The 282,281-nt window shown below is 39.4% G+C and overlaps 4 protein-coding genes across 9 annotated transcripts; all 4 read right to left on the bottom strand.

Moving 5' to 3' along the window:
- Positions 1 to 103,676: 103,676 nt before the first annotated feature.
- On the bottom strand, positions 103,677 to 138,237 carry serpine2.L (serpin peptidase inhibitor, clade E (nexin, plasminogen activator inhibitor type 1), member 2 L homeolog). 2 transcript variants are annotated; one of them, NM_001093520.1, is given in 9 exon segments: positions 103,677 to 104,836; positions 106,549 to 106,632; positions 106,720 to 106,806; positions 108,532 to 108,632; positions 109,347 to 109,542; positions 110,570 to 110,767; positions 112,835 to 113,062; positions 114,369 to 114,658; positions 138,195 to 138,237. In NM_001093520.1, coding segments are annotated over 8 exon segments (1,188 nt in total). In that variant the 5' UTR covers positions 114,625 to 114,658; positions 138,195 to 138,237; the 3' UTR covers positions 103,677 to 104,798.
- A 16,001-nt stretch (positions 138,238 to 154,238) lies between these two features.
- Positions 154,239 to 206,540, bottom strand: LOC108717082 (putative serine protease K12H4.7). Of its 2 annotated transcripts, XM_041563403.1 has the most exons (10): positions 205,934 to 206,540; positions 204,328 to 204,397; positions 199,148 to 199,329; positions 195,588 to 195,820; positions 192,720 to 192,852; positions 185,187 to 185,301; positions 175,845 to 176,043; positions 172,146 to 172,236; positions 170,035 to 170,243; positions 154,239 to 154,475 (listed from the first exon to the last, which is right to left on the bottom strand). In XM_041563403.1, the coding sequence occupies exons 3-10, from the start codon at positions 199,303 to 199,305 to the stop codon at positions 154,366 to 154,368; spliced, it is 1,248 nt and encodes a 415-aa protein (XP_041419337.1). In that variant the 5' UTR covers positions 199,306 to 199,329; positions 204,328 to 204,397; positions 205,934 to 206,540; the 3' UTR covers positions 154,239 to 154,365. The 2 variants fall into 2 exon arrangements, with proteins under 2 accessions (XP_041419337.1, XP_018119326.1); XM_018263837.2 differs by lacking the exons at positions 204,328 to 204,397; positions 205,934 to 206,540 and adding an exon at positions 201,518 to 201,765.
- Positions 206,541 to 206,727: 187 nt separating this feature from the next.
- Positions 206,728 to 217,184, bottom strand: fam124b.L (family with sequence similarity 124 member B L homeolog). Of its 2 annotated transcripts, none has more exons than XM_018263836.2 (3): positions 216,857 to 217,184; positions 211,321 to 212,059; positions 206,728 to 207,494 (listed from the first exon to the last, which is right to left on the bottom strand). In XM_018263836.2, the coding sequence occupies exons 2-3, from the start codon at positions 212,047 to 212,049 to the stop codon at positions 206,949 to 206,951; spliced, it is 1,275 nt and encodes a 424-aa protein (XP_018119325.1). In that variant the 5' UTR covers positions 212,050 to 212,059; positions 216,857 to 217,184; the 3' UTR covers positions 206,728 to 206,948. The 2 variants fall into 2 exon arrangements, with proteins under 2 accessions (XP_018119325.1, XP_041419336.1); XM_041563402.1 differs by lacking the exon at positions 216,857 to 217,184 and adding an exon at positions 214,138 to 214,197.
- Positions 217,185 to 228,171: 10,987 nt separating this feature from the next.
- Positions 228,172 to 276,617, bottom strand: cul3.L (cullin 3 L homeolog). 3 transcript variants are annotated; one of them, NM_001093183.1, is given in 17 exon segments: positions 228,468 to 228,553; positions 228,556 to 228,684; positions 229,926 to 230,071; positions 235,187 to 235,373; positions 235,489 to 235,623; positions 238,570 to 238,666; positions 239,775 to 239,899; positions 240,880 to 240,987; positions 243,560 to 243,730; positions 245,589 to 245,765; positions 247,377 to 247,522; positions 250,206 to 250,434; positions 253,543 to 253,657; positions 254,291 to 254,451; positions 255,048 to 255,161; positions 257,093 to 257,290; positions 276,235 to 276,483. In NM_001093183.1, coding segments are annotated over 16 exon segments (2,304 nt in total). In that variant the 5' UTR covers positions 276,301 to 276,483; the 3' UTR covers positions 228,468 to 228,553.
- Positions 276,618 to 282,281: the final 5,664 nt, after the last annotated feature.

Raw genomic sequence — 282,281 nt, 5'->3', positions numbered from 1 at the left:
CCTCCTTATTGTGGCTCTGCTGTATCTTTCACTCTCTTGCAGGTACAGAAGTCCTAAGTAAAGGCTTATGCCAAGGACCTAGTCCAGGGGCCCCCAACCTATTTACCCATGAACCATATTCCTCCCATGAGGATGCTAAATAAGGACTGTGATTGGCTATTTGGTAGCCTCTACAAGGACTTGCACTCTAAAGAAGGCTCTGTTTGGGAACACATCTGGTTTTCTGCAACCAAAACTTGCCTTCAAGTCTCAAATTCAAAATAAAGCACCTGCTTTGAGGCCACTAAGAGCAACATCCAAGGGGTTTGCGAGCAACATGCTCACTAGCCACTGGCCAGGGATGACTGACCTAGTCTTTTATAAACTATGGAACCCACCTGACAACCCTGCACAAGGTCACCCACATGCATATAAAAGTAAAAATGCCATAGTGGTGAAATAATGTGTTTGTAAATCACAAGAACAAGAGATCAGTCCTTGAAATTTAACTGGATTCTCGCACATTTCCCAGAATGTTTTCAAAAATGTAGAGACAAAATTATTTCTGAAAATAAATTCACTAATAATTTTGCTAACTGTAAACCACAAAATTTAGTAGAGGTTTGAGCCTTCTTAATATAATAATGTATATTGATAATCACACTAGGAAGTCAAATAAGAATAACATCTATTCACAGACTACCAACCTGTAGTCAGTCTAAATATCAAGAAAATCAAAAGGATCATTCAGAATTTTTATAGAGGTAAGATGCAGATACAAAAAAACTCTTAACCATGAAGGACAAACATTTACATTTCTATATATGAAACTGTAAGGTTGTGTTTTTGCAAAAGCATGCCAATAGAATTTTTGGGTATGAGGCCACATCTAAATTTTTCATTGTATCCTGTTATGTTTCTCTCCCATGCAACGGCTCCATACCAAGTTCATGTCTTTGGCACTATTTATCATGACATAGTTTGTGATATGGATCACATCTGTACTAGATTAACAATTATGCTATCAGAGCTGTTGAGGAAGGTCATGTTGGTTGGAGTATTTCGATAAGTCTGTACTAATCACCACCAGCCTGACCATCAACACAAGTATCATTAATTTCCCGTGCCTTGCTGAAATCAGTATAACAACCAAAGATGGGAATTGTGACAGAAAGGACTTTGAAGTTCCAAGCTTAAACCTAGAGGATGGGTGGTGTATTTTTCATGAACCCAAGATGGTCAGTGTACACTTAATATGCCCTTTAATTAAATATTTTTGTTGGCCTCAGCGCAATGCTTGGAATGTCCCACCTGTCCTTGCCATATGGAATTGTTTTAACATGGGTTTTGCTTTTTTCCACTGGTAGAGTGAACAGAATATAATATAGAGAAGGTTATTTCTACTCACGAGTAACAGAGAAGCAATCACATTCATTTTTAATGTGGTTTAAAAGTGCTAATTGAAGAGAACAGAGGTTAATTATTTAATTGTATAGAAAAACTCTATACAAGCATGCTTCTTTCTTCTGTGTTTGACAAATTAACTTTACAAACAGTGGGGGTCATTTATTAATACTGGGCAAATTTACCCATGGGTAGTAACCCATGGTAACCAATCAGATTGCTGCATTCATTGTTCCACTTGCAGCTGGTTGCAAAAAGCTAACCGATGATTGGTTGCTATAGGTAACTGCCCATGGGCAAATTTCACCAGTGTTGATAAATCAGCCCCAGTGTCTTACATCCTTATGTGGAAGCACAATGACAAGCGGTTTTAATGAAATTGTGGCTGGACTAGGTGCCTGATTACTATTTGGAAATTGTTCCATGTTACAAAACTCCAGATTTTTTTAAATTTTTTATTTTTATATTGAATTGAATGTAGCCTGAGCAGGGGCTCTTAATTATTCAAAAAAAAGTGTAAAGTACATGTGTGCTTAGGGGGATTTTCAGCTGTGGCACCTGTCTGAAGTCCCCAGCCTATTGTTTGTTTAGAAATAGGGCTTTTCACCTTAACCTTACAAATGAGTTGTCAGGTCTCGATATAAATACACGCTGAGATGTGTTTTGCTCTGCCAAAGCCCTGGGAAAAAATGCCCCCAGTTGTCTCAGGACTGGCTCTTTGATGTAGTTTCACTGCATTTTCTTCAGATTGTGTAAAATAACAACTTGACATGTAACACTGTGGGGTTAGAGACCCTTTTAAAGTTGTCTTTTGTCTACTCACTTGCAGCCTGATACTGAGCCACTCGTGCCAATGAATGGGTTAAGATTGCTATCACGCTCCCTCTGCAGACTGTATGCAGAGCTGAAAAAGTGACCAAAGAGACTCATGTTTTTGATCAGCTATTTGATCCATGCCCTAAAGGAAAATCTAATGCTGAAAAAAAGGTTAACAAGGCAAAGCAAATGAACTCCACAAAACCTTAAACCCATGCAGTGTTATCATTCCAACATGGGGAAAGGGATATTAAAAAAAAAAATGAAGCCAGAAATACCAAGAACAAATGATTAAGCAGAGGATGTGTCCTTCATTAAATCTTTACATGGGCTTATTGTTACTCTGCAGCATTCCAAAGCTATTCAGCACTAAAGCAGCGAGCTGTATCAAATTCTCTATGGCTAAATGCCCTTTCAGTTTCACATATCGTATGGAGTTCATCCTTTCCATCCCAATGACGCAATACGCCATGGAATCCATCTGAGGATTTGTAAGCTAAAGTTAAACATGGAGACGTAGGGCATAAAACAAGCAGGGATTTTGTGCGGATGATTTTTGTTTTTTAATTGTTTTTAATAATGGCTGCAACAGAGGAGGGAAAGGGATTAATCAATAGGCAACAACATGAAAGATAATAAATATTGCTATGAGGCACAGTGCAGCCAACTTTTGTTGTAAATTACCTTTTACAAGAAAAGCCAAAGTATGGTTGCACTAAAATGGGCATAATGAGGTGTGCATATTGATGCTATTTATCAAGGGTACCTGCGTCCAAAAATGCTCCTTGCACTTCATAAATTTGAACACTGTTGCATCCATCCTTTCTTCTGGGAAGTAATGGAGCTACTATCACCCTGGATATGGCAGTCATTTCAGAGCACCGACAGCAGGTTCCGTCAATATGTGCTGCACCAATTAAATGCTAATGCTGAACTTGTACTCGATTCACAAAAACATGCAACTAGGGTGTTTTTGTACACAGCATTTTTTTCCCCAGATACAACTCTGCAACCTCACAGAGTTGCATCTGGGAATAAATGCTATGTCCAAAACCTGCATTTTGCAAACTGCATCTGGTTAAGTGAATGAGCCTTGTTTACACTTCATTTGTGGCTTTCAGTATTTCGCACATGCACTTAACACTTTGTTACCTGCTATGTTGGCCCATGTGGCTAATTCCTGCCATGTCTGTGGAAATAACAGCAGGTATGGCACCTGTTATCCAGAATTCTCGGGACCTTTAAGTCTAAGGCTAAGGGATTTTTCCATAATTTGGAAAGTCACAAAAAAATTATTTTAATATTAATTAAACTCAATAGGATTGTTTTGCCTCCAATAAGGATTGATTATATCTTTGTTGGAATCAAACACAAGGTTCTGTTTTATTATTATTATTATAGGAAAATGCAATAAATGTCGGTAATGGAAAAATATTTGCAATGCAAAAATATATGCATTTGTGCAAAAATGTTTTCCTTAATATAGCTTTTGCAAATCCAAAAACTGTTTAGTGACTACTTTCAACAGTGGAGGAAAGATTACAAATGTTATTGTTTGCACCAATGCAGAATATATGTAATAAAACTCCTTACTAAAAAAGTTATGCTCCAAAAGATTACTCCACCTTCAAGCACCTCTTAAAAATGTGCAATGCACAATGTATAAGCTAAACAGCAGAATGTTGGGGGTTTCCTTAACTGAGAAGCATCTAGGGGTTTTTTTGTAGATAACAAGTTGCCTATTTCCAGGCAATGTCATTCTGTTGCCACTAAAGCAAATAAAGTTCTGTCTTGCATAAAAATGGGATGAAAACATAATTATGCCTCTTTATAGGTCCCTGGTAAGGCCTCATCTGGAGTATGCAGTGCAGTTTTGGACTCCAGTCCTTAAGAGGGATATAAATGAGCTGGAGAGAGTGCAGAGACGTGCAGCTGGACTGGTTGGAGGGAAGGCAGATGTGGATTATTATTATGGTGGACTGTCAGGGTTGGGGTTGTTTTCTCAGAAGAGGTGATGCTTGCGAGGGGACATGATTACACTTTACAAGTACATTATAGGACATTATAGACAAATAGCAGGGGACCTTTTTACCATAAAGTGGATCACCGTACCAGAGGTCACCCCTTTAGACTAGAAGAAAAGAACTTTCATTTGAAGCAACGTAGGGGGTTCTTCACAGTCAGGACAGTGAGGTTGTGGAATGCACTGCCGGGTGATGTTGTGATGGCTGATTCTGTTAATGCCTATGAGAGGGTCTGGGATGGTTTTTTGGACAGACATAATATCCAGGGCTATTGTGATATTAAAATCTACCATTAGTATAGATATTGGTATGTATATATAGGTTATGTGAGTGTGGGGAGGGGTTAGTGTGAATGTGAGTGTATGTATGGATGCTGGGTTTCATTTGGAGGGGTTGAACTTGATGGACTTTGGTCTTTTTTCAACCCGATTTAACTATGTAACTATGTATAAGCAAAACTATATATACACAAAATAAATACACAGATCTATTAAACATCTACTACTGTTTAGAGAACGTAATATTAGGCCATTTGCACGCTATACATAGGCTCTATTAGTACACCCTGATCTAACGGCCCAGGCCTCATTATATATAAACTAATTTCAGATATTTGATATCTCTCCCTTCACCTTTTCTGAGGTTTCCACAAAAAAACTCAACTAAAGCTATAAAATAGTATCCATTTGTAGGTCACAGTGAGTCATGAGTGCTGGTGAGCCGGAGCTTTTCTTTCACTCCTGTGTAAGTGTGTTTGATGCTCTAGCTACAATGGCTGGGTAGCATTTCTAGTCTTCATCTGGAGTTCAGAAATAAATGAAGGGGTCACTTTAACCCATATAAGATCACACATGAAGTTCTAAAGTGGCGGCAGAGAGCCTCCCTGCAGCATAATGCCTTTCTTAGTACTTTCATCAAAATAAGGCAGAACATCTTCCAAAATGTTATCTTTGTATCCTGAAAATCTATATAAAACCCATGAAGAAATAACACTTGTAAAGCAATGTATGGCAAGGTAACATTCATCTATTTCTGCTCCTAGAACGATGTCGATTTTCCTACTTTCAAGTCCATATTTTTATGAATAAAGCACCATCTAAATAATATCAACGACATGGTGTCAGCTTGTACAGACTAGAAAACATAAACACTAGTATTTAGCTGGTAATCAATTTGTTTGAGATCATTACAATTCGTGCCATTGGGCAAATTAAAAGCTAATTTGCATTTGAATTGTCCCACACTATTAATTGAATTAATTGTAGTAGTTAAAGGAAAACAATGTATATCTCTATAAAAAAAATAGATGTTAAACCCTCTAAGCTAAATTAACCATTTTCATTAAAATATACTTTTTTTGTACTACAGGCATGGGAAAACACATTTCCCAGAAGGCTCTGAATTCATGATTTTCTAGTAGATTTAAGGTATGAAGATCCAAATTACAGAAAGATCCATTATCCAGAAAACCCCAGGTCCTGAGCATTCTGGACAATAAGTCCCATACCTCTATATGCCATTGGGCAAACCTAAATAGAATATTACATTTTTAAGTTCTAAGTGCAGGGTCGGACTGGGGGGTCCGGGGCCCACTGGGGCTGCTGCCCCAGGGCCCTCCTCCTGTGCCGGCATGTGCGCGCACCACCGCCACTGTGCACATGCGCATGGCGCCGTGGTTGTACGCTTGCGCACGCACAAAGTTTTCTTCTGCGACCTCCGACAAAGGGGGTCGCGCCATTAAGAGCCACATGTGGGTGTGGACCTGGGCCCGGCGGGGCCCACAAGAGCCGGGGGCCCACCGGGTTTTTTCCTGGTGCCCTGCTGGCCCAGTCCGACCCTGGCTAAGTGCTGCCTTGGCATCATAGTGTGTGTGTGTGTTTATAATCATTCTTTTCTTTAAGACCATTTATATTACATATTCGTAAGGGAATTATATTATTTTCCATTCTCGTTGGCTGAAATAAAAATGAAATCTGTTCCATGGTATATGTCATTGCTGAATGTCATAAACAAGACTCGCAAAAGGGTAATTATTCCAGATGCCAGTTACACCTAATTGCAGTGACAATGGGACATTGTCTAACACAGGTGCAACTTATGTACGGATGTTTATAACACCACTTAGAAAGTACTTCATAACCCTCAAGGACTTCCAGGATGCCTTTGTGTCAATCATAAGAATAATAAAGTACTCCTTCTTCAGCACATGGTTTCTTCATACATCCAAGACAAGAGGCATGCGAACTTCATTAAGGTGATGGATTGGTTGCCTGCAGGACAATTGCACTCATGCATTTATTAGCATGTTTAAGTGATCATAAAGGAAGTGTACAGCATGTATAATGTGAACAAAACATGAAACCTGCCCATTTAAATAGTTTCAGGTCTTTCATTGTCATATGGGGAGACAAAAAAAAACCTCACACAAAAAATATGAAATTTTTTGGGATTGTATCCTTTTACCTACTAGACCCCAAACAGCTCCGCTGCAGCCCATAATCTATAACTCATCAAAACATTGCCATTTGAATAAATCAGACACCGTATATTTTATCTTTGAATGATCATTGTAGTGGTATAGATAATAATTGTTTAATAACAAATAATCAGTATAATGTAGGCTAGGATTTCATTGTTTAAAAAATAACATAATATTTATATAACACAGTATCTTGAACACACTATCGCTAAATCCTATCCTAACACCACCGGGCAAGCAGTTCTCGGATTACAATCCCAGGGTATTGGTCATTCTTCTGAGCCCCATCAACCACTACAGGGGCTCAGTGTTGTTTGATCAGTGCTTATATATGCCCCAGAGTGGTATTACCACACAGTTCCCACCAAAGTACCCCATGCCCAATATTGTACAATACCCACTGTTTATTCGGATATCCAAAAACTCAGGATAATTCCACTATTCACGCCACTGCTTTCCAGGACCACCACCGTTGCTGTAACATAACCTGACTGCCCATTGCAAGGCAACTCCTAAAGGCTATGTATGATGTATAAGGTTATGAAGCACCACCAAATAACATGTGTGCAATAGCATACCTCCCAACAATCAGAAAAAGGAAAGAGGGATAAAAAGTCGTGCCAAAAAATGTTTTTGACCACCCGAACATTTTTGACCACTCCCATTTTAGAGCCACACCCCCTAATTACCATGTCCATGTTACAAAATGTTGCAGGTTATTAAAGTTTGAACACATTTCTGTGAGTTTTAGTGCAATATTTTATGTGTTATAACAGTTTTAATAATGAAAGTCAATTGCCCTTTAAACTGCTAGTCCCCCCCAGAGACTTGCTTATCTGAAATAGTTACAATTGTATCATCTTAAATTGTTATAAAAGTATCCAAGTGCAGCTGCTGAGTGTTCTGGGCTCTCTGCCGAAAAGCCTCTTATTTTAATTAAGTTTCGGAAACGTATCTTTTTCTGGAATCAGTGCAGGAGATCAAAGAGAAAGTCAGGACATTTCAGTAAGAAACCCGGGAATGCGGGCTGAGCTGTCAAAATCAGGATTGTTCCGCAGAAAGCCGGACAGCTGGGCAGTATGCAACAGAACAATTTCAGAACTTACAATTTGGTTCTTGTAAGACTACATTTTCCAGGAACACTTACTGCTCTGCTACTGCAGATTGAACCAATGTGCACAGCCAAGGTAGGAACTTTTACCTGATGCACCAGTTCCCATGTGCTGGATGAAGTGAATGTTCCTATCATCTTTTAGGTAGAAATCCATAGACTAATATTTTATAAACTCATTGATAAATGTTGATATGTCACTGCAAAGTAGTTCTATACTGTCTCCAGCAGATACAGACTGTAGTGATCAACAGGAGCCAGATACAGACTGTAGTGATCAACAGGAGCCAGATAGTTACACCTGTGGAATCAGTGCACATGTTGCACAGCAGCTAATGTTAGATATAGAACCTTTATGCTGCAGATATGTCTACTGTTTTATAAAGGCCAAACTGTTTCATATTCATAGGATTTCTATGATTGCTATCTGTTTTATAATACATATTACCAGAACAGTAGTACGTCATGTTACCCGTATTCAAAAATACTTGTATAAAAGTATATGTTTATCAGTTTAGGAACTTTAACATGATGCACCAGTTCCCATGCGCAGGATTAAAGGGAGTGCTCCTGTTGTCTTTCAGCTCCCTGCAATAAATGGAATAACTTTTCTCTTATCCATCCCTCGGAATTCATTTTCATATTTACAATAACTATAATATCCACTTAATACCATTTAAACCCCTTAATAAGAACTTGCCTAGACTTCCCTGTGACATTCTCCATCATGCACCCCTGCTCATTTGCCTGTTCAAGGGAGGGTGAGCCTACATGTTAAACCTGGTCCTACTATCTGACATCCAGGTAAGAAAGAGGACATGGGACCAAGCTTCATCCATTACAAGCTCTTGTTATTGTCTTCTAACTCTAACCACCTGCCCCCACTCCACCCATGCTTCCCATTCTCCTGACCTCCATGTCCTGCCCCCTCCTGCCCATTGAGGCGCTCGGGGCATCTGTCTGTAAGCTGAATATACAACAAAAGAAAAAAAAAAAAAGACATTGCTAACTGAAAGACAACAACTTAATCCTATGTGACCTTGGGATGGCCCTTTACTAGGTATATCCGATGCCACTATTTTGTTCTCCGTGCCAACAATGCACAGGGATCTTTTTGATTTAAACATGAAGTTACTAGAAATAAAGTGTTCTTCTAAGTTCACTCATGTAATGCATACCCAGCAATGTGATGTCACTGAAATAGTATGTACATGTATTACTTGTCAGGCAAACTAATGCTCATCTTAAATGTTGGCTGCTGCTAGCCTGATCCATCTGAAAAAAAAAATGGCAATAAAAATGACAGACTACACTAAATAAACTCTTATCTGTCTCATTAGAGATTTGAGTTTCCGTACAGACGATTATTTAACAAAGAAGTCATTATAATTGGTAAATGTCAATGGAAATAAGAGGTTATTTGATGCCACTAAGAATATCTCTGCTTGGCAATCTAAGTACTTCATAACACCATTCATTTGCACACCCACCCACTAAATGTCATGTATAATGTAACATTAGATTTTAAGTTGGAAGCAGCAAAGGTCATGCTAAGGGCTTAATTACATTAGCAACTCCGTAGCTCCAATTTAGTCCTACACATGAATTGCAAGAAATTTGTTTTTTTTTAGCATTTCCAAAGGATTGTTTAGGCAATCAATCACTTTTTAATTGCGTTCATAAGGCAAAATTGTATGTTGTTTCCCTTAGTAATTTCATGATATCCAGTGGTTTCTCCGTGAACTGATTTTCACATAACTTATCATTGTGTAATACTGTCCCATTTCTAGCAGTTACCTTTTTCAAGTATTGGTGTGCAGACCAAAAGTGGTAATTGCAGGTTTCACACAGCAGGTAGCCTCAACAGACTTGTGGAAAAAACAACAGGCTAATGACATTTAAACACTGCGTGTCAATAATGGCAAAATCCTCTCTCTGAAAATAAGTGCTACTTGCATGCACAGTTGTATTTGTTTTAGGTGCAACTCCAGCAGATGCACACTTCTGGGAAAAACCCTGCTTTGTGCTGATCTGCATCCTGAATTTGCACACTGCGTATGTGATATGTACTGATGGGCGAATTTATTTGCCAAGCATGGATTTGTGTTTCGCCGGCTGGGAATGTTTTTATGAAACTGCGTAGAAAAATTTCCTGTGCCAAGAAAAATTGTCATGCGTCATAATTGGCGCGTGCGTAAAAATTGTCGGATGCCCATTGACTTTAATGCATTTGGACAAAATAGTTGCGTGTATAAAAACTATGCGCATCAAAATAATTCTGATGCACCCACACACTCACACATTTTTCGCCATTTCGCAAATTTTTCAGCAAACCGAAACGGGACAGATTAGCCCATCAATAGTATATGACTTTTATTACATTCCACTGGTAATGTCTAATGTTAACAGGCATGGATTTGTGGCAAAGGTTTCTGTTTCGCCTGCTGGGAATGTTTTTACGAAACTGCGTAGAAAAATTTGCTGCATCAAAAAAAAGTTGTCATGCGTCAAAATTGGCGCTTACATAAAAATTGGCGGATGCCCATTGACTTTAATGCATTTGGACAAAATAGCTGCGCGTATAAAAATCATGCGCATCAGAATAATGCTGATGCACCCACACACACATTTTTCGCCGTGTCGCTGCTTTTTTTGCCATTTCGCAAATTTTTCAGCAAATTTTTCAGCAAATGGGACAGATTAGCCCATCAATAGTATATGACTTTTATTACATTCCACTGGTAATGTCTAATGTTACAGTGCAATAATTCCCTGTGCACTTGGCAGTAGCAGATTATGAACATGCTGACAGCCAGCGAACTTTAACATATTAAGTTACGTTGGAAAAAGACACTAGTCCATCAAGTTCAACCTTTTAAAACTTTCATTGGTTAACGCGAGATTTGGGATCAGGAACATTTTTTGACAGATACAGATTCATGGCGAAACTTGTATTTCCGAGAATGGTAAAAGTTTTTTTGGGAATCTGCAGTAGAATTTTGACGTGTTTTTTTTTTCGCCAGAAATTGTGTTTTTTCACGGGGTATAAAAGTGAGAAAAAAAAACACCCATTGACTCCAATGCATTTTGTGCATGAGAAACCTGCTGAACGGCTGTGTGAATGTAGATCGGCTCTCACTGAGATTCACTTCGTTCTACATAGATACACAAGTGCATTGTGCAGAGTAAAATAACAGCTGTTACTGATGTGCTGCAAAGAAATGATGATGATATAATGCAATAAACTATACACCCTGGAATTGCATATAAATCTGCCCTGTTACAGACAGTTTTACAGGCTATAGGGTTTGATCAAGATAAAATCTCCTTCCCAACCCTTGAGTTCAATTCACATGAAAGAACTACTAACTTGTTAACTTTTTGAGCACAGTCAGGGCTGAAGCGCGTTACATATTCCAATGTGGTTTGGAAATAAAGTGATTGTTTATACACAAGAGTACTGTGTATTTACATATTAAAACAAGGCACACAATATGCTTCTCTACAACAAGCGGTTGAGTAACACTTGGGAAGAAATGAAGTTGGTGTTTAAGCAGGGGGTAAGGAAGAAGGAGATATGGAAAGTATTTTGATAAAGGGGAAATGAACTACAGTTGAGAGTTTGTGTATATAGTAACCCAAAGAGGCCAATCAGCAAGTTTTGTCTACTGTTCAAATCACCTCATTGGTTGATATAGACTAAACCTGGGGCAAACTACAAGACATTCATTTTTATTATTAATTAAATTATTATTATCTCTCCTCTTGAACAGCAAACATCCCAGAGGGTTTACTGATATTTGAAACAAAATAGGGCTCATTTAAGTGCCGTGTGCTAATTTGGGTGCAAGTCGCCCAAAATAGCACCCATAAGGCATTAGTGATACTCCTCACGCATTTGCAATAAATGCTTTAAAACACAATTGTGCTGAAAATCTTCAGTGTTCTGATGTCATCGGTTCCAGCATATGCCATATGTTTGCTGCATCAATTGACACAAGCTGCTGTGGGATTAGTGGAGCTACTGCCATCTTTAAGGCGGCAGTTTCAGGGTTCGCCTGCATCAATAGGCACACTACACATGATTTGCAAGAGGAGGTGGGTTTAAAACATTGCTGACAAGTGCAACTATGCAGAAGTGCAAGCATAAGTATGGGGCCTGTTATCCAGGATGCTCTGGACCTACGTTTTTCTTGATAACGGATCTATAAATCATGTAATCATGTATGTCCAATAAAGATTGATTATATCTTAGTTTGGGATCAAGTTTAAGCTACTGTTTTATTATTACAAAGAAAAAGGAAATCATTTTTAAAAATTATTTGGATAAAATTGAGTCTATGGGGCAAATTCACTATGCGGCGAAAATGCGCTAGCGACGGCTTCACCGCACTTCGCCACACTTTGCCAGTTGTAGTTTCGCCAGGGCTGCGCAAATTCACGAAGTTGCACACAGGCTAACGAACGGTTGCGAAGTTGCGCTACCAATAATGCGATAAGCAGCCCGAAGTTACGCTAGCGATGCCTAATTAGAATACGGCGTACAGTTACAGTACAATGGACGTGTATGCTGCAGTAACTATATTACACTACACAAGGCCAGGGAAATAGAGGTCTTATATTGCCCTAAACATGTGCCCACTGTATAGTTTAGGTGCCAAATGTAAGGGGGAAGGAGGGTACCCCAAAAAAAATGTACAATCTTTTTCAGCCTATCACCCAGAAAAAGTACAAAACGCCAGTGTTTTTTGGGACTCCCTTCGCCAGAGCGCAACTTCGACCTGGCATAAGGGTACGAAGTAGCGCTAGGGTATGTCTACTACTACCCGTTAGTAAATCAGCAAAGTGGCAAAATTACATCACGCTGGCGAATTTTTGCTAGCGTTAGCCACTTTGCCCTTTAGTAAATTTGCCCTATGGGTGATGACCTTTCCGTAATTCAGAGTTTTATGAATAATGGTTTTCCGGATAACGGATCCCATATTCGTACCTTAATTTATGGTGCCCATGCACGCAACAACTACAGCAAAGGTTATGCAACTGCAATTGCATTTGAGGTTTATAAATAAGCCTTAATGTATTGTTGTGTGACAACAGAACTGACAAACACAAGATTAAAATATAATAAATATAATGTTACAGTAAAATAAAGACCTTGGGGACAGTTAAGCTTGAAAGTTGCACACAGAGGCTGCACACAATAACAAAGTCCCATGCAGCTTCATACTCTTATTTGGGGAAGGCAAACCACCTTTAACACTGAAACCCACACAAATGTAAGTAACATTTCCAAACATTTTCAGTACAAAATACTTCAGACTTACTAATGAACATCTGCTATATTATCTTACCGAGTTCTAAGCGAAGCCGGTTCTTGAACAGATTGGCATGTGTGAGAAGTTTTAAAGTGTGTGCAACCTTTTCACCATGTGAATGTGGGTGTAAAATGCAGAACACAAGCTGTGGGGAGTTTTATAGGAATGTGTTCAAGCTGATACTATAACTAAAAATCTACAGTTTATTCATTATAGACCATATATGTTAGTACTTATTTTAGACTAAAATATGTTCACTGCAGAAGCCCAACTCAGATATGGGCTGGTTCAACAGTCGTAGGGGGCTAAAATTTGTTGCAAAGCGGCAGTTGTGATAATGCAGGGTGGCACCAGGGTCATCATCTTGTAAAAAAGGATTCTCATCTTTCATGAGAGACAGAGACACAGCTACTTTTGCTAGATTTGCAATGAACAGGTTCAGCAATGTGCAGTGGCATAACTAGAGTGTGCCAGACCCCCCCCCCCCGCAAAAAAAAACATTCAGAGGGTCCCGGAGCACTCAAATCCTCATCCTTCCATCCACTTCCCTTCCCGTCCACTTCCCTTCCCGCCTACTTCCCTTCCCGCCTACTTCCCTTCCCGTCCCTTCCACTTCCTCTTCCAGCCCACACCTCGCCCAGACTCCACCCACATCCTGCCACTGCTTGCGTCTAGGGTTGCCAACTTTTCTGGAAAAAAATAACGGCCTTCCTATTTATTTATCTTTTTTCCACATTAATAACATTGGTTGGGATCAACCATCATTTTTACCGGCCAGGCCAGTTAAATACGGGCCAGGTGGCAACCCTACTTGCGTCCCCCTTCCTCTCCAGTAAGAGAGTGGCTGGGGAGGAGGGCGCTTTGTTATTAGCTATAGAGGAAGCAGACCCCACAGTCCAGGCCCCCCTGTTCCGCATGCCCCCCTGAAACACCACTTATACAACTGACACTGTGTCATGGTGGTATAAAGGCCACAATACCATAAGGTTCATGGTTGACAGCAAGATTTGTGGCCTGTGATAAAAATGCACTACTGTGGACGATAAATCTCCGGAAAATTCTTCTCCACTGGTAATAATTAAAGTTGCCAATGGTAAAACCTATGCACAGAAGTCTCCTCTGGACTTCGTTAGAACAAAATGATGAAAAGGTTTTACCACCAAAAATTTCAATTAATGCTGGCCAAGAAGCAATTTTCGGGAGATTTGTTGCCCGCAGTCATTTTTATTGCGGTCGACAAATCTCCCCATTGTCATCACCCTAATTAATATAAAGGCCTAATAACTGATGGCAACCACTGTAAGGAGTTGCAAGTTTGTAAGGAATAACACGTCAACATAATATTTCCTTTAATGGCAGAATATTGACTTCAGTAATTAGACTCTTTTAGTTGCAAGACATAAGCTATTAGAACTGTTTGGGGCCTTGAATGATGTTGCCTACTGCTGATATGCAGAGACACAGAGAGAAATAGATGCTGATATTTGCACCATTTAGAATTGGATACAATAAACCAAGTATCTTAATCAAATATTCCATGTCCTCAGATTCCCCTCTAGTAAAAGATGAAGTGACGGTTTACTACATTATATAAAAGAGCCGCAGCTTAGCTTTGATTTTATCTCAATATTTAGCAAGTGGGAACGATTGTGTTCCCAGGTCTACAGAAACATATTTGAAGCTTACTTGCATAGCTTAACTGGGATTCTTTTGATTTCTCATTCATTCCTCAACATCATACACACAATTCTTTCCCTATGATTCTTCATCTATATTCATCCATTTCAAGGGCCTTGCGTTAAATTTATTCTTGACAATAGGTCGAGGTTTCCGATAAAATTGTCAGAATATCTTCTATAAAATGCTGGTCAACTAATTGTTTTTTGACTGGGCAACTTTAATTTCTACATAACGAGTTGTTTAGATCTTCACTTTTCTTCTCTTCAGTCTGTGCTTAATTAAATTATGCAAACTAGTGGCCAGTGATATTACAGGTATGGGATCTGTTATCCAGATACCCATTATCCAGACGGCTCTGAATTACAGAGACTCCATTTTAATCAAAAAATTCATTTTTAAAAATGATTTCCTTTTTCTCTGTAATAATAGAACAGTACCTTGTACTTGATCCCAACTAAGATATAATTAATCCTTATTCAAAGCAAAACCAGCCTATTAGGTTTAATTTCACATTATTTTCTAGTAGACTTAAGGTATGAAGATCCAAATTATGGAAAGATCCATTATCTGGGAAAAAAAACCCAGATCACAAATATTCTGGATAAAAGGTCCCATACCGGTGCAGGTATGGGACTGGTTATCCAGAATGCTTTGGATCTGGGGCTTTTCAGATAACGGATCTTTCAATAATTTGGATCTTCATACATTGTCTACTACAAAGTCATGTAAACATGAAATAAACCCAAATAGGCTGGTTCTGATTCCAAAAAGGATTAATTATCTCTTAGTTTTGGTCATGTACAAGGTACTGTTTTATTATTACACAGAAAAAGAAAATAGTTTTTAAAAATGTGGATTATTTGGAAAAAATTGAGTCAATGGGAGACGGCCATTCCACAATTTGAGCTTTCTGGATAACAGGTTTCCAGATAATGGATCCCATACCTGTAATGCATTCATTTTTTTACTATGCCGTTTTATTCCTTGACTGATAATAAGGTTTAAGATGTTGTGACCTTAAAGAAATGCACAGTGATCCATGCAATACCATTTTCCCAGGAGCCAGAAGCTCAATAAAAGTTAAAGGGGGTTATTTATTAAAATCTAAATTTATCTGATATTTTATTTTAAAAAAAACCACGAGCAAACTCCCATGCCCAATTTTAGTTTATTTATTAATAAAAAAAAAAAAACTTGATTGAATCAGATTGTGAGAAACCTGATAAATTGTGGGGATCATACAAATTTTTGGGGTTTTTTCCCTGAATCACTCGATATTTTCATGTTTTTGCCCAAAAACCTAGAATTCTTCAGATTTTTGGGCTAAACCCAGCACAAGCCATGATAAATTCAATTTGAGATTGGTGCCTCTGCCATTGACTGGACATCAACAGGTCTCAAAATTTAAGTTTTTCCCCCCAAAAAGCCTGACCAGATAAATTCGGAGTTTAGTAAATAACCCCCTCAATATCCTGCCCAACCTGTCCAACACCTATTTGCTTTCAAACATTTGACCAATAAATGATACAGGTTGAATGCTATGAGTTAATAGACCTGTAGCAAACTTTTACAGGTGTGAGACCTGTTATGCAAAATAATTGGGTCCTGGGGTTTTCAGGCTATAGGGTCTTTCCATAATTTAGAAAGCCATATTTCTGCCAAATTCAATTCAGTGAGAAAAAGTTATCTCATGGTTTATCACGTGAAAGTCATGGTCGCAATTCAATTCAATTCGAGGAGAAAAAAAACATTTCTCCAAATTCAGTTCCAGTTTTTTCCCATAACACTTCAATAGAGTTTTCAAGTGATAAATTGTAAGATAAGTTTTTCTGAATTGAATTGCATCTCAAATTCAATCTAGTCCATGGGGTAAATTAACTAAGGGGCAGATTTATCAAGGGGCAGTTTTATCAAGGGTCGAATTTCGAAGTACAAAAAACTTCGAAATTCGACCTTCGAATTGAAAAACTTCAAATTCGAATATTGAATTCTACGTTTTTTTCACCGAATTTGGCAATCGTTCGATTTTATCGTACGTTTGAAGGATTTTTATTCGATGTGTAAAGACTGAAAAAGTTTGTAGAAGGTCCCCATAGGCTAACATAGCACTTCGCAGGTTTAAGTTGGCAAAGTATTGAAGTCAAAGTTTTTTTAAAGAGACAGTATTTCGATTATGCGAACGATTTTTACTTGGAATCGAAGTTGAAGTAAATTCAAAGCCGTAGTATCCCATTCGATGGTCGAAGTATCCAAATAATTACTTTGAATTTCGAAAAAATTTTTACTTCGAAAATTCCCTCGAATTCACTTCAACCCTTGATAAATCTGCCCCAAAGTTGCCAGCGTCCACTTCGCACATATCGCAATACTTCGCCAGGCGTAAATTCACTGGGACAACGCAAAAATTATGATGTAAGTAACTGAAGATTTTCTATGCACTGCAATGCACATCATATTTTATTACAATAACAAAGAAACACTTTGTAATTGTATTTACATATAATCTACAGTCTGGTCATTTCCCTATGGGACCAGACTGTAAATTATATCCCTATAAACGGCGCGTTCTGACGTCAGAACGCGCCGTTTATTTGAGTCAGCACTTCCGCCACGCTGCTCAGTACTTCCGTCTCCCTGCAGCTTTACCTCTGCTCTTGCCCCTCCGCCCATCTGACTGCCAGGATTAAATGATTAAATGTACCTTACGCAGCACACGCAGCATGGAACACTCCTCCTTTCCTGGGAGACAAAACTCTAAGCCACGGGGAGCTGCACTGTCAGACGTGACGTCTAAGGAGGCGGAGTTTTGACCTTATATGGTGCCGATTCCCTCCCCCTCCTGTTAGTGCTGAGTGACTGCTGCAGCCTGACACAGTGCTCGGGCTGCCAAGTAGCCCTGCTGCTGCTTCTAATGCAAAGGCAACGCAGGTAGGGCAGGCTCTCTAAGAGCAGCAGCAGAAAGGCTTGTGCTCCAAAAGAAAATAATTGGGGGAATGATCAGCGCAGAGGTTGTTCCTGGGCACATTTGCGATAGGCTGAGATTGAGGGGATCTCGCAGAATAGATGGAAGTGAACAAAACTCAGCCCTCTATCCCCCTAGGAATGGAACCTTTGTCACTCCTCAGATACTGGCCCTCATTGCTTCGGTCTCAGTCATGTCTCACCCCCCCCCCCAGCACATCCATGTCTGCTCTCCCTTTCCCCTTCCCATTATCTCTCTCGCACCCCGTCTCAAGTTTCACTACCTGCCTTTCCATTTTCACTCTATCTAGGCCCCCTCTTCGATCTCCCTTCCCCTCACATGGTCTCTCTCTGTTCTTGCCTCCCCTCTTTTCCACCGACCCTCCCAGTTTTTGCATAACTTCTCTCTCTCCCCGTCTCTCTCTCAACCCTTGTTCCCCCTCCCACCTTCAATCTCCCTCCTAACCCTGGCCTTACTCCTATGATGTTACCCATGGCAGGCAAGAAGGCAAGGGGAGAAAAAACTAGGAATTCAGCTACAGGTACTGTCGAACAGCAAGTGGGACAGAAGCAAAACAGACTCATTTTGTAGTTCATAAAGCAAAGCCAGACATCTTTAGGAATCACGACACTGCACCTAGAAATTGTAGATTATAATGCATAATGTACCCCCTGCTATAATTTATAAAGATATTAGAAGTCACCTCGGAGTTATGTGACCTGTATAAAAGCACTCGACCTTCGGCCTCGTGCTTTTATATGGTCACATAACTCCTCGGTAACATAATATCTTTATAAATTACAGTAGGGGGTACATTATCCACTATATAATGACAGATTAGTCACTGGAAGTCAGTATTACCTTGGAGTCTATGAGATTTTGGGATTGCTCCTTTGGGGTCATTGAGACTAAGCTATGGCAAGTGCATTATATAAATTCTATTAATTTTATTAATTCTATGGATAACATTTCCTTTAAATATGGCAAATGCATAAACCATTTATGAGCATGAAACATTGTAAAAAGAAGACATTTACATGTACACCTCAAAGATTTCCAAAATATTGGCCAGGCTAAAAATAATGACGGTAAATGAAAACAAAGCAGATGGATATCACCCACATGTGTGCGCAATGAGTAGGGTTGAATTGTTTATAATAAGTTTATAATAAATCTATGATTTGTCTGGATCCTACACTTTATTTTTTTTTTTTCTTACAGAAAATTCCAGCAAGCAGCTGAATGCAGCACCGGCCTTTGTTTAGAATCAATAAAGTACAGAAAAGCACACGACTGGCAGCCTATCATTCCGATCAGCAAGGGCCGAGGTTATCTGCCCTCAGATACAATTGGTGTTAAGAGCATTTCAACTGTATTGAAAGCTTTGCTAATAAGAATAATGCACAAGCAGTCACTTCAGCACTGACGACATTGCTCTTCTTTTCACCACTCCAAAGAGCTAATGTGATTATGGAAGCTGTGAGGAGGTAAAAAGCTTCTATTTCAATCCCATTTTAGATCTCAGGGGCCCATTTAATACAATATTATAAGTGCATTTCTGGCCAGAGTTTTTGCAATGTATGTTTTTTTACCTTAGCTTCTCTCTCTGCAAAATTACCTACAGGCTTTTCTATTAAATAACTCATGCACTCCTTTTTAAGCCTAAATATGATGTCTTCTGTCACACAATTGGCACATCCTAAATACCATATTCTGCACTGCTTGGCGAGTCCAGAATATGAACTTTAGCTTCACTACATTAATACAAGTACATTAATTAGAACCTTGTCCTACAGGTTGCAAACGTTTGGTGTATAGGATTTGGGAACCAATATAAGTTTAATCAATGTCAATATTTTCTTCCATAATTTGTACAAAGTGCTAATACTTGAGTGCTTTAATACTTCCTTGCTTCCTAGCATGTCAAATTGTTTCATTTTTATTCCAGCCTGGAACTATGGGAAGATCAGGCACAGAGCTGTAAGCACGTATGTGTACATAATAAAATACAATTAATCATAATATTTTCACCTGCCAAAAATCAAGTTACGTGTCAGAGTTGTAATTCTCGATGCTTATAAAACTACAAGACTCTGAACCATTTTTTTTAAAAACAACATTTTAATAAAGAGGCATCTATGTTCTGGCTTCAGGATTTCAGCTAAATCAATTATTTTAGGCAAGCCTGCTGCCTAATCAATTGGTTTCAATCCAGGCGTGCAGATCGGTTTGTAAAACAGATAACATAATCTGACTTGCTTTTTCTTTCCTTTGCATTTGCAAAGGCTGTTAAGAGAGTTCAAAATCAAGTTTTGGTCCCACAGTTGTACTAGAATCACAGCTCCTGTCCTTCTTAGTGAGTCTCTGTCTGGCTGAGGATAAAGGGATTTGTAACCCTAAAGAGCCTCATGGTGAAAGCTGAACAGCTCGGTTCTAACAACTGAATGTGGGGTTTATAACATGTAGAAGTTATTAGAGCTTACAATTTCTCATAGGGAAAAATTCAATACAAAGGGGCCGATTCACTAAATTCGAGTGAAGGATTCAAAGTAAAAAAACGTCGAATTTCGAAGTATTTTTTGGGCTACTTCGACCATCGACTACGACTCGAAGGATTCGAACTAAAAATCGTTCGACTGTTCGACCATTCGATAGTCGAAGTACTGTCTCTTTAAAAAAAACTTCGACCCCCTACTTCGGCAGCTAAAAGCTACCGAACTCAATGTTAGCCTATGGGGAAGGTCCCCATAGGCTTGCCTAACTTTTTTTGATCGAAGGATATTCCTTCGATCGTTGGATTTAAATCCTTCGATTCGAAGGATAATCCTTCGATCGTACGATCGTAGCAGTTGCGCTAAATCCTTCGACTTCGATATTCAAAGTCGAAGGATTTCAATTCCTAGTCGAATATCGAGGGTTAATTAACCCTCGATATTCGACCCATAGTGAATCAGCCCCTTACAGTACACTATATGAGTGTCCATATAATAATCAGATTATACAGATTTAGTACCAGAACTAAAGGTCAATGGCACATGATGATTTTCTACCAGAAAAGATGGAAACCCTGGGTTATGGCACTTGGGCCATCATTTGCTGTTACAATCAAGATATTTAATGAGATGCTCACCATTTATTTAGTATGTTATAGATCTCAGCCGACTGATCCCCTGGAACGTAGGGGTGATCCCACACCTGCCCTCCTACGGTTTTGGGTACCAGCATTACATGTAGCTACTTGACAGTCCCAGACTTTTTGGTACAAGTTCTGTGATGGCTGGCAGTTGAGTTTTGATAGTTTGATGGTTTTGCCGTTGCAAGGACTGTGATATATGGTTTACATAATTTTTAATGAAACATGTGGCAGACCTCCATCGATGCAAAAGAAAATTCTGTTCACTGTATCTTCTTTTCTATTTAATGGGGTGGTTCATTTTTAAGTAACAATTAACATATTTGGCTAATTCTAAGCCACTTTTCAATTGACCTTCATTTTTTCTTTTTTTATAGTTTTTGAATTATTTGCCTTCTTCTTCTTCTTCTTCTTCTTCTGACCCTTTCCAGCTTTCACATGGGGGTCACTCCATTTATTTACTTCCTATGTCCTTTATGTTAATTTCCCTCAGTGATGGTAACACACAAGCTTAATGGCAATGAAACCATAGCATCACCATGTCCCATTCACTAGCATGTGGCTGCAATGAGGGAGCGGGTATAATGTTTAATCACAATCTAAGGGGCAATCATATTTGTAGCCCCAAGTTTAGCTCTTGTCACCTCGTGTATAGTGGGAAATAATCCCTAACTAGTGAAACAGTTTTAAACATTAAAGCTCTTTTAGTGTATGTCAAGTTATTGATATTTGTTCTCATTATCATTTAGTTTACATCTTTTAGTGTATGGCAAGTTTTGCATTGCTATTTGTACTCCTTACGCATCTTTATCCTATATTAAATGACTTCTACTTTTCCTGTAAAAACAAAGTAGAGTGAAATAGAATATATATGATCCTGAATTCAATGTAACTTCCTTGCTGAAATGTATCATGTACTCCAGCACAGCAAGCAAACATTGTTTTATTAGGATAAGCCTCCCTTTACTGTACAGAAAGAACTAAATCAATGCAGCCCAGGGGATGGTATTGATCCAGCAGCATCCTGATTTGATTCTCCAGTCATTCCTTTAATTGAAATGATCCTTTCTGATAACTCGTGATGCTGGCAAGGTCCCTGCTGACATTGATACAAAGTTACTCAATCAGATAGAGACACCATTCTTCTCAACTGCATGAGAGTGAGCCAATTAGCAAGCTATTTCTTCATCTCAGATAAAGGGGTTTCATCTCAACTGAGTTATATGGCCATTACGGGAATGAATGATGAATTGCAGGCATGTTGGCTCCAACTTATAGCCAAACGCCCCAAGTCACCTCCCCATTGGTGTCTACAAGGTTCACATGTAAGTAATTGTTGCGTAGAAACACAAATGAAAATTGTGGTTTTCAAGAGCTGTAAATTAATCCTATACCATAGCCGTTATGAAGTATAAGATACTCTCCCAACACATATTTTCTTTATGTTAAAGACCAATAAAGCTTACTGACAAGTGGTTCAGATATAAAAAGGTTTATAAAGTTTTATAGCTTATTAGAGAAATTCTTTAACTCATACAGACTCTCTGTATTGGTTTGACACCAAAGTAATTGCAAAAAATGGCCAAATTTCCACCCATTTGTGTTTACACAAAATTTGTCTTTGGAAAAAGTTCAATAGAAATCATCCATGCCATATTACACTCCTGTTTACAACACTGAGTTTTGACTTCATAGTTCCTTCATCATCTTCTAGGTCATAACTGCTCAGGTTATGATAAAAACTTTTTACGTTCCCTAAAAAAAGAGTCACCAAGATCAAACATAATAGGGCAGATTTATTAAGGGTCGAATTGGAAAAAAAAAAATTTGGTCTAAATTCTCAAATTCTAATTGTGAATTATCCAAACTCGATTCGAATTTTAATTTGAATTCTAATTTTGAGATTACTCAAACCTATACCCTGGGAATAATTTGAATTTGACTATTTTCCACCTTAAACCTGCCGAGTTCATGTATAAGTCAATGGAAGAGGTCTAGTGAACAATTTGAAGAGGTTATTAGCTTTCCTGACATTTTAGGGTTTTTTTTGGAAAAAAAACTCAATTCAAGTTTAGTCAAATTTGATTCAAATTCTATTAGAGTTTCAAGTTGGTAAAATTAGTTTGAGATTTACCTGTAGTTATCCAAGCTTTTCTTAAAATTAAGAAAATTTTGAGTATATTCAAATTTATTAGAGTGAAACAAACATGAATTTGAAATTCGACCTTTGATAAATGGACTTCTATGGGGCATATTTATCAAGGGTCGAATTTCAAATTGAAAAAAACTTCGAAATTCCAATTCAAAAAGACCAACCGAAATTAAGTTGAAGTTTTTTTTGGGGTCCGTTTTCGATCGAATAGGTCCGTATTTGGCCGAATTCAAATAGAAGGAATATCGCATTTGATCAAATTCGATTTAAAGTTTTTCCCAAATAAACTTTGATTTTTCAAAGTCCAACAATTTACTCCAAATAGGTTCTAGGAGGTCCCCCATAGGCTAAAACAGCAATTCATGCAATTCAGCAAGTTTTAGATGGTGAATGGTCAAAGTCTAATTTTTAAAGAGACCGTACATGATAAATTTCGATATTCCAATTTTTGAATTTTTTTCAAATTCGAATTGAATTTGGACTATTCCCTAGTCGAAGTACACAAACAATAGCTCAAAATTCGAATTTTTTTCATTCAAAAATTCACCTCGACCTTTGATAAATCTGCCCATATGTGTTGGCCTTAAAGGGCAGCATACCTTCTTGTTTAACATAAGTGCAATGTTTAATCACCCAAAATATATGTTTTTGTTATTTCTTAAGCTTAATAGGCCAACGATGAAGGTCCTCCACTTTTGGTCCTTGCAAATGATGGCAGTGACACCATCTCCTCTATGAAAATGTTATACATAATGTGCATCTGAGTAACAAATGCAATTGTAATTGCAACAAACACTTGACCACAATTCCACAGACGAGTCCTACTGTTTCCTCGGCATGTTATAATTGTGGGGATTTTTGTAGAAAACAGGTCCAAGTAATCCGTAGGTTATCGAGGAGCATCCGTACCTATTGACTGGTATGGCAAGACAGAAGGTTGACGTTATTCACAGATTATAGGGATTAGGATATGCAAGTGTTTAAATCAAGATCTTTGGCTATATGGGTACATTAAAAAAGGCAATTACTGGCTCCACTGGTGCCTTTTTTGCCTCTTTATAGATCTCTGGTAAGAGCTCACCTTGAATATGTAGGGCACAGGTAGGATATTAATGAGAGGGAAAGAGTGCAGAGACAAGCAGCTAAAGTTTTAAAAGGAATGGAACTATTAAACTATGAGAAAAGAACATCAAAGTAGCCAATGTTTTACTGCAGAAGAGCCGCTTGTGAGAAGCTGTGATAACTCTTGACAGAGAACATTATATATAACAGGGTCCTTTTCTCACACAAAAAAGAAAAAAGTGCAGCTAAAAAGATCACTTTTTAAGGCTAATGTTGCAAAGGACAGTTTCTTACTCTGCTGATAGTGCTGGCAGATATCCTTCATGCCTCTAAGATGGTCTTGGATGTCTTCTTATACAAGCAAAATATCCAGGGCTACATGTAGCTGTGTGTTTGTTTGCATGTAGTTGTTAGTTGCACTAATAGTAATGTTAGTGTAAGAAACCTACCCTGGTGGTCTAGTGGGCAGCGGTGTCCACGCCGCTTCCTTGGCGTGGACGCCCGCTGCGCCGCTCCTGTCCTCCCCTTGCCAGCGCCATATTGGATTCCTAGGGCGAGCGCGGCGCGTCTCTTAAAGGCGCCGGTGCGCAATGGCGCGAATTTGCGCACATTTTGTCGCGAATTGGGACCCTATTTAAGGCCCATTCAGACCTGTAGCCAGTGCCCGTTATAGGATCATATCCTGTGGTTTCCTGAGCCTTGTGCTACCTGTTCCTGAATTGCTATCCTGACTGTTCTTTCCATGTTTGACCCAGCCTGTTCCTGACTATTCTGACCTCTCTATCCTAATCCTGCCTGTTTATTGACTACCGAGCCTGCCTGATCCTGTTTATCTGATTACCCGGCTTTGACCCTTTGCCTGCCTAACGACAACTCCTTTTGCCTGATCCAGTCTGTCTGATTACCTGGTTTTGACCCCTTGCCTGCTGACGATTCTGTTATCTGCCTGTCCTGATCCAGTCTGTCCTGTATCCGTTTCTACCAGACGCCTTGTTCCTTGACCTTCTGCCCAAACACTCTTGCTATCCGGTCATGCCCCTTTGCCAGCCAGAACATCTCGCCTTGTACCCCTCGTTAAGTCCAGGTGGCACCCAATTAAGCTGAGGGCTCCCACCGAAGCCCAAAGGTGGTCACACTACTGGTGAAGCCAAGCCGAGACCAGGGTACTTGGCACTTGTTCTGGTATTGGGTGCCAGCCGTGACATTTAGTGCCATCAGTTAAAGATTATTTTGATTTTATACTTTTAATAATCAATTAAACTGCACTTTTGCTTAATTATGAAAATGTTCTAAAGCTATGTATTTTTTAAAAAAAAAAAACATTTTTTGCTATACAGTACATAATCTAGAGGGCTAATAAACAGTATGGTCCGTCAGAGCAGATCATTTTTGATAATGACGAATCAAATCTAGTCAGATGCTAATAAACAGGATAATAAACACACAACACAAACAAGCACTTCCTAAAATAATAACCATACTGGGCTCATTCACAAACCAGTCACAAAGGCTGTTTCGCACAAAATGGCATCTCTTATGGTGAAGTATGTGTAATTTCAGCCTGGTACACTAAAGATCTGGCTTAATGCTGGTATTAGTGCCAATTATTTGATTAATAATCTGTGCTAACGGGATAATACAGTAATCCAGAATTCAAAACTAAAGTCACTAGAAAGAGTGTGGTTTTAAAGATGAAAAACCATGAACCTAAAATATATTACAACACATATGGGATGCATTATCCTGAAACCTCTTATCCAAAAAGATCCAAATTACGGGAAGCCCATCTCCCATAGACTTCATTTTATAAAAGTATTTTATTTTTTAAAAATGATTTGCTTTTTAATAATAGAAAAGTAATCAACTTGATGATAACTAAATTGCATGAATCCATATTTGTGGCCAAACAGTCTTATTGGTTTATTTAGAGGGTTATTTATCAAAGGTCGAGTTGTGTTTTTCCTGAAAAATTCGATTTTTTTTCTAGGGTAATTTCCATAAAACCCGAAATTCTTCGAGATTTATTATGCCCCAAAGCTGCAAAAATCCTGAATCCAAAAATATTCCTGCTAAAAGCTGTTGAGGTCATGTAGAAGTCAATGGCAGAGGAACCTTGAATCATCTGAAGATGTTTTTAGCCTTCATGATTTTTGGGATTTTTGCACTCGAAAACTTGATCAATTCGAATTTTCCCGCCATTTGTATTCATTTGAGTTTTTTACATTTCTGAGTTATAATGTTCCTGAAAAAATGGAGGGCACTGGTGTCAATCTCATCTGAGAACTCAAAGAATGTATGGCACAAAGATGCTCAGACAGAATACCTTTCAAGTGTATAACTGCAGTCACCTTGCATTTACTCAAACTCCATGTCACCATTCTCTCTGTCTTGGAAAACATGTTTAATGTTTTTTTCCCCTTCCTTGTAACTGCTTGATCTGTCTCTGAAAATTTATAGATATATTTCCGAGAAGGAGGATGATCTGAGCTTCAGTGACTTTTTCATATCATGATTTATAAGTGTCATTCAAGGAGATGCATTTCAGAAACCTGCAGAGATCAAGCCTGATAAAAGGCCATGCTCAGTGTACAATGTTGCTGTGCAGAACACTGAAAAATGCCCTATTTGTAAAAAAAAAAAAAAATACAATTTTAATGTATATCACTGCTGTTCTATACCTTGTATGCATTGAGTGACTAGTGGAAAGAGTTCACATAGGAATGTGCACTGGGTGTAATATTGAAGTATCTATGCTGACTACTACTACTACTAACAATATCCCAATGTCATATTAACCACAGAGAATCAATCTTCCCATTCCCTTCTTTTATTGTTCTAAAATGACTACTTTTTTTTCTTCTTTCTCCATGAAGAAATAGTTTTTCTGAAATTAACCCCATATGTAAATAGCAATGTATTTGCCAAATGATGCCATGATTCAAGTACTTTACACCAGTACAGATAATCATGCTCCATTTATAGGATAGAATTTTCCAGGTATCCTCCAAATTACCTGAACACATATGGGGGTCACGGGCAAGTCATTATGAGAATGGAGGACTGTGGCTCCACCCATAAAATGATTCCATTTTCACTGGATACATTGGTAAATGGAATAATACATCATACAGGCATAATTACGGTCATACATTGTGACAGTGAATTTCATTGTGTGGTGTATGCTCTGCTCTGACATTGTATCCAAAGATAGATGAATACACACACACACGTATATATATTGTTGTAGCTCCCACCCTTCCCAGCTATAGTCAGGTGATCCCACTGGTGTATAATAAAAGGGCAGCCAAGTTTGGGAGTTTTACTTTGAAAGCAGCAAGTAAGTTGCAGGTAAAACTTAGTCCCTTTGTAAAATGTACAATGAAGCAATAGAATTCTTAATGAATCAGATGAAAATTGAGCATAGGACTGGCCAGATATGGGATGACTTTGACGTAGTTGGCCAGCTTAAATATATTGCAATATATGGACAAACAATCCCTGTTTTGTTTAAAGGGTAAGGCATATTTCAGTAGCAGTATGCACAAAATGTCTCAATGTCCTTAGTATACTGGTAATGGGTTGAGTGCAGAGCACCTCTTGTGTGTATATATAATATATATATATATATATATATATATATATATATATATATATATATATATATATATATATATATATATATATATATATACAAAGAGCAAAAAAAGCCAGCACAGCTCGTTTAAAAAGTCTTGTTGCCTGGGTGCTAACAGCAAAATAGTAATGTATATCTGGAAACAGGCGAGCACAAACTGCTTACTAAAGGCCTCTCTTTTGTACCAACCACGATCGTCAGTTCCCTTGATCTAATGATTGACATACACCGGTTTCAGCGCACTATGAAACTTAAAGAACACTTCAGAACCAAGACCACTAATGTCACATCTCCTTTTCGGCCTTCCAGCACTTTTGAACCCACCAATACGCCTAAGTCCATTGCTGCTTTCACCAGGCTCATGATGGATGAATCACTTAAACCCAGAGACCAGACTAACAGGTCAAACATTACCAAGGCCGAGAGAGAAGCCATCACCACGCTTGCCAAAAACGCTAACATCGTTATTAGAGCAGCTGACAAGGGTGGGGGTGTTGTCGTCATGGACTACACATCATACCGCTCTGAAATATTGAAACAACTGAGTGATACCTCCACCTATCAAGTATTGCAGTCTGACCCTACAGGCCACTACAAGAGAAAGGTTGACTCCATTCTAAATGCAGCTCTCCTTCAAGGCCTCATATCTGAATCCACACTAGGCTTTTTGACACAGGAGCATCCAGTATGCCCAATCTTATACACTCTTCCAAAGATACACAAATGCTTGAAGGACCCACCTGGCCGCCCTATTGTTAGCGCCAGAGATTCTGTACTCCAACCACTAGCAATTTTTGTTGATTACTATCTGCAACCGCTTGTCCAGAAGGGCATCACCTATCTCAAGGACACTGGTGACTTACTGCAAAAACTACAATCTTGCCTACCGGTTCCATCGAATACTCTTCTGGCTACAATGGATGTCACCTCTTTATACACAGTCATCCCTACAGAGCTGGGTATACAGACTGTATCTGACACCCTTTCCCAGCACAAAGATCCACAACGGCCCAATACAGGCTTCCTTCTTGATCTTCTCGGCCTTTGTTTGAGACTCAATTACTTCAAATTCGAATTGAGCTATTACCTACAACTTAGCGGCACCAGTATGGGCTCTAACGTGGCACCATCCTTCGCCAATCTGTTCATGGCAAGCTTCGAGGACCAACACATTTTCCCTCAGTATGGACAATTCATATACAGACTTTGGCGCTATATAGACGATCTTTTGATCCTATGGGTTGGCACCGAAGACCAGTTCACAACAATGGTCAGGGAGCTTAATGACCTCCCCACCCCAATTAAATTCACTGCTCAGATCAACTGCAAAGAAATACCCTTTTTGGACATCTTATTATCTAAACAAGAAACCACATTGAGCACGACAATCTACCGCAAGCCGACTGACCGCAACACCCTGTTGCATTATTCTTCCTGCCATCCACCACATTTACTCAAAAGTATCCCATACTCACAGATGGTACGAGTAATACGCAACAACAGCAACCCAATACATCTTGCATCACAGCTGGACGAGCTAACATTACGCTTTCTACAACGTGGTTACTCTGCAGATGAACTGACAGAAAGTCGTAACAGAGCAGCCCAATTGACTCACGCTGACCTCATTTCCACACCAACCCACGCCAAGAAAGCCAATGATGACCGTCTTACTTTTCTTACCACCTACTCGCCCAGTACCAAAACTTTCATGCAAACAATCAAGGATCACTGGACGATTATTCAGAGGGACAAAACTCTTCCACCAATCTTTAAACAGTTACCTAGGTTATCATACAAACGTGGCTCTTCTTTGAGAGATCTGCTGGTCAAGACTGACCCCACACCCTGCTATGACACCTCCAAGACTTCGACCTGGCTGTCAACCCCCAGAGCCGGGTGCTACCGCTGCTCTGACTGCACCACCTGCAGACAACTGATCACAGGCTCCTCGTTCACCCATCCACATTCTGGCAAACACGTTGTGATCCAACATCGGGTCACTTGCACCACCAAGTTTGTCATCTACATCATCAAATGTCCATGCGGACTTTTATATGTGGGCAAGACTATCACCACCTTTCGAGACCGCATGGCCAATCACCGCTCCTCCATACGGACAGCATTACAAAAGGGCTCAGGAGACACCCCGGTCTCTCAACATTTTGTCTCCAATAGACATACCTTAGCGTCCCTTAGGAGCATGATTATTGACCATGTCCCGCCCCTGGCACGAGGGGGCGACCGAGAACGGCGGTTACTACAACTTGAGCTCAAATGGATACACCGTCTGGATACCTTGAACCCCAAAGGACTTAATGAGATGATCTCATATGCTCCATTTTTCTGAACAGTCATAATAATCTTAACCATGCATTTCTGTTGATAGTTTCAATATGTTTACCTGATACACACAACTATATGCTACATCGATTGCTGCCAGACATGATTAACTGCGACCCCACTGGTTTTTCCTTTACCATGCGTTAGTTTCCCTCTACCCTGTGTTAGTTTCCCCTGTTTGTTACCCACCCCCTGTCTTTCCAATACCCCCCATGCTCTGGCTTCTGGCACATATGAGGCATTCCTTGTGGTCTCTTAGACCCTATTTGCAGCTAGGTGGATGTACCCCCAATGATACACTTCCAGTCGTGCACATTACTCGGGAGGGTCACGTGTCTGAATGCCCCTGCGATCTCAAGGTGGATGACCGGACCCCTTGCCCAGTGCACTTCAGGTTACAGATGCTGGTTCTCTTTGAACATGTCCCCCAGGACCTACCATATTTAAACCTGGCTCTTTCACCATAACCTTTATTAAAAATAATGGTCTAGCCAAATTTAGGTTGAGCCATCTACTTTAACAGCATCACTTGGCATTACCGTTGGCTTGCTTTCTAGCCACTCGGACAGACTCCGCCTCAGCTCAGGAGCACGTATCATCAGCTCAGGAGCACGTACCATCGCCTCGCCACTTTCTGCCACTGCCGATACGTACCCATACCCACCCTTCCTTATGTTCCTTCCTTATGTGTACCTCCCCTCGCAATTATCATGAGCCTGCAGCACGATACACATTCATCTCCCTTTTATTCACAGCAGACTATTCCCCATTCAGTTCCGTACCTAATACCTGTAGATCGCTAGTTGTGATCCTGTTATCTATTACTTTGTGATTATTTTTCTCCTGTTAGAAATAAGTGAACTTTGAACTTTGATCCTTGAACTTGATCTCGTTGCTATCCTTCCAGGCCCTAGCGACGCTCACCTTCACATTGAGTTTACAGCCAGCCTGAACTACACCAGATCTATTGCTGATACCACACCCCTTACTTCATCTCCATAATGACCATTCCCGCGGACTCCACGCCTTGAATACAAGCGAAACCTCTCTGCTGTTTCCCCGACTGATATCCACGGTAGCTCTCAAACAGCCGCAGCACCACTGGATGCTCCACACCGCTGCGCACTCTAAGGCGCATCACGCTACCGATCTCCTGCCTCTGATCTGATGGATCTCACGGCCCACAACAAGGTACACCACGTTCCAGCACTTTTACGGCCGGACCAGTCGACAAATACAGGTAACCGCTGTGGAACCGCCATTACATCTGTCACTACTTGACATTTCCCTCCATGATGACCCACCTGGCGATCAATGCGTTAACTAACAGACATCACACAATGTTTCTTTCCCTCAAGCGTAGATACAACTTTGTATCGCTTTATACATCTACTTTGTCAAGGGACTTGTATCTCTATTATGAACTCATATATTTTTATGTTGCATTGACTTTGAGTAACGAACTACCGATATTGTCTAAATTTCACTATTTGTGTCAAGTCAGCGTTGGAGCTCTTATTAATCTCTGTATATATTAATGTTAACATGTACTTTTTCTGCAATTACTGCTTGCCTTGATATGTATATATTATTAACCTCCCCTTTTTTCTTTGATGGTTTCACTTCACCTTACTCCCACGCCCCTTTTGTTGCATACTGTTTATCCACTTAACATTCCTGACCTATGACATCACTTTCCCTCCCTTCCCGCCACTGGGGGTTTAAAAGGTTGGTTTTTAGTGTGCATTTGTACTTTGAGAAAGGCTAGAGTGCTAGCCGAAACGTCAGTTTTTTGTTTAATAAACACCTTTTGTTTTTCAATTAAGACCTGTGTGTGCTCGCCTGTTTCCAGATATATATATATATATATATAATACATTTTTCAGGGGACCAGAAAAAATGGTGTAAAATCCAGGAAAATGTAAAATCAGGGACATGTACAGTATTATGCATAATATATAGGTGGAACCACAAAACAACAATGTAAAATGAGGGAAAACTTAAAATCAGGGGGTTCTAATATATATAGATATAGATATAGATATAGATATATAGTGGGGGATCGCTCTTTAGGTAGTAGCAGCAGCAGCAACTCCTTTCACACAGATAGTAGACAGTACACAGGTTTCCCACTGATCTCAAGTGTGAAGGAATTTACGGCTCAAATAATCTTATTTCAAGTCATTGACCACGGAAAAAGGTATTCTTTAAATGTACGTTTTAAAATTGCAAAAGGTGAGAAAAACTTTAACTCATTTGAGCTCACCCCTAAACTCTTGTGACCGGGGTGTATGAAAACCCCAGGTCCTGCACATGTGTTCAATCCCGCAAGTTAACTCAATCACAGTTTATTAGGAATAAGGCACTCACCAAACTCGAAGGGTGGCCCGGGTGCATCGCCCCGAACCCGTAGCTGGGGTGAGTGAAGAAATGTGGAGAAAACGGCAAGCACTCCTGGAACCACTCGTAGGTAAAAACAGCTTTTATTTCAGTCAGTTAAAACAAAGTCCTGACGCGTTTCGTATCTCACCGATATGTAGTCATAGGCCATGTGTGCATTTATTTAACACAGCAGCTTAAACACCAACATAACAGTTCATACCCTTTGGGAAGGCAGTAAACAAACATAGTCCAGCTGTACTGATAAATGGAAATGTCCTTTTCCCAAAGGTCCCACAGTCTCCCACTTGGGCAATATAAGTCCAGCAAACAAAATCAACTGTTAACTCACAGTCCTTTGGAGACTCCTTGTGCTTTTCTCCTGGAAGCAGCCACTCCCCAAACACTTAAGGCAGTAGCTGGTAGCCAGTCCTTGCTACCACATAACTTGTCTCTTTCTGGAAACTTGTGCCCAGCAATAAAAGTCCTTATGCTTTAAACACAGGTAACATGCAGTTACTATGCAAACTTTTAACACAGCCCTCCAGTAGCTCTCCTTTCTCTCTCTCTCCAGGGCAGAGAGCAGCCTTAATTGAGACCCCACCTTTTTACTCCAGGTGAGGCTAATCATCTCCCTGCTACTCAGAGCCTCATTTTCACATCCCTCTGCACTGCTCCATAGAGCATTCTGGGAGGGATATACTTTCCATCTATGATTTTCCCAACCATGCTACAATATATATATATAAATTTTTGCTCACCACTTAACAATATTAAATTACTAAGTGTAGTTACAATGACAGTGTGACCTTAAAATACATATAGAAAAAGAGGCAAGAGATCCTCTTCTCTGCACCCATATCAATAAATCTGAGACATTATCCCCCAAATGTAATAAAAGGCACTAAGTTTGCCCAGGAGCAGTAACCCACAGCAACCAATACAATGTTTGTGTTTAAACAGGTGACCAGTAAATGCTACAGGCTGATTGGTTGCTATAGGTTACTCCTCCTGGGCAAATTTAGTGCCTTTTATTACATAACCCCAAATGCAAAACAAAGCTAAAATAAAATACAGTTTCAAAACCCCTCAAATTCTAAATAGTTCATACCTCAGGAAACCCTACTTTGAACAGGGAAATCCTCTGATCTTTTAAAGCAGATGGTCTATAATCAACTTACCTATCACTGAATACTTACTAGATAAAACAACACAACAAATTCTGCACATTGCAGAACGCACCAAAAGAGCTCCAGAAAGTCAACTTAGATAAGTATAACAGACATTTTCTGCAACTTTACATTAAACAACTGAAAACTATCTCAAATGTTTAACAATGGACTGCCTCAAAACTCGTACACTAGTCACAGAACTTTGTCCAGACTCTCTGGTACACCCTTTATATATGCCCATGTTGGAAGAAATAATAGCTCAATCCCTCTCTTAAACAGACTGGATTCATATACAGAATAATGGCAAAAAGATAATGAAATGTATGTAGGGCTCTGGGAACTCTTGGCCATATTTTAGAATTACCCATTGATCCATTCTTTTTCAGGATGTTATAACTGACCCACTAAATCCTGAGTAGACCAATCACCAAACTTGCCAAAGCTTCAGTTCTTGGTCAATCACATGTTCTTACCACCCTAGGGCCTCTCTAAGCCCCAACCTTCATCCAACCAATCAACCAACTCACCCTGGCTGAGAAAAGTACTTAATTATGTATGTATTCCTGAGGAAGTCTCTACATGACTTTCAGTTTATTCTTTTTCTTTTCTTTTCCATTCATTTTTGTTTCATTTAATCTTTAAATTTCACCAAAAACACCCATAATGGTGTTCATGAGACAAGGAGGTGATCATATTTAGAATAAAGACATTATGAAAAAGCATGTAATTAATGCATTGACCTTGGAATCAAACAGGTTTTTACCTTATTTCTTTCTTCCTTTTGTTACTCTGTTCTATCAGGAATTACATTGGTTTTCCAAATCCTTCCAAATCCTATTTAGCAAATTTGCAAAACTTAAAAGAGTGCTCATCTATATCTCATTTCTTATTCAATATATTCTCCTACTGGTGTTCTTGTCTCTTTTTCAAGATTTCTTTCCTGGTAAAACCACATTTTCATTCAGTTGCAGTAAATATAATTGTTTTGGACAGAAGTGTCTTTAAACAAATATACAGATACATAAAATGTTCTGGACTAAAGAAGTGGATGGATAGTGCACCGTATACACATAGAAGATGGACATCTTTTTTGTAATCTAAAAGAGACTATTGCTTTAATACAATGGTGGTTCACATTACAGTTCCAAATTGAACTGTCACAATTTCTATTAAGAGTTGTGCAATATAAGCTTTTTTTTATATTAGCCACAGAGCCTGGGAGAAGGTTAAGGGAAATTAATCATATTACAGCTGAACTTCCAGTCTCATTTCAGAATAAAGTGCGCTGTTACATCTCGTCAATAAACCTCCTTACCAATGTAGTTATTGGCTTAGACTACATGTAATGATTCTATACCGGACATCACAATCTGTTTCACCTTGTAAAATATTCCATTTAATAGAAAGGAAGGCACTGCAAATGTGTAATACTGCTAAATTTACAAAAAGAAATAAAGTAATAAGTAATAAAATGTGTTTTTCACCAACAGTGAAACACATAGGGGGTAATTTATTATGCTCTGAATATCTGAAATTTGAACAATTCATAGTTTTCGGACTAATTAAAGCTTTATTAAAGCCCGATGGTCTTAAAACTCAGACTCGAAAATCTGGCATCTCAAAGCTCTCGAGGTCCTGTATAAGTCAATAGGGAAGGTCCCAGTGTCTGCGCTGCTGTCTGTACTGATATCCAATAATTTCAGGGATTTTGGACCAAAAAGTCAGAAAACTCCAAAAAATTCGAGTATTTGTGGAAAAGTATGAAAAATTCATACTTTTTGGGAAAAGCTCAGAAGTTAGCAGATTTTTCCCCCACCCAATTTTTTCGGACTTTTTTTAATGATAAATAAGGTCCATTCAGAGTTGATCGGATTTATATATTAAAAATACGGACCTTGATAAATAACCCCCTTAATTTACTTGCTGAACTCCAAAAATAGTTTTTCAACAACATCAAAATATAAGGTACATTGCTATGTGTACAGCTCTAATTTCTGTACATTATATATATATATATATATATATATATATATATATATATATATATATATATATATATATCTGTACACCATACTTGGTATCATCGTTACATCATTAGAAACGCCACAACAGAAAATTGTACCTAATGTAGTTAGTGGAGACTAATATGCTATTCAAGAGGTTTTTTTAATATTTTGCTTTAAGAAACATTTTGGCTCAATAGAAAGCCATTATTAAGCAGAACAGAATGTAAAAGTATGTACACATATTTATAGATCAATATGCACAAGAAATAGGGGTTAATCTCAGATTCACAATGCCAGTTCTCCTCCTTCTTCATCCATAAAGAGAAAATAATGAAGTATGAAATATTTAAACATTGTGCAAGGGCATGGGAAAAAGGTGGATAATATAGAACCTAGGGGTCTTGTATAATCAATAGTGACAAGTACAATTTATATGCCTTATTATCAGAAAGTCTGCATTTTTAGGCCAATTTTAAACGGACGTTAAAGCTAAATGTTAAATTCATATTTTAAGACTGACATTGGGTGCTTCTGCGGCTGCTGATACTCGTTTGTCATATGATTGTAATCAAGAAATGGACAAGGGCAGAACAGGAGTGATAAAAAATCTATGGGAGGAAATAATTTCATGGGAAGCTCTCAGTCTCCTGAATCGATTCCGCTGGACAAAGAATTGTCCTATAAATCACACTTTCTGTAGTATTCTACTGCGGGGACACCTAAAATGATCTAGGGATTATTTACTTTTTAAGTCTAGCTGACATTCTCTGCTAGAAGCCATGTGAACAAGTAAACGTTTATAATATTTCATATTAAAGCATTGTTCTAAATGTTTCTAAAATATCAGATACTATATATGTTGCACTTTACAATTATCCTTGGCATTATTTAATTTTGGCAGGAATAACACATGGTTCATGCAATGCATCCATGTCACACAAATACAGTTGGATGAATTAGTTGATAATAAATGTAGTTACTAGAGGTTTATAGTACTGCTTACAAATCTTGGCCAGGGCCCGCCTTCCTGCACTCCAAAGTTGCAGCTTAGTTTTTCTTAGTGTGAATAGTGTCACTTCCGGCACACTGCATCAATAATGCCATTAGCATGTAGTTTGCGTCAGTGTCAATTCAGTGGAACATCTCAAGGCTCAATTATGGACATAAGTGCAAGCACAATGGGCTAAAATTTTAGCAAAATGTTGTGTGTACAGACACTATTACAGAAGGTCAAAGCCAATGCACCAGATCATCCTGCTTTAAAAGAGAATTTAATGATTAGATAATTGGGCCAGATTCAGTGAGGAAAAGGTTTATAACCTGAAGTCATGGACGACATTCAATTTGGATGCAATTCAATTCAGAAAAATGTATCTGAATGTTTATCACGTGAAAACTCCATTGGAGTCTATGGGAAAAAACTGGAACTGAATTTGAGGTGGCAGAAAATGCAAATGTCAGATAGGAGCCAAAAGTTAGAGCAAGTTAGTGCAGGCAGACTACAGTAACAAGAAAAAAAGTGTATGTTTGGTTTAATTTTCCAGGTTGAAATAGTAATTTAGGGCATCATAAAAAATAGCCACCATATAAATTGAAATATACCAGAGCAGAACCACAGCAAATATGGTCATCTAAAGCAGCAACATCTGTCATTTTGTAGGGGGAAACCTACACACACAATTATGTTTGCATTCCCATAGAATAGTGCAGAAATCTGTGTTGGTAATGTGTTTCACTTTAAGAAGCAGCTTATGTGTCTCCTTTAGAACCATCAACAGGAGTCCCGATGCTGGGCAATACAATGTTAATATGTGTGAGGGTCTCAAACATTTTAATTGCTTAAAAATAGACTGGATATTTCTTTTGGGTTAGATAGACGCTGTTAATTTTATTGTTTCTTTATAACTCGTTACATAAGGAATAAAAATGTTCTGTTACCAAACAGCACAGATTGCTTTTAGTATTCCAAGAAAATGATTTACATGCACTTGCTTCATAACACAGAATGAAAGATTCTTCACAGATGTTGGGCTTCAGATGCTGTAAAGCTTGTTTAGTTGTCCTTATTCTGTCTCATCATTGAAATAAATGTCTAGAGGTTTAAAAAGAAATCCTATTTATAAGTGGTGGTCCATTTTTTGATCATTTTGGCTGCCATTTTATTATATGAAAAATGTATTTACATACAGTATCATTGCAGACTAGATAATTATATAATGAAATCGTTGTTATATAGTTGAAACCCAGTTTCAAAAAAGTTGTTGACTTCTTGCAGATATTTGTCTTCTCTCTAGTGTTTGCCTGTATCTTGCATCCATAATCATCCTTATCTTTTTGAAAAGTGCTCCAGTCAATGTGATTATCTTCCAGCAATAAAACAGCATGGAAGTGTGGCCTGTAATGACTTTGGGAGCTATATGCAGATGAACATGGCAAAGCAGAAGTAGGAGCTTGGGCCTACTGCGTAGAAGCTTGTGCATATCCTACACAGAGCCATAAAACTAAATACATTATTTACTACCTGCAGGATAGCGTGCAAAAAATAAGTGTTATTTGCCATGTTTTTTGCACTTTGTGGCCTGTCTTAAAGGTAGAATGGTCACAGGTTGTTGCACTCCAAAATGGAGCACAGAGACTTACATTCATTCCATAAGTTCAGCATAAGTTCAGCTTATGAGAAGTGAGCAGGTGGAGTTGCGTAGGTCTGAATGACCTTTAAGATGGCCATACATGGTCAGAATTAAGCTGCATATTGAGGTCCTTTAGACCGATTCGGAGGCTTATCTGCCCATGTATGGGACCCTCTGGTGGCCCAACCCTACCAATATCTGGCCGAAACTAGACAGGTTTGATTTGTCTGCCTGATTGTGGACTGCATTTGCTAGTACAGCAGTGCCAAATACAGGCCATATTGAAGGTGCAAAAGCAGATCTCTGTGGTCTGTTTTGGATCAGAAATACCTGCTGCAATGTTTTTACCTACAAGGTAAGACGCAAAGTGCAAAAAACCTGGTGGATTGCACTGATCTTTTCCACTCTGCATGTTGCCCTAACAGTAGTAGATGATCCCGACCTTAGATAAAGACAGGGTTGTCATGCCCAATGGGGCAAAATGCAGCCAGACCCCGGATGCAAGTGCTCTTTTAAAGATGCACCTGGGGTCTTTGTAAATGACCTGCTATGTCTACCATATAAATCTTTCCATAATATGCACTAAGAAGCACTTTGAACATCCACTCTTTTTAAGGGATGCCATCATTCTTTTCTGCCTGTTTAAGGGGTGACATATGTGAAAGTGAGTCAAGTAGTTTTCATTTGCATCCAGTTGCTTTATTCATACTAAAAAGTGCCTTGCAAAAGGATTCTAGGTAATCCCAGGACTGTTTATGTTGCATTGTTATAACAAGTACACACACAAAAGGCAGACATTCCCATCTGCAGCTCGAAGCAACTCTACCCAGCCTCCAGCTTTGCACGGTGCATTACAACTCCCCTGAAAGCTTTCCATTCGCTCCATTGTATCGAATAACAGTAATTGCCTATTTTATTAAAACCGTGAAGGATTAAAAAGATAAAGACGCTTCTTCTTTAATCATCCCAACAAGTCAATTTCATTAACTTATTTGTTCCATTATTGATTTGATGCAAATTGTTAGAAGCCTACGAATGCAGGAGACACAAGTAATCCTAAAAATTGATCTGGAAGTCATCCAAGAACGCCTAACCTTCCCATGCCGGTCCTGCAACTCAGTCTGTCCAATTAACATTCATCATAACCTCTCGAATCCCTTTCCACTGATGGCGCTCGCTCTGTCTTTAATTACAAATGTAATATTTGTGCTGTTAGGTCAGGGGTATTGATTGTGTACTCTGACTATTTCAATTGCAGAGCTTTAAGCAGTCTTTAAATCCATTTCAACAGGCTTTATTGTGTGGAATTATGAAATAATAGGCAAAGTGCTTTCTGATGATTAGCCCGGGGTATGTTTAATGTCTGTGGGGAATGGTATTTAACATTTAAGAACTAAAATACAACGATAGTTAATGTTTATGAAAGGCACTGAGATTCAGAAGACAAGTTGGTGATGTTTAGGGTAAAAAAAAAGAATTAGGGGCATATTTATCAAGGGTCGAATATCGAATTGAAAATACTTCGAAACTCGAATTCAAAAAGACCAACCAAAGTGAAGTCAAAGGTTTTTTTGGGTTGAAGATCGTACGATCGAAGGAATATTGAATACCATCAAGTTTGATTCAACGTTTTTCTCAAAGTCCACCAATTGACTCCAATTGACTCTAGGAGGTCCCCCATAGGCTAAAACAGCACTTCGGAAGGTTTTAGATGGCGAATGGTCGAAGTCGAAGTTTTAAAGAGACAGTAGATGATAAATTTCGATATTCGAATTTCGACGTTTTTTTTAAATTCAAATCGAATTTGGACTATTCCCTAGTCGAAGTACACAAAAAATAGCTCGAAATCCAAGTTTTTAACTTTGAAAATTCACCTCGACCTGATAAATCTCCCCCTTAAATGTTGGGAACAACTTTAAATGCAAGTATGTTTTATTTTTATATTCTAGTCTTCTAAACTTGAGAGAGCTATTATATTACCAGTAAACAGGAGGCATACTCTTAGCACAGAAACTTCCTTATTTCAGTTTATATTTATAGTGAGTGACCTGTTACCATTTTGGGGCTTGGTCCAATAAAAGAAGTTTCCTGCCTTGGCTGCTGGGTAGTACTTGGCAATAGTAACATTCTCTCTGTATGTTCCTACAGAAGTATGAGATACCAACCATGTCTGAATAATTTATCAGTAGCTCTCAAAAACTAGAAATCAGTTAATGGAAATCTACAGCACAAGGGGGCAACATGAACAACCAGTAACATAAATCCCAAGTCCATTGGGAGGAGGTGCGGTAGGAGTATCCCTTTCTCAAATTCAAGAGAGTAGCTACAGTTTAGTTTGCAGTTAACAAGGAGACATGGATTAAGATCCAGCTCTACCACAGGGGCCATGGTATTGCATTATTAATAGTGGGGATAGGTTGGCATCTGAAAAGAAAAGATAACATATAAGGCTGTCATTATAGATGGGGCTAATATAAAGTTGCAGTGTTTGAAATATTGTTTATATGTATCCGCACCTCCTAACAAAACACCAATGCCATTAATAAATCCAATCTCATATGAATGTGCGGACAACTCTATACATACAAAAAGGTCCTTAAAGAAATTAACTGCCAAAGAAGAGTTCTTAAAGTCACACCATCCAAGATTTGTAAATCAAGAATAATATATGTGGAGAAGGAGAAAACACTACTGAGAGTACTCAATTCGTTGTTATGTAAAATTCATTGTGATTAAAATAACATTTAATAGCTCTGTTAAAAAATAGTTCATGAGGGCAAAATCAATTAATTAATTGTGAACTCCCAACTCCCCCAATTGCCTCCATACAGGTTGTAGGAGGTCCCCCATAGGTTGAAACAGCACTTCGGCAGCTTTTAGGTGGTGAATGGTCAAAGTCAAAGTTTTAAAGAGTACAGTACTTCAAAAAAATTCGACCTTTGAATTTCGAAGTTTTTTCATAATCAAATCGAAGTATGACTATTCCCTAGTCCAAGTACACAAAAAATAGCTTGAAATTCGAAGTTTTTCACTTCGAAACTTCACCTCGACCTTTGTTAAATCTGCTCCTTAGTGTCTAACCAGAGTTAAGCGCCTGACGCACGTTTCACCCGTGAGGGCTTTGTCAAAGGCAAGATGGCGACGTAATCTGGCGAGCGACATGTAGTCACGTTAGCCTCCGTATGATCATGTAATCGCAGATCTGTTTGCAAGATATGCCAATGTTTGTTTAAAACTGTCCTGATAGCATTCAATAAGTTGTAATAAATCTCAGTCTCAGTGTTTGTAGTATTTTTGCTCTAGAAGTCTTAAATGCCCTTTTTCTGGGTCTAGTAACCCGCAGCTACCAATGAAACATTGATGTTCAGACAGGTGCCCAGGAAATTCTACCTGTTGATTGGCTGCTGTAGGGTTCAGGAATGGAACCCATTATCCAGAAAGCTCCGAATTACAGGATGACCATCTCCCATCGACTCTGTTTTAATCAAATAATTCAAAATGATTTCGATCTTCTCTCTAATAATAACACAGTACCTTGTACTTTAACCCAACTAAGAGATAATTAATCCTTATTGGACGCAAAACAATCCTATTGGATTAAATTAAAATGATATTTTAGTAGACAAATTATGTAGATCCAAATTACAGAAATACCCCTTATCTGGAAAACCCCAGGTCCTGAACATTCTGGATTACAGGTCCCATACCTGTACTATGTTCGAACCAAATGTGCGTTCAAATTAATCAAGGAGTTAATCAAGGAATGCTTTTTTTTGTAACTTAGTTTTTATTTGCAGTTTTCAATATTCTTTTCTCTGTCATAATTTACCTTTTATGTCTAAACCAATCAAGATATGCTAAAGTGTGTAATTGGAATTTAAAATTAAAGTTAAGAGTTTTATAACATTCAGTATCGGGTAAATATAGTTTACAGTGTTGTTCGATATGATTACAATATTATTATAAATCTGAGTTGGGAATAGTCTCAGTTAGGTTTAATGGGTCAGGGTGGATGCCATACCTCATAGACCATATATTGAGAAAATGATCTGTCTTGTTTTGAATATGGGCTATATTCAACTCAAAAATCCTATTACTGTTCACTCTATTAATGATTTCGGCACGTGTAGGTATTGTCGGACTTTTCCATTTAGCCGCAATAGCTAGCTCTGTGGCTGTCAGCACTTGGTTGATTAATGCTTGACCACTTTTGCAATTTTTGGGTACTGGTTTGCCAAATATAAGTACCGTATGATTGGATCTGATGGCATTGGTTGGGATATTAGTTGACCTAAAAGATCTATTACCTCTTTCCATACAGGTTGAATGAGTGGGCAGTCCCAAAAGACGTAAAGTGCCTCGAGCCCCGCAGTTTCTCCAACAAAGAGGAGAGTGATGTGGGAATAGGTTATATAGTCTGTCCGGAGTGTAGTACCAAAAGGTTAGGATTTCGTAGATGTGCTCTTTTTGTTGTACACAGGAGACCATGTGAGCAGCATTATCTCATATTTTGGGCCAGTCTTCCGCTGTAACTGGTTGTTGGAGAGCTTGGTCCCATTTAAGAAATGCTTTTTAATACACATTTGCCATGATACCCGGGTTAATCCTTTTTTTACAACAAGTATAATTCATATGTTCTGGGCATTTATGTATGACGCAGGATAAAGCTTGCTACATAGACACACAATTCCCTTTAAATAAGGTTTAGAATACTGTATATATGTCACATTTAATGGTTTGATTTATTTCAGCACTTAGCACAACCAATATTTACATATATACACAGCAAGAATGGTAGAATCAAGCGATGCAACATTCTGGTCAACATTTTGGTCATAGAGACCTTCATCCCATTTCTTTGCTTGCTGCAAGTTCCCGGTGCTATGCTGTGTATGTATTAGTTTGCATCAGCACCCAGGCATAGATTTTTTTATTTTTGAGGTATACTTTGGGCACAAACACAATCTGTACTGAAGTTCATGGTACTGTATGTGAGAACTCTAACTTTGTTTTCCTTCATGGATCTCCTCTAATTAATCCCTTCAGTTCCATATTATGCTTGCCCACAGTTCATAGATACCAAGGTCCCTGTCCGACCACTGATCTCTGGATCCCTGTCCGACCACTGATCTCTGGATCCCTGTCCGACCACTGATCTCTGGATCCCTGTCCGACCACTGATCTCTGGATCCCTGTCCGACCACTGATCTCTGGATCCCTGTCCGACCACTGATCTCTGGATCCCTGTCCGACCACTGATCTCTGGATCCCTGTCCGACCACTGATCTCTGGATCCCTGTCCGACCACTGATCTCTGGATCCCTGTCCGACCACTGATCTCTGGATCCCTGTCCGACCACTGATCTCTGGATCCCTGTCCGACCACTGATCTCTGGGTCCCTGTCCGACCACTGATCTCTGGATCCCTGTCCGACCACTGATCTCTGGGTCCCTGTCCGACCACTAATCACCAGGCACCGCTCACATCACCTCCTTGCTGTATTTCTGGGATTGTATGTTGACCAGCTGGACAAGTATATACAGTATTACTGTTTCATCATAATGACAAAAAATAACTGTATTTATAGGATTGTACTAATAATCCCCCATAATATACTATTCATTGTTTTCTCCCACATCAGACTGGCTGCAGGGAATCCCATGCCTGCTTCATGGAAATCAATGGATTTTGCAAGCATGGAGGCAGCAAATGAAAAGCAGTGAACTGCATCCACACTGGATATTTAAAGGTATATGCACCATGTGTTCTCTGCTAGTTTTTCAGCATACTTCTGCAAAATGCAATGTGCTGAGAATTGTTGGATATTAGCGATTCGATTTGCTATTTTGCAGCATTATCACTGAATGCAGAGAGGAATTTACAAATGCTTCATAGCTGAACACCAGCAGAAATGCTGATTCCTCACTTTTTAAATAAAACAGTGAGGTTGCAGAATTAGACTGCCAAGTATCTACAAGCTATTGTTTCCTGTGGGTTTTCTTTCCACGTGTATAGAAAATGGGAGATAAAATAATCTGTTTTTTAAATAAAATAAATAATACCTTCATATTAGTCATTACCTGACATCAACATCCTTTTGAATTTACTATTTTATCATCCTTTTAAAGCAAGGGTCCATAACCACCAGGCCGCGAACCAGTGCTGTCCCACAGGCTGTGCCGAACTGGGCCGCCTCTGGTCCCAGCTGCAGTCTATAATAGCTGCAAAAACAATGACGCCCTAATGCACCATTGCCATGACAACAGATGTACAAAGCCCAGGAAGTTTTCTACTCATTGCGATAAGGATCAAAATACTGTTTGGACAGTATTTTTGGTAAGCCTCAAATGCACCCACACATCTACTTCTCGCCCCTTAAACCAAGGTCCTAGTAAAAAATTTCTTGCTTGAAACTGGACTGTGGTGCCAAAAAGGTTGGGGACCGCTATTTTAAAGGATTCTCTTTTATTAGTAATGATGTAACTTAAATATCCAGCGTTTATATTCTTGAAGGAAAGGGATGTAACAAAACGTAATAATAATAATAATTTGTTTGTAGATTGAAACGTCACTTTTTTCATACCTACCCTGGTCATTTGGGCGCATGTATCAGAGCTCAGGATCCAAGCGTTGCCCTATACAACACACAACAGTGGGCCATTGGGTCTGGATCAGGTTTTCAGTTAGCAGATTCAGGTTTGGCATAGGTCTGCCCAACTGGACCCATACAGGACTCTAGTAGACTGCTGTAAACAATGTAGGACCTTCTACCTACTAAAGCCATGCACCATTACCAAAGGGTATAGATATTTTCAGAAGTGGAATTGGAATGTCAAATAGATCATTTAAATGTCATAATACATGATTTCTAATATTTGACTATTTTACATGTAAAAACAATGCACGTTTCTCTTGTTTGCCCTAATGACCTGTCAAGTACACTTTAACTAAAATCTCCTCGTTTACAATAAGGGCTTCCTTCCAAATCAAAATGGTAAGACCATAGAGCATACAGCAATGTAAATAAAAATCATCCTTTATTGAATCGAGACCATAGTCTGAGGTTTCTTTCTGAGAAATGTCTAGGGAGTGTATGCAGGTCATATCATCATCTGATAGTATCACTTCCTGCGACCTATTGTTTTCTACACATACATTTCAAGCAGATTTATAAGTATTTACATTCTGCTGTTATCAGAGATTTAAAATATTTGTGTTACAAAGTACTCAGTAGTTTAACTGTATAAGAACTACCTGATTCTTTTGGCTAAGAGCAAGTGCCAGTCAAATTGATGATTGGATCACTGGTACTGGAGCAAGGTCATTGTAGCCCTCAGGGCCCCTCTGGGCTGCCTGTAGCTACCAACTGTCAGCAATCATCAGCCAACACATTGATGAGTTCATATTCCAGTGTAAACCCAAGTTATGTCACTCTGCTAGCCATCTGATGGCTTCAGCAGGCAACTAGGAGGACAAAATTATTATGACTGTGAAGACAGAGGTTTCCCATTGACATAAATCATTGGATTATAAATTGGATTATAAATTAGATGAAATTCAGCCCTCTGGTTGTTCACTGAAGTGGAATAAAAGTACACCACATGGCACACTGCTCTATATCAAGGTTACATAGGCTTAAGTCTTTTTGCTATGCATCAAAATGTAGCTTAGCATATGGCCTTGAATATAAATATCAAAGATGTCTTGACATTGACTTTGACATCTGAGACTTCCATCTACTGGACCTTTACTACCCCTTCTTATCTGCAGTCAAAACCCACGATGTGACTATGTCTATTTACCTTGCCCACTAGTTATCATTTGATCATAAAATCTAAATTAAAAAACTGAACCACAAACACAACCCATGACCTCAATACACATTCTCATGTGACTACTGCCTACTAACTTTTGGCAAGAGACTACGAATTTTCAATCTGTGCGGATCTTTCCCTGGCTATGTCTCTGGTTCATAGACCTTTTATCTGTCTCATCCCTTAGGTGAGGGATCAGATTTTAATAACCATTACAGAAAAGCCCATAGTCACAAAATGAAACCAATAAACAATGCCACCGTTGTGTAATATTTTAACATCCACTCAAATAAAATGCTTCCTGATATATTCCATGACATCAAGTCACAAACAATTTTCCCTAAGTCCCGTAACAAAATATGATAATCAACTATTCCTTTTCATCCCAGTTAATGGAGAGCCACAAGTCATGACAAGTAATGCAATGTCTGCACAAATATCAAAGTGTTTATACAGACAATGAATCTTTCTGCATTTTGCAACAAATTACTGCCATTTTCTCGGTTTCTTTGCGGTTATTTATCATTATCTGGTGGGCTGGTCTTAGCTACTGCTTTTCCCTTAGTCAGCACTGAACCATTTTGCCCATATCCAGTACAGCAAGGACCATTTGGCATTGTTTAAGTTCAATTACTTTTATCATAACAAAGAGACGTAGCAGAGTATAAACGGACTAAGAAAATAATAATATATGACTGAAGAATCAAAACATTCAATTAGAGGGGATGCAACCAGAATCCATAATGCAACATTCCTCATGAATAGGAAATAGAAGACAGTTTGCGATTTATATCAGTTTACTTTAAAATGGCGCAACCCGTTTAAAATTGAATTTAGATGCTAAAGTTAAAGCATACAGAAAAACTCTAGTAGCGTAAAAGACCAGTTTGTCTGTTAGTGGTTTCTGGCCCACAGACAGCAAACTGAACAAAATACACCTATAATATTAGAACCACGTGTGGCTTGATAGATACAATAAAAGACAATGTATAATTCTGGTTACACAGTCTGGGCAAGCAATGTAAACAATCCTTCTTGTAAAATGTATATAACAGTTTTCAAACCATTTGAAATTGTGTTTACATTCCTTAAAATTACTTCCTAACCAGATCCAGCTTTGCAGAAAGGACCATTGGAGCTAAAGAATATTTCCTTCGGTACAGATGAATTATCTTACAGACAGTGGAAAATCCCACATATATTTCATGTATGTCATCATGTAGAGCAACTCTGCTTTGGGCTGATACACACATGTATTTTTATATAAAGAACTAAAAATCATCAGCTTTTAAGGGCTGCAGGTTGGGCAACACTGATATAATATGTTAGTCTAATAGTGTTCCCATATGGTAACTATCTTTTCCTACAGTGGCCGCCATATTTTGCCGTACCTACTTGTTTTCCTACAGATTCTGATCTGGGAATGCTGCATAATGTAGGGCCCAGGCAGTTGTCCCTACTTTTTCCCACCCCCAAAGACAGTTTTCTATGGATCCTTATTCCAGTGCAATAAAGGGATCTATATTAAAATGCTGAAAACATGTTATCCAGAAAGTTCCAAATTATGAAAGTCATCTCATTTACATTTTTAAAAATGATTTCCTCAATCTCTGTAAATATGAAACATTACCTTGCACTTGATCCAAACTAAACTGCATGAATCAATATAAGTGACAAAACAAATCTATTGGGTTTATTTTATGGTTTTTACTAGACCTAAAGTATGGAGACCCAAATTACAGAAACAGCTCTTATTCGCAATACCCCAAGTTCAGAGCTATATAATAGATCATATACTTGTATTAGACTTATATTCTGCAGATTTCCAGTTCAAAATTTATGTTGGTGTTGTTTGGTAGAGTCCCAGTAGCCTAGCAACGAGGCAGTGGCTTGAATGACTGGAAAAAGTATGAAAGAAAAGTAAAGTGAAAGTTAATAATAAAGTAATAAATAAGTCATCAAAATAATACCAACAATAAAAGTCTAGCCTCAGAATGAATCTGGATCTGGTTGCGGACCATAGCTCACCTAAGCATTTCATTTTGAAGTTGCAATAGATAGGAAAATATTTTAAAGCAACAGCATTTTCTTAATATCTTGGAATATCAGTTTCTATGCCATCAAAGGTCCTATTGATAAAGTGTTAATATAGCACTGCTTATCACTTCAGCACATTTCCCATCCATCAGTTTCCATCCGTATTGGAAATGCCCCTTTAAGCTTGCTTCAAATGGTTTCTAGTGATCTTCAGAGTGATAGTAAAGTATTTGATAGCTCATATTATTGTAATATTTCAATTACTGTAACACAATTTTCATCAGGTAGCAAAATATGTTATATAACCAGGAGTCTCCCAAAACAGAACATCTAAAGAAAACATAGTCCCTTTCTTGGGTTGATTCTAAACTTCTCAGGGAGCCCACACAGGCAGCCTTACTGTGTATTTCCCCTAGACTGGAGCTCTCCCTTATGGCTTGGGCTCCCTTTTTTATTATACACCTGAGATGCCTCAGGTCCACCTAAAACACCCGGGCTGGACTAGCATTCCCGAACCACAACCATATGTAAGCGCCATCCTGGACTTTCCCAGGGATCCTATGGTGACCTCACCATAACAAATGTACAATATATTTGTCTCTGTTAGGAAATACAGGTCTTAAATTTAGAGATCTGAAAAATAAATCTTGTTGTCAATTAGAGATTTCCTCCAAAAATCACCAGATCCTTCACACTTCAGGATAACCCAACATTTTGGGGCCCATTCATTAAATTCGAGTGAAAGCTTGCCTAACTTTTTTTGGTCGAAGGATAATCCTTCGATCATTGGATTAAAATCCTTCGAATCATTCAATTAGAAGGATTTAAGTATTTTCGCAAAATCCTTCGACTTCGATATTCGAATTCGAAGGATTTTCATTCCCCAGTCGAATATTGAGGGTTAATTAACCCTCGATATTCGACCCTTGATGCATCTGCCCCTTAGTGTATAACTCACATTTTTATTTCTGCCAAAGTGCATAATTTATGAACATTGAACCTCGTTTTCCAGTTTGTTGCCCAGTTTTCTAATTTTGTCAAATCGCTTTGCAAAGTTTCAGAATCCTTGTAGTTTTGCACAATTTAGTAACATCAGCAAAAACAGTGACAGTACTTTCAATGGTCAACTCCAGATCATTAATAAACATTAATGATCAAGTAAGCAAAGGATCAAGTACACACACTTGCGGTACTCCACTAACACACTGGTCCAATTAGAAAATGTTCCATTTACTCTGTGTAGTCTGTTATTCAGCCAGTTTTCTATCCAAGTACAAATGCTATGTTCTAGGTCACTTAACCAATAACCTTATGTGTGGTACTGTATCAAAAGCTTTAGTAAAGTAGATTACATCCACTGCCATCCCAGAGTCGAGGCCCCAACCCCCCTATTAATGAAAGGCAATTAAATTAGTTTGGCAAGATCAGTTAAGTATAAAACCATGCTGGCACAAACTCATAGTACAGGTGTATTATGATTTTCAAAGTAGTCAAATACTGTATTACCCTTTCCAAATGCTTTCCTACCACTGATGTCAGACTAACAGGCCTATAATTTTCCGGCTGAATATAGGAATATCAATGTACTGTATAATACATAAGTGCCATAAATATCCTGTAAATGTTATCCTTATAAACAGAGCTTAGTGCTTATTGAAACATGCGTATTTTTGTAAAATACTAGGATAAAAGAAGTCAGCTTGGAGTTCCATAACCTGTACAGCAACAATTAAAATCGGTGCTCAGTGATGTAATTTCTGTCACATGACTCACTAAAATGTGTGTATTATAATAAATAGTGTAAGCCCTTTTGTAAAATATGAGGGTATTCACCTTGGAGATCCCTGACCTGTATAAAAGCATGGTCAGGGAACTCTTTGATGACTTATAATATCTTTATATTTTACAATAAGGGGTGCATTCTTCACTTTATAATGTATGTATGTATTCATGTATTTATTTTAGACATTAAATTTTAATATTCCATATTCATATCAGATTATTTCCCTGATGATCTATCAACATATCAACCTTTCCTTTTAAAAGCAAAATTTTTTAGTGTCATTACTTCAAGCAAAATAATATATTTATTTAAATTATTCGTATGCTCCAGTTACTAAATCCTTGGACAAATCCATTTCTTTTGTTGTGTAAATGAACTATATTTTGTGCTCAGGGGGCACAAGATATAACAGGAAATTATTAGGAATGCGGTGAGATAACCCTGTCCTATAGCTGAAACCATAGTACATGTCCATAAATTAATTTATGACCAGGAAAAGTCCAGTACTGCCTCATTTTAGACAAAGATTTGAGAAGATTTAAATTTAACCAAAATTTACAGATTTGTGTGCCAAAATAGATGATCCCGCTTCAGCCTCTAATGATCATGGACAAATCATGTCATTTCTAGTGTTACCAGAAAATGTAGGGAGCTCAGAGATGTCATCAGATACATCTATATAATGCTTTGAGTACATCATTAATGCACTTTAATATAAGTTTTTATATCTTCTAGCACTTTGATCAATAAGATCAATCGGTTTGGTTTAAAAGGAGACGTTTTTCATGTATGACTCTTGGGATTCTATGTTGATCATAATTTATTAAACAAAGTTATATACTTTGACTTTATTATCTATTGAAGGGAAAATCTATTGCCTATCTATGGGGAAATCAAAATTAGCAGATAACACTTATTAATGGGTGGGGAGTATTTTTCTCTTGGATGGCCATTTCCATCTATTAACTACACACTGGTTTATTAACACTAGGAAGGATTTCTTATATTGGTTATTTCATTTAGTAGCATTTGTCCTGCACATCTTTAGAAAGGTCTTTATATAGGTCTATTACACAGGCACTGTATGTAGGTCCTACATTTATCTCTACATTTGAAAGAATTTGGTAACAATTGGTATATTTGTTGTTGGTTTTAAATGTTTTAAGTATGTGTATTTGATTTATGCTCTTTATGTATGGAATAAATTGGTACTGTCAGTTTTAATCTCATATTTATGTGTGTGTGTGTGTTATTTTGCTGCAATTGTAATGTGAAACCATAGAGAAGTTGTGAGTCTTGTAGATCTGGAAACAAGCTAATTAAATCTTATTTTTAGATTTGCTAAGTCAGTTATTACAAATGTGTGCACTGTTAAACAAATATACTATATATTTTGCTCTGTTAGAGAATACAGGTCTTAAATTTAGAGATTAACAATCAGGAAAAGAAATCTTGTGGTTAATTAGAGATTTCCTCCAATACTAAATTATGTTGCCTGTAATTCCCTCCTGTCATAGGGTGAATAATATGTTGGAAATCCTTTTAGCTATGTTAGGGGAATTGGCTTTTCCCTAGGAAAATAGATGGTATAAGCTTACGTGGAAGAGTTTGTATAGACACAACTGTGAATTTTCCCTCATAACCTGTTTCTGATTACCAACAACTTCCTCAGTTGGCCATAAACAGAGGATTTGATTCTGTTCTTGTCTCTGAGGAACAGCTGTTAGGTTTAGAAACAAACATTCATCGCTCTTTACATTTAACTAAAAATTGCTGCATCAATTTACACATAACCAGAACTGAGAGTGGGAAATACTCACTTGGGTGAACACTGAAGAAGATTTCTTCTAAGGCTAGCAAGTTAGTTCCTTCTATTCTGTAGCATAATGCCCAACAAATGCCCAAATGAGGCTTTTGTCTTCCAATATGGTACGATAAATTTGTAAAACACTTTTCTGACTTTTCCAGAAAGATTTTAATGACTGTGGTAATTTACTGTTGAAAAACTGCTGGGAATCCTTAAGGTTTAAAATGTCGAGTTTGAAATGTACTAAAAAAAATCATAAGGTGGTTGGATTGGAATGAATACATTTGCTGAGCAAGTTCTGCTTGAAATGTCAACTTTATATCAGTAAGGGTCTTGCTCAAATACATTATAAGATTCTTATTATAGGGAAATCTACTGGCCTTAATGAAAGTTCACTATCAGTAGAGATGCCAGATCATCTCTTAAAAAATGAACATCTTTAAACTATAATTAGTAGTGCATGTTGCTGTGTATTAGTGAAATAAATCCACCCACAGTGGTTTATAGAGTAAGGGGATTAATTTACAAGAAAATATCATCTGCACACATACAAAAAAGTAATAGCCACAGATGCACATTGTAACAATGGTATTAAGGATGTTAAAAGCATTAGGTGACAATAGGAATGAGTTGCCTGCAATCTAACAGGGAAGGACAAAAGTTTGGGTGACCTGTAGGTGTAACTAGATTTGTACTATATATAGTGTTGTAAATTGGTGAATCAGTAAAGAGTGGAGTTTTTGAGGAGTTAGGGTATAAGCATAAATGAAGAGCTCAAACAACACAAAAAGGGGAGCTGAAACAGTGTGTACATTGACCAACACCATATTTTTTTACTTATCCACTGGAAACTAATAAATATCCATGAAAAGTCCAAAACAGTTACTGTATAAAATTGAAGGTGGTGTTGTATACACGGTGCCAAATGTAGCTTGGCAACCAAATATATGAACAAACAGAGAAGAGAGAGGGGTGAACTCCCATAGAATAAAATCAGTGGTACAATTTTATTTAAACAAAATATTGCACTTACAATGGTAGTACACTCAGCTCATCAGAAAAATTGGCCCAACATGTTTCGTTATGTCATCCAACATCCTCCGTGGAATATTCACGGTAACATGGCAAAAAGTATTTATACATTAAGCATGGGAAGCTAAAGGAAGTGCCATCAGTAGCCCCTAAAGTGGACATGTGTGTCCCCTGAGGTAGTTGGAGAAGGGGACGCAGCACGTTGGGTCAATTTTTCTGATGAGCTGAGTGTACTTCTACCATTGTAAGTGCAATATTTTGTTTAAATAAAATTGTACCACTGATTTTATTCTATGGGAGCTCAAACCTCTCTCTTCTCTGTTTGTTCATATATTTGGTTGATCAGCTACATTTGGCACCGTGTATACAACACCACCTTCATTTTTATACAGTAACTGTTTTGGACTTTTCATGGATATTTATTGGTTTCCAGTGGATAATTAAAAGACTATTAATGGTGGTTGGTCAATGTAAACACTGTTTCAAATCAGTGCAATATTCTGTTTAATTGAAATTGTACATCTGATTTTATTTCATGAAAGCACACCGCTCTCTCTTCTCTAAATGAAGAGTTCATCTTCAAGTAAGTGCTTAAAGGACTCTAGGCTCTGTGACTGGCTGATGAAAAACAACACAATCTAATAGAGAAGTGAAACATAGACTGGCTGACCTGTACCTCGCTAGCGATTCATGTCAAGCTAGATATTCGCAGCAATACTATGATCATTTCAAGAAAATTTAAAAAATAATGGAGATAACTGTATTATAGCAACAACTTTAAAGGGGCAGTGTGCAAGCTCAAAAACAAGCTCTGTGCTTAACAAATTATTACTTTTTGCAGTTCTATGCATCCAGACTAAAACTGGAACTACGTTTGTTACCAGCTTTTTGGCTCTATGAGTCACTACGGGAGGTCTACAGATAAGCTCTTTGATTAAGGAGCTGCTCTTCATCTCAAAGCCTGACAAAGACTGCAAATCTGCCATGCTACTGAGATGAGTAAAGATTATGGGGAAGGACACAATAACATGGAAACCTTTATACTGACTGGTGGTGGGTTATCATGGTTGGCCTTGTGTTCTCTATTACAATACGCTTACATATCTTTGAGTACAAAGTGAAAACCTTTAGTAGTCTCTGATTTCCAGAATTTATTTTAAGAATACACTAGCGGAGTCCATTTAGTGCAATGCGTTAAAAGATATGAAATAAATAGAACAATGCACCTACTCTAGTTCAAGCAATGATTTGACCTCTATTTTGTCCTAAAATCCAATCTTTTGTCTATATCAAAACAAAATTGTGAAATCAGAATAGGATAAAGTCAACAGTAATGGACAAGTAAGTAAAACCTCTTCAATGTCCATATCTCCCATTATGAACCTTAGTCTATACTGGGGCAGGGACTCATGTAAATGATCAATGATCAGTGATCTGTGCTGTGTAAACGTGTTGGCTCTACAGTATATAGGTTTTTAGGTAGGGTACTGATTTTGTCCTGCGAAAAATCACAATAAAAACAACACTTTACACAAATTCAGTTACAGAAACTTTAATACTTATCAAGTGCATTTCAAGAAATATAATTCCATTGAAAGTTAAAAGATATGCTTCCATTTACACAAACAGGGAAAACTTTAATCATCAAAAACCGGTTTGAGAAGCAGAAATCTTGGCACACAAGTGTTACAGTTTATACAAAACTATTCAAAGTAGATTGAAATAAAGTCAAATGAAAATAATCAAATTGCATATTCCACGAGGAAAACACATAATTTTGCTAAAACAATAAACCGAAGAAGGAAATTCAGACAGTAATCTTTGGTTATTAAGATGCCATAATCAATGATTTTGTTGATTTTGAAACCAGGAAAGGATGGAGAGCTGTGCTTAAATTATAGGCCAATTAGTTTAATGAACTGTGATGTTTAAGATGTTTGCTAAAATCTAAGACGATTAGGCAAATTATTACCAGGTTTGATAAAGTGAGAGTAATCCTTGGTTGTGCATAAGGCTCATTTGTGGATTTGGATTTTGTATACAATACAATGCAGATGCCGCAATAACACCATCTAGAAAGCATATGGATATTGGTAGAAAAATACACATAAAGTAGCCATAGCTTCCACAGCATTTGCATGTGTCAGGTTTCAAGCAAGCTACAAAAATCTATGCATTTCCTTATCATGCTAAATACACTCAAATATGACCACCATGACAGTGAGACATAGTACAGTACCAATACTGGCTATGCACCTGAACATGTGACTATCGTCTTGGCTTCTTGATAGGGATGAGCTTAATCCACTATTTTGTGATTCAGCTGAACCATGAATTCTTTGTGAAAGATTCAGCCAAATACCAAAATTGAAAGATTCGGCTGAATACTGACCCAAGTCCGAACCCTAATTAGCATTTGCAAAGGGTGAAAAAGAACCATGTGTTAAATAGTTTTTTTAACTTCGTTTGCATGACAAAAAGTCACATTTGATTTTAAGGATTCAGATTCGGTTCGACCAGGCACATGGATTCAGCCTAATCTTGCTGAAAAAGACCAAAATCCTTGCCGAATACTGTACCGAATCCTGGATTTGGTACATCCCTAATTCTTGAAGATCTGATTGATGGCCTTTCCAGCAAATGAGGATTCTGATATCAAATTTACAGTTAGACACACACTTAGCTTAGATAACAATCACTAACGTTCTCCACTGAAGGCTAAGATAATAGAAGCTCTGCAGGAATTTAAGGTAAAACATTGTATATATATATAGGATTTCTTTTTTAAAGAGCTGAGTGCTAAAGATATATAGTACAGAATATACAGTTACATATTAATAACCTTGTTCTCCACTTGGAAACCTTCATGCTGAAGAGAATTGTCTTCTTAAGCAGGGGATTGGGATGGAAAAAGAGACGGGTGTGTTTTGAGGTCCATGCTACAGCAATTAGGCTGACATCTGGACCTGGAAACTGTAGGACTTCATCCCTTCGAGCAAAAGAGGAGAAGAGCAGGACAGAAAGTGTGAGTGACATTGTAAATGAATGATAATAGAACTGCATATTCAGTGCTACTGTGTCTCAGGTGGGTTAGATAAAAAGGAGCTCATCGTAAAGGGCTTCAACTGCAAGAGAGATTATGGCTAAATACAGACACCTTCCCCTTTCACAATTTATATGGAGACCTAAACAGGTGGAATTATTTCAAGTGTGATATGAAATCTATTTTAAGATTAACTGATTATATGAATAAGTGGTATATAGGGCACATAAAGTACAAAACCCTGAGCTATTTTACAGGCACAACTGGCCCATATTAAGACTTTCTAATTTAGCACCTTTTCTACATTTCTACTGTATAGACAGTAAATGCCCCTATTGCATTTTCAGGTGATTACCCAGCATTGCCACGGGTATTGTGTTTTACATGCAGTCATTCCAACTAATGTGAAGGGGCAGATATTGTTGGACGCTTAATCGCCTCTGGGAGAGGAAATGTTCTGCTGGGTGATGAAGCACCCATGTGACAGGGCCCTTAGACAACAGTTATAAAATAATGAGTAAAATGTTCTCAACACCAACCTCATGATTTAACGTTATTAAGATTAAAATTTTAGCTCTATAGAGGAACCTGATTTGCCAGCTAGCTAATAATGATTGGATGAATAAAGAAATAAGGAAAGGGAAAAATAAATTTGTATTATCTCAATGTTATTCCAGGACAATGGCGGAACGTGGCAGATGAGGTTTAGTAGATATAAATGTAAACAAAGGCCACAAAAATAACAAAATTGGTATCAACACGCAGTGCCAGACAACTGCTCTAATGGGTAAAAAAGTGTCAGATGACAAATGAATGTTGATTTGAGTTTGATTGTAGGGATCCATAAATAATTCTTTCTATGTTGAACATGGGATTCTGTTTGGGGCACCAATCTTTATAAAAAACAATGAAGAACAGTAAACTGTTGAGACAAAGGCTTTCAGTTTAATTAAAAGATTGTCTGATTTAACATTCAAGGAAAGGCCTGATAGGGTACAGATGTCAGAGGCATCTATAAATAGACATGATCAACATTTACAAGTAAGTAGAAGGTCAGTACAAATACAACGTTTCGCTAAACAACAGTTTTTAGTGATGGGCAAATCTGTGCCGTACCGCCAAATTTGTGAAATGGCAAAAAATTTGCAAAATGCATTAAAGTCAGTGGGCGTCAAAATTATTTTGATGCACGACAATTTTTATGCTCACGGCAATTTTTTTTTTTTTGTGTGGATTTTTCGCAGGCCAATTTCGCTGCAGTTTCTCAAATTAATTCACTTGCGGTGAAACACAGAAATTTGCAAATTATTGTCTGACGAATTTGTTCGCCCATTTTATCTGGGTTTGTGCAGGAGATAAGAAAACAACCCTTTAGATCTGGATGAAAGGATGTGTCTTTGTGAGCTTGATACTTTCAATTTACTGTTACTTTACTATAGGAATGTCCATATTAAAAAAAATGTGTACGAGAGAGGCAGTTAGGAGTTATTCTGGAGTACTATAGGCTGGATCACTATAGGGAGGACAGTTCAATTATGGAATTCTTTTTTCCAAAATTGAAGAAAGCAGTGTTCAACAATTTGAGGTAATCCATCCAGATGACATTTTGTGGTCAGGAAAATACTTTTCCCTGTGAGGCTGAATTGACATCTGGCCTGCTGGGAGGGTTGTCTTTCTTTGGCTCAGTTTATGGAATTCATAGAAACTTAATGTAGTTGTGCTCTATATTTGACCTACAATAACTTATTAGGTAACTATTTTTAACACCCCAATGTCCTTTTAACCCTACCTTCCTGTAACTCTGTCCTAGGAATTCTTGCTTTATGCTCTACCTATTTGACACATTCTGCATGTAAACCAACTCTTAGGGGCCGATTCACTAAGCTCGAGTGAAGGATTCGAATGAAAAAAATTCGAATTTCGAAGTATTTTTTGGGTACTTCGACCATCGAATTGGTTAAATTCGTTCGAATTCGAACGAAATCGAACGAATCGAACGAAAAATCGTTCGACTATTCGACCATTCGATAGTCGAAGTACTTTCCCTTTAAAAAAAACTTCGACCCCCTACTTCGGCAGATAAAACCTACCGAAGTCAATGTTAGCCTATGGGGAAGGTCCCCAAAGGTTTGCTAACCTTTTTTTGATCGAAGGATTTTCCTTCGATCGTTGGATAAAAATCGTTCGAATCGTTCGATTCGAAGGATTTAATCGTTCGATCGAACGAAAAATCCTTTGATCGATCGATCGCAGGATTAGCGCTAAATCCTTCGACTTCGATATTCGAAGTCGAAGGATTTCAATTCGAGGGTCGAATTTCGAAGTATTTTTAACTTCGAAATTCGACCCTTAATGAATCTGCCCCTAAGCGTGCCAGTTACCCAATGGTTCTTATAGAAGAAGATGACTTTACTAACTGAATGAAACTTGATATTCTTAGATTCTTAGTGAACTTATAGGCTGCCTCGTAAATCTGAATGACAATAAATTGCCAGCAATATCAAGAGACTACGGAGGCTTCAGTGGCATCTGAAGCCAAGACAGAGTATGATCTCCGTAATTTGGCATGGATGTGAAATCTGTGTCCAAAACTGAGTTGAAAGAGCAGCCTTAATGTAACTCTTTCCCATCAGAAAGCACCTAATCATACATAAGTTTTGTATAATGAAAATGAAAAAGGCATCTCTTGATGAAGTAAAAGTGGTGCATGGGCATATTTACTGCTCTGGATTTAATTGGTGCTGTCGCTGTCACTTTGGTGAAATATAGTAATTAAAAGCTTGGCTTAATTCGTGATTTTATTATAACTTGTTGTGATGTGTTATGAAGACAGTAGTTCAACATTATTCTTTTTCTTGACTCCTTGTCATGATTATGTTGGTTCTTTAGCCAAGTAAAGATAATTTGGTTGTCACAATTTAAAGGCATAACAGTAGACACTACTCTAGCCACTACTCTAACTATTCTACTTTGTATGAATTAGAATCATATACTTACCTTGCCACTACAGTAACTACATTACTTTCATTGCACCTATTAAACAAAGTACATTGTGCAGCTCTATAAGGTAAAAGGAATCCCAATTTATCACCTGCCATTGTCCAGGGTTCCCTTTGTGTGTTATCTGTGTATGCCTTTTTTATTCCAACTGAATGAATGCATGAAATTGGAAAATATTAAGTGAATTGGCACACATAATAGAGCATTGTTTGCATGTAGTGATGGGTGTGAAACTGGGTAGCCAGTTCTGGGAAAAAAAACATTGTTTCGTGGAAATTACATGTATATTGTCTGCACACATTATTAAATGAGACAGAAGTAGAAATGTATGTTTTTAAAATATTGTGGCATTATATCAAAACATCTCTTAAACATATGTCTGATTTTGGTGTGCATCGTAGCTATAGTAATGCTGTGTATTTTAAGAACAGATAGCAAACGAGCCTTTGTATTAGAATCAATACAGTCTAGAAGATAGGCTACATTGGTTACTAGTGTGTAAGTTCAGTATGGTTTACACCTACAGAATATACAGTAGGTTTTTATTACATTTAAAGGACTGATATATAATTAAATAATCAGTTATCTTGGATATTAAAAATCTTGTATACCTCCTATGGGCTATATGATTATTTTCTGATAACAACTCTTTACTACTCGCTCTGTAACAACCCAAAATATTTTTTTACTAATACTTGAATACAGTATGAAACTATCTCACCCATAAGAGCTATATATATATATATATATATATATATATATATATATATATATATATATACACACACACACACACAAGTCCTCAGAAGTAGGAATGCACACTGGGAATTTAGTAAAATCTTTTATTTAGTCAAATATTAAAAGAAAACAGGTCCTGACTAAATAAAAGTGAAGATTTTACTAAATTCCCAGTGTGCATTCCTACTTCTGAGGACTTGTATACAAATGGCAAGGACTAGCACCTGGGTTTGATATCTCTGCGTGGGAGTGCTTAAACCGTTCGAGTTTGTACATATATATATAGAGGTATTTGTGCAAAATAAACTATCAAATATTTAGAGGGTCTCCAAATGCAATGAATTTATTAAACCCCAAGGATGGAAAAGTCAGAATCAGAAAATCCGGCATCTCAGTTGCATATAAGTCAATGGGAGAAGTCCAAATGATTTTTTGATGTGCACTGGGTTTAGTGCAATACTCCGAAGTTTTCGTAGTTTTTGGGCAAAAAGCATTAGAAATCTGCGTTTTCGGGTGAAAAATCCAAAGAAATCGTGAAAATCTGATTCTTTTTCCCGCAAAGCAAATTTTTGGGGAAAATTTAATAATAAATAAGCGTAAAAAACCTGAGCGGATTTGATCGGAGTTTGCAGCAGAAAATGTTGAGATAATATCAGACTTTGATAAATAACCCCCTTAATGTAGGGGACCCGAAATGTAATTGTTTCTCTATTCAGGCAGTTCTTTAAGATTCGGTGTATAATTTACTTATAGGGGCTAAAATAACAATACAGTACACCTATTATGGCAATGAAAGTTGGTCTTTAGGAAGGCCCAAGCCTTTTTCCTTCTATTCCTAAATACGGTGATTTCCATTTAATAACAACATTTCAATAAATCCCTTCCAGGTTCTTAGTAACCTGAAAAGCTAAAGTATTTAGCAATTTTTTTAAAAAAATAATTACTGTACTCCTGCTGGAAAAGATTAGATCTTTGTGTTTTAAGTGTATTTTTTTAAATCTTTTTTTTTCATTACTCTTGTGGCTTAGCACATGACCTTCTGCAGACCTTCCAAACTTACACTTCCCAGGTAAACGAAGGCATTTGGCATCCTGCGCCCAAGCAGTTAAGCAACTCTGAGCAAACTAAGGAGCTCATTAAAAAGTGTTTGAGGACATGGAAACTGTGCCTATTATTAATGCGGTAATATGTCATATTAACAAGAGCCTGCTTGTTATGCAGGAAACATTAGCTTGAAAAAGTGAAACCTTCGAGGGAACAAACAGTTAGCTGATCTTTCAAGTGGAACAGCCTAAGTTGTGTAAAATTATGTTTGACATATTCTATTTTATTTTTAACTGATCAAGTGTCAAGAACCCATACATCTTGCCAGATATCTGCACTGACGACTGTATTTAGACTAAAACACTCATTAGAAAACAGACAGGGAAAGGCACAGAACCAGAGATGCCCATAGAAGTTTGTACTGTCCTTTTTTTGGTGTGCCTTAGCTTTGGACTAAGCTATAAGAAAGCATTTGAATCAGATATAAGATTTGTGCAATAAATACAGGTAAGCGTCCTCTTGTCCAGAATGCTTGGAACCTGGGGTTTTCCGGATAAGGAGTCTTTCTGTTATTAGGATCTCCATACCATAAATGTCCAAAAAAAGCATTAAATAAACTGAATAGGATTGTCTTGCCTCCAATATCTTATTTGTGATCAAGTACAAGTTACTGTTTAATTATTACAGAGCAAAAAAGAAATAATAATTTTTAAAAATGTAACTTTTTTATTAAAATGGAGTCTATGGGAGATGGCGTTCCCCTAATTCTAGCTTTCTGGGTAATGGGTTTCCAGATAACAGAGCCTATACCTGTACATGGCTAGAGGAATCATGTTATATGCAGTGCTTTAAATGAATATGGCCATACAGGAAAGATTTCCTACCGACGGAAGATTTCCAACAGCAGTTCTTCACCAAAACATCATTGCAAAATTTTCTTTTTGCAACATTAGCCCGTCTCAGGATTGGGATCAGATTGACGCCATGACAATAAGTACTAGAACTTACAATTTTCTTATCAGATAAAGACCTTTCTTGATATTTTATTTTGAAGGCTGTCTAGATCTGCTGTATGATAATGATTGCCTTGCAAATCCATGCCAGCTAGGGTTGCCACCTTTTATGCAAAAAAATACCGGCCTTCCTATATATTTATCTTTTTTCCCTATTAATAACATTAGGCTCAACCATCATTTTTACCGGCCAGGCCAGTAAAATACCAGCCAGGCTGCAACCCTATTGCCAGCTACTGGTTAAAGGAGACATGTAGGAAAAATGAACCCCCTCTCCCAATCTAGTAGGCAATAATGAATTATAGACCTTTGGGCTAAAAATTATAATTATCTTTAAAAATGGCCCATTTATTGTCCTAATAGTCCCTGCCAGAAGCACAGTAGGAGGAGGACATCCAATCACAGCCCTGCAATCACACAAACAAAGACAGGCTTCAGTTCCCTATCTGGTCAGCCTATCTTCTGATTGGTTCACTCTGTCCTACAGTGCAATGTGCTGAATGCCACCAGCAAACCTGCACAGCAGGGCAAATAAAATCTTTTAACTGGAACAATTGTCAGACATTTCACAAATTACATAAGTCTTCATAGAATTTACTAAGAGATTATTCCAAAACTTGTCAGCTACAAAATGTCATATTGTTTTTACCCAATTTTGGTACGTTTTCAATTTCTACAACCTCACAGGTGCCCAGTGTTCCTTGTCGACTTTGGCAGATTTTAGTGCAACAGGCGTTTTCACACTTGAGCAAATAGGAAAATACATAGGTGTTAAAGTGTGATGTAGGAAACGTTTCTGACTTTTGCCATGTGGTTCGGACTTTGAAAACTAGCCAGGAATGGTGCTGAAAAAAATGCACTGAAACAGGAAATTTGCCTTCTAGTTACTTTGCTGGTGAATTTTCCAATATCTTTTCAGCACAGAGTAAATGGGCAGGAGTACTTCATTTTAAAGGGGTTGTTCACCTTAAAATGAACTTTTATTATGATGTAGAGAGTGATATTCTGAGACAATTTATAACAGTTTTTTTTAGCTATTTAGCTTTTTATTCAGTAGCTCTCCAGTTTGTAATTTCAGCAATCTGGTTGCTAGGGTCTAAATTACCCTAGCAACTATGTGTTGATTTGAATAGGAACCTGGAATATGAATAGGAGAGGTACTGAATAGAAAGATGAGTAATGAAAAGTAACAGTAACAATACATTTGTAGTCTTACAGAGCATTTGTTTTTAGATGGAGTCAGAAGAAGGCAAATAATTTAAAAACTATAAAAAAGAAAAAACGAATGCCAAATGAAAAGTTGCTTAGAATTAGTCATTCTATAATATACTAAAAGTAAACTCAAAAGTGAAACACCCCTTTAATGTATCTGTGTAATGCAATTTTTTAAATACAGTTTTTTAGTCTTGCACATGACCACAAGGGATAGAGGTGGGTATTCCATGGGCACAAACCAAGCCAGTGTTATAAATGCTAATATTATCATAGTCAAATCCCTCACCCTCAGCTATTTGTCAGATATTAATGAGTGTATCTCAAGTTTCTAACAATATTTGTAGTTTTGCACACTGAAGAAAATGTTTGCACGATAATAGGAAGGACCTGAATTAAGTGATTACCAAGAGCCTGGCTTCCCCGGGTACTAAACTTCCAGAATCCCAAAACCGACCCAAAACGAAGATGTAAAACAAGAATACTAGGATGAATTCTAACCTAATTGACTATCAAAAAAACTTCCCATCCCCTTCACCCCAGCCCTTCCCACTTTAATAGAAGAAAAACATTTCTTTTTAATTCCACCTCTAATTTGGAAGCAACATTGACTGGGTAATGAGTAGGGATGTAGCGAACGTCGGAAAAAAAGTTCGCGAACATATTCGCGAACTTGCGCAAAAATGCGAGCGGTTCGCGAACGGTTCGCGAACCCCATAGACTTCAATGGGAAGGCGAACTTTAACATCTAGAAAAGACATTTCTGGCCAGAAAAAATGATTTAAAGTTGTTTAAAGGGTGCAACGACCTGGACAGTGGCATGCCAGAGGGGGATCAAGGGCAAAAATGTATCTGAAAAATCTGCCTGTGTGTGCTTGGAAGAGATAGTGTAGGGGGAGAGCTGTTAGTGATTTCAGGGACAGATGATAGTAAGCTTGCTGGCTAGTAATCTGCTTGATACTGCTCTGTATTGGAGGGACAGAAGTCTGCAGGGATTTGAGGGACATTTTAGCTTAGGTAGCTTTGCTGGCTAGTAATCTACTGTTCTCTTTAAACAACTGCCATACGTTGACCTTGTAGGCATTGTTTGCCCAGTTTTTTTGGACGCAGCCACTGAAGCACAGTTGCCAGAAAAAATATGCCATATAAATGCTGAAAATAGTAATTTTTCGCCATACGTTGACCTTGTAGACATTGTTTGCCCAGTTTTTTTGGACGCAGCCACTGAAGCACAGTTGCCAGAAAAATTATGCCATATAAATGCTGAAAATATAAATTTTTTTGGTTGCAGCCACTGAAGCACAGAGGCCAGAAAAATTATGCCATATAAATGCAGAAAATATGCATTTTTTTGGTCGCAGCCACTGAAGCACAGTTGCCAGAAAAATATGCCATATAAATGCTGAAAATAGTCATTTTTTGCCATATACGTTGAGTCAACGTATGGCAAAAAATTACTATTTTCAGCATTTATATGGCATATTTTTTCTGGCCTCTGTGCTTCAGTGGCTGCGGCCAAAAAAACTGGGCAAACAATGCCTACAAGGTCAACGTCGTTGACCTTGTAGGCATTGTTTGCCCAGTTTTTTTGGCCGCAGCCACTGAAGCACAGAGGCCAGAAAAAATATGCCATATAAATGCTGAAAATAGTAATTTTTTTGGTCGCAGCCACTGAAGCACAGTTGCCAGAAAAATTATGCCATATAAATGCTGAAAATATAAATTTTTTTGGTTGCAGCCACTGAAGCACAGAGGCCAGAAAAATTATGCCATATAAATGCTGAAAATATAAATTTTTTTGGTTGCAGCCACTGAAGCACAGAGGCCAGAAAAATTATGCCATATAAATGCAGAAAATATGCATTTTTTTTGGTCGCAGCCACTGAAGCACAGTTGCCAGAAAAATTATGCCATATAAATGCAGAAAATATGCATTTTTTTGGACGCAGCCACTGAAGCACAGTTGCCAGAAAAAATATGCCATATAAATGCTGAAAATAGTCATTTTTTGCCATAACGTTGACCTTGTAGACATTGTTTGCCCAGTTTTTTTGGTTGCAGCCACTGAAGCACAGAGGCCAGAAAAAATTAAACCAGTAGGGTTTGCACCCTAGTTTGTAACGGTGGCGGAGGGAGGAGGAGGACGCTAAAGGACAGCTGTGTGTGGAGTCATGAGGCTTGAAGAGAAGGACAGCTGCATAGAAGTCAGAACAAGTCTTCCGGCGTGCAGTAACCCTCCGAGATCCACCCCTCATTCATTTTAATAAAGGTCAGGTAATCGACACTTTTGTGACCTAGGCGAGTTCTCTTCTCAGTTACAATCCCTCCTGCTGCACTGAAGGTCCTTTCTGAGAGCACACTTGAGGCTGGGCAAGACAAGAGGTTCATGGCAAATTGTGACAGCTCTGGCCACAGATCAAGCCTGCGCACCCAGTAGTCCAGGGGTTCATCGCTCCTCAGAGTGTCGATATCTGCAGTTAATGCCAGGTAGTCCGCTACCTGCCGGTCGAGGCGTTCTTTGAGGGTGGATCCAGAAGGGTTGTGGCGCTGCCTTGGACAGAAAAACATTTGCATGTCTGACGTTACAGACTGGCCAAAGGGCTTTGTCCTTGCAGGTGTGCTCGTGGCAGGATTACTGGCACCTCTGCCCCTGGAATGTTGATGAGTTCCTGAAGTGACATCACCCTTAAAAGCATTGTACAACATGTTTTGCAGGCTGGTTTGTAAATGCCGCATCTTTTCGGACTTGTGGTATGTTGGTAACATTTCTGACACTTTATGCTTGTACCGAGGGTCTAGTAGCGTTGCGACCCAGTACAGGTCCTTCTCCTTAAGCCTCTTGATACGGGGGTCCTTCAACAGGCATGACAGCATGAAAGACCCCATTCTCACAAGGTTGGATGCAGAGCTATCCATCTCCGCTTCCTCATTATCAAGGACTGCATCATCCACGGTCTCCTCCCCCCAGCCACGTACAAGACCAGGGGTCCCCAAAAGGTCACCACTAGCCCCCTGGGAAGCCTGCTCCTGTTGGTCCTCCTCCTCCTCCTCCACAAAGCCACCTTCCTCCTCTGACTCCACTTCTGGCACCTCTCCCTGCGTTGCAGCAGGTGCCTGGGTTCGTTCTGGTGATTCCGACCAGAAATCGTGCGCTTCCAGCTCCTCGTCACGCTGGTCTACAGCCTCATCTGTCACTCGTCGCACGGCACGCTCCAGGAAGAAAGCGAAGGGTATTAGGTCGCTGATGGTGCCTTCGGTGCGACTGACCATATTTGTCACCTCTTCAAAAGGTCGCATGAGCCTGCAGGCATCGCGCATAAGCACCCAGTAACGGGGGAAAAAATCCCCAGCTGTGCAGATCCAGTCCTACCACCCAGTTCAAAAAGGTACTCGTTGACGGCCCTTTGTTGTTGCAGCAGACGTTCCAACATAAGGAGCGTTGAATTCCAGCGAGTCTGGCTGTCAGAAATCAAACGCCTGACTGGCATGTTGTAGCGCTGCTGAATGTCAGCAAGGCGTGCCATGGCTGTGTAGGAACGTCTGAAATGGGCCGACACCTTTCTGGACTGGGTGAGAACGTCCTGGAATCCTGGGTACTTGGAGACAAAACGTTGGACTATTAAATTTAACACATGTGCCATGCAGGGCACATGTGTTAAATTGCCTAGTCTCAACGCTGCCAACAGATTGCTTCCATTGTCACACACCACTTTTCCGATCTGCAGTTGGTGTGGGGTCAGCCACCGATCGGCCTGTGACTGCAGAGATGACAGGAGTACAGATCCGGTATGGTTTTTGCTTTCCAGGCACGTCATCCCAAGACAGCGTGACAACGGCGTACCTGGCACGTCGAATAGCCTAGGGGGAGCTGGGGGTGCACAGGTGTGGAGGAGGAGAAGGAGGACCCAGCAGCAGAGTAAGAAGAAGAAGAAGACGAGGTAGAGAGCGATGGAGGAGTAGAGGTGGTGGCAGAACCGCGTGCAATCCGTGGCGGTGACACCAACTCCACTGTTGTTGTTGAGCTACCCATTCCCTGCTTCCCAGCCATTACCAAGTTCACCCAGTGGGCAGTGTAGGTGACATACCTGCCCTGACCATGCTTGGAGGACCATGCGTCAGTAGTCATATGGACCTTTGGCCCAACACTAAGTGACAGAGATGCGGTAACTTGGCTCTGCACATGTTGGTACAGGTGTGGTATTCCCTTTTTAGAAAAAAATTGCGGCTGGGTACCTTCCACTGCGGTGTCCCAATTGCTACAAATTTGCGGAAGGCCTCAGAGTCCACCAGCTGGTATGGTAAAAGCTGGCGGGCTAAGAGTGCAGACAAGCCAGCTGTCAGACGCCGGGCAAGGGGGTGACAGTCAGACATTGGCTTCTTACGCTCAAACATGGCCTTCACAGAAACTTGGCTGGTGGCAGATGACTGGGAATGGGAACAGGTGGTCAAGGTGGAAGGCGGAGTGGAGGGTGGTTCAGACGGGTCAAGGAGAGCAGAGGTAGAGCAGTAAGATGCTGGACCAGAAGGAGTGTGGCTTTTAGTTTGCCTGTTGCCTTTGAGGTGTTGCTCCCAAAGTGCTTTGTGCTTGCCGCTCATGTGCCTTCGCATAGAAGTTGTACCTATGTGGCTGTTGGGCTTACCAAGGCTCAGTTTCTGACTGCACTCATTGCAAATTACAATGCTTTTGTCAGAGGCACACACATTAAAAAATCCCACACTGCTGACTTTTTGGAAGTGTGCGATCTGGCGGTAACAGTAGAAGTTGGCGGAGTTGGCGGTATTGGCGGCAATGGCGGGTGCGTTGGCCGGCTGAACACAGGTGCCGATACATGTTGTTGCCCTGCTGATCCCTGCGGGCTGTCCTCCCTGCTTCTTCTAAGTCTTATTCTCCTACTGCCTCTCTGACTCTCCGTCTCTCCATCTGAACTACCCTCCTCTTGCTCTCTTCTACTAGGCACCCACAAAACATCAATCTCCTCATCATCATTCTCCTCAGATGCATCAATTTCTTCTGACACATCACAGAAGGAAGCAGCAGCGGGGACCTCCTCCTCATCACTCATTATGTCCATCTCTATCGTGTTCTCTGCCAGAATTAAATCTGGTGTAAGGTCCTCATCTCCTTCATCTTCTTCTGGCAATAATGGTTGCGCATTACTCAGTTCAAGAAACTCATTGGAAAATAACTCCTCTGACCCAGTGAAGAAGGGGCACCGGTGGTGGAGGAAGTGTTACGTGGGGTGGCCATAGCAGTGGAGGATGAGGAGGATGTTGTGGTAAAGTTAGAAACGGTAGAGGATGGGGTGTGCTGTGTAAGCCAGTCAACTACCTCTTCAGCATTTTGGGAGTTCAGGGTCATTGGCTTTTTAAAACTGGGAAATTTGCTAGGGCCACAGGATTGCATAGCAGCACGGCCCCTAGCACGGCCTCTGCGTGGCGGCCTGCCTTTGCCTGGCATTATTTTTAAAAAAACAACAACAACAACAAAAACTCAGTTGGTTTTTCTGGAAACGATAATACACACAGCTAGATGGCGGGTTGAAGAAAACACTGTGCAAATAATGCCTACAAAGTCAACGTATACACTACTACAGCGGTGGATACGGATTACGTAAAATATATGAATGCTGCTTGAAAAAAAGTAACTCAAGTGGTTTTTCTAGAGACGATAATATTATCAATATTTAGACAAAATGTGAACAAGGTCACACAGCTCGATGGCGGGTTGAAGAAAACAGTGTGCAAATAATGCCTACAAGGTCAACGTATACACTACTACAGCGGTGGATACGGATTACGTAAAATATATGAATGCTGCTTGAAAAAAAGTAACTCAAGTGGTTTTTCTAGAGACGATAATATTATCAATATTTAGACAAAATGTGAACAAGCTCACACAGCTCGATGGCGGGTTGAAGAAAACAGTGTGCAAATAATGCCTACAAGGTCAACGTATACACTACTACAGCGGTGGATACGGATTACGTAAAATATATGAATGCTGCTTGAAAAAAAGTAACTCAAGTGGTTTTTCTAGAGACGATAATATTATCAATATTTAGACAAAATGTGAACAAGCTCACACAGCTCGATGGCGGGTTGAAGAAAACAGTGTGCAAATAATGCCTACAAGGTCAACGTATACACTACTACAGCGGTGGATACGGATTACGTAAAATATATGAATGCTGCTTGAAAAAAAGTAACTCAAGTGGTTTTTCTAGAGACGATAATATTATCAATATTTAGACAAAATGTGAACAAGCTCACACAGCTCGATGGCGGGTTGAAGAAAACAGTGTGCAAATAATGCCTACAAGGTCAACGTATACACTACTACAGCGGTGGATACGGATTACGTAAAATATATGAATGCTGCTTGAAAAAAAGTAACTCAAGTGGTTTTTCTAGAGACGATAATATTATCAATATTTAGACAAAATGTGAACAAGCTCACACAGCTCGATGGCGGGTTGAAGAAAACACTGTGCAAATAATGCCTACAAGGCCAACGTATACACTACTACAGCGGTGGATACGGATTACGTAAAATATATGAATGCTGCTTGAAAAAAGTGACTCCGGTGTTTTTTCTGGAGACGGTAATATTATGGATATTTAGACAGAATGGGAACAAGGTCACACAGCTCGATGGCGGGTTGAAGAAAACAGTGTGCAAATAATGCCTACAAGGCCAACGTATACACTACTACAGCGGTGGATACGGATTACGTAAAATATATGAATGCTGCTTGAAAAAAGTGACTCCGGTGTTTTTTCTGGAGACGGTAATATTATGGATATTTAGACAGAATGGGAACAAGGTCACACAGCTCGATGGCGGGTTGAAGAAAACAGTGTGCAAATAATGCCTACAAGGCCAACGTATACACTACTACAGCGGTGGATACGGATTACGTAAAATATATGAATGCTGCTTGAAAAAAGTGACTCCGGTGTTTTTTCTGGAGACGGTAATATTATGGATATTTAGACAGAATGGGAACAAGGTCACACAGCTCGATGGCGGGTTGAAGAAAACAGTGTGCAAATAATGCCTACAAGGCCAACGTATACACTACTACAGCGGTGGATACGGATTACGTAAAATATATTATGGCTGCTTGAAAAAAGTGACTCCGGTGTTTTTTCTGGAGACGGTAATATTATGGATATTTAGACAGAATGTGAACAAGGTCACACAGCTCGATGGCGGGTTGAAGAAAACAGTGTGCAAATAATGCCTACAGGGCAAATAATGCCTAAAAGGTCAACTTATACACTACTACAGCGGTAGTAAAATAAAAAAAAGTAAAATAAAAAAAAAATGAATATTAAAAAAAAAAAATTAAAGTTGGTGCTGCTGAACTACTAGGAGCAGCAGATTAGCACACCAGTCCCACTCCCCAACACTGCTAGACTAATAGCACTGGGCTCTTATAGTAGTAGTAGTAGTAGTAGTAGTAAAACAACAAAAAAATAAATAAAAGCAGTCCTTACAAGGACTACTGTTATTGCAGCAGTCAGCAGATGAGATCAGAAGCAGGACAGCTGCCCACTGCAGCTACATACAGAGCACTGCAGTAGAAGGTAGATTACTAGCCAGCAAAGCTACCTAAGCTTAAATGTCCCTCAAACCCCTGCAGACTTCTGTCCCTCCAATAACAGAGCAGTATCAAAACGATTACTAGCCAGCAAACTTTCAACTGTCCCTGAAATCACTAACAGGCAGCAGCTCTCTCCCTACACTATCTCTTCAGCACACACAGGCAGAGTGAAAAAACGCTGCAGGGCTTCGGTTTTTATAGGGAAGGGGAGTGGTCCAGGGGAGAGCTTCCTGATTGGCTGCCATGTACCTGCTGGTCTGGGGTGAGAGGGCAAAAAAAAGCGCCAACAATGGCGAACCCAAAATGGCGAACGTCGCGCGACGTTCGCGAACTTCCGGCGAGCGCGAACACCCGATGTTCGCGCGAACAAGTTCGCCGGCGAACAGTTCGCGACATCTCTAGTAATGAGGTTGCCAAGACAGAAAAAGCTAGTAGGTTTGTAAATATGCTGAATGACAACTTTTTATTCCAGCTCGTTCAAGAACCTACTAGGAATAACTCTCTTTTGGACCTTGTAATAACTAACAATACTGAACTCATCTCTAACATTTGTGTGGGTGAGCATTTAGGGAATAGTGATCATAACATGGTCTCCTTTGAGATTCTGTTGCAGAAGCAATTCTATAAGGGAGTAACTAAAACACTAAATTTCAGACGTTCAAACTTTGACAGTATAAGGGAATCTCTGCCACATATTAAGTGGGAAATGCTTTTCACAGGGTTAAACATGGAACAAAAATGGGAAGTCTTTAAAATGCTGCTTAATAAATATACATGTCAGTATATTCCCTTTGTTAGCAAGGAACGACGTTGCAAAGCAAAACCTTTTTGGTTCAATAGAAGTGTTGGTGTTGAAGTGGGTAAGAAAAGACGTGCTTTTAAGGGTTTCAAGTTAGCTGGGACAGCCGAATCATTTATAAGGTACAAGGAGGCCAATAAACCATGCAAAGAAGCTATAAGGCAAGCTAAAATTTATATGGAAAAGATATTGCAGCAAGCAGTAAAAAGAATCCAAAATTATTTTTTAAATATGTTAATAGTAAAAAAATGAAGCAGGAAGGGATGGGACCTTTAGTTTCAGAGGGGGGTAAGCTGGTTGATGAAAACAAAATAAAAGCGCAGATTCTGAATTCATATTTTTCGTCTGTCTACACAAATGAGGAACCAGTTGTTGAAGGTTTCCTTCTTAATAGTCCCAATTCTAGTAATACAACTAATGATGCATGGTTCACACATGAGGAAATTCAAAAGAGACTAGAACATGTTAAGATTAACAAAGGTCCGGGGCCAGATGGTATTCATCCCAGGGTAATTAGCGAGTTTAGCTCTGTGATTGCCAAACCTCTTTAATTAATTTTTCAGGATTCATTGAGGTCTGGCATTGTGCCGAGAGACTGACGAATTGCTAATGTGGTGCCTCTATTCAAAAAAGGATCCCATTCTCAGCCTCAAAATTATAGGCCAGTTAGTCTGACGTCAGTAGTAGGAAAGTTTTTTGAAGGGTTATTAAAGGATAAGATACTGGACTTTATAGCAAATCATAATACTATGAGTTTGTGCCAGCATGGTTTTATGCGTAATAGATCTAACTTAATTTCTTTTTATGAGAAGGTAAGTAGGGACCTCGATTCTGGGATGGCAGTGGATGTGATTTACTTAAGACTTTGCTAAAGCATTTGATACAGTGCTACACAAAAGGTTACTGGTTAAATTAATGAATGTTGGCCTGGAACATAGTATTTGTACCTGGATAGAGAACTGGCTAAAAGATAGACTACAAAGAGTGGTGATAAATTGAACATTTTCTAATTGGACCAGTGTTGTTAGTGGAGTACCGCAGGGCTCTGTACTAGGTCCCTTGCTTTTCAACTTGTTTATTAATGACCTGGAGGTGGGCATTGAAAGTACTGTACCTATTTTTGCAGATGATACTAAATTGTGCAGAACTATAGGTTCCATGCAGGATGCTGCCACTTTGCAGAGTGATTTGTCTAAGTTGGAAAACTGGGCAGCAAACTGGAAAATGAGGTTCAATGTTGATAAATGCAGGTTATGCACTTTGGCAAAAATAATATAAATGCAAGTTATACACTAAATGGCAGTGTGTTGGGAGTTTCCTTAAATGAGAAGGATCTAGGGGTTTGTGTAGATAACAAGTTGTCTAATTCTGGGCAGTGTCATTCTGTGGCTACTAAAGCAAATAAAGTTCTGTCTTGCATAAAAAAGGGCATTAACTCAAGGAATGAAAACATAATTATGCCTCTTTATAGGTCCCTGGTAAGGCCTCATCTGGAGTATGCAGTGCAGTTTTGGACTCCAGTCCTTAAGAGGGATATAAATGAGCTGGAGAGAGTGCAGAGACTAAGTGCAACTAAATTGGTTAGATGGATGGAAAACTTAAATTATGTGGGTAGACTGTCAAGGTTGGGGTTGTTTTCTCTGGAAAAAAGGTGCTTGCGAGGGGACATGATTACACTTTACAAGTACATTAGAGGACATTATAGACAAATAGCAGGGGACCTTTTCACCCATAAAGTGGATCACCGTACCAGAGGCCACCCCTTTAGACTAGAAGAAAAGAACTTTCATTTGAAGCAACGTAGGGGGTTCTTCCCAGTCAGGACAGTGAGGTTGTGGAATGCACTGCCGGGTGATGATGTGATGGCTGATTCAGTTAATGCCTTTAAGAATGGCTTGGATGATTTTTTGGACAGACAGAATATCAAAGGCTATTGTGATACTAAACTCTATAGTTAGTATAGGTATGGGTATATATCATTTGTGTGAAAGTAGGGAGGGGTGTGTGGATGCTGGGTTTTCATTTGGAGGGGTTGGACTTTATGGACTTTGTCTTTTTTCAACCCGATTTAACTATGTAATTAACTATGTAACATGAAGTCCACAGTTTCTGATCCCATTCCAGGAATCTAGAACAATTATTTTTGGTCTTAATTCTTTTTACCTACAGCTATTATTTAGTAGAGTTGATTTAATAGATTTAGAGAGTAGCATCCACAAACCAAACTGCACTCTAATCAGGCCCGAATTTGTGGGAAGGCCACCTAGGCCCAGGCCTAGGGCGGCAGGATTCTAGGGGGGCGGCATGGTGCCCAACCACACCCACATTGGTTCAAAAACACTGGGGATGCACAGGAGATATAATCTCCATGAAAATTTGCACGAATAAAGGGGAGGGGACAGGGGCGACAAATGGCAGTGGGCCTAGGGGCGTCCGCTATGTAAATCCGGCCCTGACTCTAATGTTGTTGACTTCCTAATTTCCTGCACCTTTTTTTTATTAGAAAGGGTCCCTTTAAGGCATCCTGATAGAGAGCTTCCATTGAGCTGCTCCATAAACAGACATGGTTACTAACTGCAATGCTTACTTCCTAGGGCCAGGAGTCTCCTGCCACTGATTTGCAAAGCTGAATGCTACTAATTACACTTTTAAACTCTGCTGGAATGTCAACGTACTTACTTGCCTAGCTTTCAAACTGTACAAATGCAATGGGTTGAGACCTGAATTAGTCAAGACATGCTTCCATAATGAGCCTTGAACTGTGTTTGTTGGCTAAAAGCAGTGATGGATAGATGTCATTTCTTTATAACAAGCTTGCCTGTGGTTACAATAACACATAACATTATATTAATGTGTTCATAATTTAGGAGTCAACTTAGCCACGCACTGTTACTCTATGTAATTGAAGGGAAATTAAAATGTCACTGAGTATTCTCTATGTTCAGTCTTTGAAAATTTTGAATGTGTCTTAATTTTCCATCATGTTGCCAACGCAACATTACAGAAACCCCATCAATCACTGCCTATTTAATTTCCCCTAGGATAGATACATGACTTTCTTTCAAATTAAAGGTCAACTCACAACATGCATTGCAAAATCTTAATATGTAATAAGGGTTGATTCCTGAAATTCTGGGCAGTTCATGGATGCGGCATGTTTAACTGCTGTAACCTGGAGATTAAGAGGAGGGGGGTATCTCATTCCATCTCCTGGACACCCACCGAGTGGAGCATGTGTTACTGGCATATGTATATATTCTCTATAGCTGTGAGACTGTCCTATCCAGTCGCACCCTAATTTGCTTAATTAACAATGTGGATAAGAAAAACAGTTGGCAGACCCTTATAATTTGCTAATTTTATAAGAGCTAACACAATAGACAAGGTAACAATGTTAACTGAATACCCTGTTCAATATATAAGGAATAATGTCCCCAAGCATTCAAATGTAAAAAGAGTAACATAAGCAGGGGTACCAGATATGGGCTGTGATTGGCTATTGGTAGCCCCTATGTGGACTTTCAGCCTACAGGAGGCCGTTTGGCAGTAAACATGGGTTTTATGCAACTAAAGCTTAAAGGGATACTGTCATGGGAAAACATTTTCAAAAGAATTTTCAGTTTAAAATGCTGCTTCACCTGACTTCTGCACTGGATCCATTTCTCTAAAGAGCAAACAATTTTTTTTATATTTAATTTTGAAATCTGACATGGGGCTAAAGATATTGTTAGTTACCCAGCTGCCCCCAGTCATGTGACTTTTGCTCTGATAAATTTTAGTCACTCTTTACTGCTGTACTGCAAGTTGGAGTGATATCATCTGCCTCCCCCCCCCAGCAGCCTAACAACAGAACAATGAGAAGGTAACCAGATAGCAGCTCCCTAACACAAGATAACAGCTGCCTAGTAGACCTAAGAACAGCACTCAACAGTAAAATCCAGGTCCCACTGTGACTCCTTCAGTCACATTGAGTGGGAGAAACAACAGCCTGCCAGAAAGCAGTTCCATCCTAAAGTGATGGCTCTTTCTGAAAGCACATGACCAGGCAAAATGACCTGAGGTGGCTGCCAACAGAACAATATTACAACTAAAAAAATACACTTGCTGGTTCAGGAATTAAATTTTATATTGTAGAGTGAATTATTAGCAGTGTAAACAGTGTAATTTAGAAATAAAAACTACATTTTAAATTATGACAGAATCCCTTTAACTTCAAGCTAGAAAGTCATAATCACCTGCTTTAAGACCACTGGAAGCAACATCCAAGGGTTGGTGAGTAACATGTTGCTCACAAGCCACTGGTTGGGGACAACTGCACTACACGAATAAATAAAAGAAAGTTTTAAGCCAATTGTCCAAACCTCATATTTGGTACAAATTCTCCTCCACTGAACTGGTAACTAGGCTTCTCCTTACTTTGATCCAGTGGAGTAAACCAATGACCGGTATCACTGATAACTTCTCTTTCCTTACTTTAATGACTACTACTAAGTATCCGAATATATGCAGTCCCCCTACTGATTACCCTGCATTAGATGCTTTATCCTTTAATAGCAAAACATATTTCAGCATTAGTTAAACTGTAAAAGTTAAAGCACAAATGGCCTTTAATGTAATGTTTAAAAAATGCAATTAAAATGTTTCATTTTGCAACATTTACATTGGCTCCAGGCTTATCCTTTTGCATATTTTACACTGTTGTGCACATAATTTATGTGATTTTATTTTTACTTACTTATTTTCCTTTGATAAAACCAACCTCGCAGAACATAGGATTGTTGTTATAAGGGATATGTTCCCACATTAGATTTTACTGAGGTCAGTTACAATGCTGATCTGCAGTATGGGCTGTAATAAACCACAATTGCCTAGGCTGTGAAATGAAAACAATATGGCTAGAGGTCATGATGAGATCTTTGTCTGATGAGTTTTCTCCTCCTATCTAAAGGTAATTTGCTTTTATGCACCACAGCAGTCCAATTTTGTTTGCATTCCACCAGCTTTTCCTATTGCTAATTTTTTTTTTTTGTATGGACCAGAGTATTTGAAGATCAGCTAGGTTGTTCTGTGGATGGATTGTACTTTAGGTTGCCACCTTTCTGGGTACGGCAACAGCCTGTTGGCAGCCCTGATTGATCTTCATGTTTGAACTATACTCTAACCACACAGTACAAAATACATGCCACCGAGTGATATCAGTGGTGTATAACTTTGCCTACTTTACGGCCTACTGTAAAATATTTAGTGCCCCTCCTACAGTAACACATAGTGGGTGGTGTGCAAAAGTTTATTCAACTCTTTACAGGGCAACTAAACCGATACAGAATTCACTAATATAATAATAACTGCTTAAGTAAAAAATCACAATGCACTTTTGTGCAATCAATGCATTCAGAATCCAAAACACCTAAAAAAAATCCCTTCCCATTGCTTGTAGTGAGAACCATGGAATATAAAACACTAAAACTGTGTATTTGTGGGAAAATTCAAATGTGAAGGAGAGAGTACAAGTGTGGCATTCAGAAACACTGGACAGCACCATATTACACACTAGTGGTGTCTATTGGATAGCGTGCCTTACACCACTGTCCAATTAGTCTCAATGCCAGATGCGAACCTCAGCTCTGCACTTGGGCAACCTTGGAATTATTGCCTACCTCTAGGCCGGTGATAGTTACAGAGCCCTGGACTGAAATACTGGTGGTACTGTAACTGCTCCTTCTACAGTTTTTAGAAACTGCTCCCTCTATCATCTTATCACCATAAAAAATGTTTTGGTGTGCATTAAAAATGCACAATTATCCATGAATGCAACAGAATAAATACTATCAATACTTTATAAGCATAGCTGCTGCTTCACTTCAGTATTCAAATGTTCCAGCTGTACAGATGTTCCCTAGAATTACATTTCTCTAGTTTAATAAAAGCCAAACATTCCCACTCTTCTACTAGTTTTCCCTTAATGTAGGTCACATGGCTCTGCCCTGCTGTTATCATGAGGACATCAGCTTGTCATCAGCTGCTTTATTTATATTCAGTCCTTCATCTAAAATTCAGCAGTTTGTTTTGTATGATCTGGCCTGACTCTTTTCAGATAATGGAGAATGGAAACAATCTTCAATCCTACAGAGCACTCTTAGCAGCTAATTAGTGGTGTCACCTCTCGCTAATGTCTCCGACACTCACTCACTGGCTTACCAGAAGGGGGATATTGGCGGAGAGCAGGATATAGGAATGAAAGTTCTGCACACATTCACGTTGGATAGACTTATTATATTTTCACTTTGAGACACAAGGAAGGCTGCATAGAAACATATTCAAAGTCCTTAAAATCTCTCAAGAAATACAATTACTCTGGTCAGTAAAAAACTAAATGAAAGGGGCTTTCAGCATCTGCATTTGATACCATTGACCAAGCCCTTCTAATGCAAATTCTTCATTCCCTTGGTATCCATAATGAGACTGCATTCTGGTTCTCTTCTTACATTCAACTAATCTTTCTCAGTCTCTTGCGCTAACAAAACATTATCACCAGTCCCCCCTTAATGTAGTGTTGCCCCATGGTTCTCTTCGTGGTTCTGTTTTTCTCTCTATACACTATGTCCATTCATTTGGCTTTTAATAGTATCTGTATGTTGATGATATCCAAATATATTTATCAAGCCCTTCACTTACAGTACTTCTGACAATTAAAACTTTTATCTTAAAACACCTCCTCAATGAATCAACTCCATCTTAAATTGTCTTTCCTTCTCTGTCTCTGATGTTAACACAACAGTCATTACCTGTTGCTTTTTCATGTCCAATATCATAATCTGTACATTTCTCCAGAAAAATCTCAAGAATCCAAATAAAAAATTCACCATCTAAAACCTGGCGAGCAGGTTCCAAACTTTCAGTTCGGTTATTGCCCATGGCCCCCATTACCAGATATGGGAAAATACAAATTGACACTGTATACTGGTGCGCTCAAATCCTAACACCTTCGCATAAATTTCCTTTCGAATTACAGGCTAGTTTATTCCCTGCAACGCTCACCCTTCTCCCGGGTGGGTCCAGGTGCAACCGGTGCAACTTGATTCACCAAGGTCAATATGCATTAAAAGGAAACAGATCACTCACCGCTTTGGATCTCTGGCCCGGGTGCAACGTCCCAAACCCGCAGTTTTGGGAGACTTTCGTAGCCAATATAGAACCCTTACGAAGTGCACTCAACGGATCAGTCAGTAGCGGTGAAGTTAAAAGCAACTTTATTTACAGGACAATCCTCTTCCTGACACGTTTCGTGAGATCCCACACGTACTCATAGGAATAGGGTTGCGTGATCACACGAAACGTGTCAGGAAGAGGATTGTCCGGTAAATTAAATAGTTTTTAAATTCACCGCTACCGACTGATCAGTTGAGTACATGTCTTAAGGGTTCTATATTGGCCATGGGAGAATACAAGCCTACAGAAAGAAGCAGGGCATGCTGGGGCAAAAAAATGAGATTAACATAATTTAGTTGCCCATTAATGTGGCGAGATCCCACACATTCTAATCATTTAACATGTGAGCAATAGGCTGGCACGGGAATGAACAAACTACAGGGTAAGGAAGCTCTCTGTTCACCACCTATTTTGACCAGGTGAAAACTACAGGACTGTTTGCTGCTTAATCACCAGTTGAAGGAGCAAATACAGGTATGGAACATGTTATTCAAAATGTTCAGGACCTGGGGTTTCTGGATAAGGGACCGTTTTGTAATTTGGGTCTCCATAATTACAAGTCAACTTAAAAATCATTTAAATATTAAACAAACCCAACAGGGTTGTTTTGCAAACTATAAGGATAAATTGAATCTTAGTTGTAATCAAGTACATGGTACTTTTATAAATGTGATTATTGCGGAGGCTTTCTGATAAAGGGTTTCCAGATAATGGATCCCATGCCTGTAAATCCATTTTCCAAACACAAGCCTGACACCTCATTGCATTAGGGGAAACTATGCTAGAATTCTAGGAAATAAAGTTCCACTGTGAGTAAAAGCCTATTTAATTGCACTGATGCTTTGGTGCTTTGTACTCCTCAAATAACCCCCAATATTATCTATCTCATGGACATGAACTTGTGATATTTGAATAACTTTGGTCACTTAATTATATCCTTTAATTTGGTCTTTAATGTCAATGGCATCTAAAATAACCAATTTCAAATTTTAGCCTTAAAGATTTAATTTAACTGGAAAAACCCCAAGGACTTTTGGGACTTTCTCAGATGATGAAGGTGAGTTCAGCTTCATAGAAGGCGAATATAAAAAGTTATCCAATCAAATATTAATTTTAAAATAAGTAATAGAAGAAAAAGGAGCCCATACATTGTCTATCAAAGAAATGCTTGGTCCCGTAACCATGTGAAATAGTCTGCAGGCAATAAAATAAATGCATAAACTGAATGAATTGCAATTATTTCCGTTTGCTGAAACCTGAGCTTGGGAATGTGATCATCAACACACATATGGGCGACGTAAAGTGCAGAAAATGAGAATTTATTAACCAAGAGCTGGAATATGTAAAGCAGACCGGCGGCTAAAAAGCAAGATTGAAATAAGATTCAAAATGGTAACAAAAAGCACCTTTTTTAACATGGGTAATCAGTCAGGAGATGTCTTTTCCTCCCCAAAGGTAATCAGATGATGGTGTGTGTGTTTTTAGTCAAAGGAATGACTGCAGATTCTGTATGAGAATTTGACATGAAATGTGATATGTAACTTTAGAAAAGATGCATATTTAGTAAAGGCTTAAGTTCTTTTTGAATAAATACATATTTTAGAGTTTAGACAAGGATAAGCATTCCAGCATTCTCATTTCTATGCTCCGACCAAATAGCAGCTCAGGTTTTGTGGTAAGGTATAAAATCTGGCACTACATTTACTGCTACAGGCTATTTGTTCTCTTTGGCTTTGGTATGTGTAGGTGAAATCCTAAGCTAAATATTCCTGCGTGGCACAGGCAGACTAGAAGAAAGAATTTATAAAAGATGGTATCCTTAAATATTCGGACCTGAGTACAACAGGTTGGCTGAGAAAGATTTGTGAAACCTTTTACCATACAGTGCTGTAGTGATATCATATTGGAACTGATATATTGTCGCTATCTCATGATGAAGAACTGACCGTACAAATATACAGACTATTTTTCTGGTAATTCCTCTCTACACTACTAACTACAACATTTAGTTCTTTCATTTGTGCAGAGTAATTACTGTAAAACTGGGTCCAGATGTGTGATTTTCTAGCAGTAAAACCTTCTCAAAAGAGTAGAGATACATATTCATGAATGCCTCTGAGGTGCCGTAGCTTGACATTAACAAAGAGGCTACAGGCTGAGACGTTTCATGAGGAAGAAGTTGGAATATGTAACACAACCCAGTCTCCTCATAACATCGATCTCTGGTGATTACTACCTGTAGTGTTCCTGAAAACATAGCAGACTGATTTGTTACAACATGAAACTCTTTTTTATATGGGTTGTACATTTAGGGGCAGATTTATTAAGGGTCGAATTGAAAATTCGAATTTTCGATTTTTTTTTTTCCATGATCAAAACTGTCAAATTCGACTAGGGAATTATTCAAACTGATTCGAGTTTTTTTTTTAAAAAAAAAAAAAAATTTAATTAGATTTTCAGGATTTAGCTTGTCCCTTTAAAGGAACGGTAACATCAAAAAATTAAATTGTTTTAAAGCGGGGATGTCCAACTGGCAGCCCGTGACCCCCCCCCCCCTTGTGTGGCCCCCACACTAAAGTCTGCCTGCTGTGTCTGTTTACCATGTTTAAGATTTAAAAGGTATCAATACTGAGATTAACTGGCCCCTGCATTGTTTAAACCTGAAATTCAGACTGTAATCCCCTGTATTGTTCATACATGTAATCCCCCCTGTATTGTTCACACCCTAAAGTCCTGTACTGTTCACACCTGAGATCCAGACTGAAACTGCCCACATTGTGCACCTGTTCACACTCTATACAAATTGCTGGAGGGGCACCAGCACAGTGTCACTGTATGTAGTACATTTTACAGTGGTCCTGATAGGTTTCCCTGTCCCTTGCTCTGTTTTTCCCTATGCTCCCTGTGTGTGCCATACTCTGCCTGTGTGTGCCCTGCTCTGCCTGTGGAACATAAGCCTAGTATTAGTTCTGGGGGTTTGTTAGCATTTGAAAATTATTGTTAGGGCCCCCTAATCATGTGCTGGGGGGGGGTTGCTGTGTTATCCACAGGGGAGGATGAGGTATATGGATTTATGCAGTGAGCACCAATCATTTGGTTTTTTGGTGTGCTACCACCATTAATGTGGACATGGTCTTGTGGTAACATGGGTGTGGTTTAAAGTGGGTGTGGTTTAAAAACAGGGAGTGGTCAACAATGGCTTCCATTATCTGCCCTCCACCATGTAGGCCAGAAAAATTCTGGCCCTCAGTACCACAGAATTTGGACAGCACTGTTTTAAAGTAATAAAAAATAATGCAGTGTTTTCCTGCACTGGTAAAACTGCTGCGTTTGCTTCAGAAACACTACTATTGTTTATATAAATAAGTTGCTGTGTAGCAATGGGGGTAGCAATTCAAAGGAGTAAAGGCTCAGGTTACACAGCAGATAGCAGATAAGCTCTGTAGACCATAATGGTGTTATCTGTTATCCACTATTTAACCTGGGCCATATAGCCTTTTTAGTGTTTCTGAAGCAAACACATCAGTTTTACCAGTGCAGAGCAACACCACATGATATTTTCATTACTTTAAAACATTTGAATTTTTTGGTGTTGCTGCAAAGCGCTGTGTGTGCATTCCCCCAGGCAATTTTTATTTTAGCCAGCGGAGGACAGGCGGAAGGCAGTAGGGGGAGATTGTCGCTGGGGCGACTTATCTCCCTGAATCTGCTCGTGTGGCCAGACCCTTACTTTGAACTTCACTCATTTTTAGTAACATTATGGTCAGAAAAATTAATAGTTTGGCATAATTGTGATACTAGATGAAGAAGGCAAGAAGCTTTTGGAACAAGGACCTTCATGCTTGTAATAGTCAACTCCCAGGCCTTAGTCATTTGAAGGATTTCTATGAAAATTACAATTACAGCTTGGAGGGACTTCAAAATCTACTCTTGTATACATTTTGCAACTATTGGAGCCCCCATCCTATAATCGAATTTTAGAAGTCAAGGAGAAAGAAGTCCACTAGGTCCTTACCAGAATTGACGTCCTTACCAGAAGTGAGAATTGGTCTTACCAGAATTGAGGCTTGGTATTACCATAACTGAGATCCTTACCAGAAGTGAGACTTGGTCTTACCAAAATTGAGGTCCTTACCAGAAGTGAAGCTTGGTCTTACCATAACTGAGAGCCTTACCATAAGTGAGACGTGGCCTTACCAGAATTGAGGTCCTACTCCTTACCAGTACCAGTGAGGCTGGCATTTGAGTCTGAAAAGGACCGCTTTGGAGGGCACCTAAAAAGGTAACTCCTTGTGGCATATTTATTATATTTTGGTAAATTATCTTTTCTTAGTCATTTAACTTTTCACAATTGTTTCTCTTAGAAGAAACGGAGACATTTATGAAACTCAGAATACAAAAAGAAACAAGACGTAAGCTATGTGAGAAGTGAAAATGCAGGGTTTTCTTTTAAATCTCGACTGCTTGCTTCAGTTACATTTCCTCACCATTATGCAGACCCCCCATAAGCAAAATAACAGGCACCTGTATTGCCTTGCAAACCAAAGTCCTGACAGGATTAAATGTAACTGATAATTGATGTCCCAATTTTTTGCTTTTTCATTTCAGAGCTAAAAATGGGGGGTGGGTGGCGTTAGTTGCATTTAATCATCCTTGGCAGAGTGCAGCAGTCAGATAAGAAGGATATAAATTGTATTTGTGCCTCCAAACTGCATTATAGAATCTTAAGCTGAAAGTAACATTTGAAGCTGGTGCCAGACAAAACAGGTCTGGATCTTCTCATTGCACTTCTAACCCCTTTATCTAGCTTGGGGTGCACTTGATTCCCTACATCTTCAGAAACTTATGCCAAGTATGAGGTCAACAGCAACATAGTCTTTTTATCATCTACAGTTGGAACCCTCAGATGCACAGGGTATAAAGACATCCTTACATGACATCTATTTCCTATCCTGACGTGAGGTCACTAGTAACTGCAGCAATTGCTATCTGGATGTCCCAAAATGTTGAAAAGTAGCAGAAAGTCACACAATCTAGGAACAATGTCTTGTAAACTTAGTTCCTTGTAGCTTCCACAATTCAACATGTGCAGAAAGAAAACTTTATCATAAAAGCCCTATTATAATGTTTTGGTTCTTAACTTTAAACATACTCTTATGTCTTGCCCATGGTTAAAGTCCAAATATAATGTCTACAAAAATAAAATTGACGTTTGACACACGTTTAGGGGCCCATTTATTTAATCCAGGATTCAGTTCGGTATTCAGCCAGGATTCGGCCCGTTTCAACAGGATTCAGATTCAACCAAACGGAATTCAAATCCTCAAAATCATGTGACTTTTTGTCACAAAACAAGGAAGTTAAAAAACATTTAGCCGCGAACGAAATCCCCATCACTGATTTGCATATGCAAATTAAGGTTCCGATTCGGTGCGGTATTCAGTTGAATCTTTCACGAAGGATTCAGAGATTCAGCTGAAAAAAACAGTGGGGAAAACTCGAATTTCGTGGAAAAAATAATTGAATTTTTAGAGATTTATTATACCCCAAAACTTCTAAAATTCAGAATCTGAAAATACTCCGTCGCAAACCTGTCGAGGTCATGTGGAAGTCAATGGCAGATGTCCCTAAAATTGTTTCTTGACATTGTGATCTGCGCTGGATAATCTGATAAATTCTGGATATTCGTCCGATAATCCAAAAAAATCAGGTTTACACTGTGACAATTCGAGTTTTTGGAGGGTCAGTCATATGATACGAATTGATGCTTGATTTTCTTGCAACGTTTTGTGGCTCCGACTTATCCGATAAAAATTATTGATACATTTGTTCAGTTCATGAATGGGAATTTGGTTGACTTTGTTTTCATTGAAAAAATTTGAGATTAATTTGAGTTTCAGTAAATAACCCCCTTTTTCTAATAGAACAGGGTGAAGAATATGTTGATGCTCTTTCAAGTGGCCACACACTTATGAATAGGAGAGGGCCTGAATAGAAAGGGTAATGAAAAGCAGCAATAACAAATATGTAGCCTTACAAATGGAGCCTCTAATTTTAGATGGGGTCAGTGACCCCCATTTGAAAACTGGAAAGCATCAGAAGAGGAAGATAAATAGTTAAAAAAAAACATTTTAAAAAATGAAGACCAATTGAAAAGCTGCTTAGAATTGGCTGTTCTATGACATACTAAAAGATAACTTAAAAGTGAACCACCCCTTTAAAACACTTGATTGTTTTGTTTTGTATTGGGCCCTCACAAAAAATGAGATCCACGGTTCATTCAAGTGATTGGTGCATCTTGGATATACAAAATTGGGGGGTTGTGGAAGCACTCATGAGGCTAAATCAAAGTATATTTAAGTATAATGGAAGTGCTACTTACAATGCACTTCCCTGGGCCCCTGTTTCATAAGCAATTCAGTATAAATGCAAGTGCATGTGTTTACATAAACAGGGGTTTTTTAGTTACAAAGTTATGATCATAAAGTTGAAAAGCCACCATACCACGTCAAGGTAAACCCCATATGGCGGTCCTAACTTGTTTATTCTCAGGTGATAATATAAAAAGACAATTCTCTGCATAATAGCATTACCTGTATTCAGTGTTTGTGGAACATTGGAGGATCTAGGCTCCAGAGTGAAACCAATGTTCCACAAACACTGAATACAGGTAATGCTATTATGCAGAGAATTGTCTTTTTATATTATCACCTGAGAATAAACAAGTTAGGGACCGCCATATGGGGTTTACCTTGACGTGGTATGGTGGCTTTTCAACTTTATGATCATAACTTTGTAACTAAAAACCCCCTGTCTTTGTAAACACATGCACTTGCATTTATACTGAATTGCTTATGAGACAGGGGCCCAGGGAAGTGCATTGTAAGTAGCACTTCCATTATACTTAAATATACTTTGATTTAGCCTTAGGAGTGCTTCCACAACCCCCCAATTTTGTACATCTTGGATATACGCCTAAATATCAGCCAACATTGTATCTGTTTGAAGAACAGTTGTGAAGGGTAGTGATGGGAGAATTTCTCCCGCTTCGATTCGCCGAAAAACTTGTGAATTCCCCACGAAATTCGCAAAACTGCCAAAAATTCGTGAAAGGTTAAAATTGACACCCTCATCAATTTTGGACGTGCGTCCAAAAAGTCGCTCGCATCAATTTGACGCAGTCGTTAAAGTCAATGGACGTCCGAATAGTGTTGACGCAGGCGAATTTTCGTGGGAGTTTTGCGAATTTATTCCCCGGCGGCAAAACACGGAAACTCGCCGCAAATTCGCGTCAAGTGAATTTATCCGCCCATCACTAGTGAAGGGTTTTGTTTTTGGAGAAAACATGGAGTGCTGTACTGAGCTGTATACATCAAGCTTAGAATTTTGTTCCCAGTATTTCTCATTGTTGAGCCCTTTTTACAACAAGACATCAGTAAATATGTGTAATGTTGGAAAATACATCAAATACAAGTTTAGATGTCCCGTTGGTTGCCATACCAAAGCAGTTTGTGCCCGCCCCAGCTTTTTTATTACCACTCGAATAAATCAGAGAAAGAAAGACCTGCTGTTGCAAAATCAGACTTGTTCTTCCCCAACTTGCCTCCTGACAGTTGAAAAGCATGTAGTGAAAAAATGATTCTCTCTTAACATCTCCTCTCTGACAGCCACAAAGGCAGCCTGACAGGCCTTATGTCTTTGTTTTACACTGGTGCATTTATCGTGGAAGGGAGAGAAATGCTTCTTCAGCTCTTGGGCCCTCCTCAGACACCTATTTAAAAGCTGCATTAATTGGAGATGCAGAGGATACAGTGTTCTCATTAGGTAAAGTCTGCAGTGAAAGCTGAATACACTTTGTTTTACCCAGCATTGTTTTCCGACATGCTGAGCTGACAGTGCTTGGTATTTAACAGGATGCCCAAGTTTATTAACCCTTCCACGGTATTGTCTGGACTACTGGCTTCTTTTTAACTTAAAAACCGGCCAAAATGTTAATAATGTGGATAGAAGTATGAATATGCATATACTATATAAAGAATACTAGCCTGGATAACAAAATCCCACATATTTATTGGATTGTGTAGCTCTATAGATACAAAGGGAAATTCTTTCCAGCTACTTCCTAAAGTAGAGCATTGCTACATGCGACTACTCTCTTGGGTCCTTGAAGATAAATGGATGAAGTGATTTCTAAGCTGGGCTATAACGCTCACATGTAAACTTTCACAAATAATCTTGGACAACATTGGTTCTTAAAAGGAGCAGTAGATTTATTAAAGAATAACATAGATGAAGGATGGCACTTCCCTTGTACACAGAATATTCATGGCGAGGTCACCACAAAGTGTATAACCAGCATATCTGGAGCTTACAGTGGGCCTCAAAGGCTTTTAGGTCCTATCCCTGGGTCCTGCCTACTTGAGTCTCTACAGTCTGGTGGATTTCATCTAGAAAACTAACCCCACACATACCTCCCAACATTTAAAAGGCAGAAAGAGGGACAAAAAGTCCAGCAGCACATAAATACTATGTCTATTTTACAAAATTTGGCAGGTGGTGGAAAGTTTGAAAACATTTCTGGGAGATTTAGGGTCATGTTTTATGTATTCTTGCAGTTTTGCTAATAAAGGTGAATTGCCTTCACACGAGACTTATCTTAGACAGTTAAAATTGTATCTTTGCTTATCTTAAATTGTTACAAATGTATCTAATTGCAGACACTAAGTATTCTGGGCTCTCTGCAAAAAAAAAAAAAAACTTTGTATCTTTTTCTGGGATCAGTGCAGGAGATCAAACAGAAACTTGGGACATTTCTTTAACAATCCGGCACTGTGGGCTGAGCCCAAAATTGGGACTGTCCTGCCAAAAACAGGACAGTTGGGAGGTTTATCCACACAAGAGCTTCCTCTAATCTGAGCATGTGACTGCTCTTACTAACTCACACTGTCTATCCCGTACCCATTGGATGTACTTTAAGAAGATTTACTACTAATCACTACCTGAAGTCCTCATTCACAGGGTACCTTTTCCTAATTTATTCTACCCAGCCTACCTTAGGGTCCTGCCTTCTCCTTAGTGAGGCCTCCTGCCTCAGGCCTTCCAGAACATCTCCACACCCCCTACTAAATCATGTGTCCCCTCCACTCTTATAGACCTGGGAACAGGAACTTCCCAAACTACCCCTGGGCCAACTGGGAACACCGCCTTCAAAGGGCATATGTTACACTTTCTCAGTAAGGGAGGGGTAATTTCTTCCATCCCGTAAAATCGCAAAACTCCTCATTACCCTAAGACATGAGGTCATATACCTAATTTCATGTCTTTCTGGATATGTTTAAATTTCTACTAGGGCAGTTAACCACTACTTGCCAGAGAAGAACTCAGATCTACTATAGCATTTTAGAGTTCTCTTCTTGAAAACAGGTTTTTCACCCATAGTGAACTTCCCCCAAAGTGAAGATGAAAGCCTGGGAAGGGATAATAAACATGTATCAGAAGACAAAGGTACCCAGTGTCTAATTACCAATAGCAACCAATCAGATATTTGCTTTCAAACAGCAGACTATCCAATGCTACCTGTCGATTGACTGCTATGAGTTATAAACGTTTGCACCTGTTATTACATTACTGCCATAGTTTTCCCATTATATTTATTTTTTATATTTATTTTTGTTTGGCAGCTGGCTGTTATTAATTTCTAGAACACTCTTGTCCATTTAATTCCCATACTAGACATTTAACCAATATTTTGCTTTTATGAGCTCTGATTAAAACGTTTCGCAAATATACAAATTAATACATGAATATCCTTTTTAGCTTTTCCGTTAATTATGAAAAATACATTAAAGGCAGTCATTGTCAGATTATTTAACAGGGGTTGATGGCTAGTACCTGGAGATCAGACGTCAGTAAGATCAAAGCAGGAGATGTATCAGAGAAGACAACTGTTAGAGAAGGAAAAGAGACTTGAAGCTTCCTTAATCAAGCCTTGCACTCAGAATGAATAGTTCACACAGATTCCTGCAGAGTTTTTTTGCACTTGGAATTGTTTTTAATTTGGTTTTCCATGTGATATGATTTACTAAGAATAAGAATACTATGATCATCATCATGTTTATTTGTGTATGTGTTTGAAAGCATAGTGATAACTAATTAATAGTTTTAAAAAGAGTCAATTAAAATAGCTTTTAAAACTATCCAAAACACAGAACAGTCTTTTAAAAGCTATCTGATGGCTCTTTGTCTCATTGAGGTGTTTGCAAAAACAAGTGGGGGGTTGTAACTTTCCCATTTCCAGAAGAAATGCTTGCCCTGCCCAATGTGCGCTGCTGGAGGGAAACATAATAGTTAGTCCCCAACTGACACAGTGTTGTGAGATAGTCTATGGCAGGGATCCCCAAACTTTTTTACTTGTGAGCCACATTCAAGTGTAAAATAACGTTGGAGAGCAACATAAGCATGTAAAAAGTTCATGGGGCTTCAAAATAAGGGTTGTGTCAGGCTCTTTTGGAGACTCAAGTAGGAAGAGCAGTTAGAACTGCTGTTAGTGTACAGCTCGCAGGACTTGACACGATGAGGCGAGTGCAAGTTGCAGAAAGCGTGGTTGAATATCAGGCAGAGGGTCGGTAGGCAGGCAGCAAGTAATACGTAGTCAGGGACAGGCCGAGGTCAGAGGCAGGCAGAAGATAGTCGTATCAATAATCAGGCAGAGGGTCGGTAGGCAGGCAGAACAGAATCGAAGTCCAAAGTCAGGCCGAGGTCGGTAACAAGAAAAGCAAATCCAAGAGTTCTCAGGAAAACACAGGAACGAGTGCTAGCAAGGGAAATCACCAAGCACTGTTTGCTCTTGCTGACGTCTATTTACAGGGAAAAGTTTGGCGCCAAAACGTTACGACGCAGCGTCAACGTGCCCGCGTCATTATAAATCTACCTTGTAAGGCGATAATGGTTTTGCCATGGAAGCTGGGAAATGACTATAAGGGTGTTCTATGTGGACTGCTATGATCTACAAGAGCATATTTATGAATACATATGAGGTTCCTTTGCAATGTATTGTCGGGTTGTGGCTGCAATTTTTGCAGAGACTCCTTTGTATAGTTCCCCAGTAAATTCTACATTATGTCTCACTGTCCTGTAGGGTTTTTTTGCTGCTCATTCTGCAATCACACAATTAACAAAGGCAGCAATATAGAAGTATAAATACCAGATCTGACAATATAGTGTGTAGAGACGCACCAAATCCTCTTTCTTGGATTTGATCTAACAGAGCGGCCCCTGGGTGATGATATGGCCAATTCTGAAACCAAATCCCGAACCTTATTTTGGACATGCAAATTAACTATTTCCCCCAAAATCTAAGCTTGTAGAAAAAAATGGCTTCTTCTGTTACCATGTGGTGTAAAGTCACATGATTTTAAGGGGTTGAATTCAATTCTGGCACTGAACCAAATGTTTTATACTCCCTAACATTTGTTTTTCCTTGAAAAGTACATTGTTAGAGCTCAAGTCTGATCATAGAATCCTGCCTATTCTTTTGTACTGTACTGTATACCTTTCAAATATTCAGCAGCCAAGCGTATCATGCAGTCATAGTTTGAAGCATCCAACATGCAGAGATATAAACAACTTATGTTCAGTAAAGTTCAATTTTTTTTGTTTTTTTAATGGAGACAAAATCAAAACTTAAAAATAAACCAGTTTCCAACTGTCCTTTCTGTCTACCAGGAAACACTCTGTGAGTTTCCAGGGGTCAGCCGTCATAGCAACCAGAGAGCAGTTCAACAAGGTTAACCTCTGGCAGCCAACATAAATCAGATAAAATGTAAAAGGGAAATAGAGCAAAAATAAATAAAGGGAAAGATGACATGAAATCAGCTCTGTTTAGTTGATTCCTTATTATTGACTGAGTATGTGGAAATTACATACAGACTAAACAGTAGGGTTTATTGTGCCAGTGCCATGGTACATAAACATCAGTTTAGTAATAATGGTACAGGTTCCATATGACCCAAACTACACGATCATGACTAATTAGCCAACAACATGGAAAAACTGAATCATCTGAGCATTCCAGGATCATAATTATGGCTCTTATGAATGAATGTAGACAATATTGAACTTTAACTTATCACGTCTTAAACATCTAGCGAAGCTCTTCATAATAAACACCGCCCATAAAAGATATAAACATAGAATCTCCCTAAGTAATTTTATGGGTGTGAGCATCAATTCGATTGGCCAAACACCTTGTTGCTGTTCATATGTTTTATTAGGGTAAAAAGGATGCTTTATAGAGACAAAACCAACTGCCTAGACTTGTAGTATCATTACATTGTACTGAGCTGCTGGGTTTTGAGGATTGTGATCACAAGGGCCACCAACATACAATAACCATAACCTATTTCAGGGCTGTCCAACTGGCCCTCCACATCAAAGTCTGCCTGCTATGTCTGTTTATCATATGTAAAATTTATAAGGTATCAATACAGAGATTAATTGGCCCCTGCATTGTCTAAACCTCAAATTCAAACTAATCCCCTGCATTGTTCACACCTGTGATCCCCCTGTATTGTTCACACCTGTGACACCTCTATTGTTCACTCCCCTAAAACCCTGTACTGTTCACACCTGAGACACAGACTGAAACTGCCCACATTGTTCACCTGTTCACACTCATACAAACTGCTGAAGGGGCACCAGCACTGTGTCACTGTATGTAGTACATATTAGACTGGTCCTGATTCCTGTCTCCTGCTCTGTTCTGCCTTCCCTGTGCTCCCTGTGTCACTGTGTGTGTCATACTTTGGTATTTGATTTTGTGGTTTGTTAGCAATTGAAAATTATTGTTAGTGGCCCCTAAGGTGTTTAATCATATGCTGGGGTACTGTATTATACACAGGGGAGAAGGAGGCATATGAATGTATGGGTCTTAATATGACTTAGCTTTTTTCACATATGAGTGACATCCTCGCCAGGGCAGGCACAAGGTAGTTTGGCACCCTAGGCAAGAGCTTCAATCAGTGCCCCCTGTCCTGCATTACCATTTCCCTCCTTACCATGATGGTTTTTAAATAAAGAGAGCCAGTAAGTGTGCAACACTTTTTCATTTATATTACTGCCCTCTGTACCTGTGCCAGCAAGTTTAGCAGCCATGCACCATACAGCCCTCCAGCAGCCATCATATTGCCCCCAATCTTTACCTGTGCCAGCATCCAAAAATAAATCTGATCACATCATATTGCCCCCAAGTATTTATGTACCTGTGTCAGTGCCCAGCCCAGCAGCAACAGCAAACATATGGGCCCCAAATCTGTACCTGGCTGTGCCAGCAGGAAGCTTCACACTTTATAGTAAGAATGTCTTCAGTTCAGTGCAACTGTGCAAGGCTGAGAGCAGCGAGAGCCACACCAAGCAGCCCCCCAGCTCTCTGCCTCTCTCTGTCATCACAGCACAGAAGGAGCTATTACTTGCCAGCAAGAGGGAGAAGGGGAAGGAGATGGATTCCACCCAACTAGTTGTCCATGATTACTGAAACAAATGATTAAATAAACGTTTGAAAAAAGTGCACCCCTCAATGATGGTGCCCCAGACAGCCACCTACTCTGCCTACCCCTAGTTCCGGCCCTGATCCCTGCAGTGAGCACCAACCATCTGTTTTTTTGGCATGCTATTAATGTGGACATGGTCTTGCGTTAACATGGGTGTGGTTTAAAGTGGGTGTGGTCTAAAAACAGGGAGTGGTTAACACTGGCTTCCATTATCAGCCCTCCACCATGTAGATTGGAAAAATTCCGGCCCTCTGTACCATAGAAGTTGGACAGCACTGACCTATTTAAATGTTCAAATACTGTATATGAATTTTGAGCTTTGCCTTCACATTAGAGCGGTTTAGGAATGGTCCACAGGAATATTCTGCCACTTTCAAAAGCCTCTTACAAGGCATAAGCACCAGACTAGTGTATTTTTGAGATTTTTTTCTTGTAAATTTTAGTTGGAGAAACTCTTTTTTTCCAACTTCTTACAGTTATCATGGAAAATATAGTGATAATTCTAGCTCAACAATCAAGGCTGAGTCCAAGACACTCGAGTACAAGCGCATTGTTTTTCTGCACGTCCAGATGTTACAGAAAGTCTTGTCAGTGGCGAATTCATTGTAAACAGAAATAATAGCTCTATCTTTTGTGAATTTTATTTTCAGGAGTTTGGGCTTAGAGAATAATTCTGCAGGCAGCAGCTGCTACATACATGAGTGGGGTTTTATTGCGTTTTTTATTGGTTCTGTCTGTCAGGGTTGAAGTTCGCTCATTCGGCTGTTTATCTTGAGGTGTAAACTATAAAAACAGAAGTTCTTTAATTTCCTAAGCTTCTTATTTCCTTAATTATCATATGTTGCCAAAAGCAAATGGGAAATATCTGCTGTGGTTTTGCACATTTGAGGCCTGTAACCCAGAGCATTAGAGCTGCAGCAGTCGCCGGTTATTATTTGATGTGGCTCACTGCTTCCATGGCTAATGCACCTTATGGTTCAGAGAAAGTCTTCAAGTTTAGCCTAAGAAACCATTATTGGCCTCTACAATATTTATAGTGGCTCTTCTAAAACTTTAGTTGGCCCAATATGAGGATCCAGCTACTGAACAAGATTAAAATTTGGCTTGCGTACATGTGTGTGTGATAGCTTAACTTGATATTTAAATTAAGGGGGCCCGGCCAACACCTTCCTCACTACCAACAATCTACGGGTGAGGTTTCTTACAGGTCCAAAGCATCGCCCAGAGATTATTAGCTGGTTTATACTAGACTTTGGGTAATCACACACACCATTGACTGGCTCTAGTATAGAAGAAGTCCACCAAGGAAATCACCGCAATCAAAAATAGATATATTTGTGGAAAGCTGCATTGTCAATGTGTCATGAGAACCACTGCCCAGCTTTCCATTACCAATTAGCTCTGCTGCAAAATGAGGCTTCTTTGTTTTGGATAACAATCTGTCATTCTGTGTTTTTACCAACTGACACCTTCCAACATGGATAACAAGATAACCTTCCAATGAAATCCATTCCAAGATCCGTCAACTTGCCTGAAGTATCGGATCCCATAGAATGTAATTTTCTTTTGTTAGCTAATTTCCAGTGCCTTCTATGAAGGTAGATAAAATATCAATATTGATCAAATTCACTTTCCTGGTAGCACAGTTATCCTTTCCAAGAAGATTGATCCATATCTAACATATCGGATTTGTTACAGATCAATTGTTGCAGTAAAAATAAAACAATTAAGTGGAATCTCAAACCCGGTGTAACCCCAGTCCAGAGATCCAATAAGGCTCTCTTTTGCCTTCAAACAATGATTTCCAATAAGAGTCGCTGTGTATCTCAATGACAGCTCATTATTGAGAAAAACTGCAAATGGAAAAAATATAGTGTAATATGTCAAATAATATTTACACCCGTGACGTTCAGAAATCTGAATCAGTGCACACCAACTATTACATAAATATAAGTTGTGATTGGTGAAAAGGGGTTACATCACCCGTGCTCTACAAAGTGAATGAGAGAGATTCAGGTAAAATTAGTAGCCACACTGAGAACCACAGTAAATCCGGTGGTTAATTATACTCAGGCCCGGACTGGCAATCTATGGGTTCTGGCAAATGCTAGAGGGGCTGCTATAAGTTCCCATAGAAAGTCAGTATTTAGTGGGCTGGTGGGGGCTGTTTGGGCCTCTGTGTGGGCTGATTGGACCTCTGTGTATCTGAAATGCCAGGGCCTATTTTAATTCTCAGTCCGGACCTGATTATACTCACTAGAGCCCCAAGTAAAAGTAGCATAAATCAGATTAGTGTTGTCCCTTCGCTCTTGCCGGAAGCCAACTGGCGAAACGCGTCAGCGGTGACGGAGATGCAGAAACGTGGTACACGGAAGTAGAGACATACTTGAACTGCATCACGGAGATCGTCCATTGGATTTTATATGCACTTTTTTCACAAACGTTTCTGAGTGTGTTTTTATTTACTTATTAAAGAATTGTTAAACGCTTCTGCACATGTGAATTTTATTGCTCACATAAGGAAAAAAGAAAATCAAGAACGGCGAAGGGACAACACTATCTGTTTTATGCTACTTTTATCTGGGGCTCTACTGAGTATAATTAACCACCGGATTTACCGTGGATCTCAGTGCCCCTCTGGAAGACCACTATGGTCGAAGCATTTGGGCTCACCAATTATTATTTTTGTCATTTTTGTAACCCCCTTTTTTTTCTTTGATGTAATAAACTTTTCTATTTTTGATAAATCGAGTGTACACTCTGTTACACTCTGAGGAGTCAGAGCAGCTTTACTTTGAGCATTTACTGGTGTATTCATATTGACCTTTCTGATAAAGCTTTTTCCCTCTAGCAGTTAGGCAGGTTATATATAGACATAAAAGGTTGAACTTTTCAACTTACTATGTTACATTACTATGTTACTTTACTATTTACGGCACTATGCAAGGGATTCATTTATATGAATGGAGGAAAGGGGATTTAAACAGTAGCAAAGAAAGGACATGGTTCTTGAGATCACTAACCCTGAAGTTTTGCTAGTAAGGGTGGAGGTTTATGAAGCTGGAAATCTGATTGCTTTGATTGAATATAAAAGTGATATGTTCTGCTAGGGACGCAAGTTGCTACAGTAAGGATGGAGGCAAAAAATGTTTTAGTCCCTGATGCTGTTTTGCTATGTAACTAGGGCTACAGCCCCATGGAAAGTGAATCTGTTTGTTTCATTCGCAAACTTAAAAAAAATTAAATTAAAAAAAATTATTTCATTATTTCTATCACTAGAATTTCTATTTCTGCCCTTATCCCACAAGCACAAGCGTTACTCAGAACATATTACTGATTGAAAACACAAATATCTGTTTTTAATTGACAAAAATAAATATGGAAAAGCCTAATGCACATAAAGTAGCATCATAAGGAGGTTTGTAAGTATTCATTGAAGGCGTTTCATCAATTTTCTTTACATTTCATCTCTGGAATGTGAATTGGGGCCTTTATAGATGAATTGCAATTCATTAATCCAGTCCATATGGAATGTGACTATGCGCCGGCCGTGACCATATAATGCAGGGTGTGGCTTGACTAAGTGTGAGCATGATAATAATGGATATCTCTAATTTCACTCTAGTTTCGGGAGGCAAATTCTGATTTCTATTACTGAAGATATATGTCTGAAAGGGTAACACCTCTGATCCTATTCTGCCACCTAGTGGAACATTTGTGGGACCACATACAAGGATCTTATTCTGCTACAAACGTGCACACAGATGTCATGAATACATTTATTATATAAGTACTGGTCTGATTTGTATTCCTTTAATCACATCTGTGACTGTTTTTTGGATAGCAGCAATCATCTTCTGTCATCCCAATCATATTTTTGTATAAAATGTCAGAAATCTTCTGATTCTGTGTTAGTCCAACTGTCCATATTGCCCATTTATTAAACACGGTGTAGTGCTTTTAGGCACATAGGAGCTCTGTATTTACCACCTGACCTGAGCAGGCATTAAATAAAATATCTATATTGCCTTTCCATCCGCTGCACTCCTTCCTGTGCTGTTCTTCTGCGTATTGCCCTGGCAAGCAGGAGCGGAACTAGGGGTAGGCAGAAGAGGCACCTGCCTCGGGCACAATAATGTGGGGGAGATGGGGTGCCTGTTCAAGATTCTCCTGCCTACCTCTAATTCGGATTCGCTCCCATCTGCAGCTCTCGCCTACCCCTGTCACTCTCTCCTCTGTCCCTCCCCTGTCCTTACGTTTCCCCTTTTGTTTTCCTCCCCGATGTCATGGAGCCAATATATAATATTTAAGTTTATGAGCTTGTGTTTCCTGCATTATAATACCAGGCTTTCCTCATATGTCCATTACTACCTGGGCCAAGCTCTCAGTAGAAGCCAATGGCAAGTAAAACTAAGTAGCATTTAATTGAGGGAGCTCAGTCTCAATCAGGGAATCGTTTGATTACAGAGGAAGATAACAGGAAGGAAAAAGTAGCACACAGATACATACTATTTAAGTGTTTTAGTGATACAGCACAGTTAAGACTTGAATGGAATCGACTAAAATATGTGTAGTAGTGTCATGTGTATATACTATAAATATATATATATGCTGTTGGTGTCTGCACTCGATTCTGTATGAGGCAGAGGTGCAAGATCAATATATTGTATAGAAAACAATGTACTGTTGTGTTACAAACAAATACACTTCATTCACAAGAAACAAAGAGTGTGCTGATCCTGCATCGTTTTGTATAACATATATATATATATATATACACCTGACATTACCATTTAATGTAATGTCAATTCTCATCATTTTACCTTATTTCACCCCCTGAATATATGGAATACTAGTTGGAAAATACTGACCCAATGAGCTAGTACTGTACTCAGGAGACTATAACCTATAGTTCCCTTTGTTAAATTTGTTAATATACATTAAAAAAAAACACGAAGACCAATCAGCCCCCCCTCCACCTCAATCTAGGCTTCCATGTCTATTTAAATGAGCAAATTGGTATTCTCCCTATATTCCACCATTCACCTTCAGCCAAGGCTCTTGGCCCTCCCAGTTAGGCCAGCTCTGCGATTTGGAATGCAGTCCTCTAAAATGCTCTCATTGTTCCCCTGTTCTTACCATAAGTCACCACCAGAGCTAATATGTTTTTCTAGTAGCTCTCCTGCCCATCACTTAAAGAACCAATAAAATCTAATTTAAAAAAAAAAAAAAAAAATCGTTAGTATACATTAAAAAAAAATACCAAGACAAATTCAACTTTAAAATAGCAAAGCCTTTATTAAGAAATAACTTATCGAAACTCTGCTTTCGCTCCTCCTCAGACAAGACGACAGGGCGACAATCCATGGTGCAAAGCTCGATTTCTCCTCCCTGGCTAGCTCCCATAAGGAAGGCAGGGAGGAGAAATTGCACGATGGATCACCCGATCGCTTTCTGAAGAGGAGCGCAAGTGAAGTTTCGGTAAGTTATTTCTTGATAAAGGTTTTGCGATTTTAAAGTTTAATTTGTCTTGATGTTTTTTATAATGTATACTAACGATTTTTTTTTTTTTTTTAAAAATTGATGTTACTGATTCTTTAAGTGATGGACAGGAGAGCTACTAGAAAAACATTTTAGCTCTGGTGGTGACTTATTGTAAGAACAGAGGAACAATGAGAGCATTTTAGAGGACTGCATTCCAAATTGCAGAGCTGGTCTAACTGGGAGGGCCTAGAGCCTTGGCTGAAGGGCCTACTCTGTCTAGGTTGGTGTCACTGCACCAGAGGTCACCTCTTCAGACTAAAAGTAAATAACTTTCATTTGAAGCAACGTAGGGGGTTCTTCACAGTGAGGACAGTGAGGTTGTGGAATGCACTGCCGGATGATGTTGTGATGGCTGATTCTGTTAATGCCTTTAAGAATGACTTGGATGATTTCTTGGACAGACATAATATCAAAGGCTATTGTGATACTAAAATCTACAATTAGTATACATATTGGTATAAATAGTTAATGTGAGTGTATGGAGGGGTCGGTGTGAGTGTGTGTATATATGGATGCTGGGTTTCATTTGGAGGGGTTGGACTGGATGGACTTTGGTCTTTTTTCAACCCCACTTAACTATGTAACTATGCAGATTGCTCAGATGCTGTTATAAGAAGAGATTTCTGTCTCATTGCATGTGTTGCATCTCTTAAGTTGTAGAAAACGAATTATATTCCATTATATGAAGAACTAAAAATAACTCCTATTTTAAGAGAACAGAACATTTCTCATATAAGTAGAAATCAAAGCTAACTGGGGATACAAGAGAAAAAAAAACTGTACAATTCTATGGTCAGTAATTTCGACTGGCACATTATATGCATTCCATTATTAAGGCTTTCTTTTATAGGTCTGTGACAGAAATACATTAAATGGGAAATCCCACTGAGTTATTTTGAAGAAAGTGCTGTGCGTTAAAAAAAATGAAAATCTATCCCTTATTGTTGGGAAAATGGTTAAAATAGTGAGAGAAAAATGAAATATTTTAGATCAAAGCAAATGGGATTGGGTATTATTCAGCATCAAAGCTCACTATACCTAATAGCACAGGAGGCATTGCTGTAACATGTGCTCAAGGTAACAGTATAAGGACATGATGGAATAGAATAATCCGCAAACACATCAGAAATCCAACGTGGAGTATAATAATAACTTGTACTGAGTGCCAAGCCACTTCTAACACTCACGCCTGCAACTTCAACTGCAACAATGGCGTGCACTTACCAAAGGAATACTTCTCAATAAAATGTTATTTAGAAGCCAAAACAGGGAAAATACAGTCTGGGTTTTTTTTAAATGCTGTTTTTGTAAACATTCTATCAGGTGTAGCAGGACCAGACATCTCTGGTCAAGAAGTCCACATGAACTGAACATTTGCCACTATACAACAATCACAATCCAAACAGTTTAGATGTCCCCATTTCTAATGCATTTTATTTATCCAATACTACGTTTTACTTGTGAAGAATGAGGAACAAAATAGCTAGTTCTTTTTGGAGCTAATGATACGGCACACTTTCATTCTGCTATCAACTCACATGTGGTGCAGTTTAGGCTTCCTTAAATTCAGTAAGTTTGGTGGCAAATGTATTTGGTTTCAACCCACTGTTACACAATTGGTAGAAGCTAATGCTACTACATGGGGCTGGCCTAAAACATGCCAATTATTCAATGCATCCTAGATACAACTCGGTAGGGGATCTTTAAAAAGATATGCTTCAACATATAAAGAAAGGAGGATGCACTAGGGAATTGAGAATTTAACCACTAAAAAACCATATTTTTATAAAACAATAATAACATTTTATATTGGTTTTTTTCTCGTGGGATTCAAAGTGTGTATTACAATGCAGATTGAGCAGATGTTTCTTAAACAAAAAATCTAATTGAATAGAATTGTCTTGAGTCTGCTTTTAAAAACATCAAGAGAAGATGTGTCTCTCTATTATTGGTAAAGAGTTCCATTATGTGGGTGCTATAAGACAGAAAGCACGTGATCCAAAGGATTTTAGTGCTCCTCTGGACACCTTGAGTATCCCTGACCTGACTCGTAAGGTGGCCATAGACTTAACAATTATGAACTTTCCTGGAAAAGATCTTTCCGGGAAAGATTGTTCATTTCAATACACACATGTGGAGCTGAATCATCAGATATACAGATAGAAACAATACAATTCTACCTGTATACGACAATTCAGCACTACCAATGGCCGGTAGTCTTCAAGGCGCCCAATCAAAATTTTCGGGCCAGGCTGATCGACCAGTCAACTGATATCTGAGTCTTCTGCTGCAATCAGTTGGTTTGTTGCAAACCATACACACTTCGAATATGGTACGAAAATTTGTTTCATACGATATTATCAGTGCGTCTATGGCAACATTAAGAAATGAAGGAGATGGGCAGGTTCATGAGGAATCAGAAGTTCTTCCAGAAAAGCTACATGAGGCTCTGTTTGGCAGTACACCTGTTTTTTATGCAACCAAAACTTGCCTCCAAGCCAGGAATTAAAAAATAAGCACCTGCTTTGAGGCCACTGAGAGCAACATCCAAGGGGTTGGTGAGCAATACGTTGCCCATGAGCCACTGGTTGGGGATCACTGATTTAGAGCAATCATTCATATTTTAGCCTCTCATCCATAGCCCTGTTTGAGCTCTACTAGCCAACTTCCAATTAGGCATTTGTATGAACTGTAGTAGGATTAACAATGAAAATTGCAGACTGGTTACTACTCTATTTCAAATTGGCACCTTAGCAAAAGAAGTCCTCTTGCTCACAGAAAATGTAGAATTTCTACAAAACTAGTTGATGGGTCACTGCTACTAAAACTGAAGAGGAAGAACTGTTAGGGTTCTATGGCCTGTTTCACTCTGTACATTTTGAAACTTATTTTAGTTGTTCTCTTTCCCCACTGGTCATTTTCACTATAGAAACACCAAAGTGGCCCAAGGCTATTTTCTGAAAGGATGCATCAAGCAAGCCATACAAATTGGCTACAACAATAAAAGGCACCCCTTCTGCAGAAGCATTTACTCTTCCAAAGACAAGTTTTTTGCAGGGCAGCACATTTTTCTCACTGTATGATTAGAAATAGGAAGCAAATTATATGCTTACATTACTGCTTTAAGTCTTATAATGCACATTGCTTGGGGATGTGAGAATATTGAATATGCACAGGATTGCAATCAATGCGTTTCTCTACATTGATTTTTTTTTTTCTTCCATTTCCTTTAAATTAGTTTTGGACCACGTTTCTTATTGGGTGAAATCTATACTTGCAGAGTGTTACTGTGCAGCACTTCACTACGAGCTGAGGACAAGTATAGTGTCTTTTTTTGTCTATGATTATATTCTGATATTTACTAGCATTGTATTTCCACCAACTGCATCAAACTAAAGCTTTGTTTGTTTTTCTTTTGTTTCATTGAAATATTAAGGCTATATGTTTGCTTTTTACCGACCCTGCTTGAATTTGCAATTTCAGACTTCCATCAGATGCCTCTGTTTCAGGCTCTCCAGTCAAAACCTTCCTTAGCCTTTCCCACAGTCACTTGCAGTGGTTTTACCCCCAAACAATAAGCCAGAAGGTGCACAGCATAGCAGGTCTATATTATAGTTATGAACAGCCATTGCAGGAATGACACGCCATGTTGCATTAGTCCTTAAAGAGAGTTTCCATAAAACTAGATTAGCATTGTAATATTCCTTGTATGATGCAAAGAAAAGCAGGAATAGTTTAGTGTGCCCTTCAAGAACACATATACAGTGTAAGACTGGTATGTCAGGGGGCAACCAGAAAACCTTATGCTGAGGGTCCACTTTCCAAACTGTTATACCTCCTCTCCTCACTCAACCTCTTTATTCTCCAAGTCTCTTTTTTTTTTTACATACCATACTCTATTATTCCATTATTAAGCCTCTTTGTTCCCATAAAGAAATAGGGAATGACCATGAAATAGGTGAAATGGTTAGAAGCAAGAGGCCCACCGAAAGTTTTCGGTGGGCTATATATAAAGAGAGAGAGATCTATCTATCTATATAGTAATTCCGAATGGGCAGCACCCCGCCTTTGAAGCTTGTCTCGGGTGCAGGGTAAATTAAATGGATAATAATGAAGAAATGACCAGCAACACCGAGTCCTTTGGTGAAAAAATCAAAGTTTATTAAAACGTCACTTTGGCTTTACATATATTTTTAATACACTTTGATTTTTTCACCAAAGGACTCTGTGTTGCTGGTCATTTCTTTTATATCTCTCTCTCTCTGCCTACAAAGCAGGGGAAGGCTATTTTATTGAAACTTCCAGTATGCAATTTACACTATCCGTAAAGTCATGAAAAAAATCAGTTAAGGGTAAGTGTGAAAGTCAAGGCAAGATCTGGAAGAGCAAGCACTTTCAGAGAGAGCAGCTTTTTTGGCCTATAAGGCAAAGCTTCATGTGAGTGCAAAGGAGATGCAGGAAGGTTTGGCTGATACGGGAGAGGTGTTGCTGTTCCATCGAGGAGTGTTGCACAAACACGATCTGCAACAGAAGCCTTCCCTGCATTCTCATCACAAATACCAACACCTGATCTATGCACAACAGCATCTAGACAAGTCAGAAGTGTTGCAAAAAAAATAAACTTTTTTGCCACAATGTCTTTTTTTTCTGCGCAGACTGGAAAGACGGTTAAATTATAAACTGGCCAGCAGGTGGAGGTCTTGTTACAAAAATCATTATCGGTATTCATTTGCTTAGCATCTTGATTTTTTTTTTTTTATTGTAAATTGCAAAATGCTTAGAATAGCAATCTTGAGTACTTTTACATTAATTTAAAAGGTTTACTTTAACACTTGCAAATATGTTGTTTTTTTAATCCTTTTCTTCTTTTTATTTACAAAATTAACTCAATGTGTAACTTGACAAGGGGTGGGGGCAACCTTTGCTTTCAACTGTAACAATAGTGACATCATGTTTAATACGGAAAATGGGGATTAATCGTTATTCCCACATTTTACAACACACGGGTACCCCTCACAGTTTTATATAGGTCATAACCAACTCGTGTAAGTTTCATCAAAATAGTTTGCTCATTGCCAAGGTACTGGTGTAAGGATAAAAGCATAAGTGCACACAGTACGGCCAATGAAAGACATTGTAGCGGTTGCTATGTTATTGGCAGGTTCTAAAAGGTCTAATCGCTCAGGTCAGAGTTTTAGGATATTGGGTATCTTTATAAAGCATGGCAACAAAACAAAAAATGGCACATTACACACACAACTCTCCACTGGCATAGAATAGTACAAATTCATGGCACAAAACGTATTCATATCTATCTTGAAGCACAACTATCAATGTATGGGATATGTGCCCAATGATCAGTTCCTGCTTAAAGGAATTGTTCAGTATAAAAATAAAAACTGGGTAAAAAGATAGATAAAAAATGTTTCTATACATTAAATTACATTTTTTGCTAACTAACTATATTAAAGGCTGGAGTGACTGGATGTGTAACATAATAGCCAGAACACTACTTCCTGCTTTGCAGCTCTCTTGGTTTCCACTGATTGGTTACCAGACAGTAACCAATCAGTGACATGAGGGGGGGCACGTGGGTCATATCTGTTGCTTTTGAATCTGAGCTGAATGTTAAGGATCAATTGCAAACTCACTGAACAGTTATGTCCCATGTGGCCGCCCTTCAAGTCACTGACTAACTCAGAGTTAGAGAGCTGAAAAGCAGCAAGTAGTGTTCTGGCTATTATGTTAGACGTCCACTCACTGTTGCCTTTATACATTACATTTTTGGCTAACAAACTATATTGGAAACATTTTTTATTTTGCACATACAATCTATTCACCCAATTTTTATTTTTTACACTGAACTGTTCCTTTAAGATTTGCCAAAGGTATGCGGGTGCAACCAAACATCACAGTCCAGCCAATTAGCGAACTCAGTGCTTATTTGTGGGTGCATTTGCCTCATATAATGATCTGTGTTATAATGTCTGACCACCATACTTTCATCTTAGAATAACAACAGTTTCACACTCAAGTTGAACAGGCAAACATTTAACACAGTGAAAAAAAAATGATATTTCAAGGCAATTTGTGGTTTGGGAGAGACAAAGCCTGAGTGAGTGTGAGTGTAACAAATACAAGAGCTAAAGCATTACAATCCAATAGTTGTATTTGAAATGCACCTCGGAGCTAGAGCTGCAGTCTTTAATGCCATACAAATGTTAATTTAGTTTACTTATTTCAATGAACACATGCATGGTGTTACACACAATATAAAAACTGGGTACATTCATCACAATCATATTAAACAAGGGCAGTGACTCAAAAGGAAATAAAAATGGCATCACGCGTCTCCAAGTATGGCAGGAATGCTGAAAACATATTTTAGCCAATCAGTGATAGAGATGGGGTGCAATATAGGTGTCAATTCTGTAGCCCTTCAGCTGTCCTGGCTGTAAATGGGTTGTTCACCTTTAAATTTACTTTTAGTATACATAGAAAGTGATATTCTGAGACAATTTGCAATTGGTTTCCGTTATTTTTGGTTTTTGAGTTATGTAGCTTTTTATTCAGCAATTTCAGAAATTTGGTTGCTACGGTCCAAAGTACCCTAGCACCCATGCTTTGATTTGAATATGAATAGGAGAGGCCTAAATAGAAAGATGAGTAATCAAAAGTAGCAATAACAAATAATGTTCAGCCTTACAGAGCATTTGTTTTTAAGATGGGGTCAGCGACTCCTATTTTTATAGCTGGAAAGTACCCCATGTGAAGGATCACGTCTCATCACTGCAAGTTTGAATCTACTGTACTCAGGCAATGAAAGAAGGTTGGATTGGTTCTTATAGATTAGTGCAAAATGGCCTCTATGTTAGGAAAGTACGTTAGGAAATATTTCTCAGGCTCAGTGAAAGTCCATTTAGGAATATCATCTCCTGCCTTGGATGTTGCTTAGCCGAGACACAGCCGGCCCACCCAGCACACTGCTTTAATACACAACTGGTTGTCAGGATAATGAGAAAGTTCAGGGAATAATTACATATATTAAAAAATGTAAAACGAAAAAGAAAAGCTCTAATAAAGCCACAAACACTCAGTAGTTAAAAATAACCACCTTTTAGCAAGTGTACCATCGATCTGCATTATCAAAACAAAGTTAACAAAAAAACATTACAAATACAGTCAAACGTTCAGTTTAAAAATGATAAGAATTCACAAAAAAAAACAGGGCAATGTACAAATATCTAGCACTGGAATCAGGATACAGGACTACGGAGCATCTCCCCCTCAAGGCTTGTTGATCTGCCCTGTGAAGAGCACAGCACCTGCAAGAGACACGGTGAGATTAAAGTGATATTATAATTATTTATTAGTCTAGTTTTAACTTGATCACATAAATTTACTCATGATACAAAAAGTCTGATAGTGGGGAAGCACCAGCAAACACCCCAATATGTAACTGTGCCCCATACCTCATGATAATAGACAGAATAGTTAAGTAGAGTAGGTGGCTGCCATCTTTGGCTGCTTAACTTCCTCTCCTAGGTTCTTTGGAGGCAACTGCCTGCCAAGTGCATGGCTGGAAGGATTATAATATAATGTCAGCCTTGGTATAATGTCAGCCTTGGTCTAATAACTGGAAGAAATTGGGGAGCCTTAGTTTACTGTCAGCTAAGAATATACACCAATGTCCCAATTAGTTGGTAGACTAATCAACATCTGACAGAGGATAAGGACAAATTGTTTTGATCAACAATGACTGAAGACTCTAGTTAAGTCGGCCACTAATGGGTCATATGGGTAATCTCACCCACAGCAACTTCTGAGGCAGGTGGCTACGAAACACATCGAGCATGCAGACCATGGGACGATAGGGGCATGCAAAATTATACTTTTAACGATGATGGAATAAACTTCACTTTTTAAACGACTTTCGTTATCTCTGGTGCTCCATCTTTCAACAACTGTATCACCCACAGCAACCAATCAGTATGAAGCATTTAGCAGTCAGATATTTAACAACTAATGGGCTGCAAAGGGTGATTAGACCTGAGCAAACAATGTATTTTATTACATATGGGGACAAAAGTACAATTGCTACCCTGCCAGCACCATATAAGACTGCATTAATAATTCACCTGCCTTGTTGGTGTTTGGTGGAATGGGCAGCTTCTCTACAACAAGAGTCATCTGAGCACTCGCCTTAGTTTCGCACCCTTGATAATGTGACAACCAGACAGAAGGGAATCCAGGACAACTTGTTATATAGACCTTCCAGCATAGACAAGACTAAGCTTTTTTTAAGATTTGATATTGGAAGAGTGTGTTTTCTATTCGCTATTCCTTTCAAAGGAAATCCTAAATCTGATGCAGTAAATATTGAACCTAGGGCACCCATGAAACTAAAGGACTTCATGCTGCTTGACATGGCATAACTACAGGATGGGCACCTTTAGCCTTCCACCTAAAAATATAGTCTGGGCTATAAAATGGATGGTATGGAACCTGTTATGCAGAATGCTCTGGACTTGGAATTTTCTGGATAATGGGTATTTCCATAATTTGGATCTCCACATTAAACCCATAAGGACAGTTTTGCCTCCAAAAAGGATTCACTGTATATTGGCTGAGATCAAGTACTAAGTACTGTTTTATTATTACAGAGAAACGGGAAATCGTTTTTTAAAATTTGAATTTATTGATTTATATGGAGTCTATGGAAGATGGCTTTCACATAATTCTGTGCTTTTTGGATAATGAATCCTATACCTTTCTTTTTTTTGTACATAAGGAATTTCTACAGCCAACTTTCCTCGGCTTCAGGGCAGCGATTAGTTTACAAAATAGATATGTAAAAGGTAAGTAGCCAAGTCCCCTCACATAACCACTTTTTGACAGGGTCTGCAGTCATTGGTCTGTGCATGGGCCTAAAAATAAATTCAGTCCTTGTTCTCAGTCAGATGTTGATATAAAGGGTAAGTAGCCACATTCCCTGCATAGTTGTGGTCTCAGTCACTAGCTGCAGGCTCTTTCTTACCTGTAGGGTTATGCCGAATAAAAAACAAAAATGGCCTGTCCACTGTAAACCAACGGGGCGATGATCTTGCTATCAAAACTGCAGCTGAAGACAAGGGGAAAAGATAATATAACAATGAGAGCTAAACCAAAATAAATCTGAAAGCAGCCAAACAATCAACGTTATGCTTACTTGTGGCTCCGGATGCCTTTGTACCATCCTCATTCACTTCTATCTTAGCTTTCTGGAGCAGGTGTGACACATGAAGGCTCTCTGATCCTGAAATTAAAAGTAGAATGCATGTTATCAAAACAAGAAAGATGCCGGTAAATATCAGCATTACCTCTGTGCATCCTGACAACCACCCGGATAATCCTTCCCCAAACAACATTTGCTATTAATGCCCCTCCAATCATTTCACAGTCAAACAATGAGGGAACCTGGATTAGTGGAATGTTAAGTAAAGTTCATTTTGCAAAATGTAAAATCTGGTATTTGTGTAGCTGCAGAGAAGATTAACAGAATGGTGCAGTGTCCTTTCCTCACACTGTTAAAAGGCACAAGGGGGCAGCAGAGTTTACATAATTGAAAATGTCATGATAAATAGAAATACAAAGTCGATTACTTTTCAATGTTTTCAGTAGGTGTTCAAGTACAACACAAATGCATTGCATACAAACATTGCTACTGCACACAAAAAATATATAAAATACAACAACAGCTTTAGAAAATGAACTATGGCAAATGTAGTTTTCTGCAAAAGAAAAAAAACCTACTAACTGCACATGCCCAAGCCTTCAATGCATTAAAGCTGCCAGCTGTAAAAGGGGTGCTAACATAAGCATCAACACATAAGTGCTGTGAGAGTTGCACCGAGAGCAGCAATGAAAAAGGCTAGAGAATCCTAAGAGTAGAGGAAAAAAATGAGCTCCTATAAATAAAGTCACAGCTGAAAGGAGATGGCAAAAGAAGCACTCACAGGCCTAGTGCTTTTATAAGAACATGTATGTGATCAGAAATTCCCATTATTGCATCCCAGTGTTGCATCCAAATGCAACAACTATTTACACGGACAAAATGGAGAACAAGGAGTTGTGGTGCTTTACTGTATGAAGCATTGGCACATCTTGCCTGCACTGCAGATGGGAGGTAGATTGGATCCATGTTATACCTACTAGTTTGCTCTTCATTTTGAGATGCAACCCAAGGAACAACAGCAGGCACAAGGTGTAGGTGAGGTTCACTTGAAATCACTTGTACCTTACACAAGTTTATTAACCGAATGCAAAGTGGAGTTCACCCCCAGCCTCATATGTGGATGTTCTGTTGATGGGCACTTAGGAATTAAATTTTTGGAGGACTATGCTTAGCTTTCTTGTGACTGTAAATAAGCCCTTGAGACCTTAAAGCGTTGCAAATAAAAATGTATGCTCGCAGATAGTGAAACTTTATTTTTCCCCATGTCAAAAGGGATCCTTCACCTTTGAGTTAACTTTTACAGCGTGACATTCTGAGACAATTTGCAATTGGTTTTCATTTTTTATTATTTGTGGTTTTTGAGCTATTGAGCTTTTTATTCAACAGTTTGCAATTTCAGCAGTCTGGTTGCTAGGGTCCAACAATAGCAACCATGCACTGATACAAATAAGAGACTGGATGAATACGAGAGGACCTAAATAGAAGGATCAGTAATAAAAAAGTAGCAATAACAATATATTTGTAGCCTTACTGAAGATTTGTTTTTACTCCCGTTTCAGAGCTGAGAGAGTCAGTAGAAGGTGGAAAATAATAAAAAAAAAAAAAAACGATAAAAATAAATAATGAACTCCAATTTAAAAGTTGCTAAGAATTTGCTATAACATACTAAATTCTGGTGAACCACTCCTTTAATATTCAAACAAGAATTCGGATGTAGCCATTTTCTGTAGGGAAATCTGAATGGAAAAATGAACAATTCAATACATGCCTAAAATTTAACAGACATGGTTTGTTTCGGTGACCTACTTGTAATCTTCGCAAAGTTGGCTTTTGATACATCAAACATCTCTGTGATACCCAAGTTTCTCAGAGGCTCTTTCAGATCAGCTTCTGCTTCCACACTAAACCTGTAGAGAAGATATAGTATTCATTTTCCATAGCCCTTTTATGAAGAAACCATCAAAAATAAAATGAAAAAAAAATAAATAAATATCACAACAGCCAGAATATTTGGGAAAACATTTTTTAAAAAAAAGTTATGGTCAATGTTTATTGGCTGCAAAGGGAAAACAGCCCTCCTGTCTAGTTATATTGCCAATATTCTAGATATCAGTGAAAATAAATATTTATTATATTATTCTTTTACAAAATCGAATCCCTTAGAATAGAGATAAATTCCCAGTAATGTAAAAAACCTTTTCATCTTGGTTTACACAGTCTTGCAAGGTTTTTTTTTTTTTGTCAGAGGCAGTTTGTTAAGATTTTTACATCACAAGCAAAAGGTCATGAAAAGTTTTCATAAAATGTATTTAAAAAATAAAATAAATATGTAAAATGTTGAGGAGAAAAAGCTACTCAATCTTTGATAAATCTGCCCTAAATGATGTATTGCAGGACCCAATGCTGATTCAGTTAAGATTTATTTAAAGGATCGATTTATGTTCATCACACTGATGGGATAAGAAATCTGAGCAAAACCATTGGATTTCATCATTTAAACTTTTAAAATTCAAGTTCGTTTTTATGCACCATTTTTAAATAGGATTCCCGTCTCCTACGCATATTTTGTGGTATGGTCTTTCTACTGTACCGGATAATGCTGCTTAAATACAATCACTTACTTTGGTAAGATGAGCTGAACCCGCTTAGGAGTCATAGTCATCCAGCTCTGCAAGGTTTTAGTACTAATGTGGGGAATGATGGCAGATAAAGGGGTGCTCTCCTCTGTGGGCAATGCCACTAACATGCTAAGGCTTCCTCCGTGGTAAGGAAGTTCAATGACATTGTACCAAAGCCCATTGGGTGTACTTGCAGATCCTGAAAAAGGAAACAAATAGTGGCTTTAATTATGGATCCAACCCCATGATCAGTAGAAAAATTACTCAGTTAAGAAAGACAATCTCAACATCACTTCTAATGTGCCGTCTAATCTACTGTATGTAGCTATAAACCTGATCTTTCTCTGTGTTCCACAAATGACCAAATGCTTTAAATCTCCCTCAAACCCTGCTCTCAGGTGCAACTCCCAAGCTTTGCCAAAACTGCACCAAACTGCAAAACTTTCATTCCACCTTTTTGAGTCATACGTCCCCATTAAATCTTAAAAAATACAAACTCATGACATAAAAGCCTCAATGAAAGAGGAGAAGATCCATGGATGCTATCAAAAATCTATCAAAATCTATCAAAAATGCTTGGAACCTTGGATTTTCCCTTCCATTATTTGGAGCACTGAGCTTAAAATATACTAATACACATTTAAGCATAAAAAAAACTCTGGTATTATTATTAATATTATTAAGTCATGTACTGAGACTGGTCTAGTGAACATCAATAATTACACATTATGGCTGATTTTTGTATGGAAGGCAAAAGCTTCAGCTGCGGCCCATTTAATCTCTTTACGGTGCATGATGTACACAGCACTGGTGCCTGCACATACATTATCACTGTGGCGGCTTCCGAGGAATGGGTTAACTTGAGACTGATAGTTAACCCTAAGTAGAAATTCTGAGACATTCATTGTTTTGTTTGCCATGTAGTTGCACTTTAGACATAAATTTGGTGCCACTGGTTAGATATTCAAATTGTTTGGAAAAAATAAAAAAGTTAGTTATTGGATTAAGAATAATTTACTGTGCAGAAATGGACCAAAGTGCTTAAGGCCAAGTTTTCGGCTTTCTATGAAGTTATGGCCAGTAAATAAATAAATAAATGGTGGTTATTTGCATCAACTGCATATTTGCTCATGAATATTAGGAATGATTTGGGAGTATCAACTCAATTTCTAAACTGATTATAATGATTTGTTTAGTAATCTGTAGTAGCACATGGCTGCTCTTACCACTTCTGAACAGGGACAGCTGGGCCAACATTGGCACTTGATAGTCTTTCCCATCTGGTCCATGAAAGGTGCGTTTCTTTGTGTTTTCTGGCTGGAAACGGGATTTCCAGAGCCCCTTAAAATACAGAGCATTAACCAGCACCAGCCGTGTAACAGAACTGTCCAACAGCTCAGGTGAGATCAGTCCTTCTATCATCCCTAAAAGGCAACCGTAAACAACGTTATTTAGCTTGTAAGTCACATTCTATTTATCAGTAACAGCTGGAGTGGTGCAAAGTTCCTAGCCTCTCATCATACACACGTTACATACTGTGACTATGTGATACATTAAACACACACTCACACACAAATAATGATATTGCTGCAAAAAGTGGCTCTGCAGAACATAGGGATTAAATACTTACACAAATAGCATATTTCAGCTTTTTAGCACTCAAAATATTTACTAACATCATATATCATTTTTATTTTTTTTAATCAGTATGCTTACATGTATAATGCAATCAAATGTCCCTTTTGAACCTAATGCGGGTATTTTATTTTGCTACCTGTGACATTTGTAATCCTTTTTCTCTTGAAAGACAAATAACAGGTGACCAAAGGGCTACACGTCCACCTCTGGATGAGGCACCCTTTTATTATAAAAGTAACCATTGTGGGGTCCTTTGCTTAAGAGAATGGCTGTGCCCTGGGGTGCTGTTACCATGAAGTAAGGCGAGAATCTAGTCTCAGGTGGCAGCACCACATGCCTTATCAGGCGCATCAAAAAAAGTATCTTTAGAAAAATTTAATTCTGGTTTGAAACCAGAAATTTGTCTCTTCTAGTGCAGAAAGTGCAAATGCAGATCCTCCCTTGACCCACATAGTGTGAATTGTCCCTGACTGTGCCATCTTTCCCTTGGTTCCAGGCATTCCTTATGGCACCTTGGGCTGGGCACTTGCGGAATAGAGTATGTATATATACTGTATATATACACACACACATACATAGTATATAGATACAGTATACACAGGACTTTAAATTATGATACATTCATACAGAAAGGGTTTAGCACTATAATAAGGATTTCAAACAGCAGAGGAGTGGGTCTCTCTTGGTTGAGAGCAGGTATAATTTAGCAGCAGAGTTTCAGGCAGATGGATAGGGAGAGAGGTAGGAATCTAGGTGTCCGTTTAATAGTAGGTTCCAGTCGTCTAGGTGGCATGGGTAAGGGCATAAATTAATGGTTTAGTATTTGCTTGAGAGAGAAAGGGTAGAGTGACATTAATTATTATAGATAAGTAAAGGGAAAGGTCAAACATTACTCCAAAGCTGCATTCTATCAACAAGGTAAAGAGTGTGACATCAGCATTAGTCTAAAAAGGTGTAGTTTGGATCGGAAAGGCAGTTTGGTTATTGTTAGGTTTACCGATAATGTCAGCTGGGAGGCAGTTAGAAATCTGGATCTGAATTTGAGGAATAATGAAGGGTTGTCTAAATATAATTGGCTTATAAACAATATTTAAAGCCAAATGAATGGATTGGGCCTCCTAAAGAGTGTACAGTGAGAATAGCAGAGGAATAAATATAGAATCTTGATGCACCTCCACTGAGCTGAACTGAAGAAGAGGAATTGTTAGTATTAACAAGAAGGAAGGATCAGTTAGATGACCAGGATGCACCTTTATTATTCATACACATGAAATGATTGAGAGGATTACAAGCAGTGAATAAATCCTGAAGCAACTAGGGAAGAACTGAATATGGCAGGTCACTTCCTTGATCCTGTATTTTTCCATCCCTTATTTCAGATTCTCTCCTAGTCACCTTTTCTGTCCCACACTCTCATGAGCCACCTGTCATGTTCAGAATATTATACCACTCACCTCTCTAAATGCCAGTCTTCCCTCCTTCAATCTTACCCCTGATGCTGATTAGTTTGTCAGTAACTATAACTTCATTCTATAAGCTACTAGGGACCCCCATGAAGCGTTACACACAGGAGCAGGCATAGTCAATTCCCCCCACCCCTGGACAAGCTTGCAAACATAATTCTTAAGCTTCTTTATTTAAAACTAAAATAACTGGTGAAATGCCTTGGCATTGAGGGAAGCGATATGACAACTTGCACTAATAAATGGGAAGCGGTTTCCTCATAGTTAACCAACTAGTTACTTAAGACAAAACTGTTCCTCTCTATACTTGTACACTAAGCATTGTGTAATTTTAACTGAAATGGGCACAGTAATGCTTCTGGTACTTATGCATGCCTTATAAATGCTCACCCTTAGTCTGGTTTTTCACCCACTGGTTGATAATGGAAGCAGCTGTGTTCTTCTCCTGAAAGTCAACACTTCTGACATCACTGTGAAAGACATCTTTATTCTTGTAGACAAAGGAACCCTCCATTTTGAACGCGCTGCTGGCAAACACTCCGTTTGCAGTAGTCACAATATCCTTATTCTTCTTTGCAACGATGGCCCTGTTAATCTTCTTTAGGCTTTTGGCAACCTCTTAAAGAACACAGAGAACCAATTATAATCTTACTCAAGAGTTTTGCACATATTACATACATGATCCAGGTGCCCATTGCCATCAATGCCAGTATTGCTATGCGCTCTGTTACCCAGAAACAGAATGTATTTTGGTACCATGTGAATGTGTCACAGAACTAAATGTTACAGCACAGAAAACAATTGTATCCATCTATGAAGGCTCTTGTTTTTAGCTTTTCTCTTCTTGCGTTGGCTTTAGGGTCTCTGCAAGGGTTTGTGCTGCCGATGGTGGAACAGCATGTGTCTACACCAAAGAGAAAACATCACTTACTATGCCTCCTGCCAATCACATGAACAGTCCATCATGCAGGAATATATCGACCAACACCTCAAAATATGACACACAACAGACCTGCCAAACAGAACAGTCCTGGGCATCTTCACTTCCTCATCTGCCAACACACTGGCTGACATGGTGCTTCTGCAGATGACATTTTTCGGGCATGAACAATCCCTAAACCAACCAATATTCATAGCACATGGATACTGACCAGGATTACACTTACCAATAATTGTATGAAACTTTGTTTATCAGAGCTGGCTCTCATGGAGGGCAGGAGGCACGTTTAAAAGGGTTATTCACCTTTAAATTAAAGTTTTTAGAATGATGTAGAAATTAATATTGTAAGCCAATTTTCAATTGGTCTTCATTTAGCTATTTAGCTTTGTGTTTTTTTGCAGCTCTCCACTGGTATTTCAGCAGGTCATGTTTACCCTAGCAACCAGGCAGCAGTTTGAATACAAGACTGGGATATTAATAGGAGGGGCCTAGATAGGAAGTTAAGTAAAAAAAAAAGTAAAAATAATAAAATTGTAGCTCTACAGCGTAGTTGTTTTTGGCTGCTGGGGGTCAGTGAACCCCATTTGTAAGCTTTAAAGAGTCAGCAGAAGAAAAATTATTTTAAAAAAAAACTAAAAAATAATAATGACCAATTGCAAAGATACTAAAAATAAAATCCACATTTTAACACAATGAAGCAATGTTATAAAAAACATATCTACTCTGAAGAATAAAGAAGCCTACCCTGGCAAGCTGTTAGCATTACTTTAAGACTCTGGTGGCCCACAGTAATGTATTTATGCCTATAAGCCACTAAATAATGTAAACACTCTAAACCTATGGCTATATACTCTTGAATGGCTATACACAGGGCATTTTAAAGAAATACAGATCTGGATATATTTCTCTGTATTCAGCAGTAAACACATACACCAAGAGATACATTTATAGCTGGAGGTACAAACGGTTGGAGGCATTACTGACCATTGATTTTATACCGCATGACGGTCATCAATTGCTTCTTAGTCTTCCCATCTGCCCCTAGCTGCAGCATGCCCAGCACGGATGAGATTCCATGTGGTGACATTACAATATTTTCATGCGGCCTGGTCTTGACCACCTGGTTAAACACTTGAATTCCGATGTCCGAGCCCAGTTCCTCCAGGGATAGTGGATCGAGCTCAGGTTGTACAGATGCCAGGAATGCCCCCAGAAATAGAAGTACGACTAGTCGCCTCATGATCGTACAACTGGAGGGAAGTCAAGTAAGAATACTGGAAAAAGAAGAACACTACTGTAGTTTATATAAACAAGCTGCTGTGTAACCACAGGGGCAATCATTAAAGCTGAACAGGGTGAAAAGGCAAATGTCTACACAGTAGAAAACAGATAAGCTCTGTAGAATATAATGTGTTTCAGTCTTACACAGGAATGTCAATGGGTCAAATGCCATTTATGGCTCCCTACAGAACCACAGAATGGGAACATATCTCCTATAAGATAGGATTCCATGCCAAGTTTATTTCTAGATTCTCTATCAACACACACACAAACTTCAAATATAACGAAACATATTTTAAGAATTTTTAACGTTACTTGTCCTTAACGCTTTTATAATGAGGGCAAGATAGTCAATTTATGCCGCCATGTTGTTCCACTCACTGTTGTGTGGTTTTTGTAAGAGCATTCTTAAATCTGGCCTCCAATATATTCATTTGACAGAAATGGAAAGCAAAACAAAAAAATAAAAAAACATCAGCATTCCCCAGTGCAGGGACAATAGTGAGTGTTTTTGCACTGTGGCAGTTAGTATTGCTCATGGCATAAATACTGTGATATGCTCTGAGTGAAAACTGGCAATTTCCTTAGAAATGGCACAGACACTGTTAACATTTAGCACCTCTTAACTACAAAACAAGGCGATTTGTCTCTCTACTGGAAATGTCGTTAGCTCATTATTTATGGCATAATTGAATTAACAAGTCAAATTAATTGGTAACTTAAAGGTCACGCAGGCACCAATTTAAGCTGCTCTAAAAATGTCTAATAAAACTAGATAAATAGCACCTCGGTTGATATTTAGTGAAAAATGTGTATTTAGCAACACAGCCCACGAGGAAAGGGTAAAGTGCTCAATGCATTGATCATTGTGAAGGAATCATTTACAGGATCCAATTACTTGTACATTTGGTTGAGCAAGGAACACAGTCGCCTTTAAATTGATGATAACATAAGGGGGACAAGGGAACCAAGAGCAAAATTCTGGAGGTCAGTTCGATAATAATTCAGTAAGTCCTGGTGGGTATTGGAACACTCCAATGGTAGGGTGCTGTACTGTAATGTGTACAAGGTCATTTTTTTTTATTTCAGAGACATCAGCAAACAAACATTTTATATATTTAGCTGGAAATAGATGGCAAAAGGCAAGGGCTCTTATACAAGTAGATGTGCAAACTCAAAGAGAAGACAAGATGTTGATTGTTACTCTGTTTACTTCATTGCTTATGTTCTTGCTTGGAAAACATCTGATGCATCAGGAATATGTCAATAGTAGAACATCACTTGCTCCTGCTTCAGCAACATTTTATAGTGAGTGGGAGATTGTCCAGTGTGTCTTTACCTTAAGCTTTTAGACTTGACATTTACTAAATAGCTTCAGGCAAAAAGGTTCAGAAGATAGATAGAGTTAGTCCTGCTTATATAAGTGGATTGTTGGAGAAACAGACCTTGCCCATCCCCTTTGTGTAGGTATTCCAGTGAGATTGTCCTGCTAGCACATCATACCCAATGCTTTCACTGGGGCCATTGTTGTAGGCAACCTCCAAAGTATCTTTCTACAGTCTATCATTCAGTTATGGCCATCTCTTAAGCTAATGCAGCATGGAGAAAAGTATCTCAGCATTTGCCCAGTAACAAAATGGAAATGGATGAGGAGCATTCACAGAAGTGTCTAATCTGGAATGTACCCATCTATATTCATAGGCTTCAAGCAAAGATTCATTCTGCAAAGGCACAGGGTAACGAGGTAGGGCTTGGCATTTCTTGAGTATCCCATGACACCTGTCTTTTGACCTCAAAAGTGCAGTTTACAAAGTCACTGTCTAATGTGTATCCTGGCTCGGACTGGCTACATTGGCCAAGCTTAAAGTTGGCTCTAGAGCCAGAACACTTAGCAGTAACCTGCAAAGGGAATCAAAGAAGTAGATCCTCAATGTAGGTGTTAATACCATGTACTTTGCACCTAGCGTACATTTCATCAAAGCAGGCTGACCCGACACTAGGTTTGGGGCTTGTGTTCCTAAAAGTATTAGAGACTGTAAAACTTATTGAAAAAAATACAATTATACCTCAAGAAGCCTTCAGGACATACAATTATAACAGTGCTCCTATTAATTTATCACAGAACGGTCTACAGCACTTCCCATTTCAGCAATTTCATCTTACTATAGCCTTCCTCAAGATGGAAGAATGATATGGTCTCTAATTTATCCAGAGGGAATCTAAAGTCACAAAATTATGTCTTATTAGCAACTCTGCAAAATGCATTTTTAAAATGTAATGATCAGAGACATTTTTTTTTTAAGGCAGAACCGGAGGCACATGCCATGGGTAACAGCTTCAGTGGGTCAGGGCGCCTTTTTAAAACATACTTCCCCAGCTTCCCAATGTATACTGCACCTGGTTTTTTTATTAAGCAAAAAATGTGTGTGGTGTTCCCCTTTTAGTCTGCTTTTAGTAGGCACAATGTTAAATATAGGAATACAACTCCTTTAAGATAAAAAAAATGCAGGTTTTTGCAGATTGTATGGAATGTGCTGAACGGGCAAAACAGAATACAATGTGCCAAATGTAGCCACAGAGCTCGACATTTAGCAGAATAGAAACACGACTGTTGCTTCCCTGTTTTCCAACAAGGCCTGATGCATTTTAATGAGGACAGAAGATACAGTAGTAGAGTGTGCCACAGGGTACTGCAGTTTCTGCTTTTTTTATATATTTATACCCTTTCCATTTAATCGGAACCCCAGCAAAATGTAAATGTTGTCAGGAATGTGTTGTATTCTGCAGCGTCTATATTCTTTTCTGCATCCTTTCCTACAACACGGTAGATGCAGACACAGATGTAAAGGGCCTTTGTACAGCACAGACTTGTGTTCTTTATAAGATTAAAGCCCAATAAATAATTTTTATTGCTGCCAGCAACACAGAAAGTTTATAGACCCAGGGAATACAACAGAAGCTTTCTGCCTACAAAAAAAGCTCCCTTGTGGCTACTCCAAGACTGAAAAGTGCTGGACTGGATTCATTTAGCTTTAGAAACCTATCTGCTAGCTTTCTTGCCAATATAGAATACCCTCATATTATTCTATGGGGGCCAATGTAAAAATATAATAAAATAATAGATTTTAAAGATATGAAGGGTATAAGTACATCAGCACGTCGACAGCACATTCTGCAGCAGAATCTACAAAGCAAGTCTTAAAAATAAAGAAGTAAAATATCACTCTCCATTTCTCAAAGTCTCATCCAGAGCAAGGTTTACCCCAACCTGAAAAGAACATAAATGTTCTGTGCTTTGGAACTCCCACTCTAGATATGAGAAGGATTGGTGCACAGTGCCAGTAAGGGTAGGACTACACGGATGTTTTTGGTGCGATCCGACGCGCTGCGACAAAACGACGGCGACAAATCGCATGCAATTGAAATAAGGTAAGTGAATGCATTATCGAATTAAGTCACAGCGTTGATCCGACGCGACTGTCAGATGCAGACGCTACATGCTGCGTCTGCATCAGATAGTCATGCCGAATCAACGATGCGACTTCATCCGACATTTCTATCTCTTACCTTATTTCTGTCGCAATCAATTTGTCGGCGAAAACATCCGTGTAGTCCTACTCTTAGTGTACCATTATTAATCAAAAAGCAAAATATCCACGGCAATTAATGAAAAGAGAAAATACTCACAGTTCACCCCAGTCCACAGGTGCAAAAGTCCAAAACAGCAAAAAGTTGTGAGTTTTCTCCAAAAAGTAAAGACCAAGGTTATAAGTAAAAATTCAAATCATTTATTGGGACATACGTTAGGTGGTTATCTGTATGTCCCAATAAATGATTTGAATGTTTACTTATAACCTCGGTCTTTACTTTGTGGAGAAAACAGCCTGCAAATTAGAATTCTCAGTAATTATAACATCAGCAAATGACATTGTGGTGCCCGACCTTTTACATTAAGTGGCACATGAAATGTTCAGTGGCCAAATTCTAATATAATTCTGATGTATTCAAACAAGGGCTTTTTCAGTTATTTAGGTTCATAAAATCCATTACAAGGCAATATCTGGTTCCTAGGTCTCCCTCTAACCAGCTCTGGTCTAAGATGTTAGTCAGATACAAATAAAATGCCATCACTGAGCAAGAAAAGTTATCTATTCAGACCAAATATGTGGCATAAAAACACTACACAAGTTGAGGACGATATTAACGAATAGACGACATTTCCGCTGTATCTTAAATTATGGAACAATGTTATATAAGACCAACAGGGAGTTCTATTTAGTAACAGGCAACTCTGCTGTCTTTATAAATATGGAAGAAGGGTAAGTAGTTCTTGCTAAAATTGAGTATCCTGAGATTGAAAGCTGCCCTGGAGCAGAGCCTGATGTGAATGATATTTAATTTCTGTGAAGCACTGGAGAATATGTTGACATTACATAAAAGAGACAGGGCCCTTCTACTTTTTCACAGTCAGCTTAGTCTAACTCTCTAAAAAAGAGTCAGTTGTCCTTTGTTCTTGTATTAGAAGCATGCAGCTTGCTAAGTTGAGTAACTAGCTAATGAAGCCTTCCTTTTTAATATACCCAATTCTAATAATATAATTACCGATGCATGGATGACTCAGGAGGAGGATTCAAAAGAGGCTGGAGCATGTAAAGGTAAACAAACGTACATGACTGGATGGCATTCATCCAAATGTATAAAAAGAACTTAGCTCTGTGATTGCCAAACATCTTTACTTAATTGTTTAGAATTCCTGTTCTCAGCCTGAACACTATAGGCCTGTTAGTTTGACATCGGTGGCAGGAAAGCTATTTGAATGGCTAATATGGGATAAGATACTTTATATATTGAAAATCATGATACTACAAGTTTGTGCCAGCATGGTTTTATACTTAACAGATCTTGCCAGACTAATTTAATGACCTTCTCTGAGGTGGTGAGCAGGAATCTAGACTCTGGGATGGCAGGGGATATGATCTTCTTAGTTCACATATTGGCCTACAACAATTGCATTGATTGGTGATTACATTCTAATTGGAACAGTGTTGCTAGTGGAGTTCTGTAGGGGTCCTTCCTTGGCCCTTTTTTTTTTTTTTTAAAACTTGTTTATTAATGGCTTGGAGGTGGGCATTGAAAGTATTGTTTCTGGTTTTGATAACCTGCGCTTAACTATAATACGAACTTGTACAAAACTATAAGTTCCATGCAGGATGCTGCCATTTTGAAAAGCAATTTGACTAAAATTAAAAACTGGGCAGCAGACAAATGAGGTTCAATGCTGATAAGTGCAAGATTTTACACTTTGGGAGAAATAAATTATAGTTATACACTGAATGGTAATGTGTTGGTGGTATCCTCAATTATGGATCTTGAGATTTTTGTGGATAACTGTTCTAATAAAGGTTAAAAATTAAATGACTTTCTTTTGAAGGGCACTGCCTCTTTCTAGACTAGGGTTATGTCATGGCAAGGACACGGAGATCCTGAAGTTGGAAGTGGCAAGAGGACTTGGAGACAAAGGACAGCTGTGCTGGGCTACAGAAAAGATACATGGCACGTCTAGTTTAGGGGGAAAAAGTACTCAACATGCAAAGTGTTCTTTCTAGAGAAGCTACTTGCATTTTTAAACAAAACCCCAGGCAACCTTCTGGCAATGGAGATCTCTCTGAATGCTGCTGTATCAGGAGTCAGCACCCTGAAAAAAAAAAATCAGAGAATATGGAAAATGTATCTTATAATAACTATTAATACCAAAACCTATAATGGTCCTTTATTTGGCAGCACAATTACAGTCTTTGCAACCATCAGTTCCAATTTCTGCACCCAACAGATGCATGGTCTATCCAAGAGAAGGAATAAGAATATGTCTTAGGACTCCGTTTTAGATAAAATTCTGTCTGTACATAAAGACCTATGTGCTTTGAAGCAAGCAGAGGCTGAGAGGGCACTGATATGGACTAGACAATTATTTTACGAAAAGGGTTATAAGCAGCACACCCTGTTAGCCAGATGACTCAGGGAGCAAAAAGCACAAATGGTAATTAAATCTGTTAAGGACAGCCTGGGTCTTTCTGTTTATAGCCCTGACGAGATCGCTGACCAGTTTCAGTCATACTATACTAAATTATATTCCATTAGATCGGACATGTCGCCATCACCTTTGTCCCTTGAGACTTTCTTCCATCAGGCTAACTTGGAAAAATTTCAGGAGGATGATCTTCAGGTCTTAAATGAAGACATCACTTTAAGAGAGGTTCTTAGCACTTTGAAAGACCTTCCAAACGGAAAGGCTCCTGGCCCTGATGGCTATCCCTATCAATATTACAAACTGTATGCTAGCATCTTAGCCCCACATCTTGTAGAACTCTTTAATATGTTTATGAGAGGCCTACCTATACCTTCCTCCATGCTTACGTCATATCTATCCTTGATTCCAAAGGAAGGTAAAGATCATACCCTGTGTTCGAATTATAGGCCTATAGCACTGTTGAATTCTGATCTTAAATTATATTCTAAAATACTGGCAAATCGGCTAGCTCCTCTTTTACCTCGGTTGATAAATATGGACCAAGTGGGATTTATACAGGGGCGACAAGCCGGGGACAACACTCGAAGGCTTATTAATATAATCGATCTGGTACAGAAAAACGGTCAGGAAATGTTGGTATTAAGCTTAGACGCGGAAAAAGCTTTTGACCGTTTAGACTGGTCATATTTATTTGCTTTACTTACACATTTGAATCTCTCAGGCCCTTATTTAACCGCTTTAAAAGCATTGTATACCACACCTAGCACTTTCTTAAAATTACCTGCACGGACCAGAAACCCGATAAAGATCCTAAATGGGACGAGACAGGGGTGCCCCCTTTCCCCCTAACTGTATGCTTTGAGCATTGAGCCCCTAGCAGCAACTATCAGAACGAGCAAGACTATACAAGGTATAACCATAGGGTCTTTAAAATATAAAATTGCACTTTATGCAGATGATGTAATATTAACATTAACGTCCCCCCAAACCTCGCTACCAGCGCTTCAAGAATTGTTAGATTGCTATGGGAGACTATCCGGTTATAAATTAAATATATCTAAAACGGAAGCTCTTCCCATAGGACTGCCAGCCCATATGATAGTAGCTTTACGCACACAATATAAATATAACTGGAAGACGGATTACATATCCTATTTGGGAACTAAAATTACTCTTACATATGAGGGCCTATTTCGCCAAAATTTTATGCCACTAGCACAAAAGATAAAATCTACCCTTCTTAAATGGCATACATACCCAATTTCGTGGTTGGGCATAATTAACTCCGTTAAGATGAACATTTTGCCCAAATTTTTATATTTATTTGAAACCCTACCGGTGCCCATCCCACAGAAATTCTTTAAAGAAATACAGACAGCAATTCATAGCTTTATTTGGGGGAAAAAGAAACATCGAATTAACAGACAGACATTAACCACTTCACTTATACAGGGAGGACTTGGAGTCCCGCTCCTGCACCGATACTATGAAGCTGCCTAACTTCGACCAGTGCTAGCATGGTCCTCTTGGACCCCTAAATCCCATTGGACACATATAGAAAACTCACAGTTCCTTCCTTACCATCCTAATATCTGGTTTTGGCCCACCCCAGGGATTGTGCTACCTAAAATTATGATGTTAAATACTACGGCTCTAACATTGCATTTATGGAGGAAATTGAAGATCAAATATAAACTATCCTTAGCCTACTCCCCCATAACTGCTGTGCGAGGTAATCCTTCATTCCAGCCAGGACTAACATTCTGGGGAAGCCAGCCAGACGAATTAGTAGAGTTATTCAGGATTTCTGATTTATTGAATACTTCGCAAACGATCATGCTTACTCTAGATCAATTGATTGCTAAAACATCTAGCAATGCAATACCCTGGTATTTCTACTTTCAAATGAGACATTATGCCGATCCATTTATTAGAACATTTCGGGAAGAAGCTCCTACTCAATTTGAAAACTTGGCGCTCAAAGGCTTGCCACAGAAAGGCCTAATATCCAAAATATATAGATTGATTAATGACCCTACTCGCCTAACAGGTTACAAACATAACTATGTGAAAAAATGGGACACTCTACTTGGTTATGAAATCCCTGAGGAGGATTGGTCGGATATTTGGCTCAATGCTAAAAGCAGCGTAACCTGTGTAAAGCAAAAAGAAAATATATATAAGATACTAATGTGTTGGTACCTCACTCCTTCTAGATTACATAATATATTCCCGGATGTTTCGCCATTATGCTGGAGAGGGTGCCTGAATGTTGGCACATTATATCATATATTCTGGGAGTGCCCCTGTATACAGCCGTTTTGGTTAGAGGTTAAAAAATTGCTAGATTGTCTGATGCATAGAGATACTCCCTTAGAGGTTACTACCTTCTTGTTGGGGAAGCCCTTTGAGAACCAACCTAAACATACTCAGAAATTGATTAACCATATACTGACAGTGATACGTATTTCTATAGCATCTAAATGGAAGTCATCGGCTATCCCCTCCTGGTTGGAAATAAACAACAGAATTGAAAGCAACAAAAGGTTTGAACATTCTATTGCTTTGTTGCAAAACAAACTACCTCAGTTTTTAAGAACATGGTCACCCTGGGACCTCCGCCTCCTTTAATTTTACTTAAGTCCACGGTCTATAAACCTGGGAAGAGTTGAGGACACCTACTAGAAGACACTTACTAGTCTATTCTTAGTCCCACTGGGTTAATGGGAACTAAGCCATATGGCATCGAGTCTAACCTTAGTTCTGTTTACTTAATCTCTTGTCTTTTTATATTTGATTCTCTTTACTTTTTTTGTTGATAATTTACTTTGATTTTATTATTTCTAATTGCATAGACCACACTTCGCAATTGCGGAATTCTATGTCTTCGGCTATAGGGTATAATATACATGTATGAAAGGCTGATGCCTATTATGTATGTGAACTGCAATGTATCCCTTATACTTTTATCTTGTCTGTAAATGCAATTTTGCTACTCTTTACAAAAAAATAAAATTTAAGTTACAAAAAAAAAAAAAGAATATGTCTTAGGTAATTTAGGGACATAATCAAAAAGTTACTTCTATACAATCAGCACTATCCATAGATATGGTATACCTTCACTGTCATCCCTGGAAAACTCCCATTTAGATACAGGAGTCACCGTTCAATCCATGTTGCAAACTATCTGGGAGATGGACATGAAGCACAGCGCATTAATAGTGAAGTTTTTTTCCATAAGCAAAGGTTTCTGCAGCTTACAGCCTGGAAAGCACCAAATTCAAATTAAAGCCTCACTTCCTTTTCACAGTGTTACAGAGACGTGCCTGAAATTTGAATTCTGAATTAGCATTTTAAGTATCCGTTTGTGGCTGTAGAAGAGAATTAGTAGAGGCAAAACATACCATTCTCGTTTCCATGGGAGGAGAATTAAATGCTTGTTCAAACTCAATCCAAGTGCAAGTAAGTCAAAAATGTTGGTGGCAAAACTATCTTACTGGGTCCTTTTAATTTATAAATTTATTTTATAGCCTAATGCATGGTCTTGCAAATAACAGAAGAAGCCCAGGTACCAAGCATTCCGGGTAAAGCCTATACCAGTAACATCACTATTGTCCGGTGGCTCCTGGTGCAAAATTTGCAGAGTGCAACCATAGTCCTCGTTTCCGCTCTGCATTTGCTGGCGTGTGACTTACGGAGGTTTCTAGAGTATGTAAATGTAGGAACTCTCACACTAGCTAGTTCCTCATAAGCAAGTCCTATGTTCCTACCTGAGCTCCTTATGAGATCTCCTGCATCAGCATCCAATCCTAGGCATTGGGTGCATACTCCCTCCTCATTGATAGGTTCTAACAGAGGAAGATTAGAATTCATACACCAGGGGCATTACTGAGGCGGTACACCTGATAAGATAGGTAGGTCACACACAAACAGTCTCTATGGGTTCCAGTCACGCAGGCATATATTACATAAGCATTGGCACCACCATCCTACAAGCAGATTTTTGCACAATTAAGCAACCAATTTAGTGATCATTTGACACTGGCCCAACAAATTTAGGTTTAGGAATACCAGACCACTGGAAAATTCAGGGATACATCTAATTAATGCATGCTAAAGACCTACACTGATTGTCTAGACTATTAAGGGATCTAGTAACCCCTAGATGGGGGTGCCTGTTCAGATTACATATTGTGCTTTATTATCTTCTGTCTCACTTTGCTACCCCACTTCTCTCATTCATTCCCTTTTCCATTCTGTATTCACATTCTGGTTTAGTAGCAAGGACAATGCATGGGGGCAGGGGGTCTGGCAACACGGTGATAGGGCTGAGCTGGGAAAGCAAACAGAGGTCTCACTGGGCTGAAAATCATTCACTGGTAACTTGTGTCTTTCCTTAGAGCGCTTTTGTGGGGATGCAGTACAATGCACACTAATGAGATGGCAGCATCCATATAAAACACTGACCGGAGCTGCAAGCATGTTATACTTTAGGGGCCGAAAGAGACGGCATTTCAAGACATTTACAAAAAAAATATCTGTTGCCTTCTCTGGTTAATGTATGGATTAAGAGACTTTCTAGCTTAATCATACCATTCCTAGTAAATAAACTGCACAAAACAAAGAAATAAATAAACCTATAACACATAAGTTGTATGCAGTCAATAGTGAATGGCAATCTTCCCTCTCCCTTCCTTGAAATGGCACTAAAATGACATCATTAGTGACAACAGTAAGACAACTGGACCATATACAGTCACACCATGTGATCAAGTCATTCAACTCTACAACTGACCAGACTGCATAGACCACATGATCTCCCACACACAGATGGACATCAACAGCTCATAAGACTTTGCATATTTGGTACATGTTTTTTTTCGAAATGATTGTGTCGAAAACACACACACACTGATGCTTGGCCAATTTCATGGCTAAAGAGACAGATGGCAGGCCATATTGCTCTGTTTGTATGGTCAGCTTTACTCACCCAATGTGAAATATATATATATATATATATATATATATATATATATATATATATATATATATATATATATATATATATATATATATATATATATATATATATATATATATATATATATATATATATATATATATATATATATATATATATATAGGGTTTTGACTTGTACAACATGAAATGTGTTCTGCATACACTAGGTGCTATACACAGTATGCAGGTTGAAATATCTGTACCATCCAACAACCAAGGAGGGACCCAAAAGTGATATAAAGAACCCCAGTCCATGAAGTCCAGTCCCTAAGCCTTTCTAGCATTTAGAGAAAGAAAGAAGTTACAGCAATGGACCATGAATTCAAAGCGATGATACTGGGAAGTGCTTTAGATGGGAAGAGAGAATACAGACCAAAAAGTGCTCAAACTAGATCCCACTAAATAGTTTGTTGCTCTTCCACTGGTTAGTATCCTAAAATCATTGGGGGGGGGGATCACTTTACTCCTTAAAGGGTCATTCACCTTCCAAACACTTTTTTTAGTTAATTTTCCTACTTTTCCCAGTTCAAGTTGAATGCTCCTGTCTCTGGTGTTTCCGTTTGGCAGCTCAGTGATACAGGTCTACATTCTGAACTATTACAATTTGCTACATTAGTTGATACATCTCTGAAAATAGCAACTATTGTATAAATTCTAACAGCTGCTTTTAAAGGGCACCTGTTGGGTAAAAATGTAATGTCCAACCAAGGGTGCGGGCCAATAGAGTCTGCATTCTCGTTGGGGAAAACAGTATTTTTTTTTTTTTTTTTTTTAATGGCCCCCCCCCCGCCAGCGCTAGGCTATCCACACCGGGAAGAAGCTCCCAGTGCAACAGCCATGTGACGTCACACGCATAATGAGAAATTTCTGGCCAGCTTTTCATTATGTGCATGCGTGTGACGTCACATGGCCGCACACACCGAGAGCTCCCTCCCGGTGCGGGTAGCCTACGCTGGCAATTTTTTTTTTTAAAAACTACTGTTATCCCCAACCAGAATGCGCCTCTATTAGCCCACACCTTTGGTTGGGGATAACATTATTACCCAACAGGTATATGGAAAGCATTTTAGGACATCCAGGGGTAATTGCTCTCCTGCATGCAATCTCCTAAGGTAGAGGAATGCAGCATTGCCTGCTTTTTCTCTCACCCATCCTGAAAGGCTGCAGTCGCACCTCGATCCTGGGTCCTCTCTACTCAGCCTTCAGCTCTTCCTCCTCAGTACAAATGCTCTCCGTCCTCAACCATTCCTCCTCAGCCCTCACTACAAACGCTCTCAATCCTCAGCCCTCCCTCCATAGCCATCAGCCTGGCTTAGAAGCCGAGGTCTGAGGTGGAAGGGCTAAGAGCTGAGGAGGGAGAGCCGAGGAGGGAGGGCTGAGGATGGAGAGTTTGCACGAGGACCAAGTAGGGAGGGCTGAGGAATGATCCACGAGGGGGGAGATTACAACAGGATTTGTGGACAGCACAGATGTGTGACTGCAGCCTCTTGGGATCAGTGAGTAAAATAAGAGGCGAGTCTGCATACTTCTTCGTTAGGAGTGCAAACGCAGGAGCGTGTGTTCTCTGATGATGTCCTAAAATGCGTTCTCAGGTGCCCTTTAATGAAACTCAGGCATTCAGCTCAGCAGGGACAAAGATAACAAATGTATCAACTAAATGTATCAATTTAGAACAGTTACAGAGTTGGCGACCTCCCTCCCAGATCTACTTTCGAAAGACATAATAAGGTAAAACATGAACCTTTACTCTTCAATATTAGAAAAACGGACACAAATAGAAAATAGAAAGTAATAAAAAAAAGTGTTGGAAGCTGAACAACCCCTTTAAGACAAAACAGGTAACAAAACACAAGGTAGTGCGCATCTATGTGGATGTTGGGGCATAACCGCAAGCGCTCAGGAGGTAAATTACATTTGGTTGTAGCCACACATTGGATTTCTCTCATGTTATATTTTAGACAGTGGGGAACCTGTCATATCCCAACCACCCTTCCCATGCCTTCCGTCCTGGATATGAATAGAAGCCACATTTCTGTGCCCATTACAAATTGTTTTAGTGCATATATTAAACAGGAGGAATTGGGAGTTCCTGTAGTTTCTCCATCAATGTATACACTACATGCATCAACTCCAGTCCAATACTTTGGGACCCACAGTTTGGGGTCATCTTTTTTAGTACATGTTCTCTTCAGCATTCACTCACTGGGAAAGTAGGGTGTTATCTGCACAGTTGGAATGATAATGCAAAACAGAAATAAAACAAGAATATAGATAAGTTTCACAAGGAACGAGGGGTATGACAGGGGTGTAAGAAAAGTGAGGCTGTTCTCTAAATGGTAAGATTATAGTGGAAAGCCAAGATCCAGGGAAGGTTTACTGAAGAGTCAAGTACTGGAAGAGCCTCACAAATGGACCACAGGACCACAGGTTTAATGTGAGAACCACATGTTTAAAAAGACAGACACAGTAAGCCATAAATTAAAACTTGCAGACAGTCTGTCTTTATCTGGTTAGACCTCATTCAGATGTATTCCTGCACTCCTCTCATTCACTCTTGCAGTGCCTGACTTAGATAACTGGAAGGCTTTCCCAGATTCCCAGAAAAAAAGGTGTTACTGTTTGAACAATTGTTTACTTTCAGCAAATGCACTAATTCTTTTTCCCGTAACACTGCTGTCTTCTCTCTCTCATGTCTGTTATCCCAGCAAGCAAAGAGCATGCCCTGATCATCTGAAAGAGCCAAATAAATCAAGTAAAACAGGGATTCCCATGTACATATCATGATACTGGAATTACATATGTTGTGGGTTTATTTTTGTGGCATCAATGTTTGGGGTGTTTGTTGGGGGCAGCTGTTGGGCATTTAACTCCACCCAAAAAATTTTTACAATAATGAACAGAAATTTCTTTTGAAGCAATATCTCATTAATTAAACATTGTCAACAGCAATTACAATTGAAAGCAGTATTTGTTTGCTTTTCATGATTCTTGAAACTTTGAACATTGCCTTGATTATTGCAACAAGAAGCCCAGCTCTTTGCACTGCTAGAATGGAGTGCCTTGATCTGAACGCAGCACTGTTTAGGTTTGGTGGGCTATAGTTCAATGTTGATAAATGTAAAGTCATGCACCTGGGATGTAAAAATATCCAAGCCACTTATACCCTTAATGGGACTGCACTAGGCAAATCCATTATGGAAAAGGACCTTGAAGTCCTTGTAGATGATAAACTTGGCTGTAGCAAACAATGCAAGTCAGCAGCATCAAGGGCAAATAAGGTCTTGAGCTGTATTAAAAGGGGCATAGATTCAAGGGAGGAGGGGGTCATTCTTCCACTGTATAGAGCACTTGTAAGGCCCCATCTTGAATATGCTGTACAGTTTTGGTCTCCATCACTCAAACAGGACTTTATTGTATTAGAGAGGGTACAGAGAAGGGCAACTAAGCTGGTAAAAGGTATTGAAAATCTTAGCTATGAGGAAAGACTGGCCAAATTGGGAATGTTCACGCTGGGAAGAGGGGCTTAAGGGGTGATATGATGACTATGTATAAATATATAAGGGGATCATATAATAATCTCTCGAATGCTTTATTTACCAGTAGGTCTTTCCATCTGACACTAGGTCACCCATTCCGATTAGAAGAAAAGAGGTTCCGCCTAAATATTCGGAAGGGGTTTTTTACAGTGAGAGCTGTGAAGATGTGGAATTCTCTCCCTGAATCAGTTGTACAGGCTGATACATTAGATAGCTTTAAGAAGGGGTTGGATAGCTTTTTAGCAAGTAAAGGAATACAGGGTTATGGGAAATAGCTCATAGTCCAAGTTGATCCAGGGACTAGTCCGATTGCCATTTTGGAGTCAGGAAGGAATTTTTCCCCCTCTTGGAGAGGCTTCAGATGGGTTTTTTGCCTTCCTCTGGATCAACTGGCAGATAGGTAGTTAATAAAAAAAAAAAAGGTTGAACTCGATGGACATGTGTCTTTTTTCAACCTTACTTACTACGTTACTATGTATAGGTGAGTGGAATATGGGTTGCCCCTGGAACCTACCTAGTCCCAATAGGCGAGACACTGGGAAGTCCTGTATCTACAGTTGGCCTATGGTAGACATTAGAAAAAGGACTGCCCTTTGAATTTTTGGAGCAAAGCTCAGCTTGCATTACCAATCACATGGGTGCAAGGGTTTTGGTTGTGCACCAATGTGTATTAAGGGCTGATCTTTAGACTATATGGAATTTCATAAAAATGTGCCTGTAGCAATGGGGGTAATGGCTTTTTGGAAAAGACTGTGGGATAACAGGTGGTGCCTATGATAACATGTGGTACCAAAGCCTTGAGGATACTCTACCAGCATTGTTTTGAGATACTGGTAGATATGATGTTTTGCTGTAGTGTGTGCCTCCAATTTTCTAACAATAGTTCAAAGTCCAATTAGGTTCAAAACTTTCTTGTTCAATGGAGTCAAAAAAAGTTATGCACAGTAGTCACATCCCAGAGTACCCCCAATCTAAGGGTTATACATCATTTGGTAATAACAAAAGCAAAAATAGGGAGAGACTTACTGTTGCTGAAGACGGAGCCCAAATATTATAAAAATGAAAAATCTTTTTAGGACATGCTTTAGCCGAACGCGTGTCATGCCAAGGGTGGGCACTTACTCAGCCTATGAGTAAGTGCCCACCCATGGCACGAAACATGTAAGGCTAAAGCATGTCCTAGTAAAGATTTTTCATTTTTATAATATTTGGGCTCCGTCTTCAGCAACAGTAAGTCTCTCCCTATTTTTGCTTTTGTAATTACTCAATGGATACTGCCAAACAAACCCCTTTGGCTTTTATAAGAAGCAGGAACCTTGCCTTTGGGATGGCAGTGGATGTAATCTACTTTAAGGTCATTTCATACAGTACCACAGAGAAGGTTACTGATTAAATTAAGGAACATTGGTCTGGAACATACAAATTGTACTTGGATACAAAACTGACTAAAATAATGTATTTGGGCCTCATCAGCTCAGAAGGATTTGGGGGTTATTGTAGATAACAGACTGTGCATGCCTAAGCAGTGTCTGCTAACAGTGCTGGGCCAAGTTCTAGCAGTGCCAAAGGCCCAACAAGTAGCCAGATTTTAAAGGAGAAGGAAAGCTACGGAGGCATTTTATTGCCAATAGATTAGCTGCATCAGTGCAAGATAGAATGCTATATTTATTCTGTAGAATGTTTTACCATACCGGAGTAAAAATCTCTAGAAGCTCTCTGTTTGATTAGGATAGTAGTTGCAGTATTAGCTTGGTGTGACATCACTTCCTGCCTGAGACTCTCCCTGCTCACTTATAGCTCTGGGCTCAGATTACAGCAGAGAAGGGGGGGGGGAGGAGCAAACTGAGCATGCTCTTACCCGGGGCAAGGAGGTTTAAGCTGAAGGCAGGAAGTCTGATACAGAAGCCCATGTGTACACAATAGAAGGAAAGAAATGCTGTGTTTCTTTTGACAGAGGACTCAGAGCAGCATTACTTTGATGGTTTACTGGTATATTTAGGTGGACCTTTCTGATAAGGCTTACTTAGTTTTAACTATTCCATCTCCTTTAAGCACAAGAGAAAATATAACGATGGAAGGAGGGAAAAGGGGATGAGTCCTCAGATTTCACTGACCGGTTAAGAAAGAAGCTCATGGAATAAAAGTGTATATAAACACTGACTGGTTTGGGTAGAAGCTAAGTTAATAAAGTGTATATACACACTGACTGGTGAGGGCACAAGCCCAGGTAATAAAGTGTATATACACACACTGACTGGTGAGGACAGAAGCCCAGGTAATAAAGTGTATATACACACTGACTGGTGAGGACACAAGCCCAGGTAATAAAGTGTATTTACACACTGACTGGTGAGGCAGAAGCCCAGAGAATAAAAGTGTTTATACACACTGACTGGTGAGGACACAAGCCCAGGTAATAAAGTGTATATACACACTGACTGGTGAGGCAGAAGCCCAGGGGAATAAAGTGTATATACACACTGACTGGTGAGGGCAGAAGCCCAGGGGAATAAAGTGTATGTAACACCTATTTGGGCTGCATAGCACACAAATAGTTAAACTGTCCAGCTAGCAGTAGAAGCATGGGTTACACGCGACTTCACACAACAGGGTCAGGGCCTTCGCCATGTGGAAGTGTTCCCTCTATGGTGTAGTGCAACTACATCCCCCCAGGCTACTGTGCATACAACAAAAGATGGGCGCCAGGAGGTTCTTGCAGTAAAACAGAAAACGGTTTATTAACTATGCACGAGGCAAGTGACCACAGGTCACAAGTTCCAAAACTTATACAGTGTGGTGATTGAAGGGCGAGTAAACTGCCTGTTGATTCACTTCTCACAGTGACGGGGACAGGTCACTTGCCTCGTGCATAGTTAAATAAACCGTTTTCTGTTTTACTGCAAGAACCTCCTGGCGCCCATCTTTTGTTGTATGCACAGTAGCCTGGGGGGGATGTAGTTGCACTACACCATAGAGGGAACACTTCCACATGGCGAAGGCCCTGACCCTGTTGTGTGAAGTCGCGTGTAACCCATGCTTCTACTGCTAGCTGGACAGTTTAACTATTTGTGTGCTATGCAGCCCAAATAGGTGTTACATTTGGCTGCCCAACGTGGGGCTCGATTCCCTAAAACCAGGCTGTGCATTGTTTTGTTCGAATCGTACGAATGGATGTACGAATTTGTCGGAGTGTACGAATGGATCGTACAAATTTTTCGAAGTGGATAAACAGAACGTACGAATTCTTTGAATCGTATGAATTTCCTTCGAAGTATTTGGCCGTGGGTTCGGGCTTGGAGGTTCGCCCCGAATTTCCTGAAGGCCTGCGGATGTCAGTTGGATGGGAGGAAGATGGATGTCCCGGATGGAGCCATTTCCTGCTCATGTGTGATCCCGGATCATGGATCTGGAAGAGGAGAACCTGGAGGATGGATTCTTCTGTGTTTGCTACAGCTCTTCTATGGACTCCTGCAGAGTGAGATGCCTAGAGTGCTGCTTGCTTGTTTTTTGTGGCTGGAAGGACTGCTGGACTAAGTGGGTTCTAATTCAGGACTATTGATCCCCACCACCATTTCTTCTGCCTTCACCTACTCGCTGAGTAGTGTTTCTGCACCCAAGGACTGGCCTGTGTGGACCCTTGGGAGGGGGAGAAGTATTTTTGCAGATGTGTAATAAAGTTGACCAACTGCAACTGTTTATTATGCAATTGAAAATGTTTGATACAGTATTGTGCATGCTGTGTTTCCTTTACAGTGACCATTGTTACCAGGTATGCCTTAGGAGAGGATACCAGAAGTGGATGTGATGGTACTGTAAGTTGATATATGTTGGGGATGTTTAAACCATTGTCGGGACGAAATGGGTTTTTCCCCCGGGTGTATGTAGGGACCCCTACTGGGTAATCTGCCCTGCAGCTTTAAGGCCCCCACCTTTTTTCTTAGAGTGATCTGCCAGGAGAGAATGACACTCCCCTGCTACACTGCTATATAGTGTGTGTAGGGAGTGGCCACTTCCTCTTTGGCCTGTGGATGGTGATCCAGCTGGGTGTGCTCAGGGGAGCCTGGGTACAGCTAGGCCCAGAAAGGCCCATGTGCTTTGGAAGAAGAAGTCGGGGACCAGGTAACCCCGTGAATGAGGAATAGTTGCACTAGGGCAGACTTGTTATAGTCTCTCTAGGAGAGAAAGGCAGAGAGGATAGAGAGAAAGAGCAGCTGAAGCTCCAACAAGGATTTGCAGTAAGGGAGTAGCTTCCCAGAGGCTTTATGTGTTGCCTCCAGTCAGGGACCTCAGTGAAGAGGGACTGTAGGGTAGAAGCTGCTTTCCTGACAACTTCCAGGAGGGAATGAGTGTGAATACTGCAAATGCCTAATGGAGATCTTTCCTCTGTGAGAAATGCCTAATGCCTGCAGCTCTGTGTGAGAAATGTGCTATTGCCTCAGCTCCTGTGTGAGTACTAAACCTGTGGTCACTTGCCTTGTGCATAGTTAAATAAACCGTTTTCTGTTTTACTGCAAGAACCTCCTGGCGCCCATCTTTTGTTGTATGCACAGTAGCCTGGGGGGATGTAGTTGCACTACACCATAGAGGGAACACTTCCACATGGCGAAGGCCCTGACCCTGTTGTGTGAAGTCGCGTGTAACCCATGCTTCTACTGCTAGCTGGACAGTTTAACTATTTGTGTGCTATGCAGCCCAAATAGGTGTTACATGTATATACACACTGACTGGTGAGGGTAGAAGCCCAGGTAATAAAGTGTATATAAACGCACTGACTGGTGAGGACAGAAGCCCAGAGAATAAGTGTATATACACACTGACTGGTGAGGGCAGAAGCCCAGGGGAATAAAGTGTATATACACACTGACTGGTGAGGGCAGAAGCCCAGGGGAATAAAGTGTATATACACACTGACTGGTGAGGACAGAAGCCCAGGGGAATAAAGTGTATATACACACTGACTGGTGAGGGCAGAAGCCCAGGTAATAAAGTGTATATACACACACTGACTGTTGAGGCAGAAGCCCAGAGAATAAAAGTGTATATACACACTGACTGGTGAGGGCAGAAGCCCAGGGGAATAAAGTGTATATACACACTGACTGGTGAGGGTAGAAGCCCAGGTAATATTATTATTAACATGTATTTATATAGCGCCAACATATTGCGTAGCACTGTAAAGTAAATGTGATTATACAACTACATTACATGAATTACATATATAGAACATATGGAGTAACAAACATCACAATCAATACAGGTACAAAGAGGTGAGGAAGGCCCTATGCATAGGCATACAGTCTAAAGGGAAGGGAGTAATAAACAAGGTGTGGGAGTGGGCAAGATCGAAGTAAGTGGTGTTGCGTTTGGTAGTTAAGCAGAGTGAGGGTAGGCTTCTCGAAAGAAGTGCGTTTTCAGAGATTTTTTGAAAGCAGAAAGGTTGGGAGAAAGTCGGACAGACCGTGGGAGAGCGTTCCAGAGGAGGGGTGCAGCCCTTCCAAAGTCTTGAATGCGAGCATGTGAGGAGGTAATGAGAGAAGAGTTGAGTAGCAGGTCAGTAGAGGAGCATAGTAAGCGAGTGGGTGAGTATATAGAGATGAGTTCAGAGATGTAGGGTGGAGCAGAGTTGTGAAGTGCTTTGAAAGTCAGTGTCATTAATTTGAATTTGATTCTGAAAGGTAACGGAAGCCAGTGCAGGGATTGACAGAATGGCGAGGCAGAGGAGGAGCACTTGCTGAGGTGTATGAGCCTCGCAGCAGTGTTCATTATGGACTGGAGAGGTGACAGTCTCTGGAGGGGGAGGCCAATTAAAAGAGAGTTACAGTAGTCTAGACGCGATATGATGAGAGAGTGAATAAGAATTTTGGCAGCGTCTTGGGTGATAAATGATCGTATTTTGGATATGTTCCTTAGGTGGAAGTGACATGATTTAATAAGTGACTGGATATGAGGAGTGAATGACAGGGCCTGGGGAGAGGGGGTGATAGTGGAATTGTTAACTATGATGGATACTTCGGGGATGCTACTGGTGTTAATTGGAGGAAAGAGAACCATTTCAGTTTTAGAGAGGTTTAATTTAAGGTAGCGTTGCGACATCCAGGTAGAGATAGCGGACAGGCAGGAGGAGACGCGAGTTAGGAGTTCTGGGTTGAGATCAGGAGATGCGAGATAGATCTGAGTATCGTCAGCATAGAGGTGGTAGTGGAAACCATACGAATGTATTAATTTGCCAAGGGAGGAAGTATAGAGGGAGAATAGTAATGGTCCCAGGACAGAGCCTTGAGGAACTCCAACAGAAAGAGGTAGGGGAGAAGATGATACTCCTTTGTAGGAGACACTGAAGGAACGATTGGTGATGTAAGAAGAGAACCAGGACAGGGCTGTGTCACGAAGGCCAAGCGAATGGAGGGACTGGAGGAGGAGAGGGTGATCTACAGTGTCAAATGCGGCTGAGAGGTCAAGCAGTATTAGTAGTGAGAAATGATTGTTGGCTTTAGCGGTTAAAAGGTCATTAGTTAGTCAAATCAGGGCAGTTTCCGTGGAGTGTTGTGGCTTAAAACCAGATTGTAGGGGGTCCAGCAGGTTATTGTCAGAGAGGAATGAGGTAAGTCGGTTGTAGACTAGGCGCTCAAGTAGTTTAGAGATGAAAGGTAGCAGAGAGATAGGTCGGAGGTTGTCAAGATTGGAGGGATCAAGAGAGGGTTTTTTCAGAATGGGGGTGACAAGAGCATGTTTTAGTTGAGAAGGAAACAGTCCAGTTGAGAGCGAAAGATTAAATAGGTGAGTTAAGGCTTTGATTAGACAAGGATTGGTATTGCGGAGAAGTTTTGAGGGAATTGGATCAAGCGGGCAGGTGGTAAGGTGAGAAGAGGCCAAAAGCTTTGAGACTTCCTCATCAGTGACAGGGGTGAAGGAGCACAGGAGAGACTCGGCAGTGTGGAGCGAGGGTGGTGGAAGTCTAGGGGGGTTGAGTAGTGTAATGTCCCTTCTGATAGTGTCAATTTTGTTTTTGAAGTGCTCAGCAATATCTTGAGCAGAGACAGATGTGCATGGAGGGGGTGGAGAAGGGGAAAGGAGAGTGTTAAAGGTGGAGAAAAGTTGTGCTGGTTTTTTAGAAAGGGAGTTAATGAGTGAAGTAAAGTATGTTTGTTTGGCTTGGAAGAGGCTGGTGTTAAAGGAGCGCGGGGCGGATTTGTAGCTCCAAAAGTCTGATTCTGAACGGGATTTGCGCCAGCGATGCTCGAGTGCACGTGAGTGTCTTTGGAGCGCTTTTGTATGAGCAGTATGCCAAGGTTGAAGTGGTTTGGGTCGAGAACGTTTAGTTTTTATAGGAGCAAGCTCATTTAGGGCAGTGGTGAGAGTACTATAGTAGACAGAGGTAGCCACATTAGGACATGAGATGGCTGAGATATTCGAGTGAAGAGAGTCAAAGGAAGAAGAGAGATGTGACACGTCTACAGCTTGCAAGTCACGGTAAGTGTGTAATAAAGTGTATATACACACTGACTGGTGAGGGTAGAAGCCCAGGTAATAAAGTGTATATAAACGCACTGACTGGTGAGGCAGAAGCCCAGAGAATAAGTGTATATACACACTGACTGGTGAGGGCAGAAGCCCAGGGGAATAAAGTGTATATACACACTGACTGGTGAGGACAGAAGCCCAGGGGAATAAAGTGTATATACACACTGACTGGTGAGGACAGAAGCCCAGGGGAATAAAGTGTATATACACACTGACTGGTGAGGACAGAAGCCCAGGGGAATAAAGTGTATATACACACTGACTGGTGAGGACAGAAGCCCAGGGGAATAAAGTGTATATACACACTGACTGGTGAGGACAGAAGCCCAGGGGAATAAAGTGTATATACACACTGACTGGTGAGGACAGAAGCCCAGTTAATAAAGTGTATATACACACTGACTGGTGAGGACAGAAGCCCAGGGGAATAAAGTGTATATACACACTGACTGGTGAGGACAGAAGCCCAGTTAATAAAGTGTATATACACACTGACTGGTGAGGACAGAAGCCCAGGTAATAAAGTGTATATACACACTGACTGGTGAGGACAGAAGCCCAGGGGAATAAAGTGTATATACACACTGACTGGTGAGGACAGAAGCCCAGGTAATAAAGTGTATATACACACTGAATGGTGAGGACAGAAGCCCAGGGGAATAAAGTGTATATACACACTGACTGGTGAGGACAGAAGCCCAGGTAATAAAGTGTATATACACACTGACTGGTGAGGACAGAAGCCCAGGGGAATAAAGTGTATATACACACTGACTGGTGAGGACAGAAGCCCAGGGGAATAAAGTGTATATACACACTGACTGGTGAGGGCACAAGCCCAGGTAATAAAGTGTATATACACACTGATTGGTGAGGACACAAGCCCAGGCTTTCCTCCAGCTGCAGACTTTGCAGTATTCAGCCAACACAAATATATACTTAAAGGGACACAACCAAGCTATTATATACATAAATATATATATCTGCCCTGGCTTGTGAGTGCAATCATCTTCACTGGAGTAAATGAGAAATATTTCATGCAAACCCAGCACATGAAGCAGTAGAGCAGCAGAAACATATAAAATATACAAGCCCATAATGTTAATATATTCAGTAACCTAACAAATCAACTTCTAGAGCTTTTTCGCGAAAGGCAAAAGACAAAGGTGCAAATACTGTGGTGCAGCAGAGAATGGGTTAATGGGGGGCTGTGTTGTGGCTGTTGCTGCTGTTTATAAGCCGAGACAAACAAGCAGCCTTTGTTGGGATGTGCCAATGATATTCCCAGCAGTGAGTGCAAGCAACTTGTTCCATATTAGACTACTTGAACTTTCCCAAGGAGCAGCCAGTGAGCAGCTCTAGAGCCAATCAGCACATCCTGCTGTGAATCAGTCCCAAACCCCAGTCACACAGATAGGACTCACCTCCCGGCTGCAGCGCTGCTTCCTCTGTATAGGGAGGAATAGAGAATGAACCTCTCCTTCCAGGCAGATAACAAACTAGCCACACCCTCCTCCTAGGCTAAACACACCTCTGCCAGCTGATTGGTCAGTACACTCTAGCATTGCTTGCAATGAAGCTGACAAATATGGAGTGTGTGATGTCACCTGCTCCTCCCTTTTCATGGCTGTTGAAGTCTGGAGGGAAAGTGATTTGGAAAGAGAGCGGATTCCTGCAGAGAAGCAGAATGTCATTGAGAAGATTCACACAGGAGACTGCACAGAACTCTAGAGAAAGTCACATACAGGTGGTAATGCGGGTGCAGGCAGGAATCTGTGTGTAGACTGTGAGTTATAGTGAATTGCATCTTAATGTTACATGGAGACTCGGAGGGCAGAGAGCTGCAATTGTCTTTTCCAACCACAAAATTCACAAAATGCAGAAAATTCACCGAAATGCATTGAAGTCCATGGACCCGACAATTTTTTTTACCCATTGAAGTCTATTTGCAGCAAAACTTGGTGGAAAATTTCGTTCATCACTATTTCTTACTGCTGAAATAGTAAGTTGAAACCATATGCTCGCTGCCTCCTCACTTATGTGCTGCCTGTTAGGATTATGTTGTGTCTATGACAAGCCTAGTAACAGCTGCCTGGTAGGATGGTGTTATCCCTATGATATGCCTGGTAGGATGGTGTTATTCCTATGAACTGCCTGGTAGGATGGTGTTATTCCTATGAGCTGACTGGTGGGATGGGTTTCCTATGAGCTGCCTGGTAGGATGGTGTTCCTATGAGATGACTGGTAGGATGGTGTTATCCGTATGAGCTGCCTGGTAGGATGGTGCTATTCCTATGAGTTGCCTGGTGGGATGGTTTTCCTATGCGCTGCCTGGTAGGATGGTGTTATCCCTATGATATGTCTGGTAGGATGGTGTATGAGATGCCTGGTAGGATGGTGTTATTCCTATGAGCTGCCTGGTGGGACGGTTCTCCCATGAGCTGCCTGGTAGGATGGTGTTCCTATGAGATGCCTGGTAGGATGGTGTTATCCCTATGAGCTGCCTGGTAGGGTGGTGTTATTCCTATGAGCTGCCTGGTGGGATGGTTTTCCTATGAGCTTCCTGGTAGGATGGTGTTCCTATGAGATGCCTGGTAGGATGGTGTTATCTCTATGAGCTGCCTGGATGGATGGTGTTCCTATAAGCTGCCTGGTAGGATGGTGTTATCCTTATGAGATTGCACCTGAGAAAGGGGTTGACCCCAAAAGCTTGTGCCAACTCTGCTGGAATAAATGTTCTAAAAGGCAAAGCCAAGTGTCTGGTGTGCTTCCTCCCAATGGGAATCCCTATGAGATGCCTGGTAGGATGGTGTTATCCCTATGAGATGCCTGGTAGGGTGGTGTTATCCCTATGAGATGCCTGGTAGAATAATGTTATCCCTATGAGATGCCTGGTAGGATGGTGTTACCCCAATGAGATGCCTGGTAGAATGGTGTTATCCCTATGAGATGCCTGGTAGGATGGTGTTATCCCTATGAGATGCCTGGTAGGATGGTGTTATCCCTATGAGATGCCTGGTAGGATGGTGTTATCCCTATGAGATGCCTGGATGAATGTTGTTCATGACATCAGAGGTGGGGCAATGACATGAAGTGGTAGGGCAGTGTCACAAAGGGGTGGGCTGGTGATGCAAAGGGGAGGGGTGGTGCCACGAAATAGCAGGCCAGTGATGCGAAGGGGAGGGCCAGTGATGTGCCGGCGTGTGATTGCCCAAATTGCTCAGTAAGCAGGGGATAGGCCTACCCGGCTTTTTAGACTTTTGAAAACCGGGCAGGTATTTTCAAACTGGACAGCAGGTTTAAAAACCTGGCTGTCTGGGCCAAAACCGGATGAATAGGCCATTTTCGTTCAAATTCGAGTCGTACGAATTGAGGTAACAGCGCAATCGATCAAATTCGATTCAAGGTTTTTCCAAAAGTTTTTTCAAAGTCAACCAATTGACTCCAAATAGGCTTTAGGTCCCCCATAAGCTAAAACAGAAATTCGTCAGGTTTTAGATGGCGAATGGTCGAAGTTTAATTTTTAAGAGACAGTACATATCAATATATTTTGAATGTTCTAATTTTTTTCAAATTCGAATCGAATTTGGACTATTCACTAGTCAAAGTACACAAAAATTAGCTCAAAATGCAAATTTTTTAAAATTGAATTTTCACTTCGACCTTTGATAAATCTGCCCCTTAAGGTAAGAAGATCCAAATTACAGAAAGATCCTTTATCCGGAAAACTGCAGGCCCCAAGCAGTCTGGATAATAGGTCCTATTCCTGTATTATAAGCTTATATAGAAATATTAATTAAGTGCACTGTGCTATCTATTAGGGAGATATGATTGAGTACAATTTGTACTATAGAGAGCTGAGGTTGTGGGGTATGCCAGGCAGAGGAAATCTTTTTTTCCTATCTATAAATGAACTAGAACAAAGGTTTTCAGAACCTCCTTTGTGAGTCAACATTTGTCCAGGTTTCAAAGCTCATAACATTAGTCTCTGCTCCAGTGGAGCTTGCAATCTGAGGTCCCTATCCCATTCACACACTAGGGTCAATTTTATCAGCCACCACTCTGTATGGTTTTGGAGTGTGGGAGGAAAACAAAATCTGTGCATCAGTGCATTTCATGAATTTAATCTAATATTAAAAATATGTATTGTATTTTTTTTAAACCAATTATATATATATAAAGGTATGGGATCTGTTATCCGGAAACCAGTTATCCAGAAAGCTCTGAATTATGGCATGGTCATCTCCAATAGACTCCATTTTATCCAAATAATTAAAAATTATTTCCTTTTTCTCTGTAATAATAAAACAGTAACTTGTACTTGATCCCAACTAAGATATAATTAATCCTTATTGGAAGCAAAACCAGCCTATTGGGTTAATTTAATGTTTACATGATTTTCTAGTAGACTTAAAGGACCAGTAACATCAAAAAAAAAAGAAATCGAACGATGCATGATGGATCGCCGGATCGCCTTTTCGCAAGCGAAGTTCCAGTAAGTTATTTCTTAATAAAGATTTTTGCGATTTTAAAGTTGGTGGTTGGTGGTTTTTTTTCAATGTATTCAAAAATTTGTTTGATGTTACTGGTCCTTTAAGGTATGAAGATCCAGCTTATAGAAAGGTTCTGTTATCCGTAAAATTCCAGGTCCCAAGCATTCTGGATAACGTGTCCCATACCTGTATCAGTCCTGCCCAACATTTACCATATAATGGTTATCCAGTATTCCCCCAAAATCATGGGTCATAGTAATACAGGTATGGGACCTGTTATCCAGAATGCTCAGGAACAGGAGTTTTCCGGATAATGGATCTTTCCATAATTTGGATCTTCATACCTTAAGTCTACTAGAAAATCATGTAAACACCAAATAAACCCAGTAGGCTGGTTCTGCTTCCAACAAGGAATAATTATATATTAGTTTAGATCAAGTGCAAGAGACTGTTTTATTATTACAGAGAAAAAGTAAATAATTTTTTCCAATTTTGATTATTTAATTATAATGGTCTATGGGAGATATCCTTTCCGTAATTCACAACTTTCTGGATAACGGGTTTCCGGATAACGGGTCCAATACCTGTAATATGATAATAATAATAAATGGATGTCACAAAAAGGAGTCCGATGATTGATGTAGCAGGCTGGGGCCATATAAGGTTCCTCAAAAGGGCCACATCTGGGCTGCACAAATACATAGCCAAAAGGCATTCCTGTAATTGTATCACATGACTTATTCAAGATTCAATAGAAAAAAATTAATTACATTAAATAAGAAAAATTTAAATGAATAAGAAAAATAAATCATATGGCCTTCTATTTTAACATATAAGGATATTAAAAGTAACCCCTGATTTCTATGAGACCAGACATGGTAAACCTGTGCCAAAAAAAAAAAAAAAGAAAGAAAAAAATTGAACATTGATGTAATGGAAACGAGGAGCAGAACAGCTGTTCCCTGAAACCGCAGCAAAAGAAGTAAAATAGATGAAAAAACGAAAAAGCCATGAAAAAATGCCAGAAGCAAAACTAGTCCCGTTCCCATACTCGTTTTTCCATACAGGTACATATAAATGAAGGTATAACAACAACAGGCATCTCACTACAGGTAGTAATCATTCTTGTCACCTCCGTGAGAACAATGAAGCTGCTGCTGCCTCATCACTTTAAAACATTTTTTAGGAGGGGACCTGGGATTTTGGTTTAGAATGAAGGATAAAACTCTAATTTTAGCATTCCAGAAATAGGACCTGTTATCCAGAATGTTCAGGACTTGGGGTTTTCCAGATATGGGGTATTTCTGTAATTTGGAACTTTACACCTTAAGTTTGTTAAAAAATCATTTAAACATTAAATAATGCAATGGAATTGTTTTCTCAACAATAAGGATTAAATATCCTTAAGGTACTGTAGTATTATTACAAAGAAAAAGGAAACCGGTTTTGAAATGTTTAATTATTCAATTAAAATGGAGTCTGTGGGAGACAACCTTCCTGTAATTTGGAGCTTTCTGGATAACAGATCCTATAACCTGTATTTGTATTGTCTCTGTATTTAAATACTTGCTCTGGATCATATAATCTGCTGCTGCTGTCATGGACCCAACCACCAAAGGAGTAGAATTGATATCTCCATTTTAGCCTTTCATATACTGTATGCACTGTGTTTTCTGGCAACATGTTTTCTCATTTACTAACACTGGGCAATTTGTACTTGGGCAGTGATTGCAAATTTGTCGTCTGTTAGTTAAAGAGCCCCCAGATGGTGGGTCAAGACCAAAGAACCTTGTCAGGTTGTGGTAACTTACTCTGAAACAGCATGGCAAACCATTTTTACTATTTATAGTACCATGTCTTAATGAATAATAACACTTCTTTGTACAAGTACGGGACCTGTTATCCAGATTGCTGGGGACTTGGGATTTTCTGGATAATGGATCTTTCTATAATTTAGATCTTCATACCTCATCTACTAAAAAATCATTTAAACATGAAATAAACCCAATAGGATTGTTTTGCCTCTAATAAGTATTAATTATATCTTAGTTGGGATCAAGTACAAGGAACTGTTTTATTATTACAGATAATTTGTTTTCTGACTTATTTTATTAAAATGGAGTCTATGGGAGATGGCCTTCCCTTAAGGCGGAGCTTTCTGGATAATGGATCCCAAACTTGTATAATAATCAACCTTTTTCAGTTGGTGTTGTCTTGTATTTAAATGGGTTGTTCACCTTCAAACACTTTTTCAGTTCAATTGGTTTCAGATTGTTCACCTGAAAAAAATACTTTTTCCAATGATGTTCTATTTTCTATTTGGAGGGGGGTCGCCGACTCTTTAACTGTTTTAAATGGATACATTTAATTGATACATTTCTTATCTTTGTCCCTGCTGAGCAGAATCTCTGGGTTTCATTAAAGGCAGCTGTTAGACTTGATGCAATAGTTGTTGATACTCCAGCGATGCTGCTGAGCAATGTATCAACTAATGTAGTAAATTGTAGCAGTTTAGAATCTGCTCCTGGATCACTGAGCTGCTAACTGAGACACTAGAGACACATGCACTTGGGAAAATGGTAAAAAAAATAAATAATAGAAAGCAATAAAAAAAAGTCTTTGTTTCTGGTGAACAATCTGAAAACAACTGAACTGAAAAATTGTTTGAACGGTGAACAACACCTTTAGCAGATCCTTGGAAGGGTTTTTCCAATCACTTTTGTGCCACATGGGTCTATTTATTTTCCAAAATTGCTGTTACTTAGCCCTAAGGTAGTGTAAAGGGCTCTCCCTACATTCCTACAGCTCAATGTTGCATTTTCAGGGGCTTGTCTATAGCCAAAGGTCATTGGGAAGCAACACAAGGTGAATAATAGCAACAGATCAGTTTTATAATGCTGTAACCTATGTATCACATCAATACTGTGTATCCTTAAAGTTCAGACTGGATGCATGGTTAGAGATACAGAGCATGGACAGACTGAATGACATGAGAAACATACAGACTTGACACAATCTTCTGCTTAACATTTCCAGCCTTCCTGACCTTTACTTAGGGGATCACAAATAAGCACTGTGGGTGGATGTTCCAACTATTGAAGGGAAATGAGTCACAGAAACAAGAGAGCTAAACTAGTCCACACATGCCAGCATCTGATAACATGAATACCAGTAGCCATTCTCACTGGACAGCCCTTAACCCTTTCACCTTTATTCTGGAAAACCCAATGCATCAATTCCATGCAGGAGCTTAGGCGTATAGTCCCCTGGTGCCTGTGATGGATCACTGAACTCTGAAAATGTCTCGTTTTAGCAGAAAGAATAACATTGAAACAAAGCATCTCTGAAGCACAGGAGATTCATTATTCCATTGAACACATATGTTGTTCTGTAATTTGGATCTCCATACATCTACTAAAAAATCACTTAAATGTTATGAGATTGCTTTGCTTCCAGTAAAGCTGGCCATACACGGAGAGATCCACTCGTTTGGCGATGTCGCCAAATGAGCAGATCTCTCCCCGATATGCCCAACTTGAGGTGGGCAATATCGGGCTGATCCGATCGTGGGCCCTAGGGCCCAATGATCGGATCCTAATGAATGGGAATGGGCGGTCAGATCGCGGGACAGCATCAACGAACAGATACGGCCGCTATCCGACTGGATTTTTAGTCCCATGCGATCGAGATCTGACCGACTTTCTCGATCGGGGAAGCCCCTCGGGGGGCCCCATACACGGGCCAATAAGCTGCCGACTTGGTCTGTTGGCAGCTTTTATCGGCCCGTGTATGGCCACCTTAAGGGTAAGGGCATAAGTGAAGATTCGGGGAAATTTAGTCACCTGGCGATAAATCGCCTCTTCTTCAGGGCGACTAATCTCCCGAACTACCTCCAGACGGCTAGAATTTAAATCGCCGGCGGGACGGCACTCGGACCACTTAGTTTTCTGAAGTTTCCTCGTGAGGCAACTTTGTGCGACTTTGGAAAATGCAGCGATTGCCATCCTGCCACCAATTTACATTTTAGCCGGCGGGAGGCAGTTCGGGGAGATTAGTCGCCCGAAGAAGAGGAGATTTGTTGCTGGGTGACTAATCTCCCCGAATCTGAGCATGTGTCCCTAAAGAATAATTGTATAATTTCTAGGATAAAATGCAGGTATGGGACCTGTTATCCAGAATGCTTGGGAACTTGGGATTTTCCATAATTTGGATCTTCATACCTTAAGGCTACTAGAAAATCCTGTAAACGTCAAATAAACTCAATAGGCTGGTTTTGCTTCCAGTAAGGATTAATTATATCTTAAATTGGTTCAAGAACAAGGGGAAAATTAAAAATTTGGATTTTGGATAAAATGGAGTCTATGGGGAAAATTTACTAAAGGGCAAAGTGATTGGCTCCATGCCAATGGTTGCTGCGATAATTGGTAAATTAAGGTCAGGAGCACCACACGTGAAGTAAGATTCTTGTTTGTATACATCAATCACAGGGAACAGGCACTCAAAAACCTTGAAGGTCACCAGAAAAAAGGTTCTTAAGTGCCTGTTCCCCGTCTTTGTGGTTGATGTATATATGACACACCATGCTGTGGGTCTGGGGTGGTGCATCTGGACCACACTTATATTTGGTGAGTTCTTATTAATACTCATTATAATACTGCGGTTTATGTGTGGACGTCTCCCTTGTTCAGAAGGTTCCTGCTTGGCCAAAGTTTCTCCAATACAAATTGGAAAATATTTTCATGAACTTAGTTGGGCATAAATAGCTTCTGGAAATTTGATTTGATGTTCTGTAGGTTATTGTGAGGGCTTTTTGTGGCCTAGGAGAGATTCTAGCCACTGTTCAATATACAAAAAAAAACTTTTTGCTATTTAACTAGGAAGAGGAGCTTGTAAATTAAGCTTCTGACCAAACTGTATATGATCTGTACTTCTGTATCCCCCCTAAAAGACAAGGGGGTATAATTATCAAAGAGTGAAGTCCACTAGCGTGAAATACCACCTCTCTCCATTCATTTCTATGGGATGTTTAAAGCCGTATTTATCAAAGTGAACTTTCATTTTTCACCCTTTGATAAATAAGCCTTTAAAAATCCCATAGAAATGAATGGAGAGAAGCGGTACTGTAGTGATCTCTAACTTCACTCTTTGATAAATATTCCCCAAGGTTGTGCAATTGCTTCATAGTCAGCATCGGACTGGAAGTAGTGATGTATGGGCCGACCCGATACCTGCGGGATTCGCGGGTCGGGTCGGTTTGGGCCGACCTTGCATGCTCCTTTCCGGGGCGGGTGCGGGCTGAGCTCTTCTTCCAAATGCCCGTTTCTGACTTCTGGGTTGCGTTTTTGTAGATGCCTGCTTCTCGCCCCGCCCCTTCTGTGACATCATCGGCGGGGAGGGTCGGCGCAGATCTATAAAAGAGACCCGGAAGTCGGGCTCGGGCAGGTGCGGATGGTGGGAGGGTGGGTCACGGGTTGGGGCAGGTGGGAAAAGCCGACCCGCACATCACTAACTGGAAGGTAGGGGTGGGGGGTGTTGCCGCTCGTGGAGGGGGGGCAGAGGACACTTTGCATCTGGGGTGGGGGCCCCCCGAGCACAGCTCAGCTATAAGTGGGTGGTGCTGTTTTTTCAAATTCATTTTATGAGTATTTTATTGACTGCTGATATCTTGAAAACTAGACAAGAAAATAAGGGGGTTATTTAGTAAAATCCAAATTTATCTCATATTTTATTTAAAAAAAAACCATAACCACACTCCCATGCTCGATTTGACCTTATTTGTTAATAAAATAACTTGAATTAATCGGATCAAGGAAAAACTTGATAAAATAAAGCAAAAACCCCAAATCGCTGTAACTTTTCTGCCTTTACAGCCGATTCACTCAATTTTCTCCAGTTTTAGCTGGAAAACCCTGAAAAAGTCAGATTTTCTGGCTAATCCAGTGCAGAATACGAAAACTTCAAATTGAGATCTCGACAAGTCTGAGATGGAGGATTTTTGGATTTGGGCTTTTTGCAGCATTGGGGTATAATAAATCTCAAAAAATTAGAGGTTTTTTTTCACGAGCAATTCGAGTTTTGCCACAAAAAGGCCGACCAGATAAATACGAGGTTTAATAAATAACCCCCTAAATGTTAATTTCTAAAGTTTCACGACAGCACTTTGTGCTCACATTTGTTTGAATATTATTTCCCCATATACTGTTGTCTAAAATGTTAGCTTTTAGCTGATATTTATTTAATTATAAGAATTTCTTATTGAATTTCTGAGCTTCCAAAGCCTGACCCAGCTTTCCACTAGTCTGAAAATACATCCCTCGCACAGAAAAAAAAACCCTGCATATTTCAAGTGTCAGAAATGGAAACAGCAAAAGGGAAGCAGATGGTGTTTCTTTTTCAAAGTGTGAAATAAGTACATATTTTGCCCTTCTGCTCCTAAAGGGAAAATAAGGTGATGCTTTGCATATTCCTAAGGAAAGAATGAGTACATCCGCATAGTGACACAGTGTTGAGATTTTTCTCATCCAATCTTATATCCATATGAAAAGTGAGCAAAATATTTCAGCATTCAGTATGAATAAAGTAAAAGCCCAAGAGTGTTGTTCTGTATTTTTTCTTTTTGCTGAACAAAAACCATGTCGTGCTTTGTGTGAACCACATGTCTCTTTCTTTTAACTATTGGCATCTCTGCATCTGGTAATGTTCCCTGAGATAAGGACGTTATTGTACTGTATGTTATTGAAGTGATGAGTCTGTATTAGTAATAATGACTTTCCAGTTATATAATTATATACAGTATTTGTAGCAGCAAAACCTGCCAACTGTACCCTGCAACTGACCGCCATAGAGGGGTGCGGTGTTGTTTATCCACATTGAGACTTCTGAAAAAAAAACAAAAATACAAATGTCCTTGCCCTGATTTACCCCCTCCAAGTGCTTAGTACAGGTGTGGGATCAGTTATCCAGGTTTGTGAGCTTTTTTAAACCTCGAATGAACTCACAACTCGAATGGGTTCTAATTTAAGAGTAAGAGAAAGCTTGAATGTAAAAAACTCGAATACGAGATAAGAAACCTGAAAACTCGAATTGATTGAGTTTTGCGGGAAAAAAAACTTGAATCACTCAAATTTGATCACATTTTCGAGCCAAACACACTGAAAAAAATGGTTCAAGAGATCTCTGGCATTGACATTCTACATGACTTCATCAGGTTTTTTGGATTCAAACTATTTCCAGCCTTGGGGTATCATAAATCTCAAACAACCCTCTTCGTGGAAAAAACAACTCAACCCCCTTAAACAATAGTATGTTATAGAATGGAGAGCTGCTGAATAAAAAGCTGAATAACTCAAAAACAACGAATTGCAAATTGTCTCAGAATGTCACTCTCTACAGAATACTTGGCGGCCCATTTACTAAAGGTCGAAGTGAATTTTCGAATTCAAAAACTTTGAATTTCGAAGTAATTTTTGGGTACTTCGACCATCGAATGGGCCCAAATTCAATTTGAATAGAAAAAAACTTCACAAAATTGACCATTCGAAAATCGAAGTACTGTCTCTTTAAAAAATTTCGACTTCAACACTTTGCCACCTTAAACCTGCTGAATTGCTGTTTAGCCTATGGGGGAACCTCCTATAACCGAACGATTTGAAGGATTTCATCGTGCCATCAAACGATTTTAATTTTAAGGAAAAAACCTTCGACTTCCGACTATCGTACTACACCTATTCGATGGTCGAATTTTGAAGTTTTTTCACTTCGAAATTCGACCCTTGATAAATCTGCCCCTAAAAGTTCATTTAAAGAAGAACAACCCCTTTAAGCAACAAGCGGAGGGAGGTCTCTGCCCCATTGAGCTTACAGTCTAAGTGGGTGGTTAACTGACGTGCTGCATTTTGCAGTGGCTGAGGCATTGCCACACTGAGGGCCATGTTATGTTGGTTATCCAAGAGGTGGTCTTTGAGTTGAGTTTTGAAGGAACAGAAGTGACACACTCTAAGGTGCACTCAGTGTCAATAGGTGCAGTTCTGCCAATAGAATCAGGTGCAGAATTCAATCACACAACAAACACCAGTAATGATGGCAGACAGACTTCCGTGCCATTGGATCCATTTTGCGTCAAAATGCTGCCAGTTTGTTTTAACTTTGCCAAAAATTGTGTCAGACACTGCAGTTTTATCAGGCACAATCCATCTTGCAAACGCATTGATGCAGAAATTCTGGGGAGAAAAAATGATGCATTGTGGGAAAAAAACATGACAATTGCACTCAAAATGTCACTTTGCTCACTGCACTAGTGTATGTAAGTGCCTTCTACAGATTTCAGAGGCACGAAAAAGAATAATTCACTGCCACTCCCCATCCCTTACTCGCCTGATAAAGAGATCACTGGAATCCAACCAAAATTCACTATGTACCAGTCAGGCAACACTTTTATAAGAACAGAAATCAATTCTCCTACAGGTCTGGCCTTCAACATTGTTTATGGAGTCAGAACCAGGAGTGCAGAGGATAGAAGCAGCCGGACAAATATTGCTTTAATAGCAATTACATTTACAAATACCTTTCAAACCATTGAAATTGCTTATTGGCACATTGTTTAGAATTCGGTTCTACAGAATCTGGTACAGATATATCTGGTGAGTATCTAGCTCCTATTTATATGTTTTTATTCACTGAATTTATTTTCACTCTAAATCTGTAAGCCCAGGAATCACTGTTTACACACATGGATCAATACATTTTGATCTAATATATGTACAAAATGAGAGTAAATAGTAATGGCCATGTTGTAGCTAATCCACTCATTGCAAGAAGCAGGTGAAATGGGATATGTTGTTGGACTTGGGTGCTGGAGGCTGTCCACTTCCACTGAAGGATTCAGTTTACATGACTGGCTTTGTGTGCAGCCTTGTGGATTATTTTCCTTACAATGGAATGGGTTGGGCATGATCCTTATAGTGAAATTCACACTTTCCCTACTAAGCTGCCAAGGAACCCAGTGTGTAACGGACACCTGCCCATAGGAACAGCACATTCTTGTTGCTTTGCATGAGCTCAAATACAGATCAGCAAGGAAGATATTTCTATCATTTTGACAGCATCTTTCCACCCCGTAGTTCCTACCCAATAAATGCCAAAGATCTGCCGATATAAAGAAATAATCCAGAATGTGATGCTAAGTTTGCACATATCCGCTAATGATCCATTAGACATAATAGAACAGCAGGCTTTTGCTCTGTTCCGTTACAGTAATAAAAGTGATTTCAAGTCCCATTTCCACGCTGCTAATTGTGTCGAGAAGACCTGTAATTAAGCGTGACAGCCCAATTCATTTGCACTGCAAGGCTGAAGCTTTTCACAGTCGGCTCATCAACATTAGTCATTTTTCTGCCTTTTGGATGAAGCTAATTAGGTAAATGAACTGTCAACCTTTCAGTCGCATAACAAGCGCCATTCGCTCACAGAGGAAGGCTAAAGGGAAAGTGCTAATGTGAGAAAATCATCTACATAGGAATCACTTTTAGTTTAAACCCTTGTTTGCCAGAACAACACAGGGCTTTATGGATATAATTGTGTTTCAGCACAACATGGAACTACCATACAATCGTACATGTATATTAACTAGAAAAGGGCATTATTAAAGCATGAGAATTTCAATAAAAAAACTTATTTAGAAAAGTACCAACCAGGATATGTATATCACAGTGGATACAAGTGACACCTTGCAGTTCTTGGGTTCAATACTCAACTCCCATCAGGACACTATGTGCCTGAATTTTGGCTATTATCCCCATGCTTGAGTGGGTTTTGTTCTAAAACGTACTTGCAGGTTAATTGGTTCCTGGTGGAGATGACCCTAGTATGTGACTGCTATACTCAATCTAGCTTCACTGGGAAAGGGTGCCTAAACATCAAGGTATTAACAGACTAAAAAAGAGCATAGGGACCGTTGTTCACCTTTATATTAACTTTTAGAATAAAGTAGAGAGTGATATTCTGAGACAATTGCAATTGGTCTTCATTTTATATTATTTGTGGTTTTTGAGTTATTTATCTTTTTATGGAGCGGCTCTCCAGTTTGCAATTTTAGAAATCTGGTTGCTCGGGTCCAAATTATCTTATCAACCATGTATTGTTTTAAATAAGATGTTGGAATATGAAAAGGAGAGGGACTGAATAGAAAGAGGAGTAATAAAAAGTAGCAATAACAATACATTTGCAGCCTTAAAGAGCATTTGTTTCTTACATGGAGTCAGCAACCCCCATTTGAAAGCTGGAAAGAGTCAGAAGAAGAAGGCAAATAATTAAAAAAGAAAAAATGAAGACCAAAGTTCCTTAGAATTAGCAATTTAAAAGTTAAATTACAGGTGAACCACCCCTTTAATAATGGAAGAAACAATATATCAAAATAAGTAAACGTAAGTCAAGTTTGCTAAGAGAGCCTTGAAATAAGAAGTAGTAAGCTAACTTTATGCATTCCTCCCATGACTCCACCTAGATAGAAGATAATGGCAAAACTCGCACACCCAGGCCTTAAAAGCTCCGCCAGGTGCTCAGTTGCTTGGAAGGATCGGCACCCTCCTCAATCAACAAAAGAAAAAAGCAATGGCACTCACAGCATATTCAAGCAGGATAAACCTTGCGTATGTTTATTTGCACACGATGCAACGTTTCGGGGTGGTCCCCTTTGTCAAGCACCACCTAGATAGATAGATAGATAGATAGATAGATAGATAGATAGATAGATAGATAGATAGATAGATAGATAGATAGATGATAGATAATAGATAGATAGATAGATAGATAGATAGATAGATAGATAGATAGATAGATAGATAGATTGATTAACATGAGGCAAATGAAGTGTCTTGCACAATGCAGCATTTAATCCGCATTTGAAGATGTACTAGCCCCTTTACAGCCAGCACCCCAATCTGGAGATCTGCCCAACATAACATAATGAGCTGCAGAATACAACACAAATGTTATAGTTCCTGGGGTTTTTCGAATAACTTAAAAACTAGTCTAACACAAAATCGATGAAAATAGCCACACATGGACTAGGAGCTTACTAGAATTTACTAGACTGTTATACTTTGTGTCTATTTTGCTATTTTGCTTGTTGATAGAACTATGTTGTTGGATGGGCTTGTGACCAAGTGACTTTTCCTTCTCTTTCATCCTTTCCTTTCTCCCCTTTTTTTTTTTTTTTTGTTGTTTATCACGTCTTTTGATTTGATTGATGGCATATTACAGAAGCTTATTTGTACTAACGGACATATGCTCTCATTGGAATTTGCTTTCGATTTGCTGAAACGGATGTATGTATTGTTTCCTCATGTGTTATCAAATTGCATCTCCTTGTACTTATATGCTCTGCAATGATTTTCTTTTTGCTTTCTTGAAAATAAAGAATATATATAAAAAAAAAAATAAAACTAGTCTAACGTAATCCTAAATTTCCCCCAATGGAGAATTTAGCCTAACCCTTTGTAACCGAGAGCCTTTTTACAATCCTGATCATTATAGTCATCCTTTATTTATATAGTGCTGATCTATTATGCAGTTTTTTTTTTTAGAAAGGTTGTAAACTAAATTCTCTATCACTTTCACTCCTACATAGGTGAAGTTTTTAACAGGAGTCAGTTAACCAACTTGTATGTTTTGCCAAAGGGGCTTTCAGTGGCTTGCTAGACTCTGGGGTAATTATCATGCTTTCTCTGTATTCAGTTTGTTTCTTAATAACATCCTTGTACATGGCAGTAAGTATTCATTCTTCTATGAAAGCATCTGTCTTGAAGCCAAGTTTTATGTATATAAACAATATATATATATCCTGAGCAAGACATACAGGACACAGCGATAAAGTTAACAGCACTCATAAATATGTCTCATTAACTCTGTTGAACACATTCAGCCGTACCTGTACATCAGCAGCTCATAAATCCATTCTACATTAAGCTGCTGACAGCCCTCAGGTCTCAGACATGCCTGGTACTGTTCTGGGAGTTTGGTGGATTTGTCAACAAGGATTTGTGGAAACGGTGGTTCAGTATTTTGCCCTATTGTTAATGTTACTCAGATCTTTATTCTGGGTATTCAATCAAATAGTCCCTGGCCCAGTGGAGTTTACAATCTAATCTCCGTACCATAAGTGCACGCTTAGTTCAGATTCATCCCCAGCCATTTATAGTCCTTTCGGGCAAATTTACTAAAGGGGAAGTGACTAATTTTCAAAATTTTGGTACTTCGCCGATTTACGGTCGCTGTCGTAACTTCGCTAGTGAAGGAGATAGGCTCTAGCAGTACTTCGCTCCCTAACGCCTGGCGAAGTTGCGCTCTGGTGAATGGACGTAACTACGCAAATTCTGATGCGCATTTTACTGAACGTTACCGCTTGCGCCAGACTTGCCTTCGACACCTCAGACCAGGTGAAGTGCAATAGAGGAGATAGAAAATTTTTCAACTAAATTTTGAGGAATTCCTAAGTCCCGAAAAACGCTGGCGTCTTCCTTTTTTCAGGGAGATAGGCTGCAAAAGAGCATAGATTTTTTTTGGGTAACCCGCTTCCCCCCTACATTTCCTAACATATGGCACATAAACTATACAGTGGGCACATGTGTAGGGCAATATAACAACTCTATTTTATTTTATTAAGGTTTCCCAGGCTTGTGTAGTGTAATGTATTTGCTGCAACATTTACGTCTATTCAACTTTAACTTCCCGCCGTAAGCAAATTAGTCAACGCTAGTGCAACTTCGCTTCGCTTGGCACAGTAACGCTAGCACAACTTCGCCAGCATTCGGCGCCCTGGACACAACTTCGGATTTTAGTGAATTATCGTTGTCCTGACGAATCTACACCTGGCAAAGTGTTGCACTGTGAGCTGGCGAATTTTCAGAGGTTAGTGAATGTGATCTGTTATCTAAAAATATCATAGAAGTGGAAAACAATGCAAAGCCAATCCAATTATTTTCATTTCAATACCTTCTTTTATTTTATGTTGTGGTTTGTCAAAGAGATAAGTCCCTATAGGGTAATTCTTTCACCACCAGGGACCAGAATAGGAGCTTGTGGAAGTTACTCATTCATTTTGAAGTTATGTGTATAGCCATTTAGTTAGTAACTGGAAGATGTATTGCCTTGCTTTATGAACACTGGGGGGATCTTCTGATCGTGCAGGATACATATTGGCACAATGAGCAGCACCTGTAATATAAGAAGGCTACAATTAGCACAAGGTTTGATCTGAAACCAGAAACATAAGAAACTTATAGCCAATCCAGAAGCAGCACAGAGCTAAACAAAAAAAATTCTCATATTCTGCCCAAAGGAGAAGAATGAAAATGCTAAAGGGGATTTCTGCTTCCTGATAATGAATGAATCCTGTGTAGTCTGTTCTGCTGCATGTCCCACTGTACTGCTTAGTGTGAGTCTTTTCAATTAGCCTTGCAAAGGGCTCTGCCACTTTCATGCAAGTATAACCCTAATTTGGTTACTGTCTCTTTAAATAGCAATTTACCCGTGGCAATCCAGGGGCTCCGAGTCCCTTTTGCGTAAGAAAAGTACTATGAACTGGGAATTACAGCGCAGTGCCTCCCCTAGGGAACACTGAGGAAAACACCTCGGGGATTCCACTAGGAATAATACAACACACACAGTTTGCAAATGAAACAAATATAAACTTTATATAAACTGCAGCAGACTAATACACCATGCACTCCAATTATAGTCCCAATCTTCCGGAAGGGCTTGATAACCACACAGTCCAAATGAAATGTTCCTTCCCCAGAGTACCTCTCCGTTTGGAATTTAGCAGCAGCTTCCACATAACAGGTAAATACACAAGACTTGTCTTCAATTTGGGGCCCCACACTTGTACCCGTGCCAGTATCCTCCCTTGGGTGGATCACAGGCCCGGATTTGTGGCGAGGCCAGATAGGCCCAGGCCTAGGGCAGCAAAATATTAGGGGCGGCTTGCCACCCAGCCGCGTTATGGGGACCTGTGCGTCCCCATTCAATAGTGACGTTTGCCGAATTACGGGAAGGTCATCTCCCATAGACTCCATTTTATCCTAATACTACAAATTTTTAAAAATTATTTCCCTTTTATTGGAAATAATTAAAGACTTAAGGCATGAAGATCCAAATTATGGAAAGATCCCTGTGATCTTTCAGACAGATACTGCAACACAAGTTATCGATCCTAGTTCTCTATTTTTCTCTAATTTTACTGTTTAGGATGGTTTTCATTTATCAGTTCAACATTATGATTATTTTGGATCCACAAATAAGAAGACTAATGCTTTATGAAGAACTTTTATATATATATATATATATAATTGAAAAAATTAATTAATAAAAATGCCAACAGTCACGTCTTTCTTCTTTTAAGGTTGTCAATATCAACCTCATTTCAACTGATATTCCAGCTGGTATTTCTTATGTTCCTCCTGACCTCAGCCTCACCATTCTGCTGGAAGTCTCTCTGGAAATAAGGACATTTATCACCTACTCTTCCATGCGGTCCCATCTTTGGGCTTATTTGGCCATCAACTTTATTGATGAACTGGTTAACCTTCAAAAGTATCACTCTATGCTGGGTATTCGTTGACTGATTCAACAAGATGGCCCATTTCCATCCTCTTGGAAAAGTCCCTTTTGCTGTCAATCTCAGCTATTCATTCAAAACAGTTTTCATCAATTTACCTCTGGTAATAGTCTCTTATAGAGGCTTTCCTATTCTAGAGACTCCTCTGCAAGTCCCCTGGGATCATACTTCAGCTCTGTTCTGTGCATCATTCTTATTCCATTGAAGCTTATGAACATGTCAGTGAAGTCACTTGAACATTTCCTTCAGCATCACGGTTCTCTAAATACTTACCCCCAGACCTTTGGATCACCGATTTAGGGGTCAAAATATCAGGATCTGCCAGAATCAAAACCCAGGACCTTGCGATGTCTGTGAGGTATATTCCCTGTTGAGTCATTGGAGGCAGTTAGAGCTTGGAGTTGTCCAAACCTTTGGCCTTTCTCATTTGTCGAGGTTGGGTTTTTATGAACTTACACTGAACATCTGTATAATCATGTCCATATGCCACAATTCCACCTTCACATGGCACAGAGACTCTCTTCAGTATCTCTCCCACTATCAGGGTTTTTATCATTAGGCTTAGCACTCTCAGCTCATTCAAGCTTTTCAATTGAAGAGTCTCTTCTAAAGCTGACAGTGTGAGTCCTGGAGCCTCTCTTGAAGATGGGGGTTCTATGACCACACACAATGAGAGCACTGTCTGTTTTTCTCCTCTTTGGAGGTGTGTGCATTAGTGTTCATGTTTTCCTTGTGCAGTGACAACATTGTGACATGATGGAATACACCGTTTTGGCAAAATACCTTTTCAATATCCGATCTGCTGAGTGGTGGAATTTCTCTAAATACCTGGTATCAGATTTCGGACTGCTTCAAACCTCTTATGTTCCCTTAGTTATGCCAGTTGTATGAATATCTGTGTCTGCCATGCAAACAGTCCAACCTTTGTATACGCAACATTGCTACATGAAAGTAAAAAGTGGAAAAAGATATCAAAGTCCTGCAGCAGAAACACAATTTGGTGAGAACTATGCACAACACAGCAGTACACAGTTTGCCCTTGTTGATCATGTTTAGGGATGTCGCGGACTGTTCCCCGGCGAACTTGTTCGAGCGAACATCGACTGTTCGCGCTCGCCGAATGTTCGCGAACGTTGCGCGACGTTCGCCATTTTGGGTTCGCCTTAGCTGGCGCTTTTTTTTGACCTCTCACCCCAGACCAGCAGATACATGGCAGCCAATCAGGAAGCTCTCCCTCCTGGACCACCCCCACACCCCCTGGACCACTCCCCTTCCATATATAAACTGAAGCCCTGCAGCGTTTTTTCATTCTGCCTGTGTGTGCTTGGAAGAGCTAGTGTAGGGAGAGAGCTGTTAGTGATTTGAGGGACAGTTGTAAGTTTGCTGGCTAGTAATCTACTTGATACTGCTCTGTATTGTAGGGACAGAACTCTGCAGGGATTTGAGGGACATTTTAGGTTAGGTAGCTTTGCTGGCTAGTAATCTACCTTCTACTGCAGTGCTCTGTATGTAGCTGCTGTGGGCACTGCTTCTGATCTCATCTGCTGACTGCTGTAATAACCCAATAGTCCTTGTAAGGACTGCTTTTATTTTCTTTTTTGTTTTTTTACTTTGCTACTATAAGAGCCCAGTGCTATTAGTCTAGCTGTGTTGGGGAGTGGGACTGGTGTGCTACTGTGCTGCTCCTAGTAGTTCAGCAGCACCAACCCGAGTAATTTTTTTTTTTAATATACATATATTTTTTTTTTATTTTACTTATCTTACTGTTCTTTAACGTGTCCAGTGCTGTTTGCTGTTCTTCATAGTAGTGCACCAATAGTAGTGCACTTGCAGGCATTATTTGCCCAGTGTGTTCTTCAAACAACTGCCATCTAGCTGTGTGAGCTTTTTCACATTCTGTCTAAATATCAATAATAATACCGTCTCCAGAACCACCACCCGAGTGACGTTTTTCAAGCAGCAATAATATATTCCGTATCCACTGCTGTAGTAGTGTATACGTTGACCTTGTAGGCATTGTTTGCCCAGTGTGTTCTTCAAACAACTGCCATCTAGCTGTGTGAGCTTTTTCACATTCTGTCTAAATATCAATAATAATACCGTCTCCAGAACCACCACCCGAGTGATGTTTTTCAAGCAGCAATAATATATTCCGTATCCACTGCTGTAGTGTATACGTTGACCTTGCAGGCATTGTTTCAATTTGTTTGCCCAGTGTGTTCTTCAAACAACTGCCATATAGTTGTGTGAGCTTTTTCACATTCTGTCTAAATATCAATAATAATACCGTCTCCAGAACCACCACCCGAGTGACGTTTTTCAAGCAGCAATAATATATTCCGTATCCACTGCTGTAGTGTATACGTTGACCTTGCAGGCATTGTTTCAATTTGTTTGCCCAGTGTGTTCTTCATTTTCAAACAACTGCCATCTAGCTGTGTGAGCTTTTTCACATTCTGTCTAAATATCAATAATAATACCGTCTCCAGAACCACCACCCGAGTGACGTTTTTCAAGCAGCAATAATATATTCCGTATCCACTGCTGTAGTAGTGTATACGTTGACCTTGTAGGCATTGTTTGCCCAGTGTGTTCTTCAAACAACTGCCATCTAGCTGTGTGAGCTTTTTCACATTCTGTCTAAATATCAATAATAATACCGTCTCCAGAACCACCACCCGAGTGACGTTTTTCAAGCAGCTATAATATATTCCGTATCCACTGCTGAAGTGTATTCGTTGACCTTGCAGGCATTCTTTCAATTTGTTTGCCCAGTGTGTTCTTCATTTTCAAACAACTGCCACCTAGCTGTGTGAGCTTGTTCACATTCTGTCTAAATATCAATAATAATACCGTCTCCAGAACCACCACCTGAGTGACGTTTTTCAAGCAGCAATAATATATTCCGTATCCACTGCTGTAGTAGTGTATACGTTGACCTTGCAGGCATTGTTTCAATTTGTTTGCCCAGTGTGTTCTTCATTTTCAAACAACTGCCACCGAGCTGTGTGAGCTTTTTCACATTCTGTCTAAATATCAATAATAATACCGTCTCCAGAAACACCACCTGAGTTGTTGTTGTTGTTTTAAAAATAATGCCAGGCAAAGGCAGGCCGCCACGCAGAGGCACTAGGGGCCGTGCTGCTATGCTATCCTGTGGCCCTAGGAAATTGCCCAGTTTTAAAAAGGCAATGACCCTGAACTCCCAAAATGCTGAAGAGGTAGTTGACTGGCTTACACAGCACACCCCATCCTCTACCGTTTCTAACTTTACCACAACATCCTCATCCTCCACTGCTATGGGCACCACACGTAACACTTCCTCCACCACCGGCGCCCCTTCTTCACTGGAGTCAGAGGAGTTATTTTCACATGAGTTTCTTGAACTGAGTGATGCGCAACCATTATTGGCAGAAGAAGATGAAGGAGATGAGGACGTTACACCAGATTTAATTCTGGCAGAGAACACAACAGAGATGGACATAATGAGTGATGAGGAGGTCCCCGCTGCTGCTTCCTTCTGTGAGCTGTTAGAAGAAATTGATGCATCTGAGGAGAATGATGATGAGGAGATTGATGTTTTGTGGGTGCCCAGTAGAAGAGAGCAAGAGGAGGATAGTTCAGATGGAGAGACGGAGAGTCAGAGAGGCAGGAGGAGAATAAGACTTAGAAGAAGCAGGGAGGACAGCTCGCAGGGAACAGTAGGGCAACAACACGTATCGGCACCTGTGGTCAGCCGGCCAACGCACCCGCCATTGCCGCCAACTTCTACTGTTACCGCCAGATTGCCAGCTTCAAAAAGGTCAGCAGTGTGGGATTTTTTTAATGTGTGTGCCTCTGACAAAAGCGTTGTAATTTGCAATGAGTGCAGTCAGAAACTGAGTCTTGGGAAGCCCAACAGCCACATAGGTACAACTTCTATGCAAAGGCACATGAACGGCAAGCACAAAGCACTTTGGGAGCAACACCTCAAAGGCAACAGACAAACTAAAAGCCACCCTCCTTCTGGTCCAGCATCTTACTGCTCTACCTCTGCTGTCCTTGACCCGTCTGAACCACCCTCCACTCCGCCTTCCACCTTGACCACCAGTTCCCATTCCCAGTTATCTGCCCCCAGCCAAGTTTCTGTGAGGGCCATGTTTGAGCGTAAGAAGCCAATGTCTGTGAGTCACCCCCTTGCCCGGCGTCTGACAGCTGGCTTGTCTGCACTCTTAGCCCGCCAGCTTTTACCATACCAGCTGGTGGACTCTGAGGCCTTCCGCAAATTTGTAGCAATTGGGACACCGCAGTGGAAGGTACCCAGCCACAATTTTTTTTCAAAAAAGGGAATACCACACCTGTACCACCATGTGCAGAGCCAAGTCACCGCATCTCTGTCACTTAGTGTTGGGCCAAAGGTCCATATGACTACTGACGCATGGTCCTCCAAGCATGGTCAGGGCAGGTATGTAACCTACACTGCCCACTGGGTGAACTTGGTAATGGCTGGGAAGCAGGGAATGTGTGGCTCAACAACAACAGTGGAGTTGGTGTCACCGCCACGGATTGCACGCGGTTCTGCCACCACCTCTACTCCTCCTTCGCTCTCTACCTCGTCTTCTTCCTCTTCTTCCTCCTCTGCTGCTGGGTCCTCCTCCTCCACACCTGTGCACCCCCAGCTCCCCCTAGGCTATTCGACGTGCCAGGTACGCCGTTGTCATGCTGTCTTGGGGATGACGTGCCTGGAAAGCAGAAACAATACCGGATCTGTACTCCTGTCATCTCTGCAGTCACAGGCCGATCGGTGGCTGACCCCACACCAACTGAAGATCGGAAAAGTGGTGTGTGACAACGGAAGCAATCTGTTGGCAGCACTGAGACTGGGCAATTTAACACATGTGCCCTGCATGGCACATGTTCTGAATTTAATAGTCCAACGTTTTGTCTCGAAGTACCCAGGATTCCAGGACGTTCTCAGGCAGTCCAGGAAGGTGTCGGCCCATTTCAGACGTTCCTACACAGCCATGGCACGCCTTGCTGACATTCAGCAGCGGTACAACATGCCAGTCAGGCGTTTAATTTGCGACAGCCAGACTCACTGGAATTCAACGCTCCTCATGTTGGAACGTCTGCTGCAACAAAAAAGAGCCGTCAATGAATACCTGTTTGAACTGGGTGGTAGGACTGGATCTGCAGAGCTGGGGATTTTTTTCCCCCGTTACTGGGTGCTTATGCGCGATGCCTGCAGGCTCATGCGCCCTTTTGAAGAGGTTACAAACATGGTCAGTCGCACCGAAGGCACCATCAGCGACCTAATACCCTTTGCTTTCTTCCTGGAGCGTGCCGTGCGACGAGTGACAGATGAGGCTGTAGACCAGCGTGACGAGGAGCAGGAAGCGCACGATTTCTGGTCGGAATCACCAGAACGAGCCCAGGCACCTGCTGCAACGCAGGGAGAGGTGTCAGAAGTGGAGTCAGAGGAGGAAGGTGGCTTTGTGGAGGAGGAGGACCAACAGGAGCAGGCTTCCCAGGGGGCTTGTGGTGACCTTTTGGGGACCCCTGGTCTTGTACGTGGCTGGGGGGAGGAGACCGTGGATGATGTAGTCCTTGATAACGAGGAAGCGGAGATGGATACCTCTGCATCCAACCTTGTGAGAATGGGGTCTTTCATGCTGTCATGCCTGTTGAAGGACCCCCATATCAAGAGGCTTAAGGAGAAGGACCTGTACTGGGTCGCAACGCTACTAGACCCTCGGTACAAGCATAAAGTGGCAGAAATGTTACCAACGTACCACAAGTCCGAAAGGATGCTGCATTTACAAACCAGCCTGCAAAACATGTTGTACAATGCTTTTAAGGGTGATGTCACTTCAGGAACTCATCAACATTCCAGGGGCAGAGGTGCCAGTAATCCTGCCACGAGCGCACCTGCAAGGACAAAGCACTTTGGCCACTCTGTAACGTCAGACATGCAAATGTTTTTCAGTCCAAGGCAGCGCCAGAACCCTTCTGGATCCACCCTCAAAGAACGCCTCGACCGGCAGGTAGCGGACTACCTGGCATTAACTGCAGATATCGACACTCTGAGGAGCGATGAACCCCTGGACTACTGGGTGCGCAGGCTTGATCTGTGGCCAGAGCTGTCACAATTTGCCATGAACCTCTTGTCTTGCCCCGCCTCAAGTGTCCTCTCAGAAAGAACCTTCAGTGCAGCAGGAGGGATTGTAACTGAGAAGAGAACTCGCCTAGGTCACAAAAGTGTGGATTACCTGACCTTTATTAAAATGAACGAGGCGTGGATCTCGGAGGGTTACTGCACGCCGGAAGACTTGTTCTGACTCCCCATGCAGCTGTCCTTCTCTGCACGCCTCATGACTCCACACACAGCTGTCCTTTAGCGTCCTCCTCCCTCTGCCACCGTTACAAACTAGGGTGCAAACCCTACTGGTTTCATTTGAATCCAGGTAAATCCTGAGTTTTTCTGGCCTCTGTGCTTCAGTGGCTGCAACCAAAAAAATTAATATTTTCAGCATTTATATGGCATATTTTTTCTGGCCTCTGTGCTTCAGTGGCTGCGACAAAATTTTTTTATATTTTCAGCATTTATATGGCATATTTTTTCTGGCCTCTGTGCTTCAGTGGCTGCGACAAAAAATTTTTATATTTTCAGCATTTATATGGCATATTTTTTCTGGCCTCTGTGCTTCAGTGGCTGCAACCAAAAAAATTAATATTTTCAGCATTTATATGGCATATTTTTTCTGGCCTCTGTGCTGCAGTGGCTGCGACAAAAAAAAAAAAAAGAATATTTTCAGCATTTATATGGCATATTTTTTCTGGCCTCTGTGCTTCAGTGGCTGCGACAAAATTTTTTTATATTTTCAGCATTTATATGGCATATTTTTTCTGGCCTCTGTGCTGCAGTGGCTGCGACAAAAAAATGAATATTTTCAGCATTTATATGGCATATTTTTTCTGGCCTCTGTGCTTCAGTGGCTGCGACAAAAATTTTTTATATTTTCAGCATTTATATGGCATATTTTTTCTGGCCTCTGTGCTTCAGTGGCTGCAACCAAAAAAATGAATATTTTCAGCATTTATATGGCATATTTTTTCTGGCCTCTGTGCTGCAGTGGCTGCGACAAAAAAAAAAAAAGAATATTTTCAGCATTTATATGGCATATTTTTTCTGGCCTCTGTGCTTCAGTGGCTGCGACAAAATTTTTTTATATTTTCAGCATTTATATGGCATATTTTTTCTGGCCTCTGTGCTGCAGTGGCTGCGACAAAAAAATGAATATTTTCAGCATTTATATGGCATATTTTTTCTGGCCTCTGTGCTGCAGTGGCTGCGACAAAAAAAAATGAATATTTTCAGCATTTATATGGCATATTTTTTCTGGCCTCTGTGCTTCAGTGGCTGCAACCAAAAAAATTAATATTTTCAGCATTTATATGGCATATTTTTTCTGGCCTCTGTGCTTCAGTGGCTGCGACAAATTTTTTTTATATTTTCAGCATTTATATGGCATATTTTTTCTGGCCTCTGTGCTGCAGTGGCTGCGACAAAAAAAATGAATATTTTCAGCATTTATATGGCATATTTTTTCTGGCCTCTGTGCTTCAGTGGCTACAACCGAAAAAATTAATATTTTCAGCATTTATATGGCATATTTTTTCTGGTCTCTGTGCTGCAGTGGCTGCGACAAAAAAAATGAATATTTTCAGCATTTATATGGCATATTTTTTCTGGCCTCTGTGCTGCAGTGGCTGCGACAAAAAAAAAAGAATATTTTCAGCATTTATATGGCATATTTTTTCTGGCCTCTGTGCTGCAGTGGCTGCGACAAAAAAAATGAATATTTTCAGCATTTATATGGCATATTTTTTCTGGCCTCTGTGCTGCAGTGGCTGCGACAAAAAAAATGAATATTTTCAGCATTTATATGGCATATTTTTTCTGGCCTCTGTGCTTCAGTGGCTGCGACAAAATTTTTTTTTATTTTCAGCATTTATATGGCATATTTTTTCTGGCCTCTGTGCTTCAGTGGCTGCAACCAAAAAAATTAATATTTTCAGCATTTATATGGCATATTTTTTCTGGCCTCTGTGCTGCAGTGGCTGCGAAAAAAAAAAAGAATATTTTCAGCATTTATATGGCATATTTTTTCTGGCCTCTGTGCTTCAGTGGCTGCGACAAAAATTTTTTATATTTTCAGCATTTATATGGCATATTTTTTCTGGCCTCTGTGCTGCAGTGGCTGCGACAAAAAATGAATATTTTCAGCATTTATATGGCATATTTTTTCTGGCCTCTGTGCTTCAGTGGCTGCGACAAAAATTTTTTTATATTTTCAGCATTTATATGGCATATTTTTTCTGGCCTCTGTGCTGCAGTGGCTGCGACAAAAAAAATGAATATTTTCAGCATTTATATGGCATATTTTTTCTGGCCTCTGTGCTTCAGTGGCTGCGACAAAATTTTTTTTTATTTTCAGCATTTATATGGCATATTTTTTCTGGCCTCTGTGCTTCAGTGGCTGCAACCAAAAAAATTAATATTTTCAGCATTTATATGGCATATTTTTTCTGGCCTCTGTGCTGCAGTGGCTGCGACATAAAAAAAAAGAATATTTTCAGCATTTATATGGCATATTTTTTCTGGCCTCTGTGCTTCAGTGGCTGCGACAAAATTTTTTTATATTTTCAGCATTTATATGGCATATTTTTTCTGGCCTCTGTGCTGCAGTGGCTGCGACAAAAAAAATGAATATTTTCAGCATTTATATGGCATATTTTTTCTGGCCTCTGTGCTTCAGTGGCTGCAACCAAAAAAATGAATATTTTCAGCATTTATATGGCATATTTTTTCTGGCCTCTGTGCTTCAGTGGCTGCGACAAATTTTTTTTATATTTTCAGCATTTATATGGCATATTTTTTCTGGCCTCTGTGCTTCAGTGGCTACAACCGAAAAAATTAATATTTTCAGCATTTATATGGCATATTTTTTCTGGTCTCTGTGCTGTAGTGGCTGCGACAAAAAAAAATTAATATTTTCAGCATTTATATGGCATATTTTTTCTGGCCTCTGTGCTTCAGTGGCTGCAACCAAAAAAATTAATATTTTCAGCATTTATATGGCATATTTTTTCTGGCCTCTGTGCTGCAGTGGCTGCGACAAAAAAAAATGAATATTTTCAGCATTTATATGGCATATTTTTTCTGGCCTCTGTGCTGCAGTGGCTGCGACAAAAAAAAATGAATATTTTCAGCATTTATATGGCATATTTTTTCTGGCCTCTGTGCTGCAGTGGCTGCGACAAAAAAAATGAATATTTTCAGCATTTATATGGCATATTTTTTCTGGCCTCTGTGCTTCAGTGGCTGCGACAAAAGTTTTTTATATTTTCAGCATTTATATGGCATATTTTTTCTGGCCTCTGTGCTGCAGTGGCTGCGACAAAAAAAATTAATATTTTCAGCATTTATATGGCATATTTTTTCTGGCCTCTGTGCTTCAGTGGCTGCGACAAAAAAAACTATTTTTCAGGAAAGTACACATGCCTAATTTTTCAGGGTTCTGCAACAGTGGCAAAATCGCATCTTTTATGGTCACCGCAGGTGATCAATAAAGTAGACCAAAACTGGGCCCACACTGCAGAATCAGTGTTTTTTGGTTCACTTCACTGTACATTGAATTACCTCTGCCTGACCGTGCACGTGCGCACAAGCACGGTGACTGCTAAACACACCACTACAGAAATATTGCCACCAACAGGACGAACATCCTGGAGGTGACAAGCTCAACTAGTAATTAACAACTATTATTTGCTCACTTGACGGTATCATTCATTAAAGCTCTTTGCGTTTTTTTATTTATATGGCATATTTTTTCTGGTCTCTGTGCTGCAGTGGCTGCGACAAAAAAAATGAATATTTTCAGCATTTATATGGCATATTTTTTCTGGCCTCTGTGCTGCAGTGGCTGCGACAAAAAAAATGAATATTTTCAGCATTTATATGGCATATTTTTTCTGGCCTCTGTGCTGCAGTGGCTGCGACAAAAAAAATGAATATTTTCAGCATTTATATGGCATATTTTTTCTGGCCTCTGTGCTGCAGTGGCTGCGACAAAAAAAATGAATATTTTCAGCATTTATATGGCATATTTTTTCTGGCCTCTGTGCTTCAGTGGCTGCGACAAAATTTTTTTATATTTTCAGCATTTATATGGCATATTTTTTCTGGCCTCTGTGCTTCAGTGGCTGCAACCAAAAAAATGAATATTTTCAGCATTTATATGGCATATTTTTTCTGGCCTCTGTGCTGCAGTGGCTGCGAAAAAAAAAAAGAATATTTTCAGCATTTATATGGCATATTTTTTCTGGCCTCTGTGCTTCAGTGGCTGCGACAAATTTTTTTTATATTTTCAGCATTTATATGGCATATTTTTTCTGGCCTCTGTGCTGCAGTGGCTGCGACAAAAAAATGAATATTTTCAGCATTTATATGGCATATTTTTTCTGGCCTCTGTGCTTCAGTGGCTGCGACAAAAATTTTTTTATATTTTCAGCATTTATATGGCATATTTTTTCTGGCCTCTGTGCTGCAGTGGCTGCGACAAAAAAAATGAATATTTTCAGTATTTATATGGCATATTTTTTCTGGCCTCTCTGCTTCAGTGGCTGCGACAAAATTTTTTTTTATTTTCAGCATTTATATGGCATATTTTTTCTGGCCTCTGTGCTTCAGTGGCTGCAACCAAAAAAATTAATATTTTCAGCATTTATATGGCATATTTTTTCTGGCCTCTGTGCTGCAGTGGCTGCGAAAAAAAAAAAGAATATTTTCAGCATTTATATGGCATATTTTTTCTGGCCTCTGTGCTTCAGTGGCTGCGACAAAATTTTTTTATATTTTCAGCATTTATATGGCATATTTTTTCTGGCCTCTGTGCTGCAGTGGCTGCGACAAAAAAATGAATATTTTCAGCATTTATATGGCATATTTTTTCTGGCCTCTGTGCTTCAGTGGCTGCGACAAAAATTTTTTTATATTTTCAGCATTTATATGGCATATTTTTTCTGGCCTCTGTGCTGCAGTGGCTGCGACAAAAAAAATGAATATTTTCAGCATTTATATGGCATATTTTTTCTGGCCTCTGTGCTTCAGTGGCTGCGACAACATTTTTTTTTATTTTCAGCATTTATATGGCATATTTTTTCTGGCCTCTGTGCTTCAGTGGCTGCAACCAAAAAAATTAATATTTTCAGCATTTATATGGCATATTTTTTCTGGCCTCTGTGCTGCAGTGGCTGCGACATAAAAAAAAAAAGAATATTTTCAGCATTTATATGGCATATTTTTTCTGGCCTCTGTGCTTCAGTGGCTGCGACAAAAATTTTTTATATTTTCAGCATTTATATGGCATATTTTTTCTGGCCTCTGTGCTGCGACAAAAAAATGAATATTTTCAGCATTTATATGGCATATTTTTTCTGGCCTCTGTGCTTCAGTGGCTGCGACAAAATTTTTTTTATATTTTCAGCATTTATATGGCATATTTTTTCTGGCCTCTGTGCTGCAGTGGCTGCGACAAAAAAAATGAATATTTTCAGCATTTATATGGCATATTTTTTCTGGCCTCTGTGCTTCAGTGGCTGCAACCAAAAAAATGAATATTTTCAGCATTTATATGGCATATTTTTTCTGGCCTCTGTGCTTCAGTGGCTGCGACAAATTTTTTTTATATTTTCAGCATTTATATGGCATATTTTTTCTGGCCTCTGTGCTTCAGTGGCTACAACCGAAAAAATTAATATTTTCAGCATTTATATGGCATATTTTTTCTGGTCTCTGTGCTGTAGTGGCTGCGACAAAAAAAAATTAATATTTTCAGCATTTATATGGCATATTTTTTCTGGCCTCTGTGCTTCAGTGGCTGCAACCAAAAAAATTAATATTTTCAGCATTTATATGGCATATTTTTTCTGGCCTCTGTGCTGCAGTGGCTGCGACAAAAAAAAATGAATATTTTCAGCATTTATATGGCATATTTTTTCTGGCCTCTGTGCTGCAGTGGCTGCGACAAAAAAAATGAATATTTTCAGCATTTATATGGCATATTTTTTCTGGCCTCTGTGCTTCAGTGGCTGCGACAAAAGTTTTTTATATTTTCAGCATTTATATGGCATATTTTTTCTGGCCTCTGTGCTGCAGTGGCTGCGACAAAAAAAATTAATATTTTCAGCATTTATATGGCATATTTTTTCTGGCCTCTGTGCTTCAGTGGCTGCGACAAAAAAAACTATTTTTCAGGAAAGTACACATGCCTAATTTTTCAGGGTTCTGCAACAGTGGCAAAATCGCATCTTTTATGGTCACCGCAGGTGATCAATAAAGTAGACCAAAACTGGGTCCACACTGCAGAATCAGTGTTTTTTGGTTCACTTCACTGTACATTGAATTACCTCTGCCTGACCGTGCACGTGCGCACAAGCACGGTGACTGCTAAACACACCACTACAGAAATATTGCCACCAACAGGACGAACATCCTGGAGGTGACAAGCTCAACTAGTAATTAACAACTATTATTTGCTCACTTGACGGTATCATTCATTAAAGCTCTTTGCGTTTTTTTGCGTTGCAGTAAGCGCCGCGTTTCGTCTTTGCGTGTGAACAGGCTGTAACCTTTACACGACTTGATTGGCATGTAGACGCCGGACGTTTTAAAGCAGTTTATTACACAGGTTTAGAAATGTAGTGTGATTTCTGCCCTTTACAGCACAAAACGCAGCGCTGTGTCAACAATATATTTTTCAGATACATTTTTGCCCTTGATCCCCCTCAGGCATGCCACTGTCCAGGTCGTTGCACCCTTTAAACAACTTTAAAATCATTTTTCTGGCCAGAAATGTCTTTTTTAGCTTTTAAAATTCGCCTTCCCATTGAAGTCTATGGGGTTTGCGACGTTCGCGAACCGTTCGCATTTTTGACGCAAGTTCGCGAATATGTTCGCGAACTTTTTTTCCGACGTTCGCTACATCCCTAATCATGTTAGGTGACTCATTTGAAGTTGGAATGCACTGAATCTGGAATCCTGACGATTAACATGTATATAAAGCAATTCCCTTACCAAGTTTAGCTGGATTCAAAACAAAAACATACCTTTTAGAATCAGCCGTTGTACCATTGTACCGAGATATAATCACACACATTTGTTGTTCATTTATTTTTTCTAAACTTTGTGAGCTGTGTCTATTGCCTATTGTCCCCTTCTACGAAATCATTACCTCTGCATTTATAGAGCTATTCCTTTGTTTGGATTTTCATATCATGCTGCAATGTTTTTCGGGAATGGGGAAGTGCATTTACAAGCAAATCATTATTACAGTTTGACATAGCGTTTTTGGAACACATGGCTATAATAACTCCAACGTGTTTTGTGAACATCACTATACACGATATGTATGGTGCATGGTATAACTAAAATTCAGTTTTTTTAACTCATCTAGTGCAGACTTTTATGATGCATCAAGAAGATTTACCAATATTCTGTACTTTTACACGGCAGCCTCCGTAAAATCTTACGGTGCCACATCTTTGTTACTGATGGGGTTACTTTTAGTAAGGGAAATGTATAGTTACTACTAGTATTTTAAAAATATCTCATACCAACACTGAACCCCACAGCAGAATAAGGACCGTTACAATGACATATCTATCCAAGAGAAAAAGTTAGTTACGGAGGGTGGCATTATGATTGTACGGAATCATTATAACATCTGAAAGTTACCAATATCAAAAAATACAGGCAAATATGAATGTTAAAAAGTTTCCTTGAATAAATTTTTCTCATTGCAAACTGGCAGTAATCAAGAATTCCAGCATCAATATTTAGCAGTGCTGCGATCTTTAAAGGAGACATATAACGCAGCTAAAAACCCACAATAATACTGTAGGCAATAATGAATATAATATGGTGCTGGTTGGACTTTGGGCTAAAAGCTAATATAATCTCTAAATGTCCCCTTTATTGAAGCTCTCTATAGATTTGCTACAGTGTTGTCCCTGTTTTAAATGTGAGGGGTGGATGTGGTCTAACTTTTCTCAGCACATTCCTTCTATAGCTAAAAGAGTATAATGCACTGGCTTATAGTAAGAATAAAAAGTTACCGTCCATCTGAATAGCTATTAGATCACCGCTGACGTCTGCATTTATTCCAAGGCGATGCCATGGGTCAATTAAGCCATTTGAGAAAACAATACGGCTGCCCTTGATATCAAGCCCCCCATAATACTCATTTGTTTGCTGTACGGCATCTGTGACCATGGATAAATTGTATTCTGGACCAAAAATATCAGAGCATTGCTGGACATGGTAGCTGAAAAGAAAATAAAAACAAACATAAGTTGCTGCTATGTTCAGCAACTTCTATGGTTAATCAAACAGCAGTACAGATGAACTTAGTTACACAGGTAGCACAGGTTTAAAGGGGTATTATAGCTCCTTTTTCAGCATTAGTCCAACCAATAGGGCTTGTATAGAACAAGTTTTTTGCCTATTTTTTAACAAATGTGTTTTTCTGATAGCACTAAACAGATTGAATGCTGAAACTGAAAGTACATATTCTACTTCAGGTTTAATAAGCACAATGAAAACAAATCAGCAATCCACGGAGAATCTTTCTGTATAATAAGCTGCTCTGTATCTGAAAACCTAACAGGCTGCGATTGAGGAAAGGGATTGGTTTGTTTATACAGAGAGCATCTCAGCTGCCGATTTGTTTTCATCGTGCTAGTTTGTAACAGATACTGAGAATGGTTAACAATTCCATTTCCAGCTATTACTGGTCGCTGTAGAGTCCAGATTGCTTGAGCAGTGGCTTTTATACAGCTTGGATACTGCATACCACTGCATCAGCACAATAATAATTGTATTTGTTATCTACCGAGCCAGCAAAACTAGTGAGATTTATTTAATCTGATGTCTGATTCCAGAAGTCCAGATAGTACTTCTGCAATGGTAACATAAAACCCCCTGACAGAGGCTCGGACTGCAGGCTTGCTGAATGGAAAATGCAAGAACACAAATTCATTTCCAATGGCAACAAATGTACATTCAATTATGATACAATTAGGGTCAGATTTACAAAATTCGAGTGAAGAATTCGAATGTAAAAAACTTCGAATTTCGAAGTATTTTTTGGGTACTTCGACCATCGAATTGGTTAAATTCGTTCGAATTCGAACGATTCGAAGTAAAAATCGTTCGACTATTCGACCATTCGATAATCGAAGTACTGTCTCTTTAAAAAATACTTCGACCACCTACTTCGGTAGATAAAACCTACCAAAGTCAATGTTAGCCTATGGGGAAGGTCCCCATAGGCTTGCCTGTGATTTTTTGTTCGAAGGATTTTCCTTCGATCGTTGGATTCAAATCCTTCGAATCGTTCGATCGATCGATCGCAGGATTTGCGCAAAATCGTTCGACTTCGATATTCGAAGTCGAACGATTTTAGTTCCCAGTCGAATATCGAGGGTTAATTAACCCTCGATATTCGACTATTGATGAATCGGCCCCTTAATGTACATAAACTGTCTCTAAAGAACAGGCTTATAAATGCATGCCTGCCTTACGGAGGTGTTAAAACCTACAGTAGATAGTGTCATGAATTAAACCCTGTAGACTGAAAAGAGGCTAAAAAATAGTGGGGAGGGAAATCACAGTACAGTGGCACCAATTCATTACGGACCCTTTACATTCAAGAACACTGATTCAAACTTTACAGGGTTTTTTACCTTTAAGTTAACTTTTATCATATATATCATGTAAAGAGTGATATTCTGAAACAATTTGCAATTTTTATTAATTTGTGGTTTTTTTTGTTATTTAGATTTTTATTAAGAGGCTCTCCAGTTTGCAATTTCATCAATCTGGTTGCTTAGGTCCAAACTACCCTAGCAACCAAACATCGATTTGAATAAGAGACTAGTATATGAATAGGAGAGAGTGTAAATAGAAAGATGAGTAATAAAAAGTTGGAATAACAATACATTTCTAGCCGTACAGAGTTTTTGTTTTTTAGATGGGGTCAGTGACCCTCATTTGAAAGCTGGAAAGAGTCAGAAGAAAAATGGGCAAATAATTCAAAAACGATAAAAAAGAAAAAACTAAAGGCCAATTGAAAAGTTTCTTACAGTAAGCCCTTCGATAATATGTTAAACATGAAATTAAAGTGAACCACCCCTTTAAAAAGGTATATATGTTTTAATGATGGTACCTGAGAGGGATGCCCGAGAAGGGTTGAGCAGCAGAATCTGTAGACTGGAAAAATCCGAATTCAGTACATGTCTGGTACATCCATTGCCTGCCTGATAAGATAATAAAAAAGTTGCACTAAAATAGAAAATTACCCAACACTCATTATTGCTATCTCAACATAATATGAAAACGCCACCACTCATTGGTTTTACTCGGTCCGTAACATTTTGGTATACATAAACGTTGTCTTTATTAAATTGTTAGGCACCACTCAGTGTATCAAATGGATCCCCCCCCATGCCAGCACTCCTTTTCTGAATAAAATGCATTGGCCCAGGAAAAAATTAGAGTTGTGTGTCTGTAATGGGAGGGTCCATGACCTTGGGAGTGGAGCCATGATGCAAATGGGCCATATTGAAGCAAACCTAGTGAATAGGATGGGATAGAAGAGGAGCTGGGAACCTGGTAAAGGGGATAAGTAGTGGGCTGGGTGTGGAGGACTAGCTGTTACAAATTTACCGGCAAGTAAATTTGTAATAGCAGCCTATGGTAGGCTGGCCAATCCAAGTCCAAGCCAAGTCTAAAGGTCCCCATAGACACAAAGATATTTCTTTGGTGAACGACCAATTTTAGCGAAATCCGACCGATCCGTCAAATTATCGTGCGGTTAGTGGGAATCAAACGATCTTACATCTTAAGATTTTTCGTCCAACATCTGTCAGAAAATTGATCGACCAGGTTAAAAAAATGTTATCGGCCCCAGTGCAATCTATTTATGTTTGCAGGTCTAAGCAGGCAGCTACCCTCAGTTTTTCTGGCAATAATCGCCTGAAATTATTTTAGTTGATGGACAAATCGTACATTTAAACAATCGTTTCAAGATAATCGCGGTCTCCTGATAACGAAAAGATCTTTTAAAGATCTTTACATCTATGGCCAGCTTTAGCCAAAACCTGAGCAAGGATGCCCATGAAGTTCAAATAAAATGGCGGTTACATTCTTTGCCCAGGCCAATTTTTTTTTCCCTAAAAAGAAGCACCAGGACAGGGGAAAATTTTGGATACACTGAGGGTCCTTATAATTTTGTCACCTCCCAGTAAATTAGAAATGTCTTTGACTTTTAAGAGCAGAAGAATATACTGTTCAATGTGAGATTTTGCAATACAGGTATAGGATGTTTTCCAGTTTTCCAAAAAATCCCATAGACTCCAATTTAATCAAATGATCCAGAAAACCCCAGGTCCCACATTTTCTGGATAACAGGTCCCATACTGCTAATTATGAAAAGTCTGCCTATGAATGACATTTTTATTGAGTACTATTATTAGATATACATATGTTTAGCAATATATATGGTAGAAAATGACAAAACATATTTCTTAAAAACATACATCTTACAGCACCCAGACAAGCCCCTATGTACACTTCAGCTGCATGTGATTCAGTTGGTACTCGCAGTATAAACAGTGTCGTAGCTGGATATTACTGGGCCCCACAGCAATTTATTTTTCAGGTCCCCAAAATGTGTAGAGGTTGACCTGTTTTACCAATAAGTATATGAATTAGGGCCTCATATACCTCCTGGGCCCCCTGCAGTCACATGGACTGCTTCCTCTACACGCCCCTGAATATAGATGAGTGAAAGTAGGCACGACTGTTAAGTCATTATATTATAATGATTGCAGATCTGCATCTATGTATATGTGCTGTACCTAGCAATTATAACCCAATCATTCAGTGATCACTTTTTACAACAAAAATATAATATAGGCTTTTAGTTTAAAAAAAAAAAGTTCCCATGACTAAGCAATGCAGAGACAAAGGGATCCTTGTCTGTTAAGGTTAAATACATTTGGAAATATCCAGAAAACTTGCAGGAAGTTTGTTCTAAGCAACGTTACTGGCCTCTATTTAAAGATCTTATTTTAAGCCCTTTCAATTAATCCGCCCCTCAATCCTCCATAATGCCAAGCGTTAGAGATCAAATTTTCTGCAGAGTCAACATCTGAAAAGTTAAGATTTACATTTTTGCCACTTCCTCCATCTCTTGGACAAAAAATAAGAATAGTAATAAAAATAAAGCAGATAGTTGTCCATATAAAAGAAACTTTTTCCTAGGTTTTATTAAAGGGAAACTGTCATGGGAAAAATTTTTTTTCAAAATGAATCAGTTAATAGTGCTGCTCCAGCAGAATTCTGCACTGAAATCCATTTTTCAAAAGAGCAAACAGATTTTTTTATATTAGATTTTGAAATCTGACATGGGGCTAGACATATTGCCAATTTCCCTGCTGCCCCTGGTCATGTGACTTGTGCCTGCACTTTAGGAGAGAAATGCTTTCTGGCAGGCTGCTGTTTTTCCTTCTCAATGTAACTGAATGTGTCTCAATGAGACATGGGTTTTTACTATTGAGTGTTATTCTTAGATCTACCAGGCAGCTGTTATCTTGTGTTAGGGAGCTGCTATCTGGTTACCTTCTCATTGTTCTTTTGTTTGGCTGCTGAGGGGGAAAAGGGAGGGGGTGATATCACTCCAACTTGCAGTACAGCAGTAAAGAGTAATTGAAGTTTATCAGAGCACAAGTCACATGACTTGGGGCAGCTGGGAAATTGACAATATGTCTAGCCCCATGTCAGAATTCAAAATTGAATATAAAAAAAACTGTTTGCTCTTTTGAGAAATGGATTTCAGTGCAGAATTCTGCTGGAGCAGCACTATTAACCGATTCATTTTGAAAAAAAAAAATTTCCCCATGACGGTATCCCTTTAAGCAACAGAAACCATCAATAAAATGTTAAGGAAAACGTGATGTCAATCTTTATGCTCTGTGATTGTTGCTGACAAACAACTGGCATTCACTGGATTTTAAAAAGTGGGTAAATGGCTACTCAAATTATGAGCCTCAATAGTCCAGGTATTAGGTCTAGCCTACTTTAAAGTCAAGGGTCCCCAACCTTTTTTACCCACGAGCCAAATTCAAATGTAAAATGAGTTGGAGAGTAACAAAGAAGGGCTGTGATTGGCTCTTGGTAGCCTCTATGAGGACTGGCAGCCTACATGTTTGTAATGTTTGGCAGTGCAAATGGTTTTTATTCAACTAAATGTTGCCTTCAAGCCATGAATTCAAAAATAAGCAACTGCTTTGAGGCATCTGGGATCAACATCCAATGAGTTGAGGAGGAACATGTTGCTCGTGAGCCACAGTTTGGGTATCACTGCTCAAGGGTTAGCCCTATGGCCTAAAATGTTGATTTAGAAAACTATGTTTTGGAAAAACTGTAGTATGAATAAGGCAACATATGTCCCTCTAATCTAAAAGACTCAAGGTCAGTGGTGTAACTACAATAGAGCTGGTACCCAGGGGACAGGAAGGCACTAAATTGTAGTCCTCTCTTCCCAGCCTCCCACCCACTTTAAACCTTGCCACCCACTGCAATCTAGCAGCCAGGGGCAGGCGCAAGCAGCCATGAAGACAAGGTGCCCTCCGCTGTATCCAAGATGTATAAATATCCGGGTGCTGTTAATGAAGCAAAATCACCCTTCGGTACTTGGTGGCCCAATAAATCAGATTGGTGAATGAAGCACCAGCTATAAATTGGCATTGTGGTTGATTTCAGCATGGCCTTTTTAGAGCTGAAAGCTTGAGCACACAAGGGGGCATATTTATCAGTTAAGGATTGCTGTATCCTTGTCTAGTTTAGCACCAAGATTTCTTACCTCCAAGTGCAAGTGGAGCCCAAGTGATGTTGCTCATATCTTGGATGAATTTCTTATAACTTGCATCAATACACTTTTCTCCATTAGCTTCCAAGATTGTGCGGATAACGGTAGCATATCGGTGATATGGAGTACCAAGTGAATTATTGGCCATGATATCACACACTACCGGGATAGTAATGTTAGTGTCCTTCACACCCTTATAGAAAGAGAAAGGAAAAGTCCAACTTATGGGTTTGAAACACAGAATTCCATACATTCAGAGTATGATGTCCAACCTGTACAAATATATAACAGTTGGTTGGTAACAGTGTGCAGTATAGATGTGTTATGTTCAATGTTAATCATCCAGTGGTGGTACGGGTAAGGGATCCGTTATCTAGAATGCTCAGGACCTTTGGTTTTCTGGATAACAGATCTTTCCATAATTAGGATCTTCATACCTTAAGTCTACTAGAAAATAATGTAAACATTAAGGGGCAGATTTATTAAGGGTCGAATAGTAAATTCAAATTAGAATTTTTGAATTGTATAATAGGTCAAAACTCACAGATTCGAACTGGGAATAATCCAAACTTGATTCAAATTCGAGATTTATCAAACCTTTACCCTGGGAACAATTTGAATTTGACTATTCGCCACCTACAACCTGCCGAGTTCATGTAAAAGTCAATGGGAGAGGTCCAGTGACCCATTTGAAGATGTTAATAGCCTTCCTAACATTCAAGTTTTTTTCAGAGACAAAACTCGATTCGAGTTTAATCGAATTCAATTAGAATTTGATTCGAGTTTTCAATTCAGTAATTTTGAGTTTTAGACATTTGAATATTTTCTTAAATAACCGCCCATTAGAATTTCAAGTATATTTGAATTTATTAGTAAAAAAATTATTTGAAATTTGAACTTTGATAAAATGGGACTCTTGATAAACCCAATAAGATGATTTTGCTTCCAACAGGGATTCTTTGGATCAAGTACAAAGTACCGATTTATTATTATAGAGGAAAAGGAAATCATTTTTATAAATTTGGATTATTTGGAGTCTATGGGAGGCGAGAATTCGAAATTCAGCCTTTGATAAATGGGCCTCTTGATAAACACAATAAGATGATTTTGCTTCCAACAGGGATTGTTTAGATCAAGTACAAAGCACTTAATCCACCTCCCCTGAGGTATCCATGGTTTCTTTTCCTATCCAGTTTTAGTTCTGTTTGGCTGAAAACGCACAGTTCAAGCTGTCCAAAAGGTTTTATCTATTAAGGAAATGTGGGAAACTGAGACACAAGTTGAAAAGCAACTAAAACTAAAAACAGATGAGGGGACTGAGAGGGGCTTCGCCAATGTTGCCTAAAGCAGAGTTAAAAACATCACAGGGGCATTTTGTTTTCTCAGTAAGAAAGAGCACCAATTCATATAAACAAAGGCCGACCAGTCTGAATTGAAAAAAAAAATAGGCAATATTTATAAAGTGTGGTGAGGTGTTGGGTACAAAAAAGGGCACACATTAAGGAAGTGCTTGCACCTTATCCCTGTAGCACCTACTGTTAGCATTGACTTTGTACCCATTAATTGTAGGGCCAGAACGAGGTGAAGGCAGCAGAGGCACTTGCCTAGGACAGGAGTCATTTTGGAAAAGGGTAGGTAGTGCGATACCAGAAATATGTTTACTCTAGTATACACATCAGCACACTGTCCAGCAGGTCTGTGTCCCATCTCAAAAGGTGACCATACACACACAGCTATTATCATACAAATGAAGTTTCATATGATATTTTGGGCATGTATGGTGGGAGAAGAGGCGATCAATATTGGCAAAAGACTTGGATATCAGTTGTTTCATTATTCAGCCAATATGACTTTGAAGGCACCCAAAATCGTCAAGGGTTACTACTTCCTCCACACAGGAATAATAGTGTGTGTTGGACCATGAGCCTAAGAATAGCAACCCTTGCATTCAGTTCCAATGTGGGACATAAATAATTTGGGTGAATATGTCGATATTGGAACGTACAAAAGTGTTTTGAGTTGGTCAGTGTGGTGTCTGTTCACATGTAGGAAACAGGACAATTAGGTTCTCAAACAGCAGAGAAACACCTGGAACTGCCATAGATTTATAGAGAAAAGGAATATGTGCACGTTCCAGCCTATAAATGAATTTGTTCCATGTTGAAATCTACCAGTACCAGCAGTGATTAGCAGTCACCATTATAAATTCAATAGCAGACAGCATGTGTTGTTTTATATGCATCTCTGCTAGCAGAAATACAACAGTGGGGAAGCAGACGTTTGGGGGACTATTTACTAAAACTCTTTTTTTTTTCTCATATTTTACCAGACAAAAACTTATCCTAACTTCCATCCACAAATTTGGCTTATTTACTAATAAAAAAAACTGGAAAAAAATTGGATCGAAAAAAAAACTTGTGAAATTTGAGTTCTTATGAATACCTCCATTTTTTTTTGATTTTATAGTCACTCTGATAAAACTCTGATTTATCAAAAATAGAGTCAAACACCCCAAGACCCCCGAAACATCTTCAAATGGTTAAAAGGACTTCTGCCATTGGTGCTTATTTATCAACACTGGGCAAATTTGCCCATGGGCAGTTACCCATAGTAACCAATCAGTGAATGGCTTTTTAAAGCAAGTAGAACAATGAATGCAGCAATTTGATTGGTTGTCATGGGTTACTGCCCATGGGCAAATTTGCCCAGTGTTGATAAATGACCCCCACTGACTTCTACATGAATTTGAAGGGTTTTAGCTGGAGTATTTTCGGATTCTAATTTTTTTTCTGCTTTGGGTCAAAAGGACAAAAAGGACAGATTTATCAAAATGTGACTTGATTTTGATAAATCTGCCCCTAAATCTCAAAGTTTTTTTCTCTAAAACTTGAATTTTAGATTAAACAAAACTCAACCTTTAGTAAATAGACCCCTTGGTGTGCCATTAGGTAACCTGCACTGAATTATTTGGCCCTCTTTTTTTCAATTCAGGGGCAGGTTTATGAGAGATTGAATGTGGCATCCTGCAGGAAGTTCAAGCTGGCATTTTCTCCATTTAAGAAAGACTCATCTAACAGAATTGATCTTTATTTATCATTGTCTAGAGCCTTTTGGAATTCTATATCTCAGAGCAATGGATAAGAAAATGTAACATTTTCAGGGTATTGGATAAACATCAAATGTCCTTTGCTGGATGATCAATTAGAATGAGATTCATTTATTTTGACTCTAATCCAGTTTCATTGTATTCAGTTTTACCTATAATAAATTGCAGGATCAATTGATCTATAAAGATCCTTCATTGCAGTCTTAGCTACAAGTTTTTTTCAAATTAACATACACCGACGTCAAGCCTTATGAGCTGTTCGTTCCAGTACAAACAAAGCAGTACAAATCTGGCACACGCATCCGTCCTTCATGGGAAGAAAACAATTCATTTTACTCGGGGAGAGACAGTTGGAGGGGGAAACAAACCACAAGGGCTCGTTCTGGAAGACACTTTAAAAACTAACATCATCCATCTGATCTGATGTGAAATGTTGACAGGATGATTCAGAATGATCTGTGTTCATGACATTTCACTCTTGTGTATGTTGCAGCAATGAGTGGCAATGTGCATGATACCATTTCTTCTTCATTTTAACTCTGTGCTTATCCAGTGGATTCATTAAGAGATCATTTATATTTCCAATATCATTTCTAATATTTTTTCAAATTCTGACTTGCTGTGGTTTTTTTGCTTGTTTTCATAGCCCTTGTTTTCTTCCCTCCATTGTGTTGTGTCCTTGAAAGTCCAGTGACATTAGAATTAATTGGGTATGTGGCCTAATGGGCTGAGCAGTTAAGGCTGTTTTGTTGTGTGGTTTGAAAAAGTCAAGCATGAAGGCCCTCTAAGTTCTTACTATATTATATGGTCAATCCTTTATGTGGTGAAACAAAGCTAAGGCACAAACTGGGACCTCCATCTTTGCTATATATACACGAATTGCAGCACTCCAATTTAGTATTAAAACCGCAAAAATAGCATAGTGACGTTTCGGATACAACAGATCCTTTTTCATGCTAAAAACAAAGTATCTCCATCTTTGCTTCTAGACTGTACCTTTTTATTCAACAATTTAAAGGAGAATGAAAGGCAAAATGGCCCCTCATCTTTCCCCATCTGCAGCAAGGACACCCTTCAGGATGGTCCAGCTCCCCCATAGTGATGGTAAAAAAAATGTAGAATTGTGCAGCAGGGTTTTTGGCTGCCATTGCAAGCCACTTGACTGGTCCCCTGTTCTCAAGCAGTGATAAGAAAACACACAGTCTTAAAGCAAATATGCTCCATGCTTCAAGTTTGGGTGCCCCAGGTTGGAGATTGCGCTGGAGAACAGAAGATCAGAAGCCACACAAACAGTCACAACGGCTGCTAACCCTGCTGAACATCTCTGCACTTTCACAGGTGTTACTGGGGATCAGGACCATTCTGGGTTGGTCTTTTTCTGGTTGAAGACTCCTGGTTATTCCTTGCTTTTCCTTGAATTAATTGAAGGATTTTGGCCCCATATGAAGCCTATTATCTAAAGTTCCACTGAAATGGCTTGTTTAGACATCAGATAAAAGATATCCGCAGACACCAATGCTAAAAGCAAGAACACTGCAATAAAAACTGGGGTTTATTTGCCAAACAGTTTTAGTAGTCTCAGAATTATTTTCGTGTTATTGACCTTTTAAGCACATTCTGGGAATGGGATCCTGGGGTTATATTTGGTAGCTTACATGCAATATGCGCAAGAGTTTTAGAAATATAAACAGTGACATACTGTACGGAATATCCTTTATTTGGTACAATAAAGCCAAGGTACAAACTGGAACAGACTTCCTGGAAGATTCTAAATGAGTAAAAAATGCATATGCTTTAGCACAGGGGTCAGCAACCTTTACTATCATAAGAGCCATTTTGCCCCCTCTCCCATTAAAGAAAAATAGTCCGGAGCCGCAAAACATAACACAGCTTATAAACTTTTAAAAGTTTTAACCTTTTTTCAATTTTAACTGTTACAACAACAGAATACAACAAACAGAAGTGCAGTGTGTATATGCAGGGCTACTTTGAAATAAATTAAACACTGAATAGCCCTATTACATGCTAGTGTTCTCATCTGTTTAATGTAAATTCTGTTTCTGAAGTTCAATGCTGATCTTCCCTCTATTGTCTTGAGTGTGTGACCGCGGTAAGGACCATGATGAATCATCTTGCTGCGTCACTTCTGGGACGTCTATACAGTCCTCGCACCTGCTGGCGGTTCCTGAGTGTGCAACTGCGGTAAGCTAACCGTTAACTTACCCCGGTCACACACTCAAGCAGCCGCCAGCAGGTGCGAGGGCTGTATAGCCGACCTGAGCTGCAAGACCGAGCCGCAGCAAGCAGGATGAAGAGCCGCATGAGGCTCCGGAGTCTCAGGTTGCTTACCCCTGCTTTAGCACTAGTCAGTCTCGTAATTCGGAGCGTTCTGGTTAAAAGGTTTCTGCATAACCGATCCCATACCTGTATATGGGAAACCTGCCGAAATTGGGGTAATCAGTTTGGCCACAAATTGAATCTGTTTTTGTGCACTAGAGTAGATAGAGATATTCTGCAAATTCTGCTAGTCCAGTGGAAACCATTTATCAGTTTATCTGGTCCAATGTCATTAGAATAAAACAAAAATCAACCATGCAACTGGCAGCTGTTATTATCCATTCTGAAATTCTTGTTGTCACATTTGATTACATCACTTCCTGGTGCAGAGAGGAAGCAGTCATTTCTGTAGTAAAATCCTCACCCATCCTTGTTTCCAAGTAGGCCTATCCAAACATCGTTGGTACGTTTGCATTTTGCCTTAATGCCTGTTCATAATACTGTAACACCCTCTTGGCGACCCCCTTGGTGCCAAGGTTGTACCAGCTTACTAACTCAGGTCCTGAGTTCCCTTTGCAAAGTGAAAGGTACTGGGAAAACTCTTCCCTGCCAGTGCCTCTACCTAAAGGGGTCCTGGAATGCACCTGAGGATAGTCCCATTAGGAAACAAATCAATCACACACTTTATTATATAACAAATATAACTTTATATAATATAAGTGCAAGTTTAAAGGGGTAAAATGTATCATTTCACACATAAAGGCATTCAAAGCATGACCCACTACCCTAGAACATGTTGCAGTCCAGTCCTGGTGATTCCCCACCTGGAAAAGTCCCGCACTACTCCTTTTGGCAGCCCAAGAGTTACATTCCTTGTCTCCAAAAGAGTACAGTTCTAGGTAGCGCTACCTGCCCACATGCTTTCCCACAGGAAAGTGTTGCTCCCACGTGGCAGGCTCACAAACAGCCTGTCTCCATAAACAGGAGTTCGCTGGATCCTCATCCTTTCCTACGCTTCCCAAAGGTAACACTCACCCAAGGGAGTCATACAGACGGTAGTCTTACACAGAGCTGATAGGAATCCACAGCGATGAAGATTCTTTGTAAGCTCCAGATTCTCCCAGTCGAGCACACACAGAAACATCCTAGATCCTCTTCCTTTACCATTCCAGGCAGACTCACACAGAGATGAAGCAGGCATCCAGATTAATCCAGCTCCCAACACTGTCTATAGTGCGAGCTCTCACGACATCCATGCTGAACTGCATCTCTCACCCTCTCCAAAGGTGAATACAGAAATCCAGCAAATCCAAACCATTCTAGTTGAGTTATCAAGGCACTGAAGGATCCTGCCCAGCCTTTGGCAAGCCTATTGCACTCCACTGTAGCCTACATTTTGCCGGTGATGTCACTATCTCCACAGTGAAACAAAGTTCTGCAGCAGATAACAGCAATCACTGTAAACTGTAATTGTAATGGCTGACTGAGCACATGGCATCCCCTTTTATATGGTAGCACAGCACCACCTTGTGGTTCCTTTTGGGATCAGCCATGCTGCACCAACCCCTGGAAACTTCAAGCAGAAAACCCATATCTCAGGCCATGAGGCTCCGGGAAGGGGAATTAACCCTTAGGATTAACTCTACGGGTCCCTAAAATACTACGTGTATTTTACTGCTATGTGCATCCAGGTTGTAGTTTGTGATTCCCTCTCAGCAGTAACCTGTGTTAGGCCTCATTAGGACTGTATAACGTATCAGATGTTTATATATGTTTTATTGTATTTCATATGCATCTTATGTATCCAGAATGTATTTCGGATACCTCTGTATTGTTTGTATCTACAGTTCTACCTTCTTTTGATCATCATCATTAAACAAGTTCCAGAACTTATACAATGTGGTGATTGAAGGGCGAGTAAACTACCTGTTAACTTCTCACAGTGACAAGACACAAATAGTTTCCATGTATAACTGCACTAAGGATGCAACAAAAGCATCATTTTTTGGATAAGGCCTTATAGCAGACCAAATGCAACCCTAATTTGTATATTGAAATTAGAGAAAATTTTGTAAACAAAAAATAGAGTTGCCCAGCTTTATTTCTGTGATTTTACAGTTCGGAACAGTTAGGATTTGGCACAATTTGAATCCCTGAAAAAGATGCTGGGATTTGGCTGGATACTGAACCAAATCCTAGATTTGGTGTATCCATAAATCATATTAAGTTTAACTTGCCCATGTTACTGCAAAGCCTCTTATAATTAAGTTCGGTTCTCTTTAAAGCAATAGTAGATGATTATTCTGCCAGATGGTAATAGGTTATGTAATGTTGTGATCACAATGGCAAGGATCAAGTAGTAGACCTCATCCAATTTTTGGAAAAACCAAGTGAGGCAATGATCGCCCTCGCCAGACTATACATGGTATTTCCATTTGTTGCCTTAATGGAAACAACCTCTTCAGTACTTCTAGTTTTAATTGGCACAGTGATCATATATACAGACCCTACATACACCACTGCCTTTACTTGGTAAAAACAAGCTTAAATGCAGGCAGCGTCGGACTGGGCCGGCGGGAAACCGGGAAAATACCCGGTGGGCCCCGGCCTTCATGGGCCCCCGCCGGCCCAGCCCCCTCCCCCAATGTTCTGGCCCCCAAATAAAAATTAATCGGTGTGCCGGTATCGCATGCGCTTTGGTGTTCGCGCATGCGCACCGGCGTTTCGATACACACCAGCGTGCGCAGAGATGTTCGCGCATGCGCGCTGGCGTGCGCCGAGCCGTTCACGCATGCGCGCTGGCATGCGCCGAGACGTTCGTGCATGCGCACGGGGGGCCCGGAGTATAGTTACCCGGTGGGCTTCCCCATGTCCAGTCCGACCCTGAATGCAGGACAATGAAATGACTCCTCCAAAATAATGAGGTTGTTTTCACAATGAATGGTATTACTATCGCAAAGCTCGTCATGTATTGTGACTTTTATATTTTATATACATTGTATATTGTGAGTCTGCCACTAAGCTCAGTAACTGACAGCAGCACAGAGTATGTGCAGTGGCTCAGCAGAAAAGAAGATGGGAAGTTACTGAGGGTATATTCATAAACTCACATCTTCACTGCTACAGCACTGTGATCGCCTTGGCCTTGCACAGAAGCCCAAAACGCAATGTGCAGCAGTCTACGTCTCTTTTGAGCTTTAGTTCTCCTTTAACAGGAACAAACACAATATGGAGAGCAGCTTCAATGAACAGAATGAAAATCTGTTTTACTAAGAATTAGAAAAAAATAAAGAGAACATAATGTCTTAACATAACGTATTATTTGATTATTTTTTATTGCTTAGTAAAGCCATGCAAGCACTCTACAATCTTACTGACAGTTTGGCAATTTGAGAGCATTTCTTTAGAGTCTAAGGATACGGGTAACTAGTTTGGCATAATTCCATTCATGGCAATAAACACAAAAATGCCGTTACATAAAAGCAAACAATGCTTTTATATTTGGCTCAATTTGATATAATGTAGAGTAAATGCAAACATTTTATCTCCAGATTTACCCTTTAACTTGGATTTAGAATATTGTCAAGCTGAGGACAGTTGAAATCTCCATGCAACAATATCAAGTCACAGTACAAACACATAATAAATAGTGTTTCATATCACAAGACTTGAGTATTAACATCTGTTTGCTTTTTATATTGCTCTCTGATACTCAGTAAAACTGGATCTTTCCATGTCCCTACAGTGATTACACTACAGGAGAAACGTCCAAAGGCAGGGTTAGAAAATCTACAACCACACAAGTAGGAAAATCCAGGTGAGGACTAAAGTATTTGCTATGCCATAAACTAAGATATTAAGCGTCCCACACCCGGCAACATTTTCTGAGAGCACTGTTTTTTCTTTTATCTGCCTAAACAATAACAAGGCTACATTGCAGAGCATTTACTGACCTCAAATTCTCGGTTGTCCTTGTTATACTGAACAACGTCCATGATATTTTCAGCAAGGGTATCAAGCAAGTAGGCAGCATCCATCCAAGAATTTATTTGTAGCAGGTCACACAATCTAAAAAATAATAAAGGGCATTGATAAGGTTAAATCAGAGACACATGGATCGTCTGCATTTTGCATTGAAGTTTATTTAGAATATTATGGAATCCTACACATTATTAATGGAATAACAAGCTACAAGATAGTTTTGTCTTGTTATTTTGTCTTGTTCTTAACCAGGGGTTTAAACAGGATTCGGTTTTTATACAATCCCAGGTTTAGCGTCCTAGCTTTTTCTTTCTAGCTCTGATTTTGCCAGACTGTATTCTCTGCCTCCTCCCTCTCTTAAGAGGCTTAACCTTACATGTTCATCATTGTGTCCCTCAGGATAACTACTGGACAGGGGTTCCTATGCACACCCCATGGGTCTGTAGGAGAATTGCCCATGCCTTCAATCTCTCCAACTGAGAGGAAGTTGCCAGAAATCCCTAGTGTGCCAATACATGTTGAAGTTGTTGCTTGTCACATTACACACATCGAGTTCCTGGGGGATATCAATAAATTAATATAAGTCAGATGACAGTCGCAAGTGGCAGCTACCTGAAGCCATTTGATGTTCTGCTTCTGCCCTATTAGAGGGTATTCCAGGCTGACCAGTTCCCAAGTGCATAACACTTAAACGCACTTTACACTATTTGCCGATGATCTCCTGATCTACCTAGCTGATCCAAATGACTCCCTTGCAACTGTACTCCAGCTGGTAGACAGATTCGGACACTTCTCAGGACTCCAGATTAACTGGGATAAATCCATTCTATTCCCAATAGACCCAGACCAACCACCACATCTACCCTCAGGTACCCCGCTGCAGTGGGTACAGCAATTTAAATATCATGGGGTCACCATTCACAACAACCTAAGCAAATATATTTCCCTTAACCTTGACCCCATCCTCTCTTTCCTCTCACACTCAACTCAATGGACCAAATTATCTCTTTCAATGTGGGGACATACCCAAACTATTAGATCTGTTCCGCAATGCCCCCATTTACATCCCCAAAACCTTCAATGGCGTTTCACACAAGATCCATATAATCCCAACACGCAACTCCAGGTCCTAATACTATCCTCGCTTGAAAGTCTCTCTAATTTCCCATACCGACACCTGCAAAACACAGCACAGCTACCAACCATACTCACTACCCCTCATAAGGCATGGAAACTTCTCTAAAAATGCTAGGCCACCCCCTCCAATATTGCAACTTTAACTTTATTGTCCAACTTTAGACACTTTACAGACTTCATATTCTGGCCACAGCACAATATCAAATACTTAGGGGACCTGATAGTAGGAGCTACTTTTACAACATAACCCTCAATTGCAACGAAAATGTCACCCGCCAAACCTGACCTTCTATAAATTCCTCCAACTGAGACATGCTTTCCAGGCACAATTTTCGACACTGTCGCCCCCAATTGGTCTTGCCTTCAATAGAGGTTACACCATGCAATCCCTCCTCGACCAAAACTAGTGTCTCGTATATATCAGAACCTGATACTCCAGGGTCCCAAACCATTTAGACTAGCATGTCAATGGTGGGTCACCAAGATCCCTGAACTGACACAGGATGAATGGGAGGAGGCGACAGAATATGCCTACGCCAGCTTAATCTCAGCTAGAGATAAATTAGTGCAAAACAAAACGTACCACCACCTTTATATAACCCTTGTCAGACTGAAGTGCATCAGATGCGGGGAACCAAATGCGGACTTCTACTACCTAATTCGGTCATGTCCACAAGTACAATCCTTTTGGACACATATAATTGACTTCCTAGCTAGTAACCTGGAGTTCCCCAGGATAAGATCACCTACTACCGGTCTTCTTGGGGTCCTAGACAAAGTAATTCCAAGAACACATGCAAGGCAACGTTACAGCATACTACTATTCTATTGTAACAATAGTCACCCACTGGATGAGAGCACATCCCCTTCCATCAAGGCCTGGCTGAAGATGGTAAACACCATGATTCCACTCTACAAACTCACATATGAAAGCAGAGGCTCCCCTGGAAAATTTGATAAAGTGTGGGGCCCCTGGTGCGACATACTCCCAGAGGCTCTCCAACCACTGGACCCTTGAAACTATTAACTCTACACCCCAAAGAAAATATTAAGTTATGCCCGATTGCCACTTGGGGATATACCTAACAAAGTAACTCCTACGCTATGTTAATGCCTTTGACAATATGATCACCTGATATATGTGTATTGTTATCATACTTGGTTTATGAAAATAAAAATTAACCTGCAATGTAGGATCCATGCATCCAAGTTTAAGAGTCAAAAAAAAATAAATCTTAGACTATGCCAAATGGGGTTAATTTCACTGGGTGCCAGCCTTAAATGAACCTTGCTGACAGTTCCCTTATTCTGGTATACACTGTATATCCTTGAACTGCCATTTTATCTTACCATCAGTTATTACACACTAAAAAGAAAATCGCTTGGTGCTGCAGGCATTTCTATATGTCTGTAAAGAAAGAGAATTTCAGAGAGTGTAAATATTCTTTGATGGAACAGTCCAAGGGCTGCTCTGAATGATCCTAGAATGAGTGATTATTAGCACCCCAGAGAGGAACATGGTGAGAGCAGGTGTTAAGAGACGCTACCCTCCTCCTACTGTACTCGCTGTCAGGGCTATGAATGAAAGTCCTTGTCAGCTGTAAATTAGTACCCAGTCCTACATCTCTGAGAAAAAGAGAATAATTATCCATGTCTGCAGAGGAGAAAAATAGATTATTTCCTCTGGTTTAAAGAGCAGATATGTGAAATGCTTCCCCTGGCTTTCACTACCAATCCTTATTTATTAGTTCCTGTAAGATGCTAGCATGTGCAAGGGACCTTTCGTGTCAGCCATTAGAAGGAAACACACATTGAATGTATTTCACAAAGCAAGAGATGACATTTTAAGGGCAAAGGTCTGGCTTAATGCTATATACAGAAGTTTCTTTGTTCGGCGGCTCCTTGGGCATCAAACTTGACTGTAAGATAAGAAATAGTGTTTCCCAGACAGTGTTTTATGACTTGCAATATATAACATTTTAAAATAACTACAATAAAAAAAAAAACTTAAAATCATTCCGTTTGCTGCAAAAATGAACACAAAGTGAACTGTAATCCCTGACTGGCGGGAGATTACCTGGGGCACTAACTTCTGTTCTCTCCTTACTAAAACACAAGACTGCTCTAGCTTACTACCCTACACCTTGGTCTCACATTACCATACATGAGTAGATATGCTTATTTAGCTAACGTGCAAAACAAGTGGATCTTTGCTCTATTTAGCCAATCGTTTGCTATGCCAAATTGAGTTGATCCATTGGCCAATCACTAGCTATGCCAAAATGAGTCCAGTTCAAAAAGGCTTCAGTCTGGTATCTCCTCCCTTTTATATGCTAAGCAATACTACATGACACCCCTGAGCCAATAGGAGGTCTTCCACAGTATTGGGATTAACTCTTACACCACCTTGTGCAGGTACCCCCTGGGATGGCTGCCTGTAGACAACTGTTCTGAGAAAGACAAACTGCAAGGAGCCAGACTCAATTCATACAGCCTGCATGGCTTTGGTACTCCTCATGTGTCTCCAGCATACATAATGTTATACAGCCCATTGCTGGAAGCCCTTGCTTATTGTAAAATACCCTTTTTACAGATGCACCTATGTTACAAACATGTATAAAGTAAGCACACTAAAAAGTATTGAAATATAAATTAACTGATGCTTTTCTTACTATTTTTGATGGATCCCACAAAACTTCAAATGAGGCTGGCACAAGCCTGGACCCACGAAGTAGTAAAGCCGGAGTCAGGTTGTAAAAGGGTTAAAAAAGCTTACATTTTATTTTCCACAATTAAGAGACAGGCCTGCCGCGTTTCGTGTCTACCAGGGACACTTACTCATAGGCTATGAGTAAGTGTCCCTGGTAGACATGAAACGTGGCAGGCCTATTCGTAAGTGTCCCTGGTAGACATGAAACGGGTCAGGTCTGTCTCTTATTTATGGAAAATAAAATGTACTTTTTTTTACCCTTTTACAACCTGGCTTTACTACCTCGTGGGTCCAGGCTTGTGACAGCCTCATTTGAAATGATCTGGTGTTTGGCTCCCCTTGCTGAAGGTCTGGGGCATGTGCACCCGGGCCCAACGGTTACGGTAGCACATACTGGTTAAACAATTTGTTCTATTTTTAATGGATACCCATTGTGCACTAAACTAAGTTTCCTTTTCTTTTTTAGCGACATTCTGTTTTGTATTCCCTCCAAACCAAGAGAAGATCTAGCAACTATGCCCCGACCCAGTCCTTGAATCTGTCACATAACACACAAGCTGTACCTAAGGTTGGAAATGTGGTTTTATATGCGCTCTCTCTCGCTCTCTTTGTCACTTTTTTTTTTGCTCTCAGTTGGTCTTTCACAATTCTCTGTCTTATGTCTATAGTACCTTTTATATATATATCTCTTCTCACGGTCTAATTTCCTTGTTTAAAGGAACAGTAACATTGAGTGTTTTAAAGTAATAAAAATATGCAGCTTGTTTATATGAACTATAGTAGTTTTTCTGAAGCAAACAGATCAGTTTTACCAGTGCAGGGCAAACTACATTATATTTTCATTACTTTAAAACACTTTAATTTTTTTGGTGTTACTGTTCCTTTACGGGGCTCCAGCATGCGTTTGCTGAAGTTTATACTCTTGATTCTGCATCTCTCCTTTGCCCCTCTCTGTTGTCATTTATCACTAGAGCAATATGTGTGGCTGTGCCTAAAGCAGGAGCGCTGTAAAAAGAGCATACAAAAATATTAGTTGAAAAGTAAATAACCAAATGGTTTTCTCATTTCTCAAGTAATATAAAGAAGAAAGTCAAAGGGACTTAGCCAGTTACAAAATGTAATATTATCCTTAAAGAGTGTTGAAATAATGCTACCTCATATGTAATGATTTATTACATGATAAACTTGGCTGCCCAGTGACATCACTTTTCATTTCCTGCCGTACAAAAAAACACACTTGTGATTGTTCATTTCCAGACGGCACATTCAATGGAGACATTACCGGTGTGTATTTCTGCCACTCCCATGCCAAAATACTGGATTTCAGCACAGCTGTGTTCAAGGGTAACTGAGACATTTGATAATATTCCCTACATTCTACCTAAAACCTATACTAGAAAAGACATGGATTTTAGGCTTGTAAACGGAATATTAGAAACAGCAGGCTAGCATGCTCAGTCCGTGATGCAACAATACTGTGGTTTCTGTGAGCAGGGGTAGTAAAATAAATGCTTGGACTCACAATCTTTATGATCTAATTTCTATTTCGTTGGGAAATATCCCAGCCGCGGTAAACAGCCACAAAGACTAACTTTTCATAAGATCTAAGAAATCTGTCCAAATAGGAGATTTTAGAAGCCCCAGTGGATACTAAATATAACTTGGGAAGTGATATTTGCAACCATCTATAATAATGTGATTAATTATACTGGAGCCTAAATCTAAGATAGCTTTAGAGAAGATTGGCGATGTGATGTGCAGGCCGGCCGACACCCGTGGGACCTGCTGGCTTACCCTCGAGTCTGGTTTTGGGCCGACCTCAGCACTTCGGGTTGTGGGCAGGTTCGGGTTGAGCTCTTCTGCCTGCTCTAACCGTCAGCTTCCTACTCACAGCTTCTATTTTTATAGGCGCATGCTCACCCCGCCCCTTTTGTGACATCATTGGTGAGGCGGGTCAACGCAGGTCTATAAATAGTAGGGAGGAGGCAGATATGGGCAGGCTTGGGTTGGTGCAGGTTAAGAAAAACCCAACCTGCACATCACTAAATGGTGAAACCACTGCTGATGAGCTAGTTACCAGGGGCAGCAAAAAGCTGCCTCTTGTAACTTTAAGAGCCAAATATCCAGTGTTCAACCCAGAAATTTGTCTACTCTAGTGCAGAGCGCTATAGCGCTTATTGCATTAGTGATGCATCTCCCTTTTGATCTGCTTTGACGCCAAAGTTTTAAGCAGGGACCGTGAGGGGGGCACGGCATAGGGGACATGAGGTGTTGCCACCCCCCGGATTGCCCCTGGCCATGGGTTACTGCTCCTAGGCCAACTTAGTGCCTTTTTATTACATACAGGGGTTTGCTGGTTAAAGCAATGTTCTTAATATTGATGGGATGATTTCTCTTGAAGTCTTGCTAAAATGTCAAGAACTTTAAAAATAATATATATATATATATATATATATATATATATATATATATACTGTATATATATATATCCCATAATTACTCACTGCAGTGCATAAATCTATCTGTGGGAATCTTTAGAAATCTTCATACACTTGATAAATAGAATTCTCAAGAACTATAAAACAGTACAATGGCAAATGTCAAAAATGTCAAATTTCATTGACCCTCAGAATTAAGTGGAAGAATAGAAGGGATAAGAAGGGTAAGTTTAAAGTCAAAACTATGGTATTTTCTTACGGTGTATTAACTGCCATATGCTATCTATCAGAAAATAATTTTAAATAGCTGTCTCTGGACAATGTTTGGTTAGCAATGTTCTCTTTGGAGCACTTTGCAATAGGTTTTTTTTCTTTCAGCATTTTGAATGCATTTGACCCGAATAAGTAAAGATCCCAAAACTCAACACAAAAACAGCTTTATTTCCTTTTCAGGTCCTTTGCTAGTAGCTCTGCTTAGCATGACGGCAGGCTATTGAAAGTTTTTACTATTCCAATACAATATGTGCATACAAAGACTCTCCTTAAAGTGAAAATATGAGAAGCAGACTCTCCTTAAAGCAGGGTAGTAGGATACTGTGAACTAATGAATGGGATAAAGCCCTTAAAATCCCACGTAGTCAACTTTAATAAAGGGTTGCATGCAGGGGTGTAATTACAGAGGAAGCAGACCCTGCAGGTGCAGGGGGGCCCAGGAGGTATAGGGGCCCCATGAGGCCCTAATTAGTAAAGAATTTCAGGAAATATTGGTATAACAGGTCAACATCTAGACATTTGGGGAGCCTGAAAAATAATTTGCTGTGGGCCCAGTAATATCTAGTTATGCCATACCTCCCAACTGTCATGTTTTTCGCGGGATAGTCCAGTTTTTGACAGCTCAGCAGTCCTGGGTTTGTTACTGAAATGTCCTGACTTTCTCTTTGATCTCCTGCACTGGACAGCCAGACAAATATACAAAGTTTCTAACTTAATTGGCTTTTGGCAGAGAGCCCAGAACAGCCACCAGGTGCACTTAGATACTTTTGTAACAATTTAAGATAAGCAAAGAAACAATTGTAACAATTTAAGCAGGTCTCTTGGGGAAACTGTGACTTGCAGCTTAAAGGAAAACTATACCCCCAAAATGAATACTTAAGCAACAGACTGCATACACTCAACATGGTCACACCTACATGAACACTACACACAGCAATGGTACTTACCTGAAATCATCCGTAAGCATCTGGAAGCTGGAGACTTCTAGCAATTTAGACACCTCTTCAGAAGCCAATTTAATTGCTTCAGGACAGTCAGAGTGATTTAGAGCCAAAGCCAACTGCACTACCTCCAGGTATTCTTCAAAAGAACAAATTTATATATTTCAAGAAAAATAATCATCATCATCATTACTTTACAAAACATTAAAATATTCCATAGCTCTGTACATATCAAAAATACAGATTACATACAATTACTAACCAAAAAGAGGCAAAGAGAACCCGCTTGTTAAAACTTATTACATTTTACAAAATCTTTGTTATCAAAAATACTTCCATAATGAAGTGCACACACATAAGGACAAGGACAATTTCAGGGCAGGAGAGAGAAGGCATTTACCCCGGGGTGTTTAATCTCTGTTAGAAATGTACAAATGAAGTGTTACAACTTTTAATATTTTTTTAGCATCCAAATTGTAATATCCTACAGGAGGACAATGGTTGTCAGTGTATGCTGGGAAGTATCTTTCAGTAAAAGGTTTAGGTGGCTCGTTTTGCTCCTCAAGTTGAAGTCCCATGTTCTCTGCTTTGCCCCCTTCTTACCAATAAAAAAGAATCTGTTCTTGGGGATTTATGTTGCACACATATGCATGAGCCAGGACTTCTACCAACCCTCAATACTCTGGTGCCTGTTATCTCTAGGCCTCTGAATATAGATCCTTTAATATTAGAAGGACAAGTTTCTCAAAAACAATGTGGATGACCATGGTGAATTCAGATTGGATGCTGTTCAGTCTGGTGAATAGAAATAGAACTGCTGCTACCTGATGGCCCCACCCACTGTCAATGAATGAATGCTCCCAAAGAATTCCTCTTTTGGAACCAGAGGCACTTGCAGAAGTAGAGTTCATAGCAGGAAGGGGTTGGTAATGGTTGGATGCAGATCCTACAGTTGCAACATTTTGTGGGTAAGGGTCAGTTGCAGGTTAAAGTTTTTTTGGGTTGGGACCAGGAGTGGGTTGAGAGCACTTATAAATATTCATGTGCACATTCTAGTAAAATTAATTTTTTATAGTACAGTTTAAAAAAAAAACACACATTTGTTGGTATTAAGCATTAGATGTTGCTATTATACAAAGCCAAGTATACCTTTGTGTGTTTGGTAGGGATGTAGCGAACCGCCGATAATGTGTTCGCGAACGCCGTTCGCGAACACCGGCAAAAAATGCGAACAGTTCGCGAACAGTTCGCGAACTTCGAACATCCGAAAATCGTTCGATTCGAACGATCGAAGGATTTTAATCGTTCGATCGAACGATTTTCGTTCGAATCGAACGATTTTCGTTCGAATCGAACGAAAATCGTTCGATTTTAGCGACCGAATGGTCGAACGATTTTGACGCGAACGCCTATTGGCGAACGTCGCGCGACGTTCGCGAACTTGCGGCGGACGCGAACAGCCGATGTTCGCGCGAACAAGTTCGCCGCAGAACAGTCCGCGACATCCCTAGTGTTTGGCCTCTATGATCCTAACAAAGAGCTTTCACAATACAAAAAGTGCTTTATGCCAAGAGTTCATTGGTGCCAAGACTTGGGTATGCAAAGTCATTATCTAGTAACCCATAGCAACCACAGCATAGATAGCATTAACTAATCATCTGTTTAAACACAAACATCTCACTGGTTGCTAGAGCAGGAGCAAACTTTCCTCCTGTTATTATACTGCCCTTAAAATAACAGGAAATGCTCTTTATTTTTGTTTTTACGGTTTTGCCACCTCTATTAGTTTAAATTTGCATTTGCATGTTTATAGAGACAGTACTCTGCAATATGTATTTACACCCCATTTGGAACAATGATATTTACCTTGTCTCTTCATAAATAGCTGCTCACTAAAGGAACAAGCTGCCCCCCCCCTTGCTTAGCTGCACTTCCCACTGCTTCTCTGTCATTGGGCGCACCTGAGCTGTCCTAGTTACTAATTACTAATTAAACATAAAGTGACACATTATGAAAAACATGTCTTATCAGAGAATGACAAGCAGTGCTGTTAAAATGCAATTAATTTGCAATCAGTGCTGTCCTGATAATTGCAGTTTTTTTTCTGCATGTCCTACAAATAGATGATCTGATTACCCTATACATACTGATATTAGAGTCCATGAAAATATGAGTATGGGGACACTGCAGACTTAAAAAAAAAATACAAAAAGAACCTTACCAATGGTTTAGTCACAGCAAATGCTAAAAGAAAAGTCATGTAAAATGCAATCAAGTGTGAAAGGACTCCCCAGGGATCTGCAAAGAGAATGGCATGGGTGTTCTAGCAACCAGAATGAATGTCTGAATCAAATAAATGTATCCAGTTATGACCGAACCAACCAGTCTAGAGGGAGACTTGAATGTAGCTTCCCATAAGTCACGTTGGGTTGATTAAAGGATCTGTGTTCCCTTCTTGCCCTTAAAATGGCTTGGAGAAGTCTGTGACTTATTTGGCATAACCAAGACAGAGCAAATCCACTGGAATACATGAGATCTGAACTTCTAAAAGTAACCCGAAAATTACAGCACCCCTAATTAAAATCTAAAGGAGTTTCTGTATTCTCACCTTTAGTCAGCTTTCATCTTTATATTGTGATGGTGGTCTTGGAATTGTTGTACCGTTTACCAGAACTAATGTGTCTCAGAATCTTGATAAGGCGGGCCATCAGTATTCTATTAGGACCGTGTGACTTTTCGTGACATGAAAATGCCCCGTTCAGTTAATGAGTACATATTGTTTAATATCTGGTGTTCAAGGAAAGTCCTCCAGGAAAGCCCCAATGCAAATATACATTTAGGCGCTGAATAACAAACTAGAATGATCGTTCTTACCACTGAAATTCACCTGAGCCTTCACAGGAGCGCTGCTGGCCACAGCCATATGGGCCAGGTGAGGATACTTCATTCGGTACCAGGCTGCTAGAGAACCAGGATAGGAACCACCAAATGCCACCCATTTACTGTCGGCCAATCCCAGCTTCTCTTTCATCACTGTCTGGAAGTGGGCAATATCCGCCAGGGCTTGTTGGCTGCTCAAATAGCGGAGACTGTCTGTGCTCATATCCCTAAGGGAAGAATTAATAATGAGGTGACCTTTCAGAAGCGTTAAGTCTGTCATTTAGCATTAGTTCCTGATCACCATTTTACAGTAGAACATTTGTGCTCTTCATTCTTTAAAGTCATAGCTACACAAACCATTACTGGGGTAGAAATGTCTCCTGCTTATGTGTTTATTAATCGACCTCCTGTCTGTGACTAGTTGCGTCAATAAATATGTGTGTGTATATGTAATATGTGTTCTTGTGTGATTTAGGGCCACAGTATGTGTTTAATTAAAATATTAAGGTGTAACTATAGAATTATTTTCCTTCTCCTAGTTTCTATGAGGTTTCCTCTTTATAGTACACAACCTTCTTTATGAAAAACCATAAGGGTAATTTTCCAACACAGTGCAGTGAGTGTGCAAAGTACAATTTTTGGAAACAAATCTCAATGTTATACCCACAATGCAAGTTCTCTCCCCCCAGAATTCCAGTGTAGCTGTGGTAACACCTGATGTGCCAAAACAAACGCAATTGCGTGTATTTGTGAACCGCATCCTGGTAATATTTTCAGATTGGCCATTACATTATTTTTTAAGCCTTAGAGTGTGATTCTTTTGGCCCAAGTCTGCTGCACCTATCGACGTAACCTGCTGAGGTAACACTGGAAATACCGCCATGTTTAAGATGATATCAGCTCCAGGGTTAGCACCAACAGATGCAAGGGCACACTATGGAGAAGATGAATACAATAGCAATTGGTGCAACTATACAGAGGTATAAGGAGCATGCCGAGGCTCAAAGGAGTGAAGGTGTGGTTCACCTTAAAGTTAACATATGTAATTAAAGGCACTAAAGCTGGCCATACGATCCGTACAATTTTCGGACCGTGTGTGGAGAGTCCCGCCATTTTTGTCCGGCAGAGATCGGTCGTTTGGTCGAACGGACAGGTTAGAAAATTTCTGTCGGCTGTCGATAATATCTCTGCATGTATTGCCAATCGTACGATTTTCAGAGGGAGACTGTCACTAGCTTTGTCTATCGTAGGATTGCTGTCAGGGGCAGAACATTGGCTGATCTGTTCTTTAACTACTTTTGATCGGAATGGTAAGACTTTGATCTGAATGGTTAATGGCAGGTCAGGAGATGGGAAAGTCCAATCGTACAATGATTCGTACGATCGGATCTTTGCGTCTATGGCCAGCTTAAGTTTGCCTGAGAGTATTAACCCGAAGCAAACAATGAGATGTTTGCTTTTAAACGGGTGACTGGTATTTTCAACCTGCTGATTGGTTACTGCTTATAGAATTTGGACCCTAGCAACCAGATAGCTGAAATTGCAAACTGGAGAGCTGCTGAATAAAAACTGAGAAAAAAATAACTCAAAAACCACAAATAATAAAAAATGAAAACCAATTGCAAATGGTCTCAAAATATCACACTCTATAACATACTACAAGCAAATTCAAAGTTGAACAAACCCTTTAATGAATAGCGTCATGCAACATTTGTGTAAGTGCAACATTTGCGTCTATTTTAGCAAAACTGCACTTGTAGCTACAGTATGTCTGTGAATGACCCTTCCATACTCCTCCTGCAGTGTTTTAAGTTTGCTCATAAACTGTAGAGCGATAACATAAATTGACCCCGGCACAGGTACTCAACTTTACGGTGTACAATGTAGCCAGAACCTTTAACGGTACAGTTTCCCTTAAACAAAATTGTCAAAGTAACTACAATTATTTAAATTGTAAAATACGCAAGAATATTTACCTCTATAATAAACATAACCCATCAATTGTTAAAATGGTGTTACTCTGATGGTTATTGTCATTTTGATGCAAAAAGTGCTATAACCCCTGCTTAGAATAATCAATAGCCTTTGAATAAACTATCTCTAAGACCTTGGAGTGTTCATTTCTTTTAGCCATGTCTCATACAATTGGGCAATAATGAATTGCCATTTAAGTCTACCTTGCATTGAAGATGAGATGGAATGCATGCTGCCCAAGAATCCAGGCATAAAATAAGGATGAGCTCTTTGGGCAATAAATGTGAATATATATTTGGGTATGAATCAAAGTCTCTCCAGTACCATCAGCAGCCCTGTATAAGTGATCATTAGCCCGTTGACTGAATGCACAAAAATCTCACTGACCAGATAAGATGGAAAATTAGGGACACTGTTACTGGATTCTGGGCGGCACTGATTAAATTAACAGCAAGAATTGAAGTCCTTGTAGCTGGATTTTTATTAGCCTTCCCAGTTTTTCCACATGATCTGGTGACCTAAACACTGAAACTGATCTCACATCAGCGAATACAGTATGTGGAAATCAGTCTTTGGAGATGACTGCCATCTTTTGGCAATTATAAGAATTTCCATTTTTTCCCGTTTATTGATGCACTAAATCATCAGGGCCGCTGTAACACTGGTGGACCCAGGGCAATGATTCTATTGGAGGGCCACCCTGCCCTAAACAAATCAGTATTGCCCTACCCCTATCTAATGGTTTCAAATGTAATGGTGAGTGCAGCTTTCTCTTTTTTGCTATAATTAAAACACACACATTTGTTAGGGCCATCCATATCCTGACTAAATGGAACATCCAAAGAGCCTTTCCAAATTAGTATTAGTAGTTTTGTTATTAGTAATAGATCCCCAAGCATAATGCAAGTACTGTATGTGTTTGTGGTGGACAGAAGAGCAAATCTTAAATACAAAAATTAAAAGAAATCACATTTTACTGGATCTGACCCTTCTGTGTCTTGTTTGTGCATTCGCTAGACCTGTACCATAAGAGTTCACCATATTAATTCTGCTGGGCCTGCAGGCATTGTGTGGAATAATGCAAGGTAAAGTCTGATATTTTTATATTCAATAAAAGGGTAATATGGTAGCTCTTTCCAGCTGATTGAGATTTATAATGTTTTGGGAGGTTTCTTCATTAAAGTTAGTGCCCGTGCTGAGCTTGTAGGCTCTGGATAAATGCCTCTTTTACCCACCAATTACAGCAGGCCTGCAGCCATTATTAGAATTTATTTGTGGTCAAGCTACTGTTTTACCTTGGTGAGATCCCCCTTAGCTCAAGATAAGGTACAGATAAATGAAACGTGATATATTGTTATATTTCTTTAGTTTTAATGATAAAATAGCACACACCAAATCATACCCTCATGCTGGGTCCCCTATTCACTCATCCCCTAGGTGAGCCAACCCAGAATTCAGGATCCTCTGCTACAGCGTAGCATAAAGATGTTTTAAGGTATACAAACGTTCGTCTTAAACCACTTCAGATTTTTTAGGGAGATTCAGGAGATCTGCACCTTGAAATATCTCAATGGACTTACGGAGTTGGGTGACTCTTGCCATAGAAGCGGTGTTCCAGCATTAGGCACAGCGCACCCAGTTTCTCTGCATATGATAACCAAGCACCTGAATTCATCCACGCCGGATTAGCTGGTCCTTCCCCTCCAATCATCAGAAATACAGGGCCCCCACTCTGCATGTAGGTGTCATTCACAAAATATCTCTGCGCATGAAGAAACAGCAAGTCAGTAAAACAAATGGCTGAGTTGCATGACATATTATATTGTTTTTAGCAATAAATTGCTCATTAGCCATACAGCAACTGTGTAGCAATGCATTGAGACGTGCTTAGCTGCCTTGAGCAGTCACACAACTCTTTGTGATGTTAGTGATTGGATTGGAGTTTAGTCATTTATCCTCACTACAAATTCCAAGTGGTAATTAAAAGGGGTGGTTCACCTTCAAAAAAACTAGTTGTTTTCAGATAGATTACCAAAAATAACAACTTTTTCCAATTACTTTCTATTTTCTATGTGTCACTGTTTTTCTAATATTGAAGTGTAAAGTGTCATTTTTCACCTTCTAAAGCAGCTGTGGGGGGGGGGTCGCCGACCCTGTAAAATGTTCTAAATTGATACATTTCTTATCTTTGTCCCTGCTGAGCAGAATCTCAGGGTTTCATTACAGGCAGCTGTTAGAATTTATACAATAGTTGCTATTCCAGAGATGCTGCTGAGAAATGGATCAACTAAATGTTGCAAAATTGTAACAGTTTAGAGTGCACCTGAATTACTGAGCTGCCAGACTCAAACACCAGAGACACGAACATTCAACTTTAAACTTAAATTTTGGAAAAACAGTAAAAAATAAATAATGGAAAGTAATTGAAAAAAAGTCTTTATTTCTGGGGAACAATCTATAAACAACTGAACAGAAAAAAGTGTTTGGAAGGTGAACAACCCCTTTAAAGGGTTAGTTTCCTTTAATGCTTAGTACATCATAGGATGCCCTATTAGCATCTTTTCAGTTGATCTTTATAGTTTTATTTGATTTGTTTGCCTTTCTCGCCTGCCTCTTTCTAGCTTTAAAAATAGAATCTGTAAGTCTATTCATTATTGGGTATGATAAATGTGTCCCCAATTGTTTATTCCTCTCCTCTCATGTCCTTAAAAAAAACCTTGAATGTGGGACAAAATGTATTTGTTCCTATAGGGCCTTGGTGCAGCTGCACCCCATGACTACTTCCCAGTCTTTAGACTTTTCTGACATTCCAAACTAGGGATGCACCAAATCCAGGATTCCGTTGAGGATTCGGCCTTTTTCAGCAGGATTTGAGTTTGGCCGAATCCTTGTGCCTGGCCAAACCGAATCCTAATTTACGTATGCAAATTAGGGAAGTGAATGGAAATCATGTGACTTTTCATCACAAAACAAGGCAGTAGAAATGTTTTTTTCCACTCATTTCTTTCCCATCCCCAATTTGCATATGCAAATTAGGATTTGGTTCGATATTTGGCCAAATCCCAAATATTGAATTTGGTGCATCCCTATTTCAAACAGTAAAAATGTTTAAAGTATTTACTAAGGGGCACATTTACTAAGGGTCGAAAATCGAGGGTCAATTAAGTAGTAGTAAAATCCTTCAACTTCGAATATTGAAGTCAAAGGATTTACCGCAAATACTTTGATCGAACGATTGAAGGAAAAATCGTTCAATCGAACAATTAAATCCTTCGAACCGAACGATTCGAAGGATTTTAATCCATCGATCGACCGATTTTCCTTTGATCAAAAAAAAGCTTAGAAAGTTTATGGGGAAGGTCCCCATAGGCTAACATTGTAGCTCGGTAGGTTTAAAGTGCCGAAGTAGGTAGTCAAAGTTTTTTTTGTTTTTTTTAAAGAGACAGTATTCGATGGTCGAAGTACCCAAAAAAAACCTTCGAAATTAGAAGTTTTTTTACTTCGAATCCTTCACTCGAGCTTAGTAAATGTGCCCCTACCTAAGCATTGCTCATGTGTCACTGTTAAAAATCTGTATCATGTATATAAAACACAAAGGTGTACAACTAGGGTTGCCATTTTTTCTGGAGAAAAATACCGGCCTTCCTATATATTTATCATTTATCATTCTCTATTAATAACATTGGGATCAACCATCATTTTTACCGGCCAGGGGTCAACCCTATGTACAACTACCATTGACTGTCAAATTGTCAGTGTGTTCTGGGAGTTGTAGTTTGGTAGTTGAATATCAGCTGCAGAGCAATCAGCTAGACACGTGGATTACACTGCAAGGAATGTCAGACAGCACTAGAGGGTGCCAGAAAGCAGAGGAATGGCAAATGATTATTTTACACAGCAGCATGTGGAAAGTAGAACCATTCCATTAACAGCTACAATATATAACTTGCCTGCTGCCACACTCGGGTATCCGCTCCAGTGAAGTGATCAAGTCTTTGTTGAAACCAATATTCTGTGACAGAATGGGAGTTTGCAGCCGGCTGCCTCTTGTAAGTCTTAGCCAGGAAGCCATAGCAGGGGGCGACCCCCAGACACACCAGCAACAATAACACCAGCAGCCTAAACATCATTGCCCTGAGCTGGAAGTTCTGCTGCTGCTACTGCTCTTCTCTCTGTCACATGACTTTGTATCAAGTGACTACATCACGTGATTGGCTGCTTTTGCAATCTTCGATAATATCCTGACTCAGCTAAACTGTACCTTAAAGGGGCAAGTCCACACACAAATCTACATATAGAGATTGTGCACAATATTAGATGCCTTTATATTAGTCTCTGATCCAAGATCAGGTATCTTCCATGGCAATAAAATGATTGTTCTCATTTTGCATAATGAAAGGAAATGTCACTCTAAGCAACTTTTCCACCATACCTCAGTTACATATTCTTAGTGGTGTTTATTTCTATTTCTCTGAGACAGAACATGAGTGGGGTCTCCCCCAGGTCTATTAAACAGCTGACTTGTGTACATTTAGGGCACAGGCACACGTGAAGATTCGGGGAGATTTAGTCGCTCGTGACTAATCGCATCTTCTTCGAGCGACTAATCGCCCGGAAAAGCCTTCCCGTCGGCTAGAATCGAAATCGCCGGTGGGATGCCACTCGGAGCAATTCATTTTACTTTGGGCGACTTTGGAAAACAAAGTGCTCCAAGTGCCACCCACTGCCGGCGATTTAGATTCTAGCCGAAGGGAAGGCTTTTCGTTGAGATTAGTCGCCCGAAGAAGAGGCGATTAGTCACTGGGAGAATAAATCTCCCCTAATCTTAGCGTGTGCACTTACCCTTAGTGCAGCTTTATATATATGGGTATATATATATATATAATTTATGTGACAGTAGGGAGGGGTGTGTGTATGGATGCTGGGTTTTCATTTGGAGGGGTTGAACTTGATGGACTGTAAATCAGTTCACCATCTTTATTTCATACACACACAGACAAGCTTCCCACTCTCCTCCCACTATTCCCAAGGCTGCAACATTCTGACATCCTTCAAAAGTAATTAACTTTATAGAACTTAATGCAGCTTATGCAAATACATATCAGTATGCAAGGATGCATTTAAATCATTGCCCTCCTATATTTGACACCCTACCCCTTTAATACAGGTGCAACACATCTTTAACATGCTAATTATTAATTAGTATTTCATAAAGATACATGTTGCTGCGGTATTCCAGTGTGCACCCAATTAAATTGTTATTTGCTATTTAGCATGTACCGGTATGGGACCTGTTATCCAGAATGCTCTGGGCCTGGGGTTTTCCGGATGAAGGATCTTTCCGTAATTTGGATCTCCATACCATAAGTATACTAAAAAAATACTTTAAACATGAATTAAATCCAACAGGTTTGTTTTGCTTCCAATAAGTATTAATGCTATCTTAGTTGGGACGAGGTAAAATGTACTGTAGAAAAAGGAAATCATTTTTAATCATTATTTGATTATAATAGAGTCTATGGGAGATGGCTTTCCATTCATTTGGAGCTTTCTGGATAACAGGTTTCCGTAAAACAGATCCTATACCTGTAGTTGGTATATGTGATTATTTAACATGAAAACCCTATGCTACCTTACCTTACCTGATAGAATTGATTCAATGGTTCTAGAGATGCTGCTGAGAAATGTATCAACTTAATGCTGCAAAATTGTATCAGTTCAGAATCTGCACCTGAATGACTGAGCTGCCAGACTCAAACACCAGAGACAGGGACATTCAACTTTAAACTTAGATTTTGGAAAAATGGTAAAAAAATAAAAAGTGCAAAGTAATTGAAAAAAGTTCTGGAGAACAATCTGGAGAGAAAATAACTCAACTGAAAAAGTGTTTGGAAGGTGAACAACCCCTTTAACGAAGTTTCAGTAATATGCAACTATAATATTGAGCACAAAAAGCTCTTGTGGTATGTGACAGCAGTGCACCTGGATCAGAGACTAATTTGTGTGTTTTTATCTGGTTGGTGGACTAATCCAGTGCATCCTTGTCTCTTAGAGAGGAACTCCACGATGCGTTTGGTGCCAACACGTCGCCATGCATCGAAACGCATGCAACGTGTCGGATGTTGTGAAGAAACAGGAGAGGAGAATCACACGTAAAGGTGGCCATAGACGCAAAGATCCTATCGTACGAATCGAGGATTTGTACCATTTTCAGATCGTGTGTGGAGTGTGCCGTCATTTTTCGTCCGGTGGAGAGCGGTCGTTTGGTCGATCGGTCAGGTTTGATTTTGACCCGACCGATTCTGTCGGAGCCCATTGCGCATCGTAATCGGATCCTTTGGTCATAGGGCCGAATGTTCAGATTACCCCCCCCCCCCCGATATAGCCATGCTCGTTAATGGCATATCGGGGAAAGATCTGCTCGTTTGGCGATGTCGCCAAATGAGCGGATATTTGCGTCTATGGCCACCTTAAGAACTACATTTATCTGACTGTCGGATGAATGTAGTTCTTACATGCGATTCTCCTTCACTTCCTGTTTCTTCACAACATCTAACACGTCGCATGCGTTTCGATGCATGGCGACGTGTCAGCACCAGGTACATCGTGGAGTTCCACCCCTAACTGTATGCACTCTGCTTGGAGCTTCATTCTTTTCTGTTAAACCACCTGTCTCCATAAGCTTCCTTATTTATATGTATGCCGACCCCCAATATTCCCTTCTCTTAGTTGGCATCACAAGATAATAGAACTACATTACCCATGAAGCGCATCAAACGGAATCTGTTCCAAGTGTTCCAAGGCTGTTGGTTGGGAGATACCATTACCATCTTTTTACCATATTGCAGTAATAAGTGGGGAAACAAAAGGAAGACAAAAATAAATATTGTTGCTTTGCAGGTTTGCCAGGTTGTGTACAGAAAAAAATAAGCCCATTGGTTACATTTACTTTCACAACAAAGCAGAACAGCTTACGCTTAATAAAAATATTTACAAAAAATGTTGTTTCTTCTACTTCTACTTGTTAATAAATGACTTGTTTGTGTCACACACATCTAGCATACAGCTTGGCCCGGCACCAAAATCAGCAGCATCACTGAAAGAACAAACTTATTTTCCAACCAATATCAATCCATTTGTACAGTACATACGACGTTCAGAGGATATGCTACTGAAATTTCTCACTTCATCCAACCGAGATACTTTCTCTACTGAGAAATTAGTACAGGTATGGGACCTGTTATCCAGAATGCTCAGGATCTGGGGTTTTCTGGATAACATACCTTTCCGTAATTTGGATCTCCATACCTTAAAGGAGAACTAAAACTTAAAGGACCACTAACATAAAAATTTTTTTAAAAAATTTGTTTCTACTTAACGAAAAAAAAGCACCAAGGCAGTTTTAACTTTCAATTCGCAAAGTCTTTATTAAGAAAATACTTACCGATTCTCTGCATGCGCTCCTCTTCAGAAACGGCAACAGGGCGGCGATCCATCGTGCGGCGCTCGATTTCTCCTCCCTGGCTATCTCCTATAGATGGCAGGGAGGAGAAATCGAGCACCGCACGATGGATCGTCACCTGTTAGCAGTAAAGATCTCTGCCTCCAAAGATGCCCCAGTAGCTCCCCATTTTCTTTTCTGCTGATTCAATGCACATGCTCTGTGCTGCTGTTACTTACTGAGCTTAGGGACCCACTCACAATATACAGTACACATAGAATAGAAATGTCACAATATAAGGCTGATTAGTAAATAATACAGATAATTACTACATGGCAGCACAACCAGTGCAATTAGCATCAGAATTTAATAATCAGCCTTGTAGCATTAGCTTATATTACAGGTCACCCTCATTCTCTGCTTGATAATTTGCAGTGACCCCTAAGTTTAGCTTCTCAACAGCTGCTCAGAGTCCACTGAGCATGTGAGCGTCACAAACAGTTTCCAAGATGGTGACCCCCTGTGACAAGTTTGAAGTCCTGGGTCATTGCTGCTATTGACAAGCTGAAACTTTAGGCTGGTGCAATAAGTTCAGTATATAAAATACGGCATTTTTTTGCCATATTCATTTTTAGGGTTTAGTTATCCTTTAAGTCTACTAGAAAATCATGTAAACATTAAATAAACCCAAGACTGGTTTTGCTTCCAATAAGGATTAATTATATCTTAGTTTGGAGCAAGTACAAGGTACAAGGTATTATTACAGAGAAAAAGGAAATCATTTTTAAAAATTTGGATTATTTGGATAAAATGGAATCTATGGGAGACAGCCTTCCATAATTCAGAGCTTTCCAGATAATGAATCCCATACCTGTATATGGAAATTACTGCTACATATTCAGTGCCATATGCTGTTTATACTTACATGTTGCCTACATATTAGAACACTATATCCTTTTACTTAGGCCTGTTTTGTTTTTAACCCTCAGTAGTGATACTGGGTTTGACCCAGTCCTGTTATGTTCTGCATTCTGTCCAACTACAAGATCATGACTCCAGGTCTTTTCTGTTTTATTCTTTTGACTTTGATTGTCTCCTTGTCCTGATCTATGAGAAGCTCTTGGTGGCCTCTTGTGACATCTACAAACACATCAATGCTCTTGAAAAGAATGCCATAAGGAACAACTTGGATGTGGCAGCAGAAATACTTTATTAATAGGTGGAAACCTAACAGTATAGAGACTTTGAAGTGTCAGCCTTATTTATTTCTGTATGTTCTTCAGTAGTGAAGTGAAATAGAACTTCTGCTGCTCATGTAAGCTATAGTATCTCCAAGTGAATACGCTCGTAGTGGCGCCAATACTGTCATGTCCTCCTTTAGGCACTGAGGCTTAGGGGGTTATTTATTAAAATCCGAATGCCAAAACCACAAAAACTTACTATAAAATCCGAATTTTTAGTGGAAAAAAAATCCTCAGATTTCTGAGGATTTATTGTACCTCGAGGATGGAAAAAGTTAGAATATCAAAATCCAGCATCTCAGAACTGCCAAGGTTGGATATAAATCAATGGGAGAAGTCCCGAAGACATCTTGATCTGCGCTGGGTTTTGTGCAATAATCCACAGATTTTGTGGTTTGGGGCAAAAATCCAAAAAGCGGAGTTTTTCGAAAATCCGAAAAATTTGTATGATTCAAATTTTCACAACTTTTTTGTGTTTTTTCGCACAGGAAACTTTTTGGGAAAATGTATTGATAAATAAGGGGAAAAAAAACCCGTGTGCGGATTTGGTCAGACTTTAATGAGATAAATTCGGACTTTGATAAATGGGCCTCCCCGTGTCCCATTGCTGACATATACAGGGGGCTCTTCCATGCAGACAATTGTCTAGTATAAACATGAAACATTTACTTCCCAAAGTTAATTCCACATTCATTTAAGTCAAATAAAAAACTCTTCTTCGTTGATATTGATGTTTTGGATCTGGTCTCTCTCAAGGTGGAACACGTTTCCAGCCGTACCAAATGCTGTCCCACCTTTGGCCACATCAGAGGATGAAGACTCTTCTCGCTTACAGGGCAAATTCTGAGGGCTTTTGCTTTGTGAAGTAGAAAAGTAAATATCTTCTGAAGCAGGAGCATTCTGCTTATCCTCTAAAAGCTCACAAATATAAGCCTGCTGACTTGTCAGGCTGATAACTGTATATCCCGTATCCACATTGCTCTCAGTTTCTTTCATTTGAATACCATGTGGTGTCATCATTTTCTGAGTGGGACTGGAGCCATTGTATACTGTTTCACTTTCATCCAGGGAGTCACACAGCACAGAGGCATTTGTAGGGTTTTTATCTTTTGCAGTCTGAGCTTTGGCTTCAATACTTCTATTCAGAGGGCTGAACAGCAATGACGGCCTATCAGGATTCACCATTAGTGCGCTGGCAGTTTTGCTTTCAGCCTTCATTTGCGTTGCTGTAGTATTGCCAACAACCTGTTCACAAAATATATGCAAGTGTAATCAAAACACATATTTATATAAAGGGTAACTGTTTGGATAGAACAATAAAAGCACAAGCAATAGCAAGAAAAAAACAAAACTGAAAAAACATTATGGGGGTTATTTACTAAGGGTGCACTTTCCACAATTGCTGCAGGTTCTGCATTTCAAATAGAGACCTTCATTCACCTTATGAGTAAATTGCTGCCCCAGTTCAGCAGTGCTGTATTCATGTATATACCTCCTAACTGTCCCGTTTTTAGGGGGACAGTCCCTCTTTTGACAGCTCAACCTGCAGTCCCTCATTTGTACTGGAAAGTCCCGTTTTTCTCTGAACTGAACAGCCAGAAAAAGAAACAATGTTTCTAAATGAATTGGCTTTTTTGAGCCCAGCACAGTCACAATAGAAGATTAGATACATTTGTAACAATTCAAATGTATCTAGATAACCAATCCAGATAAGGAAATAAGGAATTGTAACAATATAAGATAACAGGTCCCTTGGGAGAAGTTAGACTCACAGCTTAAAGGGCAATTCACCTTCATTAGCAAAACAGTAATAACTGGAAAAAAACACAGAAATATGTTCCAACTTTCATAAACTGCCAAATTGTGTAAAATAAACATGGTAATTAGGAGGTGTGACCACAAAAATGGGCATGGTCAAAAAATTGTCGCGCTACAAGTGTCAACTTTTTATTTCCAAAATGTTGGGAGGTATGAGGGGTGGACGGTGGGTTGCAAACCCCTCCCCTATGTGTGCATTATCTATACAATGACAAGTTAGGGAGCACTGATTGACTGCTCCAGATCCCAGATGCAAAGACCTCTTAAAGGATCAGTAACATAAAAAAAAAATTTAAAAAATAAATTAGTTTCTACTTAACGAAAAAAAAACACCAAGGCAGTTTTAACTCTTAGGGCTCTTACAGATGAGCGTTTTTACCTGCGCTCCCCTGCGTACTCACACCGGCGCGTGTAGGCGCCGAACGCAGGTTGAGACGCAACATGCTGCATTTTTCCTGCGTTTGGCGCCTACACGCGCCTGTGTGAGTACAGCCCCATTGGAAAAAATGTAATGCGTCTACTCCTGCGCTCCTCTGCGGCTGAACGCAGAAAAACAGAACGCAGGGGAGCTCAGGTAAAAACGCTCATCTGTAATCCTCAAAGTTTTTATTAAGAAAATTACTAACCGATTCTCTGCTTGTGAGATTTATCACACTATGCCCCTTTAAGAACTCAAACTTGACTATTCACCACCTTAAACCTGCCAAATTGCTATTTTAGTCAATGGGAGACGTCCTGGGATAAATCTGGAGTTGTTTGCACCCTTCCTGACATTCAAGTTTTTTTTTTGGAGAAAAAACTCAAATTGAGTTTTTGGGTCGATCCTATTCACCCAAGTTTTACAAATTCGATTTTTTTTTTTCAATAATTTTGAGTTCATGGGAGTTTATGGAAGTTAAAAGCTCACATGAATTTGAAATTTGACATTTGATAAATGTGCCTCTCAATGTCAAAGGACGAGGTGAATTTTCGAATGAAAAAAATTCGAATTTCAAGCTATTTTTTGTGTACTTTGACTAGAGAATAGTCCAAATTAGATTCAAATTTGAAAAAAATGTATCATGTACTGTCTCTTTAAAAATTTAACTTCAACCATTCGCCATCTAAAACCTGTCGAATTGCTGTTTTAGCCTACGGGGGTACGGGGGACCTCCTATATTCCTTCGATTCATGCGATTCGCATTCGCCCACATACGGAGCTATTTGATCGAAAACTGACCTTTTCGACCGAAAAAAAAAACTTTGTCTTAATTTCGGTTGCTCTTTTTGAATTAGAATTTCAAAGTTTTTTCAATTCGAAATTCGACTCTTGATAAATATGCCCCTATATGTAAATATTAAGATCCAAATGTAAATTTGTTTTTGTGCTTTATTGTCACATACTTTTGTGAAAGTATTAGTGACTCTTATTATGATTATCTATTATTTAATGTGCACTTTAATGTTTAGCTTTTCTAAACTTTGTCTTGCTGGCAGGCTGGTCTCAAGTCACTTATAACCTCTCAAGGGTCCTATTATTGTGTTCTTACCATATTACAAAAATGGGAAAGGGGTAAGGTCAGTTAGTCCTGGGGTTAGACACAATATCACTGGGCAATGGTAAGGTGAAAAGGGCTGCAAATGCCACTCTTAATAACAGGGTCCAGTTCCTGGGATTTCTCATACCCTGTACAGATAGACATCATAAATCTGTTTAAGCCTATGTTTTCGTGACTAGTATGCCTGATTCTGTGGGTATATTTATGAGAACAGTAGCCCTTTAAGTCTGCATCTTTACATCTACACTGCCTCGTGATCCATAAATATGCAAAAGACGTTAAATATGATAAACTGATGGATTTACTGAGCTAATGGCCATACCATATGCGAAGTAGAGAAATGTGTATGGTATGTTTCAAATAATTTAATTGAAATATAAAATAAAGTAATTCATTAGTAATATCAGTAAGTATAAGCTAGTACAGGTATGGACCTGTTATCCAGAATACTCAGGACCTGGGGTCTTCCGGATAACAGATCTTTATGTAATTTGGATCTTTGTACCTTAAGTCTACTAGAAAATGTTTAAGGGTCAGGGCACACGCTCAGATTGGGGGAGATTAGTCGCCAAGCGACAAATCTCCTCTTCTTCAGGACGACTAATCTCATCGCACTGCCTCCCACTGGCTAGAATGTAAATCGCCGGCGGGATGGCACTCGGAGCGTTTCATTTTGCAAAGTCGCCCAAAGTCTGACTTCGGAAAATGAATCGATCCGTGTGCCATCCCCCCGACGATTTACATTTTAGCCAGCGGGAAGGGAGTGGAGGCAGTTTGGGGAGATTAGTCGCCCCGAAGAAGAAGAGATTTGTCGCTGGGCGACTAATCTCCCCGAATCTGCCTGTGTGCCCTGATCCTAAACATTAAATAAACCAGGGAAGCACTGAATCCACTATTTTGAATTCGGCGAACCCCTGAATCCTTCGTGAAAGATTCGGCGGAATAGCGAACCAAATCTGAATTTGCATATGCAAATTAGGAGTGGGAAGAGGAAAGTATTTTTTACTTCCTTGTTTTATATTATGTTACTTCCTTGTTTTATGACAAAAAATCACGCAATTTCCCTCCCCCACCCCTAATTTGCATATGAAAATTAGGATTCGAATTCGGTTCGACCGGCAGAAGGATTCTGGTTGAATCCGAAACCTGCTGAAAAATGTCGAATCCTGCCCGAATCCCGAACCGAATCCTGGATTCGGTGCAACCCTAAAATAAACACAAGTGGCTGGTTCTGTTTCCAATAAGGATTAATTATATCTTAGTTTGGATCAAGATACTGTTTTTTTATTACAGAGGAAAGGAAATACTTTTTTAAAATTTGGATTATCTGGATAAAACTGAGTCTGTACATGTATGGGACCTGTTATGCAGAATGCCTGGGTTTTTCTGAATAATGTATCTTTCCTTAATTTGGATCTTCATATCTTTATTCTACTAGAAAATCACGTAAACATGAAATAAACCCCATAGGCTGCGTTTGCTTCCAATAAGGATTAATTAAATCCTAGTACAAAGTACTGTTTTATTATCACAGAGAACAAAAGTAACTATATTTTAAGAATTCGGATTATTTGGATTAAATGGGGTCTAGGGGAGATGCCTCTTCTGTAATTTGGAGCTTTCTGGATAACAGATCCCATACCTGTATATTCATGGAACATATTACTGTATATGTATGTATATCAGCAAGTTGCATATAATTAACATTGCATTACCAGAAGGAGGATTTTGTTCCCGTCGTAATCTTGAGTTTGCCATCTGGTATCACTGATGGGCACACAAGGATAGGGCAGCAAGGGAACCAGTTGTCCAACTGCATGAACGTCAAACTGCAGGGCACACGCACCCTTAACTTGCACAGATATCCCTGGGTGCAGCTGCTTTAGGGAGAGCTGCACAGACACATGCCTTGTGGAAAACAACACAAAGAAACAAAACCCAACTTTTTGGCTAGTTGCCTCCTTTTGCAGGATTGTTTCATACAGCCTCACTGCATCTTCGTAGTTATCACAGCTACAATACACAGTGAGTCTGACAATTTCTGTGCCATAATGGACATGTCTTATTTCCCACACGGGCATGTGTGGATCCAGACTATAATAATCACAAAGAGGCACTTTAACAGGGCAGCATCTTCCTTGCTGGAAGTCTGTGATGAGATGAGTCCATGGAGGTAGCTGGAAAAAACCTTGCAGGAGATCAAGCCTTTCCTCCCCCAAGTCCTCACGCAGGAACAGTGTCACTGATATCCCTGGGAATTCAGGCCTTTGCTTTTGGCACTCATACAGCTTAATGGCGGCGGCCCGTTCAGACACAAGAAACAACGGCACGTCTGGGCATATCCTGTGAAGAAGACGGTCCACGGCAAGTTGAAAGGCAAGTGAATCACCCGAGTTGGCAAGGAGATGAACAGTAAGAGGCAAAACGGGTTGTCTTTCATCCATTTAAATGTCGCTGAGTGAAAAGAACAGAGAAATGTGAGGGTTTATAACAGGAAGTATTATTATTAAATGAGTTGTTCTTTAAATCCACTTTTAGTAAAAACTAAAAAGGCTGAACTTGATGGACGTGTGTCTTTTTTCAACCTAACTTACTATGTTACTATGTACGATGTACAGAGGTATAGTCTGAGACAATTTGCCATTTGTTTTCATTTTTTATTATTGAAGGTTTTTGAGCTAATTAGCTTTTATTCGGCAGCTCTTCAATTTGCATCTTGACCAATCTGGTAACTAGGGTCCAAATGACCCTAGCAACCATGCATGGATTTGAATAAGAGACTGGAAGGTGAATAGGAGAGGCCTGAATAGAATGATGAGAAATAAAAAGTAACAATAACAATACATTTGTAGCCTTACAGAGCGTTTGTTTTTTTTTTAGATGGGGGTCAGCGACTCCCATTTAAAAACTGCAAAGAGTCAGAAGAAAAGGGCAAATCTTTGTAAAACTATTAAAAATGAATAATGAAAACCGATTGAAAAGTTGCTTAGTTCTATAACATACTAAACGTTACCTTAAAGGTGAACCACCACTTTAACAAGTCTTTAATAACACAAACATATTCCAACGCCCTGTACAAATACCGACTGCTACAAGGGATAAAGGCACCAATAAACAAATCTAAAACACAGGTGTATGTTATATGTCAGGGAGGAGGAGTGGCTACTTTGCTTTCTGGGCCAATTGAAAACAGTGACAGTTTCCTACAGACATGAGTGATCTCCTCCCTTAGTACATAATACATCCCTTAAAGGAGAACTAAAGCTTAACTAAAGAAGTAGCTAGAAATGTTATACATTATGTTTTAAACTACTATTTGTGCCCAAGGCAACCACAGTCACAACACTTTAGCAGTAAAGATCTGCGTCTCGAAAGATGCCCCAGTAGCTCCCCATCTTCTTTTCTGCTGATTCACTGCACATGCTCTGTGCTGCTGTCACTTACTGAGCTTAGGGACCCACTCACAATATACAGTACACATAGAATAGAAATGTCACAATATAAGGCTGATTAGTGATTAATACATATAATTACTACATGTCAGCACAGAAACCAGTGCAATTAGCATCAGAATTTAATAATCAGCCTTGTAGCATCATCTTATATTACAGGCCAACCTCATTTTCTGCTTGATAAATTGCGATGACTCCTAAGCTCAGCTTCTCAACAGCTGCTCAGAGCCCACTGAGCATGTGAGTGTCACAGACACTTTCCAAGATGGTGACCCCCTGTGACAAGTTTGAAGTCCTGGATCATTGCTGCTATTGACAAGCTGAAACTTTAGGCTGGTGCAATAAGTTCTGTATATAAAACATGGCATTTTTAACCATACTCTTTTTTAAGGTTTAGATCTCCTTTATTACATACCATACAGACTGTAGCCCACCCTACACAACGACCCTACACACAAAGTATGTGCACTTTTTAGGGATGCACCGAATCCACTAGTTTGGATTCAACCGAACCCCCAAATCCTTCGCTAAAGATTCGGCCGAATACCGAACCGAATCCTAATTTGCACATGCAAATTAGGGGTAGGAAGGGGAAAACATTTTTCACTTCCTAGTTTTATGACAAAAAGTCACGCAATTTCCCTCCCTGTCCCTAATTTGCATATGCAAATTCAGATTTGGGTCGGCCGGGCAGAAGGATTCGGCTGAATCCTGCTGTAAAAGGCCAAATCCTGGCTGAATCCAGAACCGAATCCTGGATTCGGTGCAACCCTAGCACTTTTTACATAAAAGTACAAGAGTGGAGTATATATAATCATGGGACCGGTTATTCAAATGCTCGGGACCTAGGGTTTTCTGGATAACAGCGCTTTCCGTTATTTGGATACCTTAAGTCTACTAGAAAATTATTTAAACATTAAATTAACCCAATTTACAAGGTACTGTTTTAGTATTACAGAGAAAAAGAAAAATCATGTTTAAACAATTGGACTATTTAGATAAAATAGAGTCTATGGGAGACTGCCTTTGCCTAATTCAGGGCTTTCTGGATAACAGGTTTCTGTATAACGGATCCTATACCTGTACAATAAATAATTCTTGCCCTCCCTTCTTTCTCTTCTTCTTCTTGTTTCTTTTATTCTATCAAAAATGAAATGAAATGAAAAACAGTCCTACGGCATGATGAGATCACCACTACAGCAAACGGTTTAAAAAAAAAATTTAATTTGTGGGTTTAATATTTGGGCAAAATGCATATTTTTTAGTTTTTAGCTGTCTTAGTTGTCAGTGCTTTTATAAATAACAATGGTAAAATAAGACAATTGGTCATGGGTCTGATTTTTCTTGTTTTTTTTTTGCAAAACGCCACATCTACTAAATTATTAACAATTTGCAAAATTATGAGCCAGTACCAAAAGTAATGTCTGAACTACTCATTCATTTATAAACAGCAAATCAGCCCTTCCTGAAAGTGTTTGCACTTATTCAGGAAATGTCCTCTTCCTTTGATTGTATGTTGTACGTGAGAGACTAAAACTGTCTACACCCATTAGTAACTGCAAACTTCAAAAGATTTCAAAATGAGAAAATGATTATAGGTTTTTTTCATCCTAAGGAAAAGCAAGGGTAACCCCCAGTCCTGAGATATCCGGCTGAAACATGATTTCCTTGCTTAACTATTTATTGATGCTGTTCTGAAAGAAAACTGCTGATCATAAAATCTATCACAATGAGCAGATCATTTCTTTATGGGGTTTGGGGTTCTGCTCTACATTCCCACAGTCGTCTGCTTTCACACTGCTGCCCGTGGCTTTAATTACGAGTCTGAATTCTAGTCTCCTTAGTGATGGGTTTGAGTAAATATCCTTTTATTTTGCTGTTATGAGATCCAAAAATGGCAAAGGATTACTAGAAGTGGTTATAGTTTTGTACAAGTATAGGATCCCTTATCCGGAAACCCGACATCTAGATAGCTCCGTATTATGGAATGTCTCCCATAGACTCCATTTTATCCAAATAATTCAAATTTTTAAAAATAATTTCCTTTTTCTCTGCAATAATAAAACAGTAGCTTGTACTTGATCCTGACTAAGATATAATTAATCCTTATTGGAAGCAAAACCAGCCCATTTGGGTTTATTTAATGTTTAAATTAATTTCTAGTAGACTTAAGACATGAAGACCCAAATTACGGAAAGATCCGTTATCCGGAAAACCCCAGGTCCTGAGCATTCTGGATAACAGGTCCCATACCTGTACAGTGTTAGCTAACATTATAGAGTAAAAGCTTTGTTATAAAACCCTAGTGTTGTAAATGTCAGACCTTTATTAGCTAAAATGATAATAACAGCAAGCTTTCTGAACATTTTAGTTGCTTCTTTAAAGGTATCCAGCTTTGAAGAGGGAATTGAAATGTTCTGAAAGCTTGCTGTTATTATCATCTCAGTTAGCCTTTATACCACTATTTATATGTTTTACATCAAAGCTTTTGCCTTATAATATTACTGAAGAAGAAATACAAAAACACTGTCTGTATTACTTTGAAAACGAACAGTGTATGCAGTTAGAAAAGCAACTTTTTCGATTGGTTTCGTTATTTATTTTTTTATAGTTTTATAGTTATTCGTCTTTTTCTTCTGACTCTTTGCAGCTTTCAAATGGGCGTCGCTGACCTCTTCTAGAAATCAAATGCTCTATAAGGCTACAAATATATTGTTATTGCTGCTTTTTATTACTCATCTTTCTATTCAGGCCTCTCCTATTCATATTCCAGTCTCTTATTCAAATCCATGCATGGTTGCTAGGGTATTTTGGGCCCTAGTTACCAGATTGCTTAAAATGCAAATTAAAGAGCTGCTGAATAAAAAGCTCAATAACTCAAAAACCTTCAACAATACAAAATCAAAACAACTTATCTCAGAATATCACTCTCTACATCATACTAAAAGTTATCTCAAAGGTGAACAACCCCTTTATAAGGGCAGTTGCTTGCGATTTTTTAAATGAGGCTACGTGCGACAAATCTCCCGAAAATGCCTCGCTATTGCCAGCAATTGAAATTGCTGGTAGGGATGGGTGAATTTTTTCGCCGTGTTTCGCCGCGGAAATGATGCCTATATACTTGTATGGCGTTGTGCAACAAATTTTTTTGACGCCATAGACTTTAATGGGCGTCGGCGACATTGCACTGGCGGCGAATTTTTGGAGAAACAAAACGGGTCAAATTCGCCCATCACTAATCGCTGGTCGTATGCCCAACTGATCGCTTAATCGCCCGATAATGGCTCCAGAGCAAACTTCGGACGATTTAGCGATCAATTGGGCATTGTTTCCTACTACTGCCAATAGCGAGGCATTTTCGGGAAATTTGTTGCGTTTAAAAAATTTCGAGTGACAAATTTTCCCATGTGCCACTGCCCTAAAATACTGGACAGGTTCAATGTTTATATGATAAAATCTTCTCTCCTAATCTTTATATTTTAAAAAGTGATAGAGGTGGCTGACATGCGTGACACTTTCTATCTATACATATGGACAGACTACATAAACTGGATCAGAGATACTAACAAGCCTAAAATCTGATCTACAACCCCCATAATCCACCCAATAAACATAGGGAATACTGTAGTTGAAGATTTGCCATTAGCATACTTTTCCCAATATTTCATTTCGCTTGCACGTAAATATTGCCAATAGGATGAATATTTAAGCATACAAAGCCTCCGGTTGTTAGACATTCCCTATCCATGTTGAGTGTTCTTGTTGGGAAGCTTAGGGCTTGATGTAAATCTTTACTAACCTGCTCTGTGTGGTGTCCGGCTGTTGCCTGAAGAGGAACGTTTCTATGCTGCTGTTCTTGTACTCAGAAGGATAATGAATGCGCTGACCTTTTCTCAGTATTACTTCTCCTGGGAAGAAGCCCACCATTTCCAGCAGCAACTAAAGCAGAGTCTGAGCAATTGTTAGATAGTAATTTATGGCATGGGCTGCCACAGAGTACTTCCCTCCCACTCATCTACACTATAAAGGAAGCACAATAGAGTTTGAAGACTAGGTAACATTTTCAGAAACTCTTTTGTTTCTCTGCAACGCTGGTAGAACTAGAATATACTCCCCTCCATCCCACACCACACACAAACTTTGGCCAAATATATATTTTATATAGTGAATAAAGTACCCCCTTTTGTAAAATATATGGATATTATAAGTTACCGAGGAGATTCATGACCATATAAAAACACGAGGCCGGAGGCCGAGTATTTTTATTCAGGTCATGGAACTCCGAGGTAACTTCTAATATCCTCATATTTTACAACTGGGGGTACTTTATTTATTATAATACACAAGTTTCAGTGAGTCATGTGACAGAAATGACATCAGAACTCACCGTTTATAACTGATGACATCAGAACTCACCGTTTATAAGGATATAATTTACAAGATATTCATGGCTTTTGTGTATTATAAACCTATACCTCCTTGGTAGAGGTATACAAGTTGTTTTATACAGCTATGGGACCTGCTATCCAAAATACTCAGGACCTGGGGTTTTCCTGAATAAGGATATTTCTGTAATTTGGATCTTCATACCTTAAGTCTACTAGAAAGTCATGTAAACATTAAATAAACTGGTTTTGCCTCTTATCTTAGTTTGGATCAACTACACTGATCAAGGCACTGTTTTATTATTACAGAGAAAAAAAATTGGATTATTTGGATAAAACGGCAGACGGCCTTTCCGTAATTTGGAGCTTTCTGGATAACGGGTTTCCGGAAAACGGATCCCATACCTATATAATAATAATTATTATTATTCACACATATTACATACCCATAAAGGCAGTGTCTAAATGCTTATGATCTAGAACCGAACATGATGATGGGGCAGCAAATAAGATCAAAGAAGCAGAAGGTTACTCCGTATGAATCAAATCTGCAGCGTTTCATTTTTCTGAAATTGTCCTTGTGTGGCCCATATTAGTGGAAGAACTGCTGGGACAACTGGTGAGCCATTACTAAGACCTTCAAAGTTATATTTGTATCTCTAGTTTTCAGACATGCAAAATAAATTGTGCAGTAACTGTGGGAACTCCCCTTGCTAGTATTAGAAAGTGTCATACTGTATAAGATGGATTGTTTTGGGGACATACGGGAGTAATGAAATCCAGTATTTACTCCCCATGGGTATGAACACAAAAGAGTTTATTAAGTAAAAGTCCATCAATAGGGAGCATTCCTGGCATTCCAAACAACATGCACTTTCAGTAGAGGTGGTAAAGCTACAGAACTAGAACTACTTTCCACTATTTTCCACTATATTTCACTATATTTAAATTTTTATAAAAGAAACAATTTAATTGTTATTGGAAACGAGTTATTTGTTAAAGGGTAGCTCACGTGCACAAAAACTGTTTTTAGTTGGTAAACCACAAATAATGACTTTTCTCTGTGGATGCACCAAATCCACGATTTGAGATTCGGCCGAATCCCTCAATCCTTCATGAACTGAACCAAATCCTAATTTGCATATGCAAAAGGGCAAAGTGAAAACATTTTTTTAACTTCCTTGTTTTGTGACGAAAAATCTGGTGATATCCATTCCCACACCTAATTTACATATGCAAAATAGGATTCTAATTCGATTCGGCCAGGTACAAGGATTCGGCCGAATCCGAAACTTGTTGAAAAAGGCTGAATCCTGGCTGAATCCTGGCCGAATCTGGAACTGAATCCTTGCTTTTCTATGCCTTATTTTTTTAACATTTTCCTAAAGAAATGTACATTGAAACCTCAATTTTACATCCCCTGATTTTAAGTTTTCCCTAATTTTCCTGGATTTTACACAATTTTTTTATGTATATATATTAGGGATGCACTGAATCCACTATTTTGGATTTGGCCGAACCCCAGAATCCTTTGCGAAAAATTCGGCCGAATACCGAACCGAATCCTAATTAGCATATGCAAATTAGGGATGGGAAGGGGGGGAAACATTTTATACTTCCTTGTTTTGTGACAAAAAGTCACTCAATTCCCTCCCCATCCCTAATGTGCATATACAAATTAGGATTCGGTTCACTGGGCAGAAGGATTTGGCTGAATCCGAATCTTGCTGAAAAAGGCAGAATCCTTACTGATTCCTGAACCGAATCCTGGATTCGGTGCATCCCTAATATATATACTGTCTATAGTTCATAACAGGTATGGATGTTTTATTTAAAAAAAAATGGGTTTAATTTGAAAGAGATTTTTATTATACAGCTTTTCATGTTTTAGTGTCAGGCCCTCTTTAACACTTAGGGGCACATTTACTATGGGTCGAATATCGAGGGTTAATTATATATTCGACCATCGAAGTTAAATCCTTCGACTTAGAATATCGAAGTCAAAGTATTTACCGCAATTCGTTCGATCCTTCGTTGTGATCGAAGGAAAAATCGTTCGAATCGAATGATTTTAATCCATCGATCGAACGATTTTCCTTCGATCACAAATTGCCTAGAAAGCCTATGAGGACCTAACATTGGTGCTCGGTAGGTTTTAGGTGGCGAAGTAGTTGGTCGAATTTTTTTTAAAGAGACAGTACTTCGACTATCGAATGGTCGAATAGTCGAACAATTTTTAGTTCGAATCGTTCGATTCAAAGTCGTAGTCGAAGGTCGAAGTAGCCAATTCGATGGTCGAAGTAGCCAAAAAAATACTTCGAAATACAAAGTATTTTTCCTTCTATTCCTTCACTCGAGCTAAGTAAATGTGCCCCTTAGTCTTTGCCAGCACCTTGCACCAAACATGCGCCTGATGAAAACAAAGAATTACCCGGGGAAATATATTCCAGACCGGTGCACTCTTTAAAGAAGAGCAGCATCAGCCTAAGGAAAAAGGTAAGGGATTAAAGTAAGTGGGAGGGGGGCGGGATGCCAACAAACTGGTTTACCTCCACTGACTGACGCTTTCCTTGTCCTTTAAAAATATAAACATATGCCATGTTTTATAACAATCGCATTTGACTTTGTGCATGAATAGGAGATATAAATGAAAAGATAACGATAATAAAATATTAATGCAAATCCAGAAATGTTATGCTTTAGGCTTGCCAGGTCACAGTAGTAAGCCGTCTTCTTTCAGGTATCTTGGTACCAAAACATGGTCCAAACTAGCCCCAAAAAAGCAAACAAATCAACATTTTCTTTCTTCCTAAATAAAGCTAAGGTATTTCCAATCCACATTCATACTCATAGGTTGGAAGAGAGGCACAGAGACAATATCCAAGCTAACACAGCTAATAGGCTTACCCAGGTGAGAGCTGCAGGTGCTACAGCCCATCTGTCTGGAAGCTGATCTGCTGCACATATCAAACTACAGTTTAAAAGCCTATTGCAGAGAAACCCGAGAACACACTGTGACCAATCAGTCCTGAAAAGCAGAAAACGCTCTTACCTTGTATAGAAACAGGTCATTTTCATTAAAGGGGACGTACGGGCCAAGCAGATCTGATCAAGCAGAACTGTACTAGCTGTAAACTGCACCCAAACTGAACTGGAGCTTCCTAACAAATATTTGTTCTTATAGACGATGAGCTACAGATAGATTATTTCTGATGTGCCCAAATCTCCCTTGTCAATACTGGGCAAACTGGCACCTTGGCAGGAACCCATGGCAACCCCAATCAAATCTTTGCTTTCTTTGTTCTACCTGCAGCTTGGTTAGAGGGGTCGTTCACCTTTAAATTAACATTTAGTATGATGTGATAATACTAATACAATCTACAAATAGTTTTAGCTTTTTATTCAGTAGCTCTCCAGTTTGCAATTTTAGCAATCGGGTCGCTAGGGTCCACATTACCCTAGCAACCATGCATTGATTTGAAGAAGAAACTGGAATATGAATAGAAGAGCGACTGAATAGAAAGATAAGTAATAAAAATATAAACAACAATATATTTGCAGCCTTACAGAGCATTTATTTTTAAAGAGGGGTCAGTGACCCCCATTAGAAAGATGCAAAGCAGTGGCGTATCTACAGAGGAAGCAGACCTCGCAGTCGCAAGGGGGCCGGGGAACAGGGGGTCTGCTTCCTCTATTGCTTATAAGAAGGGGGGCTCTAACGGGGACGCAAGTCGGCACCAGGCGGGGAAATGTGGGTGGAGGTGGGGAGTGGATTTTTTTTAAGGGGGGCCTGCGCATTCCCAGTGTTTTAGAACCAATGTGGGTGTAGTTGGGCAGCATGCTGCCTCCTAAAATCCTGCCGCCCTAGGCCCTTTCCACAAATCCGGGACTATAGACAACCTGATTAAAGTCACCTTTATTTTATTCTACCTGACTACAGGGTTTTTAAAGAAATTCCATGCTCAAATGGAATAGTGGAGCATTCTGGTCCAATTTATCAATACATGCCTTATCAAATAGGTGAAATCATCACTTAGCAGTTTATCTGGAATTTCCAGTCTCTCTTTTCTCCACCAGGTCGCCATTATATATCATGGGGCCCTGTACAAAATTTTTGGGGCCCATTGGGCCCTGCCTACCCCAGACCATACAGACATCAGTGCTAAAAATGATAAGATAACCCCCCACACACACAGACAAGTTATAAAAAGCTATTGATGATCAGGGCCCAGCTATAAGTTAAAAAAAAACTGTGGCACCAGGGCCCCCATAAGTTTAAAAAAAAAAAAACAGGAACCCCCATAAAAGTTTTTTAAAAATCATTGATGGTCAGGGCCCCCCATAAGTTAAAAAAAATGTTGGCGTCAGGGCCCCCCTTACAAGTTAAAAAAAACATTGGGGCCCCAGAGAATATTTAAAAATTAAAATAATACTTTGGTGGCTAGGGCTTTAAAAATAAAAAAACACACATTGGTGTTCAATAGAATTGAACTCGTGGCTTCAGGACTTCAAGTTCGGCTCATTTCGTGACCGAGTCTTTTTCATGGCTTCAGGACTTCAACAGTTCGGCTCTTTTTGTGATTTTGGCTTTTCAGGACTTTCGAAGAGGTGGCACGGCGCTGCCAAGGGGAGCCCAGTTATTTAAAAAACTGCAGCACAGCCGGGCCCACTTTAGGCTTGTTACACTTGTACCCCCTGATGGCGGCCCTGATCACCACAGCCACAAGGGAAGCAGCTAGAAACACAGGGCAAAATCGTACTTTGTAGAGGACAACCTTGCACCTTGGATTATCAACAGTCCTAACTAAAATCTAGTACCTGGCTGAACAGAACCCAAACCCACGTGACGTGAAAGTTCTGGACCACTTTTTTTTCAAATTGTGCAGACATTCTGGATTTTTCTGAAATCTTAATATGTCATCAATATGTAAATTAGAGTTAAAAATAGGCTAAAAAAATAGGCAATCACAACAAAATCTTTTGTTGAGGATTCATTGTTTGGCCTGATCAAAAAACATAAATTAGATAAATTCCTAATAATAAGGAAAGCATAAATGTTCCAAAATTTGCCTTGAACAGGTTGTGGGCATCTTTTTCGGATTTAATCTCTATGAGAAAGGCATCATTCAGCAACAGAATATTCAAGCAAAAGCCCTATCAAGGGTTCAATCTGGAAGAAGGATCTTGTGCACTGGAAGGCAAACGTCCAAAACCAAACGTTGGTTGGGCATTTTGATATGTATTAACCCACATTGTATCCAATGTAATGGAGTTTGAATGTTTTAAAGGGCATTTATTGCCCAAAATATTTTCACCCACCAGAGCTATGAGCTGACACAGCCCAGTCTCCAATATTACCTATAATATTCATTTGCCTGTGTGCTGGCAATGATCCTAAAAGTAACGAGTTGAGTCCCTCACCGACATTGACCCTTTTCGTTTGGCTCTCCTCTATTCTACATAGCAGCGTCAGCCCCTATACAGAGATTATTTTATTCCATTTTTAGAACAAAATTAATTTCCAAATGACTGTTCCTGTAAAACTCTCTCTAGCAACCCTACATTTCTTTATAAGGAACTTGCTCTCAACCCTTTCAAATGCAACCCCGGAACAAATAAGTGGGGGTCATTTATAAACACTGGGAAAGTTTGTACCTGGGCAGTAACTCATGGCAACCAATGAAATAATTGCTTTCAATAAGGGATGCACCGAATCCATTATTTTGGATTCGGCCGAACCCCCGAATCCTTTCCGAAAGATTCGGCTGTTTTGTGGTCCCACCTATATATTATATGTAATACATTTCTCTGATTTTACAACATTTTTTTCTGGTCCCCTGAAAAACTTAAAATGGGGGTTATACTGTATGACAAAACCCTTGGCACTTAATTGTTGAATAATTGTATAGTTCTTTTAGGGCTCTTACACACTGGTGTTTTTAAACGTGGGGTAGCTATTGTGTGTCAGTTAACTAACCCCCATTCTTTTCAATGGGCAGTGTACAGACATAAAATTTAATTAAAACAAACAAAAAACAAACAAACTTAAAACCTTTCACAGTTCACATAGAAGGGTAACTTTATTATCATTATTTTTTATTTATTTATTTTTTACTTTTAAAGGCCATATAAAAATCGGAACCATCTGAAATAACAAAATAAAGACGGCTAAACTAGAAGGGGAGAAAAAGCAAGAAGCAAATCAAAAGTGAATTACAATACGTGTTCTGCAGAACAATAGATATTTTGTATCGCCATAACAGAGCCAAGTGTGTCACATTAAACACGGTTTATCGTATGGATTTACAGTTTCTTTTTCTAATGTTAAGACGTGAAGTTTAAATGTTTGACACTCAAACTGTAGTTACATTGGTCAGTGTTTGCATGCAGCTTTAAATAGGGATTGGTTGGCGGTTTAAACAGGAAGTGATGCTACAACTATATAAACTGCCCACAGTTAATCTCTCAATGCAAAACTGCTACCTTGTTTTCTATCCAGCCCCCTGTTACTAACCAGTGTCATACAACAGCAAAGCTTGAAGTGCAGCAGCTTTGTGAATAATGCTAGGAATGGGGGGGAACGCATAGTTAGGGGGTGGCATGGTTTACATTTGCAGAATTATCAACAAAAACAGCAGCACTCCGGTATTATTTGTAAAAGTGGAAACAGGGATACTGTCATGGGTTAATAGTGCTACTCCAGCAGACTTATGCGCTGAAATCCAATTCTCAAAAGAGCAAACAGATTTTTTTTATATTCAATTTTGAAATATGACATGGGGCTAGACATATTGTCAGTTTCCCAACTGCCCCCAGTCATGTGACTTGATCCTGCACTTTAGGATGGAACTACTTTCTCTATTTCTCCAACTTAATGTAACAATGTGTCTCAGTTGGACTTGGTTTTTACTATTGAGTGCTGTTCTTAGATCTACCAGGCAACTGTTATTAGATCTACCAGGCAACTGTTATTTTGTGTTAGGGAGCTGCTATCTGGTAACCTTCCTTTTGATCTTTTGTTAGGCTGCTGGGGGGTGGATGATATCACTCCAACTTGCAGTACAGCAGTAAAGAGTGACTGAAGTTTATCAGAGCAAAAGTCACATGACTTGGGGCAGCTGGGAAACTGACAATATGTCTAGCCCCATGTCACATTTCAAAATTAGATATAAAAAAATTTGTTTAAAAAAAAAAAAAAATGCCCTCAGGCAACATTTCGGGCTACTTAAGCCTTGAAAAAGGGCCATAGTAGCCCGAAACGTTGCCTGAGGGCACTTTAAGTAAAGATTTCCACTTTTACAAATAATATTGGAGTGCTGCTATTTTTGTTGATAATTACGCTATTTTGCGGGGCTGTAAAGAGCTGTTTCCCGCTTTTGAAGCAAACAAACTAAATTAAATGGTTTACATTTGCCCTCCAACATATCAGAACTATGTGATCAACACAGGTTAGTAAGGGGGCTCAGTGAAGGAAGCAGTCACCTTTGCAAGGAGCTATTAGGGCAGGAACGTGCCACTATCCCATTAACCCCCTCTGTCGTCTCTTGTGTGACAGTTGCTGTTTGACAAGCGCTTCATAAAGGGGGTAAAAAAAGTGGTTAGAGATACATTAAACTTGCAGAGAACAGGGCAAATGAAGGTTACATTTTACTGCCATTACAGAAATGTCTAACGTTCTGATTTCAAAATGAAAATTTACCAGGTAACATAAATATAACAAATAGCAGATTAAAAAAAAAAAAAAAAAGAGTAACATTTAACCCTGTGCCACCAAGCCCAGAATCTACAATGTCTCTATAAAAGTGAATATATTTTTGGCAATGGAGATTCGACATCCCTGCACCTTGCCAACAACAGATCTAAGGGGGCCAACAGCAGCAAATGTTTACGGCAAACATAAAATAATGTCAGTTCTTGACTTAATACAATGCAAAAGGACATGATTATTGGCAGGATTTGCTAACCTGTTATTTTGCGGTGCAAGCATAGGGGAAATTTTGATGTTTTTCTCCTCATTATCTTAATAGTTGATCTATTGCAAGTTCAGTGCTACACCCTTCTTAATTAAAAAAAAAAAACTGTTGTATTGATCTTATCTTAGAACAGCTCTTACTTGCTACTAAATTCAGTGCAAGGGTTGAACAATACATAACCCTGGTGTAACACTACTCAGCGTTACTGTACAATAAGTTGAAGAATAATATCACACGAGACCTGCCCAAATCTCATTACTGTCTGAGCAAGACTTAAAATGAACATTATACGGAGCTGTAATGAGATATCCAACTAGCAACCTGTTTGTTGGGACAATGAAGCTGAAAGCAGCAGTATGATGCAAATGCCTTACTTTTTAACGTCATATCATAGCGACAATTGTGTATTGATTTTCAGTGAAACAAGCATTTTGTTTTTCAGGGGAGTCTTAAAACAGGAATTACTTACAGCAAAAGGTGAAGTTATACCTGTAATGTAATTTAAAGGGGAACTTTTGTGAAAATGAAAATGTAAGCTTAAAGGAGAATGAAAGCTCCAAGATGGTTTATTGTCAACACATTAGCCTCAATACTGCAAGCTAGAACGCTATATTTATTCTACAGAATGCTTTACCATACCTGAGTAAACAGCTCTAGACACTGTCTCTGTTGGTTTAGGAAAGAAGCTGCCATATAAACTTGGTGTGACATCACTTCCTGCCTGAGTCTATCCCTTCTCATTTACAGCTCTGAGCTCAGATTACAGCAGGGATGGGAGGAGGGAGGGGGAGATGAGCAAACTGAGCATGCTCAAGCCCTGCCCTGGAGGTTTATGCTGAAAACAGGAAGTGTGATACAGAAGCCCATGTGTACACAATAGAAGGAAAAAAATGCTGTGTTCTTTTGGCAGAGGACTCAGAGCAACATTACTTTGAGGGTTTACTGGGGTTTCAAATAGACCTTTCTGATAAAGCTTACTTAATTTTAGCCTTTCCTTCTCCTTTAATCATACTGAAATAAGAAACTTTCTAAACACAACCAATTAAAAAAATCTGTACTGTTTCTGAAATAATCAAGTTTCTGTTCACTATTCCTCTCTCAGCATCTGTTACTCTTCATTCTGTCTTCATGCAGGAGTTGGGTGTCAGATAATCATTCGACAGTTAGATCCAACATATCTTATAGGGGGGCTCCTTTTGCCTAGAAGATGTATTAGAGCTCACTCTATTATAATCACCAGACATCATGTCTCTTTATATGCAGGATTTGTTCAAAAGGCAGTTATTTTGTTTGTACTGGAATCAGTTATTAGAGTGAGCTCTAATTCATCTGCTAGGAAAGGAAGCCCCCCTATAAGATACATTGGATGTAACTGTCAATGAATATCTGACACCCAACTGTTACATGAAGAGAGAATGAAGAGAAACAGATGCTAGTGATAGTGAAGAGAAACTTTATCATTTCACAAACAATGCAGAATATTTAATTGATTGTATTCAGAAAGTTTCTCATTTTAGTATGATGAAGCTTATATTAAATTTTCATTTTCACAATAGTTCCATTTCAGGGTAATCATACCTTATTGGACAGTACAACTCTTAAAAATAAAGGTGTCAAAGAAAAAGGCTGCACAGCGTTATTAAAACAAATTTATCACGGCTTCATTTGAATGATATTCTGCTTCAAGGCCCAGTTATGGCTGTACCATCTGGGGTTCTGCTGTATTGCAGTCTCCTGATAAACAGGCAGGATTGGTACAGCAAAATGAATACTTTCAATTGCAAAGCCTTAGTACAGTGTCACTTCAACAAATCTCGTTTTAATCACCTGAAACAGCTCTACAACATATACATTTGTTCTCTTTTCACATTTACATGAATCGCAGCAGCCATATTGTTTGGCTCAGAGGAGGAATTCTCTATAGACAGCAACAGATCTAGATGCTATTTTTACCCATGGGATGAAGCCATTCTACTGAGGTCTTTACAGAATGACTCTCCCGAGGCAAGCAGCATATATAGTTTATTTTAAATGCAAATATGGCGAGACGGTATGCTCTACACAAAAAGCTTTACAAACTAAGGATAGACAAAAAAGAATTATAAATAGGGTATGTATATCTTTTAAGATAGCTCCGTTTGTATCCGTCCATGAGCTTTATATATATTGCATGGCCAGTCCCATTTACTGACTTGTGAAAGGAAAGCTATAGCTGAATTACATGTTGCTCTTATGTCAGAGGTCCATGTGCTGTTTCGGAACAAATTCAGTGGGTTGACTTTTTACATAGTAAGTATGAGGAAAAGGTTTTGTTTATACTAGCATTCAAACAGGAGCAGCAGCTGTACAACAACAGAAAAGGACGTTTATTTTCAAGAGCACAGCTTCAAACACAAACCTTTATTTCATATCCAAAATAAATTATATGCAAATGCTAAAAATATTTATAAGAGCAGCTTGTAATATAGCTATAGCATACCTTTAGGTATAAATATTACAACAGTCCTCTTCTCATATATCAATAGCCTCTAGCGAAGGTGGATAAAGTAAAACTAGCCTAACTGTGTGCAATTTACAAAGATTATGTGATGAAGGCAAAATAAATTGCGCTTGCAAAGATATAACCTTTTCAAAAAAAAACAAAAAACAAGGCTGTATGGAAAACATCTGCAATGCCATTTAAAAATATCCCCCCCCCTCGAAAAAAAAAATATGCAGCCCCTGGCAAGATTCACAAATAGACTTCCACCACTTACTTTGGGGGAGGGAGTAAAATCCCAATCATTTTATTAACTTGACTTCTAAATTAAGTTTAATTTTCTCATGGTGTTCCTTGGTGTTTCCATACGGTATTATACAGAAGAAGGGGGGGGGGAACATTTCTGGATGATCACAATTCCCCCAAAAAGAACGGTGTGAAGGATTATCTACAAGAGTAATGGTTGAAAGGCCCCAAGGGAGTTTGATGTTGAGAATTCTCGTAGGTTTCTTGTGCATGTTCTAGAACACGTACTGTAATTGTATAGGTGATGGCGTTTGTAAACGTGTAACATTTTTTTTTTTTTTAAAAGAACTTCCCAGTTCATGCGAAGGGGTATGTAGTCCAAGAATAAATCAATTAATAGGACGCCTTTTTTTTATGCTACATAGGTGTATACTTTGCGATCTTCAGGCGTTCTTGCTAAATATTCTCGTTCAATAAGTCCTTCAATGCGTTTTTTAATGACAACTGGGCTTGGAAGAAATCGCGCTTTCAGCTGTTGTGTTACCTGAAATTTAAAAAAAAAATAGAGTTTCAACAATATTGAAATACAGAACCAGTATTTTAATATATACCTAAATCAGCAGCTCACTGGCCCATGTATAGAAGCAAAACATTGACCTCATGGATAATATTGATCAGGAAGGTTCATAGAGAAGCAGTTGCATCAGGCTGAGAATATGTTCTATTTCTGATGGGTCTGCATTGTGCCCAATGTGATCCAATTATTGGCAGTGGGGCTGATGTGGCGATTGGCCTATCACCACATTAATCTGAGGAAATCCTGATGATTTTCAAATTAGGAAAATTGGGCAGCCAGTTTTGACCCAAACAGCCCTTCAAAAAAAAAAAGGAGTGTCTGGACAGGTGGCAATCCTACTTTTAAGACACCCTATCCCCTTCTCTAATCTGCAATTGAAAGCAGTATCTGTCCATCCATCAGAGTTGTTGGCTATGACTTTTGAAACAATGTTTGAGCCTAGACGCTTACGGGAGGTCACATGTGATGTTTTTAATAACGTATTCAATTGTAAATATGCACAAAATAAAGCCCTACTAAAAATATTGGAATACAAACTCTAGCAATTCCCACGGGGCGCTTGCGTGGAAACATTCGACTACATGACACCAGCACTTGCATTTTTCAGCAGAAAACGCGATATTATTGAACTCTTTGGGATCTGCCGGTTTGGAAATACACTTCGCTGAAATACGCTGTGTATTTCCAAGATGGATTGCGCATATATGTATTTGCGGCATTGTATGCTGGTGACGTAATTACGTTTCGTATCAGTCCAGCTACATTTTGCATGTAAATTAATTTTCTGCTTGGCTTTTTTCCCCACAAAAGATTACTAAAATTCTTCCAAGTGGGATTATGGGGAAAGAGAAAAACCAGAAATGCATGTTGGGAAAAATACACATGATCATGCTTATGTGGTTTCATCAGCGTATCTACGCTGTACCGCGTTAAAAATGCACCGTAAAAACACCTCATGTGACCTTGCCCTGAGAGAAGTGGAGCAGCACACAAAGCTGAATTCTGTTGCATTATTTCAAGAAAACACAAAGGAATAAACAAATACTGCTTACAATTGGGAAATATACATTTTCTGTCATTAGGCAAAATGTAATTTGTGGGTTTACATCCTTTTAAGTGACAAGATTCTCTTGAAAACAACAAAAAGGCAGAAAACATTTCAAGAACAGATGTAAGAAAAGTTCTGGGAAGAAGAGTGGGGGCATTACCTCTGCTACTAGGACATTGTGTTGCATTTTCTTTCTAGATTTCATTATCCGAACTATGGCAGCTTCTATCTCGTGCTTTCTGTCATCATCAACTTTTTGCCTTGTCTCTTTGCGTTCAGGATCAGATTCCCCTTGCTTAGCAGCCACTGTATCAGCAGAAGAGAAGGCATCATATAAAAAGGGTTGTCACATTATATGCAGTTTAACAACAGGGACTTGAGGAAAAGTGAGAAAAGATCAATTAAAGGGGAACTATTGCAAAAATGAAAATTCAATATAGCTTCATCATACTGAAATAAGAAACTTTCTTAATGCAATCAATTCTGTAGACCACAAACAGCAGTCTTCCAGCACACTGGCAGGGGCTAGTGGAGTGGGGGGAGGAGAAGGGGCAGTGGAGGCTGTCACAAAGGAAGGTTTGTGACAGTCAGGAGGGTAAGTAGGGGACAGAAGGGTAGGGGGGCTGGTCCACAGCTTGTCCAAAACAGCAAATTCCCGTTTTGGCTGAAGATGCTGGGGAGGAAAACTCTGAACTGGTGTGTATGGAGCAGACTGACTCTCCAATCAACCTGGGAGGAAGTGGTTCCAATACAGGTGGTGGGGGGAGTGCAAGGAAGGAAAGGCAGGTTTTAGTTATAGGGGATTCAATTATTAGAAAGGTGGATAGGGTAATCTGTCATAAGGCCCCTACATGCCGAACAGTCTGCTGCTTGCCTGCTGCTAGGGTTCGGCATGTGGTGGAACGAGTGGACAGATTATTGGGAGGGGCTGGGGAAGACCCAGCGGTCTTGGTACACATAGGTACCAATGACAAAGTTAGAGGAGGTGGTGAAGTTGACAAGAACGATTTAAAAAAAACTATGTACAAAGTTGAGGGCGAGACTTCCAAGGTAATTTTCTCAGAGATATTACCTGAGCCACTAAGGAGACAGCGGGAGCTTAGGGAGATTAATGCGTGGCTGAGAGATTGGTGTAGGGAGGAGGGTTTTGGGAGAACTGGGCTGGACTCTGCTACAGGCTCATTGCTAGGGATGGGCTGCACCTCAACGATGATGGTGCAGCTGTTTTGGGAGAGAAGATGGAGGAGATTTTAAACTAGTCGTGGGGAAGGAGGGTTCAGTAAAAGATTCAGTGGAAGACAGGTTAGATGAGATAGTGGGCAAAAAAAGGGAAAATGGGGGAGGAGATTTGGCTGGGGATACTGTTAAGGATAGGGAGGACCACATGTCATATGTTCAATATGGTACTAGTATTACATTTATGTTTGCAAATGCAAGGAGTCTGACTGGTAAAATGGGAGAGCTGGAGGTGCTGAAGGGCAAATATGATGTGATTAGTCTGGCTGAAACATGGCTGAATGTGTCACATGACTGGGCAGTAAATATCTGTGGCTATACTTTGTTTCAAAGGGACAGAGGCAATAGAAAAGGAGGAGGGGTATGTCTGTTTGTTAGGCAGGATTTAAAAGCTCATATAAAGGAGGAGGTTATGTTAGAAAATGAGGGGGCAGAAGTCTTATGGGTAGAGTTCTTCACCAATTGTAAAAAGTCCAGCAAATTAATTGTAGGAGTATGCTAAAGACCCCAAAATGTAAGTGAGGAGGAGGCTAAAGATGGCCATAGACGAAAAGATCCGCGCGTTTGGCGACATCGCCAAATGAGCCGATCTTTCCCTGATATGCCACTAACGGGCATGGCTATATCGGGGGTAATCTGAACGTTTGACCCATTGGCCAAACAATCAGATTACGTCGAGAGCGCAATGGGCTCCGGCGGGAACGGTCGAGACAAAATCAAACCTGTCCGATCGACCAAACGACCGATCTCCACCGGACGAAAAATGTCGGGACTCTCCACACACGGTCCGAAAATTGTACGAATTCTCGATTTGTACGATAGGATCTTTGCGTCTATGGCCACCTTAAGCTCCTGATACAAATAGAAAAGGTTGCTAGTTTGGGTAAAGTAATGATAAAGGGGGATTTTAATTACCCAGATATTGACTGGAGCAACAGTACTGCCAGATCAGTTAATGGGAACAAGTTTATAAACTTGTTGCATGACAATTTTATGGCACAGGTTGTTGAGGAGCCTACCAGAAAAAATGCTATTCTGGATCTAGTGATCTCAAATGAACAAGAACTTATAGCAAATGTGCAAGTCTTTGAACCCCTGGGTAATAGTGACCATAATGTTATATCATTTAATGTCTGGTGCACAGACATACACTGGGGCAACAAAAACCATGAATTTTGGAAAAGCTAATTTTAGTGCCTTGAGGGCTGCCCTACAGAGCATTGATTGGGGCATTAGGTTTTCAGCTAAAAACACAGAACAGAAATGGTTGTCATTTAAAATGATATTAAATCATTACTGTTCTCAGTGTATTCCCTTAAGGAGTAAATGTAGAAGCTCTAAGAATCTTCCTGTGTGGCTTAATACAGAAGTAAAGGAGTTAATAGGAAAGAAGAGAAAAGGCATTTACACTACAAATCTGTAGGGACAGAAGCTGCATTTAATGAATATAAACACTGTAATAAATGTTGTAAACCAGCAATCCGGAAGGCAAAGAAAGGAAATGAAGAGTTAATTGTGGTGGAGGTGAAAACTAACCCATAAAAGTTTTTTAAATATATTAATAGTAAAAAGATGCAGGTTGAGAGTGTTGCTCCATTAAATAATGGTACCAGTATGGTTGTAACAGATACAGAAAAGCTCAATGTGCTAAATCAGTTATTTTCTTCAGTGTATACAATAGCGAAGTCTGAGTTCCCAGGCTCACTTCATAGCTGCACTAATGGCTCAGCTCAATCTAGTCAGTGGCTGACTCAGGATATGATTCATAAAGCTTTAATAAAAATTAATGTAAACAAGGCTCCAGGGCCTGATGGCAAACATCCCTGGGTTCTAAGAGAGCTTAGTTCAGTTTTAGACCAGCCCCTATTTCTGATTTTCTCAGATTCACTGTCATCTGGTATGGTACCTATGGATTGGAGAAAAGCTGATGTTATTCCAATATTTAAAAAGGGATTAAGTTCTCAGCCTGGCAATTATAGGCCAGTAAGTTTGACATCTGTGGTGGGCAAATTATTTGACGGCTTGTTAAGGGATCACATTCAAAATATTGTCCTAGTGAATGGCATTATGAGCAACAATCAGCATGGCTTTATGAAGGATAGGTCATGTCAGACAAATCTGATTGGTTTTTATGATGAAGTAAGATTCTGGACAGTGGGGGGGGGGGCAGTGATCTATTTGGATTTTGCCAAAGCGTTTGATACTGTGCCCCACAAACGACTGCTTTCTAAACTAGGTCTGTTGGGCTTAATGAAGTCGTTTGCATATGGATAGGAAACTGGCTACAGGATCGGGTACAGAGGGTGGTTGTTAATGGGACATTCTCTACTTGGGAGTAAGGTTCTTAGTGGGGTCCCTCGGGGCTCGTTATTGGGTCCACTTTTATTTAACTTGTTTGTTAATGACTTAGGGGATGGTGTTGTAAGTAATGTATCAGTGTTTGCAGATGACACAAAACTATCCAGCCCAATTAATTCCATCCAAGATGTGGCATCCCCGCAACAGGATCTTGACAAACTGGCAATCTGGGCAGCTAAGTGGCAAATGAGATTCAATGTTGATAAATGTAAGGTCATGCACCTGGGATGTAAAAATATTCAAGCCACTTATACCCTTAATGGGACTGCACTAGGCAAATCCATTATGGAAAAGGACCTTGGAGTCCTTGTAGATGATAAACTTGGCTGTAGCAAACAATGCCAGTCAGCAGCATCAAGGGCAAATAAGGTCTTGAGCTGTATTAAAAGGGGCATAGAGTCACGGGAGGAGGGGTCATTCTTCCACTGTATAGAGCACTTGTAAGGCCCCATCTAGAATATGCCGTACAGTTTTGGTCTCCATCACTCAAACAGGACATTATTGTATTAGAGAGGGTACAGAGAAGGGCAACTAAGCTGGTAAAAGGTATGGAAAATCTTAGCTATGAGGAAAGACTGGCCAAATTGTGGATTTTCACGCAAGAGAAGAGGTGCTTAAGGGGAGATATGATAACTATGTATAAATATATAAGGGGATCATATAATAATCTCTAATGCTTAATTTAGCAGTAGGTCTTTCCAGCTGACACAAGGTCACCCATTCCGATTAGAAGAAAAGAGGTTCCGCCTAAATATTCAGAAGGGGGTTTTTTTACAGTGAGAGCTGTGAAGATGTGGAATTCTCTCCCTGAATCAGTTATACAGGCTGATACATTCGATATCTTTAAGAAGGGGTTTGGGTGGCTTTTTAGCAAGTGTGGGAATAAAGGGTTATGGGAGATAGCTGATAGTACAAGTTGATCCAGGGACTAGTCTGATTGCCATTTTGGAGTCAGGAAGGAATTTTGTCCCCATCTGAGGCAAATTGGCGAGGCTTCAGATGTTTTTTTTGCCTTCCTCTGGATCAATTAGCAGTTAATCCAATTAAACTGCACTTACTTTCTTGGCCCAATTTCTTTTAAGGGTGCAAGTTCACAAGCCTGTTCAAAAAGGCTCCTTTCACAGTAGTATATATCCATCAACAGCACGCAAATGTTTTCAATAAAACCGCCTTTAATATTTGCAAATCTTTGCATAGCAGTACAGCAACATTGTGCACAAAGTGGGAGTGCTGTTAATGGATATATTCAACTAGCAGGCAGATTAAAAAAAAAAACGAAAAGGTTAAACTTGATGGACGTGTCTTTTTTCAACCTTACTTACTATGTATATGTAATTTCTTCTGGGGGGTGCACGCAAAAGATGTGTTCACCTTCACATACCTTGTAGCTCAAAGTCAAAAGATAGCAGCACTCCCATCTTGTAAAGATAAAACCACCTTTATTATTTCATAGGGCAACTTTAGTGACGCTTCGAACCATCCAGGTCCTTTTCAGCTTAAGAAAGGACCTGGTTGGTCCGAAACGTCGCTGGAGTTGCCGTTTCTGTAATTATCAAGTTTATATTCACTATCCCTCTCTCAGCATCTGTTTATCTTCATTCTGCCTTCTTGCAGTAGTTGGATGTCAGATATTCATTGACAGTTAAATCCAATATATCCAGCATCTGAGAAACAGATGCTGAGAGAGGGATAGTGAAGAGAAACTTGATTTTTTCAGAAACAATGCAGAATTTATAATTGATTGTATTCAGAAAGTTTCGTAGTTCAGTATGCTGAAGCTTATATTAAGTGTTCATTTTCGTGATGGTTCCCCTTTAAGCTACGTACCGGTCTGGATCTTAACTCTGTGCAATTTGGAAGTGAACTGATCATTGACTGTGAACATGTGGCCACTTTCAATCTCTTTTGATTTGGGTTCCTTTGTGAGAACACGTTGGGTGGGTTTTCCACAAGCCAGAGACTGCAGTGCCCTAACCAGCTCCCGTTCTGGGATGTCTGTCTCCTGCTGTATTTCCTGAGAGAGTTCAAAACGTACAATATTATTCCTGAGAGTAATGAGGAGCCCTTGTTCTTTTTTTATTAACAGAAACAGGTAATTATATGCAACTAAGATACAGCATTGTCCTTACTTCAAATGTGTATTTGTCCCTGTTGTTGAAAAGCATCAGTATGGTCATCTGGAAGGTAGAGACTTGCAAGATGTGCTTTCGGGTGTTAGAACCAGTCACTTGGGCACCTCCAACACCAACTTCAGAGCCATCCTCCTAGTCAAAGGACCAAAAACGGTTTTTCACTTAGCAGAAGTTTAAACTATTAGAACTCTGAGATAGAACTGATAAGGCTACATATAATAGAAAATGTATCAAGAGTGTTCCAAGCTAGTTATTTTGAAAACTCAACTGCCAAGGATCAAGTGTTTTGTAGAAGTGAATGCTTTATATCAGTGCTGTTCAACTGGCAGCCCGCGGGCTGCATCCGGCTTGTGATCCCACCTTGTTTAAGATTTAAAAGTTATCAGTACTGAGATTAACTGGCCCCTGAACTGTTTACAACTCAAATCCAGACAGTAAATTTCTGCATTGTTCAAACCTGTAATCCACCCCTGCATTGTTCACACCTGTAACAGCTCTATTGTTCACACCCTAAAACCATGTACTGTTACACCTCAGACCCAGACTGAAACTGCCCACATTGTTCATCTATTTACACCTCAAATAAACTGGTGAAGGGGCAGCAGCATTGTGTCACTGTATGTAGCACAGTATGAAATGTTCAACTGTTCTCATACGTTTCACTGTCTACTGCTGTATTCTGCCTGCCCTATGCTCCCTGTGTGTGCCATACTCTGCCTGCCCTATGCTCTCTGTGTGCGCCATACTCTGCCTGCTCTATATTCCCTGTGTCAGCCACTCTGCCTGCCCTATAATCCCTGCGTGTGTTTCATACTCTGCCTGCTCTATAATCCCTGTGTGTGCCACACTCTGCCTGCACTATACTCCCTGTGTGTGCCATACTCTGCCTGCCCTATGTTTACTTTGTGTGCCATACTCTGCCTTCTATATGCAACATGTGTGTGCCATACTCTGCCTGCCCTGTTTACTTTGTGTGCCATATTCTGCCTTCTCTATGCAACATGTGTGTGCGTGTGTGTTTGCCATACTCTGCCTACCCTATGCTCCCTGTGTGTGCCATACTCTGCCTGCCCTATGCTCCGTTTGTGACATACTCTGCCTGCCATATGCTCTCTGTGTGTGACATACTCTGCCTGCCATATGCTCCCTGTGTGTGACATACTCTGCCTGCCATATGCTCCCTGTGTGTGACATACTCTGCCTGCCCTATGTTCCCTGTGTGTGTCATACTCTGCCTGCCCTATAATCCCTGTGTGCACCATTAAAAATCACAAGTAAAAAAAAAATAATTGGCCAGATCAACTCAAATTTTTTTTTAAATAAACTGTGCATGCACTGCCTTACCAGTGTGTGCCCTGCTTGGGTGTATCAGGGGTTACAAGGTGTTTAATCAAGTGCTGGGGGTGCTGAGGCATATAGATGTATGGGTATGTCTTTATATAACATAATAAACGTGTTAAAGTGACCAGTGATATCCCAGCAATGAGCACCAACCATTTGGTTTTTTTTTGTGGAAATGGTCTTAAAAGTTATTTTTGTAACATGGGTGTAGTTTTAAGTGGGTGTGGTTTAAAACAGGAAGTGGTAAACACTGGCTTCCATTATCAGCCCTCCACACATAGGCCAGAAAAACGCCAGCCCTCTGTACCACAGAAAGATGAACAGCACTGATTTATATACCGTAATTATCTAAAGCACGGCTGCCCAACCGGAGTCTTGTGAGTTGAATTTTAATGGCCCATGGATTGGACAAAGCCTCCACTGACCTATTAAAGGAGAAGGAAAGCTCCAAGACAGTTTATTGCCAACAGATTAGCCACAATAGTTCAAGCTAGGATGCTATATTTATTCTGCAGAATGATTTACCATACCTGAGTTAACTGCTCTAGACACTGTCTCTGTTTGTTTAGGATAGAAGCTGCCATACAAGATTGGTGTGACATCACTTCCTGCCTGTGTCTATCCCTGCTCACTTACAGCTCTGAGCTCAGATTACAGCAGGGATGGGAGGACAGAGGGGGAGAGGAGCGGACAGAGGGGGAGAGGAGCAAACTGAGCATGCTCAAGCCCTGACCTGGAGTTTTATACTGAAACCAGGAAGTCTGATACAGATGCCCATGTGTACACAATAAAAGGAAAGAAATGCTGTGTTTCTTTTGACAGAGGACTCAAAGCAGCATTACTTTGAGGGTTTACTGGTTTATTTATATAGACCTTTCAGATTTAGCTTACTTAATTTTAGCCTTTCCTTCTCTCTGCTATTTTATTATAATGTACCTCTCAATCATGTAGTATAATGAATACATATCTCTATATGAAAAGAGTAATTCAAGATATGAAATTAGCTCTAACTGTTTCCTTTACCTTAAAGGGATCCTGTCATCGGAAAACATGTTTTTTTCAAAACGCATCAGTTAATAGTGCTACTCCAGCAGAATTCTGCACTAAAATCCATTTCTCAAAAGAGCAAACAGATTTTTTTATATTCAATTTTGAAATCTGACATGGGGCTAGACATTTTGTCAATTTCCCAGCTGCCCCAGGTCATGTGACTTGTGCCTGCACTTTAGGAGAGAAATGCTTTCTGGCAGGCTGCAGTTTTTCCTTCCTAATGTTTCTGAATGTGTCTCAGTGAGACATGGGTTTTTACTATTGAGTGCTGTTCTTAGATCTACCAGGCAGCTGTTATCTTGTGTTAGGGAGCCGATATCTGGTTACCTTCCCATTGTTCTTTTGTTTGGCTGCTGGGGGGGGGGAGGGGGTGATATCACTCCAACTTGCAGTACAGCAGTAAAGAGTGATTGAAGTTTATCAGAGCACAAGTCACATGACTTGGGGCAGCTGGGAAATTGACAATATCTCTAGCCCCATGTCAGATTTCAAAACTGAATATAAAAAAATCTGTTTGCTCTTTTGAGAAATGGATTTCAGTGCAGAATTCTGCTGGAGCAGCACTATTAACTGATGCGTTTTGAGAAAAAAAACATTTTTTCCCATGACAGTATCCCTTTAAGGTAAACTTTAAAAACCTACTGAAATAGAATTTAAGATACTTTAACAACATTCCCTTTGGTTTACCTTTTTAACAGGTCCATAAAACGTAGCATTAAGATCCGCAGACCCCATGTGGTGTTGCAATGTTAGTTGCCGACCACTGTGTTTTGCAAGATAAAACCTATGGGCAGAAAGCAAAAATATGAAATCAAAGGTAGTCCACATTTAAACAACATACCCTAGTGGCTTTATGACTTGCAATTTAGCTTTCAGTAAATCTTGAGTTCGAATTCTACTCTCACTGCTTACCACAGTTAATCACATAAATATATATATATATATATATATATATATATATATATATATATATATATATATATATATATATATATATATATATATATATATATATATATATATATATATATATATATCTATATATATAATACAAAATATGCTAAATGCCTAACCTAACATTCTGGTGTAAAGTTTTGCTTAATTGGATAGAATTTTATATATAACACGGTAAATCTGACGAGTTTAGAGATATCCTGGACAGGAGTAAAGCCATAATGCCAAATACACCTTAAATCAACATCATCCCCAAATGACTTTGTAGGGGCTGCCAGATAACTGTGGGTTCAAAAAAGGAAGTATTGGTACAGACAATACTTAAGAATAAGTACCACAAGTAAATTAAAACAACCTACATGTTTTTCAAATAATGTTAACATTGTCTTATAAAAGTCTTCGTGATTTCTTCAAAATAAAAAAATGGAGGCAAACAAACAGCCATGAAAACAAGACTTAAAAGGGTGGTTCAACTATAAGTTAATTTTTATATGTTATAGAAGGGCCATATCTAAGCAACTTTTCATTATTTATTTTTTTATAGCTTTAATAATCATTGACTTTTTTCTTCTGACTCTTTCCAGCTTTCAAATTGGGTCACAGACCCCCATCTTAAAACACAAATGCTCTGAAAGGCTATACATTTATTGTTATTGCCACTTCTTATTACTCCTCTTTCTATTCAGGCCTCTCCTATTCATATTCCAGTCTCTTACGCAAATCAATGCATGGTTGCTAGGTAATTTGGACCCTAGCAACCAGGATGCTAAAACTGCAAACTGGGGAGCTGCTGCATAAAAAGCTAAATAACAAAAAAACTACCAATAATAAAAAATGAAAAACAATTGCAAATCGTCTCAGGATATCACTCTCTACATCATACTAAAAGTTAATTCAAAGGCGAACAACCATTTTAAGTAACAAAACAATTACTATACCGTCTAAAGATTTCAAAAGCATGTCTGGGGGCAGGTGGGATGTTACACTTTGGTGTGGCAGACTGTGTAGGCCAGTAGCCAGTGGTAAGCACTCTTACTGTGAGATCTACTCCTCCTAAAGAGACCTGAAATAAAAGCCAGAATATAAGAGATGTAATAAAGTGACAGCGCACACTAACGTACTGTGTTCAACAGCAACATACAACATAGAGGAAAGACTCATGATATTTACAGTTCTTGACAAAGATGGATTCCAAATGTTTTTGCTTTAGCTAAAGCCACTTTCAATGATATTGATCAATTAGAAAATATATATTAGGAAAAGATTGAAAGAAATGTACAGACGGCACTGCCTGATTTGTTAATCACACAATGTTCAGGGGAGAAGATGTGGGGACCAGATGTACAGTTAAAGTGGACCAGTCACCCAGACATAAACATCTGTATAATAAAGGTCCTTTTCAAATTAAACATGAAATCCAAATTCTTTTTTTTATTAAAGCATTCATAGCTGTCTCAGCTGTCAATCAAATATTGTTTGCCCCTCCTCTATGCCTTACGCATAGAGGCGGGGCAGACAATTACTTTCACTTTCCATTCAGCAGTTCCTAGATGTCACTGCTCTCCACACATCCCCCCATTCTCTTCACCATTTAATTGTGTAACCAGGACATGGGGATGGACATTGGGTCCCCCCATTCTGGTGCACAAATAATATACTGACATGATGCAAGGCTTGTCTTAATAACAGTGTCCACAAAAATGGCTCCTGCCTGCTTGCTATAATTATGAATTCCCAGGCTGAAGGAAACACGATTTAAATAATTTATACAGTGTAATTAAAGTTCATTTTGCTTGACTAACATGATAAAATAGGATTTGGAATGATTTTTTTTGGGTGACGAGTCCCCTTTAACGGTGATTTTAGTTACATGTGTAATTTTATAAATAATTAAGGCAATAGTTAATTTGATTATGTGTGAAATAATTATGTAAATCAGGAGTGAAAATCTTCCCAATACCCATATCACCTTTCCAAAAGAATCATGAAGGCCACCAATGAACAACGATTTGTATGGAATAAAAAGAGAAAGTTACTTCGCACCCCTGTGGTCTGTAAATGTTGCCTAAATTCATCCATAGTAGTGTTTGAGATGCTCATGTCTCTGAACATGCCCTCCAGCTTGGACGTGAACTGACAGCCACATTCAGTCTGAAAAATAAATGACATTTGTTTTAAAGGATAAGTTATCCTAAACAAAGTTTATAAAGCAGCATCACAATCAATTCCGAGATTTAACCACTTGTCTACGTAAATCATAAAATTCACTGCTCTGGCTGTCAAGGACCTCATTGCCAGCACCATGGGATTTTCATTCCCAGGATATCTGGCAAAATATGACAGGGTAACATCAAAGAGCAATAAAGTGGTTAAAGCAAATATAACTGATCTTACACTGACTCCCTTCACTTAGTAAAGCAGGGGTCTACCAAGAAATATCACAAAAATATAAACAGACTTTACGCGGATACAGAAACACACAAATACACATTCTCGTAGGATAAAGAGGTAACATGAGCAATGAACATAAAGTGTAGCACTTTTGGGTCAGTGTTATTGTAGCCGCACTTAAATTAACCTTTACATATACGGTATTATATAGTCGAAACAAGAACCCAACACCAACCCAACTGCAAGCATTAGCCGAAAGTCTGAACCTTTTAAAACCTTGGTTTAAGCATGAACAAAATGCTTATACCTACAGTTTGGGATGTTGCAGTAATGTATGCAAGATTTGCACTGCAATATATATTGCTGTAATTGTTTGCAGTTAGACAAGCAATAGTAAAACATTTTAGGAAGTGTGATCATGATTATGAAACGGGTGGTTCACCTTTAAGTTAACTTTTAGTATGTTATACAATAGCTAAGTCTAAGCAACTTTTCTATTGTCCTTTTTCTTTGATAGTTTTTGAATTATTTGCTTTCTTCTCCTGACTCTTTCCAGTTTTCAAATGGGGGTCACTGATCCCATGTAAAATAAATGCTCTGTAAAGCAACACATTTTTGGTTATTGCTACTTTGTATTACTCATATTTCTATACAGGTCCTCTTCTATTCATTCTCCAGTCTCTTATTCAATTCAGTGCATGATTGCCAGGGTAATGTGGACAGATTGCTAAAATTGCAAACTGGAGAACTGCTGAATAAAAAGCTAAATAATTAAAAAAAATAAAAATACAATATAATCAAACTGTTTAAGAATCACAATCGCTATATTATACTATGACATAAGTCCAAAACACAAGGTGTAGCACTTGTAGCTCAATTGTGTGTTACTCTTAAAGGGATAATGTCATGGAAAAACATGTATTGTCCAAAACGCATCAGTTAATAGTGCTGCTCCAGAAGAATTCTGCACTGAAATACATTTCTCAAAAGAGCAAACAGATTTTTTTATATTCAATTTTGAAATCTGACATGGGGCTAGACATTTTGCCAGTTTCCCAGCTGCCCCATTCATGTGACTTGTGCCTGCACTTTAGGATGGAACTACTTTCTGGCAGGCTGTTATTTCTCCTACCTAATGTAACTGAACCAGTCTCAGTGGCTTTTACTATTGAGTGCTGTTCTTAGATCTTCCAGGAAGCTGTTATCTTGTGTTAGGGAGCTGCTGTCTCGTTACCTTTCCATTGTTCTGTTATTAGGCTGCTGGGGGGGTGATATTACTCCAACTTGCAGTACAGCAGTAAAGAGTGATTGAAGTTTATCAGAGCACAAGTCACATGACTGGAGGCAGCTGGGAAACTGACAATATGTCTAGCCCCATGTCAGATTTATTTCAAAACTGAATATAACAAAATCTGTTTGTTCTTTTGAAAAATGGATTTCAGTGCAGAATTCTGCTGGAGCAGCACTATTAACTCATGTGTTTTGAAAAAAACATGTTTTCCCATGACAGTATCCCTCTAAAAACCTTTACATATATTATAAGTCAAATCAAGACACAACAAGTGTAGGGTGTTTAAAGTTCTGTTGATACAAATAGCACCCCACAGTAGAATTCCATTTTGTGTTTTTCAACCAGAAAAAAAGTGTAAAATATGATTATTTTCCAAAAATCTGGAAATGGATTATATATTGGTGGGACTACAAAAAAAAGGGTGTAAAATTAGGGAAAACTTAATATCAAGGGATTTAAAATTGAGGGTTGACTTACATACAATATAAAATGTCAATGGATTTAAAGGATCAGTAACAATTTTTTTTTTATTAAAAAATGTGTTAGTGTAGAACGAAAAAAAAACCACAAAGACATATTAATCTTTTAAATTGCTAAGTCTTTATTTCCGAAACTCCGCTTGCGCTCCTCTTCAGAAAAGGAGACACGGCAATGATCCGTCATGCAGCGCTTCTCCCTGGCTATCTCCTATAAGGAAATCAAGGAGGAGAAATCGAGCGCCACACGATGGATCGCCTTTTCTGAAGAGGAGCACAAGTGGAGTTTCGGTAAGTTATTTCTTAATAAAGACTTAGAGATTTAAAAGAATAATATGTCTTTGTGGTTTTTTTCGTTCTACACTAACGAATTTTTTAATTAAAAAAAAATTTATGTTACTGGTCCTTTAACTTTAACTTTTTTTTTCTGTTTTCTGGGTCTGACTCAAACACTGACTACTGGAAACTTACATTTACTTTCGTAATGGGAAAAAAAAAAGTTTTAGGATGAAAGACCCCTTTAATTAAAGTGTTTTGCATGAGAGAAAAAAAAAACACAACCTACCTTTAACTTTGAAATCATATTTTTTTCAGAGTCATCAGAAACACTTTTGTTAGTGAGGAGTCTTCTGGCCAGGTGTTGTTTATAGTAACGCTCAAACACATCTTTCTCTTGCATGAATCTAAAGAGAACCATTGCCTTGTCCAAAATTGATTCTACTTCCTGTTCTGTCAGCTTGAAAAAGAAAAAAAAAAAGATAAAGGCTGATGATTTAAATAAAGAGAATCTCCATTAAAAGAATTGTTCAGTGTCTGTGTCAGTTAAAGATTAATCTCACATTTATACTGACTAGTTGGATCATAATCCAATCACAAACTTTTCCATCTGCCAATTGTCGCTGAGTATGATAGATTTATTTGGCGAAGAACCAGGAGCACACTGGATTGGTGGTTTGGATGAGTGCTTTATTGGTTCATAATGGCATGCAGACAATGTTTCAGGCCTTACTGAACACTACTTTGCAGCTCTCTTGGTTTCCACTGGTTGGTTACCAGACAGTAACCAATCAGTGACTTGAGAAGGGACAGAACTGTTGCTTTAGATTTGAATCTGAGCTGCATGCGGAGTATCAATTGCAAACTCACTGAACAGTTATGTCCCATGTGTCCCCCCCTTAAAGTCGCTGACTAACTCAGAGTTAGAGAGCTGAAGAGCAGGAAGTTGTATTCTGTTATGTTATGTTAGACATCCGCTCACTCCAGCCTTTATAGATTACATTTTTGGCTAACTAACTATATTAGAAAAAAAATTTTTATTTTGCACAGCCTGTTTACCTAGTTTTTACATTACATTGAACTGTTCCTTTAAATACAATCAATGGAGATTTATTAATATACAACAGTGCATTCCACAATTTCTTTTCAAAGCAATAAAATAAATACTGGGCTTTCATTTACTTTATTTGATGCATAACCTTGAGCAGAATGGCCTCCTCTGCCACTTTTGAAGTATATGCAACACAAATTCTGGGGTATAATTAAACAATAATACAGGTATGGGATCCGTTATCCGGAAACCAATTATCCAGAAAGCTGTGAATTACGGAAAGGCCATCTTCCATTGACTTCATTTTTCCAAATCTACATTTTCAATGTCTTCCGCCGGCTATAATGAGAAATCGCCTGCCTCATGAGGAAATTTTGGGCAACTTCGGAATACGAAGCGCCGCGTGTGCCATGTCGCAGGTGATTTTTCATTATAGACTGCGGAAGTCAGGGGGAAGCCGTTCGGGGAGATTAGTCGCCCCAAAGAAGAGGCGATTAGTCGCCAGGCAACTAAATCTCCCCGAATCGCCAAGTGTGCCCTTACCCTAAACGAGTACAATTTTGCAACATTTAGTTGATACATTTCTCAGCAGCATCTCTGGAGTATTAGCAACTATTGTATAAATTCTAACAGCTGCCTGTAATGAAACCCAGAGATTATGCTCAGCAGGGACAAAGATAAGAAATGTATCAACTAAATGTATCAATTTAGAACAGTTTACAGGGCCGGCGACCCCCCTCCCAGAGCTGCTTTAGAAGGTGAAAAATTACACTTTACACTTCAATATTAAAAAAACGGCGATACATAGAAAGTGATTGGAAAAAGTCGTTATTTTTAGTGATCTATCTGAATACAACTTGCTGTTTGAGGGTGAACAACCCCTTTAAGGTTTTTCGGCGTCTGTAGCCACAAAAATAATAGGGAAAAAAGAAAAACATTATTTAAAAGGGGCCATTCTCTAAGATACTGGGTCCTAGTAATGGAAGAAATCTTTGAAAATGGTGTTAGAATTCCTCTCTCTCTCTCATTTCCACCTACCTCGGCACAAAAGTGTATTTTTTCAGGGCAGATTTGTATCCCTCAAAGCAGTTACTTAGGGAAACCATAGGGCAATGAATATAGCCAGCTTTAGTTTAAGCACACGTTAAAAAAAAAAAAAATAATACTTAAAGAGGCATGTCAATCTGAATGGTCGGCTGAAACAGAAAATAAAAGGTGGCTAACCAAACATAATGTAAATGGCCAGCACAACAGGTGCAGCACTTACTCCTTTGACTCCTTTTTTCAGTTTGTCATCAATAAATAAGGAAAGGTACTCTGGGGATCTTGAGTTGAGATTGAGGAAATACTCAAAGTCACCAGCAATAGTTTGTTTGAAAAGGCGGTCATTACTGAAAGATTCCTGGAGGAAACGATCAAACCTGCTTTTCAAGTCGAGAAGCCCCTGAAAAATACAGTTGACAATATGTAACTTTATCTTCAGAAATTACGGTTATGCATTTTGCGAACAAGTCATTAATATCACAAAATCGAATATATAAACCCCCAAAAGAGGGAATACGTATAAGGAGCGATCAGCGCCTGTGGCAACAGAAATAAAAAACAAACATAGCGCAATACGTTTGCAATGTAGAATATCACCCCGTGCTTGCACTGGATGTTAAGTGGATGTGTTTTCCCCTTTTTCCTTCAGGTGGCTATTAGTGAATGAAAGTGGCAATTCAAGTGAACAGAGGGGCGGAAGAGTGCTTTTCCTGTGAAAATAAAATATATTCCAAGGATGTAGGTGCCTCCACCTTCTATATAAAATGCCTACTTACAAACCACTGGCGTGGTATAATGCGTTTAATATGAAGCTCTCTCAGGTTTTTCTCCTCCAGTGTTCGACTCCTTCCAGGTTCCCAAAGTAGGAATACAAACCGATGATAGTGTAACACCGTTTATTTAAAACATAATTAAAAGCAATTAAAATTTACACTCACATTTCCCTTGCGGGTTTTTGCGCATTGAGTCCAACAAACAGTTTTTCTGGGGTCCCCAGAGGCAGTCCTGCCAGCTCGCTCCAAAAATCTTTTCTGCTTGCTCCAGGTGCCTTGGTCCAGGTTGTTGCGTCCCCCAACCTGGACCAAGGCACCTGGAGCAAGCAGAAAAGATTTTTGGAGCGAGCTGGCAGGACTGCCTCTGGGGACCCCAGAAAAACTGTTTGTTGGACTCAATGCGCAAAAACCCGCAAGGGAAATGTGAGTGTAAATTTTAATTGCTTTTAATTATGTTTTAAATAAACGGTGTTACACTATCATCGGTTTGTATTCCTACTTTGGGAACCTGGAAGGAGTCGAACACTGGAGGAGAAAAACCTGAGAGAGCTTCATATTAAACGCATTATACCACGCCAGTGGTTTGTAAGTAGGCATTTTATATAGAAGGTGGAGGCACCTACATCCTTGGAATATATTTTATTTTCACAGGAAAAGCACTCTTCCGCCCCTCTGTTCACTTGAATTGCCACTTTCATTCACTAATAGCCACCTGAAGGAAAAAGGGGAAAACACATCCACTTAACATCCAGTGCAAGCACGGGGTGATATTCTACATTGCAAACGTATTGCGCTATGTTTGTTTTTTATTTCTGTTGCCACAGGCGCTGATCGCTCCTTATACGTATTCCCTCTTTTGGGGGTTTATATATTCGATTTTGGATTTATGTACAGTTGAGAGACTGTGAAGGGGTCGGCAAGAAATAATCTAAGAGACTGACATTTTTTCATTGGGCTGCATTTTGTAAGCTTTATTGTTTTTATTGTTTTTATTGTTATACTCATTAATATCACAAGTTCAACTAACAGTGATTCTTTTCACTGCTTTAATGATCCCATAGGACAACAAAACTACAATGTAATCAGCAGGCACAACTATGTTTGCTGCCTCTACTAAAGAGATCTGCCATATTTTTTTAAGCAAATGCATTTGGACAAATGTCCATGATAGGAGGAAGTTTTATCTGTAAAACCTGCCAATTTTATATTCTCATAGTCACATTAATAATTATACTTACCTGGATATAATCAACCGGGTTCTTTCCTTCTCCCTCTTCAGAAACTAGAGCTTTCCCTTGCTCTCTCAAGTACAGACTCATACACTCACACATGGTTTTCAAGCCATTCGGAACTCTGCTGAATAACTTGTACATACATGCAAGATCTGAAAGGAAACAAAAACAAAGCATTAGTTAATTGCAATGTGCCCTGATTTTAACCCTGCACATCAGATACAAAGTATCCCAGTTATTACACAGCTTCTGATATTTTACCCCAGCGAGTGGCCTTAAAATGATCTTTTCTAAGTAGGTGCAGACAGGAGGCTGCAAATTAAGATGTTTTATAACGAATGGACTACTTTAAATGACTAGTATTTATTAGTGTCAGCTGTAGGCAGTTTATCTCACTAACAATGAAGATTTCCGACAATTTTCAGAAACCATATTCTGCATTTGGCATTGTAACCCACACACACAGCAATGGGATACCCAATCAAGTAGTGATACCAAAACAGCATAAATGTAAACAAGCCAAGCAGCTGCTATTGACCAATTTGTGCTGCCGGCAAACCCCAATGGGGTTCAACAAGAAAACCTTGTCCCATGTGCAATGATAAAGACTATAGAATTAAATATATAATACAGTGAAACCTCAATTTTACATCTCCCGATTTTAAGTTTTCACAGATTTTTTGTGGGCTCATCAATATATACAGTAATTGCATAATCCATTTCCCAGATTTTACACCATTTTTTCCTGGTCCCCTGAAAAACATAAAATGGGGGTGCTACTGCATGTCAGGGATGTAAACCTGAGACCATCTTACTCAATAATCGATACGATTTTTTTTTGTACTTGTATGGGATCTATTATTCATATTGTTTTTTCTTTTTTATTCTTTTACAGATAAGGGTTTTTCTGTAATGTGGAGCACTGTGCTTTAATATAAATATATATATATTATATATTATATAGGATTGTTAATTTTATATATATATATATATATATATATATATATATATATATATATATATTTATTAACAATCCTATATAATATACATATATATATACATATATATATATATATATATATATATATATATATATATATATATATATATATATATATATATATATATATATATATATATATATATAATATATAGGATTGTTAAGCTATCAGTATGGATTCATGGCAGCAGTGAAAGCTACTGTTATTTTAGAGTAAAGGAAAAAGATAGAATTCAAAGCAGCATTCCTATATTTCATAACTATCTGGATAATATAAATGTGCTTACAGTTACCGTATATACTCGAGTATAAGCAGAGGTACCTAATTTTACCTACGAAAACGTATTGACTCGAGTATAAGCCTAAACACAACTACAGCCCTATCTCCAAGCAGCGCACATTCTGCCAAAGCGACCCCCCCAGCGATCAACCGGACTTATTTGCAAAGTTGATGGTGACAGAGAATTGCCAAACGGATTACTGTGTGCATTGTCCCACTACCATGTGCAGAGGGCGCTGTGTGATATTGCCATCACTGTTAATCTTTCGTATAACCAACAGAGGGTGCTGTTTGATATTGCCATCACTGTTTATCTTTCGTATAACCAACAGAGGGCGCTGTGTGATATTGCAGTCACTGTTAATCTTTCATACAACCAACAGAGGGTGCACTGTTATTCTTTCATATAACCAACAGAGAGCGCTGTGTGATATTGCCATCACTGTTAATCCTTCATATAACCAACAGAGGGCGCTGTGTGATATTGCAGTCACTGTTAATCCTTCATATAACCAACAGAGGGTGCTGTGTGATATTGCAGTCACTGTTATTCTTTCATATAACCAACAGAGGGCACTGTGTGATATTGCAGTCACTGTTAATCTTTCATATAACCAACAGAGGGCGCACTGTTATTCTTTCATAGAACCAACAGAGGGCGCTGTGTGATATTGCAGTCTCTCCCCAAGTGAACTGTTGGTATAGGAATGATTAAAAGTGACTGCAATCTCAGCTACTGCCCACTGACTCGAGTATAAGCCGAGGTAGACTTTTTAAGCACATTTTGGAGGCTGAAAAACTCGGCTTATACTCGAGTATATACGGTAGTTTTTTTTTTTTTTTTGTCCTGTGGAGGGATGGTCTGTTTAAGATCAAAAAACAAGACACAGACAGCTATGATTCTTTTTAAAGGGATACTGTCATTAACTGATGTGCTTTCAAAACACATTAGTTAATAGTGCTGCTCTAGCAAAATTCTGCAGTGGAATCCATTTTTCAAGAGCAAACAGATTTTTTTTTAATTCAATGTTTAAATCTGACATGGGGCTAGACATATTGTCAGTTTCCCAGCTGCCCCCAATCATGTGACTTGTGCTCTGATAAACTTCAGTTACTCTTTACTGCTGTACTTCAAGTTGGAGTGATATCAAACCCCCCCCCCAGCAGCCTAACAAAAGAACAATGGGAAGGTAACCAGCTGCTCCCTAAGGGTTTAAGCAAATGCCAGCACCAATGCACTCGCGGCACTTTGATTTCTAAAGTCGCCTGAAGTTTCCCCGTGAGGCAACTTCGGAAATCGAAGCGTTGAGAGTGCATTGGCGCTGGAGTTTTTTCCCATCATAGCAGGTAGAAGGCAGTTCGGGGAGATTGTCACCCCCGACGAAGAGGCGGGGCATTGCAAAGTAAAACCAGCACCATATAGTATTCACTATTGCCCTTAAAATAAAGCATTTTTCATTTATCCTATATAGATCTCTCCTTTAATATACAGGAAATATCTGCAAAAACAAGGTACATAAATCCATATGAATGCAGTGTTGGACATTTGTTCTACCTTCAGTCTTGCCATTCTTAAGCATATGGACTAGCCCTGAGTTCTCCATCTCTACAATGGTCTTCATGTGCTTGGAAATGAGCTCCCTCTCCACAACTTTCACAATTGGCTCTTCTGTCGATTTGTCTAAACAGTGCATGACTCTCTCGATTTCTTCATTTATCCTAGCCTCTACTTTCTTTATGTACACCGACGCACTGTTCTCAGCTAAAAATTTCTGGCTTTCCATCTGAATAAAAGGAAACAGTAAAGTTAAGATTCACATTATTAAAGGAACAGTTCAGTGTAAAAATAAAACTGGGTAAATAGATAGGCTGTGCAAAATAAAAAAGGTTTCTAATATAGTTAGCCAAAAATGTAATATATAAAGGTTGGAGTGACTGGATGTGTAACATAATAGCCAGAACACTACTTCCTGCTTTGCAGCTCTCTAACTCTGAGTTAGTCAGCGACTTTAAGGGGGGCCACATGGGACATAACTATTCAGTGAGTTTTCAATTGTTTCTCAGCATTCAGCTTAGATTCAAAAGCAACAGTTATGGCCCATGCGCCCCCCTCAAGTCACCGATTGGTTACTGCTTGGTAACCAATTAGTGAAAACCAAGAGAGCTGAAAAGCAGGAAGTAGTGTTCTGGCTATTATGTTACACATACAGTCACTCCAGTCTTTATACATTAAATTTTTGGCTAACTATATTAGAAACATTTTTTCATTTTGCACAGCCGATCTATTTACCCAGTTTTTATTTTTAAACTGAACAATTCCTTTAAAGCACATGGACAAATATAAACACAACAATTGAACAGTGCGCTGGGTTGCATTTAAAAGTTCTATAGTCTACAGAGCTATAGGAAACATTGCATTTACAGCAGCATTTACAGCAGCCAAACAAATAACTGTAATATTTACAATCCAAAGTAGGGCGTGTGCTTTTCCGACAAAGAATTTTCATGTACTGAATGACTCATCAGCCCAGTTTCCATTCACATGCACTCAAACTACACTGGATTTTTAATATTATTATTTGCCGGCTTTATCATCTTTGTTAATTTTGTTATTCAGAATATAAATGTTTTTAGTGCACACATTAAAGGCACAGTAACACTTAAAGAAAACATGGTTTTGTAAGTTTTTAAATATTATATACTCTTACCCCTCACTAGTAAAAAAAAAAAAAGCTTGATGTAGAAGCCTTGATCCAATGATCTGCCAGCAAAGATCATTTGGTATATGGAAAGATGAACCATTAACACAGTGGATCACTAATTGTGTGGCTGGTCCCCTTTGTAGGCTCTGAGCCTTTGTTGAACGAGCCCTGACTGAAGGCTGCTTAGGCACATATTTGGGAAGAATATCTATTTTCTCTCCTGAATACTCATAGAACCACAACAACATTTTCATATATTTCAAGGCCTGTTAGGAGCTAAAAAGGGCCCTGGCCAAATGTCAGGTCTCAAAGGGGGGTCTTAAACCAATCATAAATGACTGCAGTAGCATGAAGACTGTCATCTTGCAAGTATAATTATTCAATGCTCATCAGACAAGACATGTATGCAAAGATAGCAGTTGGATTTTTGCTATCTAAGTATGGAATCTGTTATCCAGAAAGCTCCGAATTAAGGGAAGTCCATCTCCTATAGACTGCATTTTAATCAAATAATTCAAAATTATAAAATAGTTTTCATTATTTCTGCAGTAATAAAACTCTACCTTGAACTTGATCGAGCTAAAATATCATGAATCCTTAATGTACTCTTTAATATATGAGAATCAATTAAGTTAAGAGAGTGATTGTATGGTTATTAGATTTTATGTAATTAACTCAATTTCTAACTAATTAACTGTATTGCTTAAAAAAATAGTAAGTGACCAAGAGAGGTGGTCCAATAAAATCCGGATTTAATGTGGCCATAGACGCAAAGATCCGCTCGTTTGGCAACATAGCCAAACGAGCGGATCTTTCCCCTGATATGCCATTAACAAGCATGGCTATATCGGGGGTAATCTGATTGTTCGGCCGTATGGCCGAACGTTCCGATTACGATGTGCCATGGGCTCCAGCGGGATCGGTCGGGTCAAAATCAAACCTGACCAAACGACCAATCTCCGCCAGACGACAGATGTCGGCACACGCCACACACGATCCGAAAATCGTACGAATCCTCGATTCGTACGATAGGATCTATGTGTCTATGGCCACCTTTAGTGTGGTATTGATTATCCCAAGGAGGAAATTGTGATAAGGTTTTTAAATATAAAAGTGGATTTTTGTAATATTATGATATAACAAAATCATTAACAGGGGTTCTTTTTTTCTAATTTTAAATTGTGGCAGTTAATAATTCTTGAAGGTGTCTGAGAAGTCAGGATTTTAACTAAGAATTCCCTTTCAATGGAATCCTTAATGTAGACAAAACAATCCTACTGGGCTGCATTAATGTTGAAAATATTTTTTTAGCAGATATGGAGATCCGATTTATGGAAAGATCCGTTATCCAGAATACCCCATGTTCCCTGTATTCTGGATGACAGGTCCCATACCTGTACTACTGTTTCGGCACAAGATCAAGACACTACTGTACAGTTTTAAGGACACAACAGAAATGTTTGTCTGTCCAACTGCAGTAACAACGGATATCCAGCTTTGGCATAATACCTGTTGACATTGTTTGTTTATTAACAGATAAGTGTATGAAACTTTTCAAATATGGCCAGCTTAACACTGGGCATGGCAACAAGTTTTTAGTTTCAATCAGTTTGAAGTTGGCAGGGTACTGATTGCAAATCTCTGAATGGCTGCTATAACTAAGGTTACACATGGCATTTTTTCAACTGGCATAAATACGCTTGTGGAAAAAACACCAATCTACTTCTCTGTGTTCCAGCAGCACAGACTAACATGACATCTATCAGTTCACACACAGGCCAAATTGTGTTCTGAAAATGCACAATTGTGTATGTTGGCCAAAATACGCCAACTGGTAACTTTAAGTGTAAATGAAATAGCGGTTTACTTGCACTTTAGCACCACGGCATAAAAGATCATTCCAATAGTTCTGGTAGCCTGGATACAAAACGCTCAGAATCGGCTTGCATAATCCTCCCCTTGAACCAGAAAGTCTGAAAACATTTGCTTTATAACTAACTATAGCTCCAGTCTAAATACAAAATTATGTACACATGGAAGCACACAGAAGGGAAAAGTGTGCAAAACAACAGTAGCTAATTAGGGGCATAACTGACCGGATATTATTCAGATATTTAAAAAAAAAAAAAATAGTATATTTAGAAAATGTTGTTTTATATTATACATACATGTATTTACAAAATTACTTACCTGAAAGAATTCTGCAGACATTTCCAAAAACGGAGCCTCAAAATCCTCCTCATAGACAGACCTTCCTTCCAGTCCAAGAATCATTAACATCTGACAAGCGTTTCTGATGGCACCTCTAAGAAATATAATAAACACAATAAAATGAAAAAATGTAAACTACAAAAATCATGGGCTATGGCGCATAATTTATTTTTTTGCAGCTTCTCTCCAACAATGCTTTTGTTCTATCAATTAATAAAAAGAGGGGCTGCATCCTCGACTGCAGATATATAGAGTGTGTGCGGACCTGTGAATTCACTGCTGTTGCTGGGGGACCTTGCCAGGGTCGACAGAGGACCAGCACCACCACTGCAGGAAAGTGAAGTGGCGGGTGAGCGGTAGATACAACACATTGCCTGAAACATCATCCCCATACACTTACGCTGAATCACATGACACAGTGGAGGTCGTTTATCAACACTGGGAAAATTTGCCCATGAGCAGTAACCCATGGCAACCAATCAGATTGCTGAATTCATTGTCCTACTTGCGGCTGGCTTCAAAAAGATAATCACGGATAGGTTGCTATAGGTAACTGCACATGGGCAAATTTGCCCAGTGTTGATAAATGAGCCCCAATGAGTGTTTGCTGGCGAATGTATGCTTTATGCCTGCAGCAGGCAGAGAGAAGCTGGGGCGCAGCTTTGAGTGACAATGGCCAATTTTTTTTCTTAAAGACGAAGCACCCCATTAAGCACAAAATACTGACCTGTCCACCACTTCACCCTTTCGCTCTCTTGCAATCATGTCAAGCAAGGTCTGCCGCAGGTGATCTCGTATGCAGCCATAGCGCACCACTTGATCACGGAATATTATTAAACCCAAATTATAGACATTTTCAACGTTGTTTTGCTGAACATAAACCCTATCCTGGAATATGGGGAAAATAAAAAACAGGTAAAGGTTAAGTGGACTTTTCTACAAACAAATATATCTTACTGTCATAAAGTAACATTAGCCAATATCATTTTCAGGTGAATTTTAGAACGTGAAAATCATTTAAAAGTGAACTAAAATTGAAAGGGCCCAAAAAACAGGGGCAATGGCCTCTGTATAGCCCTAGGTGAGGATAGGCAAAGCTTCATCTGGTTAATATTAGGGATGCACAGAATCCAGGATTCGGCCAGGATTTGGCCTTTTTCAGCAGGGTTCGGATTTGGCTAAATCCATCTGTCAGGCTGAACTGAATGCTAACTTGCACATGCAAATTAGGGGATGGGAGGGAAATCGCGTGACTTTTTGTCACAAACAAGGAAGAAATGTTTCCCCCTTCCTAACCCCTAATTTGCATATGCAAGTCAGTATTCGGCCAAATCTTTTGCAAAGGATTTGGGGGTTCGGCCGATTCCAAAATAGTGGATTTAGTGCATCCCTATTTACTATCAAAGACAGAATAAAAATGCATTTTTTTTTAGAGTGCTGTACACATTATGACTTGTTTTACTAAAAAAAAAAAAAACACTTACCATATACATAAGAATATCTCTAATCATTACCATAGCCGTCTGGTGATCATTCCAAGCTTGATTGAGAGTTTGCAAAAAGTTGTTATTTAAAGAATTTAAAACATCTTCTCGCACCTGCGATATCCGAAGAGGAAAAAAAAAAAAGTTTAAAAAAAAGTAAAGTTTCCAACGTTTCAATAAAATCCCTTTCGGTATAATTGACAAATTACAAGAATCTGCAAGCTGAAACACATAACATAGCTCAGCACTGGCCCGCCCCTACAGAAGACACATTCAAGTTCCCCCATGTTACTGCTCAACCCTGATGTGAACACAAGATGTTTGTTGTGCTGCAGAGGAGCTGCATAAGGAAGGTGAGCAGCTGGGGGGAATGGGGCCAATATTATACTGTGATACGACTTTTACACTGGTATGAAGAAGCATTTAACCCTAAGTTTTACACTGCACACTTGTCACAATGAATGGTATTCCAACATGAAAAGTAATATTAGAAAACTGAACCTTACTAAACAAAAAAGTAAAAAAAACTACATTTAAAGAAAAACTATACCCCCGTACAATGTAGGTCTCTATAAAAAATATATTGCATAAATCAGCTCATATGTAAAACCCTGCTTCATGTAAATAACAGTTTTCATAATAATATATTTTTTTAGTAGTATGTGCCATTGGGTAATCCAAAATAGAAAATTACCATTATAAAAAATAAGGGCCCCCTGGGATCCTAGGACTCAGTGCACACAAACGTGCCATACATGATAGGTCACATGAGCCAATTGAAAGACAGAGTTCTGTCTTTTGCTTCCACACTTCTTCCTGTTACAGTTAGAGTTGTAGTTTTTTCTGGAAACATCATAGGAGGCTGGCACAAGCCTGAACCACACAAAGTAGTAGAGCCGAAGTCAGATGGTAAAAAGTTAAAAACTTACATTTTATTTTCCATAATTAAAAACCAAGGCCTGACGCGTTTCATGTCTACCAGGGACACTTAGTCATAGGTGTTTCGTGTCCCTGGTAGACACGAAATGCGCCAGGCCTTGGTTCTGAATTATGGAAAATAAAATGTAAGTTTTTAACTTTTTATCATGACTTTGGCTCTACTACTTTGTGTGGTCCAGGCATGTGCCAGCTTTCCTCACGAGGAAACTTCTGGCGTCTTTGGAAAGCCGAAGCGATCCGAGTGCCATCCCGCCATCGATTTACATTCTAGCCAGTGGGAAGGCAGTTTAGGGAGATTAGTCACCTGAAGAAGCAATTTGTCTGGGCAACTAATCTCCCGAAATAGCAGTGTGTGTTTCTGGCCTAAAACTGTAAACTCACTATGCCACTGCAACAATGTTTATCACCTTGTATGAGAGAACTGTTATTTTTTATTCTGCAATGTCCTGTGGGAGATCAGGCGGGTAAATAAATCACATTTAATTCAAAGGTGATTCATTCATTCACATGCGGTGCAGCACTTTTTTTTTTTTAATGCAATCGGTATAGTCCAGCAAATGCATTTCAGCCTTCCTCAATATTTAATTGATCTTGTAGCCTTACCTCAAGGTCAAAAAGGCAGAACAATGTTAATATCATTTTTAACCAGGCAAAGAGCTACTTCTGTTGGTTGATAGAGAGAGAGCAGGAATATCAGATTGCGATCTTGTGAAGTGCTTGTGATATGTTTGAGTTATAGCTATAAAAAGTTGCACAGCCATTCACAGCCATTCACCAATATACAATATAGCCCACTAGTTACTAATGTATGTCTGTGTTTCTTATGCGAATGGCACAAAGGTTTTTGTGAAGGGCTGCTGTGTCCGTACTCATGGACAGAACCCCAATGCAACGGAAGGCGGAGCCCAGGCAAACTTTCAGTCCTTCTTCAATTTCCAAAGCCCAGCATGCACACAAACAGGCGCATTACCCCAACACCCTAAATGACGTCAGTGGAGAAGTCTTGCTTTTCTATGGGCTTAAGCACCGTTTTCATGCAGGGGGGAAAAAGGTTTAGTTTTCTAACCTCTTATACGGAAACGTTACTTGTGAATAAGAAACTTTACCTTATTTATGAGATGTTCAGTTACAACCTCTCTCAGTCCGGTGTAGAGCTTCTCCCCATGTTTATGGAGAACCATAGTATATGCATTCCTATAAAGTTCTTCAAAGCTTAACCCACTGTTATTTTTACGCTGAATCTCTTGAATGGCATTTTTTAGAAGATCCCAAATGCTATTCACATATTTTTCATCCATAGTCATCTGTAAAAAAATTAAATTAGTCATTGTTAATAATATACTACTTCCAAAAAACACCTAATGGACACCACATCTAAGCAGATACTGAATCAACAAAAACAGAAAATGATACGGGCACAATGTTATCACTGATAGGAATAATTTCAGTATTACTTTCAGAATTGCAACCAAAGGCTCGCCATGTTTTCTTCCTTTCCCTTTTTGAATAGTCCCCAACCAACCTCCCAACACAGGACCAACACTTTGACATACTGAAATTAGTGATTCATGAAAAGCTAGATCTGTGAATCATGCTGGGCGTGGGTGGTCATCACCTTCCAACAAGGTGCAAAATAAGTGTAAACAATTAAGGATAAGGGTAAAGAGAGATGTGGCATTCGGTGAGATTAGTTGCCCATGGACTAATCTCCCCGAACTGCCTCCCCTGCCGGCTAGAATGAAAATCTCCGGCGGGATGGCACTCGTATCGCTTCGGTTTCCGAAGTCGCCCAAAGTTGCCTCATGAGGAAACTTCGGGAAACTTCAGAAAACGAAGCACTCCGCGTGCCATCCCAATGGCAATTTTCATTCTAGCCGGCGGGAAGGCAGTTCAGGGAGATGAGTCACCCCAAACAAGAGGAGATTTGCCGCTGGGTGACTAATCGCCCACAATTGCCGCGTGTGTCTCTGCCCTTAATGGTCCTTTCACTCTATAATTCTATTTTATCCAAAACCAAACCATCCTCCCTCTCCCTTACATTTTATATTTTTGCTTTATGAACATGCACAACTGCAGAATTAGGTAAAAAAAAAAAAAAAAAATCCAAAATGACAGTTGACCAACTAATACTACAGTATTTTGTGGCTTTATTGGTTTATTATTTTGCCAAGATGGAATACACACACTCCAACGTAAGCAAAAAAGAATAGACAACTCTCTGGTGAACTTTTAAGTTTAAGGACTAAACTCCATGGGTCATTCCAATCAGATTTATTGGACCCACAAAATAATTTTGTGCAACAGCACACAATATGACAAGATTTTGTGGGATGCCACAAAATCAGGGCTAAACCACACAGGAGACTGTGGGTCAGACATTATCTGTCATGCAACTGCACAAGATTTTGTAGGCTCCTACGAAATCGGATTCCCCCCTCCAAGTTGGACCAAATAAAGTCAGATGGTATATCAAACACCCTGCTAAACAATTTGTTCAGATACGCACAGGCCACTACATTTTGTTCAGATGCATTTTTTCAAAATGTCAACAAGGCATGATTACCATGTAGATGAGAAATGATCCCTGGCTTTAGCAGTATTAACCCAATACTTGGGTGGCTGCTTACACCCAACAGCCACGGGCTGAGTAAGCAAATTAATGTATAAAACACCCGCTATAGCATTGCATTGAAAGACAAACAAACCCTCAGCTCTAGATATCAATGCAACCAACAAAGTACTCTGACAAAGTACATTGTAATCTCTTGCAAGAGGCACTAAAGCAAACTTAAATGGCAAGACATTCTACATAATCACAGTTTCTCTCTCTCTGTGCAGCAATTGCATATAAAATATTTGCTGGGAACATATCTTGCTTTGTGTAACAAAGGTTTTAAGCCTTAACAACTTTTGACACGTACTTATGAACATTTTAGTATTGCCGTATTCTAAACACTATACCCCCCCCCCCCATTTTTCAGGGCACCAGAAAAAAACTGTTGTAAAAGCCAGAAACATGTAAAATCAAGAAAATGCAATTATATATTGTTGGGACCACAAAAGAACAGTGTAAAATGAGGGTATGAGATTTTACTGTATTAGTTATCTGCTATGCAAAGTGAGAGCTAATGTACCACCAGCGGCTTGCTCCACTCCTACATACAAACCAGTAGTATTTTATATAAGAAAAGGGTATAGAAGCTGGAGTTCTAAAGAAAGCAATGAATAGCATTTGACCCAATTATATTAATGTGTAAGAACTACAACAGCAGAATTCTACACAGTTTATATATTATCTGCACGTAAATGTGTGACCTACTGCCCAATTTCATGCCCCATGACTACACTACAGTTTCTCTCTCTAAACTATATTGTGCTTCTGAAACATATACACACGTTTGATGAGTTTGGGTAACTATAATTTATTTAGATGCACACAATCCCCTTTCATTTCTCCTGGTGTCACTTGTCCACTAAATACTGACAATTTGAAAAAAAGTACGTGTCCAAATTAGACCCTAAAACAAATAGACAGGAGAATAAAAAATGTTCTGGAGTTCCACACTCATATATCAAATAAAGCAGCAGCACTTCGGTATTGTTGAAAAAGTGAAAAACTTTACTCAAATGCCATAGGCAACGTTTTGGGCTACGCAGGCCCTTTGTCAAGCCAGAGTTCCAAACACTCTTTCCCTTAATCTTGGGCTTTGGCACTTTGCAGTCTAGGTATAGACAGCGGTTCCTAAACTTAAATTGTATTTTATTTTAAAGGGTTTGTTCACCTTTGAGATAACTTTTAGTATGATATAGACTGTAGAGAGAGATATTCTGAGATAATTTGCAGTTGGTTTTAATTTTTTATTATTTGTGGTTTTGAGTTATTTAGAAACTATTTTATAATCAGGAGTCCAGTAGCCTAAGGCAGGGCCAGAGTGACATGCCCCGGTTCAAAAGGCAATCAACCCACAAAACTTTTTATATAAAAAGATATATGTCCCAAGGCTCATTTTCAGTAAAAATAAATATTTATTATTCACTTTTTTAAAAAAGTATTATGATACATACTGACCCCTAAGCACAGAGGGTGCGAAACACGTAAGGTGGGCCATGTGGGGTCAGTATGTATCATAATACTTTTTTAAAAATGTAAACAATAAATATTTATTTTGAGTTATTTAGCTTTTTATGCAGCAGCTCTCCAGTTATTATCCAGCATTCTAAGCAATCTAGTAGCTAGGGTCCAAATTACCCAAGAAACCATGCATTAATTTGAACAAGAGACTGGAATATGAATAGGAGAGGTCTGAATAGAAATATAAATAATAAAAAGTAGCAATAACAATACATTTGTAGCCTTACACAGCATTTGCTTTTTAGATGGGGTCAGCGAGGCCCATTTGAAAGCTCCAAAGAGTCAGAAGAAAAAGGCAAATGGCTATAAAACTATAAAAAATAAATTATGAAAACCAAGTGAAACGTTGTTTAGAATTGGCCATACTATAACATACTAAAAGTTACCTTAAAGGTGAACCACCCCTTTAAGCGGATTCCAGTACCAAATGTGGCAGGGAAACAAAGGCTCATATCTCAATATGTTCTAAACGGCAATAAAAATAATGCATACATACTGTGAAATACCTTCTTAGGGACATTGTTACGCACTGTTACCTGCAGGAAATCACACTCACTGCAGGTGACAAAGTACCCAAAATACCTATCCTTGTCAGTTAATATTAATGTATTCGGTAAATCATTTAAATCGTGCGATTTTGTGACAACACCTTGTAATTTCTTGTGATAACATACCCATGGTGATTTCCATTTACTTCCACAGGTATTATTGGATGGCCATCCACTATTTTGGATTCGGCTAAACCCCCGAATCCTTCGAGAAAGATGCGGTCGAATACTGAACCAAATCTTAATTTGCATATGTAAATTAGGGGTGGGAAGGGTAAAAGGTTTTTTACTTCCTTGTTTTGTGACAAAAAATCATGCAATTTCCCTCCCGCCTCTAATTTGCATATGCAAATAAGGATTCGGTTTGGCCAGGCAGAAGGAATCGGCTGAATCCGAATCGTGCTGAATTCCGAACCGAATCCTGAATTCGGTGCATCCCTATTTTCAACGCTCAGCAAAATGCACCTGGACAAAAAGATGCCAGCATAAAGAAAATCAAAGAGGGCAGCACATTTTAGTATCTAAATCAAACAGTTAATCTGAGATCATGTTAATAATGCAGGAATGTGGCCCAGGGGGGTAGACATTCACATTTGCAAAGCAAACCGACAATATAAGTAATAGCCGGTCAAGAGTAAAGCATTTTGGGGAAAGCAATTTAACAGCTACTGACTATAAATGTGACCTGTGACTGTAAACTAGCGTGCTTTCTATCAAATGCCAGGGAACCAACCGTGCATACAGCTCTGCCAAGGAACTGAACTCTCACCTCAAGCCTTATAAGATGTACAAAATCTGCTCTCCTCAAAATCAGAAAGCAATTTATTTGAAATTTCTTTTGGAGATGAATTACAATGTTTGATAGGTCAAAGTGGGGGGAGGAAGGTATATTCTTCACATGGCAGACGTGAGTTAGAATGCCAAGTACTGTGATAAAAAGTCATGCGATTTCCCTCCCCGCCCCTAATTTACATATGCAAATTAGGATTCCGATTCGGTTCGGCTCGGCCGAAACCTGCTGAAAAAGGCCGAATCCTGGATTCGGTGCACCCATATCGGTCAGCTTACCGAGGAAGCAGAAGATGGGTGCGTGCAACTCCGCTGGAAGAATCTGCGCCTAGGGGTAAGTATAGAGTATGGGGCATTTCCTGGGGGGGGGTAGTTAGCCTGGGGGGAAGAGGAAGGGAGGTCTACCTGGGGTGGGGGGTACGGTTTTTTTTTCCCCACAGGTTGATTTCTCCTTTAAGATGTGGAGATCCAAATTACAGAGAGATCATTTAACCAGAAACCACCAGGTCCCGAGCATTCTGGATAACAGGTCCCATACCTGTACAATGCTGCAGAATAAGTGGGTGCTTTATAAATATATGTTGAAATACAAGGTATAGGCTCTACTATCCAGAATACTTAGGATCTGGGGTTTTCTGCAATTAATGATTAAAATATTTATATAAAAAAAAAAACAAGATGATTGTGAAGTTTAAGGAGGGTTTATGCTATCTTAATTTAAGCAAGCACAAGGTAATGTCTTATTAGAAAGCAAAAAAAGCAAATCCGTAAAAACATTTGGAAATAATTAGGTTAAATAGATATGCTGTGTTTCAGAGCTTTCTGGATAATAGATCTGCTTCACCTTTTGAGGAAGTCATGAAATAATCAATGATTTGCACAACTATTTAGACCGTGATAAAGTTGATCATTTTAACTTGGAAGTCTGAAGAAAAATAAACTATTATGTTCGCTTGAGTATTCAGTGCTAGCACTTTATAGCCGTTTTGGCTGCATCACATAACTTGACAAAATATTCTTTGGGGGGGGTTGTTATTGGCAGCCTTACACTAGGGATGCACTGGATCCACTATTTTGGGATTAGGCCGAATTCATTATGAAAATGAATCAGCCAAATCTGTTATGGAATCCAAACTGGAATATGCAAATTAGTGCCAGGAAGTGCTAAAGAGAAGCTTGTGCTGTCTGTGTGATTATAAAATAATTTCGCTTGTTTGTGTAACAAAAAAATAATAATAATCATGTGATTTAGACCAAATCCTGCCAAAGAAGGCTGAATTCCAAACTGAACACTGGATTTGGTGTATCCCTACCTTGCACATTGTTTGCTGTTCAGTTTAGATGGACGATACTTGAGCACCTTAATTTTCAAAGAGCGAGTCCAGCCTCAAATTATGAAAAGAACCTCTGAATGACATACCACCAGCATACATCAACGACAAATAGGAAGCTTTTCTTCAGAAAGAATTATGAGAGGACACTTGGAATTTGCCAAAAAAGGGCACGACTACATGTGGGGGGTTATTTATCAACAGTCGAGTTGTGATTTCTCTAAAAATTTTAGGTTTTTATTTGGTAGTTTTCAGTAAAAACTCGAATTTTTGGGTTAAAAAAAAAACTTTTTTGAGATTTATTGTACCCCGAAGCTGGAAATAGCTCAAATCTGAAAGTCAATGGAAGAGGTCCCTTGAACCATATGAAGAAGTTGCTAGCCTTCGTGATGTTCGGGTGTTTTAACGGTTAGTTTCGCTCAAAAACTCAATTCATTCAAGCAATTTGAGGGGTTTTTTTTTACAGTGGAAAACTTGAGTAATTGAAGTTCCGGTTTTTAACCCCAAAGTCACGGATTCAAATTTTTTCCATTCAAGTTTGAGTTTATTAGAGGTATAAAACAAAAAAAAAACTTACAAACCTCTTAAACTCAACCTTTGATAAATAACTCCTTGATATGGGTAAAAGTTTTCTGCTGAGACCAAGACAGAGCTTTCATCAGTAAGAAGGACAATTATCCCAAACACAGATCCAAAGATAAATAAATAACTAAAACCTCCCATCAGCAATACAGAGACAGCTACTAGAAAAACATGCATAACTTCAATTTTAAAAATATATAGTATAACTTACATAAGCGGACAATAATTTTATTCTTTCAGTTCTCTCCTAGTGACATAAGCACCAAAATCAAATTTGCACATTATACTTTGCTTTTAGGCATTCCTCTAGGCAGTTTAGGCTTAGTTTCAATATGTGGGATATCAGAGAAGATGGCAGGGAATAATTATGTTGAAAAAATGCCACTTTTAATAATATCAGACACAGCGAAGAAAAACACAGAGCGCAGAGAAATTTTGAACAGAATAGCAATCAGATGAAAATTTGATAGATTTTATAATCGGAGTTAGAGAGCTTTGGAACTTTATATTTATTTGCTGGATCAGTTCAGTTATGATTGGTGCTTTTTATGATTCACAAGCATAAGCTGCCTGGACAACAGGGCCAAATCACTGCTGAAAGGAAAAACTTACTCCTTTATGTAATAAAAGGCACTACACATAGAAACCAATAAAGATGCTTGCTTTAAGGGCTCTTACACATGAGCGTTCTGACCTGCGCTCCCCTGCGTTCCATTTTTTGGCGTTCAGCCGCAGGGGAGCGCAGGAATAGACGCAAGTCAGTATTTGAAATGGGGCTGTACTCACTCAGGCGCGTGTAGGCGCCGAACGCAGGTTCAGACGCAACATGCTGCATTTTTCCTGCGTTCGGCGCCTACACGCGCCTGAGTGAGTACAGCCCCATTTCAAATAATGACTTGCGTCTATTCCTGCGCTCCCCTGCGGCTGAACGCCAAAAAACGGAACGCAGGGGAGCGCAGGTCAGAACGCTCATGTGTAAGAGCCCTTAAAGTAAGGTTCCTGCTGATTGGTTACTATAGTTACTGCACCTGGGCAAACTTAGGGGCGGCTGCAAATCTGGCGTTTGCACGGCAGAAAATAAAACAAACCTTGATAAATTCGCCATTTATTTTACACAAATTGTTACAGGTGTAAAAAAAAAAAAGGCAACAAAATTGGCCAGCGCTTTGCCGTGTAAAACAACAGTGTACTTTTTTAAGTGTTTTTTCTTAGAGTGACTTCAGCCAGAACTTACTTACAAAGGTCTGAAGAAGTGTAAAATAATGGCAGCAAATCTGGCGTTCGCACGGCAGAAAAAACATCTATTTATTTTACACAGCTTTTTTTTTACAGTGTTTGGTGAATTTCATTTTACAAAGTATAATAAATAGGCATCCAAGTGCCTTTAATCTCATAGCCCAAGATGTTTATTGCTGCATACCATTGCAGCTTAGTTACCATCAAGCACAAGCTACCGGTAATGTTTTTTTTATCACAGAGAAAAGGTCATTTGTACACAATTTACAATGGAAGATACATTCTATAATAAAACAGTACCTTGTAACTGATGGTAACTAAGATGCATAAAATTCTATGAGCTGTTTCTTTTTAAAGGACATTTAGGTATGGTGATCCAATTTATGAGAAAATCCCAGGTCCCAAAGCATTATGGATAACTTGCATAAAAAATAGGGAGGTACCATATCCAAGTGCTTAGCCGAACAGAATCTAAAAAATCGTGCGACTTTCTGTCACAAACAGGAAGTGAAATATTTTTGTCTTTATCACTTCCTGATGCTAATTTGCATATACAAATCGGGATTCAGTTTGCTATTCGACCAAGTTTTTCATTAAAGATAAGGCCAAATCCCAAAATGGTGGACTTGGTGCATTCCTAATAAAAAAATTAGCAAATCCATAATCCTAGTGTTTTGCTTTAAATTTTTTTAAAGAGTAATAATTTGGCCTATGTATTTTGCCATAAACAGGTTCTTTTGTTTTCCTGCAATATGTGCAGTACATGAGACGTAACTGAACATGCTGCAGTTTTACCTGTTGTTACAGAGGGCTCAGGTCAAGATAGACCCATTCTCTGAGCAGTTAGTTGCTACAGGTCATGTCCCTCAAGCCAGAAAGAGCTTGCTCAAACCTCCCGGTAGTGGCTACTAAGCACTGATGGAAAGTTAAGTTCAAGAGCAAATAAATAAAAGATGTTTGAAGTTTTGATTCAGTCAGAAAATAAAAACTGTGTAAATAATTAGGCTGTGCAAAATAAAAAATGTTTCTAATATAGTTAGTTAGCCAAAAATGTAATGTATAAAGGCTGGAGTGACTGGATGTCTAATAAAACAGCCAGAATCCAACTTCCTGCTTTTCAGCTCTATAACTCTGAGTTAGTCAGCGACTTGAAGGGGGGCCACATGGTACATGGTTTTATTATTGCAAAGAAAAGGGAAATCATTTTTAAACATTTGGATTATTTGGATAAAATGGAGTCTATGGGTTACGGCCTTTCACTAATTCTAAACTTTCTGGATAACATATCTCATACCTGTATTTATAAGCAACATTTCAAAGTTACATCAGTGCCATTCAGCAGTTCAATGACATCTAGCTTTGCTTCCTCACCTGAACATGCCTTTCACATCCATAGGGTGACCAATAAAAATTTAAAAAAAAAGATATTCCTGATTCCATTTCAAACACTAACTGGATAGGACCCATTAAAAACAGTCTTCTAAACCACTAATCCACATGGCACCACACATCTCTTCTGCATCAATGCTAAGTATGAACAAAATAATTTGTCCACATAAAACAATACCTATTTCGTATTTCAAATATCCTAACTTCCTCCTATAGCCATTTGGCACATTAATCATATCGGTACTAAAGGCAAGGCCTAGAAACATAAGAGTTACATTCCCGGCTGAAATCAAGCAAGTAACAAGCCAATCGAGTCCGCTCATAGACTGTACTGAGAGATAGCATTAAACTAAAGGTCAATGACCGTATCTGCTGTAAGTTAGTGAAATGTATACCTGACATTATCTGTCCTCTCCCATAATTCCCTGCTTACAGCCAGGGAGGAAGTGGGGGACTTGGCAACTGGGATACTGGGGTGTAGGGAGGAGCCAGCAGACAACATGGCTGTTATATGGGGGGAGGTATAGAAGTAAAGCTGCAGCGACTACACAGATAACATTACTAGAACACCTTTAATAAAGAGAATAACTATCATTTATTGGGGATAATAATTCATGTGGTAAATCCATTCGTAATGCGGATTATGAATGGACCATTCCTATAATGCTATGGAAAACAAACACGGGCCCCGGATATGTTCATTGCTTCAGAAGGTGGCATGACGCTTCCATGGGCAGGAGTACAAATGAAAACACAACTTCAGCCTGGTAAAGGCTTGTGTCACTCCAAACACAGTGCGACTGACGACTGGCTCTCTGTAGGCACAACCCCTAAAGGACAACTAATCTCTAAATGTCAATATGGTTAGACGTGCCATATTGTATATACTGAACTTCCAGGAACAAAGTTTCAGAATCTATATAACGATACTGATCCAGGCCTTCAAAATTGTGCCCCGGCCAGATGTTGAAAAGCTAAGCTTAGGGGTCATCGCTAGTGATTGCAGAAAACTGCCAAAAAAAGATGTTTTTTGACACATGACAACATTTTTCTCGCATTGTCGTCTATGGGAGAAACCAGGAGAAACATTTTGCTCGTCACTAGGATCGCAAATCATCAGGCTGAAAATTAGGTTCTCGTGACAAAAAAAGCTGATGCTACAGGGATGATTATTAAATTCTGATGCTAATTGCATTCGTTTATATGCTGCCATGCAACGAGAATATTAATGAATAATCTGCCTTGTACAGCAGCATCCCTTTCTTTCATTTATAGCCTGTACAGTGTGGCTCTGTAAAATGATTTTAGCATAGTAAAATGCAGCAAAAAAAACATGATCTAGGTAACATTTTAAGAAACTCTTGTTTCTCTGCAACGCTGTTAGAACTAGAATATACTCCTATCATCCCACACCAAACTATATATTTTATAAACCTATACCTCCTTGGTAAAGGTATACAGAGAGAATAAGAGATGTTTTATACAGCTATGGGACCTGTTATCCAGAATGTTTGGGAACTGGGTTTTCTGGATAATGGATCTTTCTGTCATTTGGATCTTAATACCTTAAAGGACCAGTAACATAAAAAAAAAATGTTTAAAAATTCGTTAGTGCACAACGAAAAATAAACACTAAGACAAAAGAAACTTTTAAATAGCAAAGCCTTTATTAAAAAATAACTTACAGAATGTCCACTTCCTGTCTGCTTCAGAAACGGCGAAAAGGCGACCATCCATCCTGCAACGATCAATTTCTTCTCCCTGGCTAGTCACTGACAGGCATTGCTTTCATCCACCTCCTGGTCTCCCGACGCACACTTCTTTCTGCTACTGTTGTGGGGAAGTGAGTTCGGCTGGAGGGGCCTCCAGTTGGTGGGAACTTTAGAACCAGCTGGATCGATGTGCAAAGTCCTGGGGTAGGAGCTGTAGTCGTGTCCCCGCTTCATGGCTGCTGCTTCGTGTCTGTGGCTGCTGCTCCCGCTGTGTGCTCGTTACTGGCTGCTGACACTGTGCTCCCTGCGCTGCCTCTGCCAAGCCATCGCTTGCGGTCCCAGCGCAAGCAGACACTTCAATACTGGTGCCGGCGGTAGTGCAGGAAGCGGAGGGGTAGCGGCTGGGGCACTGCACTCCCCTCAGGGGGGAAATGGTACAGACTACAGCGCAGCCGGCAGGGCAGTGAACACAGTCCGTCCACCAGCACTACCGCCGGCTCCAGTTCTCAGACTGGCCCCGGCGGGACCCAACCTCTCAGCTTCATGGCAGTTGGGGCAGTCACAGGTGGTAGCGCCGAGCTGCGGACTGCCCCGGCCTCCACCGCTCCCTGCCCCAGCCACTACCCCTCCGCTTCCTGCACTACCGCCGGCACCAGTATTGAAGTGTCGGCTTGCGCTGGGACCGCAAGCGATGGCTTGGCAGAGGCAGCGCAGGGAGCACAGTGTCAGCAGCCAGTAACGAGCACACAGCGGGAGCAGCAGCCACAGACACGAAGCAGCAGCCATGAAGCGGGGACACGACTACAGCTCCTACCCCAGGACTTTGCACATCGATCCAGCTGGTTCTAAGTTCCCACCAACTGGAGGCCCCTCCAGTCTAACTCACTTCCCCACAACAGTAGCAGAAAGAAGTGTGCGTCGGGAGACCAGGAGGAGGATGAAAGCAATGCCTGTCAGTGACTAGCCAGGGAGAAGAGATTGATCTTTGCAGGATGGATGGTCGCCTTTTCGCCGTTTCTGAAGTAGACAGGAAGTGGACATTCTGTAAGTTATTTTTTAATAAAGGCTTTGCTATTTAAAAGTTTCTTTTGTCTTAGTGTTTATTTTTCGTTGTGCACTAACGAATTTTTAAACATTTTTTTTTATGTTACTGGTCCTTTAAATCTACTAGAAAATCAAAAACATTAAATAAATCCAAAAGGCTGTTTTTGCTTCCAATGAGGATTAATTATTTCTTAGTTTGGATAAAGTACAACGAACTATTTTATTATTATTATAGAGAAAAAGGAAAATTGGATTCTCTGAATAAAATGGAGTCTATGGGAGACAGCCATTCCATAATTATGCGCTTTGTGGATAATGGGTTTCCGGATAATTGATCCCATACCTGTTTTTCCAAAAACAGGAGATAAAAATTCCCTAAAAGCAGTTTCCTCTAATTTTCATTGTATCTTTGAAAATAAGGCTGCATTTCTACAGATATTTCATCAATATTAATTATTAAGGCTCCACTGAACACAATAGACTGGGCAAGTCTTTGTTTAGACAACAGATGGCTGATAATAATCATGCTGAATATAAAAAAAATGTGCATTTTTATTTTTGGTATTTCTGGTCCTTCAATGATAAAATATAGTTTGGGGAATTAGTTTTAGTGCAGAGATATATTTGTAGCCATTTGAAAAACATAACCAGAAAAAGAATAAGTTCAGAAATGCAGCAATCTGGCATTACTGTAGCATGTGCATTGGGCCTTCTGGACACTTTTTTTACTAATAAAAACAAAAAACATAGTACTAAAGCTGGCCATACACGAGTCGGCATCTTATCGGCCCGTGTGTAGGGCCCTCCAATGGGCTTTCCCAATTGATATCTGCCCGAAAATCTGCCAGATGTTGGGGAGGAGCTTTCTGGATAAAGGATACGTGTATTTGGGTTTTTTTCTTGAGTACTGCAATGAAGTTACATTTTACATATATTACTATATCATTCATATGATTACACATTGTACAAAACATAATCAAATACTAGAAGGGGTGCCAATCATCTAAAAAAAATCTTTGCCCAGCCTGTACTCTGGATGGAGAAAACTGTAGACTTTTCTGAGAACCCCAACAGCACTCCAGTTTATCATGTTTTTTTGTGTACTCATAATTACTGCGTTCCTACAAAAGGGCTTGAAATGCACCTAAATAAACCTGTATTCTTAGAGACTGTGCGCGCACGCGAGACTGTGTGTGTGTGCGCGAGTGAGAGAGAGCGTGAGTGTGAGTGATTTTTAGTTAAATAGAATAAGAAACAGAATAAACAACTAAGACAAAGGCTTAGATTGTCAGCTCTGTGGGACAGGGTGCTGCTTATTCTTCTCTCTAACGCTTAGTACTTAAGTTTGAATGTAACTATATGCTGTATTTATTTATATGTTAGTATTGTATTTAGCCCTGCTAGTTAGTGCAATTTAAATAAAAAATACTATATACATAAATAGGAAAAATGCCCGTGTTGCAATGAAAGCCAAGAGCCAGAATACTGCAGCAGCACGATAAGCACCTCATCATCCCAGTTTATTTATCTCCAGCTCTAACCGAAGCTGCTGTACAGAGTGCAAAAATACCTTGACTCTTGCAACAGATCAGCGATTACACTGTACCACATTAATCTTGTGTTTGTTGTGTGAACAAAACTAAAGGACTGTGTTGGAATGAACAAGACAAGACTTTTATTCCAGATTGCTAAACTTGGAACTCAAATGACTTTGCATTACAAGCCTTAAAGGGGTGGTCCACCTTAAAGTTAACTTTTAGTATGTTACAGAATGATTAATTCTAAGCAACTTTTCAACTGGTCTTTATTTTTTCATTCTTTCCAGCTTTCACATGGGGGTCACTGACCCCATCTAAAAAAAACAAATGCTCTGTAAAGGCTACAACTGTTTTGTTATTGCTACTTTTAATCCATCTATTCAGGCCTTCTTCTATTCATATTCCAGTCTCTTGTTCAAATCAATTGAAAGTTGCTATGGTAATTTGGACTCTAGCAAGCAGATTGAAATTGAAACTGCAAACTGGAGAGCTGCTGAATAAAAAGCTAAAATAACTCAAAAACCACAAATAAAAAATGAAAACCAATTGCAAATTGTCTCAGAATACTATCTGTATCATACTAAAAGTTAATTGAAAGGTGAACAGCCCCTTTAAGAAAGCAGTATACTTCTTTCCTAAGGTCAATATATGTTTATGGGCTGTAAGAGGAGACTGGATCATCCAGCCGAAACCCATGTAAACACAAGCCAATTGATTATTTTGAACACAATAATTATTTTGCTACTGTCTTTGGAGAATACCAAACTGCACCATTGTTAACAAAAGAAAAGAAAAACAACTTTTTACATTTTTTTTTATATATCAGCTTGCCTCATTAAAACAACGATGGATACTCCCACTCATATAAATAAACCCAATTATGTAGAAAAATTAGATGCTTGCCAGTAGATGCCTGGTAACGAGAAACAAGTCTAAATTCAAAGCCAGAGAGCAGCACAACCAAAAAAAAAAGAATAAATCGAAAACCACAAAAATCGAATAGCGATTACCTGCAGATCATCTTAGACTACTGCCTACAATAAATCATTATTCATTTTAAACTGCACTACACCTTAAATATACAAAAGCCTATATGCATTTGACAATTGAAGCATAACCAGCTTCAGGCCATATAAGAATCAGTTTTTTAACTGATTCGGGCCCAACAGGTTGGATAGATGCCTAACTAGCTGGATCATCATAATTGTATGCCAAACAAATTCTCTTGACAATTATAACCACAATTCCTGATTCTCCACACAAAAATGGAGATCAGTATTTACAGCCAAATATATCTATTTATAAAGCGGTGTCAAAAAGGCACACAATATATTATTTCATGGACTGTTTACGGTACTTATGAATGTACCATATAAAAATATACAGATTTATACGGACGCTGGCTGTGCAGACAAACCTTTAAACACAAAAAGGGGCAGATTTATCAAGGGTTGAATTGAAAATTCAAATAGGGAGTTAATTCAAATTTGATTTGAGGTTTTTTAAAAAAAAAATGTTTTTAAAACTCAAATCGAATTCGATTCAAGTTTTTCAGGTCGATTCCATTCAGAGTTTGAAAAATTTTATTTCGTTTGGTCAAATTTAGAATTTATGGGCGTTTAGGGGAGTTCTTAAAAACTCATCTGAATTCGAAATTCGACCTTTGATAAATGTGCCTCAAAGTGTAGACAACGATCAAGTGAGTTATGAACTTTCCCAGATACAGTATGTCCACCTTGAGGTGGGAAATATTGGGTTGATCAAAACAGGGAAAAACAAACACACACTGTTGTGGAGAGCTCAATACTTCTGGGAAAAAAACACCTTTATTTGTAGTTTCAGGTGCTGTGCTGGAGAACTCAGGTCTGTCCCTGGGTCATATCCATGTGCAAAAAGAATTGACAAATATAGACTCTGCACACTATGGACTCATTGTTTGCACATGGTCTCTAATGAACTTATAGGCTTCACTAGGGTGATATAAATTATACACTTTTGCTTGCGATGTCATTTAAGGAAGAGGCGGTGCTTATGTCGACACCTTTTCCAGTAACTTTAAAGCAGCCATCTGGCCATGCCGAACCGGGTCGCCCCTAGTCCTGGCTGCAATCTAGATTAGCTGCAAAAAGGCCTCAATCACCTGCAATCCCAGCTCCCTAATGCATTATCACCATGACAACAGCTGTTCGAAGCACAGGAAGCTTTCTACTGATCGCAGCAAAGATCAAAATATTGAATCAATTACCTGCAATAGCAGCTCCCTAACGCGTCATCACCATGACGACAGCTGTGCGAAGCACAGGAAGCTTTCTACTAATCGCAACAAGGATCAAAATACTGAACAGTTGTTTTTGGTAAGCCTGAAATGTGTCCCCAACCCCTCATTCCTTGGAATTGTCTCGCTTGAAACTAGTCTGTGGTGCAAAAAAGGTTGGGGACAGCTGCTTTAAAGTTTTGAATAATTGTAACATTAGGCTTGATTCCTGAAGCATTGCCTTTCTCTATATTACACAGTGTACTACTGTGTAATTCTTTTAATAGGGATACAGGGCTTCAAACAGCTTCAACAAGCCAATGTGGCCATCACCTCAACCATTGCTGTGTAGCCCAGGGGGCAGCTATTCAAAGGAGAAAATGCTCAAGTTACACAGCAGATAAACTCTGTAGAACATAATGTTATCAGTTAACCACTATTCATCCTGTGCCATATAGCCTTTTTTCAATTTCCGCCATTGCTACTCAGCAGCTTGTTTATATGAACTATAATAGTGTTTCTGAAGCAAACAGATCACTTTTACCAGTGCAGGGCAACACTACATGATATTTTCATTACTTTAAAACACTTTCATTGTTTGGTGTTACTGTTCCTTTAAGCTGCCAACTGAAGGAGCTGAATCAGCAGCTAAAATCTGGCACTGTAAGGCAACTTACTTTAAGGTCTCTGCACAAGCAGCTAATAATTGGATAGTTTACTCATGCCTTTATATCTGTGCCCTCGGGTGATTTTAAGGAACAGACTGGGCCAGGTAAGAACATACCAGACAAGAAGTTCATTGCCTGACTATTCAGCTAAGAGTCCATAGTGATTGAGGCAATAGCTGGCAAAAGCATGGACTGCAGTTTCCCACCTTAAATAAATGACATAAACTGGATATCATCATGCCCGCCACTAATTTGTTCTGATGGAAGTGACTATACAGAGGCTACGTACAAAACTCATAAGCTTTAAGTGTAGGGTTAATCACCCAGTTGGATAATAGTCAGGTGTCAGTAACCAACAGCAAATAGCAAAAGGTCATTGCGCTTTCTATGCAATCAAAGCATTAAACCTGAATGTCCATTTAGTGATTGTTTGGGCTCCACTTTATTATTTTATGGTTGCAGTTATGCAAAAGCTAATGGGAGTGAAGTTGGCTATACAAGGACAGATTTATGATGCAGATTCAGCCCCTTCACAGCATGTTGGCAGTGTATCAGCCTGTGTCCATATGGGCCCTCACAGACAGACATACACATCCCAATGGCTCCCTGCTGCAGTCAAATTCTAAAAGGTCTGCTTTGGCCTCCATTATCCTGAGGGCCAACAATCAGATCAGCCATATATGACCCAACATATAGGTGGCTGTATAAGGCAAAAAGCAACTAATTTTGTGATCTCACCAAATGAGCGGAACTTTAGGTGAATGGCCAGCTTTAGTCATTGCCCAAACTCATTGGTCTGACCAAACATACTGTTCCATATGCAACAAGCTTAAACAAGAAGGAAATTAATTTTATACTTAGGGTGCCAAATGTTAGGAACCCCCAAGTGATTGCACCGGTTCTTCCAGGGAGCACCACAGAGCGATCCTCTTCTGCTTCTTCTTTCTTCTCGCGGCTGCGCAGTAGAGTGAAAAGCTGAACTTTAACAAAAAAACAAGCTTTTTCTTTCTACTGCGCATGCATCTGCCACAGGAACTTTGGAGAAAGAAGAAGCAGGAAGAGGATCGCTCTGTAGTGCTGACAGGAATAACCCCGGGCTGGTGCAGTTTTCTGCTGATAGGAGTAGCGGCCCGGGGGTCAGGTAAGTAAATACAATCACTTGGGGGTGCCTAACATTTGGCACCCCAAGTATAAAATTACTTTCCTTCTCCTTTAAAGGCAGCAAACGTTGGAGTGCTCAGCCTGTTCTAAACCTCTCTTAGTTTTCAGGTGCTGAAAAGTATACAGACACAATTGCCCAGAGGTTTGCAATATACATAAAGCCCAGACAAATGCAGCACACTTGAACAGTTTGTTTAGTCTGCTTAAACTGACTTAATGGCTCCAAAGAAAGGCAAACATCAAAAATGCAGCAAAGCTGTAAAAGGAGCTACAGGGCAATTGGCAGGAGTCAGGGTTGAAGAAAAAGAATAAATATATTATATATAATCATCCAGATACTAAGCAGTTTTATAGCTAGAGTAAGAACATAACTGGAAAATAAATATGAACTGACTTGTAATATACTGTGATCATTAACTGGGAAGAAAAACAAATATGCACCTGCATAAGTCCTGAACTCAGGGAGCATTATTTTAGGGTGAACACCACCCAAAATTTTCATATAAATTGTATATTTTGACGCAACTTTACAATATCAGTGAAACTTTTTCAGATAAAGTTTTTTGCAAATAAAACTGCTATTGAGAGCATTATCTGACTGCTGTATCCTCTCCTCTTTTGGACTCCTGAAACAACATAGTAGAAAGCAGCTGATTAACAGACCTGGGAGAGAACGGACTTGTGCAGCGTTGTTTTAAAGGTGGCCATAGACGTAACGATTATGTTCTTTCTTGGAAAAGATCTTTCCAAGAAAGATCGTTCGTTTCAATACACACGTGTAGAGCTGAATCGTCAGATATAAAGGTAGATATACAGGTAGAAACAATAGAATTGTAACTGACTATTGAGCACTAACAATGGCCGATGTTTGGATGCCTTCAAAGGCACCCGATCAAAATTTTTCGTCCAGCCCGATCGTCGAGCCGACCGATATCCAAATCTTCTGTCAATATCGGTCGGCTCTTTTCCCACCATACACCCACCGAATATCGTACAATATGATCTGTGCGTCTATGGTCACCTTTAGAGTCAGAAAAAGTCTACAAAAAGGGACCAGCATATACTGTATTCAACTGTGATTACATAAAGCTTTGATGTTTTTGGGTAGAATCGCCCTTAAACAAAAAGTTGTTTCAAGTTAGAAATCTGATGGTTAGTGACCTCATGAAGTGAAAGGAATTATTGTAGCGTGGGGGTCCAGCTGTCACTGAGATACTCCATGTATTGGCTATAGGACTGCTGTTTGGAAATTCTTATTTGTTTCATTTTAATGGGGGCTCACGAATCAATACATTGTTGATGGGAGTGCTAGGATGATGGGGGTGTTGGATGATGGGAGTGCTGGGATGAGGGGGGTGCTGGATGAGGGGGTGCTGGATGAGGGGGGTGCTGGGATGAGGGGGGTGCTGGGATGAGGGGGGTGCTGGGATGAGGGGGGTGCTGGGATGACGGGGGTGCTGGATGACGGGGGTGCTGGGATGACGGGGGTGCTGGATGACGGGGTGCTGGATGACGGGGGTGCTGGGATGACGGGGGTGCTGGGATGACGGGATGACGGGGGTGCTGGGATGACGGGGGTGCTGGGATGACGGGGGTGCTGGGATGACGGGGGTGTTGGATGACGGGGGTGTTGGATGACGGGGGTGCTGGGATGACGGGGGTGCTGGGATGACGGGGGTGCTGGGATGACGGGGGTGCTGGGATGATTGGAGTGCTGGGATGTGTGTGTGTGCTGAGATGATAGGTGTGCTACAACAGGAGCTGCAGGATGATAGGTTGGATGTCACTGTTACTGACACTTGCAGCCCGCCTCCTGTATTTACACTGACATCCATATGTGGACACAATTTCCTATGAGTCTCACCGGGAAAGCTCGGATCCTCATCTTGGTATCCTTCCGGCTGCCAGTGCTTTTGCCTAGATTCGACATGTTGGCGGCTATTCGCTCACACTCGGCCCCGGGGCCCCTCCTTGTCTCCCCCCGGCGGGTGTCGGTGTGAGGAGGCCCCGGCCTATCAGTGACCTGCCGGGAGCTCCTTTACAGCAGCCTGGTCTCCCTTCAATGCTGCCCCCGGGGCTACACGGGGGTCTAAAACTATACAAGCGCCCTGACACCCAGCGCTAACTAAACTCCTCCGCGATGGCGGACAAACATCCCTTTCCTAGCAAGGCCGGCGCGGGGAGGAGTCTGGGAAAGAGGGTGTGTGTCGCGAGACTTCAAACAAACCACGCCCCTTCCATTCCTAGAGGCCAGAGCGCTGTCACCAAGCGCTGCCCTCCCTCACAATAAACTTTATTAGCTCGCGCACACGTTGCTGCCCAGGCTCCGCGGTAGCGAATAGCGAAACAGTCCCTGGAACGTGGGCAAGTGACGTCATAAGGACGCCAGGAACGCACTTCTTAAGTGGAGGTGTTCCATATATTTACATTGCATTGGCTGGTACACATAAATGGGTGGCTTCTGGAATCTGTAACACAAACACAACCGAATTACCAGTCCCGTAATGGCTTCATTACTGCACAGCTTTATGGACTGGGTTACTATGTTTTCTGCAAAAAAATACCTGGTTTTCGATATTGGAATTTAATTCTCTATTGATATTATTTCATTAAAGGGCACCAGTTACTGTAATATTTCTTTTCGCAGTATTGGCTGACATCTTTGTTATCATTTTACAAATATAATTCAGTCATATAAACAGTTTATAATACACAAAAGCCGTGAATATCTTGTAAATTATATCCTTATAAACGGTGAGTAGTGATGTCATCAGTTATAAACGGTGAGTAGTGATGTAATTTCTGTCACATGACTCACTAAAATTTGTGTATTATAATTAATAAAGTACCCCCAGTTGTAAAATATGAGGATATTATAAGTTACCTCGGAGTTCCATGACCTGTATAAAAACACTCGGCCTTCGGCCTCGTGTTTTTATATGGTCATGAAACTCCTCGGTAACTTATAATATCCTTATATTTTACAAGAGGGGGTACTTTATTCACTATATAATACACAAAAGCCATGAATATCCTGTAAATTATATCCTTATAAATGGTGAGTTCTGATGTCACTTCTGTCACATGACTCTGACTGAAACTTGTTTATTATAATAAATAAATACCCCCAGTTGCAAACTATGAGGATATTAGAAGTTACCTCAGAGTTCCATGACCTGTATAAAAACTCTCGGCCTTCTGCCAACTTTTATTTGGTCATGAAACTCCTCGGTAACTTATAATATCCTTATAATTTACAAGAGGGGGTGCTTTATTCACTATATAAAGCATTAAAGGAATTTTTCAGTGTAAAAATAAAAACTGGATAAATAGATAGGCTGTGCAAAATAAAAAATGTTTCTAATATAGTTAGTTAGTCAAAAATGTAATGTATAAAGGCTGGAGTGACTGGATGTCTAACATAATAGCCAGAACACTACTTCCTGCTTTTCAGCTCACTTGGTTTACACTGACTGGTTACCCTGGTTGCCAGACAGTAACCAATCAGAGACTTGAGGGGGGGCCACATGGGTCATATCTGTTGCTTTTGAATCTGAGCTGAATGCTGAGGATCAATTACAAACTCACTGAACAGAAATGTCCCATGTGGCCCCCCTTCAATTCACTGACTAACTCAGAGTTATAGAGCTGAAAAGCAGGAAGTAGTGTTCTGGCTATTATGTTACAAATCCAGTCACTCCAGTCTTTATATATTACATTTTTGGCTAACTAACTATATTAGAAACATTTTTTATTTTGCACAGCCTATCTATTTACACAGTTTTTATTTTCACACTGAACTGTTCCTTTAATAGAAATACGTGTAGGTACCCATATGGTTAATGTGCCCCTATGGCTTTAAATTCATACCCTTCCTCCTTTTCCCTAGTTGCTGGGCAAAAGTCCATAGATCTAGTTTACTTTCACCTATCCCAGTTATTGGACAAAATGTAATGACCACTTTCTGCCACACTTTAATATAGTGTTAGGAAGGGGGTGGATTTTCCTCTTTGGCTCCTGGTGTCCTAACCATCTGGATGTTCCCATTGAGCATGGCTACACCAAGGCCCAGTAAAGCCCTTTTGCTTTAGAGGGACCAGTACCTTTATCGGGGAATGTAATTAAAGTCGCAAAGAGAAAAACAATTCGCACCAAAAAATGCAAAACTCGCAATGTAATATTGTTCCTTAAACTGTTACTGCATTGCGAATTTTAATTGTGAATTTTAATTGTGCACCCTTAAGAAGTGCTTGAAGGTGTCGTAATCTTCTGGAGCAAACATAACAACTTTTTCAGTAAGAAGTTTTATTACGTGTACTGCGCATTGGCGCAAACTATAAAATTTGCGAACGGTCTTCCACTGCCGGAAGTGGTCGCTAAACAGTTAACGGGTTCGCAAAAGCTATATTAAATCCGCGCAAAGCAAAATTTGTTGGCGCAAAGGCATAACTTTTCGCATTGTGGATAGTTTTTCCATTATCGACTTTTATTACATTGCCCCGTTAGTGTCTGTATCGGGGAGCAGGGACCCAGTGAACGAGGCCAGCTAGAGACAGGATTAGATCTGTTATAGACTCTCTAGGAGAGTAAGATAGTGAGGAGAGAAAGAAAGAGCAGCTTTGTGCTCCATCAAGGATCTGTAGCAGGGAGTAGCTTCCCAATGCTCCTAGATTGCCTTTAGTGAAGGGACCACAGTGGATAGGGTGTCAGGCTTAGACTTCTTCTCCCTGACAACTGCGCTGGGTGGGATTTGGACCACTTCAAGGTATACCTGCCTGGAGGTCTGCCTTACTACTTTACATCTTTATGGGAGGCACATTCTCAGGTGTCTCATCTGCCTGTCCTAGCCTAAACTGTTATCATCTGTTTCCCTGCAAGAACCTCCTGGCATCCATTCTTTCATATTTTTATTGCACAGTAGCCTGTGGGAGTTGTAGTTACACTACACCGCACCTTTATTCTTCCACTTAGCAAAGGCCTGGCTGAAGTGTTAGAGTCATGTGTAACCCTTGCTGTAATCACCAGCTGGACATTAACCCTGTTTGGTCTGCCTAGCCCAAGTTAGCGTTACATACGTATGAATACAAATTTACAGAAAGAAATACTGGCATATACAGGGTTTTTTACTGTCCACCAATTTATAAAAATAATCATTGAGCATTACCGCTTTCAGGCACTTTGCCGATCTACTAACGGGCTCAGTCGTAACTTCGCTAGCGAAAGAGACAGACGCTACCAGTCATCACACTCTATTGCCAGGCGAATTTTCGCTCTGGTGAATGGATGTTACACCGCAAATTCTCTAAGATGCGGATTTACTGAACGTTATGTCTTTCGCCAGACTTGCCTTCGCCAGCTCAGACCAGATGAAGTGCATTGGTGTGCATAGATCTTCCTTAATCTTCTGTTACTTATTCTTAGTGGGAAAGTTTTAGTGGAAAAAGCCCAAAAAACGCTGGCGTCTTTTCCTTTTTTCAGTGATAGTCTGCAAAAGTCCTTAAATTTTTTTTTGTGTAACCGGGTTTCCCCCATACATTTTCTAACATATGGAACATAAACTATACAGTGTGCTTATGTGTGGGGCATTATAACAACTCTATTTTCTTTAGTTCCCTGGACTTGTGTAATGTAATGTATTTGCTGCAACATATACGTCCATTCAACTTTATAATTTCCCTCTGTATGTAAATTAGCCTGAGTGAAGACCTCTAATGAAGTTACTCTAGGCATAATAGAACGGTAGCGTGTCTTCGCTTTGATTGCCGAAGTAACGCTTGCGAAAACTCACCAGCATTCGGCGTCCTGGACGCAACTTTGCATTTAAGTAAATTAGCGTTGGCTGATCGAATTTTCGCCTGGCGAAGTGTTGCGATGGCTGCGAAGCCGTTGCTGGGGAATTTTCGCCGCTTAGTAGCGGTCCTTCAGCATGATAATGAATATTTGTATCATCACAATCTGCCTGTAGGGGAGCGCAGTGTGGCTGGAAGAGCAATGATTCTTGGCGGTGCACTTATCCCTTATCTCTCTAGGGGGAGTTTGTGTATCACACTTGTGATTTCCTAGACGCATCCCTGATTTTTCACTCTTGTTAAAAATCATGAACATTGTAGTAAATCCAGCTCAAAGAGTTGCACTGCTTAAATTTAATCTGCAGATTCAAATCATTGCTGCCCATTGATCTTAGATTATGGGCTGTACTAAACGGGTAATACCGGGATTTACCTGGCTTCTTCAGCAACCATTAAGCACCTTTAACATGAAACATCATCTTGACAAAGTGCAGGTCCAGGTAATGATATAGAAAGTAAAACATTGCAAACTGTGAATTTGCCACTTTCATTCTACACCAATATAAAGTGCACCAGCCACTCGTCAGAAGTTGAAATCCGAGGGTGTGTGGGTGGCTGGAATAACCAGTAATGCCACCTGTAATCCCTAAAAGAGAACAAACCTGCTGGAACTATGTTTTGTATGGAATATGACACAATGATTTATTGATTAGCAGTATGATACAGAAATTCGTTATTTTGTTAGTGCTTGGCACTGTCAGCCCTGTGTAATCCTGCTCATTGTTTTATGTCCCCCGTTTTTATGTAACAAAAGACTCCCCTAATGAATTGTTCATGAGTTTTTAAGCGTGGCTTTGCATATATTTATGCGAGTTACACCTCTAGCAGTTACATAGCTAGGAGATGAAGTTAAAAATCTCTTCATCATGTTCAAGATTTTGCACTTCTTATTGATCCAGGGGGAGGCAAAATTAATTTCCAAAGCCATCACCGTTTGTCCGAGGAAGAGTAAAAATTCCTTCCTGATTCAAAACGACTGGAGGAGTCCTTCGATCGAGTGCTGATTATTTCAGTTACCCTGTATTTTTCCCTTTATAAATAAGCTTCTAACCTGCCATGAAACTATCTAACATATCTGCCAGACCAGCCACTTTAGGGAGAGAATCCCTACACCTCACAGCTCTCACTGTAAAAATCCTTTTTGCATCTTAAACAGGTTGCAAAACCAAAGATAACAATGTTTATTTAAGCAATTTCCCAATATATATTATTTATACATTTTCAGTGGTTTTAAAGTTACAGGTATGGGATCCGTTATCCGGAAACTCGTTATCCAGAAAGCTCTGAATTACGGAAAGGCCATCTCCCATAGACTCCATTATAATCAAATAATTAAAAAAAAATGGTTCCCCTTTTCTCTGTAATAATACAACAGTAGCTTGTACTTGATCCCAACTAAGATATAATTCATCCTTAATGGAAGCAGAACCAGCCTAGTGGGTTTATTTAATGTTTCTATTATTTTCTAGTAGAGTTAAGGTATGAAGATCCAAATTCTGGAAAGATCGATTATATAAAAAAAAATCCATTATCTAGAAAGCGCTGAATTACGGAAAGCCCATCTCCCATATATTCCATTATAATCAAATAATCCAAATTTTAAAAAATGATTCCCCTTTCCTCTGTAATAATAAAACAGTAGCTTGTACTTGATCCCAACTAAGATATAATTCATCCTTATTGGTAGCAGAACCAGCCTATTGGGTTTATTTAATATTTATATTATTTTTTAGTAGATTTAAGGTATGAAGATCCAAATTACGGATAAATCGATTATCCGAAAACCCCCAGGTCCCAAGCATTCTGGTTAACGGGTCCCATACCTGTATTTGTAATTTGAAAGCAGTATCTGAGCCTGTTATTCTCTGCACTGCTGTTTTTTGACTATTGAAACAAAAGCCAAAGCCAGCAGATGTATAGACTTGTGAAGAAGTATGCAAGGCATTATGGGAACTGAAGTCATTGCTTGAGAAGACTTTCATTTCAATAGTCAGATCTAGCAGTGAGTGCATAAAATAGAAAGGGACCATAGCAAAAGCAATTACAAACTTTAGCTGAACTG

The sequence above is a fragment of the Xenopus laevis genome, chromosome 5L (genome assembly GCF_017654675.1).
Source record: "Xenopus laevis strain J_2021 chromosome 5L, Xenopus_laevis_v10.1, whole genome shotgun sequence".
NCBI classification, from domain to species: domain Eukaryota; kingdom Metazoa; phylum Chordata; class Amphibia; order Anura; family Pipidae; genus Xenopus; species Xenopus laevis.
Note: the sequence above shows the minus strand (reverse complement) of the source record. Positions and strands in the feature narration are given on the sequence as shown.

Excerpts from the sequence above, each read along its gene's own strand:
- fam124b.L (XM_018263836.2), bottom strand. The coding sequence starts at position 212,049 with ATGGATGAAAGACAACCCGTTTTGCCTCTTACTGTTCATCTCCTTGCC. Across the intron at positions 207,495-211,320 it reads GGAACAAAATCCTCCTTCTG|GTTGTTGGCAATACTACAGC; the intron begins GTAATGCAATGT and ends TTTTGTGAACAG.
- cul3.L (XM_018261936.2), bottom strand. The coding sequence starts at position 276,300 with ATGTCGAATCTAGGCAAAAGCACTGGCAGCCGGAAGGATACCAAGATG. Across the intron at positions 257,291-276,234 it reads TGAGGATCCGAGCTTTCCCG|ATGACTATGGATGAAAAATA; the intron begins GTGAGACTCATA and ends ATTTTTTTACAG. Across the intron at positions 228,685-229,925 it reads ACAATGTCCTAGTAGCAGAG|GTAACACAACAGCTGAAAGC; the intron begins GTAATGCCCCCA and ends TTTAAATTTCAG.
- serpine2.L (XM_018261971.2), bottom strand. The coding sequence starts at position 114,624 with ATGAGGCGACTAGTCGTACTTCTATTTCTGGGGGCATTCCTGGCATCT. Across the intron at positions 109,543-110,569 it reads GCTGTCCCTGTTCAGAAGTG|GATCTGCAAGTACACCCAAT; the intron begins GTAAGAGCAGCC and ends TTCCTTTTTCAG. Across the intron at positions 106,807-108,531 it reads CAACTTTGCGAAGATTACAA|GATCAGAGAGCCTTCATGTG; the intron begins GTAGGTCACCGA and ends TTTTAATTTCAG.
- LOC108717082 (XM_018263837.2), bottom strand. The coding sequence starts at position 201,697 with ATGATGTTTAGGCTGCTGGTGTTATTGTTGCTGGTGTGTCTGGGGGTC. Across the intron at positions 199,330-201,517 it reads ATACCCGAGTGTGGCAGCAG|AGATATTTTGTGAATGACAC; the intron begins GCAAGTTATATA and ends CTTCATGCGCAG. Across the intron at positions 185,302-192,719 it reads ATGCTTACGGATGATTTCAG|ATTGTGTGACCTGCTACAAA; the intron begins GTAAGTACCATT and ends ATTATTTTTTAG.